Source organism: Marmota monax, unplaced genomic scaffold, assembly GCF_021218885.2.
Source record: "Marmota monax isolate L192 unplaced genomic scaffold, Marmota_monax_Labrador192_F-V1.1 WCK01_AAM20220418_F8-fsc00022, whole genome shotgun sequence".
In the NCBI taxonomy this organism is placed as follows: Eukaryota; Metazoa; Chordata; class Mammalia; order Rodentia; family Sciuridae; genus Marmota; species Marmota monax.
Window position 1 is genome coordinate 26,721,745 of NW_026695215.1, and position 226,095 is coordinate 26,947,839.

The window sequence follows — 226,095 nt, forward strand, 5'->3', positions numbered from 1 at the left end:
TCACACACACACACACACACACACACACACACCAGGCAGGTGTTTGGGCAGAGTACTCCCAAAGGGGAGTTGGAGGACTCTGAAAGACCTAGTGGCTGGGAGGTGGCAGAGGGCAAAACCTAGACCTTAGTTTGGAACTTGAATCTCTTTGCTCACTGTAGCCCTGGGACAAGCCCTGCCTTTCCCTAGGCCTCAGATTCTGCATCTATAAAATGAGGTTAGTTCAGATCTCTCTGGAAAAAACTTCTGACTGTTTAAAATAACTTTTGGTGGGAATGAAGACTGCCGCTAAGACAGGGGCTCCTGGTGGGACAGGACCTCTGACTGGGCAGCCATACCCATCGCTACCTGACCTGGTCTGGGAGGACTCAAGTTTCATGAGAGCAGCTAAAGCAGCAAAAGTGACCCTGAGCTTCCCATGCTCATACAACCAATAATCAACTTACCTTTCTCATCTTCCTAACCATGAGGTTACCTAGAATCCTTGAGTTCTGGGTTCAAGGGAGAGCAGGTTGTCCTCTGTCCATCATGGTTCATCTTCACCTCTGAGCCTATTCTTGCCCCATGCTCCCTGTGAGGCCACACCACCCATCTCCCTGTCTGCCTGGGGCTCATTTTCCTTTTTTTTTAATATTTATTTTTTAGTTGTAGTTGGACATAATACCTTTATTTCAATAATTTATTTTTATGTGGTGCTGGGGATCGAACCCAGGGCCTCGCATGTGCAAGGCGAGTGCTCTACCGCTGAGCCACAACCCCAGCCCTGCTTTTTTTTTTTTTTTTTTTTTAGTTATAGGTGGACACAATTCATTTTATTTTTATGTGGTGCTGAGGATAGAACCCAGTACCTCACGCATACTAGGCAAGTGCTCTACCTTTGATCCACAACCCCAACCCCTGGGACTCATTTTCTCATACATACATCATCCTCCAAGGGATGAGGTCCAGCCTACTGGACTTTCTTTGCTCAGATTCTCTGCCAGGGGTGCTTTTCCCCCTACCTGTAGCCATTCATCCATCCAAATTTTCCTTTAATGTCATTTTCAGGGTTCCCTCCTCCATTAAGCTTTCTCTGACCACTTGGGAGAGACCCAGGAACTGTAATTATGCATGGCTTGAAGTCTTTACCATGTTTTCCTGTATGCCATATTCCCCCACCAAGTGGTTAGTTCCCAGGGGTCAAGGATCAAGCCCCTGATACCTGTCAGAACCTACCTGCTTAACAAGAATCTCTGCTGAGCCAAGTAGTCTGAGTTCAGTGATGATGGAGGTCTAACCATGGATCACACTGTAGCACAAGGATACCTGATTCTCCCATGAGCCCCATACTGGAATTTTGTCTTTTTCTGCTGGCAGAGACCAGGCCTCAAAGCCTGGGGGCTGTGACTGACCTCACTCTTTTTTTTTTTTTACAATAATGTCAAGTTTAATCTGCCAAATATACAAGTTGAATTTGTGGAGCATGTTTTGCCTGGGTGCTGCATAGTAAACAGAGGTTTTCTTGAAATGATCAATGGATAGGGTTAAAAATGGGCACTAGCCCTGGCCAGATGGGTGGGAATGAGGCAGGGAAGGGCAAAGAGGAGAGGCTTCAGTCAGAGGGGACTAGCCAGGGACCAGCAATGACCCTCAGGGACCAAGGAGCACGGGCTCCTGGATAACAGCCTCTCTCTGAGTGAGCACCCCAGCAACACAGACTGGGACTGATTGTCACAAACTTATCAGCAGCTGTCCCTGGCACGACCATCCACTAACGTGCAATCTACCGGACAAATGGAAGCTCTTCTTACCCCACCTCCCAAGCACCGCCCCCCCCCCCGTCCCCCCAACTAAGGTTCTGAATTCTAAAAACCGCAAAAACATTCAAATGGTTACATATGAAATGCTGTCCTGCATCTTTCTGTTTCAAAGATAGCAGCTGCCCCCTCCCCCCAGCCTCCCCCACACCTTTGACACGATTTCTATGCCAGAATGAAGAGGAGTCCCCAGGCCGTGGGGATCTCCTGACCGTGAGGGGCTGCTGCAGTGGCACAAGGGTGCAGGGCAGGTGGCACGGCAGGGCTGACCTCACTCTTTATCATAGGGAGACAGATCTGGGATGACAACCCAGTCTCCAGACTCAAATTTCCACATCATGATCTGCACTAACCACTGGGTGGCTCAGAGCAAGTCTCTTCCCCTCTCTGGGCCTATTTCCCCTTCTGTCCTAGAAGCTCTGACAGTCTGTAGCCTGGAACTTAGCCCTAACTTTGAGGTGCAGAAAGTTTTTACTACGTGAAAGGTTTAAGCTCCAGCCCCCTCCATTTATTACAGTAAAACCAAACTGACTGTGAGTCACATTGCTCCAAGGATCTTTGATGGTTTTTTTATTTTTATTTTTTACTACGTTCATATGTTTTCAGTATGGTGTCCAGGCTGGTCTTGAAGTTATGGTCTCAAGTGATCCTCCCAACTCAGCTACCTGGGACCATAGATATGTGCCACCATGCCTGCCTGAAGTATTCTTGGTACATTCAGAGGTGAGATCCTCTTCTGGTTGTATCTGGATGTTATATATGTGTGCACCATGCTCAAGCAGGGCATTTGGGGGAGCATATAATTTCTATGTATTTCCAAAGAAGTGGTGGAGAAGCCACAGCAGCTACTGGCATGTGCTAGTGGTATGCCCATATATAATGTGTCCCAGATGAGGGCCCTTGGGGACTACTGAGTCCAGCCCCAAAGGAATAGGTGTGTTGAAATGGGCTGGATGAAGCCAGGCAGGTGGCTCATTCCTAAAATCCCAACTATTTGGGGAGGCTGAGGCTGGAGGATCACAAATTCAAGGCTAGCCTAGGAAATTTAATGAGACCCTGTCTCAGAATAAATAAAAAAGGGCTGGGGCTATAACTCAACCATAAAGCATGTTTGAGCTTAATACCCAGTACTGGGGGGTGGAAAGAAAAAAAGAAAAGAGTTGGTTGAGATAGGGATGCTCTCCTACTTTTTAAGGTTGAAATCTGCGCAAATGACCTGGGTACAGATGGATCAATGAGACTTACAAAGGTAGGGTCATATTTAGCCTCCAGTGTCTCCTTTCTCTCCTCCTTAATATGTCCACCTACCTTGCTCATCTTGCAAAATTGAGCTAGAATCCCTCTTTCTTTTCCAGGAAGTCTTCCTGCTTGCTGGTACACAGGGCCTGCCCTTCGTGGGAATGTTTGAGTCTCTCCTTCACTAAGCCCTTGCTGAGTGTCAAATCTTACCCTCAGGGCTAAGACCCTCAAGAGTGGCTCTTCAGACTCCCGCCCCGCTAAATGGGGACCATGTATGCCGCTATATGGTTGAAGTGACTTGCCTGCTACATAACATGTGATGTCTGTTGCCAAAGTTATCCCACCTTGTGCCCAAACCACATCCTTCCTAGGTATACCCCTGTTCTCCTTAACATAACACTCAAATTAGTCCTTCTGTTCATACTTCTTGTTCTCTCCCAGTGACCAAAACCTGTATAGGACCTAGAGGGCATAACACGGACTAGGGAGCCTCTGGTCTTGGTTTGACAAGAGTCCAGAGTAGAGGTATATTTCTGATCCCAAGGCAGAGGCCACTGTATATGAGTGTGGCTGGGGAAGGAGCAGGAGAGAGGGGACTGAGGTAGGGAAGCCCAACCAGCCGGGGAGAGTCTGGTCTGAGAAGGCTTCCTGGTATAAGTGGTTTGATGGATTTATGAATATCCTGGGTCCAAGTGGTAGAGATGGGGAAGGGTGTTCTAGGCAGTAGGAACTGGAGGCATAAAGCTTCAGGGCAGAAGCTGGGGTTGTGATTAAGTAATAGTGCGCTTGTCTGGCATGTATGAGGCCCTGGGTTCAATTCTCAGCACCACATACAAATAAATAAATAAGGGTTCATCAAAGACTACTACTACTACTAATAATAAAAAGCTGCAGGGCAGATTTCACTGAATAAGGAGCTGTCCAGCCTGCTGACTTGACGGGCAAAAGGATAACAGGAGGGGAGGCTTGGAAGTAGAGCATGCTGGGGTGAGAATCTTGCCATCCCAGGAGTCCTAGACATTCCTGATGGGCTTCCTGTTCCCTCCAGAGTCATGGCCAAGCCCAGGGCCTGCTTGGCTCACAGTAAGTTCCCCCATTTTATTTATCCATCTCTTATGGATGCTGAGCTGACCTCCCTTCAGCCTGCATGCAGAAATAGCACCTATAGCCTCCTGCCAAGGCCAGATCCCTCTCTGCTAACAGTAGCTTTACCTGCCCCTGTTACATCATATCTTCCTGTACAGGCACCTGGGGCCAAGCAGGTAGCCTCAGGCCTTTCCTGTCTAGCCCATCAGTATGTCTGCCCTGGAAGTACTATTCCTGGGAAGGCTGGATCTCTCCTCCCAAAATCTTAACCTGTTGTTGGAATCAGCCACCAGGAGGCCAAAGATATTGTGAGCCTCAAAAGTTGGAATGTGTAAACTCTTACTACCCATTTACTCTTAATTACCTCCCCTCCTTATTTGTCTTCCTTTAACGGCCTGTCAACCAAAATCTCCCGCCTTCCCCTCAGAGCCAGCGGCCTCAATTAGGTGTACATCTGCAGAGGCTGGAACTGAAATGCCCAACTGCCTGTGTTCACAGCTATACCCAGAATGGCTCCAGGTGCCTCATGGCCTGGGCACTCTCTGGGGATAGCACCACAATCGTGGTGTCAAAGGGTAGGCAGGCTGCCCCTCATTTCTCAGGCTGTTGGAGACTTTGTCTTGGGAAGGTGCCCATTCCCCACAGGGCACTCAGGAGAAGTTACACCCTGTGTGCTCTTCACCTGGGACCATGAACACAAGTTATCTGTTCAGCAAACAAATCCGAGAGACACCTCAGGCCAGTCCCACCTAATTGTAAGGGACAGAGATGCTGGAGACAGGTATCACTGGGAGGGACTGGCAAGGGGGCTGGTTAGCCCAGGCTTATTGACTCTTCATTATAGGACCCTCCCACCATGTCCAGCCTAGTGGAGGGACTACTCTGCATGAACGTGGGTAGGGGCACTTATTTGGTACATTCAAACCTCTAGCTCAGTGAGGGTTCTGCTTATCTCCCTGCAAAGCTGTCCTAACTTGATCTCCCATAGTCCACTAGACTCCAGGACTGTAGGTGTTTGAGGTCCAGGGATGTGTAAACTCTTACTCCCTATTTACCCTTAATTGCCTCCCCTCTTTATTTGCCTCTGGCCCCTGCACTGTCTTACTGGGATAATGTTTTGTGAGCTTTGTGGTTTGGGGTCTATTGGCAAACCTCAGTCTGACCCTTGAAGTGTCACTCAAGGTCAGGAGGGAGGAAAGCTCCAAGAAATGAAGGAAGCTGTCCCCTTGTGGAGCCCTAACTTGTAGGGGTGGAGGAAGCACACCAGGACTAGGGAATAAATAAAGGTTGTCCTGAGTCCTATTTCCAGCCTCTAACACCACCTCTGTGTTCCTTATGCCAGGGACCACTGTTCTTCCCTCCTCAACTGCAACCCTCCTTGAGATAACCTTTGAGAGGATGATGTGAGACCCAGCCAGATATCACGAGTTGAAGGCTTCTGAGCATCTATCTATGAACTAAGCTGCCCAGCAGTTACTGTCCCTCACTCTTTATGTTAGGTAGTTTCTGGGTAGCTAATGCTAAAGGAGTTGGGCTCTGTGACCGACCAGCAGGAAGCATTCTCCTATCCTATTCAGAGGCAGAGTGATATTCTAGGGGGAAATTTGATAGGATCCCAGGGATACTATCCCCCAACTACAAGTGCTTCTGCTTACCAACTAATTCATCCCATTATCACTTCATCCTGGAAATAGGGCTGAGAACCCACACAAGCATTCTCAGGGAGGAAACTGAGGCTCTGAGAGGCCACTCCACAAGCTGAGGGTTGGAAGTGAAACCAGTCCCAGCCTTTTCCCTGAAGCAAGAAAGAGTCAGGGGGCTCTAGGAATGTTTGGGTTGTGCTCACACTCATTGGCCCTAGAAGAGTCTGACTAGCAGCTGTGCAAGCCCTGGGAACTGGGGTTTGGGGCTCCTCTCTGCATGGTATACCTGCTTAGCCCAGGGAAGTGAATCCAGGAGGCTGCATCCTGCCATCTTCAGCCCCCCACACTTGTGCAACTGTACCCAGGTTCTGGCTCAGGGAAAAAGGAGGTCCTGCCTTTTCTTTCTGCCAGGGTCTGAACATGCAATCCCTGGCAGAGAGAAATCCTGAGGTAGCTGGAGTCACTGAGGGTACGACAGCACTGCCACCTTCTTCTATGGTCTGCTGAATCCTGCCATTCCATCATTAAACCTGTGTCACCAGGCCTCAAGCCTGTTGAAGGTCGAGCCCCAGAAGGGTCACAGATGCCCCTACCCTGCGTCTCAGGAGGGAGACTCTTCTTGCGGGAAGGGCAGAGAGGAGCACCTGGGCTTGTGGTGTGGGGACCCGGCCGCACACGGCACGCTCTGACCGTGGCTGGGGCACTGGACGCGCGCGCCCGGACTCCACTCGGTTGCGCGGGCCAGTAGGGCAGGCTCGGGGCTGCGCGGGGACGAGGGGCGCGCGGGCACAGGAGGGCGCGTGGCCGCGGCGGGGGCGAGCTGGCCCGGGAGGACGGGAGGGGGAGGCGAAAGGAGGAGGGGGGCGGGCCGGCCAGGGAGCGGGGGAGGGAGGGAAGAAGAGAGAGGGGAGGGCGGCGCCGGCAGGTTGGCGGCGGCCGCTATTTGAGCGCAGGTCCCGGGCCAGGCGCTCAGAGCGCTTGGAGCCAGCGCGGCGGGGAGATCGTAGCTCGCAACCCGCAGAGGCGCTGCGGCCGGTGCAGCCCTAGAGGCCCCGCGCGGAGAAGGTGGCGGAGGAGGAGAGGCCGGTTGCCGCCCGCAGCCCGCCGCCTGCACCCCCCCCATCCCGCCGCCGCCGCCACCGCCGCCCCCCCTCCCCGCGGCGCCGCATCTTGAATGGAAACATGGCGGTGCCGGCTCGGACCTGCGGCGCCTCTCGGCCCGGCCCGGCGCGGACTGCGTGCCCCTGGCCCGGCCGCGGCCCCCGGCCCTGCCCTGGCCCCTGGCTCCCGGCGTCCGGGCCCGCGCGCCCGCTGTTGCTGCTGCTGCTGCCGCTGCTGCTTCTACTGCTGCTCGCCGCCCCCGGCGCTTCTGCCTACAGCTTCCCCCAGCAGCACACGTAAGTGGCCTCCGCCGGCCGCGGGACCCCACCGAGCCCTGCGCTCCCCTTAGTCCTTCAGTCGGCGCTGGTTCCTCCAGGCGATCCTCTTTGGAGCGGGGGCGCTGAGTCCCGCGGAACGCTGCGCCCGGGGGCGGTGGCCCCAAGCCCCGAGGGCTGGCTGCCACGGTCCCGGCGCTTCTAGCTGCGTCGCGAAACTTCCCCGCGGTGCCCCTGCTTCACCCAAACCCCCAAAGGGAGCAGAGCAAGATCTCCAAGCCCCGGGATGGGGCGGGGGTCCGAGTCTGTCAGCTGATTCTCCTGCCACTGTCCCAGTGAGAAGGAAACCTGGGGGTTGGGTAAGGGGGCTGGCCAGCGACCCCTGCCCGGCAGAGTTGGAGCGACGCATCTGCCCCACGTTCTCTCCCCGGTGGGAACCTGGCGCTTTAGAGTCAGAGGTGGGGTCACCTCCACACCTGCCTTTTTCTTTCGAAGGGGTCTGGATGCAGAGGGTGTGAGCACCTTCTTGCCGGTGATTCCTGTCGCCTGTTCTTGGGGGTCCTTGAGGGGAGTGTTCCTCAGGATCGAATTGGGAGGTAAAGGTGCTGGGGTTCGGACAGAAGGTGAATGGGGGGGAGGACCCCTGCTTGCCCCTGCTGCTGCTGCTGCCACTGCGCTGCCAACAGTGTGATAGCATCTCAGGCTCTGCCAGCCTCTGCTGGTGCTCTTGGTCTTTCTGAGCCTCCTTGCCCTCCCAAAGAACCCGCAAACTAAGCCAGATGTGTCTGGGCTGGGAGTGGGTATTCAGTGTGAATGGCCTTTAGGACAGCATCTGTTTCCTGACACCATGCCCCAGCCATATGTCAGTACCCAGACAACCCTTTGGGGAATGGTGACCAGCCTGCTTCTGTTTTCTGTCCCTGAGTCTGAGGAGCCACCTGTCCCTGCACTCTTTCTTTAGTGTCCTGGCCTAAGGTTGGGGGCATGAGGAGTTGGGCTGCTGGTTGCCAAGGGGAAGGGTCTGGCCTCAGGGAAAGGGGAGGCTGGCTCTGCGTCATTAGAACATTTCCGCCCAAGGGTAGGAGCCCCTAGTTCTGCTACAGAACCTGACAACTCCAGCTAGTAGGTTCTCCCAAATGAGAAAAAAAAAAAAAAAAACAAACTCAGGAGAAGCACTGCTGTGAGTCTCTCTCCGTCTTGTCATCTCTCCGAGCACAGCCTGGCTGTGCTCAGGCGGGTGATCAGTTGGCAAATTACAGGTGCCGCACGGACGTGTCCTCTGTCAAATGTCTGAATTTTTTGTGTGTGTATGGGGTGGGGGGAGTGCACAGAGAAAAGAGAATTGTGTGGAAGTTCAGAGCTGATGGGTGCATTATCGTCTTTCCTTTGCAGTATTTAAAAAGAGCAAAAACATTATTTTTGTTGTTCTTTCTTGTTCAAAGCCAAGCACAAGCCAAGCCACAGTTATTTTTTCCTACCCGTTTCATGGCTCCTTGAGTGACGGTTTAAGTAAACGTCTTTTTCAGCCTCTCCTGACCTCGCTTCCCTTCCCTGTATCCTGCAGTTGTTCATATGTTTGCTGGGCCTGCATGGGTCTCCCCTAGAAGGCCAGAGTAAGACCCTGACCAGAGTGGACACCTGTCTCTCTGTTTCCAGCCAGAAGATGGTGAGGCGGGTGTGATGGCAGCGGCACATTTCCAGCTGGACGCTCTTCTCTTGTCTATATAGTTGGAGCTAATTTGAGGGTTTGGGACATGTCTTGCAAACCATAATTAGGGAATGAGAGTGGGGATGAGGCAGGGGTTGTGGTGCTCTGAGGGTCCAGGGGGAGGTGACTAATGGTGTGACATCGTGGAGGGTTTGCCACGACAGCCAGCGCCCTTCAGCTGCCCTGGTCCGGCGGATGCAAATGCTTTTTGATCCTTGGAGGGAGAAAAGGAAGGGAATCTTGAGGTCCCCTCCCTATATGACCATAGCTGGTTGGAGTTGGGGCTTTTGTTGAACTGACATAAAAGGCTGGGGCTGCCATTGGGACCAGAGGGCTCTGTGTGCCTGCTCTGGGGTGAGTGGCTGGTCAACATGGCCAGGCCAGGATGACATTGATACAGGTGGATTTCCAAGGTGGGGAGTGGAGCCCTAAGCCTTAAGATATTGGGCTGACAACTTCTCAGTGGGGAGGGCCCTGGATGGTCAAGTAATTTCCTTCCTCATTAGTGTCTGCCAGTGTGAATGGGCTCAGCTTTGTAAGCTGCTGGGTTTAAATCAAGTGCGGTTTCGGGGTCTGTTGGCTGTTATTTCTATAATAGCTCTGGCAGCATGGCTCTCTGCCCACCAGGCGAAATGGACCAAGGCTGCCGCCAGATTGAGAAGGGCAAAGGAGTTGCTGCTGGAGGGAGGACAGGACTTCAGCTTTAAGGAGGGGGCCTCTCTCTTATTCCACCTGGACCTGGATCGGGGTTTCAAAGAAGGAAGCAAGCATGTGTGCATTGTGTGTGGGTGCGTGTGCATTGTGCGTGTGCACATATGTGTACTCGTGTGTCTGGAGGGTTGGAGTTAGAGCACACTGGCTTTCAGCTCCTGTTTCCAATTATGCCCATCCCAGTATTCAGGCAGGGGATGCCTTCCTCACTGCTACTTGCCCCTGTGTCTTTACCTCTTCTCCCCCCTGTCCCCTTTCTTTGAGTCTGTCATCTTTTTTTGGTCCTACTTCCATGTCTATTCCTCTCATCAATCTGTGCCGAGCCTAATCTGTCTGTCTCTTCCGTCTTCTCTGTTGGGTCATGGTTCCCTGTTCTCTGGTATCCCTGGGCTTCTCTGGCTAAGTGCTGGGTGGAGTGCCTGCTTGAGCTGCCCAGCTGGCTGCATTCTTTAGCCTAGCACTGCTCCAGTGGTGGTGTGGGCCAGGGCTTCCCTTCCTCTGGGGGTGGGTGGGGGGAAGCAGTGAAGGGGCCTGGGGGGTTTGGACCCCTAGCAAATTAACAATGCCAGAGTACCTATGTGCTCATCTCCTGAGTGGACACACAGGGAGCAAAACCCACGATGGGGCATGCGTCAGTCTAGCTATGGTTAACGGTGGGTGACGTGTGTCTGTCTGGGTCTCCCAGCCCCTGTCTCCACCTCCCTGTGGCTCTCCCTGTCGGAGGGAGGCAACATTACACATCTGGGTCCCTCATCTTCCCAACAACCTGCCGCAGCTTTTGCAGGAGGGAGGGGTGAGGCTTTGTGGCCTGCTGCTACCGTCACTGGAATGCAGCGCTGCCAGAGGCTCGGCATCCCTCCTGTTGTTGAGGATTTGGGGGAGATGCTTGGCTGCTGTTACCTGTTCTGGATCCCGACTTTACTGGGTGCCTCCTCCAGGCTAGCTATATCAATTCCCTGAAAAGGCAAGAGACCCATTTTAAGATGCGTCCCCTCATAGTTTGAGGGCGAGTCTCATTCCAGATTCCTAGTCACACTCACGTCCCTCAAGGAGAGACTGACCCCAGAATGAAACTGGCCTCAAAAATGGAGTTAGCCTTCTGCAGTGTCTTTTTCTCTCCTCTGCCTGGGTACAGGTAGGCACCAAAAGCTGACAGTGTTTGGGTGGACACTGTCAGCTCTTGGGAGGAGCAGGGTGTCAGGTATAATCCTTGTGTGCTCATACTTTGGCCTCCAGAGCTGACCCTCTCCACTGGGATAACTTTATCTCAGTTTCTCCAACTGAGATAATATGATTCCCTTAGGAGGTTGGTGGGAAGAATGAATAGGGATGGGTAGCCTCTGTTGGGCAGGGGTGCCATGACAGCTACTGTTCATACTAGCATCAAATTCAGGTGCCACAGGTCCTCCCTTGCCAGTTTTCTCACAATGTTCACACAGGCTAAATGCCTTCTTGTCTCTGCTTTGTTCCTGCTGTTCCATCACCGATGCAAGCTTTTCTCATACCCATACCTTCTAGAGGCTTCCCCTGTCCCAGCTCTGGACTGTGGCATGTTGGCTCCTCGAGGACAGTCACCAACCATCTCCCTCCTTTCTTCCCTCCCTTCAGCAGCAACTTCAGCCCAGCTCATCAGTGGTGGTGGAGATTGCCAAGCTAACGGTGGCCTTCCCTCACTGAACCCAAGCCAGGCTGCTTACTCACATTGCCACCTTGATCTCAGTACCCCTGGTCACGCCCAATCCACAGATGCTGAGATTGAGACTCAGAAAGACGAAAAGACCTGCACAAAGTCCACAACGACTAGAGGAAGGACTGGTAGAATACTACTCTGATAGACACGTAGCTGCCCTGCCAGGGGGCTGGGAACTTCTGGGTAGTGGGTCCAGGAAAGGGAGACGCTGGAAATACAAGTCTGGGGAGAAAACAAAGACGCATAGGATGTAGAACATAGGCCAACGTCTTCCAGGTGCAACTTTTCCTGTTGTGTCCCTTCTTCCTCCTCTGGGTCTCAAGCAATCCTGAGGGACCTTCCTTGGCCAAGGTGGCCCTTGCCGGGTCCCACCTTGCCTGCCTACCATGTTCATGCAAACCATCTGGGAGCACCCCAGCCCAGAATTGTCCTTTTCTCCCCAAGGCTTTTTCTGGTTTTTTTTTGTTGTTGTTGTTTATTTGTTTGTTTGTGTGTTTGTTTTTTCAGTGCAGGAGCTTGAACCCAGGGCCTTGCCTGTTCTGGGCAAGCACTCTGCCACTGAGCCCCATTCCTCCCCAAGGCTTTTAATCATGGGCCAAGCCTACTTGGCAAGGAGCCTTGGTAGAGGGGAAGAGGGGCTCTATATCCAGGTTCCAGAATGATTCTAAAAAGGTGATGGAGTGGGGGTGGAGCTGAGGGTTTGTTAATGGGAACTTGAAGCTGGATCCTCTCCGTAGTTCTGCCAGGCCCAGGGACTTCAGAGGACTCAGGTCTTCTAGGTGCTTGGTGAGTTCATGCTGTATGGGGTTGGGGGATCCTGGGAATCAGGATTCTCAAGGGCTTATTGCTATCCAGGGGTCATCTGGAGGTTTAGGAGCAGGCCTGGGCCCTGTCTGGCACAGTAGTGTTGCCTATGGGATGGGAGTGGTCTATTTCTCTTCCCCTTTGGCCCTGATTCCTACTCTACACTGAGATTTGCCAGGGCCCAGCGACCTTGGGCCTGGGAGCACTAGAGCTTAGGCCCTTGAGTCAGGGCAGGGGCTTTTCCTCTGCTCCTTCCTGCCGACTGGGGAGATTCTCTTCATGTCAGGTTTATTTTTCCCTGGTGCCGACTGTCTAAACAAGAAGCTACAGAATCGATATTCGTATTCCCAGAGGGAAGTGTATGTGTGGTTTCTGCTTCTATTCCTTTCCCTTCCTCTCTTGTCCTGTGTAACCTGAAGAACTTCCTGCACTGCTGTGGCCAAGAACAGGTAGGGGGAGGCAAAGGGGCGACCACAGAGATTGAGATGCCCCTAGAGGCTTGCCAGGTCTCCACAGCCATCTCTTGAGATTTCCCCAAAGGACTTAAGGGTTCTTTCCTTCTTGACCCACACAGTCTGAGCCTGATTTGATGTGGGCAGGTCCTGCCTTGCCACTGTGGGACTCAGGCCATTGGCTGGATGTCCCCACTCTTGCCCCTTCTCATCTCGCCTTGGTCCCCCACCAGACTTTCTTTCTTCATCTGGTCTGGTCTGGTTCCCTTGTCCTTAGCCACTGCTGGTGGTGTTGATGGAGCCTGGTGAGGGTGGGGTCTCACAGGCTAGGAGACCCTGTCTTCCTGGGATTAGGTGAAGGGGGCTCTTCACTCAGTCTCTCAGGGACCCCACCTTGGATGGGGGACGTCTGTTAAGGGTGACCGGATGGTGACCTTGAGTAGAGCTCCTCTTCTCTCAGTTTTCTCTTTTCTAGGGTCCTTCTGACTAACATTCAGCACTTGAAGAAGGCAGGTCTGGGGCCTTTACTACTCCTCTCTGTACTGCTCTAGCAAGGGGTGAAGTCTGACCCCAAGTCCTGCTGGCCTTATCTGTCTTGGTGGGAGGTCTCTGGATCTCCTGTAAGGGTTTGGCTATACCTTGGGTGCCCTCGAAGTTGCTTTTCAAACTGACCCACTTTGAGCTCTGATTAGCCTAATTGTTTAACAGAGAGGGAGGGGTGCAGGGAATCTTTTCATCCCTCCCCACCTTGGAAGTGACACTCATTAAACAAAGGGAAAAGGAGAATATGAGAGAGAAGTCACACCCTCTGCCTTTCTCTTCCCCACCCCTCTTGGATTTTGGGCCCTTGTCTCTACCTTGAAGACTTCCTTCTCTGCTGCTCAGTTCTTTCTGAATGGTCCCCTCCTGGCATGCACCAAGACTGCCACCCCTCCCACCAACTGCATGACCTTGAGAACTTGCTCAGCCTCTCCCAGGGCTTGGGCCCTCATCTGTATAATGAGGTTCTCCCAATTGTGCTGCCTCATAGGGTTGGGATGTGACAGGTCATGAGGGATGGGCCTGACCCCAGGGAATAGTACCAGGCATCTGTCTACAGCACCCAGCACTTAGCCATGCCCTGCAAGCACCTGAGCCCAGTGCTTGGGGCTTCCCTCCTGTGCTTGGCCTGTGTGTACATGTAAGCGTGTATGTTTAAGTGTCACACGTGTTTTTGCACATGCATTGAATGTGTTCACATATGTGCACATTTATGTGTATGCCCACTCGTGTGCCTTTATGAGTAGACGTGTGCATGTGTGTTTGTAGTAGCACATTGTTTATATGCACGTGTGCAGTCATGTGTATACATGCAAGCTAATGTTTATAGACAGGTGCAGGTGCCTGCACATGTGAACTTATGAATTAAAGCGTGGGCATGTGCTTGTGTGCCTGTGTGTGCATATGCAGGGCAGGCACATGACAGTTATCTCTTTGCAGCCAGAAAGTGTTCGCAGTGCCCACCTTCCGCAACCTGCCTTTGATGTTAATGCCAGGTCTCGCTGGGCAAACGCCGGCAGTGGGAAATAAAGCCTCCTGGTTGTTAGGACCTGTGTTTTGCAAACTTTTATGTCAGGAACAGCCTGAGTTAAGGCTGAGCTGGAAAGTTTGATCAGCTACCAACTGGCGCGATGACAGTCTGCGAAGGAAACACACAGAGACTGCGTCCTTGTAATTCAAATTTTTGCAAATTGAATGGTATTTAGATTCGCTGGAGGACTTGGGACTCAGAGGAGCTCCGTGAGTCCTTTGTGAAGTGAAGCATCTTTGCAAACCGCCCTTCCGTGAGGAAAGTCTGGAGGGTGGGCGGGGAGGTCAGGGCTCTGGCAGAGCTGGGAGACCCTTGCTGTGTGACCTTGGGCTGGCATCTCTCTCTCTCTCTCTCGGAGTGGGTGCTCCTCATTCGCACATGGAAGGACAGGAAACTGGCAGCCCTTGGAGCATCTGCAGCAGGTTCGGGGTCCTTCCCTGCTGCAAGACATCCTTGCAGTCAGCAGGCATGATTCAGAGCGTCCACGCTTCAGCTTGATGATCCCTGCGTGGTTCTCTATTCAAAGCATCTCTAGTGAAGCTACTTTCTTTCAAGAAAGAATTTTTGTCTACTAAGTCTTCATGAACATTGCTGTCCCACTGCCCCATGCTGGGCTATGTCCCTTGGGGCTGTGTAGGTCCTGGCTAATGCGTTTTGATGTCTGAGAGAACCGTAAGTTGTGTTTTCCAGGCATTCTCGGGGCCTGTGCCTTACCAGTACTGGGATGGCCCAAGGTCCTGGGCAGTTTGGGAAGAGATTTCTGTAAAGTGGCTGTCAGGGGCTTAGGAGCCTGTAGACAGGAGGGGTCCTGCGGGGGCAGGGAGCCTGAGCAGCACCACCTCTTTGACCACGGTGGGCTCTGCATGCTTCCCCACGTGGGAAGGACATGTCACAGCCACAGAAGCCCCCATCCCATAGACAGGGAAACTGAGGCCCAAGGTGGGGGAAGGGAACCTTCAGGGGCCACCTTTCTGCTGGCTGCCCACACGGCAGAGCCCAGTACCCGGCCCCAGTTACTCTGTACACACTGCTTGAAGGGCGATTCTCCCTTTCTACCTTTCTCGCATTGTGACATACAACTATTCTCTTAAAAAAAAAATACCCATGGCACAGGATGAGGGAGCAATTTGATGTCTCCTTGGGCAAAACTGCAAAGAGAGTACCGTGTGAGAGCTCCAATCCTAGTATTCTCCAGGCCAGACCTTGAAGCTGATATCCCTTGTCCCTGTGCTGTTTCAGAGTCACCAGAGCTTTCTGGGTCCCCTTGGGAAGGACAGCTTTGTGACCAGGCAGGGTGGACACAGATGAGCTGGGGCATTCCTGAGACAAGGAGAGGTCCCTGCTCTGCCTCAAGTTCCAGCCTGACGTGGCATTTGAGTCTTGATAACTTCCTTCCGCGGCCTGCGTTCTCCTCCCGTTGGCGCCGCCAGAAATGCTGCATTTGAAGCCTTAAAGGTCAGGCCTGTGCCGTCACTGATTCCAACAAACAAAGAATAAACAGCCCACCCCAGCCCTGCCCCCAACTTCATTTATTAGAAAAGGGAAGGAGCTGGCAGAGCACTTGCCTTCTACATCGATGGCCTTCACAGCCCCTCTTTGTGAGCTCAGGCCAGGAGTCTCCTTGGACACCCCCAACCCTCCTCTGGAAAGCTGCAATGTCTCCCATTGAGGGTCAGCTATGATCTTGCACCCCAAAAGTCTGCTACGGACAAAGCCCTACTTCTCAGCCTGGTATTTCAGACCCTGCCTGGAATGGCTCCAGCCTCTGGCCACTAACCCTGGAAATATCAGCCTCCAGCCAGGCTGAGCTACTTGCAGATCCTAGTAAGTTCTTTGGCCTCCCTCTTCACTCACCAGGCTGGCCTGCCTGACCTAAGTACTGGGGAAGGAGTCTTCCTGAACAGCCCCTCTTCTGGCTCACTGCCCCTTATGAGCCTCATCTACAACCCTGGGCCCCTCTCCTCTAGCTTTGTGCCACTTCACAGGAGGCCCTGGAGTGTAGGCATTGATCTGACTGTCACCTTCTCAAAAACTGAGTTCATGGAATATATTTGGCTGCCAAGTAAAGAGGCTTCTTCTGTGCACACCCTGCTACCCCGGTGTGAAGGTTTTCCCCGTAGCTACGCGTGTCATTTCCTGATAGGGAGTCAGAGGTGGCTGAAAGTAGACTGTCGGTGAGCACCAAGTCTACACCTGTGCTTTGTCTGGCCTCACTTTTGGTGTGGTTCTCTGTCCTTGGCTGACTTCCTTATAGCAACAAGATGGCTGCCACAGCTCCAGGCATCATGTCAGACCCAGATATTAGATGTAGAAGAGATGTTTCCTCTGAATGGGTCCACCCCCATCCCCATCTTTCTCTCTCTGCTGCTGAGCTACACCCCCAGCTCCTCTGGGTTCTCTGAAACCTTGCCCAGAAGCCCCCAGGCTAGTTCCCCTCACACCTCATTGGCTAGCACATGGTCACGTGTCTGCTCTAAACCAATCACTGGTGGTGGAGAAGGTATCTTGTGATTGGCTCATGCTAATCAGGATTTACCCTTGAGCTGAGGATGGGGTCACCTTGGGGCTGGAGATGGAGATTCTGCAGACTTAGGTTTTGTTAGCAAGAAGGCGATAGTGATGGAGGATGGGGAGGCATTGTCTGCTGCTGCAGGATCAAACAAGAGACCTGAAAATGGATGGGAGGTGCTGAGAAGAAGTGGGAGGAGAGGGGAGAGGATGAGGTGGGCATGGTTGAATAAACAAGAAGTAGTAGTTTTATGCACATCAATCGCTATGAGGTGGGCCCTGAGGGGTGTATTTCACATATGCTGTCCAGTGAAGTCAGTCCATTCATATCCCCATTTCGTAGACAGGTAAAAGTGAGGCTCTGCAAGGCTAAGTGATGGCAGGCGGTGAAGACAGGATTCCCACCCTGCTCTTGGGTCCCGGCACTCAGCCACAGCCCCACATAGCCCTTCTGCAGCTCACCTCCTGTAGGCAGTCCCTGGTCATAGGGCAAGGTGTCCCCGCACTTCTATGCTATTCCATCATGCATGTCCCTCTGCAAGGGTTGTCCCTCTCCAGTGAAGTTCTTGAGGGTTTGTCGTGGGGGCTCTGGCCTTCTCTCTGGGCCTGTGGCACACCTAGCTTCCTTGGAAGTGTCTGGGGGACTAGAAGGAGGCTTTGGGCCCTTACCACTCCTCTCAGTAAACAACCCCATCTTCACCTGGGGTGTGGTTGTGGGTCATGAGAACTGTTAGGCCAGTTTTATTTCTATGTGGTAACAGATGGGGAAACTGATGCCCAAAGAGGAACACTGCCTTGGACCTCTCTGCACCTGAGGCCTAGCCTAGACCCAAACCCAGAGGAGGGGGCAGCCACTTCCTCAAGGTGCTGTGCTGTGTCAATTGAGTTTGGTTAGTCAGAGGCCTGAAGGAAGGATAGGCCAAGGAGAGACTGTCCTGGACAGCAGGAAGTCAGTGGTTCAGATGATATGTAAAGGCAGGACAGCGTGAATGGGCTAAGAGGACAGTGACAGAGGGGCATGTCTTATTACTGTGGAGCAGTGCAGCTGACCTGGCCAACTGTGGTTGAGGAAGTGGGACCCATGGACATGGCCAAGGGGAAGGCCCCAAACTTTGCCAGGTGCTGCCCATGACACTTCCTTCTCCTCTGGTGGGAAGGGCAGCTGCAGGATGGAGTGTGCTTATGCCTATAGGGGAGCTGTAATTTGTACCTGCACTCTACAGAGGAGACTGGAGTGTCATTGGTCAGCTCCCCCGATAGGTATAGGATGAGATCACACTAAAGTGGCCATGTTCTCGTGACCTGAGGTCTGATCCTTCCTATTATCTTCTGGACTCTGTTCCCTGCACCAGTTCTGGTCTGAGCTTGTCACAGTGTCCAGGAGTGGTCAGCCAAGGGCACAGATCTTGGGATAAGCCCTGAGCTCTGTCGTACCACTGGGTTGGGGTTCCCCTTGGTCACTGAAGGCTCCACCTGTCACATAAAGATAGAGGGCTCTCTGGGGCCACCGGGGTCCAGGGAATGGATGGAGCTGGAGTCTACTGGGCATAGCCATGAGCCCCCCAAACCAGGACAGGCCTCCTCTGATTTAGGCCTACTTTTGACCTGCTGGGAGCTTGTGGTGCCAACTCCCATGTGCACACAGAGTAGAGGGGAAGCCGCAGTCTAGACTCACTGTCCATTCCTCCACCTCTCTGTCCTCATTCTCCCCTTGCCCTCTTCATCCCCCAGGCACTGGACTGTACCTAGCATTATTCAGGCAGAGGGACCTGGTGGAAGGGAAGCAGCATGTTCCATTATTTATGCCAGACTTTAGCTTGTGCGGGCCCCAGAAACCCCAGGGGCTTGTGGAGCAGGGTCATGGGCCTCCCTCTGCTTTTCCTCTTTCGTCTCCTCCTACCCTGCCTTAGCCTTGGCATTATCCAGCTCACTGTGGGAGCCTGGGCCAGCTCCCTGCCCCCCTCCTTCCAGCCTGAGTATCCTTAGCATTCCCAGCACCCTCCAGAGTGATGCTCCTGCAGCTGCCGATGATGCTTCCTTGCCACCCCATCTGCATAGCTGTCATCCTCGTTCTGCCCTGTAAACTGGTGCTTATGGCACCCACAGCCCAAGAAGCTGCTTCTGATAGGCATGAGGGATTGGATGGGGGTGGGCCTGAGTGTCCACAGGGGCAGCAATCTCATTTCATAGGTGCTTAAAAAGCACCTACTATGCACTGAGCGCAGAGGAAGCTGGAGAGAGGTTGGGTGGGCCGCAGAGGACCCTACCAGCCTAAAGCAGGGTCCGCCTGTGGTCTAGTTGATGTCTGCTTATCCTTTTGTGCTTTTCTATGAATCCCTGTCCCCTGAAACCTCCCTTACCTCCCTTGTGGTTCAGGGGCTTCGTCGTCTGCTTCAAGCCTTCCTCCCTTTTTGTCCTGCAGAAGACCCCGCTCCCTGGCTGACTGGTCTCTGTGATGCAGGCCCTGCAAGGCTGTGTGCCTAGAGGGGTGGGGGGTGGAGGACAGTGGCCACCTGTCCTTGGCTGGCCAGCGCCTACCAAGTGCTCAACAAATGTTTGCTGAGCAGGAGCCCGTGATCTGCACAGGTGTCCACAAGGGCAAGATGGTCCTGTCTGTGAAAGCTGAAGCAGGCTTTTACATGGTCTCAGATGAGGCCCTTTTTGGACCTCTCTTGGCTGCTGCCAGAGTATAAAGGCCACTTCCACGTATCCTCCTGTGGCTCTTTTGCAAGAAGTTGCCTCCAAGAACTGCCCTGTGGCGGGAGGTATAGGTGGCTCTGGGACCCATGGGGCTATTTTATTTCATCAGATCGGGGCAGGGCCCGGACATCAGCATTTTTCTGGAGCCCCCTGGGTGAGCCGAGGTAAGAAACTAAGGTCCTAGGGGATACATACAGGGTATGTATCCACACTCTGCCCAACAAGGGGGCACTGGGGCTCCCAGGGAAGGGGGTTGGAGAGCCTCGTGTACTGGTACGTGGTACCTAGCCAGGCTGTTTCCAAATACCTGTTCATAGGGCCAGTGCCAAGATGTACAGCCTGTCCCAGGGAGATCTCTTGGCCTGTGGAGAAGGCTGCCCACCTCCTTCCAGACTGTTTCTCTACATTGGTGCTTGCCCATTCTCCATCTGCCCTGCTGACCACCTCAAGGCTTTTAAAACCTGCCTCCTGACTGCCTCTTCTCACTTCAGGCCCCTCCCTACACCTCAGCAGTGTGCTGGGTCTGGGCTTTGGGTCTCTGTGGGCTCACCGACTGTGGGGGAGATACAGAATGGGGAAGAAGGGAAGCCAGGACAAGTGAGTAGCAGTGCCACACACGGCCAGTGCTCCAGGCCTCATCCCAGGAGTGCTGAGACATCCTGCCCCAGGCCTACGTTGTCCCCAGCCTTTCCCATGGCCCTAGCCTTCCCCAGTCAGGGTTGTGACCTACCTTCTTTTTTTTTTTGGGGGGTACTAGGGATTGAACCCGGGGGACGGGGGGCGGGGGGGGGGCTTAACCACTGAGCCACATCCCCAACTGTTTTTATTTTTTATTTTGAGACAGGCTCTCACTAAGTTGCTTATGACCTTGCTAAGTAACTGAAGCAGGCTTTGAACTTGCCATCCTCTTGCCTCAGCCTTCCAAGTTCCTGACATTACAGGTGTGCACCACAGCGCCAGGCTAAAATACCACTCCCCCCCCCCAAGCCAGTATTGGGGATTGAACCCAGAGCCTCACACAAACTAGGCAAACACTCTGCCAGTGAGCCACATCCTTACCCTGACCTACCTTCCTTTGAGGATAAGCCATTGTTGGGGGGACCAGGCAAAGGGCAGGGTGGGATTCAGGAGAGGCTCACCTTGCACATCCAGATCCTGCTTTTCCTGGCAGGTTCACCTTTTTCCTACTGATGTGGTCCCTAAGATTGCTGCACCTCTGAGTAGTGCCTCCCATACCCAGGATGCCTTCATGCCCAAAGCACTGGAGACCCGCCTGTCATGCACCCTACTCCCCAAGTTCTCTGGCAGAGCAGCTGGGGAGGGGGTGGTGGGGAACAATCCCAGAGGCCATTAAGCCAAGTGATTTACATGGTTCCTGAGCCAGTGCCGAGGGAAATATATTTCACAGGTGATTTCCAGACTGGTGGCGTATGGAGGAGGCCATTACTCTAAAATGAAGAAGGGCTGGGACTTCACAGGCTGCCTGGAGGGACCTGGAGCTGCGAGCTTTGTTGTCCTGGATGTGTGTGCCTCCTGCGTGTTGGAAAGCCTAGCCCAGGGATGAGGGCTGGGTGGGGAGGAAGCTAGGGATCACAAATACAGCCCCCTGTTACCTTGTTGGGGTCATTTTGTGCCTCAGTTACCTTTTCTTTAAAATGGGATCATATTCCCCATGTTCTGTAGTTGTTTTTTGAGCACCAGCTATGTTCCAGGCCCTGATCTCAGAAGATGTTCTAGTGATAATAACCAGGCAGTGTGGCTCCTCTCTGCCTGGCCACACCCCTGGGAATGCCGGAGGAGGTGGGGCCTCTGGGGTGGCACTTCTCCCTGCAGTTGTGGATCCCTTACTGAAGAGATTTGCATTGCTAAAGGATTCATTCACCACGAACACCAGGAAAGCTGCAGTGTGTGAGTGCTGTGCACTTGTGGGCCCTTAGACAAGCCAGCAGCAGGAGGGCCTGACAGGTGGAGCTCCTGTCTAACTGGGAGAAGTGGTAGGGAATAATGATAATACCCCCAACCTCTACCACGTGTTGGGCCAAGCCTTAGTACTCGCTGCTACCCACACTCTGGGGACAAGGTCACAAATTACCAAGGACCAGGTTAGGTGTTGGGAGGCTGGGGCCAGGAGGCTTGACAGAGGGGCCCAGTTGAGATGTGCTTGGGTTAGAGTCTGTGGAATGAATGAGGGAATGAATGGATGGAATCAGTTCCTGGGATACCAAACCTCTCTCTGCCAGTTTGTTCCCTGATCATTTATTCAAGGGGCCCAGCTTCCCTGGTGAGCCCCTTATTGTTCCCAAATAGAGCCTCAAGTGTGGGAGCTGCATGCTGAGCCCCCTCCTGGCAAGGAGCCTGGTGTTAGATCATATGTGTAGAGTTGATGGCCAGCTCCTCTGACCCTTGCTTTTCTCATCTGAGAAATGGAGAGGCAGCCTGCCCTAGACCTTTCTTATAGACTAGACCTGAGGACATATGAGCTGGACTGATCAACACATGTCACATGCCACGGTGGGAGTGGCCCACAGGTCAGTGCCAGGTGCCCTGGGGAACAAGGGCCTGGGATGGGCTGTCCTTGGGCATCAGGCAGGGCATCAGTGGGCTCGGCCCTGCTGGTTGTACCCAGAGAAATCCTAGTATAGCCCAAGGCTCCCCTCTTCCTGTCAGTACAGGCAGACAGTAGTCTAGGGAGATGATACAGGGGACATGCTGTGTTGGAAGATGATCATACCATGAAGAAGGGGCAAGAGAAACCGGGGGGGAGGTTGCAGTTTAATGGGGTGTGGGTGGGTCAGAATAGGCTTCATCAAAAAAGAGACATTTGGGTAAAGCCTGGAAGGAGAGGAGCATGGGAGCTACGTGAGTATCTGGGAGAAGGGTGCTCTAAGCAAAGGAGAGGTCAGTGCAAAGGCCCTGGGGTGGAATGTGGTTAGAGCAGAGAGAGGAGGAGGGGAGAAAAGGAGAGGAAGAGGAGGTCAGGAGATAACTGGGGTCAGCTCACGGAGGGCCACTCAATTAACATGATTTTGGCCGTTGCTCAAGTGAGTTGGGAACCAAGGGAGCAGAGAAGGAGTGTGGCCAAGGCAGTAGCCATGGTGGTGGTAAGATATGCCAGTGGTTTTGTTTGTGCGAACATCTAGAAGGAAGAGCTGTTAGCCAGCTGAGCTGAAGGAGGCTGGGAAAGAGCATTTCCAGGGATGAGCAGGTTTTAGATACAATAAGTTTGTGATGCCAACTAGGGGTCAGCATGGCAATGTGTCTGAGCTGGCTGTATGTCTCTGAAGAGGTCCTGGCTGAGCTGTGCCTGCCCAGGCTGGGTGCCAGGGACCAAACACAGAATTCTGCTTTGTGACCCCTGAGCTTACCACCTGCTGCCTGCGCCACATGTCCTTACCTTGCACTACTGGGAGCTCGCTGCTCATGGCGCACTTGAAGATTGACTTCTACAGGCCTCTGAGTGGGTGCAGCCTGCTTTAGTGCCCACAGTCAGTGTGTGGTCACACCCATGGGGCACCACGTGTGTAGAGCTCACTCATGGGCCTTGTCTAGGCTATGCCCTTTATCTGGATTGCCCTCTAGCTTACATGATGTCACCTTCAACCGGCCAACCTAGGCCAGGTTGGGCTCCTTGCCACGCACCTTGTCCCCCAAGACTCACTGGGCTCCTCTTCCCTCCACTCATCATCCGATCTGGATCAGGTGTTCACCTGCTCTGCTTGAATTCCAGGCTCCCAAGGGCAGGCCTGTATCTGCCTTGCTCACCACTGAATCCCTCTCTAGTGCTCACAATAGGTACTCAGGAACTCTCTGAATGGATGGATGGATGAATGAATCAATGAATCAATGAATCAGTGGATAAGTGAGGAGCAACTGAGCTAGTTAGGAATTTGCAGAAAGTTAGAAACACCTGCAAAGTATTTTGCCAGTAATAAGCCCTGCTCATTCAGCCACAGTGCTTCTCCTGGATCCAACCCTGAGGACAACACGGACTCATCAGACGGGGTGATTCCTCTACCTGGCCACCCCCTAACAATGTCAGGAGATGGAGCCCCTGAGATGGCACTTGAAGCTCCTTCCTCATTGAAGCTGTGCATTCCTCACAGCCTGCAGAGGGGATGTGCGTTACTAACGGATTCACCACAGAGCACCCAACTAAAGGCCTGGTCAAGAGGGGTTGAGCACTTACTTGCCTTCACATGCAGCTTGGCTGGCTCTCAGAAGCCAGGCACCATGGAGAAGCAAATCCCAGAGGAGGTGGGCCTTCTCCACCTACCTGGCCCAGGTGCTCTGGGAGGAAAGGAGCCTTTCAGGGAGCTGGCAGGGGTAGTTCTACCCTGCTGAGACAACACTCCCCAGCAGGATGGTGCTGGGGGTCTAAGGAAGGACTTCCCCATTGTGCCTAGCTTTGACTTCCTTGAAAGGCAATGGGAGTCTCTGTTGTAGGGGAATGTCAGCTCCCTTCACCAAATTGGAAAAAGCCATAAACGAGGTACAGCCCTCACCGGCACCCTGGTCCTAAGTATTAGCCAATAGAATCCTCCTTGGAAGTAAGAAGGACTGTGGTCTTGGAGACATGGCCAGACTTTACTGGGTTCAAATCTGGTTCAGCCTAGACTGGCTGTGTAACACTAGGCAAGGTGTTTTATCTCCTTAGGCTTCAGAGTCCTCATTTGGGGAGTGGGCATGAATTAGTTTGCTGGGTGACTTCGGTGGAAATCACACAAACAGCACCCGGCACACAGTAGGTGCTCTGTATTGTCATTTCCTTTTCCTGATGTTCAACTGCCTAAACTCAGAGCCCTCTGTCTAGCCTCTCTCCTGTTACAGAGGGAGATAGACAGGGCAGGCACCAGTCTGGTGATGGTAGGAGATGTTTGGGTAAAACAATCCCCAGGTGTTTCCAGAAAGCTCTTTTCTGCCAGACTCCAAGCTAAGCTCTTCAGAAAACTTGGTAATGGGACCAGGCTGCAGCCCCAACCTAAGGTAAGATTTGGTAAAGTGTGGTGTGGACCAGGAGTTTGAGAAGGGGAAGGGGAAATGCAGGAAGGCTTCCTGTCAGAGGTGACTTGGCCAAGTAAGGGAGGGACTGAGCAGAGGACAAAGCTGGCCCTGAATAGGTTGAGTTCTGAAATTTTGGGTTGGCTTTTCCTCTGTACCTGGATGCCCTCAGAGGCCTGTAAGCTCCCATAGAGGCCTCTGCCCTGAGGGGGAACAAAGGACCCTGAGGGGGTCTCTGTCCTCCTCAAGGCAGGAAGCCATGTTCAGGACACATATAGAGGACAGCTATTTGTGGCTCAGCGAGGATTTGACTCATGCTGGGGGTGGGGAGGATGTGTAGGAAGGGAAATGGAGACATCGAATCATAGAGCCTGACCAGAATGATTGGTGAAATGTGGATAGGGTCTGTCCTGACACCTCTAGGCAGGCTTCAGCTACTGTGTGGGGCAGGAAGGAGTGCTATAACTCCGGGGTTCCCTCTTGGCTTACCTGGTGTGACTTCCACAGGTGCCTCAACCCTCCTCTGCAACCCCTGAGACCGGGCTTGGGCATGCTCCCCCATCCCAGCACCAGACTGGGCACATAGGGGCTGCAGCCTCATGCCCCGCTCCTGAGGGCCAGTCTCACCACACTTCAGCTTACCCGCCTTGTGAAGTGGGTCTGGGTGGGGTTGTGTTCCCATCGTGCCTGACTATGGGGTGTATTCCGGGGAGTTGAGTTATTACAGACTTCAAAATGTCTACGGCTATCATTGTCTGAGGCAGGTGGGTCCAGGCCTGGGGAACAAAATGGCAGCTACCTAATCCCAGTGCCCTGGTGGGGACCCTTTGCTTTGCCCCAGGTGGCCTTGGCTGATTTGTGAACTCTTCTTGCTCATTGCTGTTGGGAAATTCATGAACAATGACACCGGATGCTGGCACCTTGGGGACCCATGAACCTTGGCCACCAGAGCTTTATCTCTGACCTCAGGAAAGGATTCCACACACTACCTCTGTGTGGTGAGCTATAAATCACTTACCATTTGTGGCTGCTTGTCTCCGTGTTCCAGCACTTTCCCGGTGTAGTTGCAGGGAAATCAAAACACAGGACTAAATGTGATGCTGGGCTGCACACAGGACTTTGTTGGAAAAATAAAAGGTGGATGATCCTGCTGCCAGAGCCCTTGGAAAACCACCTGCGTGGTCCAACCTCGTCGGTCCACAAATGGGAAACTGAGGCACAGACAGGGGAGTGGGAGAGAGACAAGCCCATGGGCTCTGGCCCCAAGAACCAGAATCCACCTACGCTGGAGGAAGCACCATGAGGCAGGAGGTTGGGTGGAGGTGCTGGGAGGCCTGCATGGGGCACAGGGTGACAGAGAGAGAATGGAGGAAAGCCCAGGGTGGGCCATTCCTCTACCCTTTCTCCTTGCTTCCTGGAAGAAGTGGCTGTGCCAGCATCCAGTCCTTCTGGGGGGAGCCATAAATTATGCATGGAAGTCACAGGCCTGGGCAGGCCCATCATAAATGAGCCTTAATAATTCATACAGAGAGGAGTCAGGGGAAGGGAGGGCCTCCTGGGCCAGCCCCAGGGCAACCTCCACCCCCAGCCCCTCCATAGGCTTCCACTGCCCACCCTGCCTGCCCCTGTCCCAGGCCGACTAGAGGCAGGTGGGTCAGCCTGTTCCTCTAGGTTGAGGGGCAGGAGCCTCTTCTCCCAGGGCCTACAGCCCTAGGCAGAGGTAACAGTAAGGGAGAGGGAGGAATGCCAGCTAGAAGAGTAACCCCAGGAGAGACACGGAGACCCCTTGCTGTCGTAGGGGAGGTGCCATTTAAAATGGGGGTCCAGGTGAAGCTGCTGTGTGAGCAGAGACGTAGGGGAGGTGATGGGCCCCCCATGTGTTGTTGAGGAAAGGCTGTTCCAGGCAGAGGGGTCAGAGTGTGCAAAGGTGGGTGCAGGGCTGAAGAGGCCAGTGTGGCCTGAGGGTCCATACTGGGGATGGCCACTGGGTGGACTTTGGCTTTTCCTCCACTGTCACGGAGCTACAGCTTGGTGTTGATAGGAGGAACACCATTCCTAAAGGACACCCTAGCTGTGTGTGGAGGTGAACAGACGGAGGGAGGTGGCATGCCCAGGTGATCAGTGAGCCGGCAGTTGCTGGTCCAGGGGAGATGATGGCTGCGAAGGCCAGGTAGGGACCAGGAAAGTGGCACATCACCAAGGCAGATAGGTTGGAAGTGTGAGAGAAAGTGGGGTTTCTGGTCACTCCAAAGCTTTTGACCTGCACAGAAGGATCAGCCTCTGATCTTCCAGCAAAAGTGGGAAGGTGAAGGGTGGGGAGAGAGTGGGCAGTGGGCCCAGGGGGAGGTCAGGATCGCAGCTTTGGACCCGTTCAGAAGCCCGTTAGGCACACAAGTGGCCATGCCACATCAGCAGATGGGCATTCAAGATTGGTGTCCTGAACAGAGGTATGTGCCATCTCTTTTGGCTTTCATGAGCAGCGTGACTTTAGTCTGTGCCTCAGTTTCCCCCTCTGATAATTGGGGACAACAATTTGTCTGCTATGGAGATTAATTTAAGATAGTATAGTGTGCCATCCCTGGTGTGAGAGCAAAAATTGAGACCTGGAGAGGTCACAGAGTGGGGACTAGAGGAGAGCTGGCCGCTTCAGGCCATCACCCTGGCCCTGCTCTCCACTAGGGTCTAGGGACACCATACCCTATGCCATCGTCCCTACCTTTCCCCCAGCATTCTCCTCCCCACCCCACACGGCTTCCTTCTCACCCCTTCACGGGGTCTTCTTCAGGCCCCTCTCCCAGGGCTGCAGGTGCTGCTGGGCAGAATTCGCTCCCCTGGAAGCTGGAGCAGTCTACCTTAGGGGCCTCTCCCTGCAGCTAGAAAATCACAGACCAGGCTTGGGGGAGGGGAGTCCTGCCCAGGGGCTGCTCAGGAGCCCTGTGGCTGTGGCTGTGACAATAACCACACATAACAACCTTGTGCTGCTTCAGTTTATGTTGTAGATGATTTACCTGAGACCCAGAGAGGCAAAAGGATTTTACCAAGGTCACACAGCAAAACCTGTCAGAAACAGAGGTCAGGCTCCCGTTGACCTTCATTGCCCTCCTCCTACTGCTGTAGGGAAATCTCTTTTCCCTTTCTCAGACTTCATGTCCCTGCCTCATCCTTGCAGTCCTCCCTGACTACAGGTTCCCTTGTGGATCCTTGCTCCTGCCCCTGGTGTGGTGAGTAAGGCAGGCTGGTGTGGCCATTTGCTGTGTGACCCTGGATACTTTCCATGCCTCTCTGAGCCAAGTGGGCCTTCTGGACTCTCCCAACCTTGAGTGATGTGCTCCCTGGCTCCAGGCCTTGCTCCTTGGCTCCCTCCTCCCCTCCTCCCCTCCTCTCTTCCTCCCCTCCTCCCACAGGCTGTTATGAGTAAATATTGGGCTGGACCTGGTGCCCTAATTAAAGCCAGATGACAGTTCACTGTTAGTCTGAAGGGGGAGGCTCAAGCTTGCTGCCTCCCAGCTGAGTGCCAATTAGAAAGTTTTTTTTCTCAGCAAAGAAAGGGAAGGGACAGCCCCGTAATTAATAACCTCATTAAGGAACAGTATTTGGGCAGGGTCCCAAGACACACATAGACGAGGCCGGTGGATTTGGACTATTTCAAGCTTTAGCAATACTAGCCTCTCCCAGCTCCTCAGGGTCTTTGAGCTCCCTGGTGACTAATGGGCTGCGTTTGTGTGCATGGGATGGTGGGTGAGGGGGGCGGGTATCTGTGATCCAGGAGGGGTTTTTTTTCCCTTCTGGATTGAACTCAGGGCCTCTGGCATGCTAGGCAAATAACTCTACCACTGAGCCACGTCCCCAGCCATGTCCCCAACCCATTTTTTTTTCATTTTGAGACAGGGTCTTGCTAAAGTTGTCCAGACTGCCTTGGAATTTGTAATGCTCCTGCCTTAGCCTCCAGGAAGCTTCACATTGCTCACTCTAAAGGTCCCTTTCACTGAGTCACAAACAGGTTGAAGATGGCCAGTCCCCTTTGAGTCTTGCTCATGCCTTGGTGGGTAGCTAGCAGGGGAGCCCGCTGTTTCCCCTCCATGGTTTAGGCCGTGCCCGGCCAGCGCTGCCTCTCCAATCTTACCAGACTTCCCAGCTTGGTCCTCTTGGCCTCTGGGGAGGAGTGACTTTGGCTTAGACTGTTGCCCTCTGCCAGTGCAGTTCTTGAGAGATTGTGATCAAATCAGGATGGGGTCCCTGCCCTGGGCACTGAGCTCTAAAACATGCTGAGGCCCAAGTCTTCTCTGCTGAGTTGACGAGCAAGAAGGGTGCTCTGGGCACAGAGACCCTGCCCTTGCCCAGGGCTCCCAGGGCAAGGTGTCACATCAGGTCTCCCCTGAGTCAGGGTCTCAGTCCACGTGAAGTCTCAGTCGGAAAGGAGACCGGACAGTGAGGAGAGCATCTGTGTGAAGGTGAGTGCGTGGGACAGCTGTCATTGCTAGCATTCCTTACATGGGTCAAGGTGTCTACCTGCCTTCTCTTTGGTCTTGAGAGGTAGACAAGGTGGTGAACATCTCTGATCCAAGCCTAAGAGAACATCTCTGGTCCAACGTCTTGGAAGATCCAAGGCTGGACATGAGCATTCAGGTACAGAGGACATCTGCCCAAATGATCAGGGAGGGCTCCTCAGTGGAGGTGGCCTCCAGGGATGCCATGATTCTTGAGGGCAGCCTTGAACTTGCTGCCATTTGCAGCAGGGCTAAGGCCCAGAGCAGAGCCAGCTAGGTCCCAAGCCCTGCTTAGTCAGGGCTGGCTGCAGCCTACTCTCTGAGCTTTCAATAGCTCTCAGGGAGGCACACCCTTTCCAGGCAGGAATGAATTAGTGGCTGCCTTACCCACCACCAACCTCTTCCTTGGGCCAGGTCAGCCCAACCAGGCCTCTGGAGATTCTCTTGGGTCTGCACCTCTCCATCTGTCACGCCTGCACCACTCCCCCTCCTGCCCTGTCTTTCTTTTCCTTTCAGAGGACTGCGAAGGCGACCAGGTAGGAGGTGGCAGGCCAGCTGAAATATAATCAGAATAATTAAATAGCACTTTATTTTAAATCGTTGCCTCCCCCAGAGCTGGGAGAATAATTGGCCAGCCTGTCACGAGACAAGCAAGAGACCTGGGGCCCCTGCCATTGCCAAGCTTGGTTCACTGTGCCCTTGGCAGCAAGTGGTTTCCGCTGTGCCTGCTCCCTCACACCCTTCACCTGCCCTTTCAGAGTCCTGTTCTAGTGTCCACTCCTCCTGCTTCACCTGCTGTCCCACCGTTGGTGTCCACCTCTTTCCTTCACACATCATGGCTGCCCTGCTAAGCCGAGGGGAGAGCTAGAGATGGGTTATAGGCCCCAGGTGGGACAGGATTTATCCAGACAGACTGCCTGGTAGAGGCAGCAGGGCTTTGATGCAAAAAAAAGTCTTCCTGTGTGGGGTGATAGAGGCCTGCAGAGGCAGAGCTTGGAGGTTCCAAATCCCTCACTGCCTCCCAGGCCCTGGCCTCTTCTGAGCCTGCTCCAAACAAAGACCCTCTCCCTTCCCTTCTTGCCCCTCTGCTGGGTCCAGCCGCCCACACCTATCCATGCCCTCTGAGGGTGAACCTGCCGTGTCACCTGTCTCTGGTTTTTTTGATTTGTTTAATTATAGATGAGTTTTCTGCATAATTTATTCCAAAAGCCTGGATTATACTGTACAATTAAATCACATTCTGATCAACAACTTCACATATAAAATTAACAACTGGCAACAGTTTAATCTATGCTGCTGCATCTGCACATGGACTTTTTCATTCCCCCCCCTCCATCCCTCTCCTCTCCTCCTCTCCTCCCTGACCTCCTCCTGCCTCCCAACCCCTCGGGGTGAGCATTTGCAGCTGGCCTCAGAGCTGGAGGCCCCCACCTGAGTATTCTGCCCTCCCAGCCTTCTAGCTGGGGTCCTCATTGTTCTGTCTGCTGAAGGGATCCTTGGCCTCAGCTCCCTGCCGCAAAGACGATTTTGCTCCCTTGCCTAGTGGTGATATCCCCCCCTCCCTCCCTAGTCCTCTTGATTCTGGAGACCAAGGCCTGGCATCCCACAGCACATGGTGTCCTCTTCTTTACTGCTGGGCTGCCTCAGCCCGTCATGCCTGTACTGCAGCACTCTTCCTCAAGCCACCTTCCCCTAGGGGCAAGAATTCGTTGAGGATTTTCTGAGTGCTCAGTGGTTCCTTAGATCTTGGAGGGAACGGCTTTACTGGATGAGTTTCTCATCCTTAGAGGACTTCCCAATAATAATACTATCCATCAAGGTGTCCATGTGCATTTGTCCATTACAGCTATCTAGCCAGTCATTATTAACCCTGTTGACAGATGGGAAAGCTGAGGTTCCGAGGGGGCAGAGCTCTCCAAGGCTAGCAGAGGTAGCTTCTCTGATTCTTCTCAGGCTGCCTTGTCCTGGAAGTAAGGGCTCATGGGTTTAACTGAGCCAAGGAGATGGGTCTGGCTTCTCTCTAAGTTTATAATCCTGTATCCATCCTCACCAGGGACCTCAGTTTTCTTGTCTATGAAATGGGGCTGCAGTGCCTTCACAGCCCTAGTTCAGGCACACTGGATGGAGGACAAGGCTCAGCTGTCAGCCTCTCACACCCACACCAGTGATGAGGAGCCTGCAGCCTTGGCTGCACTTTCTCCTCCCAGACGCTCTCTCCCCTCGCTGTCTTGTTAATTTGGCACTTACAAGTACTTGGAGATAAGCAGTGTCATCTCGGTGAAAAGCATGGAAAATCACAAGGATGTGGGGAGCTAGCAGGTAGAACTTTCTTTTGGGAGTATGACCCATGGGCCATACCATCTAGCCAGGAGATACTGGCAAAGCCAGGAACCCAGGTTGATGGGAGCCTGGGCAGAATTTGGTCAGTTTGCCTTTGACCTCCATGGATCTGTGAATCATGATACATCTCTTGTTCTTCCCAAACGCCCACACCCTTCTGTGTGAGTGAGGCCGGCTCTGCCTGCTAAGGTTGGACTTGGCTTGGTGGGTGGCTTCTCCAGCCACTGAGGGGGCATAGTCACCTCCTGGCCTTCTCGGTATCCATGGGTCACGACGCCCACCCAAACCTGGTACTGGAACACTGGTCAAAACCTAGAACCCACAAAGTCATATCCCTGTGACAAAGAAATGAATTATCCGTCATATTCTTTTTAATTCTAGGACACGCATAGTGCCTTTCTAATTGGGTTTAAGTGAAGAATCAAAGCAACCAGTTTCCCTTGGCATTGGGCAGTGAGCTGGGGCCTAGGGTCTGCCTGTCAAGCCCAGGATGCCAAACTAAGGGCTAGAGCCATACCTTGAACGCAGGAGGGTATGTGTGTGACCGGACATATCAGGGCAGGCCACTCCTTGCAGCCCATAGCACGAGTCTAGAGCCGATCAGCCTAGGGGTGAGAGTGCAGAGACTGTGGGTGGGGGGAGTAATTGAGAGAAAAAGAGAGAGACTAGGAGGGACAGGGAGTGCATATGTGTATCTTGGGGAAGAACTGGACTTCATCTTGAGGTTTGGTTCTTCTAAAAATGATTTTAGTGTTGAAATCGACTTTTTACATGAAACGATGGTGATTACATTAATATCGTGTTGTCTGAGAGAGAAAAAAAAAATACCTTGCATCCATGTTTGTTCTCCCAATTAATTTTCTTTTACTTATCTGTGAAATCCCAGAAACAGAAACCTGTAGGCATACTAGAAGAGTCCAGAGGCCTGGGGTGGAATTAGTGGTGTGCTAGTAAATGTTATCAGGTTGCTCTTTGGGGTGGAGGGGACTGTAATTTCTAGCGTTTGCCCATTTCTGTGGTGTACATGTTCCCAATGTGATGAATCTCAAGCCCCTAAGGTGCTGGCACTAAATGGAGAGCTGGGAAGAAACAGCACAGTCTGCTGTTGTGGGTCATCTCTTGAGACTCTAGCACATTCCTGGGACAAGTCCTGTGTCCACCCCTTCCTGGATGAATGACCTTGGACAGGTCACTTAAATCCTCTGAGCCTCAGTTTCCTCATCTGTAAGTTGGGGATAATAATATTTACCTCTTTGTGAGGGTTGAAGTGAGAGAGTGTGTGGCAGGCTGGCTGTTCTTTGTATATAGTGGGTGTCCTCTCACATAAAGATTATGATTGGCATTTTGTCCCCTAGACCAGTGGATGGCTGAGATCAGAATTAGGGCCAGGGCAGAGCCAATGGTTCCCTTTGGAGATCAGATCCTTGACCCTGCCCATTTGTCTGCCACCTGCCTGGCTGGGCATAAGGCTATGTGGCAGTTCATCCCAGTATTAGCCCCCAGGGCTCGGCTGTTTTAGGATTACAAAAGAGCCACCTGCCACATTGTTCATCCACAGCCAGGGCGAAGACATCAGTGCCTGATGGACAGTGGCCAGGCTAAGAAGGCTTTCTATTCTCTGCTGCCCCTTGCCGTCTTCAGACTGGCAGCTAAGCCTGGTTGCCCTTCTTAGCCCTGCCTGCAGCCTGGCCTCCACCCTTTCTCAGGGTTAGATTCCCCTGTGGCAGGGTGAGGAGGTGGGAATCAGGCTGTGGCCCAGCCAGCAATAAGCTAAAGCTAATACCTCTTTCTTTTGATGTTGATTTTTTTCTTCCCCATCATGGTCCTGACATTCAGCTTGGCAAATTGCAATTAGCGATCTGCCCGCCTCCTGCTCCGAGTTCCCATGCCAACCGACCTGGGCACACACAATGGCATGGGCCCAGCGCCCCCCACCAAGACACAAGCCTAAAGAGGGATATGGGGCAAGGGGCCGGGGTAGAAATTGGGGCTCTTCCCACCCAGGGACCAGAAGAGAGTCCTGGCACTAGGGGAGGTGGCAGGCTCAGAGGTGTTGGGGCCAGATGCAACCCTCCTGGCATCACTGCCCCTACTGTGCCATGTGGACTGTGCTTGACTCATGTTTATTTAAATCTCTGTGGTGACTCTCCTACTGTTTTCCATGGAAGGGCCTCTGTGGAATGAGAGTGTGTCAAGTAGAAGGGGAAGTTGAGGTACCTTTTCAGACTCATAAGGGCAGGAAGCATTGGTCACAGCAGAGAGCATCTGTAGTGGTGTGGAGAACATCTCTGGCTGGTCTTCAGTGAGAGCTCACCTGATGGCACTGTCTGAAGGGACGGTCACAGGTTTGAACCTGGGTGAGGCCTCTCCCCAGATACCTTCCTTTTCCTGGGTGTAGGGCGGAAAGTACAGAGCCATGTGGCCACCTGTCCATCCTTTTCCCTCACAGATATCCCCTGTACTGTGCCCCTGGCTCTTCTGTTCTCATGGGTTCTGTGACACTGTAAGAAGTAGCCCCAGATTATTCCCATATTCCAGAAGAGGAAGCCGAGACAAGGATGGGTTAAAACTATCCTAGTGGGAGGGAGACCAGCTCAGGCTTGTGGCTCAGTTGAAGGATTCATTGGACTTCCAGAAAGTGGCAGGACCATCTTCACTGCACCCATGGATGGGTGCATGCTGGGTATCCAGTGATTAACTTTAAATAAGCATCTGTCTACCAGGGTATGGGACAGATGAGGGCCATCTGAGCTGGAAGAGCTCCATGTGTACTGCTCAGATGAGGCCCAGAAAGTCAGGGACCTGCCCCCAGGTTACACAAGAGCTTGGTGGTGACAGTAATATTTCCCCCCTTTCCCGGGCCCCACCTGGCTCCCTCACGCCTTCCTCTTCCTTGGTGTCCGGAAGTCCCCATGTTCAGAGCAGCAACATCAAGGACTGGCTCTTCATGGTGAAAAATAGTCTCCCTGCAGGCTTCCCTCAGCGGATTTAACAGTGCACTCCTCTCTCCTCCTTGACTGCCCCACAGCACCTGAGGAGAGCCTAGGCCACTCGACTGGACTTCAAAGAGAGGTCACAGGTGCACTCCGGTTCCTTGCCTCTCTTTCTCCACTAGTGAAAACTGGGTTGAGTGGCTTGCTCTGGTCCCCCATGGGTGGCAGGGGCTGGGCTGTCCCACCTCCAGTGGACCCTCCTAACGTCTCTGTCTTCTTTCTGTACACAGGATGCAGCACTGGGCCCGCCGCCTAGAGCAGGAGATTGACGGTGTGATGCGGATTTTTGGAGGTGTCCAGCAGCTCCGGGAGGTAAGCCTGGCACTCTTGCTTTCCCTTCGTGGACCCTCTTCCAAGTAGGAATGAGGAAAGCGTTCATAAACAAGAAGTGTGGAAGATTTGGCATTATTGATGTCCTGGCATGGTAGGGCACCAGTGGACCGACCCAAGGCAGCAACTCCCCTAGGTCTCAGTGCACCCTTCTCCAGGCAACTGTTGGAGCAGTGACCTGTTGACTCTGATGACCCTTTTTTGGGGGAGGGTGTTGGGGTTTCTCAGGTTTCTAGGTGGATGAGCTCTGGGTTTGAGACAGCACATGGGGTAGGAGCACAGGCCTTGAAGGGGCCAGTGAGTGTGTGTGGAAGCCCAAGGGACAAAACATGAAATGAATGAAATGGCCAGGCAAAAATCTGGGGAAACCAGCCTGGGGCCAACCCTCTAGCGCTGAGTAGCCCTCGAGGAGGCAAGCCGGCCTTCCAAGGGATGTGACATCAAGGTGCAGGAGGGGTGATTGATTAGGTGCCAGAGATCACATTCATCCTGGGAGATTATGTTAATGTTTGAAATAGTGATGTGAAGAGCAGGCCATCAGTCACCCCCAGAAGGCTGCAAAGTGTGTTGCTGTCAGGCCACGGGCTCCTGAGGTGTCGCTCTTTATGTGGAAATGCAGAGGCTCAGAGAGCTGAGCTCCTGGAGTGGTGGGGGTGGGATTCCCCAGGAATTTCTTTGCTGGCCATGGGACTGGGGGGGGGGGTCCTGTCCATAGCTGGGGGATCTCCTGCCAATAGTTGGCCTGGGAATGGCAGAGAAGACCTAGTTACCTTTAGGGGTTCAGTAGAGAGGACTCTCCAGGCCCAGAGTTCCGTGATTAGATGATCTTGGTCAGTAGGGGCCAGTAAATGTAACTTCTGGAGGCAGGGACTGTGGGGGTTGTCCTCAGTCCTTCCCCCAGGCTTAGCTTCTAGACAGTGCCCAGGAAATTAGAGTGGCGGTGAGTGTGTTGACATTGCTTGTGGATGTAGAACCTCTGGCACAAATGGGACTAATCAGAGGTGGTTAATGAGGGGGTAACGTGGCAGGGGGTCATCCAGGTCCAGAGGTCTGAGCCAGTAGCTTGCTTGATGTCCTCCCCTAGTGGCTCAGGTCTCTGAGTCTCCCCCTCCTGGCTCCTGGACTTGAATTGAAGTAGCCGCATCCTATTCTTCCTGTGAACTCTCCATGACTCAGCTGTGCTTGGGGAAGCCGGCAGAGCTTCCAGAGAAAGCTCTGTAGGAAGCTGTTCCAGAACAGGAGTCAATTTAGACTCAAGAATAGCATTCAGCACTAACCAGGTTCTAAGTGGGCACTGCCAAGTGCCACCGTATAGGTTAATGAAGGGATGATGGTTCCCTGGAATGTACCTCATGCACCTTTCCAAGTTTCATATTGGGACATTAGATGTACCAGTTAAGAATCTTCCATGCTTTGAATCCTCATCTTAAGGACGTTGTTTGTTTTGTACTCATGGGCAACTCAAATCCTGAATGTCTGTCTGTGAGAAATCAATGCACATTTCATGCCTGTGACTTGGATCTGTCCGGACCAGTGAGCTTCCTGGATGGAGAGGACCAGAGATGGAGTCCTGGCTTGGAATAACTGACCCTTGGCGCTGCTGCTAAGACTGACTGGAGGATGAGGTAGAGAGGACAGCAGTGGACAGGCTGACGCATAGTTGTTCCCTTTTCTTGAAATCATATTTGACTTTCCTTCATTGACCACTTTCACTCCCAGGATGTGGTCCCTTCCTTTCATATGGAACTAGAGTCACTCCAGATCCAAAGCCTTTCATAACTGATGTCTTCCCTCACCCCCACCTGCCAGCAAGTGACCAAGCTGTCATGTAGGACAGCTATGGGACTCTGAACTCCTGCTCTAGGGTGCTGCCTTTCCTCTAACTGTGCTTCCCTTCTTAGTATGGTGGACAGGATGGGCCTGGGGCAGCTAGGCTGAATCAGGGCTCTGCTTGGTGTGGCAGGCAGGAAGGCGGGCAGAGAAGTGCTGACCCGGCGTCCACTCCTCCCTGCCACCCCTCCACTGCCCACGGCTGCCAGCTCTCTGGCAGCTCTGTCCTGCTCCAGTTTTGTCTCACCTGCTTCCTCAGCTTCTTACTTCCTGCTGACAGCTCTGGGGCTGCTTCTTGGCACAGGGCACTATGACAAGGTGCGCGGGTGGGGGTAGAGACATGGGCCCAGATGTAGAGTTCTAGAAAAAGAGGGCGATCCTGTGGGAGCAGGAGGGAGCTGGCAGTAGGCTCCCCCTTTTCCCTGGCTCACACCCTACCCTGACCCTCACACCACTTTTCTTCCAATGCACCTGAGAGGGCCCCTATGCCCAGCCCATGCCTGATTCTGACAGGTCAGGATGATTCTTAGAGCAGAGCCCTGACCAGCTGCCCATGGTGCTGTGGACCCTGCCCCTCTACAGTCCCCTCTGAGCTGATTCTGAGCTGTCCCCAAACACCTGCAGCTGGGGTGATTCTGGCATCTGAGCCCCCATCTGAGCCTGCCTATCCTAGCCCTAGAGGCTGCCCCACCCCCAGTAGCTTGGAGCCTTGAGGGCTGGCAGCTGCAAGAGAGCAGAAACTGCAGACAGTGGCATTTGGGAGCATTTTCCTTGCCTTGGCATTTTCCTCTTCCCGACCTTACTACAACCCCATGAGGGTATGGTTGGGAGCAGTCTGTGGCCCATTTACAAGTTGGAAGCTATGTAAAATCTTAGCAGAGTGTGAAGGCTATCTTTGAAGACCCCATAGAATTTTCTCATTTAACCCTTGGGCTAGCACCTAGCCTAAGCTCCTGCTGTGGCCTGGTGCTATGTGCTGTCCTCACTCCCATGCTTAGCTAGACACCTCTGTGCCGCTTCTAGGTACTTCAGCCCCACCCCAGCACTGGTCCACTCTTGCTCTGAACAGGTCACAAAAGTGTGGACCCTGAAGCCGTCTGCCCTCTCCTTCAGAGGCCCTGGGGCTGAGCAACTCTCCTGAGCCCCTTTTCTACCCTCCCCCATCAACACCATATTGTCCCCATCCTGCGGGGAGAGCAGAGAGCATATGCTTGAGTTCTGAGCTCATTTACATAATGAGGTTGATCGGGATGAATAATTCATCAGGTACCTGGGGGTGCACTGGTAGGATGTGGAGATGGGTAGGTCTCCCATCTCTGAAGCCCGGGTCACTCTGATGGGTGCAGCTAGGGACCTACCACTTCTGGCTTGGTGTCTAAGATAGGAACAACTCTAAAGACTTTGTGGGAAAGCAAACCAGGAAGATTATCATCTGATATGAGGAAGAACCAGTTGGCTCATCAATGCTGGGGTGGGTTTCTGACCTGGTGAGACACCTTCCTCTTTTTTCCCCTTGGAGGGGAAAAGACCTCTGCTTGGGTTGAGGTAGGGGTGAGGGGGAGCTGCCTGTCCACAGCTGACCTGGGAGCAGAGATCTGGGATGACCATGTCTGAGGATCAAGTCTACCCCCTGGGAAGTCTCAATCCAGGTTTGGAACAACGGGAGCCTTTCCCAGTCCATGTCATCCCCCTGTACCTCACCTACCAGTCCAAACAGAAATGGCATATTGCTGTACCCACATTCTAGCCTACTTCTGCCCCCATGATGACTTTAGCTCAGCTACTGCTGGTATATGGCCCTGTCATACAGGTGGGTAAACCAAGACCCTGGCCACCATCTCCACAAGCCAATCCCATCCTGGAGTCCTGGCAAGCCAGCCCTAAGTGGTGCCAAGGTGCCAAGGCAGAGGAGCCATGCTGGGGTAGCGTCTCCTCTGGATTGTTGAGCCTGCCTCCATGAAGAGTAGGACCCTAGGAATTGAAGATCCCCAGCCAGGTCTCTTGATTTCCTCTCCCTCTGTCATGCCTCTCTGGATTGACATGGTGATTCAAGCCCATGGTATCCTTGGGCCACCACCTCTAACTGGGACACACCAAGAATGGCATTTCTGAACCAGTGACAGTACCATAGTGCTGCCTCCTTCTGTCTGCCCCTGGTCATCCCTGGAGCCCATCTGGTCGGTGCTCCCAGGAATGCATAATTAATATTTCTGGACGTGGTTCTCAGCATGGACCAAAGTCTGGCCAAGCCCAGAGATACTATCCTGTGGGGCCCAGGGAGGCAAGACAGAGCCTCCCTGCAGGTTCCTTTGAGTTGGGGCTCTCCCTGTTCCTCTCCACCCTTTTCTTCAGCTCATACCTCTGCCACTCACTGACTGTGGAAGTACTGGCTGAGGCTTTGGTCTGTGCATCTCTGAACATCTGGGTATTCCAAGAAGTGCCCAGAGGGCCTGGAACAGAAGATAAAGAAGGAAGCTGAGATGCAGGGAGGTACCAGGGAACAGAAACAGTCCAGGGGGTCCAGGCAAGGGGAACACAGGTCATGACCCCAGGCCCCTAGGTCGACCCTTTCATCAGAGCCCTGTGATTCACATGAGTCCCTGATTGGCAGGCAGCGTCCTTGGCAAGGCAGATCCCCACCCACAAAGGACTGGCATGGGCTGCCCAGCTGATGTGATGAGAGTCAGGCAGGGGATGACAAGGGAGTTCCACCCAAGCCCTCTTCAGTCCCCCACAAGGGCCCCTGCAGTCCAAAAAGTCTAGTCTAGAGGCTCTGCACATGCTCATCATACAGCCCCCACCCCTACATCCAGCCACCTCCTGGTGAGGCCCAGCAGCACCCTCCTCTCCCCTGGCACAGACGATCAGGATGTGGGACGCGTCATGATATGGGGAGGTGGGGGCTCGGGTGTGAAATATGCCGCTGGGTAGGGATTGCTGTCGCTTGCCTCCCTAAAAACCCACATATATTATTCTTTAATGGAAAGTTAATTGTCTTATTATTCCCTCCATATGGTCCTCTTGCTCGGCACCCAGCGGGGATGCATGAGGCTAGGGGGGGCTCCTGGGAGGGCGTCTGAAACGTGATGAGGCCGCTGCTTGAGCATAATTGGGTACAGAGAGGCAGATGCATAGGAGCCTGGCCAAGCCCTGCCTGGACCCACTCTTTGTCCCCCCAGCCAAGCCTGCTCCCTGCTTCTTTCCTACCCTGGAGGTGGCTTCTCTGATCCACTATAACACCTGAAGTTCCAGAATGCTCTCTCCTCTCTCTCTCCTGAGTACTGTACGAGGAAACATGGGTTTGGATGGGAAGTTGGTTGTTGCCCTCCTGCTCCCCCAACCACACTGCCCCGGAACATAAATTCTGCATTATGGCTTATCTGCATTGTGGCTTACAGGAAAAATGTCTTTTTTTTTTTTTTTTTTTTTGTATTGAGGGATTGAATCCAGGGACACTTAAATACTGAAACACATCCCCAGCCTTATTTATCTTTTATTTTGAGACAGAGTCTTATTAAGTTGCTGAGGCTGGCTATAAACTTGCACTCCTCCTGCCTCAGCCTCCCAAGTCACTGGGATTATAGGTGTGCACCACCACGCCCAGCTAAAATATGTCCATTTTTGAAGAGTTTTTCTAAAACCATTTCATCCATAGCAGGAATTCCTGCCTGAGGATAGATGAGTTTAGGTCCCCCTCCTCTTCCACATACCCTACCCTAGAGGGCATGCAGGGAGGTAAGTGGTGGAAGACGGCTACCCTGGGACACTTCTCCAAGGGCCCTGGGCTTATGATGGCCACCCCTTCCTTGGCAGCAGCCACATAGGCTTCCGTATCCCAATGGCTCCTTTAAGGCTGGCTGGGTACTGGTGCTCTCCTCAGGCCCATGTCCCCTCAGCCAAAGCTTCTCCTCTTGCTGCCGCCTAGGATTGTGAGGATATCATGTTAGAACAGCCTCATAGCAATTGGAGGATACAGTGACTGGAAGGCCCAGAGGGCATGAGTGGGTAGTCACCTGTGCTACTAGAGTCTTGGCAGGGGAAGACTGAGATAAGGCGACATGATGGGTGGCTTTTGGGATTCTGGGTAACCTCAGCAGGGAGATGCTGCCCAGGTCTCTGTGGAATTCATGGGTGTGAAAGGAATGAATCCATGGAAGAGCCTCCTGGGTGGGATCAGTGAGGGTCACAGATGGGCGCAGAGGGGCCTCTTGCTTCCAGCTCGTACCAAGAGGTCACTGTGAAGGCACATTCAAGGTCAGTTCCAAGGGGATGGAGAAGAGAGTGAGAGAGAAGCATTGGGTACATGTCGTGCCTTCTGAAGGCAGGAACTCTCTGTGGCCCCACTGCTGGATCTGGAGTTGAATCTGGAGTTGAACCTATGGCCCATGCCGTGAGCAGCAAGCGAATGACAGGGCTGGGCTTTTGCACACTGTGGGACCTGGGGCTGTGGTCCTGCCTCTCTGAGTCTCAGTTCCCTCACCTATGAAATGGGGATACAGGTAGTCCTATCCTCATGGGAAATGTGAGGATCTCAGGGAAGCAGAAACAAGGAAATGTTACAGAGCCCTACAAATATGAGAGTGCCTTTGTACCCCCATACCATTTGCCTGCCCTACCAGGGATTAGTCACAGTTTTGGAAAATTCAGATACCCAAGATATCCTCTCTGCTTAGCTCAGCCCAGGAGTTTGAAAATTTGTCCCTCTTCCCACATGGCCATGACATCTTTTGGGAACAAAGACCACCAACCTGGGACAGGGCTTGAAGAAATAACGGCCTGTGAACCAGGGAAGGCTAGCGATTCTTTGGACAGAAATCCAGGGATCCAGCTTCAGAGGCACCCCTAAGAAGGAGGTGGCAGAGCGAAGGGAAGGCCCAACACCCAGAAAGTCCTGCATTGATTTCTTCATTCAATAAGTTGGCAGCTTGTCTCTCAGCCTCTGTGAGCAGGGAGTGGGGACAAAGACATCTACCTGTGAGTTGTCCTCAGGTGTTAGCCCTAGGAATGGAAAAGTTGGTGGAGTCAGGGTCTGGGGTTGTAGCTCAGTGGTAGAGCGCTTGCCTAGTATGTGTGAGACACTGGGTTTGACTCTCAGCACCACATACAAATAAATAAGAGATTCATTGAGGGGCTGGGGTCGTGGCTCAGTGGTAGAGCGCTTGCCTAGCATGCACGGGGCACTGGGTTCGGTCCTCAGCACCACATAAATGTAAAATAAAGATTTTTTTTAAAAAGGTTCATTGACAACTAAAATAAATAAATATATATATATATATACAAAACCAGAAAGGTTGGTGGGTCAGAAAGTGGTAAGGCTGGGGCCAAGGCTGAGGATCTGTCAGAGCAGACAGCACCGTTCTCCTTGGAAAAATTCTTCTTGGGAACCTTTGATTTCATAGCAGGGCCCTTCCCTGAAGTGAAGACCCCTCAGTCCTTTTGTCTTAGGGATCTGGGAACAAAGACCACCAAAATCTATCCAGTTTTCCTAAAGCAAGACCCCTACTCCTCCCACACACATGGGAAGAGTATTCTAGTGAGCACATAGTCTCTCCTCTGGGGTTTCCAAAGAGTCCAGTCTTGCAGCAGGACAGCAGGGTTCCCAAGAGGACCCAGGCTTTGCAGTTTGTGGAAGTGGCCAGGGTCTGCCCCCATCCCAGAGCCTCTGCATCCATCTCTCAAGAGTGATGCTGCTGCTGTTTCCAGAGCCAGGAGCTGCTCTGGATGATCTGGGTAGGAGATGGGGGATGGGGGTGGAGGGCCCAGTGCGTTTCCATGCTGCCGGGGATGGTTGACCTGATCTTCATTCCTCTCCCCTCTTCCACTCCCATCCATCGCTGGATCCGTGGCAGCCATGGGGACACTTGCCTCAGATTCATGGAGCCCCAAGCACTTGGCAGAGGCAGAGAAGTAATTGGTTTTGACATACCACAGCCGGCCCCAGGGGCAGCATGAACAGCATTTACCACAACCAGGCAGGAAATGGAGGCTTAGTGTGGCCTTCCTCTACATTCTCTGAGTATGGCTGCCCTCTGCCTTTATGAGCAGAGATTCCAAATTTAGAGAAAGTTACAGAGCCACAAACTTTCTATCTTATATCTCTCTCCCAGCCCTGGGACCTGGTGGTTCTGAAGGGGGGCTGGCCCGTTCCATGTAGAGGAGGGAGACTGAGGCAGTGGGTGGATCCTGGGCAGACCCCTGAGGCCCTGTCCTTTGTCTATCCTTGATTTCTCATGAAACAAAGAGGCAAATGAGTGACCCTCAGGGAATGAGCACCTGGATTTACTCCGCACATCAGGATGAGAGGATGTAAAGTCTGGGGGAGAAGCAGACTGTACATACACACATGCCCGCAGTGTACATGTGTGCGTATAGATGCTCCCAAGGCTGGCACTGAGTAGGTGCACAGCTAGTAATTGCTCCATGACTGGACGAGCAAATGGGGCAGGCATCTGAGGACTGTGAAGGGAGTGATTAGAGCTCTGACTGTCCCACAGGGCCTTGGGTACTATCTAACCTCACAGAGGGAAGCTGAGATCAGTGCATCAGGGTTGAACCTTGGGGCCCGATACCCTGGAGCTTGGTGCCCTGGAAAAGTAGGCTTATGCGGAATTGCCAGAACTTGGCCCCATACAGATGGTCCCTTGATTGCTTTATGTGAGAAAGTAGAGGGATCCCTGTGGAAGAGCTGGGTTTACTGGTTACCCATGAGGCAGGCTGAAGCCAAAGAAGCTGAGCTGCTCCCAGAGTCTCTTGAAGGCTTGACTAAGGTTTGTAGCTCTGGGCAGGGAAACAAGGAGCCTTTCTTAGGTGTTTGAGCCTCCCACCTGTCCTTGTGTCCCCTTATCCTATGCTCTCACTGTACTTTTTCCTCCAAATGCACTAGCTACTGTTCTCACTTACGGTCCCCTTCAGGCCTCACCCCAGATTTAAGCCCAGACCACAGCTTTCCTCCTCTAGGAAGCCACCCACATCAATGCTGGAACCAGAAGTCTCCCCACTCCTGTCAGCTTTTGCATCATTCTGGAACACATTGGCAGTCAGGAACATCTGTCAGGCCCAATGCAGTGATCCCAGCCTCTGGGGTATGGAGACCATGACCAGAGGGCAGGATCATTCCCAAGCCTTCCAGGAATTCACCTGATCAAGGGAAATCAGCTAGCCCATGGCTCATTAGAGACGTAGTCCCTGACCACACAAGAGGAACTTGTATGACCATTGTATATGGAAGAGTATGAGAAATGCTGATGGAGAATGTGAGTGCATCTGCATGTACATGTAGAAGAAAGTGTGTGAACCTGTGCATGGGTGCTGCAAATGGGAGCGTGAACAGGTGAGCATTTGTGTGGCCATAGGCGGGAGTCACACCTGCATGTGTGCCACTTATGAGGGTGTGACCAGGCAAGTGTATGCATGTGTGTGCCTGTGGATGCGTGTGTGGTTCTGAGTGCTGCCTGCGGTGGTAGGTGCACTGTGCATAGGGTAGGGTGGTACTGGGAGAGGCAGGTGCTGAGAGCTCTGTGTCACCCAAGCAGGTGAGAACTACTTAACTGATTCATTAGCCAAGCTGAGAAGTCTCAATTGTGGATGAAGAGCACAAATTCACACATACGCTATTTCTCCATGCCTGGTGAGCATCCCCCCAAGTCACTGCCTGACACTGTGCTCAGCCACCCTGTAGTGGGGGAGGATGCTAGTCAGTTGTGTGTCTGTGCCCTGAGATGGGGGATGGACAAAGCCACCCCACTGTGGAGATCACGAGCCTTATGCAGGATAGTTTTTTTATTTCCCCCAATTTAGTGCTCATGGAGGCTTTTCAAGAACTTGTCTTTATTTCATAGAGGAGCTGTGAATGCTAAGGGGGTACTGGGCAGGAGCCCTGTTTCCAGGTTCTGGTCCTCCTGGTGTGTGTGGGGGGGTACTCTCCTCTGTGGGCGTGGTCAGACTCTTCTCAGTTAGGCTTTGGCAGCCTATCCTTTCCTTGACCGGGATTCACCAAAGAGTTAACCTTCTGAAGGTGGGGGGGACATTCAGGTGCCTGCCAGCTTAGAGCAGATTAAGAGTCTCCAGAAGGTGTCTTCTACAGTGCAGGACCAGCCACTCTCACTTATAACCCCCAAGTACTTGCCATTTCCTCATCCCCTATACGAGGGGCCTGATCCCCCATAGTGTATAATATACAATGCCTCCCCTCTCCTGTCCTTAGAAAGTGATGGCCCCTGGTCTCCCCAGTTTCTGAAGCCCTATGGATTGCTGTAATTGGAGCTTCTCTTCCTCTGCACCCTTCATTCAAGCTCAGCTCCCAAAGCATTGATGGTCTCTCAAGCCTGTCCCTGAGTCCTAGAGTCTGGGGTCTATGCTGACTCCTGAGAGACAGGCCTGCCACCCCGTCACGTTGCCCCTCAAAGACCCCCTGGCCCTGCCATTGTACTGCATCTTCATGCAGGGAGACCCAAAAGCTCGGTCAAGTGGCAGCCACTTGCCTCTTGATCAGGTGTTGACAGAGGAGCTGTCATTATGCTCCATCTATAGGCATGGAATAAATTGGTGTGCAGTGAATTTATTCTTTTTAAAGAGGGACTTTCACACTGGGGAAAACTTTTTAAAAGAACATTTATATAAAAAGCAATTACCGTGCCAGTAATTTTTATGTATTCTACCCCTTCCATTGCTGCCTTTGTGTTTGAATGTGACCGCCTCCCGGGGGGCCGCTGCAGCCTGGCTTAGTGGCTCACGGCCTCCCAGCTTCAGCTTCCTGCCTGCTTGAGTAGCCTCCTCCTCCAGGAAGGATCAGGGTGCAGGGCTCAGGCCCAGCAGGGATATAGACTTCCAGGGGCATGGCTGAGTGGATTTGTGTTTCAAACTTGGGTGCTTTGGAAAATTCCTTCCATGTGCAGCTCTGTGCCGAGGTTGCTCCAGTCCCAGTCCCAGTCCTGGCACATCCTTTCTAGGTCCTTCTTGGCAGCAGCTGAGCACTTAAAGGCCCTCCTTCCCAGCAGCCTTCCAACCCAGTTCAATAAAGGAGGAGGCAGTGGTGTGGGAGCAGGTATTTTCCCTCCCAAGGAGCCACTAGAGGAGCCACTAACGGGCACCCTGCTTCCCCAGCCATTATTGCTCTCACACTCGATGCATTATGTAAATTGTCTCCACTGCTAAGTGGTGGAGGAACCGCTCAGGGGGAACAAGGTAGCAAGGTCTGGAGCCTTCTGGCGGGGAGGCAGGAGATGGGCCCTGAAAACTCATTGCTCTGTATCAAGGAAGATCTTGCAGCCTCCACCCTCAGACTAGGACCTCTGGGGCTTGTACACTGTTTACCCCTCATATCACAGCTTTTTGAAGGTAATGGCTATACCCCCACAACAGGCAAGGGGTCCCCAAAAGCTGTCTTATCAGATGGGGTCATCAGATTGGGGCTTTGCCTCCCACCCCAGACTACCCCACACTTGCCTACCGAGCCTCCTTAGAAACCCTTGGCAGAGTTAGAAAAGGTCATGTCGAGCCACAAGGCTGGGTGACCTGCTACTAACCCGGACCTCTTCCGAAGTGAATGCCCAGTGAACATGGTATCTGGGAGGGTGGATATTTGGGGCAATCCCACATTCCTGGGGCACCAGCCAGCTTTTGAGTCCCTGGAGGACTGCAGTCTTACAGAGGCATGTGAGAGCATGAAAGTCCCTAGGCCGGTCAAGACCTGGTTAGTGATGGGACCCACCCAGCTTGCCATCTTTTTTTAAAAAAAAATATTTATTTTTTAGCTATAGGTGGACACAATATCTTCATTTTATTTTTATGTGGTGCTGAGGATCGAACCCAGTGCCTCACGCATGGTAGGCAAGCAAGCACTCTACCTCTGAGCCATAGCCCCAGCCCCCCATCTTTTGTTTTGAGACATATGATTTCCTGGGGGAAGCAGAGTCTGCCTAGCAGATTTGGGTCCAGCATCTCACTCTTCAAGGAGCCAAGCACTCTGGGCTTCTTCCAAACTTTATTGGGCTCCTCTCACACGAGCTTAAACTTAGAATAAAGCCCACCGGTACAGGCTATCCACTTTGGGATTGAGGGACCCCCTTATTCCCATCCCCATTCTGCCCCTTGGATAGATGGCCACCGAGTGAGAGGGGTCATGGGTTTGTGGGTTTCCTGGAAATTACATAGAGTTCAGGATTCCGGGAAGGGTGTGAGAATTGGCAAAAACAATTGCAGCCTATTCAACCCTCTTCCCAGACAGGTTGAACCTATTCAACCCTCTTCACCCACTTTCCCACTCCCTTACTAGGCAGGGCTGCCTGTGTGTCCAGGTGAGATGGGCCATCAGACCCAGGACCAACTTTTTTCTTTTTCAAAAAAATTATTTTTTAGTTATATCTAAACAATATCTTTATTTCATTTTTATGTGGTGCTGAGGATCAAACCCAGTGCCTTATGCATGCTAGGTGAGTACTCTACCACTGAGCCACAACCCCAGCCCCCAACAGGCACAGCTTTAACCAAGGTTGGTGCCATGCAGTGCAATTATACATTGTGGAAGACTGGGAGCATCTTCCTCCCCACTTGGCACTGTCCCACTTCCCCTTGGGACTGGTGGCATTATCTCTTGGACCCCTGTGACTACAATCTTGCAACTTGCTTTCTGATTACTTCCAACTTTTGGGAAATGTTGGGGAGGGACCCCAGACCGGTGGTCACAAACACCATCTTGATGTTTTGTTCTAAGGAGCCTGGTCTGTACACAGCTGACCAGGGAATCAAAACCTTAAGCTGTCTTCACTTGTAGTTGGAGTAAAACTGAAATGGTGAGGTCAGCTGTTGTCCTTTAGTGGCGCCTGTCCTGATGCCAGAGGCTGGGGTCAAAGTAGTCTGTTTTCTGTCCCTGACTCATCTGCCTATAGTATTCTCTCTTCTTCCTTCCCTCCCCTCCCTGTCTCCCTCTCTCCCCCATCCCTTTCTTTTCCTTTTATTTCTAAATGGATTTTTAAATTTAAGGGTTTTAATCCATGTTACACAGGCATCTGGTGTAAAGGAATGGCTTTACCAGGCACGCTGTGTTAGGGGCACAGCAGCCCCTCCTCTGCATTACCAATTCCCCGGAGACTGGCACTTCTAATCTCAGAGCGCCATATCTTGAAATGACATACTTATGTTGCTACTGCATGGTTGTTCAATTTTAGGCATTATTTGCCAGCATCCTACCATGGGAGAGGAGGACTTCACTCCTCCCTTCCTCCCGTGCACAGCCCCATCCCTGGCCCTCTAGTGTCACCACATTGTGATATGGTTAGGTCAGACTCACTGTTGACATTGTCCTGACCCAGCAAATAGCAAATGCTATTCAGAACTGTGCCTCATAATACACATTATTTTTTAGTTTTTTTTTTTCCTCTAGGTTAGAACTGTCTGGGTTTTGTTTGAGAGTTTGTTTAGTTTTCTGCGAACTTCTACTTATTCTGCCCCTAAATCCCCTCCACCTTATCTGATCCTCTTCTCAAGCATTCAGATGCATCCAAGTCCCTGTCAACCATCTGAGGAAGTTTTGCCTGGAGCCTCCTGAGTTGATCCAGTGAAGACTGGCTGCTCTCCCAGCCTGGAACTCAGATGTGTCCCTAGGATCTCCTTCACCTCTCTCTCTTCGATGAGTCCCCTTTCCTGATCCTGTGGCCTTCTCTTCTTTGGTTTCTGATTTCTCCTTTTGGCACAGAACATTTTCAGTTGGCTTCCTGAAAAAAGTACATGGGAGTTAGACTTTTTTTTTTTTTTTTTTTGGTACTGGAAATTGAACCCAGGGGTGCTTAACCACTGAGCCACATCCCCAGACCATTTTTGGTTTTGTTTTTGTTTTGAGATAGAGCCTCTCTAAGTTGCTGAGTCTGTCTTTGAACTTTTGATTCTCCTGTCTCAGTCTCCAGATCTGCTGGGATTATAGACATATGCCACTGCACCTGGGAAGCCAGACTTTTGAGACTCGTGTCTCAAAAAGCCTTCCTATTTCTCCATACTTGACTGAAATTTCAAATGGGTTAGAAGTCCAGGCTAGAAACCATTTGCCTCAGATTTTCTGTCTTTTTTTTTTTAATTTCTCCCCACTCCCTTTACTGGGAATTGAATCCAAGGGTGCTCTACCAGTGGTGAAGGACTACATTCCCAGTCTTTTTTTTTTTTTTTTTGGACAGGGTCTTCCTGAGTTTCTGAGAGTTTTGCTGATTGCTGAGGTTGGTCTTGCACTTGTGACCCTCCTGCCTCAGCCTCCCAAGTTGCTGAAATCATATGTGTACCACCATATCTTCCTGCCTCAGATTTTCTTTTCTTTTTTTTACAGGGGGGCTACTAGAGTTTGAACTCAGAGGCACTCAACACTGAGCCACCTCCCCAGCCCTATTTTGTATTTTACTTAGAGACAAGGTCTCACTGAGATGCTTAGCTCCTCGCTTTTACTGAAGATGGTTTTGAACTCATGATCCTCCTGCCTCAGCCTCCTGAGCTGCTGGGAGTATAGGTGTGTGCCACGGCACCCAGCCTGCCTCAGATTTTCTAAGGCAACAACACTCCATTCCATCTATCTACCTAAACTAAGGAGAGGTCTGACCAGAACAATTGTAAAGGAGGAAAAGTTTACTTGGGAACTCAAGGTTTCAGAGGTCTCAGTCCATAGTCAGCTGAGCATTCCTGAGGGCTCAAGGTGAGACAGGACATCATGGCAGAAGAATGTGGTGGAGGGAAGCAGCTCACATGATGATCAGAAAGCAGAGAGAGACTCTATTTGCCAGATACAAAATATACACCCCAAAGTCACACCCGCAGTGACCCACCTCACCCAGCCATACCCAGTCTACCTTTAGTTATCACTCAGTTAATCCCCATTCGAGGATTAATTCATTGGTTGTGATAAGGCTTTCATAACCCAATCATCCTCCTCTAAACCTTCTTGCATTGTCTCACACATGAGCTTTTGAGGGGACACCTCACATCCAAACATAACAGGTCCCAAGGCATTCTGATTCCCAATCCCCTGTACATGACCTGGGTGTTTTGTTTTGTTTTGTTTTAAGAAACTTGTAAATTTTTTCCCTCTGCTTGTGTTTGAAAATTCCATACTGATTTGCATTAGGGGTGTATATTTTTATTCTTTACCAGTCAATAGGCACTTTGAAGCTAGATAATCTTGTGTCTGTCAGTTCTGGGAAGCTTTCTTGAATGATTTCTTTTTCTCCCTTCTCTTTTCTCTGTCCTTTTTCTAGAATCCTTAACTCAGACCTCTCTTCTTCTCTCTTCCCTCCTCCTTTCTCTCTAATTTTTCATTGCTTTATTGTCAGATTTCTCAATTTTATCTTCCAATCTTTCTATCAGACTTTGCACTTTACCATGGTATTTTAAATTTCCAGTATCTCTTTTTGCACCATTTTGAAAATCACATCTTTTTGTTTCATTAGCTCTTTGAAGATAATAATACTTATTTTTAGAAAACCTTTTTATTTTTAATTTTAGGTAAAGAGAAGTTGCAAAAATAGCATAGAAATTCCCTAACCCTTTACCCAGTTTCCTCCTTATCACCTTGCATATCCAAAGTACAAATATCAAACTAAGAAACTGACATTGGTACAATACTGTTAACCAGAGTGAAAACCGTTTTTGGATTTTACCAGTTTTTGCACTTGTGTCCTTTATTGCTACTCCAGGATCAAACCCAGTGAACTCCATTGCATGTATTTGTCATATCTCTTTAGATTTCTCTAATCTGTAAAAGTTTCTACGTTTTTCCTTGTGTTTCATGACCTTGACACTTTCAAAAAGTGCTGGCCAAGCCGAGTGTGGCGGTGCGTGCCTGTAATCCCAGCGGCTCAGGAGGCTGAGGCAGGAGGATTGTGAGTTCAAAGCCAGCCTCAGCAACTTAGCAAGGTGCTAAGCAACTTAGGGGGACCCTGTCTCTAAACAAAATATTAAAAGGACTGGGGATGTGGGCTCAGTGGTTGAGTGCCCTGGGTTCAATCCCCAGAACCAACCCCTCCTCACTCCACCACCCCTAAAAAAGTGCTGGCCAGTTATTTTGTTTAACAATCCCAAGTTTGGATTTTTCTGATATTTTCCTGTGATTAGATTGAGGTTATACATTTTTAGGAAGAACACCATAGACCTGATGTGTCCTCCTTAGAGTCAGGGTGTTAGTATGTCTTGTTATTGGTGATGATCAAGGTGAACTTGATCACTTGGTTAAGGTAGTGTCTGCTTGGTTCTTCCATTATAAAGTTGCTGTTTTTCCCTTTGTAATAAATTTCTAGGGAGAGATACTTTGAGGCTATGCAAATATCCTATTTCTCTTCAAACTTTTGCCCATCAATTTTAGCATCCCTTGGTGGAGCTTGCCTGCAACAGTTACCACTGGGGTATTCAAATATTATTCCATATGCATTTTTTTAACTGTAATTCTTCTATCTCTTCCCCTTTTCTAATTTATTTTTCCAATTATTTACATAAATATAGACTCATGGATGCTTATTGTGTTCTAGGGGTATAATTCAATTGTATCATTATTAGCTTTGTTGCTACATCTCTAGCTGTTGGGAACTCTTTCAGGCTGGCTCCTGTACCCTTTTAGCATGCCCTCATCCTTTTCTGGCCTTTCTTTTACTTGCTGTTACCACAGAATACTCCCAGCTCATCTTATATTTTCCCTGTCCCATTCCTAGAATCAGCTACTTCTCCAAAAAGTTCTGATTTCATTGGAGAATATTTACAAATCAAGATCTTGGGGCTAGGATGGAGTCGTGTGGCTCAGTGGTAGAGCACTTTCCTGGCATGTGTGAGGCCCTGGGTTCGATTCTCAGCATGACATATAAATACATAAAAGATCCATTGACAGCTAAAAAAAAAAAAAATCTGGGGGCTATGTGTGCTCATTACTACTGGATGTTACTGCCTCTGGGCCCGTCAGGATCAGGAGTAGGAAATATATGTACACATACTAAACCGTGTATGCACAATATCCATAGTCACATCCTCATCTATCCTGTATATATTTTCTTTTTTTAATATTTTTTAGTCATTGATGGACCTTTATTTAATTTATTTATTTGTATGTGGTGTTGAGAATTGAACCCAGGGCCTCACATGTACCAGGCAAGCATTCTACCTCTGAGCCAACACTCCAGCCCCCTGTATATATTTTCAAACCAAAAATCTATACTGATGCCTCCATCTCCCATCCAGTACCCCAGGGCTCATTCAAGTCTTCCTCCTTTCTCTTGGTGATTTTCTTCTCAACAATGAGAACCCAGTTCTCATTAGCTACAAAGATGACCTTGTTAGTTCGACCATAGCGTGCACGCTTTACGGCATGTTTTGTATGTTCTCCCGTTTAGCCCAGTTTCTGTCAAGTTCTTTTTGTTTGTTTGTTGTTGTGGCCTCTGGCTCCAAGGTGTCTGTCTCCCCCAGTATTTGGGGTTCCAAGTGCTGTGCACATCTTTAAGTTGACAGGGGAGATCAGGTGAGAGGAGCTGAGGCGGGAGATTAACATGACCCTCTGAGCCTCCAGTCAGAACACCACTAAAGAATAGGGCCCTGAGTGTGGGAGGACTCATGGAGCATGAGGTTTATTGTGTGATCTGGCCAAGTTGCATTTCTGAGCTGCAGGTTCCCCAGAGGAAGTTCTCCCACTTTTCCATGTAAAGTTCCAGGACCTTAGGGGTTCCCCACCATTAACCCACTGCTAATAGAACTGACCCTTCCAGGGCCTGCTGAGTCAGTCACTGTGTTCCATCTCCTTCCAGTTTCCAAAAGGTTGCTTCTGGTGCCTCATCCCCATTCTTGTCTCCCTGAGTTTTAGCCATTTTGAGTATCCTTTCCTTCCATTTCATGGAGTTTGGGGAAGAGCAGAAGTTCCCAGACACCAGTATTTTCACTGTCTTGTAGCAGCTGAGTCCTTGCAGTGTGGTTAAGTGAAACCCCACCTGTGAATGGATAGACAGGAGGTTCTGTAGCCAAGGAGGGTGGCTTGCTGGGCTGGCCTCCTGACTTCCTTCTTACTACCCACTACCCTGAACCTCTACTTAAACCCAGGGGCCACAGTACCATCCAGGACTCTGGGAAACACAACTGAAGAATCATTTTCCTGTGCCAGGGAACATGCTGGGTAGAGGCCTTGGAGTTAGGAGGAGGGAACCTCTTTGAACAAGGGAAGGGGTTGGAAAGTGGGTTGAGAGACCAGCCTCACAGACACATTTGAGCCTGATTCAGGCACCCCTCATTTTGAGTCTCAGGTTCCTCACCTAAACTTGGAAATCCCTTGCAGATCTGATGTACACAGTCAGCAGTGGGGAGGAGCTTGCTCATAAAGCAAGTTCTGACTTGGGTGACAGCACACCAGCTATTCCCCAAGTTGCTCCCCTGCCCAACACTTCACCCATAATCCAGCAGATAGAGCTACCCAAGGCTCCCATGGTCAGAGCAGAGCACCAACCTGAGCCTGGCAGGTGACTGAGGGCTCATCTCTTTGAGGCAGGACATCTCCCAAAACCTAAAATCATTCTCAGTGAGTTAGGACACATTTGTCTTCAGCGCAGCCCTGGGTTTCTGAGCCTCCCCAAGGCCATGCCCTTGTCCTATTCATTCTGTCCTCCACTCCAGGAGGAGCCAGCCTTTTCTGGTCCCCATTTTCATCTGTTGAAATAGAGCTCTGTTTTCTAAGCTGAAGGAGCCAGGGCTTGAAGACAATGAGACCAAAAGAAGCCCCTCAAATATCAGGTTACCTGGGCATCAGTTTCTTCATCTGGAATCGGGAAGTGTTTTTGCTCTCGGGTTTGTGTTGAGATGATGAAGGATGAAAAATTGCTGCAGGTGTCAGAACCAAGCCCTCTATGTGTTGAGGCAGTGACAGAGGCTGCAGGGGCAGAATTGGGCCTAGAGTTAAATGCAGGGACCAGAGGCAAGGACTGGGTGTGGGAACATAGCTGGACTGGAGCTCCAGGGGCCCAGGGACGACTGAGAGCCATGGCTAGGGGTTCCAGGAACTGAGGGGAGGGAGACATTCATCAACCCTAAGGATAAGGCTGGCGGGATAGATGTTTTGGAATGACTTTTTACAGGCAGCTGCTATTACAAAAAAAGATATTTGGTAGGAAAGGAGATCTTGGTTCTAACTCCCTTGATGGTATTTTGAGAGGCTGGGTGAGCTGGACTACCAGCCAGAGCCCATTTTATTATTTTATGTCCTGGTTTCATTCGGTAAAGAATGGGGGAGGGTCCAAGGTCACTTCAGAATTCTAAAGAGACAGTGATTTTTCTTGGGGGAGGTCACAGGAGTATCAGGGAAGGTGTAGGGATGGGATGGGAAGCCTAGTCTCAGTTCACTATGCCTCCTCTGATCTCTGCAGAGTGGACGTGGGTACCTGATCTTCTCTTCCCATTTTTGAGTTTTTTTCCTATAATATACACCATGCTCCACGCTCCTGGTTTTGGGCAGTCTTAGAGGAAGGTGGACAAAGGCTGAGAGAAGGGACTAAGTGAGGAGAGGCAGAGAGTGTGGGGCCAGGCCCAGGAGGGCAGCAAGGGATTCTGGTGAGTCCTGAGCAGGAATTCGAGGGGGAAACTGTTCCTCAAATCACCTTGGCCAATCTCTGGGAAAATTGAGGCCTGTCCAGAGAGGCCTGAGACAGGCTCTCAGCCACACAGCAAGCCGAGGCCAGAACAGGGTCTGGACCCTATCCCAGGCCAGTAGGTGAAAACTGTGAAGTCACAATGTCATTTTGGTTGCAGTGGACAAGACACCTGTGTGACAGACACACTCAGTGTAGAAGGGAGTCTACCCATCCTTTGAGTGTGAGCCTCCTCCCCCGCCCCAGCCCTTGCCTCTCATCCTGACAGCTTGGTTTTTTGGAAGCCAACCATGAAGACTCAGGTTCAGTGCCACTTGAAAGCCAGCAATCTCCTTTTTGCAGAGGCCGAGCCCCTCACATTTACACACAGCCCTTCTCTATCATTCCTAGCTTTGGGCAAATGACTTCGCCTTCCTGCGCCTCAGTTTCTTCATCTGTAAAGCAAGACTAATAGTCCCTCCCTCCTGGGATGTCACGAGGTTCAAAGGACACATACTTTCTATGTCCTGGGCTGCAAACCAGAGGAGTCCTAGACAGTGGCTAATAGACACCCTTCCTATGGGGTCCGAAATGTACACTGCTTGGCACTGGGGACAGGCCTGGATGGATGGGGCAGAGTGAGGAGAGGAGTGGGGGCATGCAGGCCCGAGTGTCTGTTTTGCTGATTGCTCCTTTTGCTTTCAAGGAGATTAAACTATTTTTAGTCTGCGCTACTGCTGGTGAGACGCCGGAGGAAGCCTTTCCATCGCTGAGATTTTCTGGAAGCTGCCAAGTGTGGTCTTCAGCTCAATTCTGGGAGCCTCCCAGAGTGGGCGGGAGGGGACGTCACCATCTGGGGGCTGTGGGGATGGGCTGGTGTGTGGTTGCTCCCCGAGGTCCTTGCTGCGCTGGCCTCCCTGAACCGTGTGGCCCTGGCCTGCGGAAAGCAGTAATCTGATGTGCCCGATGTTTGTAACGCTGTGTTTAAAAAAAGTAATTTATTTTCTAATTATTCCTTGTCTTGCATAACCGTGCATCGCCAAAGTGTCGCTATTTAAAATATTTATCTCTCCACGCCGCAGGAGCAGCTCTGGAGCGTGGAGGGGGAAGAAATAAAAGTCCGCGTGCCGGTCGCAGGCATATTACTTTGACTCATCCTGGCAGCTTTGACAGCTCCCTGTAAATACATTTATTTTTCATTAGGACGTTTCTGAGCTTGTGGCCCCCAGAGAGTAGAGTGATTACGCTGTTCATCGGCAAGAGATGCAATAGAGGGGTGCTCGAGGACTGAGCTCCACTAAGTACGTCCCATGCTCTTCTGTGTGGGCAAGGGTCTGACTGTGTGACTTGTGTGTGTGCATAAGAGGGTGTGCGGTGCAGGGCAGTACATATGCCAGGTGGATGTAGCCAGGGACTTAGAACTTCTGGTTCAATGGGGAAACAGACCCAAAGAGGGTCTACCTTGAAGTGGAATCAGCCTCACTGGCAAAAAAAAAAGCCAGTGGCCTCTCCTATCCCAGGGGCAAGAACTTCCTCTTCAGTCAGGAAGGCTTTGGGGTTGGGGTCAGGGAAATTTTGGGTAACTTCAAGGGGGTCACACAGGTGGAGGTCCAGCAGAGGACCTATGGGTGCTGTACGTGGGGTTCCCACATGTAGGTCAGAGAACTGACTCCCTTTCTCAACCCCTCTACAGTCTGTAGGTTTGAGTCATAGCGCAGAGGCTGGTCCAAGGGCTGGGACTGTACCCCATCTCCAGCCACTGGTGGAACGGGGGACCGGACCTGGCTCTGACTCCTCCTCCCTCACTAACAGGCCCTTTTCCAATCCAGAATTTTTTTTTTTTTAGCTCAGTGAGTCTAAGAGAGAGTTTTATGCTGAATTTTAAAATACCTTATTTTTTCCAGTCTCTAAACGGCTAATCTCCCAGGCCGAGGGATTCTGGGACAAAGGCAAGGCCTCGAAGTGGAAATCTGTAAAATTAGCTTCAGCGGTATTAGTGTTTGCAGTTGGAGATTGAAAAATTGCTTTCCCAGGGCCTGATTGGAGGCTCCACTCTCCTCGGAGAAGAGGCAAGGACTCCGTGCAAATACACTGAGGGACAAGTGCTGGGAGGCTGTTACGGGGCCTATGAGCTGGGCTGCCCCTGTGCCAGGCTAGGGAGGGTGATGTCTCCTCTGCCCAAGTTGCCCCCAAGAGCCCACAGTTTTTCTAGGGCTCTGGGTACTCAGCAGGTGCCAAGTAAGTGCAGTGGAATCCAGCCAGTCCCTTCCCCTTCTTTGCCCTCCTGGACTCTATTCCCTGACCCCCACCCCAGTGCTCAGACACAAGAGGGTGGGGGGAGGCTTCCGGAGCCTGGCAGTGGGGCCAGCTCTGGTGCCTGTGGGTGTGCCCATGTGGCCCATCAGGCCTCTTGTGTGCTTGATTGCCTCTGATTGGCTGCAGCTGAATTCAGCAAAAGCTATTATTTGCCCTTGATGAGCCAATCAGATGGCCTCATTGGCCATTCAGAGCAGGCACCGGAACCTGGGGGGAGATGGGGCTCAGCAAGGGGGGAGCGGGTGAAACAGATGCAGGACCTGAGCCTGGTCTGTGTCCATCACGACCTTCACACAGATCACACCTCACTTCCCTGACTCTTCACCCCAAACCAGGGCTCCTTGTTCTCCTATTACCTACCTCCCAGCCTTTGCCTACACTCTTCCCTCTCTGGCAGCACCTTTCCATACATCTCTACCTGTCCAAATCCCTCAAGACTTCCTCCACGGGAGTCCATTTCCACCTTTCCAACCTAAGGTGAGCTCTTCCCTCCATGCTCCTAGAGCATGTCACCTGCCCCTTTCTCTGGCTTTGCCAGGAATTACAGAAATCACAGAGAATCAAAAAGATTCAGACAGACTGGGTTCAAATCTTGGTCAGCCTCTTTCCAGCTCTGGCACCTTGGACAGGTGAAATCCCCTCTAGAGTTTTGATTTTTCTCACCTGTAAAAGAGCCTAATAACGGGGCTAGGGCTGTAGCTTAGTGGTAGGGCACTTGCCTAGCCTGTGTGAGGCACTGGGTTCGATTCTCAGTACAGCAGATGAATAAATAAAACAAAGGTCCATCAATAACTAAATAGAAAAAGAAAAAAAAAGGAGCTTAATAATTGTACTTCCTTAAAGGGGATGGGGTGCGAATTTGGGGGGTTTGGGTCTGGCAGGTCCAGTAGCCCTCATGACAGGCCTTCTTGAGCTTCTGAAGACTGGCCCAAGGTTTGGCACTGGTGTGGACAAATGGGCCTGGGCAGTCCAATGGCTCTGAACATTTAGGGGACATTCACATGTACAAAGACTAAATCAGGTGGCATGCAATAGACTGGGTGTGATTTGTTTGTGCCACAGAGGTCATGAGGACTAATGAGACAGATCAGATCACTAGGAGGCTTAGGAAATGCCCTGGAGGAAGCCAGGGACAGAGGGGTGAGCACTTCTGGTGAAGCATGGACAAGGGCCCAGCATGGGGAGAGGCTGGCATTGAGGCCTCAGTGATGTGATGAGCCCTTTCTGGACCCGTGAGAGAACTGAGCCTCTGGCATGGATAATTCCTGGAAAACAGACTGCAACTCTTTAAGGTTTACACCCAAGAAGCCTCTTTATCAAATTCCATCATGGGGGAGTCCTAGCTTCAGTGGGAACTAAAGGCCACTTCTGCAGGCTCAGAAAATTTAGGGGGTCTAATGTTTCAAGGTTCTCAAGTGTGGTGACTCATATGGCCCCATCTAGGAGGTCCTAGCCTTAGTGTAGCCAGCCTGCTGGGATTGAAACTGTAACACCCTCAGGATCTTTGACTCGGTAATTAAGTCCTGTGCCTGACCCTCAGCTTTTCTGCCTCTGGCTGCAGAAGATTAGAGTTTTTTTTTATATCCTGCCAAAGGGGCTTCTGACTTTCACATTTCACCTTAAATTCATGATTAATCACACTGAGTCTTTCATTGTCTCTCCAAAGCCTAGCCCCTAGCCACAGCCGCCACATTCCATAGTCTTTATAATTACACTTTCCCAAACCTCTCAACTACCTGAAATATTGCACCTGTTTATAGGTATTCCATTTCATTTCATGAAGGGTGAACGTTTGATGAGTTGTATGTTTCACATGCCAGGATTGTCAGTGTCCCACCTACCTCCACAATGATTACCTCATTGGTGAACAGTGCCCACTTTGGAGTTGGCCTTTTGGGACCCCTCCCATTACCAGGTGTGGTGGGCCCATTCCCTGCATTCAGACTCAGAGATTGTGTTCAGGTGTTCATTGGGGACCACACTTGGGAGGGAAGCAGGATTGGGCAGAAGGAGAAGTTTGGCTGGGATGCATTCTCAACAGAGCTAGGGGCTTCCCCCCTCCTCCCCTTCGGTACTAGGGATTGAATCCAAGGGCACTTTGCCACTGAGCTCCATCCCCAGCCCTTTTTGTTTTTTATTTTGAGACAGGGTCTCACTTAGATGTTAAAGAGTTTCACTAAGTTGCTGAGGCTGGCCCAGAACTTGTGATTCTCCTGCCTCAGCCTCCTAAGTTGCTGGGATTAGAGGTGTGTGCCACCATGCATAGCAGGACCAGGCCCTTGTACACCCGCTGTCACCTATATGTCACCCAGACCCCAGTGGGGTGCCTTCCTTCTGCTCAGGGAACAGCTCTGGAGAAGGACTCAGATGAGAGTGGTCATTAACAACACACTTGGCAGCTGGGAGGATGAGAGCCTTGTCCTGAAGTAGGAATCTGCCACACAACTTGGATCCAGGTTCTGTTTGTGCCTCCTACCAGCTCAGATGAGTCCCAAGGACTCTCTTAGCTCATTGTCCCACCTCTAAAACATGGCATTACCAAGCCTCCAGTTCCTGGGACAGAGTAAGGATCTAAGGATGGCTCAGAGGCATAATATGAATTCAAGGCTTCACACGTGTGTGGTGGGAACCAGTTCCAGTCACTATCTAGGTAGGAGCTCAGGGGCACTGAGCTGTCACTGCATGAGTAAACCAAAGCCCAGGAAAGCCCGGATCTGAGGAAACGGGAGATGTGGGCCAAGTCTGCACTGTCAACTAAACCCCATCAAAGTTGTCCCAGTACCAGGTCAAGAGGTCAGGGATGGACATATTGTTACTTAGAGGGGCAAGCAGATGGGGGCAGGCTGGGTTCAGGGCACTGGACTCCAGGACAACTATTTACTCAACACAGTGAAAAAGAGTAGAGACTGTGAGGTAGTCGGGGACAGACTGGACTTAGAAACAGACCTTGGTGGGAAGATTAAAGTGATGATGGGGCAAACACTGGCAGGTAGCTGCCCATGTGGGGGCACTAGGAGCCATCAGGGGGTAGACAAGGAGCCCTTGCAGAGACCTCTGCAGACAAGGTGATTCTGGGCACATCATAAATGACTCCTCATTTGCAAGTGATGTGTGCAGACGGGGAGATGGCACAGAGGCAGGTCCCTTATCCAAGACTGCCACAAGGCCACTGTGTTAGTCAACTTTCCATCAGTCTGATAAAATACCTGAAAAGGTCAACTTAAAGGAGGAAAGAGTTATTTTGGTCACAGTTTTAGAGGTTTCCCTGGCTCTGTTGTTTCTGGGCAGAACATGGTGGCAGAGAGCACTGGTGGTGGAGAGATGTTTGCAGAGAGTTAGAGAGCTATGAAGGAGCTAAGGACAAGATATGCCCTTCTAGAGCATGTCCCTGGTGACCTACTTCCTCCAACTTGGCCCCCACCTCCCACAATTTCCACCACCTCCTAATAGTCTGTTCAATATGAACCCATCAATGGATTAATCTGTTGATGATATCAGAGCCCTCTTGATCCAATTACTTCCTCCAAAGCCCCGACCTCTGAATATTGCTGCATTGGGAACCAAATCGTTGACATATGAGCCTTTGGAGAATATTCCAGATTCAAACTATAACAGTCACATGGGCTAAGAACAACCATGGTATCAACCCGGGTGGCTGGTGTGGAGGGACATGAGTGTGGGGGTCAGCACCTTGTGGGTGTGGCTGCGGCAGAGAGGTGACGATATGCTAGAGGAAGGGAAGGCTCTGAGCCGGGCATGTGCGTGACGAGCATGCCTGTTAAAAACCATCATCAGCCTTAGTGTTCCAACAGCCTCTTTCACTTTGTAAAAGCCTTTTCTTTCGAAAAATAAAAGAAGATTGGAGGCAAGTACAATATTTGGCTGTGGCGGCTGTTAATTTGGCACTGAATGTCACCTCCGCCTTTCTCTTCCCCGATGCCAAGTGTGCCTTTCCTGGCTCTGGGTGGGCGGCGGGGTGATGGGGGTGCAGGGCGGGCTCCCCGAGCCTCTTAAGATTCGAGATTCATTTCCTTAAACACACATTGTCTCACTCCAATTTCACGTCCGAGCAGTTCTGGCGAGGAATTAGCAGCTCCTGGGAGAGAGCGGGCGGGTTCTGTTTACACGGGGCGGGGTGGGAGGCAAGGAGTGTGGGCAGGGGCTTGGGGCTGTTTGCACAGGAAGCCCACAGAGGTCCTAGGTCTGGGGCTGCCTCAGGTGGACAGAGGCTCTCAAAGGGAACCAGACAAGCCTCTGTCACAAGATCGTATAAACCAGCTGAATATCGGGTGTCCTGAGTACATGGAGGAAGACTCTATATAATGATTTAGGGGACAAATGGAGGATATTGGGCTCCCAGCTCAGAAGTGACCAATTGATTCAACTCCCCCAAGAAAGGACTGGCTGATGGGGCTGGGGATGTGGCTCAAGCGGTAGCACGCTCGCCTAGCATGTGTGCAGCCTGGGTTCGATCCTCAGCGCCACATACAAACAAAGATGTTATGTCTGCCGAAAACTAAAAGGACTGGCTGAAACCAGGGTCAACTTCTGCTTGGTCTCTTCTGTAACAGGAGCTCACTAACTCTGGAGTCTGCCGTTCCCTTGAACCAGGACCCCTCCCTGACATGGTGTGCACCTCCAATTGCATGTCCCCTCTGCTACCCTGTGCTTGAGAAGCTGCAGTCCTGACCTTGCTAGGAGAATGAGCTCCAGTTTGTGGGTGTTCCACCTAGGCCCAGCCTCAGGTCTCTTCCTGTCCTCACTAGTCCCAGTGGTCATGTGAGGAGTATAGTAGCAGTCCTCAGGGCACAGGCTCCCACACCTGCCACCTTTCTCTTCCAAGCCTTAAGTGCATGATGGAGAGGATGCAGGAGGGTCCTGGAGAGGGCCATGCTTTCACCCCCTCCTTATAGGTGCCCTTTCAGACAGCAGGATGGCAACCCAAGGATTGGGCCCTTCCTGGCTAGGCTTGCTTCTGGATGCCTGATGTCCTCCAAGGCCAGGCCTGCCCTTTTATGCCCTCTCTACCCTCCCCTGCCCATAGCCCACAGTCAACCCCTAAACCCCACCTCCCTGAGGCAGGGCTGGGCACCCCAGAGAGACAAGGCAGGGCTGAGCCTATCTATGGAGTACTGTAGGGGAGGTGACCCATCCCCAGCTCTCCTGGGCCGCCACTCATTCATCACCTCTTAGAGGGGAGACCTGCTAATTTGTCAGCCCATTAGCTGGGCATGAGAAGCATATGGACCCGATTCTGGCTGCCCTCTTTCTGCCTGCCTTAGAAAGCATCATCTGGGCTCACTGCATGGACTCAGGTCCAGGCTTGGATCACAGGCTGGGGGATGGAACACCATCTTGCCCTGAGCCTGAGCCCCTCTCAATGAAGCAGATGAGGCTTTAAAAGTTCACTCTTGGCTTCAGTAAGTCTACACTTAGAGGTAAGTGATAGAGCCTCTCTAAACCATGGGCTAGAAAGACCCTGCTTTGGGGAAACTGGGCCTTATTTGTAGTGTTCAGAGACAGGTAATTTTCTCCCACCCACCATCAGCAGGGAATCAGTCATATTCGTGCTGTTTCTAGATGCTCATGACTTGGAGGTGGAGGTAGGCAAGAGGGGTGCTTTGTCTGACAGTACATTGTTACTTCCCCCACACACAAGAAGGAATTTATGCATGGGGGCTCTCTATTACAACCTGGCATCTTCAGTGTCAAGTTCTCAGTGTTTGTGGCCTGGGACTGGATGTGTGACTTATGCAGGACTCTAGTCCCTCTGACATGGTAGACAGAAGGGAAGGGGACTGGGTCTGCTTGGGGGCACCCTGGACCTGTGCACACTTACATAGATGTTCTCTGAGACCTACTGGACTTGAGCAGAGGGACACAGGGGACTTAGGGCTGTGCTCAGGGAAGGTTACAATCCTCCCCCATTCATTGCAAGTCTTCCCCCCATATGCACATATAAACCTGGAAATGTGCATGCCAGACACTTGTATACCTGGACACATATACACTGAGACATGTGTGTATACATAGTCACTGGGACATGTGTTTGGCATGCATTGCTCATAGAGATACCATTACCCTTCCCACGTGCATGACAGTGAACGTTCGTGTGCACACATGCTACTGTGCACCACTCACATGGTATGTCCTCCAACATACATATACAGACACTCTGTCACCCACACTGGCTCTTGCATCATCTGGATTTATGGCAGGAGATAAATTTGCAGTTTAACAACTCTAAACCTGCCAGAGCTGTAAACTCAAAGAGCCAGAGAGAGCTTTGCTGAGCCTTGGCGTCTCTGCAAAGCATGTACCATATCAGAGGGAGTTTTCCAGCCTGGTTTGCAGGACAGCCCTCCAGGGCATAATATATTCAGACCTAATCGGCAAGGGGGCTTATGCAGGGAGGAGCCAAGAGTCAGGGCCATGGTCACCACTATGAGGGCCTCAACCTGGGACATCTCCAGTGCTCCCCAGGGGCCCTAACAGGTGACCATAGCTGGGAGGAGCAGGGGCATTCTGGAGGCCATGCTGAGGCCATGACTGGTATGACTCTTAGCAGTTCTGGGACCTGAATCAGAAGGGAGCTTCCTGCTTGGACACCCATGGGTACTGAGAAGAGTGGACTTGAGTTATGTTCCAGTGATGATGTGGTAGTTAGGGCAGGGACCACAGTTGAATTCTGGAGGAGCCCAGAGTTCCTCAAGATTCTATAGTGACTGGGGCAGGGGAGAGGCCTGGGCATGGAGTTCTAGGCAAATGGGCAGGGAGGCTACACCGCCCAGGGTGCCAGCAGGAAACCAGAAGGACTACTATGTGCTCAGAGACACTCTATGAGCAATGACTGGTTAGGACTGACCCAGGCCTCTTGTTTTGGTCCTGCTATGAAGGCCCCAAGAGAGTGGCCAACTGGGGTCCAGCCCCAAGAGCCTTCCCCAGCATCCCTGAGAGACCTGGGCCCATGGATCCTTCTTGGGAAAGCCTTGACTGAGCTCCTTTGAGGGGTCTACCTGATGGCCCAGTGGGGAGGGTAAGGAGGAACATAGCTGCCCAGTTTTCTCTGTGCTAAGGAGGAAATAAGGGCACCTTACATAATCGGGGCAATTTGTTCTGCTCTTGTCCTCCTGGCATCGTTGCCCTCACCGCCTCCTTACTCTGGGAGTCCTTGAGGGAACTAGAAGCTCAGGCCTCCCTCCTATCCTCCTTCCTTCTGGAGGTTGCTGCACAAAGGATGTAGGAGAATGGGGCACCATCACCTCGAAGTCCTGACTATGGTCTAGCCCATGGGAAAGTGGTGGGGTGGGAGAAGGAAAAGTACAACATGTATGGGGACCCAGGCCTCTCACCCACCAGCCTGCCAGACAATGCACAGTTTCTCAAAGAGTTCACACCCCAGAATCAAGCAAGGAGTGTGGGACAGAGCTGCCTCTTCCCATTCTGGACCTCTTCCCCTCAGCAACTCAATTCTGTCCTTGTCTCTCCTCTCCCCACAAAGCCATTGATCAGAGTGAGAATTCACTTGGCACCCTGATGAAACTGCATGGATAGCCCCAGGCAAATGAATGAGGGGCTGTTATCCTGGAGGGGCTGGCCTCTTGGGATTCACTCAGTGGTCTCTGGGAGATGGCTCTCTGTAGACACAACAAGTTAGAATTTGCAAACATGGGACTCAGCTAAGTCCCCTGATATTCATAGCCCTGGGGCAAGTAACCCTAGGGACCTAGCTGAGGGGGCAGTCTGGGTGCCTTTCCAAAGGAGGGGAGGGGCAGGGTTGAGCCTAAGGAGGGTCTCAGGATCTCAGGTGCTAGAGACCAATTGCTGGAGATGGGGACAGGCTCTGGAGCAGGGTCTATGTGCATGCGCACAATTAATCCACATAATCATTGAGTCCCAGTTCCGCCAGTTATTCTCTGTGCTCTGTTTGCCTCCTCTGTAAAATGGAGACAGCAAGTGGGGCTTGTGAGGGTTTCATGCAATGGATAGCTGGGGTGCAGGTTTGTTTCAGCCCCGCCAGTATTGGCAGCTATCCTTGTAATTATCATTGCTCCATCCTGCAGCCCTCAAAGTTGGGTAGTGAGGAGGTGGTCCACAGATATAGCATCGGCTTCCTCTGGGTACAACGTACTTGCTTAGAAGTTCATGGCTGTTCAGGCTCGGCCCTATCAGTGTTTGCTGGCATGTCGGGCTGTTAGTCCTGTTTGCACAGTTCGTTTGCATGGCAAACACAGTGCGTGGGTGCAGGGGAAGTAAATGCGGGCCCTGGTGGCTGCTGGGGCTCTTGCATTCATAGAGAGAGAACCTGGAGCCACAGGTACCAAGGATTGTCTCCCTCCCACCCCTCAGTGAAATAAGGGGAGACTGAGGTGCAGAGAGAAGTCAGGGCCTGCTCAGGAGCACCCATCAGGGATTGAGTCTTGAACTCACTGTCCCCAACACTGGGAAATCTTTGAGCAGTGACCACCCTGTGTTTGGACCACCCAGGTCCAAAGTCAGAGGGCCCAGGAGAGTCTATGAATCATGAGAATCTCCCCTTTGTATGTGTGTCCTCAGTGTGTGCATGTCCCTAAAGCATACCTGTCCTCAGTGAATCTTTGGTGTTGTGCAAAAGCCCTAGTGTCTTGGTCCTGTTTGTGTATTTATGTATGCTTCCCACTTGTTCTACAGAAGATTTAAGGGCACTTACAAGTATACATAAAATTTGAGAATAGCCTATAAACTGGAAGTAGGAGAAAAGAAAAAAGGAAAACCAGAGGAGGGAATAAATGGAGCTGGCAGGTGTTGACAGAGGAGGTGAACAAGAAAGAGGGCTCAGGTCTGGGTGTGCTCCTCATATACTTGCCTGCACCCTCAGCGTGGGCAGCTCTTGTCTGCTCTGGTGCATACTGCCTGATTACTGCCTGACACTCAGGCCCCTGAGCAGACTGTGTCAAGAACTTAGACGGAGGACTCTGGTTCAGAGGCCACTATTGGGCACACCATGTCCTTGCCCCAACCAGGCCCCCCACATTATTAGGATCCTCTTCAGTGGTGTTTAGCAGGAGGACTTAATGATTATGACCTTCAGGTGGCACCAGCCATCTCAGGCCAGCAGAAATGTTTTTTACTCCTTAAAACATTTTACAATGGGGCTGGGGTTGTGGCTCAGCGGTAGAGCGCTCACCTAGCATGTGCAGGGCCCTGGGTACCATCCTCAGCACCACATAAAAATAAAATAAAGATAATGTGTCCAACTACAACTAGAACAAAGTATTTTTTAAAAAAAAACATTTGACATAAGCCAGGTGCGATGACACATGCCTATAATCCCAGCAACTTGGGAGGCTGAGGCAAAAGGCAAATTCAAGACCAGCCTCAACAAATTAGTGAGACCCTAAGCAACTTAGTGAGATGCTGTCTCAAAATTTAAAAGTGGTGGGGGTGGGGGAGCACTGAGCACATCCCCATCATCCTTCCATTTCTGCTCCTGAAAAGCATAGAGAATCCTTACGCCAACCTGTTTCACCCCAAGATGAGGCTCAGAGGGAGAAGGAGTTGAAGAGGACAGACAATAAGATAGTCACTAGGACCAGGTTTCTCCACTTGCTTGAACTGTCATGTGGAAGAGAGGGAGCCATTTGCCCTTGCTCTGAGGGCAGAGTCCTTCAAAATTAAAAGGGGAGGGGGGGCCCCACTGGGTATGTAGCTCAGTGGTAAGTGCCCCTGAGTTCAATCTCCAATACCAAAAAACATTTCACATGGCTTCAGACCACTTTTTGATATATGGACAGAGCCTCACCAGGCCTGGGGATGCCAGGTATCCAGTGAGAGTAGACAGACTGTGGTGTTTTTTCTGTGAGCAGGATCTGCAAATGGCTGCCTGAGTTCTGGATAGGAACATGGTGAGATCTGTATATGAGACTGACTTAGTGGACATAGTCAGGTTCATGCACCTGAGGCTGCATGTGTAGAGGGGAATGGAGCAGGAAGGACCCTGGGATGACCTCTCCCCAAAAGGGGCCCTCCATATCATGGGGGCTCACAGCTGCCTCCCAGGCTCACTACCGTCTTTGCCTTTGTACCCCACACCAGTCATGCCAAGATCTTATGTTTTCACAAGAGCGGCCAGCCTGAGGACCTTGGCAGCCAGCCCCTCTCATAAATGGGGCTGTCATTGGTGCTGTCATAATTTGATGACATCTTCAGCAGCAAATCTCAGCAGAAAAGGGTAGACTTCCAGCCTGTGAGACCCAGAAAATTGGTCCCTACAATGCAGGATTGAACAAGGAAGATGCTCAGGGCCGCGTAAACAGCCCTATAAAGAGTCTGCACAAGAAACCAGCATGCCCTGCATTTGACCTTCCATCTTTGAGGAATGTTCAGGACAACAGGCTGAGATAGCTCAGGGTTATGTGGACTCTTAAGGCTTGTGCCCAGCCACCCAGCTGATAAAGGGCAGGGTGCAAATTAAACCCATGGCTTTTCAGACAGTCTTAGATATGTGTGCAGGAGTCTGGGGAGTTTCCTCTTTGGAAAGATTCTGGCCCTTGCTTTTGGTGCCTATTTCCTCATCTGTAAGTCAACCAGTGGATGAATACTTCATTACCCTTGTCACAGTTCATGGAAGAGAGGGAGACATTTGCCCTTGCTCCGAGGACAGGATCCTTCAAAATTAAAAGGGGGTACTCTTGGTGCAAGATAAGCTTCTGGCCACTCTGGAGTCCCTGGAGGACCTGCTCCAGCCCTTGGGAAGATTGCCCCCCGAGCTTTCCATGCTTATACTGTATGGGGTGGGATGGAGGTCACGCAGACAGAAGGTACAGATTGTGTCCTTGTTTCCTAGTCTGTAGAACCATGCCTTAGGCTGGGCCTCCAGTTCATTTCATGAGGGAATTTAGGGGGATGAATTTCTGCCAACTCTAGGATATGAAAACCAGTCATCTTGGAAGATCTCCATAATCTGTTGGAGCTGTGACATAAGTAGGAGTCCTCCCTGGCATACCAAGGGCCCACCAGAGCCTCCACTTACCCTGTCCCCCTGAGCACATCCCCATCATCCTTCCATCCCTGCTCCTAAGAAGCATAGAGAGTCCTTACTCCAACCTGTTTTACCCCAAGCTGAGGCTCAGAGAGAGAAGGAGTTAAAGAGGACAGACAGCAAGATAGTCAGTAGGACCAGGTTTCTGTACTTACTTGGACTATCATGTGGAAGAGAGGGAGCCATTTGTCCTTCTCCAAGGGCAGGGTCCTCATCCAAAGCCAGGATGGTCCAAAGCGGCTCAAGGTGGTGAGCCAGGGGCACACCAGACTTGTGGCTGGGGGTGGGCAGGTGAAGGAAGATGTACCCAGGACCTGATGACAGGTCTGAGAATCCAAGCACCACAGTCTCCATTCACGGCCTGTACAGCCTCCAGGCAATTTCTCTGTCTCCCAGATCCTTGGTTTCTTCAGCTATAAAATGGGAATACTAACCATACCTGCTTCATTGGATTGTTGTCAGTTCATAAGACTCAGTGGGTTGTGTGCTGAGGCCTATCTGGCCACACAGAGGACCCTGTCGTCACTGTCAATGTCCCTCTGTGGCTGAGAGGCTCAGAGTCCTAGGGGAAGGAATGCAAGCCAACTGGGTGAGAAGGCAGCAGAAGAGAGTGGAGCCAGGGTGGGTGGCAAGGGGGCCCAGACACCGACACAAACAATCTGTTTCCCATAAACATGGGCGCCCACACCAGCCGGCCGCCACCCGGCGACTTCTGCGAGTTGGGAAAGTGCGGGTGTGTTTACTCGCACTCCCCCGTGCCAGCTGGTTTGCTGGGCACAGCTTCCCTCCCAGCTGCCTCGACAGCCGGCAGCTCCCAGCTCAGGAAGGCGGGGGGGGGGAGGGGGGGGGGCAAGCAGGGGCCCCTGGATCTTGCCTGCAGCTTGTTCACCTCAGCTTAAATCGCCTACCCCAAAGCTAACCCAGGTCAAATCCTGAGGACAGAGGGCACTGAGAGTCTTCATGGATGTTGTCCATGTGACCAGCACTGTCTTCCCTACTCTGTAAGCTCCAACTGTCCAGAGGCCTTTGTCTTGAGTTCAGATGACAGATGTCCTTCCAGTTGGGTCCATGCCCCCTCCCTCCATACTCCAGCTGCCTTCTGGGCATCTCAGCACACCCAAAACTGATGGATGCATGTTGTAGGCAGGTGCAGTTACAGTGGCCCTGCTGCCTGCCCCATGGTCCTGGGATGCTGAGAGCTCCATGTCACTGGTTCTGTGTTCTGTGAACACCTTGTCTGAAGTGGGCAGTGGCAGCCGCAGAGGTCACACAGCATCCCCATGAGGTCAGGGCAGATTCTTGACTATGAAGATGTCTCCATGGCATTGCATCACCCATCTCCAGGCATGAGTGTAGCATTTCAGATCACAGTGGTGGGAGCTGGGAGGCAAGGTCTCAGGAAGCTTCCCTGAAGGTTCTGTCAGGGGTTTTTCAACAGGCACGAAATGGCCTATGCTAGAACTTTAATGTGTAACCTTGAAGATGGGTCCTAGGTGGCTTTATCCCTATAGCATTTGGTTTGGAGGTACACAGAAGTGTACCCAATGCTGACCCAGGTCAGGAGGGACCCTGCAGTCTTCCCTCTCACTGCCCCCCATGGGCTGGACCATTTGGGGTCATCATCTTAATAGTAGGGAGACACCCCCCCCATTAGGTTCCTTTCTCACTGTCTGTCCTGAGAGCATCACCTTGACCACCAAGGGAGCCAGAACTTAGGAAAAATAAAGTCACAGACTGTGAGCGTCACATAGGCACATGGCCATGGGAATGCTGTTATCTAATTGTGGCAGCCTGGAGTTCAGCCACTGTGCTGGGTAACTGTGAGTGATCCCTCTCAGGATCCTTGACAGCTGACCTGTAGCATGAATATGAAGCACCTCCGTGAGAAGGTAAAGAGGTCCGAGTAGCATGGGGCTGGGGAAGATGGAGCTATCCTCAGGTGACAAGAAGCTCATTACTTACCCAGGTGAGGTTTCCAGGCTTTGGAATCTTGGAGTATGAGAAGGTTCCTCCAGTTTTCCTCAAGTGGAATATGCCCCTCTGTTCACAGTAACCATCGGGAACCTTGGATAAAGGTCCTCTCGTGTTTAGAGTGGTGGCCAGAGCCCTCCAGAACTGCTCTCACATGAGACACAGGCCTCAGTGCAAGCCCAAAGATAATCAGAGTGCTACAGCTTTTAGTCAGTTGGAAAATTCACATCTGTTTCAGGGGAGCAAAGACAGGGCTGTACCCAAGAATGGGCCTTGTACTCACTGTTCCTCTGGTTTGCAGACTTCGTGTGGAGAGGGGTCTTCCTGGGGCCACTGTGGGCAGGTTGGCACAGACTGGCCCCAGCTCGGCTGGGAGGATTTGGTTTATTGTTTTGTGTTGGGTTTTGTGTCTTTTGAAAAACAAGAGATTGAGCCTTTTTATGACATGGATTTTACAGCGTAACGAGGCAGCGTAATTTCCCATTCTCAGCGGCAAGTGCACTTTTTACACTAATTGCATAATTAGACATAATGTACTAATTGCAGTAATGGATGACAGTCAACTAAACTTTAACTTTAAAAACAGGGAGGCGTTGCTGGGGGGGGTGGGGGGTGGGTTCATGCCCCTGTGAGTTTTGTGAAGGGGAAACCTGCTAGCAAAAACTGCTAGAAGCTGCCTCTTGGGGCCAAGGGATCATGGAACCAATGGGTCCTTCTCCCCTGCCCTAGACTCTATCCCCAATAAGAGCCTGTGGCATGAGGGTAGAGTGCCCCCATGGGAGTGTAAAGACATGTAAGGGGGTGAGTCTGGGGAAAACAGTGTTCTTAATGGGCCACCAACCCAAGAGAGCCATGTCTGCATCTGACCAAGGAAGCCAGGCCAGCAGCCTGCTCTCTGTTCCCACTCTGTCTGTGTGTCCCACCCCCCCATATCTCACACTGGCCAGATTGTAATTGTCCAGTTATAACCCATCTGTGACTCCCCCTAGAGAGTGTGTTCATCCCAGGCAGTCCCTGCTCAACACAAAAGCATGTTATTAACAACATGATAACCAATGTCACCGCGTACAAACTCTGATTGTGACAGGACATATATATAGATGACTCACCATGGAACCAAGCCACCATGGGATGGTGGCAGCATGGCCACATGGGAATCTCTTGTGGCAACCAGCAAGAGTCAGCAGCTAATGTAACTTGTAAATGAGTAGCAGGGACCCCTTGCCCTGGCTCTACTTTAAGTCCTGCCTACTGGGGGAAGGGGGCTTCCTGGGGAACTTTCTATAACATACAGTCCAGTGGCTGGTATTTCCCCAGAGTAGCCAAGTTAGGGTTTCCACACGCCCGGTGTGAGGCAGCCCTTCCATTCCGCCATGGTACAGCTTATTCCAGATCTGCCCTGCGTATTCTCAATGGGAAAGGAACCCCAGACACATGGCTACACCATCAATCCTCCCATTTTCAAAGGTGATTAGTGATTATATCAATAGTTTCAATAAAGATAGGAGGCTACGGTGGCACACGCCTGTAATCCCAGCAGCTTGGGAGGCTGAGGCAAGAGGACCACAAGTTCAAAACCAGCCTCAGCAAATTAGCAAGGCCCTAAGCAACTCAGTGAGACCCTGTCTCTAAATTAAATACAAAATAGGGCTGGGGATGTGGCTCAGTGGTTAAGTGCCCCTGAGTTCAATTCCTGGTACCAAATAACAAAAACAGGAGGCTGTGTAAGCATCATAGTGGGGGAAAGACTAGGGGTTTTGGCCCTGGATCTGCCCTGCCTGGCTAGGGTCCTCAAACTGGTTACTACCTGTCCCCTACTCCTGCTGCCTCCTTTCTGGCCCAACACAAGGTCCCTGAAGTCAATATAAGCCATCCTCCTAAGGCTTTCCAGATCTCTGATACAGACCAATCAGAGGGCAGGTGACCTCTGCCCTCCAACCTCAAACCCACAGGTTTTTCCTTCCCTAGTATATGAGCCCATTTCATGGGACCTAAGGAGGTCTAGTCCACTATCTCCAGTTACTTGCTGGCCTCCCGTTTAGGGACCTATTGGCTTGAGGGACTGGGCAGTTAAGATGCCCACTTGTCTGCCCCTTATGAAATCAAAGAGCAGACACAAAGAGGCATGGTGAGAGGAGGTGTGGAAAACAGTTAACCACCCAGGGATCATATCTTGGGACTTAGAATGGGTGCTTGGATGCTGGAGCACCTGGCTAAGCCCCAAGATGAGACTAGTCCTTGAGAAGACAGCAGCAAGGCTGAGCCTGCATCAAATATTTCTTGTTCCATCTTCTTTCTGATTTAATTTTCCAGAGATGAGGGCCTGTTCACCTTCGCTGCAGAGAGATGCCTCGGGAGTGTGCCTATTTTCACTCCCAGGTTGGGTGGTTGGTGAGTGATCAGGCTGGTTCTGTGAGTCCATTGTCTCCTCCCCTCTAGAATGGCCCTTTTATCTGTCACCAGTCCTTTAGCATCAGTGTCCTCCTCAGTCCCCTTTCAGGCTGGCTTGATCCCCAGTTCACTTTATACCTCCTTTCCACAGGCCTCACCTTCACGTTCAGGGATATATCAATGCAGGGGTGGAACTGTACAGGTGTGCCCTAAAGCCAAAGCTTTCAATCATCAATCCAGCTCTGTAATGGGACTTCACCTCTCTGGGCCCCAGTGTCCTGCCTCTAAATGGGGATCCTCCTCAATGGTTGTTGGGGATCATTGAGGCCAAGTATGTAAAGCACCCATCCCAGCCAATGCTCAACAGCAAACAGGGCTGTTCCCATGGCGAGCATGGTCCGTCCTCTCTTTTCCCTTCCTCTTGCTCCTTTCCCTCTCCTGTGCCACCTTCCTCTTCACCCTAGGCTGGTTGGGTGCTGGCTCAGATCTGGGCCTCACTGCTGCTGGCTTGCTAGGACTTTGCAAAATGCCCTCTGATTGGGGCCTTTCCCTGTCACTTGTCCTGAGGCCTTTTGGCTACTCTAGGGGCTATCTTTGTGTTCCTGGCATCTTGGGGCTGTAGCAGCTCCACCACCTCTCCCCATCGGGAACTAGAAGGATAAGGCTGGCTCCCTGTGCCCTACAAGGGTTCAGGCTTCCTGTCAAGGCCTCCATTCCTGCAAATGCTCTCCAGGCTCACTTCTTGTTTATGTGGAGCTTCCCGGGGAAGCAGGAGGCTGAGCAGCGGGTTTGGGGCCCCTGAGGAGATTTCATTCTCTTAAAATCTCCGGGCCAGAAGGCTGGCTGCACATGCTGCTTAACAAAAGAATTGTTGGAGCTGAGAGACAATTGGGGTCAGAGCAGCACTGGAGGGAGGTGGGACGTGCACAGATGAAGGGATAGATCTTCATAACTAGTAAAGGGTGCTCCAAACGGTCCCCTAAATTGCCTCTCATGACCCCAGCCACTCCTGGTCTCCCTGTTCCTCAGCCCCTTTGCTACTGTCTCCTGCCCTCCCCCACATGCCCACCTGTTTCCATCTGGTGCCCTGCCCCAACACCATCCTACCTTCCCCTGGGGATGAAGCCCCGCTTCTTCCTCCCTATCATGACTGACTTCCAGCTGCAACCGCCTGTGAACTTGCAGTCTCCATCTCTCTCCTCCCTCCAGATGCCTAGCAGAAACAAGGACCTCTCAGGCTGCACCACTGTGGGAGCTGTTGGGTTTTTCCAATCAACTGTCTGGGCCAAGGACACCAATGAGCATGTGGTCATGCGATGGTTGTTGAGGATCTGCACCATGTGTGCCTTGACCTTTCTGCCACTTCCCAGTGGATCCCTGGGAGCAGTGCTGGGGGCTGGGCCTTGAAAGGAGCTAGCCCTGGGCAGAGTCCAGGCTCTGGAGTTGTCCTGAGCTCTCCGGGGCTCTCTGCTGGAGACCACAGTGAAAAGGACCTCCCTGGAACACATCACTATAGAGATGACCTATCTCCCAAGGTGGGGCCATCTGCTAGGCTATATCACTTGGATCTCCCTGGGGCTTGGGGCTCAGCTCAGGGTCTGCCCAAGAGACAGAGCAGCTGGAGCAGATCCAGGAGAATGTTAGAAGGATGAACATCAGGGGCTTGCCATTCAAGGACTGTTACACCTCAGAGGCTTGTTCAAGATCAGGAACAGGCTTGGCTGGCAGCGTGACCAGCCCGTGACATTCTTGGATTCTGCCCTCATCTCATTAAAACTGCTTCCAACCCACTTCTCTGCCTTCACTCTAAAGAGGATTTAGGTAGGCAGTGGAAGCAGAGATAGCATGAGCAAAAGTAATGCAGTGGGAATCAGCATGAGCCATGGACCCAAGGCCTGCAGACACATGACAGGTCAGTAGGCCAGAGAGGCCCCAAATACTGGCACCGAAGGTCAACAGAAAGGTGCCATGGTTCTTAGGTAGAAGTGGAACAAGAGAAAGTATAGCAGAGACATCCCTGGGCTCCGGGGGGCTCATACAACTTCAGACAGAAGTGGAGGAATAAAACACAGATCCCAGAGCTCTGCTCTTGAACATGGAATCCGACATATATATATATTTGTTGAGTATCAGTTGCACACAGACATGATGCTTGGGGAGAGATGGAAAGGAACTGACTGGCTGTGCTCCATCAGTGGCGACCTGGTGTCTAGGCTCCCTAGTTATCACTGGCTCCACAGTTATCATCTCCAGGGCTAAGGCCTAAGTGTTGGGGACAAGAACAGGGTGGTTGGGGGAGGGACCTTAAAAGAGGGAATGGGGCTGGAAGTGGGCAGACCTCAGGAGATTGAGGTTGCCTACTCAGGAATGGAAGCTGAAAGCTTTATACAGCCCTGAGCGTGCAGATCTAGCTGTGAGAGAACGGAGGGGATGGGGCGACCAAGATGGCTTCTGCAGAATTCTGGAAACCTTAAACAATATCAGTAACAACAATAGTACAGGGTTCTTTTTTTAAAATATATTATGCTTACATTTTTTAATACCTTTATTTTATTTATTTATTTATTTTTATGTGGTGCTAAGGATCAAACCCAGGGTCTCACATGAGCTAGGCGAGTGCTCTACCGCTGAACCATAGCCCCAGCTCCAGTACGGGGTTCTTGAGGCATGAATTGGGCTGTCCTCTGTCAGCCTGTGAGATGAGAATTGCCATTTTCATTTAATATATTGGACCCTGAGGTCCAGAGATGGGTGACTTTTGGCAGCATCTCAGCTTCTAAGCCATTGTGTCACCTGGTGTCCTTGGATATGGCTCTGACTCCTAGAGATCTTCTTCTGCAGGCCCCAAGCCTCAGCTCAATTGCCATGCAAGGCTTCAAAGGGCACCCTGGGCTCCAGGGAGAGAGTTCTAGGTCTCCCCAGGAAAGGTGTCAGTAAACTCACATGGTCCAGCCTCAGATCCTGGGAATGACCTTGACAGGGAGGAGAGTCTAAGGTATGGGAACTTAATCCTCTGGCCTTGAGGAAGCCAGGCAGCTGCGTCCCCTGCTGGTGCAAGTGGCCTGGGGTACCACTTTGCTGAGGCTTAAGCCAGTGCGAAGGAAACCATGACCACAGCACACCCAGGGGCTGTGGTCCCAGGCAAGGGAAAGGAGATGTTTTGAATGTACCAAAACCTGGGAAGAATGGATCAAGGTAGATGGGGCCCTGGATGTGCCACTCACTCATATGGCCTTGACTTGTCCTCTCCTTTTTCTGATCCTGTTTCCTCAACAGTAAAGCACTGCATTTCCCTGTGACCCCCTCAGGCTCCGCCCCCCCCACCATGTCCCCTGCCTCCATCACTGTCTTCCATCAGAGGGCTTCTGTCCTGAGGCAGGGCCTGAGGCCTGGAGAACAACCTGTCCTGGTGCCCACTTGGGGCCGCTGTCCTCTCTGGCTGTGTAGCCAGGCCCCACAACTCGCCCCCTAATTGCCACTGCTCTGCAGGAAGGAGCGACTTCACCACAAATTATTTTGTTCTAAGAGAAGGACAAAAAGCAAAGAGAAGCTGGGAGAGATGGGGGTGGCGGGAGGAGGAGAAGATTGCCTGAGTCTGCTTTGTGCTGTGCTTTTAACCCTCAGACTGCTGGGTGCTAGGTGGGCAGTAGGGCAGGGGCTCTGGCTGCAGCAACCCCCAGCCCATCCCCCTATCAGGTGACAGAGGCCTTATCTCTCCACTGTCTTGTGTCACTCTTCTGACCTTATCTCTCCCTGAATGTCTGTCTCTCATCAGCTGCCTCTGTCATCTCCTTATCTCCCCCTCATCACCTCCTCTCTTTCCAGGTCCTTTCACTTCTGCACAGCCTGGAGGTATGGCGCAGTCATGGCAATCTGCCCTGTGACCTCTGGTGGTGAAAAAAACCAACTTAGGGCACAGGACTCCTGAGGCCACCTGAATGGAGACATGGATTTGACCAGGCTTAGGAACTCAGGAATGTATGATGAGCACACACACACACACACACACGCACACGCACACACGCACACACCCAAGACCCCGTTCACAAACAAAGATGCCTGCAGAGACCAGGCACAGTGACACACGCCCGTGACCCCAGTTACTTGGAAGGCTGAGGCAAGTTCAAGGCCAACCTGGGCAATTTAGTGAGATACTATCTCAAAATAAAAATTTTTAAAAGGCTGGGGATATATTCAGTGATAGAATACCTTGGGTTCAATCCCTGGTACTGAAAAAAAAAAAGGGGGAGGGACACTTGCAGAAAACTGTTCCTAAGACTCTCATACATACAAGCCCTTTGGCTGTGTCTAGAGGACCTAGGCCCCCTTTCTCAGTGTGCTGGCACTTGCACATGCCCACAGACCTACCCTCTGAGGAGAAGGAAAGGGCAAATTCATCCCCCTCACACGCTCCTTATTCCCTATTCCCTGCCCCCATATCTGTGCCCTGAATGACAAAGGAACCCTGAGGGGCACCAGAGCTCCCACCACAGTGATTGCAAATGCCCTGGGGCTACATTAGCAGAAAGGGGTACAGATGCCCCAGGCCATATGGAACAGCAACTATGTGCATAAGATTCACACGTGGGTGTATGTGTGTGTACACACAGGTGTGAGATCATCTTTGTGTTGATATGTGGCCATGTAGTGTGTGCTGATTGGCTCCATCTCCTCCCATGCCCTGCCTCCCTCCCACGTCTGCCAACCCACCCTTCCCTGTCTGCTGTTCATAGCCATTCTGAGCTAGTTAATGAGTGCTGCTCAAGGTCCCTGAAGAGGGAACCCTGAGGCACAGACAAGATGGTGACAACTTGGACCCAGCAGTAACCACTAGCCATCAACCAGCCCAAACTGGGCTCTCATCCCAGATGCAAGCTATAGAGCCCAGCCCTGCCTCTCCCCGGAGACTGTGAGGGCGGTAGACTCCATGCTGTCTCTGTGGTCAAAGTCAGGGCGGGGTGGGGGTGAAGGCTCAGCTGAGTGGAGCTGTGCAAAGAGTATATGGGGGCCCATGGTAGGGGAGTGTGCAACCACTCTGGCTTTACCTCTGGCTTTTGCTTCCTTCCAGATCTACAAAGATAACCGGAACCTGTTTGAGGTGCAGGAGAATGAGCCTCAGAAATTGGTGGAGAAGGTGGCAGGGGATATCGAGAGCCTACTGGACAGGAAGGTGCAGGCCCTAAAGGTAGGTTTGTGTGTGGGGAGTTGAGGGGCATTAAGGGAGGACCAAGTGGAGCGGTCCTGACTGGGAGGGCAATTTTGTCCCAATCCTCCTTTGTTGCATAGCCCTTGGTCCACTGAATTTAGGTAGGGTTGTCATCAACAGAGTTGTGCTGTCATGGATTATGGGCAGCTGTGGCAGGAGCAGGACAATTTTATCTGGAGTCAGCCACATGAGGGGGGGACCTGGAGTCTCAGATCTAGACATCCCTACCCCTCCCTTCTGCTGGGCCTAGGGTCTTCCCATTCTCTAGGCCCCCAGGTCTGTCTATGGTGGTATCTTGGATGAGTACCCGGCCAGGACAGCAACCTGTTGATGGTGGAATCTCCACCCCTGGGGTGGGCTGCAGGCTCTGATGGAGAGTGTTGAGGGCCCTTGGATGCCCTACAAAGAATGCCATGACCATGTAAGGCTGAAGGTTGAAGCTCTTGCTCTGCCCAGGATTTTGAATGTTTCTGTATCCCCTCTGGGCCTTGGTCTCCCCATCTATACTCAGAGAGGTTGTATCTATAAGCTCCAAAGCCCTCAGATTCACCTGGGTAGCAGGACCTGCTGGACTGCCTTGACACAGCAGGCAGACCCCTGCTACTCAGCCTACCCCAGGAACAGCAGGTGGGAAGAGGTCTCTGGAACTGCAGAGGGCTCTGGGCAGGTCATGCATAAATGGGCCGGAGGTATCCAAACTGCCCTAGCCTGTATCAAGATCAGAGGCACACCTGCAGCTGCCCTAGCCTGTATTAAAGGAAGCTGAGTCCATGAGCCAGGCACACACTTGTAGTACCAGCTACTCAGGAGGCTAAGGCAGGAGGATCACTTAAGCCTACAAGTTCAAGTCTGGGCAACATAGTGAGACCTGAACTTAAAAAAAAAAAACAAAAAAAAAAAAAACAGATAAGTCCAATTAAAAAGAATGAAGTCTTGATACACATTTACAACATGGATGAATTCCAAAATATCATGCCAAGTGAAAGAAGCCAGTGACAAAAGGCCACATGTTGGGTGGTTCCATTCCTATGAAATGTCCTAGAAAGGAAATCCACAGAAATTGAAAGTGATTGCTGGGGCTGGAGGGGAGGGGATGGGGGTCATACTGATAAATATAGGATTCCTTTGGGGGTGATGAAAATATTCTAAAATTAGATTGTGGTGGTGGTTGCACAACTCTGAATATACTGAAAAGCACTGAAGTGTATGCTTTATATGGGTGAATTTATTTTTTAATATTTATTTCTTTTAGTTATAGGGGGACACAATATCTTTATTTTATTTTTATGTGATGCTGAGGATCGAACCCGGTGCTTCACGCATGGTTGGCGAGCACTCTACCTCTGAGCCACAACCCCAGCCCCAATATGGGTGAATTTACTAATATAAAAATTATGTCTCGGGCTGGGGTTGTGGCTCAGCGGTAGCACACTTTCCTAGCATGCGTGAGGCACTGGGTTCGATTCTCAACACCACATACAAATAAATTTAAAAAAGGTCCATCAACAAATAAAAAAATATTGTAAAATTATGTATCAATATTTTCCAAAAAATGAGCCAAGTTTTCAAGTTTTTCAAAAAATGAGCAAGTCTACACTTGCTCAGACCAGGGTCCTGACAGGATCAAGTCAGGGTTGCCATTCTAGCTCAGACCCCCTACATAACATCTAGGCCCCAAGAGAGAACTAGAGTCCCCTTCTCCAGGAGCTGTCCCTGCTGTTCATCATGGGGTCCCCTGCCCATCTCTATGTGTCCTGACATCGTGGAAGAAGGAGAGTCTGGTCTCCTAGGGCCAGGAATCCAGAGAAGATGGACTCTGAGGGCCTCCTACCCAGTGTGGATCCAGGGGACTCAGTGCTGGGCTCAGAGGTCCTTCAAGACCTCCTGGTGGCAGGTGTGGGAAGACAGTTGGGGAAACAAGGTGTACTTGGAGGAGGTAAAGTCTTCAGCTTCAGTAGCAGCCTCAGTGATATCTGAAGGTCTCTCCCCGCTCATGGAGGGTAGATGAGTGGTGGCAATGACCAGCTCTCCACATAGGAACCTCAGAGCCAGTCACCATCTAGAGACTTTTCCAAGTCCCTTAACCAACCATAGAGAAACAGTTGATCCTCATAGTTGGTGAGGAGTTGGGGGAATTCCCTGGGGAGCTGCAGCCCAAGGCCTGGAGTCCTAGTCTCGACCCTCTTCCTGCACCCATGTTCTGGATCCTGCCCTGGGAGTTGAGACATCTCCTTTCTACCACATCTACAGCCCAGCCTGTGGCCTATACAGTAACTACAAATTATTTCAATGGAAGAATAATGGGAAAAGGCATATAATGACTGCACCCACCATGTGCTCAGTCCACAAGTCATTCTCACAGCAACCCCTAGAGGGAGGCCCTGCCACCCCATTCCACAGAGGGGTGCACAAACTCAGAGATGCCATGTGTCAGGACAGGATATGGCAGAGCCAGGATTTGAACCCAAGTCTCTCTGATCCTGAGCTGGGCCCTTGCTCCCCATATTATCCCTGAGGTATGCACTGAGGCCACAGCTCCTGCCCTCCCAGCTCTCTCCTGGCCAGTGATCTCCTGCTTCTGGTTCCAGGCCCACAAAGTGCCTCTTCTCATACGGCCAGAGGAAAGAGGGGGACCATCCTTCCTCCTCCTTGGTCCTAATTGTTCAAAGTGAGCTCTGAGTTTCATTATGTTTTGAATTTGCTTTTAATCAAATTCTGGTCTCTTTCTTCTTTTTCACATTTGTTTGCAGCCTGTGTACACATGGAAGGAGGGGTGTTGGGGGTGCTGGACCCTCGCTTCCCACTCCGTGGTTCCTGTCTCCCTGGACCCTATCCAATAATCCAATTTAAATCCCTTGCTCTGGTCTGGAATTTTAATTTGGGGCTTGCAAAGAGGGAGCAGAACAACACAGGACAGAAGCTCATTGTCTCATCTAATCAGGGACAACTGGATGGTTCTCCAAGTTGCACAGGGCAGTTTCTGGGGCCAAGAGTCAGACAAAAGCAGGCCGGATTAGGGGCCTTGCACCTCAGACAAGCAGCATCCCCGGGTCCAGGAAATATGTTGGACCTGAGCTTTGGACACATGGAGGCAAACTGTCTTGGAACTTCAACTGTCCAAGGAGATGGGACCTCTGAACCAGGGATTGCTCTTTTAGGGTCTTGAATCTCAGGAAGGATAAGAAGGTGCTTTATTTAGTTCTTATGTGCACTGTGGGCAGAGCTGGGCCCAAATCAGGACACTGGTCCTCCCAGCTGGGGTATTGGCTCATGGCTCCTTTCTCACAAAAGTTATCTCTTCATTATTTTATTCCTCCCTCCATCTAGTCACCAACGTTCACCATGTGGCAGGCCCTGTGCTGGTGCTGGGGTTGCAGCAGGGAAGACAGACCCTATTCCTACCCCCACTGGAGCTCTCAGACCATTCCCATCCCAGGCGCTAGTTTCCCCCTCTGTACAAATAGGGACACAAAATCTAGCCCCAGTAGCATGTACCTGTAGTCCCAGCTACTTGGGAAACCGAGGCAAGAGGATTCAAGGCAAGCTGGTTAATGCAAAAAGATCCCATCTCAAAAAGAAAACAAGGTCGGGGGGTGGAGGATGCAGGCACCCTTCCTACATAATACCTCTGGTTTCACAATTCCAGGGCCATCATTCAAAAAGACCACAGTGTGGACAGTGTCCTTGAAGGTTGTGCCACCTGGAGCATCATCTGTGGCACCTTTACTGTGTGACTCAGAGGAGAGGCCATGGGAGGAGGCACCGCCTTGGATAAGGTTAGGGTGACCCCAGGGAAGGAGAGTCCAGCCTCCCCAAGAATGAGGCTAAAGGCATTGTGACTTGGTGTATCTGGTTCCAAGTATGGGAACCCCAGGACCAGGCCAGCCAGGTCAGAGCAGGTTCCTGAGGAAGTAGTGTGGGGGCTAGATGCCTGCTCCCTGGGGGGCCCTTTTACCTCCAACTTCAGGTAAACATGGGGCAGTGGAGAGGCCTGGTTGGGAATCCAGAATCTATAGAAACCCCAGCCCTAGGCTTAAGCCCTGCCCTTCCTGTATGCCCAAGTTAGGTTGCTTCTCCACCTAAGGTCCCACCCACTGTCCCAGACACCCAGAACTTTCCAGATACTTTGCCTCTACGCAGTGCTTGTTGAGCCCTGGTTGCATATTGGACAGCTGGAAAGCTTTTAAAATCATGATGCCCAGGACCCTCCTCAGACCAAGTACTTCAGATTCTCTGGGATACAGGGGAGCATCAATATTGTTTTTTCACATTTTCAATGTGAGCATTTCAATGATTCTGTGTATTCAGAGTTTAAGACTTTCCCCATAAGATGGTAGAAATAATTCTGTCCCGCAATCACTGGTCTCTTTCTGAGTGCCTGCTAAGTGCCAAGCCTAAGATAAGCCTGAACACTCCAAATGGCTCCAAATCCTCACCTCACGTTACTTCTCTTATTTCCATCCTAGAGGAAACTGAGCCTCAGAGAGGTTAAGCCACCTGCCTCAGGTCTCACAGAAAACCACGCTTTAGATCCAGGCAGCTGGTCTCCATGTCCTACAAACTGCCCCCAGATACTGCCTTCCTCTGTGCTACCATCAATGAGACCTTGTGGCATTTCCTGTCCACAAGGGGACAGGACTAAGAAAAAAGGAGTCTCAGACAGAGGCTGGCCCTGGAATGATCTAAGGACCTGGGAGTCCTACCTGGCAAAGGGGGCAGATGCTAGGAGGCAAGTTCCCATCCCCTCAATTTCTTTCCTGGGCAGTGGGCACCCCTGCCTCATGCCCCAGCAGGCTTGCATGGATGGGGCAGGGGAAGGTGCAGCCCTGGACTTGGTTCTGGGGGATCCAATGGGCAGAGTTCCACCATCAGTGGCCTCTCTGGGGAGTGAGCATCATTTAAGGAGTAAAATTAAAAACCCTTCTGCACGCAGCCGCCCTGCTTTTGCCGCTAATGGCCACTTAACCCAATTAAACTGACGCATTGTTGGCAGCGTGGCTGGGTCTGTTCAGGAACGGGGTCTCTGGACTGGGTGTTCAGAGGAGCAGGAGGTAGAAGCCAGGGGCTATGGGGCAGGCTGATCCCTTTGTGAGGAGGGAGAATGTTCTACCCAGTTCTGAAGTACTCACCTCTTCCTTTCTAAATCTTGGTCTCAGGCAGGTTTCTCAGCCTCAGCACCATAGACATCTTGACCTGGAAAAATCTGTGTGGTGGGGCCTGCTCTGTGAGCTGTAGGGTGTCTGGCAGCATCCTTACCCTCTACCCACTAGATGCCAGCAGCACACCACTCTAACAGTTGTAACAGCCAAAAAATGTCTCTGGGTATTGCCAAATCTTGAGATTCTTTGGTCTAGTGCACAGAGAGATGCAACCATGGCAAATAGGAGTTCCCAAAGCAGGGGACATTTGGGCCTCAGAGAGGTACCTATGCATGGGACAGCCTCAGCAGGAGAAAGAACACTTTAATCCAAAGGGACAATAGGGAAGGCTTCCTGGAGGAGGCAGAGAGGGAAGAAAGTTGGACAGTGAGGCAGCTGGAGGCCAGTTCAGCTGGTGCATGGGTGCAGTCGTTGATTGTATTACACCACCAGGTTGGCCTTGAAGGACCAGGCCACAGGTGTCTCTTACTGCCAAGGCCTATCCATGAGTAGGGGCCTTGTGGACATTTGTTGAACAAATGTGAGTGCCATGGCTCTGGGTTCTGCTGGAGCACAGCCTCTGGGGTCTGACTCTAGCCTCAGAAAGCTCTAGAAGGCACGGTGATGGTGGGCTGACAGGGAGGGGATCCTGTAGCACGGCTGCCTCTACCCACCCTTCTCTGAGCAATTAAAAGGTGTTTATGTGGGGCTGGCGATGGCTTCTGCCTCCCTTCCATTACGAACATTAAGAGATCTTGACCCTTCCACTTTCCCACTCTTGAAAGAAGCTACAGACACGTGGAGCCAATTAGGCGCACGCGTGGGCGCCAAGGGCCTGAGCAGCCTTTTTTCCCTGATTGCTGCGTTTACAGCTGATTATTCTCCCCTCACCCAAACAGAGCTGCTGCTTTCTGGCAAGGTGCCACCCAGAGGCGCCAGCTTGGGGGGAGGGGGGCGGCCCAGGGATGGGGAAGCTTTGGATTAGTGAATGGGTATCTGTTTGGCACCTACTGTGTATGGGTGCCGCACAGAGGGAGGCAGCCAGAGAACTGGCCAGAGGGAAGTAAGGACAGCAATGAGCTCTCAGGAAAGACCAGGTAGCTAGTATGAGGTGGTAGAGAGTCACCATTTGGGAATGGAAGTTAGAGAGGGCTCCCCAGAGAGAGTGACCTGAATGTGTGTAAAAAGGAATGTAAACGTCTGTCCATTCTGCCCATGCCCATGGGTCCTTAGAGTCAGGCAGTATGAGCCCTGGGCAAAGACACGCTGCCCCCAACAATAGGGGGAAACAAATATAGAGACAGCCTCCCCTACCTGAATGCCTATCAGGTGGCCAAGAATCCAGAGATCCTTGAAGGCCTCCAGGCTGAGGGCCAGCCTCCCTGGGACCATGGGGGAAGTAGTTCAGGTGGGGTGTGGCTGAGGGCTCCTCAAGTGAAACATCATTCCTTCATCTTTGGACACCCACCTGAGCTACTTGTGGTCAGATTAGGGCTTGGTTCAAACCTACGAAACCTCAGGAAAGATCAGGTTGTAAATTTGGGGCTGGGCTTCTCTGGCCACAAGAGTCAGAATGAGTTATTCCTCAGCATCTGCTAGCCAAAGGAAAAGTCTAGAATACTGGAATATGACATCCTTGAGGCCCATAGAGCTGAACTCCACTCCCAGAAAAGGTCTGTGCTGTTGGGGGGACCTCCTCTTTCATGTGCCCTCTCTCTAAGGGGTCCTACCTTGCAAAGGGGGCAGATGCTAGGAGGTAAAGGAAAAGAGCCTGCAGGTGCCACAGGGACAAACCAGACTAATTTAGGATTGGAGAAGTGGAAATTTAATTGAATCTTAATAATGTCTGGCCCTTTGTTCTGAAGTCCTTCCATGCAGTGGCTGCGAGAAGGTGGGGTGCTTGACAACCAGGAAGATCCTGCCCTCCAGGGCTCCAGACTTAGAGGAGACAGACAACAGACTATGGGGTACCAGTGTACAGGGCAGCTAACATGAGACAGGCAAGTCTAAGAAGACAGCCTGGAGGAGGTGGCATTTGAGCCAAGCCTTAGAAGGCAAGTAGAATTTTCAAAGGTGAAAAAAGGAAAAGGAAGGTGTCTCCGCAGTTCCTGGAGGACACCGGCCTAGCAGTGAGAATGAGCAGTGCTGATTCCTGCCAAGTCCTTGAGGTAAGCAGCAGGGGCTGGGACAGGGAGCCCAGAATGTTCACCCTGTGCATCAGTTTCCACTGCAGGGGTTAGCGTAGGCGGAGGTGACTAAAGCAGGGGGCAGGTCAGAGTTCTGGACTGGTAACTGCACATCATTGAGAATGGAACCCTCTGCTGTCTTCCCTAAGCCTATAAGTCTGGACCAGCCCCAGGTACCAGTCAGAGGTTTCCTTGGAGGAAGCTGGTTGATTCTGGCTCATTGTGTATTGGGCCACCAGGTGCCTTTGCTTCTGTCTCTGTCTAGTCAGCACTGAGTGCTTGCTGTGGGCAGGCACCATACTAGATTACAACAGGCACAGACTAGGAACAGACCTGTGGATCCTCTCCCTTGAGGAGTACACTCTGCTCAAGGTGACAGTAATGTGCTATGTGCCAAAAAAGTGTGGAGCCAGAGGGTAAGCCTAAGGGACCTGAAGGGAAGAGGATTTATCCAGGCAAGAGAGAGGAAGGGAAGAAGAAGGCTAGAGATGGAGGGAACAGGAAAGTGCAGAGGCCAGAGGTAGAGCGCTGCCTGTATGTGCATGTGGGCAAACACGGGCATATGCACGCATGCAGGGGTGGAGGGTTTGCCTGCTGGCCTGGATCTGCAGAGCACCTGCACAGATGCACAGGAGACAGGCAGTTCTCGAGGCAGAGGCATGCATGAGATTCCTTGGGGGGGGGGGGGGTTCTAGCTGAGACCTCGCCCAATGACCACATCCTACACAGTCCTCAGAAGAACCTGTGACCAAATGTTGTGAGCATTGTGGCACACGTTGCACATAACTGGGCTCAGAGCACAGAAGGTGGTTGAGAATCAGGGACCTATCTGTGCTGGACCTCCCTCTAGCACTTGAGCAGCACAGAACCCCTGGAAATCTCACACTCTCTGAGACTCATCTTCCCTATCTGTATGGTAGGGACAAGTGTGGCCTCACAGGTCTATCATCAGAGATTGTGCCTGGGCCTTGGTGCCACTGATTCAGGAAGAGATACTCCTGGGTGACAACAGGGAATGGACCGACCTGTGCTCCTTTAACCCCACCGAGCACATAGGCCAACCCTGGACTGCCTTCCCCTTCTGGGGGCCTCATCAAAGGCCTTTACCCAGCTCCCATGTCTGTGGACCACACTGTCCAAGCTACTTGATGCTTCCTACCTCCTGGCACAGGCCCTGAGGCCCTTGTTTGAGAAGCTGGTCACGGTTGCTGGCCCTTTGTTACAGCCTCCCTGTGTTTGCCCACTCTGTTCCTCTGCGAATGGGAGTAGCAGCATGTTTGCTGTGTCAACACCAGCTGGAGCCCAGTTGTGGAGATAGCTGAAGGCATAAGGCCCCATCCTCCAGCCATCTGGGTGCCTGGGGTCCAGCCCCTCCCTGGGCAGGATCAGGGTTAATGAGCAAATGGGCCGCCCCTCATCATGACCCACCCATTTGCCCATAGGACTGCCAAGTGTGGGCTGGGCAGGTGTCTGCAACCAGTAATGGCAGCCCCAGACAGGGAGCAGTACTTGGAAAGATCCAGCAGGGAGGGCAGTCTCCCTAGGCAAAGCTTAGGGGACTTCTTGGCAAAGACAGCCTTTGAGTCTTTGAAGGTTAATGGTAGAACTGCCCCAGCCCTCTCCTCCCACATAGAAAGGGAGGGGGAGCCTGGGACAACTAGGACTAGACAACTGGACTAGGCAACTGGATCAGAAGGGCCAGGTAAGGTTGCAGCTACAGCACTGACATCAGTGGCATAGCCTTTGCTGGTGATTTCTTTTCTCTCCTTAGTTTTCTCATCTGTAAGATGGGTGATAAGTGTCCACCTGGTAGAATACCAAGTGGTTGAGACTTGGCCTGTCTGCAGACATGCAATGTGCCATGAGGAAAAGACTCAGATTTTCTTGAGCTTGCACCTTGAACTGTTTGGCTTGGGCAGGGCTTGGTAGGGAAGATCTCCCCACTTGACTGCACTTTGGGATTCCATGGAAATTGTCCCAGTTACCTGGAAGTACAAAGAAGTGGCACTGAGGCCAAGACTGTAGGAAAGGAGGCAAATTTACCCCTCAGTGGGGGATGGGGTGAGAGAATGAGGGGAGGGAAAGATCTGGCAGAATCTGGAGGAAGGGCTGTGGCTTCACCTGGGAGAGGAAGCAGGGCTAGCCCCTCAGAGCTCAGCAGTGGGTTGGGCAATTAGGCTCCAGTGCACAGGAAGTGGGGTACTCAAGGTGAAGATTATCCTGGTTGTTGGAGGATGGAATCGAGCCCTGCAGCCAAGCACAGTGAAGAGGGAAATGGCAAGGCAACGAGAGTGGGTTTGTAGCAGTGGAGAAAGGGAGGGGGAGCCAAAGGCAGCGCTTATGGAGCCGGGGATCATGGGCAGGAGCAGACTGCAAGGGAGAAGTCCCAACCTCCAGGAATCTGACAGTCTGGCAGGAAGCAGTGCCTACCATCTTCCTCCCTCCTGTTCACTGCTCCTCCCCAGGAGGCAAGCTAGTAAGTTTGTAAGATGTAGTAGTGGAAGCCCCCAGTCACAGGCTGTGCCTTTCACCTGGACTCATTCACGTCCTGTGTCCTGTTCAAGTTTAGCATCAGGTACACATTCCTGCCTGGAGTCCTAAGGAGCTTGATGCTTAAGCTTGAATCTTAGATCTCTGATTCCTGGCACTGGGAGGCCTCAGGGCCCTGCTTGGAGCTGGTATTTAGATGGGCTTTGGGGTCTCAGATCATCTTCCTGCGTACCTGTAGCAACACATTGCCAAAGGGTTAGGGAGGAGGGTACCATGGGGTAGGAGGAGTACCCTGGGCTGATGTGTTTTCACAACCAGCAAGGTGGGAGAGTTGGGAGGGCTTGGTCTCCACAGCCAGCAGGTAAGTAATGGGCACTTAAAGAGAGAAAAAGGACCCTTCTTGCCCAGCCTATACACTGTGGTGACAGCCCAGTTTGGGGACTGGCCTTATAGGGGAGGCTCCAGACTCCACAATCTCCCTGTGATGACACTGACCTTTCCTCATTACCCATGTGTATACCTGGTCCTCCTTTTATCCAATATTCTTCTGCTAATCTCATCTCCCTGTGTGACTTCTGTGTAATTAGCTCATTTTGCAGAATATTTTATCTGTCATATTTTCCTCTCACTTTTTCCTTTTCCCAGGAAAAGTTAGGAGGGGATGGGGTGGAAAGGTTTTCTGGGTATGGGGCTATCTCACAGGTCAGCTGTGGCCCCATATCTTACACACAGGGCCCACAGACGCTGACATACACCCCTTTGACACATGTCCCAGCCCCAGCCTGAGGAGCAGATGGAAGTCAGTAGGTTGGCCTGAGGGTGTCAGAGCCCTCCCAGTGCCAGGAGGAAAGGATGACACAGTCCTGCCCCAGCCCTACCCCATGAACATATCCTCCTCACATACGGGAACTGCTCAAACTGAGCCATATTAAGATTAAAGAGATACTTAATGGCATTGCTTACCCATAGTCTGGCACTTGGTGGGCACGTGTGTGGCAGGTAGACTAGGTACAAATAGAAAAATACCAGGGGGAAGGACACTAGGAAGCCTTTGTGGTCCAGCAGTTGGGTCACACGGCAGTGGACTATGGATAAGGTACTGTACAGTCCCCGTGAATGGGTGGCATGTACCTCCTCTCACCAGTATAACAGCCCCAGCCAGGGAACACAGGGCTTCCTCGTCTTTCCTAGGAGTTGGAACATCTGCCTCCTAACCCCAGCTGGGCAGCAGAAGTGGGGGTAGTTAGAACTTGGTGCTGCTGCCCCTGCCCACTCCCCAGATTCTAAAGCTGCCACGAGACCTCATCTGCACAGGGACCCTGCATGGTGCAGAGCCTGCTGCAGCAGTGCACCGGCCAGACAGCTGGCAGGACTGGGCTCGGAGCCCTCAGCTGACGTGGCCTACTTTCCTGCTCCCCCCAACACCATCTCCCCGCCTTTTCTTACTGTGACTCCCTCAGGACGTGAATTCTCTTAAACTTTTAATTAAAAACATTCTCCTTTCTCCCCCCAAGGTTTGCTTCCCTGTGATTTTCCTCTTAGAAGGAGAGATGGGGGAAGGGGAATGGCAGACATGGAGTAGAGGTCAGGCCTCCCTGGGTGTCATGGAGGACCCGAGGAACCAGGGCCAGGCCCCTGTGAGGGGACCTCTGGCTTTTCAGTTCTGCTGGTGGAGATATTTTTGAGGGCTCCAACCCTGGGGGTCATGCCACATGCAGGGAATGGCATCAGCTGAGGGCCTTCACAGTTGCTCAAGGACATGGCACAAACCCACTAAGCGAGCCAGGGCTTCTCCAAGGTAAAGGAACCCTCTGCTTTCCTATGGAGGTGCTGTTTACTGTGATGGCCTTGGGGTCACACCTGAGCCCATTGGTTGCAGGTTGGGGAAGTGCCTACAGGGTCATTTATCAGGCAAGATGTAGCCCAGGGTTGGTGTCATGGGCCTTGAGGTCACCAACTGGGTCACTATAGCTTCACGTGTAGAATTCTCAACTCAGAGCTCAGGAGCATGATGTCAGGTCCCGGCTCACAAGATCAGGGCACCAGGGATGCCAGGGACACAGGTCCTTAACATCAGGGAACCAGAACAGCATTTCTAATTATGGAGCTAAAGGGAAATGCCCTACCTCCTCTCTCCCGGGCAGTGGTCCATTAGTCAATCCCTGACTCTGGAGGGAGATACTACCATGTTCTCAGGTCCCCGTCTCAAAGTTGCAATTCACTAAATATCTGGAAGTTCTTCCTGTGTCAGACCATGATGCCTCTTGCTGAAGCCTAAGCCTGTTTTCTTAGCTCTATCTCTAGAGGACTTACTCTCTCACAAGTCCTCCTGGCTCCAGAGACAGGATTGAGCCCCCATCTTCCTCCCCCCCCCCTGCATCTACAGGCTGAGCTTCTCCATTTTAGGGCTTTCAGGCCCAGCCCAGGAAGCCCCGACAAACTCACGGGCTCACCCATTTACATCCATGTGACACTCCTGAGATACTTCCCAAGAGGATGCACCTCTCTCACACCCAGAGCAGAGGTCAGCACCCCCATCCCCCAAATGCTCGAGGACTCCCAAACTCTTAGTAGGCCCCTTCCACAAGAGAGAAACAGGAGCACCACAAGAGGTCTCTAAGGGGCCCCACCCTTCCACCTTTCTCTCCATCACCAGCCTGCAGCAGCAGCATTGAGCAGCCCCACAGAAGGGACTGTGGTAGAGGCGTTTGCCCTATGGGGCTAGAACAAGCCCCCCAACACTTGCCTTCCAGACTCTGCTAGACACCTCTCCTGAGATTTTGCAATGCTTCACAGACCCTGAGGCCACCCCAGCTGGTCCTGGGAGTGCTCAGGGACACATCTTCATAGAGCTGGGTGAGGCCATGGAAGGATTTGGGGAAAGGTCAATTAGAATTGGCTATGAGAGGTACACAGGAACATGCTCTCCATAGACCAGCCCTGACCCAAAGAAGGACAAAGAGGACTCAGGTCCCAGTGACCTCAAGAAAACCTGATCCAAAGTGGGCAGCCTTGTGAACCAGTTTGACATCTGCCCACTCTAAGCATGGCTCTGAGGGGTACAGTGCAGGGGAGACTAAGCTGGAAGAGACCCAGAGAAAGGCACCTGAGCTGGGCAGTAAGAAGTAGAACAATGCCCAGGCAGAAGTGGGAGAATAAGAGCATTCTGGGCAGAGGGAATTGGCATATGCACAAGCAAAAGCAGGAAGGGAATCCACACAAGGAGGGGTTGGGGACATGGCTTCATGGTAGAGCACTTGCCTAGTGTGCATGAGGCCCTGGGTTCAATCCTAAGCACTGTGGGCGTGGAGAATCCACACAAGGGACTGGGTGGAGGTGGGGCAACGTGCAGAGTAAAGAAGGTAGAAGAGTTAGTGGGAGCCTTGAGTGTCAAACCTGGGGATTAAGACCCCAGGCATTGGGAGTCCTGGCAACCTTTGGAGTAAGGCAAGGGTTTTACGTATTCATTTTGCAAACATGTTGAGCACCTACTATATGCCTGTGCCTGTGTCCTGGTCCAGCCCAAGGCAATGCCCACTTCCTCTGTGGGTGATCCGTGACTCTGGGGATGGCAGGGTGGGGGTGATCAGGGTGATCATAGAAGAGGAGCCTGGGTATCCCCCCACAGGGCAGAGGGATGTAGCTTCTTCTGACCAGTGAGAACAAGAGTCTGGTCCTGCCCCTCACAGCAGTGCCATCTCCTGGCTGGCTCCTCTGTGGAGCCCACTAATTCTCAAGTCTGATATGGTCAGGGATGGAGGGGCTCTTCCTCCCACTGCAGCACATCTAGGTCCTTCCTGCACCCCCTCATGTTAGGCTCCATCCATCTGTCCATTCCCCAAGTATATTCTAAGTGTCTACTAGGTGCCAGGTCCTGTGCTGGTTGCTAGAGACTCCACAGTAATGGAGGCAGACCTGGTCCTGCTTACAGGAACCTTGTGGTCCAAATGGGAAAGAGAGGATAGACAAGTAATATAAGACCGTGTAATGGAGTATCAGAGGGGTTCCAGAGGACAAAGATAGCAGGGAGACAAAAAGAAGGTCTCCCCCTCCTCCACATCCCCAACGACAAACCTGGACCAAGCAGGGGTCAAGGCAGTGAGGAAATGGACCTTTCTGCTGGCTCAGGGTCTGAGTCCATAGCTTCCTGAAATCTGGCACTTCCCCTCCTCATTGTGCTCAAGACCACACCATGACTCCACAGCTCTCTGGCTCCAGCTAGGATCCAGGTCTCCTAAGTTTCCATTGAAGTCCAATATGGACCCTCTGCCTGTGCAGTGTTCTCCTCTGACTCCTCTGCAAAGCCCGTGGGGCCCTGAACAGAGCATTGGAATTTTCAGAGCATTGGCCCATTCCTATGCCATCTCCCCTCAGCAGGGGCATTTTAGAACCCACAGTGGGTTATACCAAGTCTACAGGCATACCATGATTTTCCCCACAAAGGAGCCCCCAAGCTCACAGCCATAACAATGTGGGTAAGAGAAACCTTCCCTAGGACTCATGCATGAGGATGGCCTATGAGTTGTGAAAGTCTCAGTCAGGCCACTACTGCCAGTCCTGGCACTCCTTCTTCCTTCCTGGGAATCTCTCCTCTCATGTGGCATCCCTCTGGTTCTGCCCTTACACTGCCCCCCCCCCCACTACCTTCCAGGAGTGTTTCTGGGTTCATTTCAGTAGCTTCTGACATTTCCAATTAGGAAGCCCTAAGAGATGGACCATGCCCTAAGCCCCCCATAGACCCAGGCTTGATGCAAGGAAAAAAAGAGGACTCAGGTCCCAGTGACCGCAAGAAAACCTGATCCAAAGTGGGCAGCCTTGTAAACCAGCTTGACATCTGCCCCACTCTAACCATGGCTCTGAGGGGTGCAGTGCAGGGGACGCCAAGCTGGAAGAGGCCCAGACAAAAGGCACCTGAACTGGGCAGTGAGAACAAGGAAACAGTTCCCAGGCAGAGAAGAGAGAGGAAATGGACCTTTCTTCTGGGCAGAAGGAATGGTATATGCAAAAGCATAGAGGCATGAGAATGTATCATAATAATCAGACATTTATTGAGCTCTTGTCTCATGCATTTGAGCGTCTGTGTAGCCCAAGTCCTTACATTCATTCATTTGTTTATTCACCAAATAGTTACCAAGTACTGGGTATGCAGGCCACTGGGGTGGGAAAAAGAAAAAACAAACGTAATTGTCCCTGCCTCCAACAGCCTGTTGGGAAATTGCAGGACAGAGTAGCAAAGTCCTTGATGAGGACACACAGTCACTGTGGGAGCCTAGAAGGGGGATCTAATAACAACATACGGGCACTGCAGGACCCCTGAGGAAAGGAATGATGGAAGACACACAGGCTCTGTGGGAACCTCAAGGAAGGATCTGGCCAGTACTGAGGCTTGTTAGCAATTTATCTTTCGTTTATCAGTATTTGGTACCTGATCTTCAGAGGTCCTCATCAGTGGGAGGCCCCTTCGCCCCAAATCTACATCCTTCATCGTACAGATGGTAAATCTGAGGCCCTATGCCCTGAGCTCAAGTCTCCAGAATTCTGTTTCAGGAGTGTAATTGTATTGGCAAGGCTTTTCCATAGCCAAATCCAATCCTGGACTCATACAGACTCAGGCCCCTCTGCATAGCACCTCAAGGTGGAATTGCAGGCCTTGGAGGGTCCTATTTGGGAAGAGCCAGCCCTGGTTGGGCCCCCTTAGAGTGGAAGCTGTGTCCTTCACCAGCCAGCAGGAACAACTGCATACTTTGGGTATTTCTTTGGCCCTCGGTATCCTGCCACAGAATGGCAACATGATTCCTAGCTTGCCTATCATACAGGGAAGTGTTAAAAGGGGGAGTGCTGGCCTGTGTCCTGCTGGGGAGAAGTGGGACTGCCCACCCCACATGGCAGCAGGGCCAATGACTGGCTTTCCCTCCACCTCAGTGGCCCTGAAGCCATCCATCACTTACAAATTCTCTTCATTTCTAAATAAAATGATTTGTTAATTTGAGTGAGTGATCGCCACTCGTCCGACCCTCTTCGCAGGCCCAGGAACAGCTTGTGGGCTCCTGGAGCCCTGCGCCGCAGGCCTGGCGCAGACTTGGAGGGGTTGTTTTCGATTTAAATGTGAATTGAATGAGGAGAAAAATGTTTCTCTTGGCAATTCCATAGGAGCTCGCTCTTCTGACAGATGTTGGAGTTTATTATCCCATCGGGCCAGCGTTTTGTCGAGCAGAATTGCTAATTATTTCAGAGGCCCGGCCACAGCCGAGGAAGGAAGGGAGGCGGCAGGCACGGCTTTGGGTGGCATCTGTCGACAGGCAGGCTCTAGGACGAGAGACCCAGCCTACCACCCCTCCAGGACCCTCCCAGAATCTGCAGACATTTTGGAGCAGGGATTTCCCTGCCCCTTGATTTCTGTTTCCTGCAGTGTCCTGGAGGAAGCAGCAAGGTTTGTTCTTGTCATCACTGACCTCATGGTGAGGGGTCTGGAAGGTCACATTTGGGTTTTTGAATTGCTTATGTGTTTAGCGGGTCCATGGGTGGTGGGTGGGCAAAGACTCCAGAGAGAGCTCAGCGCGTTTCTTCCTATGTAAAAGCCAAAGTCATCAGCTATAAGGATCTCACCCGTTTGTGCAGGTGTGTGGCTGTGTCTCTTTGTAACCTTGGGCTCTGCGCAGGCCTGGAGAGGTTCGGCTTGACCATGTGCTGTGTTTGCAGGTCATGAGCTGCCTGGTATGATTTCGTGTCTCTGATGAGATGTCTGTAGCTGCGCTGCATGGCCCTTTGAGGTGTGCTTCTCATTTCTGTCCCCCATGGCAAGGTGAAGGAGGCCTTGGAAGCTACATGGACAGAGGGAACTGAATCTCGAAAGGGATGGTCCAAGGCTTGTCAGGGGTCACTCTAGGGGTCACTCTAGGGGTGCCCCAGGTTTCAAGGGCCTCTGTGGTGAATTGACCAAGAGGTGGGTTTCTTGGCAGAGATGTGGCCCAGGCCTCTACTCCATTCAACCCAGGGACCTTAACCTCACTTGCAGCACCTCTCTCTAAGGAAAGCAAAGGAGCACCCCCACTCACCCAGCAGGGCCTCCTGACTACGCACAGCTCAGGTCTGACTCCAGTTGTTTCTGATCTGAGGACGGGAGGAATGTAGCAGCTCCTCCCTGCATTGTCTTCTGAGAAGCACCCCCACCTCTCCATCCTGAGCCTCCAGACCAGGGACAGGATGCCCTGACCGCCAGCTCAGCTTTAGTCCAGTCCCCTCCCCTTTCCCCATCCCCCACCAGCTCTAGGCCAAATGAAGCTCAGCTTCCTAGGTCTAACCCAAAGGCAGCTGGGCAGGATTTTTACAACCCTGATTAACACCAGATTCCCGAGGGTCTCAGCTCTAGAATCCTGATGCAGGCTGAGACCAGCAGGGCACAAAGCAAGGAGGGTCCACCCTAGTGCCAGGTGACAGGAGATAGAAATTCAGCCTCTCCCTGTCCCACATCTGGGTCCCTGGCAGCCACCCTCACATGAAGTACTGGGGAACCAATGGGGTCGGGGGTGCCCAGTCACCCCAGGCTGAGATCGTGCCAGGCATCTCTGATTGACCATGTGTCCCTGGGAACCAGGCCCTTTCTCCTCTGGATAAAACTCCACCTTGACATCCTTCCATTAAATAGGGCATGTTCAGAAGAGAAAATTGCTACTATTTTCCCCTTTTACTTCACTGTCATCAAAAATTGATCCCATATTGCATCCTTATTTCAAAGAACGAGCTAAAAAAATAAAATAAAAATTCCCACTCCTCAGAGCGGCAGCTGCATCAAGCTTCCCACTCCCCCACCCCACCCCGCTCCCCCCACAAAAAAAATAAGAAAGAAAGAAAAGAAAACGTGACCGTTGAGGGAGGGCGCCTGCTGGGCCAGCTGAGGCTGACTTAGCTGTGAGAGGGCCGGGCACTTGACTGTTCAGGCAGAAGGGGTTTCGATCTGGTGAAATGTGGTAGAGAATGGGGTAATTGGGGGAGGTTAATTTGGATCTAAATGGAGCGATTCGTTATCTCAATAAGAAGTGTCTCATTTTCCAGGGAGACGGCTGTGTCTGCCAGATGCCAGCCTGCCCGCCTGGCTTTGGGGTGGTAGCTTGGAGCAGGGCCTCACAGTCAGTCTAGCATCACCAAGAAATCCACCCTCCCTGGCAGGTGGGACGTGGGGGGCAGTTTAATTGTACTTATTTCCCAGTTCATTTGGTAACATATTGAATGCTCTTTCCATAGAATATGAATACTAAGGAGGGGGCAAAAGGCAAAGGTAAGCAGTAGGAGGACCATGTACTTGATCTAGTTGAGCTTACTGATCACCTCTGAGCCTCCTGGAAGCCAAAGAGAAAAAGAGAGACCCAGGGTTTATTTTCTAACAGAGGAGATCAGACATTTCGGTCAACTCGCCACGGGAGCCTGGTCTGGCTTGGAATGGTGTTTGGAGAGTTGTTCAGGAAGGTAACCCTCTTTACTAGAAGAAGGGTCAAGGAGCTGGCACGTAGGTTGTAGTATGATCCTGGGTAGGTTTCTCCTCCCATGGCCTCAGAGCTTCATCTGTCTCTGCCAGGGGCTACAGGCAGAGGGGCTACAGGCAGTACTAGGATCACTGGTCACACCAGTGTGACTGTCACAGGCTGCACAGTGCTACAGGACTGGCTCAGCAGTTGCACAAACTCAGATTTTTGGGGGGCTGGGGATGTGGCTCAAGCGGTAGCGCGCTCGCCTGGCATGCGTGCGGCCCGGGTTCGATCCTCAGCACCACATACAGACAAAGATGTTGTGTCCGCCAAATACTAAAAAATAAATATTAAAATTAAAAAAAAAAAAAGTCAGATTTGGGTCCCAGCTCCTTCTCCCCAGCTTTGTGGACTGTGAACACTCACTAAATTGCCCTGAGCTTGCTTCTTCTGAGAAATGGACAAGCAGCACTAACCTTGTACCAAGGGTTGTAATGGTCACCCTTGGACAACTGGGATCCCAAAGTCACCTGGTGAACAGTTGGTGGGGGCTGATGCATAAGATTTCACAGGGTGAGTAGGTGTCTAGCCTGGTTTGATTGCACTGGGATGAGCTGAGGTAGAGAACAAGCAGAAGCCCCTCCCCTGCACTGTGAACTCTGTAATGCTGGGACCAACTCTGACTCATATTGGGTCTCTAACACCCAGCACAGGCAATGAGTATGGTGGTTGAAAGAAGAAAGAAGCAGGACCCTCAGGGTCCCCTTCTCATTTATGACACATTGTAATGTTAGTTGCAATGAGATAACAAAATAAAATGATTACAGGTGAGGATGAAGGCTGCGAGGTTAGTAAAGCAATGGACAAATTGAGGGCCCATGGGAGGAGAGGACATCTGGATGGGAACCAGTCAGGTTCTAGCCAGGGAAGATCCATTTAGCCAGGTCTGAGTGGGCAAGTGATGGGGCCTGTGGGTCCAGGAACCAGGAGCCAGCCACTTCATTCCCAGCACCATCAGAAAGCAGACCTGTCCCACCTGTGCTTTAAGAGCACAAGGCTGGGACATGAAGGTATTATTCAACCAAAGGCAGGAACCCACCATGTGCACATGTGCCCAAGCATATGTTGGTATGCATGCTTGTGCACATGCATATGTGTGCTATGCTCACGTATGAGTTCACATGCACGTGAATATTTCCATGTCTGCACACCTGCACATATCCACATGTACACATACTTCCTCCTTCTCTAACTCTGTTGACCACAAATTCAAATGCCAGATGCCCCCTTAACACACAGCCCCCATTAAAGCCACAGACCTTTGACATCCCCCTGCTTAGCATACCTCCCTCAATGGGGGACCAAGAGACTCCCATCACCGGGTGCCCACTTCCCCCACTTTTGCTTGGAGGTGACCTTGGGTACAGGGGAGCAACATAGGGCTCCAGAGTGCCAGCAGGCCTGAATCAGACAGAGCTGTGGGAATCAGGTGGCCCAGAAGCCTCAAATACCTTCTTTAGTGCTGAGACTGAGAGCATCAGCCCTGCAGGCTCAGGGAAGGGATGTGAACCCACAGGTAATAAGCAGGTTCTATGCTCAGCCTCACTGCTTACCCTTCACCCTAGGGGAGACCTGCTTTTTCCTGAGCCTTGGTTTCTCCACCTATGAAGTGGGGTGAGGGTGATTCACGGCAGAACTTTAGTAAGTCCTTGGCAAGTGTGTAAGGATTGTCCTGGGGCCTGTCTAGCCAGCCTAGAACTCCAGAGTGCTCCTCTAGAAGGTTGTCAGGCCCTGAGCTTCTGCCCCTCCAGGCCCCTCTTTCAGGCAGAGGTCACTAATCTCGAGAGCCAAGTGCAACTACCTCCAAGGGGTCACTAAACTGAACATCAACAAACACGCCCACACAGTACCCCACTCCACTCTGGATGCCATGAGGGTCTCAAGCTGAGCCGGGCAGCAGAGCTGGGAGCTGGCCACAGGTGGAAGAGGGCTCCTAAAGGCCACAGATCCCTGGGTGACCTTCGGCAGGGCACAAAACTCCAGACCTTCTTCAGAGGGTCTTATTCCACATTGTAATGTTAGTTGCAATAACAAAATAAAATGATTACAGGTGAGGATGAAGGCTGTGAGGTTGGTAAAGCAATGGACAAATTGAGGGCTCTTCTGCCCCCCCCTGACCTAAGTCTGTACCCTGAGAAAGCAGCAAGAATTGGAGGCCACACAGGAGGACAAGTGCCTTAGAGCTTAAATTCAGGCCGCCAAGGTCTCTTCCTGTCCCCTGGGTCTCTCCTGTAGCCATACAGTATTCCCCCACCCAGGTTCACCTATCCATGGCCATCTGAAGGTCATTGCCTCCTCAGAGAGGACTCAGGGTCTCTTTTGGCTGCTCAGTGAGTAGAGATGGAAGACATACCCGCATGCCCCCAGACACAACCACACCCTTCCCTCAATGATCTGTGACCCCAAACCGAGTAACAATTGCTAAGACTGGCTTCAAACTTGTGCTCCTCCTGCCTCTGCTTCCAGAGTAGCTGGGGGAGTGCACTACCACGGTGAGCTTCTGAGTAGCCACCTCTGAACCTCTGTTTCCCCATCCGCAAAATGGGATAAAAACGGGACCTGCTTTGTAGGGGCCTCCAAGGAATAGAGAGCAGCAGCAGGGCACAGCATGTGCCCAGTGGCATCACCACCGACAACAGACAGAGCTGGCACCAGGTTCCACATGCTCTCCTCCAGGCACAAGAATTCCCAGCTGACCTGATTATTTCAGGAGTACTTCTTACTCAAAGCCCCATGGAGCACCCGATCATGAGTCTCCCTTCCCTAGAAAACCCCTACCCCTTCCCTGTAGCTTGTTCTGCTCCTTCCTCCATGGGCACCCTCTAGGCAGCCTGGAGGTCCACATTCCCTCCTGGATGACATCTTACTCAGGCCACCCCCACCCTGCCTTTTTGGGGGGATGCTGGGGATTGAATGTAGGCCCTCGCACAGGCTAGGTGAGCAATTTATCCCAGCCTTCGTGAACCCGAGTGCCTGTGGCCTCTGTGTGTCCAGTGCTTCAGTTCCCCTGTGTTTTCTCATTCATATGGCTGGGCTTCCTGGGTGAATGCTACCATTTTCCCATTTTATAGAGAGGAAAACTAAGGCCAGGAAAGCTGAGGTCACTTAGAATGGATCCAAGTTCCGTGTGGGTTCTTCACAGGAAGGGTCTCTCCAACAAAATCCAATCCAAAGGGCTGAGAAGACCAGAGGCTGAGAAGACCAGCTGGGACTCAGGGGTCCCTTTCCTGGGAGATGGCATGGTGTAGAACTGATTCCCAGACCCTCATCCCAGGGGAGAGGGACCGCAGCTTGAGTGGAGATGGAGGTGGCAAAAATGCCCTAAATAGGCAAGCATGTGCTGCACAGTGCTGCGTCACCCTCTCCAGATGGTGCCATGGCTCTGTGGCCGTTGCTAGGCATCAGTAAGGCCCAGGTGGGCCCTACCTGTCGTGGAGTGGCCACGCAGCGTGGGGTGGGCACGAGGCCCAGGCAGGAGCAAGGCCGCCTCCGCTTGCCCACCCTCCTCTCACTTGGCAGCAGCGTGCAGAAGCCATTAGCGCCTGGCAGTCCGTGTCCCACAGCTCTGACAAACGCCTTAAATGTTGTCGCCGCGGCTCCAGCTGTCCCGCCGGCCGCCTTTACTCCTCATAATAACCAAGTGTCGAGGCTGATTGCAGCAGCAGGACGCAGCCAGTATTCAGAGCAGCTTTTACACTGGGCGTTTCTACCTGGCAGCAGGCTGTGCCCACCCTGCCCTCCACCTCCAGGCCTTTGTCTGCCTGTCACCTCAACCTGGGTTCCCAGCATCACCCCCAAGCCAGCCAATGTCCAGCTTTGTGTCCAGGTTGATGTCCATGCTACTACCATCAAAACTGCAGGGCAGCAACAGGGTGGGGTCTCAACCATCCACACCCAGCACAGCACGAATCTAGGTTGGAAAGACCCGGCTCCGATTCCCACTCTTCTGTGTGACCTCTGCATGGACCCCTGACTTTTTCTTGGTCTAGCCTCCTCTCTCGGCATTGATGTCCAGGGAGGCAGAGAACGGTTAGAGCCCAGCCCTGGTGTGGATAAAGTTGGATTCCTGTTTGAATTGTGCCATTCGATAGCTGTGGTGTTGGGCAAGTGACTCACCCTCTCTGAGCCTTGGAATAAAGAATAATGACTTGAGCTTCACAGGGCTTAGAGGAAGCATTGTGTGAAACAACAAATGAACACTGAAATGATACCCTGTGGGAGAAGCTTGGCCATGCTGGTGAGCACAAACACCGTGTCCTGCACTGACTGCCTCAGCCTCACCTGCCCTCCTTCCCACAGAGAAGCCCACTCTTTCCCACTTCCACATTTTTTGCCCCTACTGAGGATCCCACTTGGAATCCCTTTCCTTTCCCCCTCCATTTGGCCTTGTCCTTCAATTTTTGTCTGCTGCCCCATCTTCTTAAGGTACCCCTGGCTTAATCTACCCATAACCCTCACTCAAGATATTCAACATTGTCCTACCTTTTTTCTCACACAGTCCTGGGAGGTCTGACTACTATAAGCCCCATTTTGGAGATGAGATAATCAAGATTCAGAGAGTGGCATCAGCCATTCATATCACACACATAGCTTCTGGCTCTGTCCCATAGGACATCCTGATCTTTCACTGATCTTTCTTGGTTCAGCCCCAGGTTCTGCTGGAATCAGGGGAGTAACTAAGCCCCACTGTCTCCAGGAGCTCTGGCAGAGTGGACAAGCACTCCACTTCCTTCCTTCCTGAGGCTCCTAGATACAAGCTCTAGTATCCAGGACCAATTGCGGTTGATTGTGAGGTCCTGATCACTGACTCACTTGTTTACATATTCTCTAAACCACTGATGATACTGGAGGGTGATGGACAGAGAAAGGTGAAGAGTGAATGGTTTCTGTTCATCCGTCTTTTCTCAGGGGTGCAGGGGTGATGATGCAGGTAGCAGTGGGGAAGGTCATGGTGGTGGTGATCACCAGGAGACAGGAGGCACTAATAGAGGTGGCCACAGAGGTGATGGTGATAGCGATGGCAGTGATGAAGGTGATGGGGACAGTTAAAGTGGTGATGGAGGTGATGTTAGCAGTGGAGTTGGTGGTGATGGTGATAGTGATGTGGAGACAATGACTATATGATGGGGGTGAAGTCACTGGTGAAGCTGATGCCAATGGTGGTGATGGTGGTGGGAATAACATTGACAATGAGAATGGAAGTCATGTTGGTGGTGTCAGAAGTAATGTTGAGAGTGATCATGAGGATATTGGTGGTAGTTAAGAGGGAACAACAGTGGTGATGGGGGTGATGGTAATGATGACTGGGAGTAACATTCTGGCAGTGGCATGGGTAATGGTGGAATGTACTTCTTGGAGCAGTCTGCCAAGTAGCCTTCACCCACTCATGGGCCAGGGCCTACTGGAATCAGGACACGGTGGGGCTTGCTTGGTTCTCTTTTTATTTTAACCTCCAGCGAGCACAGCCTTCTGGGTAATGAGATGCAAATTGACAGAAAAGACAATGAGCCAGCCTGCGGCCGGTGGGGCAGCTTTTAGAGTCAGACTGATTGCCTCGGTGCCAATTTGCATGGTATTAGCTGTGCACATCTCTTCCAACAGGCTCGTGCATTTCATCAAAGGTCACCCATATGGTTGCATCCTATAAAAGGCGGCGACCTATGACCCCCCAGGCCAGGGTCAGGAGCAGGACCACTCTGACCCTATCCTGAACAGGATTACAAGATGTGGCTTTAGGGACTGGGGTTGTGGCTCATCAGGAGAGTGCTTGCCTCGCACGTGCGAGACCCTGGGTTCGATCCTCAGCACCACATAAAAATAAATAAGTAAAATAAAGGTATTGTGTCCAACTACAACTAAAAAAATAAATTAAAAAAAAAAAAAAAAAAAAAACGTGGCTTCAAGGAGTCTGTCTGAGCCTGTAGGGAAGTACAATGGATGAGGGGCTTCATGGTTAGCCAGGGACAGGCCAGAAGTCAGGCCTCATGAGGGACAGGCCTAGGAGGCCTGTTTTGGCCAGCATCATATTTCCATCTGAGTGTGATAAAAAGGTGATAAATAGGCCTCAGGCAGGAAAGAGGCAGTCCTGGCCTGGAATGCCATAGTACAGGTCCAGGCTGTGTCCCTAACTGACACAGTGGCCTAGGAACGCCCTCCAGACCTTGACTACCATATTGTGTGTGAAGCCAGTGGGCTGCTGACCTCATGGACTCCACTTCAAAGGTGATGGTCATCAAGGCAGGCCTTGTCTGTGGTGCTCATCAAGAGTCGCCCTAGTCCAGTTCAAAGTCACATATTGCAGCCTTCTGAGCAGGCCTACTGTCACTGTCACCATAACTCAAGGCTATGCCTGGGGTCATTCTTGGAGTGTGACCCAGGAGGGCCTAGGCAGAACACCTCAGGCACCCTGTTGGCAGCCCTCTTGCCCAAACCCAACCCTGTTGGCAGCCCTGTCCATCCCTCCAGTCTCTGTCCAGGATCCTAAAATTTGGGGCCCAACCTGCCATGGAGTCCCTGCTACCAAGGTGGGCAAGGGGCCCCTCCCCTGCTGCCCTTGCTCTCTGAGACCTGAAAATCTTTTGACCCAGTACAACTCATGACTAGTACTCCATGCCTATTCCACAGGACAGGAAATAATAGTGCTGGGGCTCTCCCCTCTCCCCTCCATCCCCAGCTTGGCCAGTGCCCCCTCCAGCACATTCCGGTGCCCATTCAGCCCCGCCTCCCTCTTCACTGTCCCACTCTTTCTCCTGAGGTTGGGCCTAATCAGAGCTAATCAGAAAATTATGAGCTGCCTGATTACTGATTAGATTCCTAATGTTAATAGAGTCGAGAAGGGCCTGCTTGGGCTGTGTTTTAGGAAAAAGTACAAAAATAACATCATGGGAAGGGAACATGGTGGCCGGGTGGGGGCTCAGGCTCTAGTTGGGTTGGGGGGCTTGGATTCAGCTTTCTGGCAGAAATACATTCCTTAGCAGAGGGGCTTCCTAGCACCCTAAATTCCTCCAGTGAATTTGCGAACCTAAGCAGCTGTCACTGCAGAGTCCTCTAGCAAGTCTGTGTTCAGGTCAGCAGAACTAAATTGCTGTGAGAAGAAGTTAGGTGGGGTATTAAAAAGGTGGTCCACCTGGTGGTACACCACGTGACAGCAGGGCCCTGCCATGTCTGTCCCGCTCACTGATGCCTAGTACAGACCAGGCCCATAATAGGTGCTCAATAAATATCTGTTGGCAAGAAGGAGAGAAGGTCACATTAATCCCTTCTTGTAGGAACTGTCACCATCCTGTGTCCTGGCCTTTAGCCACGGTGAGGTATAGAGACACATGAGAAGACTTCTTTGAAAAGGATGCCGAGTGAGGTCATGATAATGCACTGGTCTTAGGCCAAGGCAGGGAACATCTGCTCCCCAGTGACTCAACTTCTGTCCACCTCCTCAGCTTTATATTCCCACAGAACCCAGTGGCTTTTGCTTGCTGACCATTTCATTGCTGATTTGTCAGCAGCTGGATGTGACTGGTGGGTTGCATTTTCACAAAGTCCAGGATCAGCAGTTCAGACCCCAGAGGCAGCCACTTGAGCTCCTCTGCCTGGGCACCAGTGATATCCATACTTCAACACAGCCTCACCCTATGTACCTTCCCCTGTACCATCTTGGATCCATGTTCTCTGTTATTAGTGCTATTACTGGCCTGGCCTCTGTCATCTCTATCCCAGGAAATCCAGGGCCTCCAAGCCAACAGGCCTCTGAGGGCACCTCCTGATTCATCCCCTGCTCCACTGACCATGATGGGCACCTGAGGCCACTCAGCACTTCTATGCCGAGCTGGCCTGTGTCCAGCATTGGAGCCACGTAGATCAATGAATCAAGTGTCTGGCCTTGAGGGACAACATTTGGGATGGAGTCAGATGCACATGCAGTGATAGGAGCCCCACAGGGATCCTGGAACCCAGCCTGTCAGGGCACTAAACTTCCTGGAGGAGATTCCCAAAGACCAACTCTAAAAGATGAGGCGGAACAGGACAGTGAGGGGAAGAGAAAGATCAGTCCAGGTTCAGGGCACAGCACAAATAAGACTACAGAACCTAAGCATGGCAAGAAGGCAGAGTTCAAGGTCAGCATGGTGGAAGAATGCTGAGGTTAACAGGGCCCCTATCAAGGATGGCAGCAGGAAGGAAGGCATAGTCAGGGCATCCAGAAAATTGTCAGGGGCACGGGAGCAAAGGTGAGAGTACAAGAGCCTCTGGAGGTTCAGGAAAATGAGTTCATGCCAGATAGCTTGGGTGTGGGGTTCTAAAGTTAGGTTGGGGGACTCTAGAAAGGTCTGGCCAGAAAGGTGAGAAAGAGTCATAGGAATGGGGACTTCAATGGGACAGTCTTTGAAAAGTGATGGTACAACTTTGGTGGGGTTGAATGGGGACACTCTGTTGGGCCCTGGGTTCCTGCTGTGGCAGGACCAGGTTGGCGGTTAGGCTGAGATGCTGGGGGCAGTGGATAGCAGCTCCCAGCAAAGGTAGTGCTGAGGAAAGAGACAGCCCATTAGCACAAACTTCAGAAGAAATAGGTCAAGGCAAAGTCAGGGGGCCCATGTGCACCAAGATGGGGGACAGTCAGGAGGCCCCTGGCGGGGGGGGTGGGGGGCAGGTGAAGCAAGGAAAGGGGAAATCCAGAACCTGGGATTATGACTCCAAAGTGAGTCCACATCCTGCCTTCTATCCATGCCTGCTTTCTGACCATCTCCCCACAGCCCTGGGAGGGCAGAATAGGGTTCTATTTCCCATTTTATAGGTGAGAACAGGAGCCAAGCACATCCAGTACAGATGCAGCAGGGAGTGAAAGAAGGGGCCTCACAGGACAGGCAAGGCTGAACATGCATCCTGCACCTCAGGAAAGCAAAGCCAATGTGCGTCCCATCACCGACCATGCATAATCTTGGGTCCTGGCCAGCCCCCCTCTGCCCATCGTAGATCATGTCTCTTCTTCCCTCAGAACTCAACAGAATCAGGGGTTGGGACAGGACCTCCCCTCAGAAGGTCGTGGTACCCATAAAACTCTGAGCACATCGTGTGAATGTGGATGGCAGCAGTCAGAGCTATTGAGGTGACCATCCCTTATGTAGCAGGCATTGCCTGTCAGCGCATAGGCTGCTCCCAGACCACAAGTTGTGCAGAGATGGAGCCAAGCTGGGATTCTCCTGCTTCCTGACTGCTGATGTACTTGCTTGGAGCAGGATGTGGACAGACACACCAATGCCCATTCAAGGCCAAGGCTATAAGAAGGAGACACCAACAGACCAGAACCCTCCTGACCCTGCCTGCCTTTCTGCCCCTATTGTCAGCCCTGGAGCTCCAGCTTCCTCCTTGCTGAGCTGTATCTTGCTTCATTATTATGCAGATATTTTAATTATGCAGATATGTTTTTAGACAGTTTTAAATATGTATATTATTTACTCATTAGACCATAACAGCTCTGGAAATTGGAAATCTGTATTTAGTATCTATCAGTGCACAATACAGAGCTAATACAGAACCCACGGTTAGGGGGGAAAGTAGGTGATACAGTGCGAGAGGGGAGGGCTGGGCTAGGCAGGAGCTACTGGGTACCTCCTCCTGGGATCTGGACCCAGTGACATCAAGGTTGAGGAGTGGGCTCAGGGCAGCATCTGGAAGGACAATTCCTGATCCCCTCTCTTGGAAGAAGTTGCAAAGGAACCATTCCTAGGGAGTAGGAAGGCAGCTGAGCCCAACCAACCAGCTGTGTCCAGACCAACTCCCTTCCTAGGATGTTCACTCTCCAATATTGCTGGTCTTTGGCAGCAGGTAGATGGGAGATGCCCCCTGTATCGTGTTCTCACTAGAGGCCTGAAGTAGTAGCACTAGTGCTCTAAACCTCACTCCCTCAGTTGAAAAAAAAATGCACTTCTTATATGTCTTGCATTCCTTCACCTGGTGTTGGGTTACCTGCACCAGTTGGTAATCCTTGGCATAAGCTGGAGCCATATCTATGTTAGCCTGTCATTGTTACCTCCTTCCCAGCCCTCTGGCAGTGTTCTCAGGGCATCTGTATGGTACTGGCACTCTGCCCTGGGCTTGCTGCCCCCAGCTTCCTCCTCATAGCTCCCCCTCCATTATAGCTTCTGCCTGAATCAGTCACCAAAGCCCCAGATCTTAGCACCCTGCACCCCACAAGTTTAGGCCTTTTAGTCTAAGCCACTCGTATCCTCTTGGAAGCAGGAGTATCTATAATTAAGTCCAAAAAAGACTCTTATCTTTCCCTCTGGGCTGTACAGTTGAACAAGTCCTATTTGATGGGCAGTTACTCCTCAGCCCCTTGGGCACCAGCCCTGGGAAAAGGGGCTCCCAGGTAAAGCGGGGAGGAAGGAGGCTGAGGAGAAGTGGGGCATCAAGCCTGGCAGGAGGAGGGGGCTCTCTAAGAGGATGGCATGCCTGAGGGCTCCAGCCCCCCAACACTCCAGCCCATCCCCTTCCAACATGCAGAGTCCTTACCCTCCAGGTGTCGGCCTCTGAGGGGTGCCCACGATAGCCCCAGGTCCCTTATGTTGTCTGTCTGTTATCTCATGTTGTCTGTCTCATGTTGTCTTCTGAAGCTAAGGATGTTTAACTTAGTGAAATTTGAAGGTGCTGGTGCAGGGGCCGCTCCCCAGGGGAGTATTGTCGCCAGCCCTGCTCACTGCCAGTCCTCTTTTTTCTTGCCTTTTCTTGTAACAACAGTTCCCGGAGCTGAGGGAAATTGATTGTTAAGTGAAACTCTCTTATAATTGCCTCTGAAATGCCCGCTGTTATCATGATGGACTTGGCTATGAGCCTACTGTGGTTCCCTCCAATGCCATGACCAAGATGGGGAGACGTCGCAGGATAGGCAAGGCACTGTCAGTGACTTCACAGCAGTAGCTCCTCTTGAGCAGCCCTCACCCCTCAAGAAGTGCTGAAGAAAAGAGACACACATCTGGGGTCTCCCACCTGCCAGACTCATCATAGGCCTCCACACAGGTACAGAGACATCCTGACCTTGACTTAGCACACATTCATTGTATACCTACTGGATGTCATGGCCGGGTGACTGTAAACTTGAGAGCCACTGCATACTACCCCCACCAAACTCAGTGTTCAAGGGGAAGACAGACCCAGGATTCCCTGAGTGCTGTGATGAGGACAAGTCGGGGCCTGGCAGAGGTTAAGGAGTTTTCAAGGCTGAGAGAGTGAACCAGGCTAGAGGAGTCTGGATGGGAGTGGATAGGAGGGGGTAGCATGTGCAGGAGCCTGATAGCAGGAAGATCAGGGACCGCAGGTGGCTCCAAGAGCAGAATTCAGAGTCTAAGAAGAGAGCAGCTCCCTGGGGAACCAGCACTCGGGGTCAGGGCTGGGAATGAGCACATCTTTCCCAGACAATCAGGCACCCCAGAGACAAGACCACGCTGTGACTCCAGTTTGACCCCTGCTGTGCTGGGCATCATGGTAGACTCTCCCCTCACCTCTGGGCCTGTTTCCTTTTCCATCCTGCCTGCCCAGGCCCATCAGGAAGACACGGGAAAGGGTTATTTTTTTCAGTGGGAGGGAAGTGCTAGGAGGATGAACCTTGGAGCAGGGTAAGCATGGCCTTACAGCCATGCCTGAACAGATCTGGGCTCTATGAGGAACCCATACAGGAACCTAAGGCTCTGAGTACCTGGCCTGGGCCAGGCAGGTGGGGCTAAGCTCAGAAAGGTCCCTGCCTGAGGACATATCCTGCCTGGCAAAGGAGAGCGGGGAGCCCATGGGATGCACAAGGGCAAAAGGAAGTTTTCAGAGAGGATATCACAGTATGTATCAGTGGCCCAGTCTGAGAGGGCTGACCTGGCAGAAAGAATAGATAAGAGAGAAAGTCCCAGATGTGGGCAAAAGTCTACAGGAGAAATCCCATTGGTCAGGCTGCCTAAAAGCAGCTGTTGACATTGAAGGAAAGGGATTGCCACGAACCTACCCATCCTCTTAGTGGGTGCGGTCACTATCTCCAATTCACAGAGCAATGAAGGCCAGAGAGGTGAAGCCACTGCTTGAAGAAGCCACTTTGAACCCAGGCCAGGGCTTCAGGCTGTGATCTCCACTCAGGGCCCCTGGTGCATACTGTGGGTGGTCCTGGGCCTCTCACCTCTCATCCTCAGCCTAATGGGACCTTGTGTAATTGTAGTCTACCCCCTCCACCTCAACCAGCTGCCTGGCCCTTCCTCCCACACCACCGAGCCTGCCTGTTTAGCAGTTTCCACACGTCCAGCGCCCGGGGATGGACTGATTGATCTGTAACACCGAAAAAATAATAATGGCTTGATCGTTACTGAGGATTAAAAGTAATCCTTTCACTGTGGCTATTGCAACTCCGTTATTCACGAGTCAGCGGGCAGACCCAGGCCTTTGAGCCCACGGGACTCCATGAGCTCAAGGAGGCCTGGGGCTGGGGCCCTCCCTCTCTGGGTCTCCCTCGCCTTTTCTTCTAGGTTTTTGGAAACAGAGGGGCCTGTGGCCTGTGGCCTGCATGTTCTTGTAGACTTTGACTCTCACCCTGAGAGAGTGAAGAAGCTGGCATTCCCTGGCCAGGGGTGGATGTAGAGACGAAAAGGGATTGTTCCTCAGGACAGTAGCCTGCTTTGGAGATTTTTATATGAGTGTCAATTTGGTGTCTGAAGTCCCATCTACCCTGTGGCTTTTCTATGGCTAGATTTGACCCACTCTGACCCAACTTCATCCATATGAAAGACAGTTGCCTCCACAGACACTTACAGAGACCCCAGGTCCACTCTTAGGTCCCTGGGAAGGTAATGGGCCACTGGGTAAGGAAAGAGGGGACACAGTGATTGTTCAAGTGTCACCCCTTGAATGCATCTTCAGGGGCTGCCTCCTTATACTTTACAGTTCTTCCAGGCCAAGTGCTGAGCTTGGTATTGGTACATAGTAGGCATTCAGTTAATAGTAGTGATAAATGTTGTTAACTAGACATGCTGCACTATAATTTCCTCCATAGAAGGACACTGCAGGCTTATGAATTGGGGGCCTCATCCATCCCTGGAGTTTGGGGTCTGGAGACTATTTTTTTTATTTAGGCCAAGAGGAAGCCCCAAAATAGAAATGAAAGATAGGAGTCAGGCACAGTTGAGCCCTACAGGACCTCAAGAAAGCATTATCTTCTACATGCAGAGCAGTAAGTAGGGACAAGGGACAGCCACACAATCACACTCTAAGATGAGGTTTTAGGTGTTGAGCAGGGAATAGATATAGAAGGACAAAAGAGGACATAGGTTCCTGGTGCAGGACAGAGCCTGAACCAATGGGTGAAGAGTAGGTGGTTTGATGATGTCAGATGTGGGAGGTAGGAGACAGAGGTTCCCAGGTGGCTGGGCCTGTTTCAAGAGGAGGTGGTTGGAGTTCAGATGCATTGAGTGTCATCCCCAAGGAAATGCTCGGGTGAGAAGCAGGATTGGAGGCAAGATATGTGAGGCCTGTGACCCCCTGAAGCCCCAAGATGTGAGACTGGGTTAGGGGGTCAGAGGACAGTATAAGTCTCACCCCAGCAGGTCCTGCAGCAAAAGTGGGAAGAGGACAGGAGAAGGAGGTGGAGGCCAGGAGAGGGTCAGCATTGTGAGATGAGGGGCTTTGACTCAAGAAGAACTTTCTTACCCTGTTCCCAGACCCCAGCCTAATAGCCTTCGATGCTCTTGGCCTGAGGAAGAGAGGGAACCAGGCCCAGCAGAAATGGGGAGGACTCTGACAGCCCCTCACATGGCTCCAGGAGAGTGGTAGCCTCAGTTCCACATGAGGCTCCCACACTCCCCCCTGCCCCACTGTTCCACGCTTCAAAGAAGAAAAAACTGGTCTCCCGTTTTCCCCTAACAGGCAGCTGTCAGGCTTTATTGGACCCTCTCTCTGGGGCCCACGTGCCACATCAGGCCTGAATTGACGGATGGGGATGAGGTGTCTTGAATAACAAGGGACCAGGGCCTTCTGAGGATTGCTGGAGGCCTGGAGGCAAGACTGTACTCCACCCAGAGGATGAGCGGGGTGGGGTGAAGGACTAGCTTCTTTGGGCATGGAGGGCCCTGCAGCAGGTGGCCTTTGGACCTTAGTTATAGGCTGAGCAAGGTGGATGTGATGATGAGAGCTGGCCCAAGGCCACAGCCTGACCTAGGCTCTCTGTGTGATCCTAGGCAGGTTACTGGCTGGTCCATGCTTGGGTATCCTCATCTGAGGAGAAGCCATAATGGTACCATGTCAGACACATTGTGAATAGTAACAGATGAACATGTGTCATGGCTGCAGGAGGGCGTGGCATGTGGTGAGTGGCCAGTTCATGATATTGATTGGAATTAGGATTAACAAGACATCAGTGAACTCAGCTCTACAGGAAGCCTCAGAGGCCAGACTCAGTTCCATCCTTGGGAGCCTCAAGACTTCCTGAGGGACAGGATCCATGGTGCCCCAACTTAGGCCCAGAGGGTGGCCAGGTTCTGGGGCCTCCTGTACAAGCATTTCTGATGGGCTGAGTTCCCATAGCACTAAGCCTCCTGCTCCTAGCTACTCCTGCTCTAGTGATTCTTCCTGTTTGTGTCAGGGTCTCCAGACTAATCTGTGAAATGCAGGGCTGTATCTGCCACATCTCCACACGTCAGCATAGTCTGGAACTGAGCGTGGCCAGTGACAGGTGTAGCACAGACGGACACACAGCTATGCTCTCAGGGTCACTTTGCTCCCAGGCATAGAAACCGCTGGAACCAGCACAAAGGATGGGATAGGCTGTGATGGATAGAGGGCTTGACACCCCGTGAGAGGGGGCTCAGGAAGCTTGAGAGAAGGCCAGTGGGCCTGGGTGAGCAGAGATGGGCTATGGGCCCGGGCATGCTGGAGTAAAGGTATACCTGAGACACTGTCATTTGTGGGGTTCAGCCTCAACTGGGGAGGCCAACCTTCGTGTAGGTGGCTTGGAGTACTCTCAGGCTTCCACAGGCCTGAATGCGCCAGCCATCCTCTGGGCAGGAGACACTGCTGGGCTGAAGAGCAGAGAGTCTCACTGAGAAGCCACTCTGGGCATTCTGTACAAGCATCCCTTCTCCTGTGGAAGTCAGCAGTGGCCAGGGAGGTGCCCTCACAGCTAGCTGAGCTGAGGAACCTCTGAGGGTCTGGTGGGATGAGGGAAAAGGAAGCCCTGAGCTGCCTGGCTCCAGGGAGTGCTGCAGATAAAGAAGGCTTGGGTTATGCATGGAGCAGGCAGCCCACCTCAGCCTCTAACTAACTTCCCTGTCCTCTGTCCCTCAGAGACTGGCAGATGCTGCCGAGAACTTCCAGAAAGCCCACCGCTGGCAGGACAACATCAAGGTAAGAACCACAGCATCCTCACCAACATGTAGGGTATACCAGCCCCAGTAAGGTGAAGGTGAAGGCCGGGGAGCGGGGAGAGTGCTCTCTAGACACACTGGGGATGGTGCATTTAGGGGTAGTAGAAGATTATATCAAAAAGTCCCAGGCTCCCCCTCAGTTCTGGACCATGCACAGCTGATATGAGCTACCATCTCATTCCAGAGGAGTCATTGGACAGCCTGTGAGTAGACCCCAGGATGCTCCAAAGTGACCTTCCCCAAAAATGGTGCCCCAATTCTTGGAAAGCCCCTGAGTCAAAGAGATCTCTTGATTTTAGGACTCACCAGAGACTTAAAAGCAGTAGGTAACATGGAAAAGATGCTGAGAGAAGGTGCTATGTGTAATTCCTTCCCTACCCTGAACAGCAGCCTTCTTCCCAAAAGGTCCTTAGGCTGGGCCCAGGAGACCAAGCACAAAAGCTTCAGTCACAAAAGCTTCTCCTTCCACCATGAGAGCTCTGAAGGGGCTCAGATTCCCTGGAGTGGGATGAGAGGCATTGGGAGTAGAGGGCCCAGGATGCAGGAGGGGGAAGGGCAACCTTGGCAACCAATTTGTGACTAGGACTGGATGCGCCTGTCCCCTTTTTGTCAGGCCAATGTCAGGATTCCCAGATTCAAGGAAACCTCAGTGCCAGGGGTGATAGAACCCTCAGGGACCAGACCAGTTGGCAGGGCTCCTTATTTCTAGGCTATGCCTCCTGGTGGTCTCCTTGCTAAACACAGGGAAGGGCAGGGTGGGGTAGTCTGCCCCGGGAACCAAGAACCAATAAGGAGGGTAAGATGGGCCAAGCACATTCATGTCAAGCCCATCTACCCCAGGGATAAGCTCATGCTATTATCCCTACTTACCAAATGAAAAACTGGGCACAGAGTGGTTAGACCTACCTGAGTTTACCTGTTGGTGGCAGAAATTCATAGTTGGCTCTCAGGTACCAGGGGGCTCATGCCTATGATCTAGGACTCTAACCCTATTGCTTGTTCCCCATCCCCCTGAGCCTGCCCTGTCTTGCCCACCCAGTAACTTTCTTCCTTTCCTTCCTGATGGGTGCTGAGTGCTGCCCTCAGAGTTCACATGGGGTTGGACACAACAGAGGATCAGGGGTGGGGCTCAGACCCAGAGCCTCATGCATGCTCGGCAAGCACTCTGCCCCTGAGCTATACCCCCTAGTCCCAGATGACTTTTTAAGTTGAACAAACAAATAAGCTAGTGACTACCTGAACCAGTCCCCCTCCCCAGGAGCCTGAGGACTGACCCTCCTCTCCCTCCCCATCACTCAGCCCCTTGATCAGAAATGTGCATGGCAGCAGCCATTGGGTCTCACTCACCACTCAGACCAAGCTGTCACCTCTAGATAACCCCTGTGTGACACCTCTACCTGCAAGACCCAGCCCTGAGCCTGTATTCAAGGGCCAAGGATTTGGCAGCTCCTGCCTCCCTTACCAGCCTTGCTCCCCGTTCCCCTCCTCCTGTGTCCCACCACACCAAACACTTCACTCCAAGCCCCTTCCTGGTCCTGGGCCTTTGCTAAGCTCTGCCTAGAAGGCCCTCCATTCCTCCTGGAGCCCAGCTTATCTGTCCTTTCCCTTTAAAGCTGTTTTCTCTCCCCAGTCCATCAGCCACTCTGTCCTCTATGCATCTAGGACCCTCTGCTCCTGCTCAGTCCCTCCTTTGTTTCCAACCATCGGATTCTTCCCCTCCTTCACAGACAGACTTGTGGATCAGGCACAGGAGTTAGGGAATAAGGGAATGAAAAGACCTGCCCTCTGCCCAACTTTCTCTACTTCCAAGTCCTAAATGGGGACAAAGAGGTGGTCATGGCTCCAAACACATTTTCTCTTTTCGATTCTGCAGACAACCCAAAATTTCCCAAAGTTGTCCTGCCAGATCCTTGGCCCCTAAATTTCAGCCACTCCCTGAGGCAAGAACAGCTTATTCCAGGCCAGTGTGAACACACAAGAGGCCTATCAAGAAGGAAGGCCGGGGCTTAGGGACACCCAGGAGATGCTGAGAGATGCTGTTCAAAGACCCACTTTCACAGCAATGGCTTCATTGTCCCCATTTGTCCAAGAACTGGCTCACATTGGTATTATCAGCTCAGCCATAGCAAATGAAGTGGTCACCGGGCTAGAGGTGCCATGTCGATGATGGCATGGATGCATCTTTTGCCATACCCACCCTTAGCCCCTGGTTGCTTCTGTCCTGAGATGAGGCAAGAGTGGGCTCTGGATGGCCCCTCTCTCCCCAGCTTTACCAGAGGTGCCACAGCTCTAGGTATGACCACAGGCAGCACTGACCACAAGTCCAGCAGGCCCTTGTTTGCCTGATGCTGCCCACCCTCCTCCCACAGTCCATCAGTGTGCTTGCCAGCCTGTCCCTCCCACGGCCAGAGATACTCAGGTAAAGAGGTTCTAGTCATGCCTTCCTTACTGGCTTTAGGGTCACTGCTCTTCCCAGGAAGCCCTGCAGCTGCCATGCCTGCCAGGCTGTAAGGCATTACTGCTAATGTAGGCCCATTAGCCAATAGTCTGACCAGCAGGGCCCAGACTGCCAAGGAGCGCTGGCAGCGGAGCTACGGGCAGAAGCTGCCCACCCCAGGGGGTGCATGGACTGAGGCTGGAGAAGGGGTGGTGTTCTGTTCCTTACAGGCAAGCCATCTACCCCTGAAACTACGTCTTCCCCAATGACCTTCAAGAGGTGACAGGCAAAGAGCCGTGTTCTTCCCTTGCACTCAGGAGAGACACCTGGCTGAGCCATATTTCCACTTCAAGGACAGACCCTTTCCCCAAGCCAGGCCTTCTCTAGGATGCTCTTATCCTTACTGCAAAAGGCAAGACCTAGCCTCCCTCTCTTTCCAGCCCAAGCCTTAGGATTGGCCTCCACTTCCCACAGTCCTCCCCCATTTGAAGCCTCCAGCAGAGATGGTACCAAGTTCAGTACCCGGACTAGGGTCTCACTAGGCTTACCTGTCTGTCCCACTCACAGTTTCTCCAGGACAGGAGCAATTGAACCTGACTCAGTGCCGTCCACCACCTATTCATGCTGCCTGTGTCCCCCACCAGGTGTTCCACTGACTCTGACGAGGAATGGTTTTCTTACCTCTGAGATGAGAAGGGTATGCCGTTTGGGGCAGAAGGAATGCTCTGCTTATGGAGCCAGCCTGGAATTCACTGTATAATTCACTCCACAATCAGTAGAGTGGCCTTCCCTGTGTCAATAGCACATAGCAGGACTACATTGCAGACCTCTGAGGAGCAGATAATAATGGTACAATACATCAGCCTACACACAACCCCACTGACTCCAGTCAAGGACTTAGGGGACACTGGAGTCTTCAGGATCAGAGTTAGTCCCAGGCCATGACCCCACATATAACTGGTCACGGTAGAGGCAGAGAAACTGTAGCCACAGCCCTGGCCAGGCCAGATCCTTGGACAGTAGGGAAACTGTGGCCCTGATTAGCAAGCAGCACATCCCGTGGTCCCTCAGACAGGCAGCAGGTGCTCTAGTACCCATAACATTTAGGGCAGATGAAGATAGGCCACCTGCTGGGCCATGCCTGGTGCCAGTGCCACACTATGCCAGCAGTGTGTGCCACTTAACCTCCCCCACTCCAGAAGAGAGCCGGTCCAGGGTATGAGTGGGGAAGGAGGAGAGGCCACTGGCCCCATGGCCTCAGGGCCAACATCAGAACCTACAATGAAACCGTGCTCTGGGAGTCAAATGAAAAGAACAGCCCTGCCCTAGGGAGTCTAATGTGGACGATACAGCCCTGCCTGAGGGCGTCATGGTAAAGATGCCTCTGCCTGAGGAATCTAGATGGAGGGCTGTGATGGCAGGGCCAGGCCAGAAGAGTCGACTGGATAGGACAGGTGGCCTCTCCAGCCTGGAGTTCTGACCTACCATAGGGCCCACTGCCTGCCTCCCTGCCAAGCTAGTGACAGACGGCTCTCTCAGAAAACAGTCCTCTTGGCTGGACTGAGCTGGCAGTTAGCCAGGGCAGGAAGACCAAGTGTCCTCACTGGGGCAGCTGGGTGGAAGGCCTAGGCCCTGCACTGAAGGCTGGTAGGCAGGCAGCAGTCATGTCTGGCCAACCTCAGCAGCCACCTTCCAGAGCACCAAACCCAATGACAATTGATATTCCCCACCTGTCCCAGGCTTTCTTCCTCCCCCTGTATCCCAGCTGCCAACATTCCTGGTGCCTGCTTGGGCTCAGCTCCTGCTCAGGAGCAGATGTGTCATATACTCACATGTACCCATACCTGTCATCTATGTACACAGGTTCATGTTGGGGAATGAAGTGTGTCACCTGGAAAGGGGGTGATTTCCCCACTCCTTGCCTAGTTTGAGCAGAATGACCCCTAAAAAAAATATCAGGTAACAGATGGGTGTAAGCAGTGTGGACCTCAGACATTAAGGATATCTGTTTCACTCCATCCAGAGGTCTTTACACACTCAGCCCATCCTGTGGGCTGTGGAGTGGCACAAGGGGGCCTCCGTGGGTAGGGTCAGCCCTGCCCCTTGGAGGGGCCAAGCTCTGCAGTTCTTGGTCTTCTTTGCACCCTCAGAGGAGGCATCATCATCCTGACTTAGAAATGGGAAATGGAGATCTCATAGAGGCTATATGATTTAACCAGGCACCTCATAGGTGAGATGGGGTGACTCCTGTGAGTCCTCATGGTGCTACTAGCACAAGCCTACAGGCTGGGACCTGGCTTTACCTTAGTCTTTATTCACTGCTCAGAGCTCACATGTGTCCCACTCAGAATTTGAACCCAGGACCCTGTGCCAAGGACCCTGCCCTCATTCATTAAATAGCACTTCTTCCTTGTTGCAAAATCTAGAAAGGGAGTCACTAATGTGGCCATTCAGGTTTTGTACAGACCCCGGGCCCCTCCTGCCAGACCCCCAGCTCCTAGTAGTCACAACTATGTTTACAGTGCATTTTCATGCGTGATCCTGCCTGCCATGTTCTTGTCTGCCAAGGAAGGGCCATGGCCCGATGCTCATCAAAGCAGGAGAAATGGGAGGAGTCCTCCCCATATGCATCCAAGCCTTGGGCAGGGAGAGCATACAGATCTCTGAGCCTCATCTATAGTATATGGGGGGCTGGGACTTCTATATGATGTTACCCCTTTGTCCTGTTGCTGCTAACACCTGATCTGCTGAGACCAGCAGGACAAATCGAAAAACAGAGGCACTGCAGCAGCTAGAGAAGTGGCCCAAGTGAGTGCCTGGGCAATCAGGGGTGATCTAGTCACAGCCTGAGAGAGCTCAGAGTTACCAGTCCCCTGCTGGTGCCCTTTCCTGTCCTTGCAAAAGGTTTGCCTAAAAAGTTGGTGAGTGAAGCTCTGGGTTGCAATCTGCAGTCCTCCCACCGCGCCCGCCTGTTTTCATTATGAAGGGAAAGAGCATCAGAGCCGTGTTTATAACCCCCTTTTAGATAACAAATCACATTTTCTTTTCGCCTGCGAGTGTGTTGAATTGATATTTTTTTCCCCTCAGTTTAATGGGTTTGTGTGTTCAGGAATGATCTTCATCAACCGAAACTCCTTATTGTGTTTGATGTAATGTCAGCTTTCATTATGTGCTTTGGTCGGAGCCCAGCACAGGGAAGGCCAGGCACCCTGGAGCCAGGGCCCTGCCCCACCCCCCACCCAGCCCATCTGGGCTTGTCTTCCTGAATGGGTAGGTGGTCAGGATGAACAAGGTTGAAGATGAGAGGCTAGGTCATATCCAGGGTCCAAAGCTTTCCTTTTCCCTGCCTAAGAATTATATGTATGTTCAGGTCAAAGGGCTGCTATGAGAAAGTGCCAGATGCAGCAGACACCTCAGACTCTGGACCCTCTCAAGCCACACTTGGGAGGTTGTAGTCGTACCTCAGCATGGTGCCAGGCATGCAATCACTATTCCAGAGTGCTTGGACTGAGCCAACATATCCAGCCAGTGGCTTGTACCCCCAGAGCCCCTGGTGGGAGAGATAACCTGGGACTGTTCCCCCAAACATTCCCCAGCACTAGCCACAGACTCAGCACCAAGGGCAGTCACCATGACCAAGGCCTCCCCTGGAAGCAGGAGGAAACTGAAGTTCAGAGAGGAAATGGTCCAACCCTGGGGTCACACAGCAACTGGGTCCCAGCCAGGTCTTGGGCACGGGTCTCCATATGTGGTGCTACTTTACTGATGGCCCTTGGGAGCAGTTACCACTCCCATTTTCATGTCACAAAGAAACAGGCTGGGACTGCCAGGGCCATGTTGCAGGGTTTTTTTTTTTTGTTTTTTTTTTTTTTTAATAAAACGGGACTGAGGAACGCCTGGAGAGGGTGACTCAGACAGTAGCCCTACCCTTAGAGCCCACCAGGGTAGAGTGGGGAGGCCCCTCCTGAGCAGGTGGCACTTGCTGACACCAGGCTAACCTTCTGGCGGCCTCTGTCAGCCGCGCTTGGTCCTGATTAAAGATCATTAAACATGAAATTAGCCCGTTTGTGTTACGGGTCCCCGGGGTGGCCGGTGATTATGACGCGCAGATGGCCAAGAACCCAGGCGGTAGGCAGGCAGGCACGGGCCAGGACGGGCAGGCAGCTCGGGCCAGTGAGGGCCGGGAGGCAGGAGTACAGGCCGGGCTTTGTTTTCTCCCACTCCTGTTGTGTAAACCCCCTTGCATTTCACAACAAATCACAGATAATTAATAAGTACATGCCTGTAATGAGCAGGCTTTTTAATAGAAGAAATTGGAAGATGCAGCGTCAAGTCATTATTTTGCTTTTGCCCAGACTCGGCTCTGTTCTCCCGTCTTCCTCACTCCCAGTCCCACCTCAGTCAGGGTCTCCACCTCAAGAGGGGGGTCTGACCCTTCCTCCCAGCAGGGGAGTGTAGGGGGCAGGGCCCCTGGGACTGTCTCATCTGGCCCTGGGAGGGCTAATCTGGGCGGGGGGAGGGGACGGCTCCGCCTGGGGTTCCTGGCTGTATCTCACAAGCCCCTGAGCTGTGAGTGCTGAGGCCTCTCTCCCCTCACCAGGAGGAAGACATCATGTACTATGACGCCAAGGCTGATGCTGAGCTGGTGAGTGCCCCCACCATGCTGTTGGAGGGATGGTGGGCTGCCAGCACCACACCCCCTCTTCTGGGACTTTGTGGTGTCAGATGTAAAATGGGTGTTAAGATTCATCACTAAGCATTCTGAGCTCATCCCTGCAGAGTTGTGGTGACACAGGCCCCCACTCCCTGTCTCTCACAACTCCAAGGCTATGTCTCTGTGGCCACTAATGAGTTGGGCTCCACTGCACAGTGTGGAGCAGGCTGCTCCCCCCACACACCCCAGGCAGGGAGGGAGGTACTTGGACCTCACTGTACAAGGCAGCTTACATCCTGGCACAGAGAGGGGCTCTCTGAATATGACAAGAATTGCGGGAGAGGGAGCAATGGGGAGGGTTTCCTGGAAGTGGACAGGTAGGGGCAGGCTTCAAATCAGTACAGGCCCCTCCCACACCTGGCCCTAGGATCCGTGCTTACTTAGCCCTGAGCTCAGTCTTACTCCAGCGCAGAGGCAACTCAGTTCAAGTGCCCTCTCTTCTGATGAGGCTCTGCTCAACTACAGTCACTCCCCTCAGAAGTGTGGCACTAGGGCTGAGCCACACTGCCCTTCTGCCTCCATGTTTCTCACTGGCTCAAGTCAGCTTGGGCTGCCCTGTGGGGTACTGAGGTCCCCATCACCAGAGGATTCAGCGAAAGATGTATGACCATTGGGTGGAGGTGGTTACAGAGAAGACAGGAGTGTCTTGAGGATACAGACACTTGGAGTAGACAGTGTGTGATGAACTTGTCAAGACCCAAGTCCCTCTGACTGACTTCAAGGCAAAGTGGTAGGGCATGACTATCCCCTCTGTAAACAGAGGTGTCCCAGGACCCACCTGTGCTTACTGGTGCACAAGACCCAAGATGCAGTCTTCCTCTCCCAGGCCTGGGGGCCTAGGGCCTTTCCTGGGGTAAACAGGCAGTATCCCAAGACACCAGGAGGTGGGAAGGCTGGAAAGGGTCCCTGCCGGGGGGGATCACAGTGCCAGGCTGGCCTGGGGAGCCTTAAGGAGGGCAGGGGCCTAGAAGGAGGGGGTGGGCTCAAGCAGGTGTGCTTCCCCTTGGCTGAGCTCCGTGGCTCCTGGAGAAGTTGCTAAAATTAAAGCTAGAATCTGAAATTCAAATGAAGAGCGAACCTTTAATTAGACCCTGAATCTAATTCCTTACCCCCCTCGGCAGCGGGCTGTAATTTTAGCAATCAGTGCATTAAATATAAACCAGGAGACTGCAGTTGCCCACCACACAAAGCCCCTGGGCTCACGGGTGGTACTGAGGGGCTCCTTGGTCAGCCTATTACCCAGTCCCCTGCTAGGACACTCTTCACTTCCTGCTCCCAACTGCATCAGGGACCCCAACCCCTGGTTCTAAATCACTGATTCTCTTCCCCCAGCCCCTTGGACACCTGCTGGGGGCTAGAGACTGCCTCAATCAGGGAGACTTACTCTAGGCAGGGCTGGGCTACAGTCAGCCAGGACAAAAGCCCAGCCTGGCCCCTGTATAAATAGCAGCACGCACACATTTGTCGACTCCCCTGCTTGTTGTGTTGTTTTGTTTTTTTAATCTTTGCCAGAGGTACAGTTAGAGATCTTTCTAGACCATTTACTTTTAAATTACCAGCCAGAAGGTGGGGGTGGGGGAAAGAGAAGGAAGGAAAAAGTTCGCCAGCTGATAGCTTATCAGAACAGAATCCAAATGTCACATTAGTTGGGAAAGTTGGGAGATTAAATTTTCCAGCGCCCTTCATCTGCTGCTGACATTTCGGGGGCTTTCTTCTCCCGCGCCTCCCCCTCCCCCGAGCAGAGCATGAGTGGTGCATGCCTCACAGGCCGCCAGCTCCCTGCTATGGCCTGGATGCTCAGCGGCTGCCTGCCCTGGCTTTCTCCAGCACCCAAGGGCTTCTGAGGGAACCCCCACTGGGTGGGCAGAGCGTGGCACACTGGGTGAGAAGCATGGAAGGGCATCATACAGCCTGGACTTTGGCTGTACAAAATCCACCCTGCAGAGATGAAATGGGTGTTTGCTGTGGGCCTGTCGGAGCCACGTCCCCACGGTGAACAGAGCACATCTGGGTAGGTGGAAAGGCAGGGTCATCCTTTCCCCAGAAGACACCGCCCGGGCCGATGCCTAAAGACAGAACACAAAGAGAGGGACATGCCCAGGACACAATGAGCAGCAGGGGCAGCAGCCTATGAGACATATGGGGGAGATGATATGAGCTGAGACTGAGCCAAGGCTGGTCATAGGAGTCTTGGGGGGCAGGAAAGGAGTGTGTGGAGGATTCCTCTGCCTGGGCTTCCTCCTATCAGGGCTTGAAGCCCCATCTCTGCTCTCTTCCCTGCCTTAGTCTCCATCTCTCCCTTGCCTCCCCATCTGGCTTTTCCCTCTCTTCCCCTGCACTCTCTACCATCTTCCCTCCCTGCTCACACACCTGCACCCAAGCTCTGCCCCCACCCCTTGACTGTGGCATCCACACTATAGTCACGGATCCACTCCTGCCAGCCTATGGTGGTGGGCGGGGGTACACAGCGCATGCCCAGACTGCCTGGCCGAGAGATGCTGTAATTGGCACCTGTCAGGCGGCTGCAGCTCATTTTAGAAAATCAACAGGGGCCCTTACAATCCTACTGCTAGCAGGCACGGCAGACCTTCCCTCCGGCAGTCCCCCACCCTGTTCTTCCCAGGTTTGTCCCCCAGCTACCTCCTAGAGATGCCCGGCTGCAGAGGGTGGTATCCCTGTCCCAGATGGTGCTAAGGCCCTCTCCATGGTGCCAAAGGAATTCCATGCAGGAGATAGATGGAACCCAGTGGAGAGTATGGGGGCACAGAGCTCTTAGGATGGGCTGCCAAGGCCTCCCTGTGATTGCACAAGGCACATCCTAATTTTTTGTTTGGGGGGCAGTACTGGTGACTGAACCCAAGGGCACTCTACCACTGAGCTGCATCCCCAGCCCTTTATATTTTTTATTTTGAGACAGTCTCACTAAGTTGCTTAGGGCCTCACTAAGTTGCCGAGGCTGGCTTTGAACATGTGATCCTCCTGCCTCAGCCTCCTGAACCGCTGGGATTCCAAGTGTGCGCCACCACACCCGGCTTCAAGGCACATCTTTGTAAGCAGAAGTCTGGGTCCTGCTCCTTCTAACTGGCACCATTATCTGACTCCTTCACCGATTGGTTTTCAAAGATGTTTGGTTTTGATTTTGGAATTTGGGTTTGGCAGTGGGTAGGGTGGGCAGGGACAGGTGGGAGTCTGTCACAAGCCTTCTGGGTAAGGGGTCATCCATCTGTCCTGCTGTCTTTCCATCTCTCTTTCTCTTTGTCTCTGCAATAGCTTCTATGCTTGAGATGCCCCTATCTCCTGGACTCTGGTCCTCCCTACCTACCCCTGCCTGCAGGCCTGTCCAACCTACTCACCATTTTCCAATTCTCACAATTCTGGGGGACTTTCTGCAGGATGATCCTGAGAGTGAGGATGTGGAGAGGGGGTCCAAGACCAGCACCCTAAGACTGGACTTCATCGAGGACCCAAACTTCAAGAACAAGGTCAACTATTCATACACAGCTGTGCAGATCCCCACGGACATCTACAAAGGCTGTGAGTGTGCAGAGTGATTGGGACGGCCCTCACTGCCTGTCATGGGTGCAAGGCCTACAACTCATGCCCCTGGAGACAGAAGGCTAGTACCATCTACCTCCATCCCCTACAGCCAAGGTCACACATGTTCACCTCTGAAACTCCCTGACATGCAGGCATCCAGCTGCTCATAGTCAGAGCCTCATGCTAACCCTCAGCAGGTTACAAAATTGAGTTTTGCATTCCTGTGCATGCATGGTCTCCAGCTCATAGAACATGAAAACACACACACTCACACACACACACACACACACACACTGTCCAACACATGCTGGTGTGAGTCCCTCAAAGCAGCTCCTTGCCACTCTCTCCCAATCCCTGGTCTCATTAGAAGTAACTGAGAAGGGCTGGGGCTGGGGCTCAGTGGTGAAGCACTTGCCAGGCATGTGTGAGGCACTGGGTTCCATCCTCAGCACCACATAAAAATAAATAAATAAAGATATTGTGTCCATCTACAACTAAAAAAATACATTTTTTAAAAAATAACTGAGAATCTACCACATATCAGATGGACACAGGGGCTAAGGGACAGCCCTCACTGACAGACACCAACCCTATTATACCACCCTGATCCTTAGAAAAGCAAAGGGGTTAGAAAGATGGTTTCCAGGACACAGCAGCCAGGGGCAGATGTGGGCAAGGGGAATTAGGAAGAGAGTGGTGAGACTCCAAGCCCCAGGGAGAGGGCAGCTTTTCACAATGGAAAAACCATGTGCTATAACTGGAAGGGTTTGAGTTAGATATGAGAAGGAACTTCCTAAAGCTCTTGAGAGGAGGCCAGGAGTACCTGGATGGGGATCTCCAGCAGCAGAATTTAAGGCCCTAGGGACTCTTGGGTCTGCTACAGTCCTGTGGCACCTATGGGGTAGCCCCAGAATCCCAGGGGCCCACTGTGCTAGGGATCTTAAAGCAAAGGGTCCCAGAGCTCCTGCATGGCTCTAGGTAATTCCCCAGAGTCCTCAGGGAGGGCCCCCTCCACCCTCGGGGTCAGCTAGGCCTTTTGGGCAGCCTCAAGGGGAGTAGAGAAGGATGCTCCCCCACCCACCCCAAAGTCTGCCCAGAGGCCACCTGCCTGAGCCAGTCGAGAGGCACTATCACAGGCAGGCACGCTAATTAAAACAGGAGCCACACCGCCCTCCCCAGTCACCCCTCGCTACCCACACAAATTACATTTTATATGTTTTTTATTTACTGTGTCACTTTTAATTAAATCTGTAATCGCCTGCCGGAGGGGGCATGGTCCCCATTTTCCAACTCAGCATGATCTGAAAGTGTGTGCACATGGGTGTGGGTGTGGGTGCAGGGGGTGGAGTAGCAGTCCCTTTGTGGGATGGGGCCATTTGCATCGGTGTGTCACTCAATGAATGCATGTGGATAGGTGTGATCACAGGTACCGGCAGGGACAGCCCGCCCAGAGCAATGTCTTCTCTTGGCTTTTGACCTGAGTCAGGGACACCCCAACCAGAGGGGCTTCATGCCTCTCAACTGGGAAGATTGAGGTCGAGTGAGGGGTGGGTGTCCCAGGCAGATTCCCAGGGCAGCCAAAGCTGTGTTTTCCTTTAAAGAGAAAAATAAAAATTGTTCAATTCACTAAGTCTCTAAATCAGGAACAGGACCATAACATAGTGTGCAGTAGGCAGAGCCAGCACTAGAGATGGGTCTTGTTTCACATTATGGTCAGTTAAGGGGAACCACGGGGACAGAGAAGGGGGTGAGAGCAGCGGAGGAAGAGTTCAGGGAGCAGACAGGACACAGCAGAGCCCCCACGCAGGGGGAGCAGAGGAGCGCAGGGGTGGGCAGAGCCTTGAGCAATTGTAAATCACGACTCCATCTGCTCTGGAAAGAGCAAAGCCTTCTCTGTTTCTCACTTGTGGTGGGTCTTTGATGGGGAACCCAGTGTGTGTGTTGGGGGTGATGTTGGCAGGGCTTGACCTGGAAAGAAGGGAAATGGAGGAAATTGAAGAGAAGCAGTATTGGTTCTTGGGGCGGGGGGGGGGGTAAGGCATACAGGCAGCAACAGGTGTCCCGCTCCTGTCTTTTCTGAGTGTCCATGGATAAGCACACATGAGAACATATTCACATGGGGCAGATTTAGGGCTGCCCTGGTTGAGGGGTGGGAGGCCAGTAGTCTGAGAGGAGCCTTGCTCTGTGAGGGTGTGGATGGGTAGGTATGGCCAGGGGATCATGCATGTGCAACTACAAAGGTTGGGAATGGAGGGTGGGGGGAACTATTGGTAGGGGATCTGAGAACAGGACCCACTGGTGGCCTTCTGTAGGTACCCAGGGTATGTAGGCATAAGCAAGCACATATGCCCCTGTGCTCACGGCAGCAGTCAGGTTGCTAGGCAGGTAGATTTAAAAGTAAGGGGGGGGGGGTCACACACCTGGTTGAAAGCACATAGGTAACATGCAGGTGTACCTGCTGGGGGTGCAGGCTTTGTGTGTGTGTGCATGTACGCCTACGTGCGTGCACACAAGCACACATACATGCCTATGTCAGAGCAGGATCTTGGCACTGCCTCTGCCTCCAACAGCCCCCACCTCTGCCCCTGCCTGCTCCTGGCCCCAGTTGATTAATCATGGAGCTGAGTGGCTTCCAGCTTATCAGGTAGCTTAATAGCTGAATAATTCCAGCCCCATCAGCAGGCCCTTAATTGCTTTCTTATGGCTGTGGCCTGGAGTGCATGCTGAGTGGGTGAGCTCCCCAGGGACCAGCCACAAGTTCCAGGCAGCAATGCTCCATAGGGGGCCCAGCTCACAGTTCCATGCCACCTGAACGGCCCTTCTCCAAGAGCCACCAGCCACCGCTGCCCTGCCTGCTTGTGTGGGGCCCAGGTGAGGGGTAGGCTGGGTTATTCCTTGACAGCTTGGACTGAGTGAAGACCAGGAAATCTTCCTGGGGGAGATGGTACAGCCCCAGCTGGGCTCTAGGAAATGAGGGAGAGTCTGGGCAGGCAAGAGAGTAGAGGGGGCTTGGGCATGAGTGTCATGGTGGTGGGTTCAGCAAACACAGCCTAGAGCTCCCCACCCCAGCCTCCGGCTTCACCCCCAGCCACCGTCATCCTCAATGAGCTCAACTGGACAGAGGCCCTGGAGAACGTGTTCATTGAGAACCGCAGGCAAGACCCCACACTACTGTGGCAGGTCTTTGGCAGTGCCACAGGAGTCACCCGCTACTATCCAGGTAGGTGCCAGCCATTTCCCCTGTCCACCCAGTACCCTACCTTGCTCCATCCTGAAGTGCATGGGATAGGATGGCCAACCAGTGGGCTACGGTGACCCAGTCATTCCCACAAGGCCTGTCTTTCTGGATTGGACCCTTCGCTGCCTGTCCCCCTCACCTTCTCTCCTCCCACAGCTACCCCATGGCGAGCCCCCAAGAAGATTGACCTGTATGACGTCCGAAGGAGACCCTGGTAAGCAAGTAGATAGGAGCTGGGCAGGACACTCCTTTAGCTCCCCACCTCTCCTGCCTGCTCCCCTCCCTCCCAATATCCAGGCCTTCGAGCAGGGCGCAGCCAGCTCTATCCAATTTTCATTTCACACATCGTTGCCACTGGAAAATGGATCCCATCACCCAGGCAGGCCTCCCAGCTGCCTCTGCTCCCCTCCCCTCTCCCCCCGCCATCTACCACCCAGTACCCCCACCCCCTCAGGACTGAGAGATCAGCCCAGTGGGGGTGTTCCCATGGATAGATAAGTCCTCTGCAGGGTTGGCAGCCCCTGCCCTGCCCATTCCAGCTCTAAACACCCTACCTTATGACTTTTCTTCCCTCTTCCATCCCATACACAGCTAGACTGTGCCCTTAGGGTCTCCACCTAGGGCAGAGGCTACAACAAACTCTGAAGCCAGGGAGCTCCTCCTGCCCTACTCTGTGGATCACCAACGCCCTGCCGCCACCCCTTGGGGTTGTTTACTTGCTGAGGCACCAGATCACTCATGTCCCTGGCAGACAGTGTCTGCTTTATTAAACATAGTCTCCCCAGTGCCCCGACCCTGTCTAGCTTATGCAGTGGATGCTCAGTAGAAACATGTGAATCAATATGTGGGTAAAGGAAGGAAAGGCCCACAAGGTCCCAGCAGGGCTAGTCCTAACTGAGGCTTCTCCTGGACAGGTATATCCAGGGGGCCTCGTCACCCAAGGACATGGTCATCATCGTGGATGTGTGAGTGAACAACGCTGGCAGGCAGGGTTGGAGCTGGAGTCTGCTGCCTGGGAACCTCATGGGGGTAGGGTAGGAGAACATCTGGGGTCCCTCAACATGGCCCCTGCCCGACCTCTCCAGGAGTGGCAGCGTGAGTGGCCTGACCCTGAAGCTGATGAAGACATCCGTCTGTGAGATGCTAGACACACTCTCTGACGATGACTATGTGAATGTGGCCTCGGTGAGTACCAAGACAGTAGGCAGCCAGGGAGCTGGTCACCCCTACCTGTCCCATGCAACAGCTGCCTGCCCTGGCCAGTCTGAGGCCACTCGCCACCCTATTGTCCCTGCAGTTCAACGAGAAGGCGCAGCCTGTGTCTTGCTTCACACACCTGGTGCAGGCCAATGTGCGGAACAAAAAGGTGTTCAAGGAAGCTGTACAGGGCATGGTGGCCAAGGGCACCACAGGCTACAAGGCCGGCTTTGAGTATGCCTTTGACCAGCTGCAGAATGTGAGCCCCATGGGTGGGCAAATGGGCGGCTGGGGGCGGACGAGGGCCCAGGCTTGGTGACATGGGGAAATCAAAATGGATGGCCTTGTTAGTGCCAAACAGGCAGCTTGGACAGATAGCACCATCTGCTGTGGGAAGGAAGGCCAAAGGGCCAGGCCCACCATGGGGAGGGAAGCCTTGCCCCTGGACTAGGGAGGGGCTGAGAGCCACCTGACTCCACTCACCCCTGCCCAGTCCAATATCACTCGGGCCAACTGCAATAAGATGATCATGATGTTCACGGATGGCGGTGAGGACCGCGTGCAAGACGTCTTTGAGAAGTACAATTGGCCCAATCGGACGGTAAGACTCAGCCCAGGTGGGGGTTGCCCAGATCTTGGCCCAGAACCGGGGAGGGCTATACTCCAGAGGTCACAACAGTAACTTCAAGACCCCACAGGTACGTGTGTTTACCTTCTCTGTGGGGCAGCATAACTATGATGTCACACCACTACAGTGGATGGCCTGCACCAATAAAGGTATCTTATCTGATGTCACGGCCAGGAGGCCTGCCTGCCATGTCCTGCTGCCAGCTGTCCATCCATGTGTCTGTTTGTCCTTTCACTATCTGTCTATCTTCCCATAAGTGTGGCTGTCCACTGCTCTGCCTATCCAGTGAGCTGTCTAAATTGTCCATCTGACCAAATATCTTTCTGCCCATCTGGTTGTTTGTCCATTGTACATCTGTCTCCTAGCTTGTTTGCTCCTGCATCTGTTTCTATCTCTTCACTTGGGCCTGGTTGCTAAGTGGCCCCTGAAGATTACAGCTGCCCTAGACTGGGGAACTTCAGGCTCCTTTTGTCACCCTGTCTCTGCCCCAATCCCCACCCCTGCTGTACTTCCTTAGGCCCCTATTATACTCACTCCCCTTCCCTAGCATTGATCCCAGGGACAGGGTAGCAGAAGGGAGTACAAAGAGATATATGAGTCTGGGGTAAGTTGTACCAAAGAGAGAAGGAGTCTGAGGGGCAAATCAGGTCTGCAGACCTACCCCAGGGTGCAGAACCCCCTGTGCTGTGGATCCCCGCAGTGCCAGCCAGGTCCATCTCTGCCTCCCCTCCCTTCACAGGTTACTATTTTGAGATCCCTTCCATCGGAGCCATCCGTATCAACACACAGGTGAGGCTGTGAGGGAGGCCACTCCTCCCAGCCCCTTGGCTTCCCTGCTGTCTCTCTGTGCAGCAAGCTGAGAGCGCCCCCTGGTGATGACTGGGGCACATACCAAAGCATGGGGAGACCAAAGAGGGAGTTAATTGGGAGGAACACTGGTGACCTCTGCCACCCCCTCCCCAGGAATATCTAGACGTGTTGGGCAGGCCCATGGTGCTGGCAGGCAAGGAGGCCAAGCAGGTGCAGTGGACCAACGTATATGAGGATGCACTGGTAAGGCCTCTGGTCAAGGAAGGGACCTGGCAGCCTTCCCCAAGGATCTGCCCAGGGATCAAGACCCTTAAAGTCCCCTTAATGGGGGTTAACAAAGCAGAGGAGAAAGAGTGATGGCCTGCGCCTGAGCCCCTGCTCTGAATACTTGGGCTCAGGGCAGGACTGGTCACAGGAGACCCCCATCCTCCTCCTTTCCCTTCAGGGACTAGGGTTGGTGGTAACAGGGACACTTCCTGTTTTCAACCTGACGCAAGATGGCCCTGGGGAAAAGAAGGTGAGGTCCCCACTGAAGGAGGATTGGCCATGCCTGGGGAGGGAATAGCATGGCCCTAACAGGCGCGGGAAGAAAGGAGGGATAGGGCAGTCCAGCAAACTGGATGGGGCAGCTGCCTATGAAAGCATCTGAAAGCTTTGGGTGTGGGGCAGAGAGGTTCCCCCTTGGAACTAAGCCCCTTACAGATTCTCCATGCCTCTGCTTCTAGAACCAGCTAATCCTGGGTGTGATGGGCATCGATGTGGCTCTGAATGACATCAAGAGGCTGACTCCCAACTACACAGTGAGTGTCTACCTGTCCATCCACCCTACTCTGCCTCCCACATGAATACAAGCCAGGTTCAGCAGAGCAGACTGACAGAATCACAGCATGTCCATGGAAACCTTTGAGTTGAGGGAATGGGGGGTGGGCTTCCTGAGGAGGTGACCTCTGAGTGGAGTCAGCAAACTTTCTGTAAAGAGCCAGGCTGTGAATGTTTTAGGCTCTGTTGGCCTAAATACCCATTTCATACTCTACTGTTGCATTGTGAAAGCAGCCAGATAAAACAAACACATAGGTATAGCTATGTTCTTATATGGTTTTGTTTGTGGATACCAATTTATGAATTTCAGATCATCTTCACATTTCATGAACTAGAATTTTTCCTTTGATTTTTTTCAACCATTTAAAAACATACAAGTATTTCTTAGTTTACAGCCATATAGTATCAGGTAACAGGTCAGACTCAGCCCATGCACAGAGATAGGCAGTATGGTTGGCCCAGGGCCTGTTGAAGAGGAGGGAGGTGGCATCTGTTTGGCCCTGAGGCACTGTGGTCAGGCACTGTGGCATGGACCTTCAGGTTCAATGAGAAAACTGTATCAGAGTTAAAGGCTGGGTCCCCGGTCCCTCTTATTCCTACTTCCCTTCCACCTGGAAAAGAAGCCCCAGGACTATAGGATCCTCAAGAATCTCCCCCTTGCCCTGTGTTCTACTGAACTGGGGACAATGCACAAATCAGAGGCAGCAGTAGGCGGGCAAGAGCAATACAAGAGTAGCAGCTTTGTGAGCCCTGTGGAGGCAGAGAGGTCAGACTAGCTGACAGCTCCATGGAGACTACAGAATGTAGGATGGCAAGGGCGGGTGCATGAGGGGCACCTAGCCCCAGGCGTAGCTTGAGAGGCAGGCTTATGGCCATGTGGCAGGTGGGGGCCCTTGGCCCAAGGCAGGCAAACAGCAGCCCTCGGCAGGGTAGAAGGCAGAATGGGGAAGAGCTCCAGAGCCCAATCTCTGCCTAGCCCTTTGGACACAGTTCCCCAATCTGCACCTCCAGCTTGGAGCCAACGGCTATGTGTTCGCCATTGACCTGAACGGCTATGTGTTGCTGCACCCCAATCTCAAGCCTCAGGTGAGCCAGGTGGATGGCCTGGAGGGAGAGTAAGCTTCCAAGATGGGGACTCCCAATTGCCTGTCCTGCCTCCCCACAGACTACTAACTTCCGGGAGCCTGTAACTCTAGACTTCCTGGATGCAGAGCTGGAGGATGAGAACAAGGAGGAGGTAAAATGAAGACAGGGAGGAGGGATGGGGAGGCCTGCCCAAAGAGCAGAGGAGGGTCACAGCTCTGGCCCTTCCAGATCCGTCGGAGCATGATCGATGGCAACAAGGGCCACAAGCAGATTAGAACCTTGGTCAAGTCTCTGGATGAGGTGAGAAGGCAGGGGAGGGGGGACAGGGAGTCAGAATGGGTACCCTTCCTACCCCGCATCTACGCTAGCCTGCTAGCCCAAGTACCTGATGTGGCCTCCTCTCCCAGAGGTACATAGATGAAGTGATCCGGAACTACACCTGGGTGCCTATAAGGAGCACCAATTACAGGTGAGTAGGCCAGGACTGGACAGGCAGAAGTATGGGGTGACCCAGAGTCTGAGCCCCACTGTCCCCTCCTAGTCTATCCTCCACTCTAGTCTATTGTAACTATTATCCCAGTGAGGAACCAGCAGCCAGGGCTCCTCACTACTCATCCTGGGATACTAGATCCCCCAGTCCTTGGAGGGGTTTCCTGAGGAACAACCCAGAGGTGCTGGGAGTCCAGAAAAGAGAATAGGACAGTGCCTCCTCTTGTCACACCTGCCTGGAGGGCATCCCTGGGTGTCCACACTCAGAGTATCATCTCTGCACATTCACTGCCTCCTCTAAGCCAACATCGAAGCCTCAGAGCAGGTCCCCTTTAGGTCAGGCATGGTTGACATAGGTTGTCCTCTGAATGAGTGCATGTGCCACACAACTGGTCCATTCTAAAATACCAGGGGCATCTTCATACCCCAGGCCCAGCCCACGACTGCCCCTTGCCACAACTGTGCAGCCTTGCCATTTGCTGAGTCTAAGATAGTGTCAGGGACTGCAGCCCCCATTCCTTGGGGATAGCAGCTCCCACCCCTGATGCTAGGATGCTAGGGGAGTCTACTGGGGGTAAGGCTTTGCTTTGGGTCTGGTTATTCTCCATCCTCCAGGAGAGTTGGGGATATGGAGGTCCAGTGTTTCCAAGGCAGGGGAAGAGGGCCTCCCTGGGCTTGGGCTTCTCTGTCCAGCTCCAAAGCCATGGGGAGGGGGTGCCAGAATGGCCCACCTCTTCCCAGCATTGACCTGCACTCCCCCTTCCCCACCTCCCCAGCCTGGGGCTGGTGCTCCCACCCTACAGCACCTTCTACCTCCAAGCCAACCTCAGCGACCAGATCCTGCAGGTCAAGTGTAAGTGGCCCGGCCCCTGCCTGCGCCCTGCACCCCTGCCTCTGTCCCTGCACCCTGGCCGGCCCCAGGCAGCATAGCCAGCCATGCTTGCTGGCAAGGCATCCCCTCCTGCCCATTCTGCCCAGCCTCTGGCATCCACAGGCTGGGGCCCCCGCCCCCAGCCTTCAAAAGTCTGTGGAAATCTGCATGCTCGCCTTTTCTCAGATTTGGTTCCAGACCATTCTCTCATGGTTTCCGTTGAGGTTTCTGTTTTTGGTTTCTCCTACTCCGTGTCTCCCTTTCATAGCCTGCCTGCCCTGAAAACCCTTGGGGGCTGCATTCTTGGAAGACACCCCCATCCCCTCTCCTCTTTCCCTGCTCCCAGCTCAGTTTTCTACCTCCTGTGGTGCCACCTCCAGGTCTCTCTCACTCTGTCCCCCACTCCCCATCCTCACTCAGGTCCCACTGTCCCTCAGTCTCCTCTCAATCCTCTTCATCTTCATCTTCTGCCATTCTCACTCTGATCTCCCTGCACCCCAACTTCCTTTTCTCTCCCTCCCTCCTTCTCTCATTCCCCATTTCCTTTTCCTTCCCTCTTCCTCTCCCCTGCTCCTCTACCTCCTGTCACCCTCCCTTTCTAACCTCTCCCTTCTGTTTTCTTCATCCATTTTTCTCACTTCCCGCCACCCATCTCTCCAGCACCCCTACCTTCTTGAGTACACTGCCTTCAGTCTCTCTCCCTCTGTCTTACACCCTCCACCCTGCTCCTTCCTTTCCCCAATCCTGGCCTGCTCCCTCCTCCTCCCTCTCTTCCTTTCCTCTCTCCTCCCAGTTTCTCTCCCCCTCTTCCTCTCTCCCTTCTCCCTTCTCTCTTCTCTCTCCCCCTCCTCCCTCCTCTCCCAGTCCTCTGCCTGTGGCTCCTCCCTGCATGCCCTGCTTACCCTGGGCCTCTCAGAGAGGCATGGGTTTCAGGCTTGGCCCCGCCTGCCCACCACCCGAGGTCACTGGGAGGGAGGCTGGGGCTCCGGCCCCACCGGGCGCCCCCCACCTGCCTGGCCGACTGGGGCTCATCTCCATTGAGTTTTCTTGCTCTCTCTTTCTCTCTCATGTCGTTTTTTTGCAAGAAGTTTCCTTTCGGTATGATGATGAGACACAATATTTTCATTCAAACAGCCATTGAATAAAATATTGTTTGTGCCCCTCCCCTTCCCCTCCCCCTTTTCGTTTGTTTTTGTGTTTGTGTTTTTGTTTTCCTCGCTTTCTCTCTTGGTGGACTGTCCCAGTGCCAATCAGCAAACTGAAGGGCAAGTATATTCAGAACCAGTGCACCCTCCTCTCCCCACCCCATCCCCTCACACCCCTGCTTGCCCCCCTCCCTGCCCAGGACCAGCCACACCCCTGCCCTTCAGGGTTCCCCTCCCAGCATCCCCTTGGTTCCTCAGTTCTTGCCTTTCCTCTGATCCCTAAACCCCTTTTAGAGCCAGTGGCCCCTTCCCTGGGCCTGCCTGCAGGATGTTCTCCAATGTTCTGAGGGTCAGGTCCCTTCCGTAGTCCTTGCTCCCTATGGGAAGGCCTCTGCCTCCCCCCACCATCCCTCCAAGACAACTCAACAGTGGGGACAGGGCTGGATGCCTCTCTGCCACCTCCCACCCAGCAGGGCGGGGAGCTTGAGATGCAGGTAAAGTCCTGCCTGCTTACTGAGAAAGCTTATGTGAGGCTACCAGAAAGGTTCAGCCCCACAAGGCTCCCTCTAGGACAGACAGCTCTCCCTCCTCTGATCTCTGCCAGTGGATCCAAAATCTGGCAGCCCTCTGAGAAGGGAGATAGAAGGGCTCTGAGCCTCATCCCCTTACCCTGGGAAAGGAGGACACACAGGGTAGGCAGCTGGGCCATCTGAAGAACAAGGCTCACACACCATCTTGGGAACTGGCCTTGGTGCTGAAGTTCCTCTGACCAGCCACACCCACTGCCCCGCCCTACCACCACCAGGCTTTGCTGAGGCCCTTTGACCCAGGCCTGCCCTGGGGTAATCACTGCTCCTGGGGAGGACCAGCGGGTATGGAAAAGGTGTTCTCCTTGGGGAAAAAAGGCAAATTCAGACTGGAAACCTGGCCAGGCACAGAATGGGATCTGTCTGGACACCAAGGCCAGCAAAGGAGCTTAAGAGAAAATCAGGCCAAGTGTGAAGAAAAAGATTGTGGCACTCCAAGGTGCCCTAGCCAGAGAGTCTTAGAAAAGTGGGTGGTGAATTCCCAGACCCTGGCAGAGAACAGCAGGAGTAAGAGGACAACACAAGGTCTCTGCCACTGGTGCAAAAAGAGCTGCCCTCTCAGGGAATGCTTAGCAGATGCAACATGGAGAGCCACAAGGGATTCCCCCTAACCTGGAACCAGGAGTCCCCAGTCACCCTAGGGCCCCTGACCAGCCTTGTTCAGCAAAGGGAATACAGCCACCCGCGATGGCCTGCGGGGGAGGTGGGGGCATACCCTACTCCCACTGGCTTGAGTTGTCTTTTTCTCCTTGTCTCCCACAAACCACTCAGTGACCCTAGGACTGTAGGGCCCTAGTAACCATGAGAACCATAGCATAGTATCCCTAGTATCCCTCCCTGCTCCTTCTCCCTCCTTTTTCTTTCTCCTCCTCCCCTCCCCCACCCTTTCCCCTTCGGCTTGTGTCCTGCCTCACAGTCCTATCAGAAAGGAACAGTCCAACCAGTGACCGCCCAGCTCCCTCTAAGCACCCCAAGCCTCGCCTGCCCAGAACCTTGCAGTGCATCATGGGAGTATTTGGGAACAGGGAAAATCCCTCTTCTGTACAAATAAAGCCCTGGGGACAAAAGAGTTTGTGATGTGGGTGAAGATAGGATAGGAAACTGCCAGAGTGAGACAGGCCAAGAGCAAAGGGACCCCTCCCAGATGTTGGCCTTCAGGGCAGCCAGTCCAGCTAGGCAGGAGAGACCTGAGGCCTTGTGGCTCCATCTTCAGGTTCACTCACAAACCCATACAAAGACACACACATATACACACACACATGCACAGCTCATGAGACCTGGGCAATAGCCCAACTGACGGACCCTTCTCCAGGCATCCCCAGCATTCCTCCCTGGCTCCTCTGAGCCCAGACATGCCTAGGAAGGGAGGAGACCTAGCCCTTCTTCTCTACCTACCCCCACATGCCCCCAGCCCAGTAAAGTGAATGTTAAGTTTCTATCAGCACCCCTAACCCCTCACAGGGTGCAGAACAATCCCTACACCTTGAGGGTCTCCCTTCATGCAGTATCCTGTCCCAGAAAGAACCCCCCAGACCCCCACGATGCACTGCAGTCTATCCCCAGCTACCCACACCGTCTCTGGTTGGACTGTCTGTGCCCGTGAGAAACCCCCTCGGTTTGGCCATGTTGATGCCTGACACAACAAAAGACCTACCAAAAAAGCCAACAGCTGCGGCTAAGAAAGAGAGATAAAAATCCGCAGCCAAAAGCCAATTCCCTTCCTCAAAGTCTCTTTGGAGGCGAAGGAAGCTCAGCATGCGGTTTTTTCCATTATGGATGTGATAAGAGTGAGACTGGCGCCTCCCCCAGACCATGCATATATATAGCAGTGTGTGTATATATATGTGTGTGTGTGTGTCCGTGTATATGTGCTATACAGCAGTATGGAAGCATATACAGCCACGCCAAGGGACTCACTGCCGACAGAGGACCAGGCCCGGGCAACATATTGGCTATAACTGCCCTCTCCTGCGATGCTGTAGTCTCCACAAGCCCTCCACTCCTCCCCACCAGCCCATCCCTTCTCTCTGGCTCAAACCTGAACGTGGAAGTGGCGGGTTCCCTCTTTGCTGGTGTCTCCCCCTCCCTCAAGCTGCCCTCTCCCCAGCCCCCAGCCCAATCAGCTCTGAGCCCCCTGGCCTTCCGCCTCCCCAGCCCCCGCCAGATAACCCCCCGTTTCTGTTGCAGATTTTGAGTTCCTGCTCCCCAGCAGCTTTGAGTCTGAAGGACATGTTTTCATTGCTCCCAGGTAGCTTGCGTGTGGCCTTGCTGAGGTGTGCTCCCCACCCCAACTGCCCCGGCCCTGCCTCCCGCACTGCTGCCTGGAGCTGTGTGTGTCTGTGTCCTGTGCAATATCACCCCCAGCCCCCTGTACATAGCCCGGTATGTGTGGCTGTATGCATACCCAGGCCATGTAGCCGCACCAGGCAGCAGTGGCCAGTGACTCCACAGTCCATCTCCCACCAGGCCTGAGGCAGGAGGCCTCTGGACTCTCTGCTGACCTTCCCTGCCCTCCCAGGCCACCAGGAAGGAGCCACTTCAGTCTTGGGCTGGCTGTCTGCAGCACACCCCTTCACCGGGCAGCTGCTGCTCTGGTTTGTGGTATCCTGCCCATGCCCCCACCTGCACCCCATTGTTGTCCTGTGTTGGTCAGTGTTTGTGTGGGTCTGGGGCTGAGCCAGCCAGAGCCCCTGTCAGTAGTGCCAGGTCCAGGTGTGGTGGCTCACTAAGGGGTGAGGAGGAGTGGGAGGGAGGGGAGGGGCTTTGAGGAGTTGCTCTGGCAAGTGAGGTATCAGGGCAAGAACAGGTCCAGGCTAGACCATCTCTGAAACGCACACTCAGCATACACACGTGGGTCCTTTTTTGCCCACACCCTCTGCCCTTTGGCCCACATCTGAGGACCTACCCCCTTCCCCAAGTGCTCAAGAGCTCTCTTGTGACCAGATGAGGGCAGATGGGTGCAGCAAACAGACACAAGGGCACTCTCAGGCACCACACAGGGACTCTGGACACTCCTAAGCTCCATCGTGTATGCAAGTGCGTGCATGCACCCACAATTCTGTGACTCTCTCTGTAGATGTGTGTTTGTATCGTGAGTCATCGTATATATGTATAAGAGTCCAAGTATAAGTGTGGGGTGGGCTGTGTGCATTAGTGATAGTGGGAATGTGTGGAAAGGACTATATGACTCACATGAACCTGAGGAAGCTCTCTGAGGGACGGGATCATGTTTGTCTTTGTCACCTCTGTATCTTTGGCTCTGGAGAGCTCAATCAATGAATGTCAGGTGAGTGAGTGAAATGTGGATGTGCATATCATGTCTACCGTGTATCCTGAGCACAGCTGTGAGGCATCATTTTGGGTGTGTCAGGTGTGGCCTCCAGGCACAGAGGCACAGGGTGTACACCACACAAAGGCCCTGAGTGAGTGGGAGCTGAGACCCAGTCCCAGGTGCCCTCACTAAGCTATAGGCCCCAGCACAACCTGGGGAAGTGGAACATTTCTTAAATCCCCACAAAGTTGCTGCCATGTAGCCTAGTGGTGACAGGAGTGTGAATGAAGGATTGGACAGGATTGATGGCCTCAGGGTAGAGGTACAGCTTGCTAGAAAGCAAAGCTTCAAGCAGGCCCTGCAATACCCCAACAGCCCTCTGTTTTCTGGACCCAGAGCCTGAGCCCAGCACGTGCCTTGAGGAGGTAAGGGATTTGGCCTCCATGGGAAGAGTATTCCAGGCAAAGGGAAAAGCCAGTTTGAGGACCTACATATTCTCACTGCTTTCCTGACACCTCTGCAGAATGATAAGAAAAAGTGAGTCTCAGGGACCCTGAATATGTGCCCAAAGGCACACAGCCAGGAAGGGGCAGGATGAGGCACCAAGTACCAGACTCTGGCGGACAAAGGCCAGTTCTGGTACTTGGTGCCACATATGCCCATGGAAATGCTGTAGAGCATACAGGTGGATGAGCCAGCCACCAGATGTGTCCTAAGGCCTCCCAGATGCACTATCTGGGTCTAGCTATCCAGGAGAGATGGGAGGCTCTGCAGGACCAAGCCAAGGAGAAAAAAAAACCCTGCCAGGGTGGAGGAAGCAGACTCTCATTCTGGTGTTGGTATTGGCTGCCCCATCTCAGACCTCTCAGCCTGCGGGCATGTAGGAGCCGAAGCCTGTAAGAACACATGTGTCCCTCCCTGAGGTCTGGGCTTCTCAGAGAATGGCCAGACAGGCTTATTGGGAAGCCTTGACCCCATTGCCCTGTTCAGCCCCCAAATCCCACTCTTCTTGCCCCTCCCTACCCCTAGAGAGTATTGCAAGGACCTGAATGCCTCAGACAACAACACTGAGTTCCTGAAAAACTTCATTGAGCTCATGGAGAAAGTGACTCCAGACTCCAAGCAGTGTGAGTGTCTAGTGGCAGGGCAGCTGGATCTGGGAAGTGCCCAGGTAGCATGGGGGCAGCCCAGAGGAACCTAGAAATGGGGCAGGTATGGAAACAGGCCCAAACCCAGGGAAGGGCCTGGGTCAGGGTATAGGGAAGGTTCCTGGTGGAGCCTTGGGAGTAGGGGCAAGTGAGTACAGGAAGCTGCAAGAAGATGCTCCTCTACCCCTACCCTTCTGTTCCCAGGCAACAACTTCCTTCTGCACAACCTGATCTTGGACACAGGCATCACGCAGCAATTGGTGGAACGTGTGTGGAGGGACCAGGATCTCAACACGTATGCACCAGGCTTTAGGGGAAGGAGGCTGGGATGGTCCCAGAGGCCCTGCCCTCTCTAGCTGAAGGCAGGCCTGTGACCCTACCTCCCCGCCACCCCCAGGTATAGCCTGCTGGCCGTGTTCGCTGCCACTGATGGTGGCATCACGCGCATCTTCCCCAACAAGTAAGTGACCTACCACATTACCCAGCACCCACCTCTGTCTGGGATCTTGCCCTGTGCTACTGCCCAGAGGCTTTCTTGCACTCCTAAGTATGCTGTCCCCCACAAGCCACCCCTTACCCACAAAGCCCTGCTCTCTTATGTGCTCCAGGGCAGCTGAGGATTGGACAGAAAACCCTGAACCCTTCAATGCCAGCTTCTATCGCCGCAGCCTAGATAATCATGGTTATGTCTTCAAGCCCCCACACCAGGATGGTGAGTATCCATCCAGCGTTCCCAGCAGCAGGTGGGAAGCCTCAGCTTCCCTGGCTACTCAGCCACCGCAAGGCTTTGTTCTGTGAGCCCCCTTTCAAACCTGACAATGGCTGAGACTGGGACAGACATGAAGAGAGGGATAGGCTCTGTCAGACACTATGCTGGGTGCTTAGGCTGGCTCAGGCCTGGGTTGATACGGCATAGCTTTGAGCGGTCAGTGTGGCTGCCAGCCCCCACACCTGACTGCTCTACCTATACCACCCCAGCCCTATTAAGGCCGTTGGAGCTGGAGAACGACACAGTGGGTGTCCTCGTCAGCACAGCTGTGGAGCTCAGCCTAGGCGGGCGCACACTGAGACCAGCAGGTGAATGCCCAGGACAGAGGTGGGGAAGGAGGCAGTAGACAAGGTGTTGCTTAGGCAGGTAGCACTGATGGCCCTTTTCTCTCCCCAACAGTGGTGGGTGTTAAGCTAGACCTAGAGGCTTGGGCTGAGAAGTTCAAGGTACTGGCCAGCAACCGTACCCACCAGGAGCAGCCACAGAAGGTATTTGGGCAAGGGAAGGGGGAGTAAGACCAGAGTCCCCAGGGACCCAAGCTTTCTACTCAAGAGTGGCTTCAGTGCCTATAGGAAGGGGCTGCTGCAGATGTCCTGGGGAACCAGATATATAAGGGTGAAAGGAAAGAGAAATATTGGTGGGTGCCTTACAGTCCTCATTCTCTGCCCAGCAGTGCGGCCCCAGCAGCCACTGTGAGATGGACTGCGAGGTTAACAATGAGGTGCGTGTGCCCTGAGGCTGCTGTGGACCCCAGCTTCCCCCACTCCCAGACTTTTTAGTCCCAACTACATCTTCTAGCCCATCCCTTAGCCTCAGCAACCCTACCCTGACTTAGGATTGAGGAAATGGCATACACACCCCCCCACGTTCTGAATCACTGAAGTACTAGGATCTGAAGTGAAAGGTCTGAGGCCCAGGACCTCTCCTTGTTCCTCCCCCTTCCCTACCATTCAGGACCTACTCTGTGTCCTTATTGATGACGGAGGATTCCTGGTGCTGTCAAACCAGAACCATCAGTGGGACCAGGTAAGCGTCAGGAAGAGGATAGAAGAGGGCATAATGTTTGAGCCTTCTGGGGACATGGCACTGCTAGCCCTGTGACGTTGGCTCCCTCTCGGCATCCCCAGGTTGGCAGGTTCTTCAGTGAGGTGGATGCCAACCTGATGTTGGCACTCTACAACAACTCTTTCTACACCCGCAAGGAGTCCTACGACTATCAGGCAGCCTGTGCCCCTCAGCCCCCTGGCAACCTGGGTGCTGCACCTCGTGGTGTCTTTGTGGTGAGCCCTCAGAGGTGCCTGGAGATGGGGGGGGGGCTAGGATGCCTGACCCCCACCTCTGATGTCTGAATTAGGGGTGACCTATGGTGAGGGGCAACAATAGCAGCCCATGCCCTTCTTTCCACTGCAGCCAACCATTGCAGACTTCCTTAACTTGGCCTGGTGGACCTCTGCTGCTGCCTGGTGAGTCCTGGGGGCTTGGATATAGAGATGGTGCTCCCTGGCCAAGAGGGGTCTAAAAAGTAATGGGGCAGGGCACTGGCCTCTGATGACACCCCCACTCAGTGCCCCGTTCCCTGCAGGTCTTTGTTCCAACAGCTTCTCTACGGCCTCATCTACCACAGCTGGTTCCAAGCGGGTAGGTAGGGCTTGGGAGGCACCTCCTCAAATAACGGTCTGCCCCTAGAGCAGACACCCGCTCCACAGGGAGGGCGGGGCTTACGGCTGAGCCAGGTTGAAGCCCACCAGTCAGACACCGTGCCAGGGTCTGTGGGCGGAGCTGAGGCGCTCTGGGCCCCGCAGACCCTGCGGAGGCGGAGGGAAGCCCTGAGACGCGCGAGAGCAGCTGCGTCATGAAACAGACCCAGTACTACTTCGGCGCGGTGAACGCCTCCTACAATGCCATCATCGACTGCGGAAACTGCTCCAGGTGCTTGAGGGTGTCCTAGAGATGAGGAACGGGGAGAAGAACCAGGGTGGGGCCAATGGGGCCGGGTGAAGTGGAGGAATGAACCTCCAGACCCCGCCTCTCGATGTTCCCTCCAGGCTGTTTCACGCACAGAGACTGACCAACACCAACCTTCTCTTCGTGGTGGCCGAGAAACCGCTGTGCAGCCAGTGTGAGGCTGGTCGGCTGCTGCAGAAGGAGACGCACTGTATCCTGCCCCCTCCCTCCTCCCCGCCGCCCGCATTCCCTCCTGTCCCACGCGCCCCTCTATACCACCGCCGCTGCCTCCTTGACTCCCCACCCATGCCCAGCGGACGGCCCGGAGCAGTGTGAGCTGGTGCAGAGACCACGATACCGGAGAGGCCCGCACATCTGCTTCGACTACAATGCGACAGTGAGCTGGGGGGATGGCAGACCTGACATCGCATCACCCTGCGCCTGCTCGGGCCTGGCCGACCAGTTCCTTGTCTCTCCCCCGCAGGAAGATACCTCAGACTGTGGCCGTGGAGCCTCCTTCCCGCCATCGCTGGGCATCCTGGTCTCCCTGCAGCTTCTTCTCCTCCTCGGCCTGCCGCCCCGGCCACAGCTTCAAGTCCACACCCTCGCCGCCTCTCACCGCCTCTGAGCGCCAGCCCTACCCACACCCCCCACCCTGCCCGCCTGCCCCCCCACCCCTGCCCCACACTCCCGCCTTACAGCCTTGCCCCTCCCCCACTTAAGGACCTGGGCTCGCCAGGCTCTAAGAGCCTGTGCCTTGGGGTGGGGGAGTCCCAAAGGAGGGCGCCACAGACTTTGACACCCAGGATATGTCTCACCGCTGAACTGTTCAAGTGTCCCAGACACTGGACTCACCCCAGTGGGCTGGGACAGGGAAGCCACATGTACTGGTGCCAAACCAGGCCTCCCCTGCCTGCCCTGCCTAAAGGCTTCCTTTGTGTAGGCCATCCTGCCTCAGCTGGACCCCTCTAACCAGGCCCTGCTGCCCCACCCAAGCCCAAACCTAGTTTCCCTGGGAATAATGGAGGAAGGTGAGATAACAAGTTTGAGGCCCATGGGCTCCTGCCCCCTTTCAGGCCTACAGTCATCCCTACCCCCCAAGCACTACAGGTGTCAGAACAATCTCACAATGACATCAGTTTAGACACACCCCAGTATACACCTGGAACCCTGAGGGTAGAAACCAGACTCACTAGACAGACCCCAAAGGACACACATAAATGGATACAGAGACACACATACAATGGGGGGCTCACAAAGCCTTACATAGGGTGAGGGGGTGCTGGTGGGAGGGTTGGCACAAGCATGCTCCATCTCCTACTCGCCGCCTGCCTCTAATCTGAGCTGCAGCCCAGCTGATCCTCCCATCTTCTAAAGCTGAATGTCAAACAGTGCCAAATGCTGGGGCAGAGGGTAAAGACCCCTCTGTCCCATCCCTAGCCACCAGTGTCCCCCAAGTGCCCCTCACCCTGCCAGGTGCTCATTGTAACCATTTCTCACTAGTATCAAACCCACAGCAGGACCACATGCCACTGCCTGCACCCTTCGGCAGAGGAACCCCCACCAGACATTGCCCTTTGCCTTAGCAGGGGTGACTTGGTCTCTCCTGGCTGGGCCATCCCACCCCCAATCTGGCCCTTACACACTCAGGCCTGTGCCCATTCCCATGTCCCTCCCTCTCTCCCTCCCCCGACACACCCCCCCCCGTCTCTCTCTCTCTCTCTCTCACGCGCACACACACACACACTCACACTCCCTGAGCCCAGGAGGCCAAACCGCCCCTCTTCTGCTGAACACACATTTGCACTCACACATATACACACTGTGCACACACAGAGGCTGGGCCTTGGGCACATCTGTTCACACCATTCATTCTGGTCATTTCCCCCAAAGGCATCCCAGTCTGGGGGCCAGTAGGGGACTGAGGGCAGGGGGATGTAGCCACGGGATTCAATGGACTGGGAGGAGGGGGGAGGGTGATGCATTAATTAATGGCTCCATTAATTAATGTCATGTTGCTTGTTGCTTTCTCAGTATGTTTGTATGGTTTGTGCCCGCTGCTGGTGCCAGGGTGGGTGTCCATGATGTGTGCCCTGCCTGGATGTCAGCTGTGTCCTGTGGGGGCGCATGTGTAACTGTAGTGTAGTCAGGTGCTCAATGGAGAATATAAAAATGAAACAAACATATACAGAAAAATAAATATATATTTTAAGTTTAAAAAACAGAAAACAGACAAAACAATCCCCATCAGGTAGTTGTCCAACCCCCAGCTGGGTCTGATCCTTCTCATCACCCACCTGACCTGGCTGCCCCCTCACCTTGGGCTGGGGGACTGGGGGGCCATTTCCTCTCTACCCTTTTTTTGTTGTTGTTCTATTTTGTATAGACATGTCGGAAAAACAACAGCGACAAAAAGTCAAGAAACTTTGTAAAATATCGTGTGTGTGATTCCTTGTAAAATATTTTCAAATGGTTTATTACAGAAGATCAGTTATTAAATAATGTTCATATTTTCACTTCAAACAGTTTCCATCCACTGTGTCAGCTTTGCGGTGAGGATTGGATAGCTATGAAGACAAGGGGCCATCACCCTGTTCTGCTGGGAGAAGGTCATAGCAATCCAGGTCCCTGGTGGCCATAGGGCATGATGCTTCATGGGCATGGTCCTTCCAGTGACTAATAAGATCCAGGCCCTTGACATACTTTGTCTCATATTATCTCACAAGCCTCCAGGGGAAAAAAAGCTGTTTTTGAAAACTAAATAAATAAATAAGCCTCCTAGAGTTTCAAGGCAAGGCCAGAGTCCTGAAGGAATGAAAATAGTAATGAGATGCCAGTTCAGGCTGAAGTCCGGCCACCTAGTCCAGCAACTGGGACCTGACACTCAGGTCCTGCTCCTGGAGCCACACAACCAGAAGTTGGTACTTGCTAGTGCTCAAGGACCACATCCTACTATTCCAGGGAGGCCAAGGTCTGGCTCACTCCCCTATCCTGACCAGGGGAGGCCAGAAGCCAAGTCAGTTTTTGCAAATTCTCTGACAGACCCTTCACCCTTGTTCATTTTAACCCTAACCTTAGTTTTTATGACAACTTTATTCTTTTCCTTTTTTTTGGGGGGGGGGGGGGTACTGGGAATTGAACCCAGGGTGCTCTACCACTTAGCTACATTCCAGCCCTTTTTACATTTTTTTTTTTTTATCTTGAGACAGGGTTTTGCTAAATTGCCCAAGCTAGTCTGAACTTATGATCCTTCTTCCTCAGCCTCTAGAGTACCTAGGATTACAGGCATGTGCCACCGTGAGAGAATTGTAACCACTAGTTCAGAGGTTTTCCAGAGAATGCTGTCAGTGCTCACTCTGCAACACTGACAGGATCAGGGACTCTGCTCACTTACACTTAGCTGGCAGTCATCTGCCACAATCTAAGGGTTGTTACTAGTGAATCCTTCCTGGGGCAGATGAGTATAAAGAGAGATGAAATATTTTCCCTCACAGGATGAAGGTAAAAAATTGGCTAAGGTCTAGGAAAGAAGGTGGTGGCAGGAATGCTAAAGATGAAAGGACATTCAAGTGTCAGCTACAATGGGGCTTTCTTCACTTCTCTGCTGGGATTAGCCACAGAATAACACCTAACCCTCAATCTCAAAACAGTTCCCATACTTTGAAAACCCCTCAGATTCTGGGGTAGGATCACCAAATAAAATATAGAAAGCTCAGTCAATTTTTATTTTTTAGATAAGTTTCGTAGAGAAATGTGTTTCTCATATTACATGGAACATGCTTATACTAAAAAGTTAATTGTTCATCTGAAATTCAAATTTGACTGAGCACCCTGTATTTTTACTTACTTAGTCTGGCAACTCTCTCCCTGGTGTGTGGCATCCAGTGGAAACCCAGACCTCAAAGATAAAAGGAGTCAACATCCTTTGTAAACTGGAAGGCTATGCACATATTGGGCAGTTGGAACTGAGATTGATGGCTGAAAGGGATTCTTTATAAAAGTCCCTCGTTATATAATTATTTTAATTTAGAATACATTTTTTTAAAGTAATTCGATATACAACAACAACAAAAGGCAAGAAACAACCTGTCTGAAGTCAAAATGGTGAGAAGTAAGGTCTGACCCTGGCTTGTGGGAAGATCTTTCTAACTCCAGCAATGATCAGAAGTCTCTCTGGTGGAGAGAAGAATCACTGAGGTGGCCCAGCATCACCCTTTTAAGGGAGGAAACCCTGGGTTCACTCCACTTGTAACAAAGGCAATCTGAATATCCAAGGTGGACTGGCATTCTACACTTTTGTCCCCTTTGTTCCTTAGGGTAGGAAGATTCTGTCATCTCCATTTTAAGGTACACGAAACTGATTTTTTAAAAGATTCAAGAATTTTGCCAATGTCACACTGCCGCCAAATGACGGCGCAAGGACTCCAGTCAGGTCCCATTCTTAAACGTTCCAGGGCTTCACACACTATTACACACACCAGGACCACCAAACGTCCTCACCCACACGACTGCTCACAAGATCACACTATTATGTACATGCACATATCATAAATGGAGTCACTCTCCCTGGAAAATTCAGCAAGTATGTGACCTGAGGCCGTGCGGCCTCCTGAACCCCCAACTCTCAGCTTCCCGAGGTTGGCAACCTCTCTCCTTTATGCACCAAGAACAGGCGGAAACAGCCCTCAGCTATACAATTCCCAGAACACCCTTCTCGATCACGGACAGGACCAGCTAGGCGCACGGTCTCCTGGGACTTGTAGTTCTTCCCAGAAACCTAGTTCCGCTCCTCCAGGACTGTAGCCAAGGACTCCGTATCCCAGCATGCCAAAGAGCCGGAAGACAGGAGCTCAGAAGGCATCCGGCCGCCGCTGCCGCCGGGGGCACGCAAGCGCAGCACCCATGTTTGTCGGCCCCTGAGAAGGGAGGAGGCAGAGGGAGAAGTCAGGACTGAGGCCCAGCTGGAGCTGACCCGACTTGACTCGGACCTGGAACGAGGTGCCCGTCCCGCGCGGACCAGAGCCCAGGAGTGGATGGAGGTGCCCCAGTCCTGAGGGCAAGGCTAGTCCAGCCAGCCTGGCGCTGGGCCTACCGGGCAGGCAGGCAGGCGTGCCAAAGCCGCCCAGGACCTTCGTAAAGGTCCGGGGCGAGGGGCCTAGACTCTGGCCAGGCGACAAAGCCCTTTGAGACCGGAGCCCGTCCCGACCGGAAGCGGAGCCTTCACCAGGGTGATAGGCCAGTGACTAGGCCGAACCCGGGCCTCCCATCGGGGCCGGACTGGAACGAGGCCCCGGGGAGGCCCCTAGCCCACCTTCTTCACCTTCCCCTCAGGCCAACGCATACCAGGAAAATGCAACGCGCCCTACCTGGTGCCCGCCAGCACTTGGGGGCCATCCTGGCCAGCGCCAGCGTGGTGGTAAAGGCCCTGTGCGCAGCGGTACTTTTCATCTACCTGCTTTCCTTCGCAGTAGATACGGGCTGCCTGGCGGTCACCCCAGGCTACCTCTTTCCTCCCAACTTCTGGATTTGGACTCTGGCCACCCATGGGCTCATGGAGCAGCACGTGTGGGATGTGGCCATCAGCCTGGCCACAGTGGTGGTGGCTGGGCGTTTGCTGGAACCCCTCTGGGGAGCCTTGGAGCTGCTCATCTTCTTCTCGGTGGTGAATGTGTCTGTGGGGCTACTGGGGGCCTTCGCCTACCTCCTCACCTATATGGCTTCCTTCAACTTGGTCTACCTGTTCACAATCCGTATCCACGGCGCTCTGGGCTTCCTAGGTGGTGTCTTGGTGGCACTCAAGCAAACTATGGGGGACTGTGTGGTCCTGCGAGTGCCCCAGGTGCGCGTCAGCGTAGTGCCAATGCTGCTGCTGGCACTGCTGCTACTGCTGCGGCTGGCCACACTGCTCCAGAGCCCAGCGCTGGCTTCCTATGGCTTTGGACTCCTCTCCAGTTGGGTGTATCTTCGCTTCTACCAGCGCCATAGCCGAGGCCGAGGGGACATGGCTGACCACTTTGCTTTTGCCACCTTCTTCCCTGAGATCCTGCAGCCTGTGGTGGGGCTGCTGGCGAACTTGGTGCATGGTCTCCTGGTGAAAGTAAAGATATGCCAGAAGACAGTGAAACGCTATGATGTGGGAGCCCCATCATCCATCACCATCAGCCTCCCAGGCACAGACCCTCAAGATGCAGAGCGGAGAAGGTACCGTGAAACCTTCCAAAATCTTGGCAAGCTAAGAGAGTACTGGTCAAAGTCACATGCCACCTGTTGAGGTGCTTGCTGTGCATAAGAGACCCACAGTCAGGTGTTGGGGCAGGTTCAGAGAGGAAACCCAGTCTGGCCTTGAGAATTCAGCATGTAGATGTCTGGGCTCCGGTGTGTGCTTTTTCTTACCACTAGGGCCATTTCAGTCTCAAGAAATACCATTTCTTTTGGTTCTGTGTGAGGGGCTAATGGAGGTATGCATCACCCTGGCCTTGCAGAGTCTCTAAATCCTAGACACTGGTACTTGGGAGCCGGAGACAACCTGTTAGTCTTTTTTCCCCTGGGGGGGGTGGGGGAGTGGGGACCAGGGAAGAAGGCCTGGGGCCCTTAAGAAATAGTCTGGTTACCCCAATTTCCAAATACTGAACCATGTCCTCTTCATGAGTCTTAATTCAGATACATGCTTCTCTGCCACTTACTGAGGGAAGCTTAGGGTCTTACCAAATTTAACTTCCAAGCAGGGAGGTGTCACCAAACCCAGGGGACTCGCTATATGACCCACCTTAGAGGCCTGTGTACCACACCAGATAGTGGAGACCTTTGAATTATCTGTAAACTAAGCCATCTGCCGCATTAGGCATCCTGGCTGAATTATTCACTGGCTGCACTTTGGCCAGGACAAGAGAGACTGTTTTTAATTCAGCTCTTAACTCTCCTGGATCTGTGGGCTCCCCAGAGTGGTCCCAGCTTCTATAAGATCCCCAGCTCCATTTACAACATTATTCTTGGGTTTTTTTTTTGGGGGGGGGGGGTGTTTGCTTGGGTTTTTTTTTTTTTTTTTTTTTAAGGTAATCGGATAACAGGGCTATCCTTTTGCTTTTGTCAAAGGTTCCTGCTTTTGCTCATCTATGAAATAGATTCCTGGCAGGAAGCTCTGTGAATTCAGTGGAAGAGTTATTTATCCTTGAGCTTACTGTCCACTGGGGCAGTACACTTGAGTGTAAAACACACCCCTTCCTTGAAGGAGTTTCCAGCTGGTGGTCCAAGCTGATATTTGTGGGAAAACACTTACAGCATGCTGTGAGGGCCTCATTCAAGGCCCTACAGTCTAGTCTGTGGGTGATAAGTTAGAGGTGTGTCTTGACCTTATCCAGTGAAGGAGACAAGGCCAGGTGGGCTGGACCTGGGAGGAACTAAGCTACCCTCAGCTATTCAGGTGGGACCTCTCCTTCAGTGAGAGGTCTTAGATGGTTAGGGTTGGCTGGATGTTCAGAAAACCTGCCCAAGCCAGGTGTGGTGATACATACTTGTAATCCCAATGACTCAGGAGGCTGAGGCAGAAGGATCACAAGTTCAAGGCCAGCCTTAGCAACTTAGTGAGACCCTGTCTCAAGGAAAAAAAAAAAAAAAATCTGCCCAAGGAAATGGACCAGAGAGTGGGTGAAGATAGGGCAAGAGGTAAGTTCTTGGTATAGCCTTAAGTAGTATAGGTGGGGGTTATTCTTCCAACCAGTTTGTTATCTGACTGCAAGCCACACTCAGACCCAAAGGGCTACTAGGTAGAAGGCAGGGTTTCCCATCTTTTTTTTTTTTTTTTTCCTTTTTAGTTGTTGATGGACCTATTTATTTACTTATTTATATGCAGTGCTGAGAATCCAACCCAGTGCCTCACACATGCAAATGCTTGCCTGAGCTACAACCCCAGCCCCCATCAAAGAGACATCTTTGACCCTTGTGAAGAAGTGACTAGCATGACACTATCTCTGGGCCTTGGCCGACTTTAGACAGAACTGACAAGGCCATCTCTGAGAAGGGAGCCTTGGCAGTATCATTGAAGAACTGTCCCATCAATGCAAATTTGCCATGTGCCAGGTTGGAGGGCAGGGGGGGAAGTATACTGGGTTTTCTGTGCTCATGTCCTTGTTGCTTCTCCTTATCCTTGGCATGGTGCAGGTTTTGGTTCTCTGCAGGAACTTGATAGGTTACACAGACATTGGTGGCACAGAGAAGCTGAAGCATCAGGAGTGGGCAGTGGCCATTGTTGGATGTGTTGCCTGGCAGCATTGTTACTCTACCCTCTGGTGGCCTAGGGCTCATGTGAATACCTTCTAGTAGACTTTCCCATCTCCCCCAAAGTGGTGCCTCCAAGGATCTGCCCCATGAAAACAGGCTCTGGCCTGTGCCCTACCCACATGGGCTTTTCTCTTCTTCACCTCTTGCAAGGACTCTGCTAAAAGCCTATTCTAACACAGGTCTTAGTGGTTTGGGGGATTCTCTAGAAATGAAAACATCAGAGTTAAGAGGGGTGTACTGATCCAAGTTGACTCTGCTTCCTGGGCTGAGCTAAGGGAGGTACTGAATTCTAGTCTTTCCCAGAGACCCTTGCCAGGAGGCTTCAGATACCCCTATCCAGGAAAAGGAGAATTAATGAACCTGTCCTTGGATGTGTGTAAGTGCCCAAGCAGGTACCCATCTCCAGGGACTTGCCATTCCACCCATCTGCCCTGGATTGTTAGATCTGCCCACTCTCATGCATCAAATTCAGAACTATTCCTGGTGGCTGGCCATGGATAGCCTGGTGGTCAGTCTGGCAGACATCCAACTGGCCTTCTCATCCTGGAGGCGCCCTAGAGCTAGAAGGAAAGACTCCAGAGCCTTCCGGTCCTCATTCTGATGGCAGCATGGGCTGAAATTCAGTCTCAGGGGAGTTCTGGGTGCTGCATGGAGAATGGATTCTGGGGGAGGAATCTATGTGGTAGGGAGAGAGGGCAGATTACAGAGGAAGGGTGCAGGATATGTGCCAAGAGAAACCCAGAGTGACCTGTCCTCTCTCCTCTGGCCCCAGGCAACTGGCTCTGAAGGCCCTCAATGAGCGGCTGAAGAGAGTGGAGGACCAGTCCACCTGGCCCAGCATGGATGATGATGAAGAAGAATCTGGGGCCAAAGTGGACAGCCCCCTGCTCTCAGAAAAGGCTCCCACATCCCCAGGAAAGGGGGCTACTCCTGAATCCAGCCTTATCACCTTCGAGGCAGCTCCCCCCAAACTGTAAACTCCAGACCACCTTGAGTGTAGCCCCTCCTCTCCCAAGCCCTCAATGATGCCTCTCAGCTACCCCAGGGCACTGACTGCTCTAAGAGGGAAGAAGGCCTGCTGGAGCCTTCCATGGCCACTTGCTGTCTCTCACCAACACTACCCAGGACCCTTGCTACCTGGTTCTGACTCCAGATAACCACTATCCTGGGCATGGGACCTCTGAGGCATCGGCCAATCCAGAACTCCATCTGAGGTGAGACTATACCTCAGCCCCAAATGACTACAGGAACGCTGGTGCCACAGCTCCTGGGCTGGCCCTCACATCTGAAACTGGTTGCCAAGAGCCCTGAGCCCTGTCAAGGCAAGGATTTGCATTTGCCAAAAATGTTCTGGGGGCCCAGCCAGTGCAGGAGCCAACACAAGGCTGTACATCCCTGCCCACCCCCAGGAAGACTGTGTTCATGTCAGGATTTCTTGTTTCCCTCTGCTGTGGCCGTGACTGCTTCTGGGCCAGAACAGCCACAGCTCCCAGGTATTTTCTACAGGACCACTTGAGTGGGCAACCAAGCCCAGCCTCACAGTATCAATAAAGCAGTTCTTTGAGGTATGACTCCTGCACTTTGTCAAGCTACCTTGTACAGTCTCACATGCTCAACTTAGATAGTCTTTACTCTGGATCCAAGGGCTCTCCATGGCAACTCCAGCTGGATAAAAAGCCCACTGCCCCAGTATACCTTCCTTCCACCACTATATGCCTCTGCCAAGTGGCCTTCCCAGAGCCATTGCCTCAGAGCCTTATTCTTTTTCCTCTCTCTAGTCCCCATTTAGGAGGCCCTCTGCCCCTACCCAGAGGATCTGACAGTTGAGGTTCTCTCCATCATGAGTTGTTCTTGCCCATGACTCACCACAAAGACAGAGTATTCTGCTCTTGACACCTATGGAGATAGCCCATTCCCAGCTCCCATCCTGTCAGTCTGTATCTAGCCCCCATAGTGTGGATGTTCCAAGAGTCAGAAGCTGGGAGATGGGTAGGATACGTAACTGTACCATTCACAACATGGGAGGCTCAACAGCCATATCCTAGGGACTTGTGTGCTAGGAGAACTACCATTCAGAGAGGGCCCCCACCTTGCTAAGCTGCCTACTTCTTAATGCTGACAGCATTAGTTAGAACCACCTCCAACTCTAAGCTGCTCCTCCCATCAGTCTTTTCAGTCATTTTTATTTCACTTTTTTCTCTCCAATAATTAAACCAGTACAATTATAAGCTGCATTGTTGTGCAGGCAGTCTTGAAATCCCAGCTTCATCCAGACACGTGATCCATATGCTCCTCTGGGATGCAGCAAAAGGAGAAGGACAGAGGAGGCACTCTAGCACGAAGAGCAAAAATGTCACATATGGGTCTCCTACTGCTCCAGTGCCTGAAGTATCCCCTGACCCAATCAGCTAAAAGAGTTCAGGAGGTCCCCAGCCCCAGAATGCTGAGAGGCAAATCCAGGCTTCCCTTGGCTAGGAAGAGTTCATGGTTGGATCCTCTTGCGATATAGGTAGGCATTGCTCACCTGATTCATAATGACCAAGCTGGTAAGGACAGGGCATAGCACAGCCAGGTACCAGGCTCCACCAGTGACAGTGGCAGTGAACCAGAGTGAGCACATGCCCAACAAGAGGCTGGTACTACCCAGCAGGTAGCCCACCAGCCCAGAAGTGGCATGGTATAGCTTGAGCTTTGCCAGGGGCCATCGGGGCAGCAGCTTGGGGTAAAGCAGCCCCACCCCACCTGAGCACTGCAGCCCTGCCCATAGCACGGCTAGCAGTCCTGCCTGTCCGTGCCGTGTAGCCAAGTGGGCTTTGCCAAGCTGCTCTTTGTGGAGGATGACAAGACCAAGGCCCAGCAGTGCACACAGTAGAGCCAGCAGCTGCAGCACCCAGTGGCAGCGTGCCCGGCCCTTCCGTGACAGGAAGCGCAGCAACGAACTCTCAGGAGAGAACACCAATAGTGCCTCGGTCATCAGGAAGGAGAACTGAGGAGACGGAGAAGGAAACTCAAGTGAGGGTGCTGTCCCAGCAAAAAAAAAAAAAATAAGAGGGCTTTAGATGATCCTCTTAGTTGTCAGTGCACCTGAGCTGATTCCCCTTCTTAATTTTCTCCTCAGCAAAACTACCCATTTAGTGGGGCAGAACATCTTCCTTAAATAGTCAGTGACAGATACCTCTTCACACATCTTCCTAGATGCTATTCTGAAATGTCATCTCTGTTGTTACCTAGCAAACAAGGTCTGAGATGTAGCACTTATAAATGATTCAAAACCTTTGTTTCTCTCCCATGGGGATGTATGGATACAATTTCTTGGCAAGAGCTGACCACATGGGTGCACTGTTTCAGGGAAAATAAGACACATATCACCACAAACTTAAGGTAAAAAGGGTCATCCAAATGCAATTTCTCAGCTTCCTGCCTGGAGATGGGAGAAGTCTCATTTGTGTTTAAACCTTCCCATTTATCCTAGGTTTTTTGTTTGTTTGTTTTTGATGTATATGTGGTACTGGGGATTGAACCCTGGAGAACTATGTCAAGCACTTTTAACTTATTTTTTTGTTTTGAGATAGGGTTTGTCTCAGTTGCCAAGATTGGCCTTGAACTTGCAATCCTCTTGTCTCAGCCTCCCCAGCAGCTAGGATTACAGGTATACACCACCACACCCAGCTATACTGGGTCTCAAATACAATGATTCAAGTCAGGAACATATCCGGACAAGAGTTGAAGCATGCAACTCCTCCAAATAGACACTAAATGTCCACAAGGAGTCAAAGGCTATCAGGGTCACCACCCATACCCATGCTCCCACCCATGAGAGCTGCCCATATCCACTACTTACAGCCAGAGACATAAGCACAGGGTGCCAGGAAAACAGGCCTGGAATGAGAAGAGGAGTCCTCATGGGGCTGAGGCAAGAAGAAACCAGCAATACCAATCCCTACAGGTTGAGGAATAAGGGCAGCCCATCACCTAAGAAGGTGCTGCCAAAATGTGAGCCGCGCCCCGCTAGCTGCAGCAAGCTGATTCCACACCTGTTCTCTCTTCCTAGACCACAGGCCATGCATGCTTGCCACTCCTCTCTCTCCTTCCCCCAGCACCTCCCAAGAGGTGCACCAAGACAAGAAAAGGATAACCATGGGCTCTATGGGGCTTGGCCAAGCTGTCAGAGCCCCCACCCATGTTTCATCCAGAGTATCATCCCTTCTACACAAAATATTCCTCAGCCAGCCATCCCTGTTCCCAAGAGTTAGGCCCAAGGCTTCCTACTGCCCTTGCTCCCCCAGGAAAAGTTGCCTTTCCTTTCCCAGAAGTCAACTATGAATTCTACTTACTGGAACCAGGCCTGGCGAGCACAGCCACAAAGATGGTAAAGCCCAGGGCCACAAGGTGGGCTGCAGCCCCAGAAGCAGTGCGCAGAGCTCGGTAGATGTGCGACTCGGTCTCCACAGAAAGGGCCATGGTCAGTTAGGCAGGTAGCTGTAGCCTGAAAACAAAGTAGCATTGGCAAGGGTCGGGTGCCCCAGTAGGACAGTTCCACACCTCTCGCTGGAAGAAGAGTTGCAGGGCAAGAATGCCACCCTCTTCCAAGAAGTTATGGTAGGAAAAAACAGACCAAGACCAGTACCGGAAATAGTCACAACTGGCCAGGAGAGGACTGGCAGCCCCGTCAGGATCTACCTGCATCTAAATTGGTATTGATCTCTAGCCCACTTTTCAGGTAGGATACGCAAGGCCACATAAGACTACAAATTCCAGCATGCATCACCCTGTCACTGGTGGGAACGCCAGGTGGGAGCGCGTGAAGCACTGCGGGAATTGTAGTTCCCAGATGTGTCCCACTTACAGCCTGAATCCCTTCGTGCAGTGCTCCCCACCAAGTGCCGCTAGCACGCTGTCCCTTCATGCTAGGAATCTGCCTACCTCACTTGCAGCGCCGATCAGACGTGGTGGTTTCCTCCAAAAAAATGCTGGATAACCAGGACCCTACCGCGCACGCCGCCGCTCCGTCGCGGAGCCGCTTCACTTCCGGGTGCGACATCTACCCACCCGGGACTTCCTGGGAAGAGCACCCCCAAGCCCCGCCTCTGAATCTCGCTACGCAGACTCTACTGAGCAGACAGTCTCTCGAGTGTGTGTGTGTGTGTGTGTGTGTGTGTGTGTGTGTGTGTGTGTGTGGCGCGCGCTCACGACTGCATGACACAGTGGCCCAGGCCTCAGGGCTGTTTTCTGACCAGTGTTCCCAAGAATAGGGGTGTCTCCGCGCGAACGACAAGGAGCTACGGACACAGGACTCGCTAGCGCCATGGGCAGCAGCTGCCGCATCGAATGCATATTCTTCAGCGAGTTCCACCCCACGCTGGGACCAAAGATCACCTATCAGGTGCTGCCCGGGCTCGCGAGACTAGGCGGGGAGAGGGACACTCTCGGGAGCTCAGCCGACTGACATAGCACTGAATCCCCTTGCTGCACGAGGGTATCTCTATCCATTCCCGGATAACCATGAATAGAAAGGATAACAGACCCAGGTCCCCCGGCTCCTGTTGTGATGAAGGAAACATACTATGTCACATGAGCCGTGCTTTGGGGAAATCCAATTGTAAGGTTCAGGGGAGGTGTCAGGTCCCATGGAAGGTGGGGGTGAGTGGTCTGAGAGAATTCCTGGATTGGAACTTAAATGATGCATAGCAAATTAGATGATGGAGGAAAGTGTTCCAAGTATAGGGAGCAACAAATGCAAAAGCCAAGAAGCCTGTGAGAACACAGTATGTGTTTGAAAACACCAAGGAGTGTTAGGCCTGGGTGAATGAGAGAGAGGAAAATGCTAGAGAAAAGTACTTATACCTGAAGGTGGTAATGGGGGGTGCACCTATGAATGCACCCTGTGCACTCCACCCAGTCCCAATGTCTAGTCAGGGGCTTCTTGCCACTTCCTTCCCCAGGTCCCTGAAGACTTCATCTCCAGGGAGCTGTTTGACACCGTCCAAGTGTACATCATCACCAAGCCAGAGCTACAAAACAAGCTCATCACTGTGTGAGGCCCTGGCTGGGTGTGGGATGAACAGGTCCCAAGAGGAGGGAACAGACTTGGGGAGGCCTAACTCTGTTCCATTCATCCAGCACAGCCATGGAAAAGAAGCTGATCGGCTGCCCTGTGTGCATTGAGCACAAGAAGTATAGCCGCAATGCTCTCCTCTTCAACCTGGGGTTCGTGTGTGATGCCCAGGCCAAGACCTGTGCCCTGGAGCCCATTGTTAAAAAGCTGGCTGGCTACCTGACCACATTGGAGGTCTGCAACATGATAGGCTTGGGTGTATGGGCAGGCAAAGTTGGGAAAAGTGTTCCTATGTCTCCAAAGTCTTCTTGATCCTGACAGCTAGCTCAGGACCCAGGCAGGGCATCTAGTTAGTCAGGTGCCCTGGGGTATACCCACTATGCTGTCTATGCTCTGTCCAGCTAGAGAGCAGTTTCGTGTCCACAGAGGAGAGCAAGCAGAAGTTGGTGCCCATAATGACCATCTTACTGGAGGAGCTGAATGCTTCTGGCCGGTGCACTCTACCCATTGGTATGACCCAGCCTCTGCAAGAACAACAGAAGGGGAGGTATGGGAAAGTGGCAGAAGGTGAGCACAGCCTTTGGGGGGAAAAGGACAAGACTTTTGAATAAACTGGTGGCCAGGAAATAGCCAGAGGCTGAGGTGATGTCCTGGGTACAGTACATGATGGGGCTGGGCATGGGGGGCAGCCAGCAGAGCTATCCAGCTCTGCTCCTTGTGTATATTCCTTCCCCTTTGGACCTCAGTTTCTCACTCCATAAAAGGGGAAGAATGACCCTCCCCAGAGCCACCTGCCTGCCTCAAGGGATACTGGAAAGGCTGGATGGTAATTGAGGGCCTCTCAGGAGAGATGGCACTGAGAATATGGGTGGGGTCCCCTGCAGATGAATCCAACACCATCCACTTGAAGGTGATTGAACAGCGGCCAGACCCTCCTGTGGCCCAAGAGTATGATGTACCTGTCTTTACCAAGGACAAGGAGGATTTCTTCAACTCACAGTGGGACCTCACCACCCAACAGGTGTGCCAGTTGTCCCTGAGTAGCATCACCTTGTCTTGGCCACAGCACTGGCCTCATCCTAACCCCACTGACCTTGCCCTGCTCTGCCAGATCCTGCCATACATCGATGGTTTCCGCCATGTCCAGAAGATCTCTGCTGAGGCAGATGTGGAGCTCAACCTAGTGCGCATTGCCATACAGAACCTACTGTGAGTAGGGCAATAGTCATGCCTAGCATAAGGTCACCAGCCAGGGAAGAATCTAGGTCCCTGAGTATGGAGCTGGAAAGGTCTAGTCTTCAGAAGCTGAGCTCAGCTCTCTCTCTTAGGTACTATGGTGTTGTGACACTGGTGTCCATTCTCCAGGTAGGTAAATTTGGGATATGGTTCAGCAATGTCTGGCCCAGCCTCCCAGCCCCTCACTCAGGTCCCTGTGCCTTCTGCTATTCTCTAGTACTCCAACGTGTACTGTCCAACACCCAAGGTCCAGGATCTTGTAGATGACAAGTCCCTACAGGAGGCATGTCTATCCTACGTGACCAAGCAAGGTAGTAGTGGGCTCTGGGGAGATATCTTGGGAAGGGGAGGGTCACTTGGTGAGCTGATCCTGGCACCCACAGGGCACAAAAGAGCCAGTCTCCGGGATGTGTTCCAACTGTACTGCAGCCTGAGCCCTGGTACTACTGTACGAGACCTCATCGGCCGCCACCCCCAGCAGCTACAGCATGTTGATGAACGGTCAGAGGGCCATTCCTTGGGAAATGAGGGGGTTGCCTGAGGGAAGGTGGACCCTCTTTGTCTCTCTGGAGGAACCCTGGGTCAGAAGAAGCAGGGTATTCCCAGTGAGAAGAATCGTGGCACTGCTAAACCAGGGAGGATTCCTGGGGATGATGAGCTTGCAGGGCAGTCTGGCTCTGAGATAGAATTGAACAGAAGGCTGCAGGAAAGAGTTGGTCTGGCTATAAGGAGGACTGACCAGAGCATCATACTTCTTCCCCAATCCTCACCCCAGGAAACTGATCCAGTTTGGGCTAATGAAGAATCTCATCCGACGACTACAGAAATATCCTGTGCGGGTGTCTCGAGAGGAGCGAAGCCACCCTGCCCGGCTTTACACAGGCTGTCACAGCTATGATGAGATCTGCTGCAAGACAGGTGGAGGCATGCAGTGGGGCAGACAGGGTGAGGTCAGGGCACTGTGGGTAGGCCAAGATCACTGACCTCACCTCCCCCACCCCACCCAGGCATGAGTTACCATGAGCTGGATGAGCGTCTGGAGAATGACCCCAACATCATCATCTGCTGGAAGTGAAGCTTTCCTGAATGATTATATTGCTGTGGCTACTCCCTCCTGCTAAACCCACATGGGGACTAGACAAGTAGGCTAGTTCATATCCTCTGTAGGTTGACTCTTAGTTCTGTAAATAAAATCAATGACTTCAACCTGCCTTTATTCATTTATTTATTTTTGCGGTATGGGGATTGAACTCAAGGGCACTCTTATCACATCCCCAGCCTTTTATTTTCAGTCAGAATCTCTCTAAGTTGCCCAAGCTGGCCTTGAACTTTTAACCATCCTTCCTCAGCCTGTGGAGTAGCTAGGATTACAGGTATTATAGGCACCCCAGCTGCCTCAACCTTTTACTGAGTGCTGCCTCCGCTGTGGACAACCTAGCCTTAAATGAGCCAGTCAAGGTCCGGGTGCTCTGGAGCGCCATCTGATGGGCATGGCCAGCAATGGCCAAGTGAACATGCTGTTGTAAACTGAAGCAGCAAGAAACAGAGGTGATGAACAGTTTGAGTTCCGAGGGAAGCAGGGATTGCTCTGGATTAGATAAGCAAAACAGACCTAGGTGAAGTGATTTAAACTGAGCCTTGAACTAGGAAAAGTATTCCAATAGAAGAAACAAATGCAAAACCCTGAAGCATGTATGAGGAACCCAAGGCAAGCCCATGGGACTGGATCATGGGAGACCAAAGAGAGCCAAAAATACAAGCCAAAGACTTCCAGGCATGATGACATATGCCTCTACTCCCAGCTACTCAAGAGGCCAAGGCAGGAGGATTGCGAGTTTGAGGCCAGCCTGGACAATTTAGCAAGATCCTGTCTCTAAAATAGAAAGGGATGGGGAATGCAGCTCAGTGGTAGAACTTTCATGTGCTAGGCCTGGGTTCAATCCCCAGTACCCTCACAGCGCTCCGCCCCCCCTCCCCCACGTCTAAATCCTGAGGTAGGAGAAAGGCAAGAAGTAGAACCTGCAAAACTCTGGGAAGCCACGTCTGACCCAGTATTTTCTTGCGGGGAGGGCGGCGGGGGTGGTTACCCAGGATTGAACTTGGGCTGTGGGCCACTGAGCCACATCCCCAGCCCTATTTTGTATATTATTTAGAGACAGGGTCTTACTGAGTTGCTTTTAGCCCCTCACTTTTGCTGAGGCTGGCTTTGAACTTGTGATCCTCCTGCTTCAGTCTCCCGAGCCCCTGGAATACACCGGCAGTATTTTTTAAATATATATACTTTTAATGGTAGATGGACACAATACCTTTATTTATATTTATGTGGTGCTGAGGATTGAACCCAGTGCCTCACACATGCTAGGCAAGCACACTACCACTGAGCTACAACCCAGCCCCTAATCCAGTATTTTGAGGGTCAGAGATAATCAAAGAACCGCCCTCCTGCAAAGGAGTAATGTCTGATGTACACCTTTAAGAATCCTGGCTGCTGGGAAGGGTCCAGAGTGGAAGTAGATCTAGTGAAAAGGCTGATGCAGCTACCCCCATTAAAGTAATAGCAGTCTGAAGTAGAATGGAACGACGTTGTGGATCCTGGGCAATACTTAGGGAGTAGATCCAACTGGTGATGCTGGGTACAAGAAATAAGGAGGAAGCCTTGAAGAGGAACATCCGAGAGGATCAAGACAGTCCAGCTGCAGGAGGAGCTGGCGGGGTCACTGGCTGACTTGACAATTAGGGAAAGAGTTGGTGGAGTTCAGGAGAGACTTCGCGGGAGCACCTGGTTGTGAGGAAGAAAACTTTATGACAGTCGCAGTAGGGTTACTATTGGCAGCGGAGTAGGCGTGGCAAGCGGGGGGGGGGGGGGGGCGGGGTGGTTCCAGACTGCAAGAGCCACCGGCATAGGTGGACCTAGGCTTCACTGCGCAGACGCCAAGCTGTTTCCATGGCGGCGAGGACGCACGCGCTCCAACCGACAGGCAACTGTCCGGTCCCAGAGTCCAGTCCTGCTGAAGTCTGTCCTCCTAAAGTGTATCATCTCCTCCGCCCCAACTGCTACCCGAAGTCAGCCAGACTCTGGCCCCAACATGGACCTGGAATTGCTGCTGCCAGGGGAAGCTGACGTACTGGTGCGGGGTCTGCGCAGTTTCCCCCTGCGCGAGATGGGCTCTGAAGGGTGAGGCAGCTGGGTCAGACAGAGTTACCAGGTCCTTGAATGGGGGGAGCTTGGGACTGACATTGGGGAAGGGGTTGCTCAATGTGAGGGGGCCCCCAGGTGGAGAGGCAAAGCTCTTCAAGATAGGAGTATATGGCTCCTAAGCCCCTTCTGGATCCTCAGGATCAGATTTGGCTTCAATAGGATCTAGCCACACTTCTGATGCACACATGTGTGCCCAAATACTACATACATACCCTCTGTAACAGGTGGAACCAGCAGCATGAGAACCTGGAGAAGCTGAACATGCAAGCCATCCTTGATGCTACTGTCAGCCAAGGCGAGCCCATCCAGGAGCTGCTAGTCACCCATGGGAAGGTACCCCGAGGTCACAGACAGTATTCCTGCCTTCCCTCCCACAACACCCACTACACCCCTTGGGAACACATGGATGCCTGCTCTTCCCTCTGGCCTGGTATAACTGTTCTCCCTGAAGGGGAAAGAGGAATGTGTTGCATTTCCTTTTGTCCCCCAATTAGACAAGACCCAGGCATGCCAGACCTGTGTTAGGACATGGATTGATTAGGGGGAAAGTCATGGACACTAAAACAGCTTAGGCTGTAGGGGGGAGACTCCTGAAGTGGGAGTGGTGCCTTGACTTGAAAGGAAACAGCCTTTCCAACATGAGGGTTGGGGAGTTAGAAAACAGGGAGATGACCTGAGATATCACTTGACAAAAGATTTCTCCACAAGAAAAAGGCAGAGCACACTACTAGGGGATGGGGCAGAAATAGGGCACTGTAAAGGGCCTTGAGTAAGAATGAGACTTAGGCACACAAGAGCCTTGGAGGGTCAGAGGACAAGGACAAGAAGGGAGGGCATGAGCAGGAGGGCTAGCCTAAAAGAGATAGGGAGGAGGGGATAAGAGTGCAGATGCAGAGAGGCAAGGCAGTTGGGACAGAGCAAGGGCTAGTCACAGGTAGCAGGGGAGTGTCCCCATAGATGTTGGAACATCTGGAAATAAAGGTCTAAGATGCAGGAGAAAAGTCAGAAAGGGTACTTGTAGGGCCTGGGAGAGTCCAGAGACCTGGGGAAGTTTGAGAGATGAGCTAACAGAGCCAGGGATGGGAGGGTTGCCAGGCAAAGAAGGTCCACCTGATTCCTGTCCTTTCCCCATGCTTCAAAGATCCCGACACTGGTGGAAGAGCTAATTGCAGTGGAGATGTGGAAGCAGAAGGTATTCCCTGTGCTATGCAAAGTGGAGGACTTCAAGCCCCAGAACACTTTCCCCGTATACATGGTGGTGAGTTAGGTCCCTGGCGCACACCTCATCCCTTTCAGAGCAGAGAGCCATGGCCCAGGGAAGACAGAATGCCTAGGTAGTCCCTATGCCTGTCTTGCAGCCCAGGCCCTGTCCTCCCCTTTTTTTGATAGGTACACCATGAAGCCTCCATTATCAACCTCCTAGAGACTGTGTTCTTCCACAAGGTGAGGCACTATTCCTGCCCAAGGGCCACTGCTCTGGGCAGGGATTATTTGATTGTGTCCATGTGGGGAGGACATCAGAGACAGAAAGTTTCCTCTCCTCCTTTCCCTCAGGAGGTATGTGAGTCAGCAGAAGACACCATCTTGGACCTGGTGGATTATTGCCATCGCAAACTGACACTGCTGGTGGCCCGAACTGGCCGTGGTGGCCCCCATGAGGAAGAAGGGCCCCAGGATGGTACCCCTGTGCAGGTGAACTGAGGTTTCCTGGGGTTGGCAAAGCCTAGATGTGGGTTTCCCAAGGCCTGTGCAGCAGGGGGTGGTCTAGCTTGAACACTGTGTGCCCCCAGGAGCTGCAGAAGCAGGCAGAACTAATGGAATTTGAGATCTCACTGAAGGCTCTCTCAGTGTTGCGCTACATTACAGATTGTGTGGACAGGTGGGCAGTCCTCCCAAGTCTGGGGCCTACAGTAGAGGGACAGAATACTGTGCCTATAGCCTCTGCTCACCTCCCTGCCTGCCACCCCCCCCACACACCCCTAGCCTTTCACTGAGCATCCTGAGCCGCATGCTCAGCACCCACAACCTACCCTGCCTCCTGGTGGAACTACTGGAGCACAGTCCCTGGAGCCGGCGGGAAGGAAGTAAGATCTTCCCCTCACACCTACCTAAGCCCCAGCCCATTGCTACTAGAACATCCTTCAGATTAAAGTGGGAAACCTGTAGTTCAAACCCTACCCGACCCCCAGCCCGCAGAGTTTACCAGAATGCTTCACCCAAGATGGGATGAGACCTTGGCTTTGCAGCAGGCAAGGCTCATGAGTCCACTACTGAGCATTCATCCTGCTCTGGGGCCAGCAAAACCACAACCTGGGCAAGTCCTGTGGCCCTCCCACCTTGCCCAGCCTGTGGGAAATTCCACAGTACACACAGCTGGCTTGATCAAAGATGGCTACATCCAGTGTGCTGGGTCTTCTCCCCAGGCAAGCTGCAAAGATTCGAGGGTGGTCATTGGCAGACAGTAACCCCCCCAGAGCAGCAAAAGCTGAGCAAGTTGGATGGGCAAGTGTGGATCGCCCTGTACAACCTGTTGCTAAGCCCCGAGGCCCGGGCCCGCTACTGCCTCACAAGCTTTGCTAAGGGACAGCTACTCAAGGTGGGGAGCTCCCCTCGACTAGTCCCCACAGCCCAGCACTGCTCCACTTCATCCCACCCCTACTGAATTCCTGCTGGTCACCTTTGCCCATCTTCTTCCACCCTAGTCCACCTTTCATAATTTGAGCTTCAGGTGACCTGGTGGGACATAAGCCCCACAGGTACCCTTAGTCCACTTTCCCTGCTCCTTTGGCCAGCACCCATTTCACACTGGCTTTCCCTGGATATTCTTGCAGCTTCGGGCCTTCCTGACAGACACACTACTTGACCAGTTGCCCAACCTGGCAGACCTGAAAAGTTTCCTGGCCCACCTGGCCCTGGTCGAAACCCAGGCCCCTAAGAAGGAACTGGTATTGGAACAGGTAGGCATCTGGAAAGTTAATCACTCAGGACCACTGTCCACTTTGCCAGCTTCTTCCTGTCCCTTCTATTACTCTCCCCTAGATCCCAGAAATCTGGGAGCGGCTAGAGCAAGAGAATAGAGGCAAATGGCAGGCAATTGCCAAGCATCAGCTTCGGCATGTGTTCAACCCCTCTGAGCAGGACCTTAGGCTACAGGCACGAAGGTAAGTACATCTGAGCTGGCAAAGGGGGTGGATGGAAATCAGGAGGCATGGACTGGGCAAGGGTGCTTCTGTGTTCCAACCTGTCAAACCCAGTGAGGGCCGCTTGACTGCTCCACTAGGTGGGCTGAGACCTACAGGCTGGATGTGCTAGAAGCAGTGGCTCCAGAGAGGCCCCGCTGCGCCTACTGCAATGCAGAGGCCTCCAAGCGCTGCTCGAGATGCCAGAATGAGTGGTATTGCTGCAGGTGAGGGTATCCTAGGATGACCTTAGTCCCCTAAACCCCACTCCCAGATCCCCACCCCAGCACTGCCATCCTCACCTGGCCCACCTGCCTGCAGGGAGTGCCAAGTCAAGCACTGGGAGAAGCATGGGAAGGCTTGTGTCCTGGCAGCCCAGGGTGGCAAAGCTAAGTGAGGGCTGCAGCCGCTGAGGGCCGTCCAATACAACCCAACCCGAATGCACCCCTGAACCTCAGGATCTCTGTCTGGCCTCTGCCCCTCTACCGGACCCCAATCTCCCTGGTGGTGAGCACAGCCGGTCAAGTAGAGCTACTGAGCTACCCCCACATCCCACAGATGAAGGCTCCCCACTTCCTGCCCCACCCGGCAGATAGGCGGAGGGCGAGGATGCAGTCTCAGAAAACTGGGGCAGGCGGCCTGGGTGGGGTGGGGGTGGGGCCGTGGGAGAGGGCCGGATGTGGGGACCCTCTTCCTCTAGCACAGTAAAGTTAACCCCCAGAAACATTCCTGTCTCGTGTGGCACTTTTCGGTCGTCGTCTGGGCGTGCGGAAATGGACGATAAAAGGAAAGGGAGGGAAAGGGTTCTTCGAGAAAGTCCCTCCATCCAGCTCCGCCTGCAGGCCAATACTGTCAGCTCTAACAGGTTTCTATTTGGCCGCTCTCCCCGCTCTTTCCCTCTGCCCTGCCTGGATCCTGGGGGCGGTGCCGAAGTCGAGGCCCGCCCTGCGGCCCCGCCCGCCCCGCACTAGCTAGCGCCCAGAGCCGGCTGAAACCTGGGTCCGACTGGGCCATGTCGGCGAAGCCAGAGCTCATTGAGCTGCAAGAGCTCGCATCCTCTGGGCGCATCAGCCCAGGCCGCACCCGCCTGGAGCGTGCGAATGCGCTGCGCATCTCGCCCGGCACTGCGCGCAACCCAGCACAGGTCCTGGGTCGTGGCCACCGCTTCCAGCCCGCAGGGCCCGCCACGCACACGTGGTGCGACCTCTGCGGCGACTTCATCTGGGGCGTCGTGCGCAAGGGCCTCCAGTGCGCGTGTGAGTAGCGGCTCACGCCAAACGGGCGGCCAAGGGGCAGTGCCATAGCTGCGGGTCAAGTCATGGTGAAGGGAGTCTGTAGGGACCACCCCCGGGACCAGGTACCTTACCTTGCCCCATCGCAGAAAAGAGTGCAGGAAGATGGTTTATCCCTAGACGCACTCCATCCATGGCTGGGGCACAGTTGGGCAGAGGCAGTACATTAAATAATAAGGTGCTGATTTCAAGTTTGTCTTTTAAGTGTCTTGACCCCTAAGAAAGCTGTTGTGCCTACTGGTGGTTCTCTTAGCCCATATTCCCAGGTCTGCCTCTTCACAATAATTCACTCACTCACTCTCTCTCTCTCTCTAGAATTCCTGAGGTGAAGGGAAGTTACCCACCTATGGAAAGGGGCCTAGAAAAAGTTAGGACCTTGGGTGGAACCCTGAAAACAGGAAGTTTGTTGAGTCTTTATTTAACAAACACCTGTCTTGGTCCCAGTGAATCAGTATTTAGCAAGTAACTATCTTGTTAACAATGGACTAGGTACTAAAACATGGAACTAAAACATGGTCCTTCTGCCCTCCTGGGAATCACCAGCAAGTAGAAGTTCTAGCTGTTCAGAACAGCTAGAATCACGGGGAGCACTTTTACAGCCTTCTTGTCTCCTTATGCCTGAATCCTATCTCAGACCTTTGAGTCGGTTGTTGGAAGTGGGCCCTAGGTATCCATAATTTTAAAAAAAACTCTCCTTAGGGGCGCTGGGATGGGGTGGGTGTGGTGTTATTCTAATGTGCAGCCTAAACTGAGATTGGGTACACTGACCCACACAGGAACTTAGGAATGATGCCGTAGACCTGTGTATATATGCAGATCTTCTCATCCAGTACAGGAATATGTCACAAACTCAGGTGGAAAAGCACAGACAGGCTACAAAGAAGGAATAAGGGCTGGGACCTTGCAGTGTTCTCCCAGTAAAATAAAGTGGCCATGAAAATGAGAAACAGGACAGTTTGGGTCTCCAGCAAGAGGTAGGGACAAAGGAGGAATCAATCAGGCGAGTGTAGATAGAGGAGGGGAGTGATTAAACTAAGCCCTGGACATCCCATTAGATCTGGAAGGAGAGACAGACCAGCAAAGAAGGTGAGCAGGAGCTGCAGAGAAGCAGGAGGAAAACCTGGAATGTGGTCTCTGGAAGTAAAGGGGAGCTAGTATTAAATGATGCTGAGGAGTATAGAAGGGAGAATGGACCGCTGAGGACCGTGCTCATTGAGGACCGTGCTCAGAGCAATTTCCTGGAGCAAGCAAGCTTGGGCAAGCAAGCCTGACTAGAGTGGATAGAAGAGTGAGGATGAACATTTACGTGAATGTAAACCAGTGTTTTGGTCTGAGGGGGCAAATGATAATCAGAGAAGATCGTAGGTTAAAAGTTTTTGTTTTCTCCTTCAAGTAAATGGACCAAGGAAGTTCTGTGCTAGGCGCTAGAGACTGAAAACTGTTGAGCAGGCTTAAATCCCTAACCACCTGAGGCCTTCCAGTCAGTTTCCAGACACGCTCGGGGACCAACACTAGAGTCTGCATAATAGAGGGCAGTAACCGGGCATAAGATAAGTCTGGTCATGCCGAGTCCGGTGGGCAACGGTGGGCAACGGCTATTATCCTGGGGATTCCCCTTCAGTCCCCAGGACATTTTCCGGAGCTGGAGCTCCTCCACCTCACGCCCTTTTTGCAGACTGCAAGTTCACCTGCCATTACCGCTGCCGCGCTCTCGTCTGCTTGGACTGCTGCGGACCCCGGGACCTGGGCTGGGACCCCGCGCTAGAACGTGACACTAACGTGGTGAGAGAAGGCCCCGAGTCATCCAGGGTATGGGTAGGGGAGACGCGCGGACTGGCAGGCCACAGCGCAGACGTTCGCGGACAGCACAGGCACTGGGCTCAGTAATAGTTCTAATAGCCGGTTTTCCGGCAGCAGAACTGCTAATTTTGCGCGTAGGTTTGGCGGACCGCCCAAGGATGCCACAGAGGCAGTTCCGAACCAGGCGCATGCGCACTTCCACAACCACGTCCAGTCCTGAGGCGGTGTCCCTGCACATGCGCATACGCTGCAACACATTCCCCCTGGGAGGTGGGGCCTGGAGGTGGGTTAAGCTGCTTGGGCAATGAGGTCATTCCTGGAGGCTCAGCTCGTCTGTCCCCGCCCCCCCAGAGTTCCTCCCCCAATGAGACAAGAGCTAGATCCTGGCTGTCTACGTTTCAGTCTTAACGGTTGCGGTGTTGCGCTGGCCCCAGCGCAAGCGCACACTGATACAAACGCACACGCGCCCGGGCGGTGGTTGGAGGCTACCGACTCGTAGAACTAGGGGACCAAGCGGGCGCGGCGATGGGTGAGGCAGAAACGCCTTCTTTCGAGATGACCTGGAGCAGCACGACAAGCAGTGGCTACTGCAGCCAAGAGGACTCGGACTCGGAGCTCGAGCAGTACTTCACGGCGCGCACCTCTCTGGTCCGCAGGCCGCGCCGGGACCAGGTGGGAGACAGGGGTTGCCGGCGGCGGGCAAGGGGTGGTCGCTGGAATCCCGCCCCTGCCCGGTAAGTTGCCGCGTGGAGAGTTGGTGGGCAGCCCCACCCTCCGGTTCGCGTGGCTCTATGCGGGTCTGGGCTGGGGCTGGCCCGCGGAACCGTGCTCCAATTTTCAGCCCAGTGTAAAACCCCGGTTCCAAAGCGTCGGTACTGGGTGCCTCGGCCTTCTTGCTCTATCACAGACCGGTTGAACCAGGGGAAGCAGCTCTGTAGCTTGGGGTAGACCAGAGACGGGCGTTATTCATCTATGACTAAAGCCAACTTCGCAGCCCGTACAAACCTCTTGATTTCGTGTTTGGGCACTCCCACTGCCTCCCTAGAGGAACTGAAGGAGGAAGTGGAGGAGGAGTACTCTCCGGGAAAGGAGAAGTTTAGGAAGGGAGAGGCCAGAGGAGTTCGGCCCCTGTACATGCACTACTGGATGGAGTAAGCTGAGTCCCCAGCCATTACTGGCCCTGGTCTGTCACCAGCTGCTGGACTTTAGAGGATTCCAGTCCATTCTAGAGGGTGAACCTTTGGGAAGGGGATTTGGGAGGACCGGAAGCCTTGTTTTGAACTATAAGGATTCAGGAGCACTTTATCCACAAGAGGGAGGGAAGGCTAGATTGTAAAGGGCCCCGAAAGGGGTGAAAAGAGATTGGATTCCTAATTGAAGATTGTAAAGTGTGTGCAGGGGCAGCTGGGACTTTCAGAGTCCCAGGTGTCTTCATTATCAGAGACTTCTGTGGGCTGTCATGGGTGTACTACCAACTTCACATAACTGTACCTGGGCCAGAAGACCTCAGAAGAGCATGCAGGCCAGGGCATCAGCAAAGAGAGATGGGCACCATGTAGTGTACTTGGCAGCAATGGCTCAGAATTCCTTGTTTGAACCAAGAAAATGGAGTTATGGATAATGCTTTGGATGAAATTTGACTAAATTCCTTTCAGAAAGGGTGGGCTTAGTACTTCAAATCTCAGCCCAGAGCTTGAGTAAAAGATTTGAGTGTAGACCCCTAAGATTGTCTCCATGTCCCTCCGCCTAAGCTACCTTCCAATATGGAAAGATGGGTAAAAAACACAAGACGCTAGTCAATTGAAAAGGAGAAGCAAAAGGGTGGGGGGCACACCTGTAATCCCAGCAACTTGGGAAGCTGAAGCAGGAGGATCACAAGTTCCAGGCCATCCTCAGCAACTTAGCAAGGCCCTACGAAACTTAGCAACACCCTATCTCAAAAGAAAATATAAAAGGGCTGGGGATGCAGCTCAGTGGTAAGGTGCCCCTGGGTTTAAGCCTCAATACCCACCACCATCACCCAAAAAAAAAAAAAAAAGGAAGAAGAAAAGGAGACTGAGAAGTCTCAAGGACTATGTAAAATAAAATCATCAGTCACTAGGAATAGTGATAGAATAGAGGGTGGGTTGCTATAGTGCAAAAGAAGAAAAACTCTGTGATCCTGCTGCACATCCCTCTGGGACACTGTTGGGAGTCCTCTTCTACCAGAAAGCTTTGGAAACAGAAAAAGAAACAAAGAAACTTCTTACTCTAGAATAGTACAGTGCATCTAGTCCAAGTCTCTTGCTTTATCAATGAAGATACTGGGGGAGAAGGAAAGGGACTGGGACTGAGGTCAATGTCCCAGTCCAGGGCTCCAGCATAATCCAGAAAGGGAAGGAGGAGGAGTAAATTTTCTCATGTCCAGGCTGGATCCCAGAACTGTCACAAAGAAGGGGAATAAATTAACACCATCCTGTGCCCTTTCTTTTCTATAAACAGACCACTATTCTTGCCTCAAGCACTTGAGTCTGCTCAGTGTTCCCCTGCTCCCAGCACCACTTCCATACCATAACCATTACTCCTTCCTGTTGGAGCACTCTTTTCTATCCCACGTTGGCCTGAACAAGCATATCCACCACTTTCCCAGCCTCCAGCCCTCATCTTATCTGCCAGGTTCCTAATTTTCCAGGGCCACACTGTTAGTTCTTACTAGCCTGACAGGGTTGCCCACTCTTTCCAGCATCATTTCTCCTAGAGTTTTTATTCCTCAGTGCTCTCCCCCATCCAAAAGACCTTCGGAAATTTGGAAGGAAAATGGGCTTTGGCTTCCAACCCAAAACCCTTTTCCTGTGAAGCCTTAGTCCTCAGTCCTCAGGATGCTGACTGGCAGCAGGTTCTGGGTAAAGAGCATACCGCTATGCAGTCATGGACTCCCACCATACTCCCTCATCTGCTTCCCCATTCATCCCAATCAGTGGTTTAAGCAAGTTAGAAGGCTCCAAAGCAGCAGTCGGGAGAACCTTGGTTGTCCTGGACTCAGCAGTCAGGGAGAACTCTGGTTGTCCTGGGCATAATTCTATGGAAGACCTGGTAAGAATTCCTTTGAGACAAGACATTGGTCAGTGGTGATCTCAGGTATAGTTGTGACACTCCCATTCCAATTAAGGCCTATCTGACATCAACAGGAAATAAGGCTGATGCAGTGGGGCCAAATGAGTTTGGTAGAAAGTCATTTCAGAGCCCTGGCTGCCCTGGCCCATCCTCCACCCTTCCGGCAAGAATCCATTTCCCAGGGGGAAAGGGAACTAAGTGGAGGAGGTAAAAATTTTTAACTAAATTTCCAGACAGCAGAGGACAGTACAGAAGCCCACCTGCTTGACAGTTGTAAAACAGGCTCTACCAGGAAGTTGCCTGTTCAGCTCCAGTAGCCCAGCCTGAAGCTGCCTTTTGTGTACCTTGGATCAATGCTAAATGACCTGTCACAGTGATTTCCTCACTATGTCTGAGACATGGAGGGGTGGTCCCAAGAATCTCACCAAGGAGTGTTGACATTGTAGACATCACTCTTCCCCTCCTGTCCACTGGTGGACTAGAGTAGGGATGTGCATCAGTCCCACACCTCTAACTTTGCAATGGGTTGTGGCCTCATGCTAGGACAGAGTGGAAAAATGGGCTATATTTTATTTTTTTGTGAGGAGGTTCTGGGGATCAAACCCAAGGCCTTGCCTATGCTAGGCAAGAACTCTGTTACAGAGCTACACCTTAAGCCCCAGAGTGTAGTTTTACTTTAAATTAGAGTCCCTTCACAGAGTCTCACCAGGTTTTCTGGCTCCTGGCCATATACCTTCAGTTGACCCTGATTCTTTGATCTTCTTAGGGCCGTATGCAGTGCTGAAATTACCCTAGGAAGGCAGTGAAGAAAAGCCAAATGATTCTACTTTTGCCATCTACACCCATAACATGCAGAACCAAATGGGTTCATAGTACATGGGTTTAGTGACTGGGCCAAAGGTAGTCAGGTTTGTTTTTGTATTTTATTGAGAGACAGAGTCTTGATGAGTTGCTAAATTTGAACTTGTGATCCTCCTGCCTCAGCCTCCCAAGTTGTTGGCATTACAGGCATGTGCCACTGCGCCTGGAAGCAGTTAGTTTTTAAGAGCTGCTGCAGAGGCCATTTTTCATAGAAGCCCTGGGTTCCTCAAGGGCTTGTTTCCATACTGGCCTTCTTTTAGGATGATCCTGTGGAATGGAAGATACCTAATCTTTCTCAGGCTGAGATTGAGCAGAAGATCAAGGAGTACAATGGGCAGATCAACAGCAACCTCTTCATGAGCCTGGTGAGTTGACTACTCAGAGGAAGGGAGTCTGGACAAGGGCAGTTACCCAGCTATGTGCCTGATGCCCAAAGAATCATAGACAAGGTATTCTTGGGTGGGCCCAAGCAACAATTTATACATACCCAGCCTAGCCCCAAGTGCACAGACAGAACCTTAGACTGTTCTGTCTTACTTGGAACTTATTGTCATGGTTGGTTTTTCTTTCTTTTCAGAACAAGGATGGCTCCTACACAGGCTTCATCAAGGTTCAGCTAAAGCTGGTCCGCCCTGTCTCAGTGCCCTCCAACAAGAAACCGACCTCCTTACAGGATGCCCGGAAAGGCCCAGGGCGGGGTACAGCTGTGAGGCGACGGACTTCCTTTTACCTACCCAAGGATGCTGTCAAACACCTGCATGTGCTGTCACGCACACGGGCACAAGAGGTTATTGAAGCCCTGCTGCGCAAGTTCTTGGTGGTGGATGATCCTCGCAAGTTTGCACTCTTTGAACGGGCTGAGCGTCATGGCCAAGGTAGGCTTCCTACCCCGTCCTACCCTTTGTGAAGGTATATATGCATATATCTATTGCATGCAGGTGCTAAGGCTGCTAGGCCTGTCTATAATCATATATCCCTTTCCCCTTGCCTTGCTTTAAGTGTACTTGCGGAAACTGTCAGATGATGAGCAGCCCCTGCGTCTACGACTCCTTGCGGGACCTAGTGAGAAGACCCTGAGCTTCATCCTAAAGGAGAATGACTCTGGGGAGGTGAATGTGAGTACACAGTCTTCCTTATTTTCTTGGTTGTCATTGGACAAGACTGATGGGCTAGAGCTACAATAAGGCTTAGAGGAAGAATCAGGCTGGAAAAAAAGCTCTACAAGGCCTAGGCCTATCCCAAGAAATCAGGAAGAATTTTCTTGGTGCTTTGTTTTCTCCTCTGCAGGTTCAGGAGTCCATCTGACAGTATGGTGAGCCCAGACCAGATCAGAACTACATATATGGGCCTAGGACAGCATGGATGCTCTCCTTCAAGCATTAAGACTTTTTACTTAATGGTTGAGGGTATAGCTTAGTGATACAACATATTCTTAGCATGCACAAGGCCCAGGATTCTATTTCCAGCACTGGATTTATATCCCAGTGAAGAGCATTTGCTTAGCATGCATTAGGCTCTGCATTTGATTCCTAGACCTGTTAATTAAAAAACAAAAGAAAAAAATTGACTTTTTAGAAGCTGTCTGACTACAAGGTATTGGGTCTATGGAGTAGTATTAGACTCAGAGTGTGAGTACAACCTGTCCACAGGAAACTGGGGAACATCCTATTTGGTTGCCTCTCAGTGAGGTGACTATTTTGTAGGATCCATCTTCTATACAGACTGCTGTCAGGAATCCTAGCATAGACTATTGAGGCATGAGCCAAATATTAGAAAACCCAATTCTGGCTTGTGTGACCATGATATGTTGGTCTTCTCTGGGGATGGTCTTCCAGTTTGGCCATATATACTGCAGCTTATATACCTCCCCTCTGCTCCCTTGCAGTGGGATGCTTTCAGCATGCCTGAACTACACAACTTCCTGCGCATCCTGCAGCGAGAGGAAGAAGAACACCTCCGCCAGATCCTGCAGAAGTACTCCCATTGCCGCCAGAAGATCCAAGAGGCCCTGCATGCCTGCCCCCTGGGGTGACCTCTCCTACCTCTGGGTGGCAGGAGGAGAGTAGGCAGTGCCAAGAGCGTGCCGTGTGAGTGTGACAGGGCCCATGGGGCCTGAGGAATGAGTGTGCATGGAAGCCCTCCCCCATTGGGGGAATGAGCCCAGAGAATAGCGAAGAAGCTGGCCCTCTGCATCCACCAGTGGGTGAAGCAGAGTATGGCTTTGCATCTCTTTGCCTTTCGTGTACTGGGTCACGGTGGGCCAGGACTTCCCTGGGGAGCTGCTCCAGGCTTGCAGCAGGGGTGGAGCAGAAAGAATCTCCTTAATTCATGTCTCAGATGTGATAATCTTGGAGACCCTACAAACAGAACAGGATCAGTTTGCAGGGTTGAGGACCCTCAACCTTGGGGAAGGTTGTGTTTTGGGTCTTGAATAGAGTTTCTGGATAACCCTATCAGAGCCATGGGTGGGTGCTCAGAATAAGGCAGGCATCAAGGTGGAGTCTAGGTTTCCTTCTAGTGCCTTCTGACTCCTCATACACCCTGAGGTCAGGGAGTGCTGGTATACAGTACAGCAACAGTGCCTCAGTGCCTCCTCCAAAGAGGATATCCCTGGGTCAGCCCAGGGTCTGTGAATGTGGGCACTCTGCCAGCCCCATTCCTTGTTTGCCAGGCAAAGCCAGGGTCTGTCTCTCAGATATTTTTGATGAAGTGTGTGAATGTATGTAGTCCGTTTTGTGGCCTCAAATGAATGCCTCCTGTGGGAAAAGGGATGGGGGTGACAGTCATCATCAGGGCCTGAGGCCTGAGAGAATTGGCTGAATAAAGATTTTAAGAATCCTGCTTTTGTCTCTTTTGTGGGCCTGCTGCCATGGTTGCCATGACAGCAGCTGCCAAGGTTGATGGACAGGCTCACAGGGCATCTTTTGCAAGGTCAGTATGGACCATGTAAAGATGTATACATATTTGGTGGCCTAAACTGCAGTGGAGTTGAAACTTCCCAGAGGGGCAAGGATAGACCAGCCCCAGCCACTGGGCCAACTTCCAGTCATTCCAGGTAGAAAAGCTTTGCCCATAACACTCTGTGACAGCCTGTACCCAGAATGCTTCCCATACTGCCTGCCCAGGTACACTCTGTGGGCTCCGACAGCACCCAGAGGGGCCTGGGAGGTGGAGCTGCTGACAGGTGCAGGGACCTATTTGGTTACAGCCTCTGCTCTAGAGACGTCTTATATAGGCTGTTATTTGTTATGAATACACATCCAGCCCTTAGCCTGGGGGGGGGGGGGGGAGTGTGAATGTTTCAGTCATCATTCAGCACATTGGGACCCAGGCAGTCATGGGGGCAAGAATAGGCTACAGCCAGAGTTTAGGGGAAGCCATTCTCTCAGCACACACCAACAACTGAGAGAAGTTGTTTTTATTTATTCATCAGCTGCTATGGACTAGACATGAAGGGTACAGCCATTTAGAATTCTTGTTTTCGTGAAGCATGCATTCAGGTTGAATTTGGAAAGAACATTGAAGTTCTAAATACCTCAGTGTAGCTATAAGACATTTTGGTCAGTTCCTTAGTTGTCCTTGGGCTCCATTTCTTTACATATGATGGTAACTACCACAAAACACCATTGTGAAAATAGAAGCCAGACAAGTACCCCACAGCCTGGCCTGGGTCAGGTCCTAAAGTGCTGGTTCAAAGTGGTTGAGTTGAGTGCTGGTTCAAAGGGCTTGAGTTCTGGAGATCTGGGACGTTGGAATTGCCGTACCTGGCAACCAGTCCGCCGAAGAAGCCAAGAGAACATCGCTGTCACAGCTCTACTGGGAGGGAGCTGTCCCAGCTGGCGAGAGCGTGGCCTGCCGGGACTTGAGGTCTTGCAGGGCATGCTGGGATGCCCAGTATCTGAGGATAGCCATTGGCTCTGCCCCACGGACCGACGAGCGCTGCAGCCAATCAAAGAGGGCAGCGTGCGGAAGCGGAAGTGAGGTTTCCGTGGAGACAGAAGAGCCTGCGGAAGGCGGCGGCGGCAGCGGCAGCGGCAGCACCTGCAAGCGGAGCCTGGGGCAGGGCATGATAGAGCCTACTGCACTGTGACAGCGCAGCGGCCGCGGGGTCCGCCATGCGCTGGCGGCCCTGACATGGGCGCCAGCGGCTCCAAAGCTCGGGGCCTTTGGCCCTTCACCTCTACGACAGGGGGCGGCGGCCCGGAGGCAGCGGGCAGTGAACAAGCTTTGGTGCGGCCTCGAGGCCGCCCGGTGCCCCCCTTCGTATTCACGCGCCGCGGGTAAGGGCGTGGGCTTCTGGGAGGACAGGCAGGCGGCCGGGTACCCCACACCACCGAGACCTCCTGTCACCCGACCCCCTACACCCCAGTTAGGACGACTTCGGTCTTTCGGGTCCCCATCCAAGCAAAGGGTGGGGAAAATCGGGAGTAGACTCCTGGAGGCCTGGCTGCTCTAAAGGTCTCTCTAGGGAAGGGTACAAGATCTTAGGCTTGTCTCTGGGCAGGCACGCCCCACAGTAAAGCTAAGATAGGGCCTTTGTGAGATCTCTTGACCTATTCTGTGCATCTCTTCAAACTTAGCTTGCAAATTGAAGGCTTTTACCCTCCTCCTCTTCCCCCCAGTTCTTCCAATGGAAGAATAACTGATTAGGCTTCATCCCTTCCCCCATAGTAGTAAGGTTGGACTTCTGAGTAGTGACTGGGAAAGCAGGGTAGGGCCCTAGTGTTGAGTATGAGGGGGCGAAGGGTGGACGGCAGGATCCTCACTCCTCATATTCTCCAGATGTGGAGTGCTGACCTAAACCCCAGGTTCCCCACACAATAGCATCAGCATGACCTCATGTGGATGGGCACTCCGTATGATGGAGATTTGGCTGTAGATACCAGGAGATCCAACAGTGGAAATTTGACTGCACCAGCCACTTGAAGGGGGGATGCAGTCTTCCTCCTTTTAGGTTCCTTCCTAGATCAAAACATCTGCTCACAATCTTTGGCACTAGGCCAGTTGTCTTCTGGAGTGAAACCAACATGCCCATGCTACCACCCTGCCCACTCTCTAAGTCCTGGATGAAGGGACTGATATTGGAATGGCTGTTCTCACACAACAGATCAGTAATGGAAATTAACTTTGGTTGCCTGGATAGTATGCTGTGGTATGGGTTCTCTTCTTGAGGGTATAACAGAGTAACACTAGCCAATGTTCTGCTCCCTGGTTCCTTCTAGTAGACCGTAAACCTAAGCAAAAGGATTCTCCAGCTGTAGTGTCCTCTCTTCTTCCCACCAAGATTGTTCCTCCCCAGTTGGGGTTGGGTACACTTCCCTGTGATCTGTGGCATTTGCCATGACCAGGTGTGGGGCTCAAGCCCAGCCTGTTCTCTTCTTCCTCTACACAGCTCCATGTTCTATGACGAGGATGGGGATCTGGCTCATGAGTTCTACGAAGAGACAATCGTCACCAAGAATGGGCAGAAGCGGGCCAAACTGAGGCGGGTGCATAAGAATCTGATTCCTCAGGTGAGGGACTGGTAGAGGTCATAGAACCTTCATCAAGTATGTAAAGGTAGACCCAGGTGGGGTCTACTGGGGGAGGAGCCAGGAGGATCAGGAAGCTTCCTGAAGTAGACACCCTGAGCTGACCCTCATAGCCTTTGTTTCCATGGCAGGGCTTCGTGAAGCTGGATCCCCCCCGCCTCCATGTGGATTTCCCTGTGATTCTCTACGAGGTGTGAGCCTGGGAGATGGCATACACAAACACCGTCTGCCTCAGCAAGAAACTCCCAGACTTGAGGTGTGGTTTCCATTGAGGAGCCCAGGCCGAGGCCACAACCCTGAATAAACTCCACTGGCCCAGAACCTTTGGCTGTGAGCAGGGCAGTCCCTCGGTGTTAATTGTATATTGGTTTGTGTGTGGACAGGAGGTGGTTAGTGACTGGTGAAGGCTAATGGCAGATTTACCAGCCCACCCTCCCCAGCCACCCCTGCAAGAAACATGGCAGGGCATATGCCAGTCAGGAATGCCTGGTTCCTTGCCTGGCCTGCTTCCTTCCAAGCTTTCCCAGGGCCAAGCCCTGCTAGAAGCTACAGCACTTTACAAATAAAGTCTGCCTTCTTCCAGCCCCTGGGCTATGGGGGCTTTACACAAATGAGAACTTCCTTTCCCCTCACTTCCCATACCCCCTAGTTGGAGCATTTCAGCCATTTGCTACCTCGATTCCTCCTGTATTGGACAGAGGCTGGGGGCAGCACCAGCCTGATTCTTCCCACCTACCTGCCATTTGTTCCCACTTTCAGATGGACAGTTTGCTGGCAGTTAATAGAAATGGGGACTGTTGTGAGAGGCTTCTCCCTTCACCCAGGGCTGGACTGATCCTTACCCACTGCAATTAATTGTTTATCCTTCCCCTATTTGAGAGAGTGCAGGCCAGGGTCAGGATGGGCTGTGGATGCCTGTGCATATGGGGAGTTGCACCAAGCCACCCATTCTTTGTATTAGCCCCCCACACCACTTGGGAGGGAACTGTCTACTACCCTGTGGTAAGGAACAACACACTAGGGCTGGTGTGAATAGCTATAAGGAGCCCACCACCCTTCCCCTACAGTATCCTCACCCCTTCAGTATCGTTTAAGGGAAAGTACTGGATCCCCTTGGTAGACACAAAAAGGAAGGGTTTATGTTTTACATAAAAGGAATACTTAAAATGTGAAGGTTTGTAAATAGTCTAGTCTATGATGATGTTGGGACAGAGTCTGATTTCTATATAGAAATTACTTTTTTTTTTTTTTTTAATTCTTATTGTGCAAAATCTGTGCTTCTAGAGTGTGGAAAATGGCTTGGGGAGGGTGGTCCCCAGCATAGGAAGACTGTTGTGTTATTTGTTCAATTTCAATAAAATTATTTGTAGATCCTGCAAATGAGTATGGCATCCTCTGGGACTGTGACACCCAGTGTCTAGACTACTTTCTGGGATCAACAGGTAGGCCTGGGCCCAGGACTCTGGCAGGCTTACCATCTCCAGCATGGACCAAGAAAAAGCCTGAGCTCTAACTGTGGCAACTCCAGCTATGGCCAGCAGGTGGCCGTGTATTCACACTGGGCCTGTCAGGATGCGGGTACTACTTACCTGTCTTATTGTGATCAGAGTGGTGGAAATCCCCGGAATCAGAGGTTGTAGTGTTGCTTCACTAGGAATTAGTCCCACCTGACCTAAGGTGAGAGTATGACCCTAGATAGTTCTGGTCCCAACATTGCTAGCTGACCTCAAGTGAATTGATATCCTGAGCCCCAAGGACTTAAAAAAAGGCCCAGACATGCATAGACAGTATACTGCCAGGCATATATAAACTTCATCTGCTTCTTCTCCTCCCAGACCACCACTGGGAGAATGAGCTCTGGATTTCCTTTCCAACCTTCAGTACTTCCTTCTGTTCTCTGCTGCCTGTGCTATAGACTCCCCACCACTACCACCACCACCACAACCACCACCACCACCACACACATACACACTAGGGATTGAACTCAGGGCCTCTTGCATATTATATAAACATACTACCATGAAACTATATTACCGGTCCATTAAAAAAAAAACAAAACAGGTTTTTGCTAAATTGCCTAAGCTGGCCTTGAATTTATGATCTTCCTACCTCAGTCTCCTGAATGGATGTCATTACAGCCTCCTGAATAACACCACCACACCTGGATTGCCTGTGAACATTCTGCCTACAGGGCCTGCTGTGAAGCAGGTTATCTGCTAGGCCATCAGTTCAACTCCCAGTTAAGAAGGGGGAAATTCAAGGACCCAGGCTTCTAGGTTTGGGAAACTGGCCTACCAGTCTTTCAGAGGCTTGAATTTGTCACATCTGGAGTAGGATCACTCTGTGCAGCCTGGACTTGTAGTTCTGTGAGCTGTCTTCCCATTCCCCTTAAGATGCCAAACCTAAGGCCCTGTCATCCTCCACTCCACCCTACTGTCTGTTCAAAGGCCAGCGCTCTCCCATAACAAACAGCATTCTATCTCCCACCATCATTATCCCAGCCTGGAGGAACTCCCTGTGCTCAGCCTTCTCAGCTGACCCCAAAGCTGGAAACAATGGGAGTCAGGCAGTGCTTCCCCACTCCCTCCCACTGGGCTGTGCTCACTTCCTTCCTGCTGACAGCTTGAGGAAGTGTCCCTGCCCTGGGACAGTCTGGTCCGGCCTTTGTTTTCCCAGGGGTCCCCACCCTGGTAGCTTCCTAGGCCTCTGTCCCTTCTGAAGCCAGCACAGTGGTACAGGGACACTGCACCCACTCCTGTCATATCCTGGACTCCTGGGTCCTCACAGCCAGACTGCAGATTATGCACTCACCTCCCCGAGACTCCCACACAGCCAGGAGAGGGGCCCTGTGCATTGGAGAGGTGAAGCCAGCCACATGAACTTCCCCTCCCAAAGAAACACCCCCCCTTCTCTCTCCACTTTGGCAAAGAGCCACTCTGTAGTGGACTCAGTGAAATCTACCCAGGAATGTCCTCCAGCTGGATAGCACTCTGCAGGCCTTGCCCCACCCCTATCCCACAGTCACACACATCAAGTATTGTCCTCTCTGTCACACTTGAGACACTTCTGCTCTTGGTGGGAAAAAAAAAAAATGACCCAGCTCCCAGAAGTTCCCCCAACCCTCTCCCCCATCTCCCAGAATTGGCTCCCTTATTTGACACCTGCTGTAGGAGGCCATCAGTTGAACACCCCCCAGATAGTTTGATTCTCCCAAAAGACCAAGGCCTGTACCTCCTCAACACCCTACTAAATGAGAATGAGCCCAAACCCCAAGGAAAAGTTGGTGAGGAGAGTTAAGGAAATTGTGGGCATCAGGGAGACTGACTCCTGAGCCTGGGCTCATAGCCTTCCTGTCACCTGGCACAGCTGGTGGGGCCAGATCGTACAGGAGAAGGGTGGGGAGGGCAGCCAGCCAGGAGAGCATGCCAGAGGAAAACAGGGTCAAGGCAATCTCCTCCCTCGCGCCTTTCCTGGCCTTTTCCTCTCAGAGGGGCAGCAGGAAGTGAGGAGAAAGGGCTGGAATGGGAGGCGGGAGCGGGTGGGAGGGAATGGGGTTTATCAAGTCGCCGGCAGGCTGCCCAGCGGGCAGCAGCTGGTGAACGTATCCTGGCTGGAGAAGTTCACTCCAGGAAAGAGGGAGGCCGCCGACCTACTGGGCCGACGGACTCCCAGACAGGTGAGCCCAGCGCAGACTGCAGAAGGCTGGTAGTCTGCGTTGCCATAGATGGGCTTGCTGTGGCGCTACCTATCTCTCCTCTCAGGCGCCGGGCGGGGAAGGGGCTGGCGGCGCAGACGCGGACATTTGAGGGAGCGGAGTCCCGCACTGCGGAGCGGATTTAAGAAGAGGCGAGGTCTTGCACAGGGCTCGTCCTGGTCCAGCTCCAAGCCTGCTCCCCCATCAGGAGGAGCCTGCGAAGCGAAAGAGCTCGGGATACCTAACCAAAGCCTCGGGGGGTCCCTACAGTTGGCTTTATCCAAGGTCTGGCCAGAAACTTCAGTTAAGAGTGACTCCCTTATGAAGTTATGAGGGAGATCCCGGGGAGTTCCCAGGGACTGGGCAGGAGCGGATCCCAAGGATTGGCCTGATCCTGATATGGGCCGGGAAGACTCGGGGCACCCCACCTTCCCCCTGGGACCCGCCAAGCTTCCCAACCCCAACCCTTCCCGCCACGCAGTGACCCACAGTCGAGGTTGCCAGACAACTGCTGCCTCTGCCTTAAAGACTAGGGCTAAGAAGTGGTGCTTGGCCCCTTACCCGAGACGGGCAGTGGGCGGGGCTTCCCTTCAGACCGCAGCCAAGAGGACAGGATTCGGGACTCGTAGGAGGCGGGGCATTACTGTTCTTGGAGGCCCCATCTGCTCAGGTCAAAGTCCTTTTCTCAACACAAAGGGGCCCCAGTGCTGGCGTCTACTACATTCGAGGTTGCAAAGTTCGATGAGCAGCTGCCCCAGTCAAGGCCTCGGAGTACTACAGCACCTCCTTATGGCCGAGCCGGGGAACGCCACCGTCCTTTTTATTCCATACACCCGGCTTCCCCCTCCCCGCCCTTATGCTGTCCCTTTAAGAGGTTGACTCCACAGAGAAGAAGAGAGGATTGTACCACCAGCAACGGACTGTGGGGAGAAAAATCTCAGGCCGACTGACACTAATAGCTAGCACTTGAACGGAAATCCTCGTTAGAAGGGGCTTCAGGTCTCAAATAGATGGCCACGTTTCTCTGCAGAGGATCTAGGGGATCCTCCAACCTGAAACTTAGCACTGGCGACGAGAAAGGCAGACACACCTACCCGCCGGGAACCCAATCCTGTTCCCCGCCCACCGCGGAGCTGGACTCTTAAAGGGCCAGAGGGCCTGGGGGCAGAGAGGTAGCAGAGGTGCTGAACCGGTGCCGGGCCTGAGCGAAGGGCCGGAGCGGCTAGGCTGGGCCCAGGATGGCGGCGGCCCTGGCACGGGTCCCGGTGGCGCCCCGTGTGAGGTGAGGGCGGGCGGTGCAAACCTACAGCTCTCCGCTGGCGGGCTGAGCTCTGAACTCCCGGGGGTGCCCCCAGAGAGGGGGCCTAGGAACCTCACCCCCACCCGGCGGGGCTCTGACCCCACGTGCAGGGCGGGGGCGGGGTCCCCGCACAAAGGCCAGGCGAAGTGCCCTCTACCCGGGACCAGTCGGTCTCGGTGTGGGCGCGCGCGCATTCCCGTGGCAGCGGAGGGAAAAGCAGGTCTGTCCGCTGGGCTGTGGGAGGTCCACTGTCCCTTTGTCCCCGCGGGCCCTCCTCCAAGCCTGAGAGAGTGCCTGCGTATACGACTAAGTCCTGACAGCGGGTGTTGCACAGATACAGCTCCGTGGCCGTGTTCCTTCCAGCTTCCTAGCATCTGTATGAGTTGTGTTCTCTACCCAAATGCTTAGTTTCTCTGGATCAAGGGTTCCTCACAGGGTACAGGGTGAAGTTCAGGGCTTTAGGGCTCACTGAAACCATGCACTGGAGGTTTGCAGGACATGTATAGGTTCTGGCGGCAGGTCCATAGCTTCATTCATTTAGTTCCCAGAAGGGTCACAGACCTAACAGATTCTTGACCAGCCATAGGCTACCTGTTCCACGAAGGAGCCATATGCTCCTGGTAGTGAGTCCCCAGGATAACTTGCCTGTCCTTCAATGGCCTGTTGTCTCTCAAACCTGTTACAGCTGTAGATGAGTCTGAACCACCAGGGGTACTGTGCCCCACATAGCATTGGGGCACTTTTGGAGCATAGATGGGCTTAAAGTGGGCACCTCCAGGATTCTCTAGACTGATTTTTTTTCTCTCCCACCCTTCATTTAGTTCCTAAGCTGGTGCCAAGCAGGTGACACTTCCTGTAGCCCCCAGCATGCTGGCAGGCCTGGGCCCCACCATCACACTGGCCTTGGTGCTAGCGGTGGCATGGGCCATGGAGCTCAAGCCCACAGTGCCACCCATCTTCACAGGCCGGCCCTTTGTGGTAGCATGGGATGTGCCCACACAGGACTGTGCCCCACGACACAAGGTGCCACTGGACCTGAGTGCCTTTGATGTGGAGGCTTCACCTAATGAGGGTTTTGTGAACCAGAATATCACCATCTTCTACTACGACCGTCTAGGCCTGTATCCACGCTTTGATTCAACTGGGACATCGGTGCATGGTGGTGTGCCACAGAATGTTAACCTCCGGGCACACCTACAGATGCTGAAGAAACCTGTAGAGCACTATATTCGCACCCAGGAGCCTGCAGGGCTGGCAGTCATTGACTGGGAGGACTGGCGGCCTGTGTGGGTGCGCAATTGGCAGGACAAGGATGTATACCGCCAGTCATCACGCCAGCTGGTAGCCAGTCGGCACCCTGACTGGCCATCAGACCGAATAGTCAAACAGGCACAATATGAATTTGAGTCCAATGCACGGCAGTTCATGCTGGAAACACTACGCTATGTCAAGGCAGTCAGACCTCGACACCTCTGGGGCTTCTACCTCTTTCCTGATTGCTATAACCATGATTATGTACAGAACTGGGAGAGCTACACAGGCCGCTGCCCTGATGTTGAGGTGGCCCGCAATGACCAGCTGGCCTGGTTGTGGGCTGAGAGCACGGCTCTCTTTCCCTCCGTTTACCTGGACGAGACACTAGCTTCCTCTGCTCATGGCCGCAACTTTGTCAGTTTCCGTGTTCAGGAAGCCCTTCGTGTAGCTCACACCCATCATGCGAACCACGCACTCCCAGTCTACGTCTTCACACGGCCCACCTATACCCGCAAGCTCACAGGGCTTAGTGAGGTATGTTCCTTCCAGGGTGCTGCTTTCTTCCTCCTTCTGGGAACCACTGCATGTTTGGTTACTAGGGCCGTGGTTTGCTGGCTATTCCATGTCTCTTCAAATAACTATATATAGGAGCTGAGGGCATATGGCTCATTGGTAGAACACTTGCCTAGTACACACAAGGCCCAGGGTTCAATCCCCAGCACCACAAAAATAAGCTTAAAAAATTATTAAATGTTATAGTATTAAATATAATGTTAAATGTTATATTAAAATTATAATATTGTGAAAGGGTGACATGTTATGTAGATAAAATTGAGGCACAGAGACATTAAGAGGTTTGCCAAAAACCTCCAGCAATACCAGTCACAGCAATACATGCCTGTAATCCCAGCAACTCAGGAGGCTGAGGCAGGAGAGTTGCAAGTTCAAGGCCAACCTGAGCATCTTAGTGAAACCCTGTCATAATATAACAGGCTGGGGATATAGCTCAGTGATAAAGCTACACTATGTCAATCCCCGGTACCCCCCTCCCCCCCAAAAAAAAAAGCCTCCAGCAAATCCAGGACAGCTTAGAGACTTGGATCCAGGTATCCTGACTTTGGCGTCTGTCTTGGTAGATACTCTGTAGACTCATGTATACTCTTGGCCTGGGAGATTGAGGCCCAAAGTGGGGTTGGAAATGAGCTTAAATATTTAAGGAAAAAGTAAAACAGGCAGAGTTTCTGCTTGGAGGGAAATAAGGGAGGGTTATATTGCAGAGTCAGTAAGTCAGAACAGTTCTATCTACTCAGTCCTTTTTCCTTCTGTGGTTTCAGTCTTCCCCAGTGATTGTCCCCTTTCCACACAGATGGACCTTATCTCTACCATTGGCGAGAGTGCAGCCCTGGGTGCAGCTGGTGTCATCCTCTGGGGTGACTCAGTATACACCTCAAGTATGGTAAGTGAGACCTTCCCAGCTGGTCAGAACTGCATCTACAAGAACAGGCAAATTTAGCCGGGTGTGGTGGTGCACATCTGTAATCTCAGCAATTTGGAAGGCTGAGACAGGAGGATCATCTGTTCAAAGCCAGCAACATATCGATACCTTGTCTCAAAGAATAAAAAGGTCTGGGGATATGGCTCAGTGGTTAAGAACCCCTGGGTTCAACTCCTGGTACAAAAAAAAAGGCAAATTTGGACTTTTTCTCCCAACCTCACTTAAGTATGCAAACCTAGTCAGACTCCAGGAAAGAGGAAATGCTGCCCTGAACAACCATGGAGTTCCGCCTTTTCCTGACTGCCCAGCTGTGTTGCAGCTTCTGCCCTTCTCTTCAGGAACAGGGACTGTGAGGGCTCAGGCACGCGTGTGTGTGTGTACACAAATAAGTGTGCTGTTAAAAAGAGGTTCTGTTGGGCTGGGGGTATAGTTCAGTGATAGAACACTTGCCTAGCATGCACAAGGCCCTGGGTTTAATAATCCCTCCACAGTGTGAACACAGTTTCTGTCGGCCTTGTGGGCCCAGGCAGCAGCTGACCCTGACCTGTTATCCTCTTGTTATCCTCTGTTTACCCCCAGGAGACCTGCCAGTACCTCAAGAATTACCTGACACAGCTGTTGGTCCCCTATGTAGTCAATGTGTCTTGGGCTACCCAGTATTGCAGCCGGGACCAGTGCAATGGTCATGGGCGCTGTGTGCGCCGCAACCCCAGCGCCAATACCTTCTTGCACCTCAGCGCCAGCAGCTTCCGCCTAGTACCTGGCCGAGCACCTGGTGAACCCCAGCTGCGACCTGAGGGGGAGCTTAGCCGGGCGGACCTCAACTACCTGCAGACGCACTTTCGCTGCCAGTGCTACTTAGGCTGGGGTGGTGAGCAATGCCAGTGGGACCACAGGCGGACAACTGGAGGTGCCAGTGGGGCCTGGACTGGTTCCCATTTCACCAGTCTGCTGGCTTTAGTAGCTGTGGCCCTCACCTAGACCCTATAGGAATCTCCTACCTGGCTACCAAGCCAGCTGGCTTCTGCCACAAGGGCTTTCCTGGGCATGTGAGAGCCTATAGGGGGTAGACAAACTAGAGTCTGGAGGAGCAGAGCCCCCAAGATACCCAGCAGGGCATCCATACTAGCTGTCGCACCCCTGTTCTAAGGGGGAGGGAAAGTCCCCTAAGAGGCCCCTTTCTACCTGTCAGAGGGGAAGGAGAATACAGCTGGGCTGGGGAGGGCCTGACCCTACTCCCCTGCCCCTGGATAGTTTATTATTATTTTGGGGTCTCTTTTGTAAATTAAATATGAAATAACTGTTTCTGTGCTTGTTATTTCTACTTCTGAGTTGGGGTTTGAGAGAGTCCAGGGTTGCCCACGAGGTTGAGCTTAGATCTCTGAAATCTTCTGGGAACTTCTCACCTGTAAAATGTGTTCACCAGGACTGACCTGGGATACCAGAGCTGCCCGCTCTGAAGCTGTCCTGCTGAGACAAGGGCCACTGAGAGTGGAGGAACCCACACTCCCAAGCTAGCACCAAAGACCTTGCTTTCTCCACATTGAATAAAATGGAATTGGATCTAACCTTGTGTGAGGGACAGAGCTTGATGTGCTTCTGCCACTTGCCCCTGCACCCCCAGCTAGGCCAGTACCAGCCTTGCCCATCAGGGAGAAGTAGATTTTGATCTTCCCTGCTATTTTCAAAGGCAAGGGTATCTCCTCTGCTCACTGCTCCCAAGGGTACTGGACTTACACTATATCTACCTCTTCCCATCTGGGTCACAGCTTTTCCTTGAGTCTGGTAGGGAGGGAGGTGGGTAGGGAGGGTTAAGATGTCAATTCTGAGGTTCAGTCCCTGTCACACTATGAAGATACGTGATGGGGCTATGGGTAGGCATCCTGAGCCTGGGACCAGGGAACATCATCAAAGATCAGCTCTGGCTGGATGTGGCACATGCCTAGAATCCCAGTGACCCTGGAGACTAAGGCAGGAGGATCACAAGTTCAAAGCCAACCCTCAGCAACTTGGTGAGGCCCTGAGCAATTTAGAGAGACCCTGTCTCAAAATAAAATATAAAAAAGGACGGGGGATGTGGCTCAGTGATAGATTTGCCCTCAGTGATAGAATTACCACAAAACAAAGATTAGCTCTGGGGCTAGGGATGTAGCTCAGTGGCAGAATATTTGCCTAACATGCATGATGCTCTGGGTTTAATCCCCAGCACTGTAAAAACAACAACAAAAAGTGTATCCTAGCCACAGGAGAATCCTAGCTGTCCCAGAGAAGTAGCAACCAGAATAGTCAGATCAGCTCTGAGCTGCTTCACTGCCCCTGTCTGTGTTAGGTGTGACACACAAGTCCTGCTCTCAGCAAACTGACTTACTGGCTCTCAAGCAACTGTAGTGCTAAGGTGTTTGAATACAAAGGCCCTGGTTTCAATCTCCAGTACCTGCCCCCCCAAAAAAAAAAAGTTAAAAAAAAAATAAAAGAATGAAAAGAAACTGAGTCGGAAAGAGCAGCACACAACAGGGGTTTAGGGGAGTTGTCCTCTCCAAGTACTTTCTACATTGATATGTGAAAGGGGAGGGAGCAGCTTAATACCAGGAAACAAAGCATGGACAGAGGCTTGAAGGAAGTTGGAACACAACTACAATACATAGTTCAGGACTGGGGTATGGCTCGGGGGTGTACTGAAGACAGAGATGAGAGGGGTAGCCCCAGAACTTACTTCTCCTGATGGCAATAAGTATCTCAATGTTGAGTAAGTAGTAAGTACACTAAGTACAATAATCTGGGCCAGTGCTTGCTGGGTACTAGGGATATGGCTGTGAAGGACATCAAGTAAGACCCCTGTGTTGAATGGGATGACAAAGTAGAAGGAAGTACACACTAAATGCCCAGACCAAGTCAGATGCCAGACGTGGAGAGTGCTCCAGCAAGTATCAGGCACACAAAAAGATGGTGTGATTAGGGAAGTAGAGTCTGAGGAACAAGCCCAACCAAAACCATGTCAACACACATTGTAAAGAGATCCCTCCCTTCTTCCTCTGGCTGATGACAGCATGGGTCTGGGTGACAGCACTAGGAGGGTAATGTAAATTCACATGGTCAGGAAGGAAGACACGGAAGTAGAGGGGGTCCCAGATGCTAATGGCTATCGTGGGGAGAGGCCAGGTTGGAGGAAAGATTCAGTGATGGTCCATAAGGCTATGAAATGGAGTTCAGCAGAGGGAGGGCAAGGAAGGAGGAGATGTGACCACACATCTCCACATCTGTGACCCCTCCCACACAGCTGTGACTTTTTACCTAGCAATGGCCCTACCTGTCAGCCCCTATAGGCAAAGTTTCAATCCTCACAGCTATTACGTTCCCTAAACATCTGTGTCTGCACACCATGACCTTTCCTACACATTTGTGACTTGTACCCATCCATCTCCAACAAACCCATGTACACTTTATATCATTTTCCTAGGAGGACTTGGGGAAAGTAAAACCCAGGGATAGTCAGAACTTTCCTGTGGGGCAGAGGAGGAAGGGGTAGAGGTGAAATAATGAGAGTGAGGTGACTCAGAGATCTGAAGCATGCACAGCCAGAGAGCAGGATTATCCAGCCAGATGGACCCCAGACATACAAGCATACTCCCTACCTCCCTTCATGCATCAATCCAATTAGACCAGTTGGGCAGGAACAGACCTATGGGAAAGGCTTGGGGCAGGGGAGGGCTTCAGGCATCCTCAACTCTTCCTGTTATTCCACCATTAGGGTTTTTCCCTTGGACTGAGGCCAGCTAAACAATGCTAGCCAGCTGCTTTCCTGGACAAGGTTTCTGGGGGCATCAGGAGGTAGCCCAGAGCCTCCAGGAGAGAGGTCAGGGGCTGCCTTGATGTTCACTTGTCTCCTTAGCCCTTGAGAGTTGTGCCAGTCTCTCTGGGCTACCCAGTTATCACTCTGAGACCCTTCTTCCTGAACAAGATCAGCAGCCACCACCTCTGTACACACATCCACAGTCCCCTATGCCCTGGGCCCTCCTTTCCCTCAGCCCAGCCGGCCTGGAAGACCAAGCTCAATTGGTAGCCCACTGTGAGTGTCATTTCTCCAAGGCCACCAGGCTGAAGATTCTGTGGCTTAGGCTCAGCCACAGCTGCAGGCCCAGGCAGTACTTTCACCCCAGTGTTTTCCTTTACCCCACCCTGGCAGGCAAGCCTGACCAGGCCTGAACATCAAGCAAGTCTCAATAAACAGCTTCTGAATCAGAACAAGGGAAACCACAAATGAACAGGCAAGCATATGTTCACTGATGGATCCTTGCTTACCCAGGGTCACACAAACTTGAGGTTTCATGGTCACAAGACATCAAGGTCTCACACACATGCAGTGTGAGACATAAGGTACTTAGTCTTACACTTACCTGTATGTACAAACCCCCGGAATTTGTGCAGAGGCCCGGATGGTCACCAACTGAAGTTTCACAAAAACACAACCACTGACCGAGGACATATACAAAAGGTAATGACACAGCCCAGACTTCACGAATACAGTGGCTTTCAGAAACAGATCCCTACAACAAGGATGGCTTAGGCACAAGACATAGTAGACACAAACAGTGCCAAGGGCCACAATACCTTTAGTGACCCACAGAAATGTTTTTAGTTTTTTTAGTTGGAAGAAAAAATATAAATACACTAATAATGAATACATAATAATGAAACTAGTCTGGACTAAATATCTTAAGTATTTTGTTTTAGTTGTAGTTGGACACAATATCTTTATTTTATTTTTATATGGTGCTGAGGCTCACCCAGCGCCCCGCACGTGCTGGGCAAGTACTCTACCGCTGGACACAACCTCAGCCCTAAATTTATCTTTATGCCTACACAGTTGTAAGATGTATTTTAAAATTTTGTTCTAGTTAAGCTCAGTGGCATATATATGCCTGTAGTCCCAGTTACTTGGGAGTCTGAGGCAGAAAGATCAGTTTATTCCAGGAGTTTGAGACGGGTCTGGACAACATAGCCAGTCACTGTCTCAAAATCACAGTAGTAATAACAATAACAATAATATTGTTTTAAGGGGCTAGGGATGTGTGAGGTCCTGGGTTGAATCCCCAGGACAGGAAAAACAAATGTTTTAAGGAGGAAGACAGCCACAAAGCTAACAGTGCCTAGGGGCCTACCAATGTCATTATGCAGTGGCTTGGAGAAAGTACACTCTCTGAGTCTATAATCCTCAGGCATCCAGACTCTGGGCCACAGACAGGCCTGCCCAGCTGCCTCTGCCACCACCTATCCCTTCCAGACCCAATAAAGTCACAAGGCCCCGCCCACTGCTCTCAGGGTGGGAGGGACCACTGCTGACTCAGCCTCAGCACCACCCCCTTAAAGGACCACCCCCATCAAGGCCCACCCCTGGACCTACAAAAGCTCAGAATTTTCCGCAGCTACTTTTTCCTCCGGGAGTTTCTGGTGCAGCTGGGTCTAGAGTGTGGGACAGCCAGGCTTTTCCTAGGCCACCACCTCAGGATCAGGAAGTTTCTAGGATGACACCCTTCAACCCTGAGGTTAGTAGGGAAAGGCGGGCAGACTGATGGGTGTATAGGAGGGATGGGCTGACCTGTTCTTGGTCTCTGAGCATCCCTGCTTCCAGTGGCTGCCAGAATTTCTGATGGAAGAAACAAGAAAGGGCTTCCATCATCAGTCTGGTCAGTCCGGGGCTGAGGACCCAGTTCTTAGCTCCTCCTCCCTGAATGGATGTCATGGTTTCCTTGGCCCTTGGGGAACATGGGTGGGCAAGATTAGGCCAGGGCAAGAATTATGGGAGGAGATGGCAGAGGCCTGGTCCCAGAGATGACGCTGATGTGCCCTCCACTGGCAGTGGTCCCCTCCATGCCTTTCCTCTGCCCTTTGCCCTCCCTGAGTCCTGCAGGTCAATGTTTAATTAAATCCAGAGCAGAGGTGGAGTTATTAGCAAGGGGTTCATCCCACCTGCCCTGAGCAGGGGTGAGAGAGTTTGAAGCCTGCCTTCAGCTCTGCCTCCCCTGGCCAGGTTTCCTCAGACCCACCTACTGCCACTGCAGCCCACCTGCTTCACATCTGTACCCTCTTGCTGACTTTGGTCTACGTGGCTCAAGGCTCCAGGGGTCCTGTGGTACCCAACCGGCCCTTCATCACAGTTTGGAATGCAAACACCCAGTGGTGCCTGGAGACGCATGGAATAGATGTGGATGTCAGTGTCTTTGATGTGATAGCCAACCGGGGGCAGACCTTCCGCGGCCCTAACATGACCATTTTCTACAGCACGCAACTGGGGACCTACCCCTACTACACAACTACTGGGGAGCCTATATTTGGTGGCTTGCCCCAGAATGCCAGCCTGCATGCCCACCTGGCCCGCACATTTCAGGATATCCAGGATGCCATGCCTGAATCTGACTTCTCAGGGCTGGCAGTGATTGACTGGGAGGCATGGCGCCCACGCTGGGCCTTCAACTGGGATACCAAGGACATTTACCGGCAGCGTTCTCGGGCACTGGTAAGGGCACAGCATCCTGACTGGCCAGAAACTTGGGTGGAGGCAGAAGCCCAGGCCCAGTTCCAGGAAGCTGCACAGGCCTGGATGGCAGGCACCCTCCAGTTGGGACAGGCACTGCGTCCCCGTGGTCTCTGGGGCTTCTATGGCTTCCCTGACTGCTACAACTATGACTTTCTAAGGTCCAACTACACAGGCGAATGCCCACCAGGCATCTGTGCCCAGAACGATCAGCTAGGGTGGCTGTGGAACCAGAGCCGTGCCCTCTATCCCAGTATCTATCTGCCTGCAGTGTTGGCGGGCACAGGGAAAGCACAGATGTATGTACGTCATCGTGTGAGTGAGGCATTTCGTGTGATTATGGCTGCCAGGGACCCCAGTCTGCCGGTGCTGCCCTACACCCAGATCTTCTATGACATGACAAACCGACTTCTGCCCCTGGTAAGTCTACTGTGGCCTACCCACCTTGTAAGCCCAACAACTGAGGCCACACAGCCTTGGGACACTTTCATCTATTCTCACATTTGAGTTCAACTTTGTGCCAAGTTCTGTGCTAAGCACAGGTGATTCAGCATTTATTAGAAAGGTTTAGACCCTGTCTTCATGGCATTTGTAGGTTACAGGGAGGACAGGCTTACAGCTTACATCTGGCTACCAGGGCTACAGAAGCCTTGGATGGGGTTATAAATTATTTGTCCCATCCAGCGGTGTCACAGCAGTCTGCTGCAAGGAGGGAGGGCGGCCCCACAAAGCTGTGCTTGCTCCTTCCCAGGAGGAGTTGGAGCATACCCTGGGAGAGAGTGCAGCCCAGGGGGCAGCAGGAGTGGTGCTCTGGGTGAGCTGGGAAAACACAAGCACCAAGGTAAGCTCAGGTCTGAGGACTGGCTGGTGGGTGGCTCACACTAACTTGGGAGACCCTGGCCTACCCTTTTTACTTCTGAAGTCCTGGCTGGCCAGCACATGGGTACCTTGGTGTCCTAGGTGGGCCTGTGCATGGCTCTACTGTCCCTGATGCTCTCCCTCCCACCCAGGAATCATGTCAGGCCATCAAGGAATATATGGATACTACCCTGGGGCCCTTCATTCTGAACGTGACCAGTGGAGCTCTTCTTTGCAGTCAAGCCCTGTGCTCTGGCCATGGCCGTTGTGCCCGTCGCTCCAACCACCCTGAAGCTCTCCTTATCCTCAACCCTAACAGTTTCTCCATCCAGCTTATGCCTGGTGGCAGGTCCTTGACCCTGAAGGGTGCCCTCTCACTTGAGGATCAGGCACAAATGGCTATGGAGTTCAAATGTCACTGCTATCATGGCTGGCGTGGAGAGTGGTGTGAGCAGCAGGGCATGTGATGACTGGTCACATCCAGTTGCACACATTGAGCACCTAATGCACTCTGCAAGTGGTCATGGCTTCCTCAGATACAGGCACAATCACAGGAGTCATGGTTATAGTCAGGAGTACACTGAGTCACCGTCATAGGCATATGGCCTGCTCATGCACACTCAAAGCCAGATAGTCACATAAAGAGTTAGAAACCAGGGGCAGACATCATCCACTCCGTGTCCACATGTGTCTACTTAGAAAGGTAACAGCTCCAGAGACACTAATCCAAGTCTTTAAATTCATCCAGTGCCTGCTTTGTGCCAAGCCATGTGCTAAGCATGTTAAGGAGGTTAACTCATTCTCTAAAATGAGGCTATGAGAAAGTGAGGCACCCACAGGATGCCTTTTTGCCCAAGGTTGCACAGCAAGAAAAGAGAGATGCTGAGCCAGGCACACCTGTAATCCCAGCAATTTGGGAAACTGAAGAAGGAGAATCACAAGTTTGAGAGCAGCCTCAGAAACTTAGGGAGGCCCTATCTTAAACATAAAAGAATAAAATTTTTAAAAGGGACTGGGCATGTAGCTCAGTGCTTAAGCGCCCCTGGGTTCAATCCACAGTACCAAAAAAAAAAAAAAGAGAGAGAGAGAGAGAAGCTGAGATTCAAACCCAGGCTGTCTCCAGGGATAGAGCCCTTGTGCACCTACTGTGGTGCTGAAGGTAACTAGCCTTAAGCGACTGAGTCCGCTGAGGCACCGCACAACCCAGCAAATAAAGCAGTCATGGTTTACTTAGCGATTTACTGAGTGCCTAAAATGGGCAGGCCCCTCAGCACCAGAGGGCAGGAAAGGTTCCTCTCTTTCCCTTAAGTCTAAAGTCTGCTTGAGGGCGGCTGCTTCCCAGTGTGGGTCCAAATTCCCGGAAGCTCCACCTGATCTAAACATGTTGGATAGGCTCTGGAGGACGACCCAACCTAGTCAAAACGCGACAGGATCTGGGGCCGGGACGGGGCGGAATCCTCTGGAGGAAGGGCCTGCGTCCGGCTAAAGCAGTAACGTACGGGCCTCGGGGCTGGGCCTCCACGGAGCCGAACTGGGGCAGCGATGCAGAGGACCAGAGGCGGGACCTTCACGAGGCGGGTCTGGGAGGAAGCCGTGCCAACAGATCCAGCTTAGCTCAGCAGGGGCGGCAGCAATAGCAGGGGCGGCGCGGGCTCAGTGTTGTGACGCGCAGAACCAGGGGCGGGGCCTAGGCGGGGAAGTTCCCTTGCCGGCCGAGGGCCTGACCACCTCGAGAGATTTCGGACTGGGAAGTGTGCGGTGGATTTCGATGGCTGCAGTACGTCCGCCGCACCGCTGGGGGCCAGCGCGGACCGACCGAAGAGTCTGAGCGAGAGACAGTGGGATACCGAGCCGTGCGGAGCGAGGACGCGGGACATCCCCGAGCCCGGAATCAACATGTCAGTACCGCCCCCACCCCACTACTGCCTGTCGGTGCTTCCCGCGCGTACGGTCCCCAACTAGCCGTGTCTTCCCGCATGCCCTCCCTGCGTCGGTGGTTCTTTCCTAGAACATACCGAGCCACACCTACCCAGAGAGTTAAATTTTCGAAGCCCCACCCCCAAAACTCCACCGTCTATGATCTACAGAAGTGGGAAAGGGAGTTAGGTATTAGCCGAGGCAGAGGAGACAGTGGGGTGGCTTTTTAAAGACCCAGAAACTAGCCCCGCCCACAGTGGGTGGGGTTGGCACTGAAGGGGTTAAGCCCGCCTGGCATCCTGGAACTGCAGGCGGATCCTGGGCTTACTCCCTCCAGACCAAGGGTGCTGCTGCTGCTACTGCTACTACTGTTGCTGCCACTGAGGTGGCTGATGCAGGTGAGAGGCTTAGATCCCTGTGAATGGGATGTGATGTGAGGGGAGGGAGATGCCTGTTATTGACTAGTGTTGTTGGATTGTCCTCAAGCTCAGGGAAGATGGGGAAGTAGGGTCAGGAGGCACTGTCTGGAGCAGGAGTAGAGGTGTGGGGCCCAGCTACTCACCCAGTGTAAGAAATCCTCTAGTATAGACCCTCTTGCCAGCAAGACCTGGAATAAGGTGGGCAAACAATGGTGTTTGAGAATAGGAGATCTGGGCCCCCAACCAGGTAGCCGTTGGGCGCCTCAGTGGATAAAGGAAGGAAACTGTGGTCCTTATCTAGGGTGGCTACGAAACTCAGGCCAGAGGGAACCAGGCCTGCAGAAGCAACATTATATGTGATTGTGGGCTAGGCCCTGGGCTGGTGCTGCTGGGGCCCCATCTGTGGGGACATTTGAGTCCTTGCCCAAAGTCTCCTGAGCTGGGCAGAGTTGGAGAAGGGGCCATGGGCTTTGGGCCCCAGGCAAGAAAGGCAGTAGAGAGAAGGGAAGGTGAGCTGATGGGTGAGTGCATGGGGCCTAAGGGTCACCCGGCAATTGAAAAGGTTGGGAGCTGAAGGAAAGCTGATATGTAAGGAGATGGAAGGGACAGGGGAACTCCTGGGGGCAGCGTTTCCTCCATGGAAAACCTCAGGTGGGTGTGAACAGGAGGCATGATGTCTGGTTTGCACCTTATGTGTGCAAGGTTGGCCAGCCATATTGGACTTCTAGAGATAAAACGGCCAGCAAGTATTAGCTGGGTTGACTGTCCACACACAGTGAGGTTCTAGGGAGGACAAATTTATAACCACAGTGGGTAGAGACCAGGACCCGTGGGTTCTGCCCCAGTCTTCAGCATTCACCATTACTCTCAGCCTTCCTCCAGTATGTGGCAGGGCACATGGGTCCATACACCCTGCCCCCCTCCACCTGAGGTATAAAGGATGGGTCTCTTCCAGGCCACCTGTATCATCAGGTGAGTTTGGAACAAGGTGCAGCCCATCATGCCCCAGTCCTAGGATGCATGTGCCCCTTTGCACTCATCAGTCCTTCCCTGCCCCAACCTTGTCTTCCTGCCACAGCCCAGCATGGCTGTTATTGATAGGAGGAGAGCCCCTGTAGTCTGAGGAGATGCCACTGCTTGAAGACTGGCCTTAATCTCCAGCCTGGCACTGAGCCACCTGCAGCCTAACAGGAGTTAACCTTGGCTCCCAGCCTGACTCAGCTGAGCCTGGATCGTACGAGTAGGCAAGAGCTCACTCTGAGCCCCTGGCCCAGCTACTCTGACCTCTACCCTAGACCCTCTGCACTGGATGGAGCTGATCCTGAGTAACAGCCCAGCTAAACTGACTCTGGGTCCTGCTTGCCAACCAGAGTTGACCCTGAGATTCAACCTGACCAAGCTAACCCTGGATCCCACACACCAGCCAGAGGTGACCCTGAGCCCCAGGCTAGCTGAGCTGACCCTGGATTCCACATGCCATCCAGAGATGACCCTCCGTCCTGACCCAGCTGAGCTAACCCTGGATCCCAGACACCAGCCAGAGGAGACCCCACTCCCCAGCCTGGCTGAGTTGACACTGGAGCCTGTGCATTGTCGACCTGAGCTCCTGGATGCTTGTGCTGACCTCATCAATGACCAGTGGCCCCGCAGCCGTGCTTCTCGCCTACACTCCTTGGGCCAGTCCTCAGATGCCTTCCCTCTCTGCCTGATGCTGCTGAGTCCTGGTCTTACCCCTGAAGCAGCTCCCATTGTGGTGGGTCATGCCCGTCTGTCACGAGTGCTGGATCTGCCCCAGAGCCTCTTAGTGGAAACAGTGGTTGTGGCCCGAGCCTTTAGGGGCCGTGGCTTTGGCCGCCGTCTCATGGAGGGCCTGGAAGTCTTTGCTCGGGCCCGGGGCTTCCGTCGGCTGCACCTTACCACTCATGATCAGCTATACTTCTATGCCCACCTGGGCTACCAGTTGGGTGAGCCTGTTCAAGGCCTTGTCTTCACCAGCCAACGGCTGCCCTCCACCCTGCTCCGTGCCTTCCCAAGGGCCCCCTCTTCCCGGCCATCCTGCAAAGTCCCAAGCCTGACTGCTCAAGCAGCCCCAAGGGGACCTAAGGGGCCTCCACTGCCACCACCCCCTCCCCTGCCCCAGCCCACCTCACCCTCATCTCCAGAAGGGCCCCTTCCACAAAGCCTGCTGGAGACACAATACCAAGACCTCAGGGGATGCCCCATATTCTGGATGGAAAAAAATATCTGAGGGCCCCTTGGGACAAAGCACTGCCCTTCTGAGTCCCTGAACTTCCCAGAACAATACCAGCCTCAGCCCACTGACCATATTTCATCCCTTAACCCCTGGGGGCAGCTTTAGCCTGGGTATGTTTCCTGGGTATCAGTGGGGGGCTAAATGGGGTAGCTCCAGTAGCTCTGGCTTAGAGTCATCAGTGTAGCTGAATAAAGGCTTCTGTTGAGTGTAGGTGTGACAGTTTTTTGTTGATCTCCACCCTCACTTTTCAGGTTCCCTATTCCTGAAGAAGTCCTGGGATCCAGATTGGCTCTGGGGCCATTGATGGGGTGACACCTGTCCTTTGCCCCTCCTAACTTGCCAGTCACAGGAGACAGAATGGCTCTTCCTTTCCCCATTCATTCCCTCATTACCTTTCGCTGAGCCCTACTGTGCCTGGCCCTGGACTGGGCATAGGTAATGGGGAATTATACAAGGTCCCATTCAAGGGGACAGATGGGCATACCATGTCAGGATCCATTGTGGGATAAGGAAGTTCAGAGGCTTTGGGAGGACAAGGGCCCTCACTTCTTCTAGGGGTCCAGAATACCCAGAGGTGATGATACTGAGTAGGAATTAAGTGAGGCAGACAAGGTGGTGAGAGCTGAGTGTTCTTGGAGCAGGGAACAAGATGGGAAGATGAAAGAAGGGGACTTGTGATAGCTGTGGGGTGAGGAGGTCTTGGAGGACACAGTGGTACCTTGACAGAGACAGAGAACACCAGAGGAGAACTACCCAGACCAGTTTGGGGTATGGCTGCTCTGAAAGGCTTATGGGATCCCTTGGAAACCACCTTTTCCCCATCCCCCGTCCTTGTGGGGAGGAGCTGGGGAGCTTTCCCTGCTCTTCCTGCTATGCAGAAGGCATGGCTGTGGACTCCAAGCTCATATCCCTTTTTTTCTACAGGTTTCCATCTCTGTGTTACGACCATGCAGCTAGGCCCAGTCCTGATGATGGGGGTGGCCCTGTGCCTGGGGTATGGCCAGCCTTTGCCACAGGCTCCTCCTGATCACCCCTTCTATGTGATATGGAACGTACCCTCAGCACGCTGTAAGGCCCACTTTGGTGTGCACTTACCACTGAAAGCCTTGGGCATCATAGCCAACCATGGACAGCTTTTCCATGGCCAGAACATCTCCATCTTCTACAAGAACCAGCTTGGCCTCTATCCCTACTTTGGGCCCAGAGGCACAACTCACAATGGGGGTATCCCCCAGGCTGTGTCCCTAGGCCGCCACCTGGCACAGGCTACACACCAGATCCGTCATAGTCTAGGACCCAGCTTTGCTGGCCTAGCAGTGCTGGACTGGGAGGAGTGGTATCCTCTCTGGTCTGGGAACTGGGGCCGCCGCCACACCTACCAGGCAGCCTCCCAGGCTTGGGCACAGCAGGTATTCCCTGACTTGCACCCTCAAGAGCAGCTCCACAAAGCCCGTGCTGGCTTTGAACAGGCAGCCCGCGCACTGATGGAGAACACACTGCAGCTGGGCCAGACACTGCGACCCCATGGACTCTGGGGCTTCTATCGTTACCCAGCCTGTGGCAATGCCTGGCATGGTACAGCTTCCAACTACACAGGCCACTGCCATGCAGCCACCCTTGCCCGCAACACCCAATTGCATTGGCTCTGGGCTGCCTCCAGTGCTCTCTTCCCCAGCATCTATCTCCCACCCAGGCTACCGCCTGCTCACCACCAGGCCTTTGTTCGACACCGCCTGGAGGAGGCCTTTCGTGTGGCCCGTGCTGGGCACACACATCCTCTGCCTGTCCTGGCATATGCCCGCCTCACACTCCGGAAGTCTGGGAGGTTCCTGTCCCAGGTAAGTAGAAGGTGAAATTTAGGGGTCTGCATTGAGCACTATGGTCCTGTCCTATAGAAGTCTTAAGGAGAAGACCTTGATTTAAAAGGAAGGTCCTAGTCTAGGGGTTCTTAGAGGAAAGCCCTATCCTGGAGCATCTGAAAAAGGAGCCATGGCTCTGTGTCAGAAGGTCTGAAAGTATAAGGCAGGGCATAACCTTTGGAACCCTGGTTCAAGGAGGGTCATTCTGAGTGGAGGGCATGTGAAACCCTCTCAAAGACCCAATGCAAAGGCACCCAACTCTAGAGTTGAAATCAGTTGTGACAGTGAAAGTTTCTTGATCGTGAAGGTGGGCCCAGATGGGTCCAGCCAGTTCAGCCTGGCTTAGCAGCTCTTTGCCTCCAGAATGACCTGGTTCAGACCATTGGTGTGAGCGCAGCACTGGGGGCAGCCGGCGTGGTGCTCTGGGGGGACCTGAGCTTCTCCAGTTCTAAGGTGATCATTATCCCCTTCCGCCTGTACATGCTGGGGCCCAGGATGGGGGAGAGGCCTTGTCAAGGATATGGAGCAAGAGCACCGACACATCCTTTCCTTCCGCCTCAGGAGAAGTGCTGGAGTCTCCATGACTACCTGGTGAGCACCCTAGGCCCCTATGTGATCAATGTGACCAGAGCAGCCACAGCCTGCAGTCTCCAGCAGTGCCATGGCCATGGGCGCTGTGCCTGGCAAAACCCAGGAAAAATGGAAGCCTTTCTGCACCTGCAGCCAGATGGCAGCCTTGGAGCTTGGGAGTCTTTCAGCTGTCGCTGTTACTGGGGCTGGACTGGCCCTACCTGCCAGGAGCCGAGGCCTGGGCCTAAGAAAGCAGTATAAAGCCAGGAGTCCCTGTTCCTACCTATTCTTGTCCCTGCTGCCACTTTCCTAGTCCTGGAGGAACCCCCCCCCCCCTTTTGCTCTATTCAGCTTACAATCAATACATTCCCAAGCACACACTTTCGCTCCCACTTCCCTTGGGATCTCTGAGGGGTGGAAAGGGCCAGAAAAAACGCTTATAAAACCAAAGTCCTCTGAGATCATCTGACTCCTCATGACACAAAGCAGCCTCTGGCAAAGTCAGGGCTCCAGCTGGTTAAGGGTTGCCAGCCCAGGGCTTTGTTCCTATACCTTAGTGGGTCCACAGAGAAGTCACAGGAGGGCCATCCACGGGCAGATGTTCCCAAGAAATCTGGGATATGGTCTCTAAATGCTAAGCTGTTATCTGCACTACGTTTTCATCATAAAGTCACTTTTTCTTTCATTGTCTGAAAGGGTCTGTTCTCCCTATAGGGTCCCAGAATTTAGCCTGAGCCTTTGAGCAAGTGAACCGCTGCAAGGGCCCTAAAATGTCGGTCTTGCCATGGTGCTTCATCCGTGGAAGGAAAGATCAGAGTTGAGGACTGTGCCATCGTGCACAGCGCGGGGCTGGACGGCGGGCAGGGAATTGTGGGTGCAGAGTTCAGATAGGGCGGGCACGGCTTGTGGATCCAGGAGTTAACTGCGACTACCGTGGTGCTCTGCTTCTAGACAGCAGGCCCTAACCTGTGCGCGCAGCCCCCTGGGAATAGTAGTTCCGGGGCCGTGGATGTGGGTCTGAACCAGGTGGCCGGGAACTCGCCTTCCCAGCTACCCGTTTGGCAGGGCGGGGCGCCTCGCGAAGATGGTGGCGCGCGCGGCGTGTGGCTCCCGTCGTCTGTCCAAGTCTCAGCACAGCGCACCGGCCAGCATCTCGCTGGTTTGGAGCGCCCGCCCCCCTGGTCCCTGACCCCGCGCCCCCCATACCCAGTTCCCAGCATGCCCCGTGCCCGTAAGGGCAACGCGCCCCGCAAGGGCGGCCAGCGCCGTGGAGGTGAGTGGGGGGCTCCAGGCAGCTGTTCAGCAGCGAGCAGAGGCCCCGCGTGGGTCCCCGTCGTGTCCCCGAGGGTCCTGGGGCTGGGAACACCTCTTAATTAGCCTAGCCTCCCTGAACTGTGCCGAGGCCCGCACGTGTCCCAGCAGGCATCGGCCACGTGTGCGCCCAACTTGAGCGCGCTGCCAGCCGCCTGTCGGGATCCCGCGTTCCCAGTGGTGACTCAGCCAGTACCTTTGGACATTGATTTTCCCACTGCCCCTCCACCCCATTTGCCTGCTGGGGTGGATAAACCTACTGGACAGAGAGCGAAGCTAGCCTCCTTGCCAAGTGGTCCCTTGTCCTTTGGTGGTCTGGACAGGGAAGCTGGCAGACGCCTAACTTGCTCCCAAAACTGAAAGAGGTGAGGTGCGACTGGGAAACTACAGAATCCGGGTGATTCCTGTCAGGGGACTGGATGAATACCCTAGAGCCTGAGGCAGTCTTAGTTATTGCTTATCAACCAAGAACCTGTCCTGTTGAAGTAAACACATATGTTTGTTCTGATGCGATAGAGTGTCTGACCACCGCCTAATGGGGCTTGGGTGTGGAACACTAAATAGGGTAGTGACAGTTCAAAGGGACTGGTGCTGAAACTTTTTCACTGAGTGGTGTCAGCCCCAGACTGAGGAACTTAGGAAATCACATGCAAAGAGATCCTCTGGGTGAATTCTGAGAAGATGAGAAGAGATAACCATGGAAAGAGAGCAGATTGTACAGAGATTTGGCAGCTGTGGGGATCATAACACAGTGGAGCAAATGAGGGAAGGCTGGGCTGCTTTTGCAGCTAGGTAGAGAAGAAGTGAGCAGGGGCAGTGTGCCTGCTGGACTTTTTCCTACAGGCAAGGAGTATAAGTAGTTTCTGAGATGTAGGGTCAGCCTTGTTGTCAGAACCTGTCCAGGGCTTTGCCACAGTAGCCACCCTTACCAAAGTAGCACGTAGCCTTGGACAGAACATATATCAGGAAGGCTCTCGCTAGAGATTTCCCTGTGTTCTCCTTTTTTAGGGGCCAGTTTCTTCTCTACCAGGGTCAGGAGGACTGTGTTTATCTAAAATCCACCATAGCTGAAGGTCCTGGATGGACTAAAGGAAGCTCAGAAGACAATATACTTGAAGCATGGGATACCCAGCACATTCAGTAGAAGCTGGGCTTTTGCTCTCAGAACTCATAGGTGGCTTGATGAATTTGTTGGCCTGCAGCAGAACCATAACAAACCACTTGTCTTCAGCTGCTCCACCTTAAATGCATTTGCTTCTCTGTTTTGCAGATAGAGAAATGGAGGCTTCAAAGCCAGGGCAACTGACCCATTACAACTCTGTTAAGATATAGAGCTGGAGGTGCTGGGGTTTGTGGCTTAGCAGTAGACTGCCGCCTAGTATGTTCAAATCCCTGGGTTTGATCCTCGGCACCACATAAAAATAAATAAAATAAAGGTATTGAGTCCAACTACAACTAAAAAATAAATACTAAAAAGAAAAGATGTAGAGCTGGGGGCTTGGGTTGTGGCTCAGTGGTAGAGCACTTGCCTGGCAAGTGTAATGCACTGGGTTTGATTCTCAACACCTCATAACAATAAATAAACAAAATGAATGTGTTAAAAAACAGAAAAAGTTGGCTGGGACTGTGGCTCAGTGGTAAAGTGCTTGCCTAGCATGCATGAGGCACTGGGTTCAATTCTTAGCACCACATACAAATAAAGGCCCATTAACAACTAAAAATATTTTTTAAAAAAGTAGAGCTGGGGACCAAGGGTGTAGTCCAGTGATAGGACACTTGCCTAGCAAGTCCAAGGCCCTGGGTTTGCTCCCTAGCTTGGCGGGGAAAAAAGAAGTGAGCTGGAGTTTGAACCCCAGGTCTGTCTAACTATAATCTAAGACCCTGACCTTTGTATTGCCCACTTTAGGGCATAATCCAAGCTGGGCCACAGGCCTAGTTGGACCCATACAGCCCCTCCCTTCTACCTCTAGTTTGGCTTCCAGTCTCTTCCTTAAAACAGGCTTTGAGGGCTGGGGATGTGGCTCAAGTGGTAGCGCGCTCGCCTGGCATGCGTGTGGCCTGGGTTTGATCCTTAGCACCACATACAAATAAACGTTGTGTCCGCCGAAAACTAAAATATTAATATTAAAAAATTCTCTCTCTCTCTCTCTTTAAAAAAAAAAAAAAAAACAGGCTTTGATCTCAGGGAGGCTCTTTCCACCAAGTCTGCCACATTATCCCTAGCTAAGCCTTATTCTTGACACTTTTCAAAAGATTGATCTCCTTCCCTTTTTCTTGCTTCTTGGCTCAAGTCTGCTGTTTCAGTTCGTGTACTGCCCAACTCAGTTTTGGCCCCCTCATCTTTGAGGGGGGGCAGCATTCTGTCCTGTTTAGTTATGAGGTTGAGTGAGATATGCCCAACCCTCATTAATGGAAGCAAGCCACTTTTTTTGTTTGTTTGTTTGAGACAGAGTCTTGCTGTTTGCCAAGGCTGCCCTCAAACTTGCAATTCTCCTGCCTCAGCCTCCTGAGTAGTTGGGATTACAGGTGTATACCACTGAACCCCACAAACATATCCTGTTTTTACTCTCATCAGGTGCCCGGAGCAGTGCCCAAGCTGACTCAGGTTCCAGTGAGGATGAGGCAGCCAGTGAGGCCCGCAGCACCACCAGTGACTGTCCCAGCCTTCTCAGCACCACAGCAGAGGACAGTCTGGGTGAGAGCAGGTGGCAGTTTGGTCGGGGCTTGGCTCAGGCTCCACTGGGCGAGGGCAAGAAGTGGTGCTGACCCACTGGCCTTGCAGGGGGGGATGCCGTGGATGAGCAGGGCCAACAGGAAGACCTTGAGGAAAAGCTGAAGGAATATGTGGACTGCCTCACAGACAAGAGGTATTCCTGGCTGCCAGCCAACTCCTACAGTGGGGCCCTGCTCAGCCCATGCCAAATATGACAAAGGAGGCTGGCCCCCATGACCCCCCTTCTCTATTTCCCCAGTGCCAAGACCCGGCAAGGAGCTCTAGAGAGCCTGCGCCTGGCCCTGGCCTCCCGCCTGCTTCCTGACTTCTTGCTAGAGCGCAGCCTTACACTGGCCGATGCCCTGGAAAAGTGCCTCAAGAAAGGTTAGGCCCTTAGGGTGCATGGGGAACCTTAACTAGGCAGGAGGTGATCCTTGCTGCCTTGGGCTAACTGAAAGGATCCCACAGGGAAGGGTGAGGAACAGGCCCTGGCTGCTGCTGTCCTAGGCCTGCTGTGTGTGCAGCTGGGCCCTGGACCCAAGGGTGAGGAGCTGTTCCACAGCCTGCAGCCCCTGCTGATCTCTGTGCTTAGCGACAGCACAGCTAGCCCTGCTGCCCGGCTCCACGTGAGTATTCCCAAGCGCCAAAGAACCTTTCCTTCACCTTATCCCTAAGAAGAGTGATAGATTTCACCTGTTCAGGCTCCCCTACTCTAAGGGAGTTGAGCCCCATGGCTGGGAAGCTGGGTTCACTCCCTAACCAGGTCTGGCTCTGTCCTCCTTCCAACAGTGTGCTTCTGCTCTCGGCTTGGGTTGCTATGTGGCTGCTGCTGATGTCCAGGTAAGTGGCCTTTGGACACAAGTGGTACCACCTAAACCCATAGGTCTGTCCCTGAGTCCATCCCCTGCCTCCCTGTGCTCCTAGGACCTGGTCTCTTGCCTTGCCTGCTTGGAAGGTGTTTTCAGCCGGTCCTGTGGCACAGGTGGTTCCACAACTCCTGTGGTCCCTGCCAGTCTTCATGGGCTGCTTTGTGCTGCCCTGCAGGCCTGGGCATTGCTGCTCACCATCTGCCCCAGCACCCATATTAGCCACATCCTCAACAGGTAGGGGCAGCTGTCCACTGGGAGTGGGAGGAGATCATGATGGGGCCCCCAACAATGCCCACATGTAGCTTAGCATGCCTCTTCCCTAGGCAGCTGCCCCGGCTGCCCCAGCTCTTGTCCAGTGAAAGTGTGAACCTGCGGATTGCTGCTGGTGAAACCATCGCACTACTCTTTGAGCTTGCCCGGGACCTTGAGGTATGAGTGACAATGGGGGTTGTGGGGGGTGCCTGCTTGTGCTATTGCCCATCCCAGACTGGATGCAGAACATGCCACAGATAACAGAGCAGCCTGGGGTCATTATGCAGGGAAGATGGCCTCAACATTGACTCACATGCTAGGAGCTGTGATGGGGACTCTGAACAGTGGTATTCTGTATAGGCAGAGGCCAAGGAGGGGTTGAGGGAGGTCAGACAGAAGAGGAGGATTCTCAGTGAAAGAAAGGCTTCAGGCAGCTTACATTAAGAGCCAACCGGGGGGGGGGGGCAATGGAGCTCACAACCCCAATCTTCGTCGCCCCCCCACAGGAGGACTTCATTTATGAGGACATGGAGGCACTCTGTGGTACCCTGCGCACTCTGGCCACTGACAGCAACAAGTACCGTGCTAAGGCTGACCGCCGGCGCCAACGCTCTACTTTCCGTGCTGTGCTGAACTTTGTTGAGGTGCGTGTGAGAACGAGTGTGTTCTAGCACGAGTGCATCCCCAGGCATAGCAGCCAAGCCCAGTTGTGTGGGCCCCTCTACCCTGCAGGGCAGTGAATGTGAGGAAGAGACGATCCGCTTTGGACTTGAAGTGCTCTATGTGGACAGCTGGGCCCGGCACCGGATCTATGCTGCCTTCAAGGATGTGCTGGGTTCCGGCATGCACCACCACCTTCAGGTGGGAGGCCACTCAGGGAGGGCTGCCCAGCTTGGCTACTTGGGACTGTCCTGAGTTTATTGCCTTCTTTGTCCTCAGAACAATGAGCTTCTTCGTGACATCTTTGGCCTGGGCCCGGTGCTGGTGCTGGATGCCACTGCCCTGAAGGCCTGCAAAATTTCACGCTTTGAGAAGGTTTGTGCCCTAGGCACCTGTACTTTCCCTCTCTTCCCGTTTCCTGGGGGCCTGGAGCTCAGCAAGGGCTGCCAGAGGAGCCTGGGCTTTTCCCTTCCTGGCTCACCATGTCACTCTCTTTGCCCCTACCCCAGCACCTGTACAATGCTGCCGCCTTCAAAGCCCGGACCAAGGCTCGCAGCCGTGTAAGGGACAAGCGGGCAGACATCCTGTGAGGCGGACCAGCTGAAGAGAAGACTACCCTCATTGTTGCCCACATTTTTAACAGAAGAGAGTGCAAGAACTGGTCTCTGCCAGTGATTGTCACTTTATTTTTTTAATGGCAAAACCAAAAACAGATATAGGGTGGATGGGTGAAGGGTCAGGACTTTTGGGACCCTGGCCTTTGTCCCTGCACTCAACCCTATGGCCTCTTCCTGCCCTTTCTCAGGTGAGGCCAAATGTGTGCCTCTCCCAGGGTAGTCAGTAGGGAAGCTGTCCCTCTCTTTCCTTTTTTTAGGCCTTGTTCCCCTGGGGTAACACACTCTCTTTGGGGGACTGGCATCTGGACAAATGCCATCATAGTAGGTGTGGAAGCAAAGCAACCTGGAATGGATTTGTGCAGATTTTTAAAGATTATATAAGAGATAATTAAACAGAATTCTCAGCTTCTTGTGGCCTTGACTCTTAGGTATTTCGGCCCCCCTCTCCCTCCCCATCCACCATCCCAAATTTGGGCCAGCTGGGTCTCCCCCATCTCACTTTTGCCCTCCATGGCAGTCTCTCCTCAAGTGGGGCTCCCTTACCTCAACTCAGAACCCAGCCTGTCCTTGAGAACTGAGGCCGGACCCCCACTGGGAGGCCTGGCAACACTACAATGGGGGCAGCTATTTCTAGACTTCTGAACCTTCTATCTAGGGGTAGCCAGAGGGTGCTGACAGGCCACAGGAGAAGCCAGGAGGCTGGTGCTCTGTCCTGACCTTGAGCCACCCAAAGCAGGTCCTTGGCATCAAAAGGCTTAGCTTTATCTAGGCCTAGCCTGAAGAGGTCAGGAGAGGGAGGCAGGCAGCTGTAGAGTCACATCAGGCTCTTATACAAAAATTTCACCAAGGAAGTAGTGTAGACCAGCACTAGGAGAGGAGAGGCCTGCCCATGGCTGCTTTATTCCCCCACATAGAACCCCAGACCATGAGTTCAAGTGGTTATCTCAGCTGGGTGTTCGGGCTTCACTGGAGTTCAGCCTCCTCAGCTGGCTGAGACTGGCTAAGCGGAGTTTGAGCAGAGTCTCCTCCTGTGTTCGAAGTGTGTGTGCTAGGACCCGCAGGGATTCACTCTGCAACACTGGAAATGTACAGGCATTTGTGGAACCTGTCAGACCACGTTGCTCCCCCAGACCTCCCCCAATCAGCCCAGCATCAGGGAGTTCCCATTGGCCCCTGACCACCCTTCATTGCTGCAGCATCTGCAGTTGCTCTTTCCAAAGAGCCACCCAATGCCGACTGCCTTGCCCTCAGTTCCCACCAGCTCTGTCCATCCCTACCACTCAGGTAGACAGCCAAGATTGCAAGTGCCAGGCAGGTGAGCACCAGCAGTGCCAGCAGTAATAGGAATCCCCCACGGCCACACACTGGGCTGCAGCCAGCCTGGGTACACAGTGATGGCGGCAAGACACCTAGCAGCTCATCCCACTGCCGTGCCTCTTCAGCCAAATAGGGACGAATGGATCCTATGGGGAGGATGAGATATTAGGAGGGCAATTTCCTCTCCTCCCCCAGTACATCCATCTCTCACCCCTGCCCCTACCTACCTCCACTGTGCAGGTCACTGATGGACTCCACTCTGTGCAGATGCACCTCCTGCACATGGTTGGGGTCCAGTGGCCCCCTGCTCCTCTGGCTGTGCATTGATGCCACAGTGTCTGCAGGGAAGTGAGTCTGATTCAGCCAGACAGGTCACTTCTTCCCTTCTCCCAGATAGCCCTCAAGAAGCAGGGACTTGGGAAGGATGGAGACAATGGGAATTTGCTCCAAATCCCCTACAACTTCAGGAATGACCTTGGTTCAGATCCAGAATAACCTCAGCTACTTACTTGTACAGTAGCAGGTACACTCAACTTGCTACCATGTATCATTCCAAGCACCTGGAGGGACTTTCAGCTACTTAGCTGCCTGCTCATTTGTTTGTTTGTTTTTTGATGGTACTGGGGATTGAACCCAGAGCCTTTTGCATGTGAGGCAAGCTATATTCCCCAGCCCCCTGCCTGCTCATTTCTAGCAAATAGTTATTCAGCCTTGCAGGACTAAGTCCACAGTACACACAGTTCAGTCCTCTTCTGTTTATCAAAGACCTGTAGACCTGTGAATTAGTCATCTGTCCAGACCTGGTGCTCTGTGCCTTCTGGGCAGCAAACAGCCCCATTCAAGACCATTCAAGACCTCATGGAAACTGGATGTGATGGTACAGGTTTGTAATCCCTGAAACTCAGGAGATTGAGGCAAGTGACTGCAAGTTCAAAGCCAGTCTCAGGGAGTCCCTGTCCGAACACATTGTGGAACCTTTTCTTCCCAGCCTTGCTTCTGTGTTCTTTAACAAACTGAGTGTGATTCTGCTGTTCTGCAAAACCTGCTGTTTTCACTCAACATCACTGAGACTCTTCTATTAAAACACTTTCTCATGTCTCTGCAGGCATGAGACTGCCTGGACATTTAGGTTATTTCTGGGATCCTTTGGAAGTTAACAGCCTCTAGACATCCATCATTGAGTATGAAAATTTCCCCCAATTTCTTGGTAGTCTTTTTTTTTTTTTAACCTTTATTTTATTTATTTTTATGTGGAGCTGAGGATTGAATCCAGTGCCTTGCACATGCTAGGCAAACGCTGTGTCACTGAGCCACAACCCCATCCCTTCTTGGTAGTCTTTAATGACAATTCCCAGAAGAGAAAATTTGGATCCAAGAAGGAAAGGCTTTTTTGGTTTGGTTTTGCTATTATTTTCCAGTACTGAGTATTGAACCCAAGGTCTCACACTGCTAGGCAAGTGCTTTAGCACTGAGTACTTGCCCCCACCCCATTTTGTTTTATTTATTTATTTTTTAATTGTAGACGGACACAGTATCTTTTTTTTTAAAGAGAGAAAATTTGTTTACTATTTATTTTATAGTTTTCAGTGGACACAACATCTTTATTTTTTATTTTTATGTGGTGTTGAGGATTGAACCCAGCGCCCCACGCACGCCAGGTGAGCGCGCTACCGCTTGAGCCACTTCCCCAGCCCACAATATCTTTTTTTTTCCTTTAACATTTTTTTTAACTTTTATTTTCATTTTTTTAGTTACACATGACAGTAGAATCCATTTTGACATGTTTATGCAAACAGAGTATATCGTATTCTAATTAGGATCCCAGTCTTGTGGTTGTACTTGATGTGGAGATTCACTGTGGTATATTCGTATATGTACATAGGAAAGTTAAGTCAGATTCATTCCACTGTCTTTCCTATTTGCTGTCTCCCCTCCCTTCCCTTCATTCTCCTTTGTCTAATCCACCGAACTTCTATTCTTCCCCTCCCCGCGTGTTGCGTGTTAGCATCCACATATCAGAGAGAACATTCAACCTTTTGGTTTTGGAGATTGGCTTATTTGGCTTAGCATAATAATCTCCAGATCTAGCCACTTTCTGGTAAAAGTCATAAAGTCATTCTCCACAATATCTTTATTTATTTATTTTTTTTATGTGGTGCTGAGGGTCCAACCCAGTGCCTCATGCATGTGAGCCAAGTGCTCAACCACTGAGCTACAACCCTAGCCCTTTTTTTTTTTTTTTTTTTTGATTGAACCAAGGGATGCATCCCCAGTCCTTTTTATTTTTTATTTTGAGATGGGGTCTTGCCAAGTTAACTCGGGGCCTTACTAAATTGCTGAGACTGACTTTCAACTTTCAGTCCTGCTGCCTCAGCCTCCCAAGCCTCTGAGATTATAGGCATGTGCCACCATGCCCAGCCTTTTTTTTTTTTTTTTTGGTTGGGAGTGGGGGGAAGGTTTCATTGTGTCACCCAGGTGGGCCTCAAACTTGCCATCTTCCTGCCTCAGCCTCCAGAGAAATCTGGTATTACAGGCATGGGCTACCATTTCTAGTAGGTATTTTGTTTCTCAGCTATCATCAAATTTCCTCCAGAAGGTGTGTCTGCAGCCCCAACATCTCCAACATTAGGCATCCCCACTAGGGGGAAAAAAGTTTATATGCACACAGTTGAATAGTATTTGTAATATGAGAGATAAGCAATTACCTTTATTTACTATTTCTTTTATGGGTATGGAGATCAAACCCATATCCTTAATGTACGCTAGGCAAGTGCTATATCACTAAGCTACAACCTCAGCCTTGAGAAGTTGTCTTTTTTAATTTGTTTGAAGGGTTTTCTTGCTGCTCCTCATACTCCTGGACTCTAGTGATCCTCCTGTCTCAGCCTCCCATGTACCATCAAAGTTTTTGTTTGTTGTATTGTAGTACTGGATATTGAACCCAGGGGTACTCTACTGCTGAATTACACTCCCAGTCCTTTTTATATTTTACTTTTAGACAGGGTCTAAGTTGCCCAGGCTGACCTTGAACTTGCAGTCCTCCTGTCTTAGCCTCCTGAGTCACTGAGATTACAGGTGTATGCCCTTGTGCTGGGCCATCAAAGTATTTTATGATTTCTAAATATGTAAAGTATATATAGTATATATATATGGGACTGAACCCATGTACGCTCTACCACTGAGCAAAATCCCCAGCCCTATTATTTATTTATTTACTTATTGGTACTGGGGATGGAACCCAGGGGCACTTTACCACTAAGCTACATCTCCAACTCAATTTTGAGACAGTCTCACTAAGATGCCCAGGTTGGCCTCAAACTTGTAATCCTCCTGCCTCAGCCTCTGAAGTTGCAACCATGTCCAGATAATCATATTTTCTTCTGGTGTTCTTTGACTTGATTTTTTAAAATCTTGGCCCCATAATTGCTCCAGATACCCACCTAAAAGTTGGATCAGGGAAGGGGGACTTTAGAAGGATTCTTCCTGTTAGAGATAATGGTGGCTTTGGACTCTCTGGGTCTATCACTCTCAGGTCAATAACTCAACTTTCATATTTGCTTGAAGCTATCCCTTAACATGTTCAAAAGCAAGACAAACAAAAACAGATGCTTCCAGACCTCAAGTCTGGGTGATAGTTTGAAGGTCAAGTACCCTCTTTATACTTAGTGTGCTTTTCCCTAATTTAAATTGAACACGGATTCTGTTTGTTACCAAAAACAAAACAAAAAAAACACAGTAAATGTTATTGTTAAGATCTGCCCTCCCCCCAAAGATGAACATTTCCTCTTACCTGAGTTCAAGCCACTCCCCTGTAGTATAAAATGTTGGAAATGTGATGAGAGAGCCAGTCACCTTGACCAAGCTGGATTGTGGGCTATCGCCTAGAACCATAGTCCTGTGACATGGCCAGCCTTCAAATGCAGCTTCCTAGATTCCTGTTGCTATGGCTCCTCTGAGCCTCAGGACTTCTTTTATTAGTAAAGCAGTTAGATGAATGGCCACCAAGCTCTGGAACAGCTGAGTCAGTCTGTCCAGACTGAGGGACCTCAACCCTTAGTCAGTTGGGGAATATTTAGTCCTAAATTAGGGGAAGCCATAGGCCTATCTACTGCTCTGTCCCTAGGCAGTGCCCAAATGGGCCTACCCCCCAGTCCCAGTTTTCTCCCTGAAAGAATAGCTGCACTGGCCAGGCAGCTGTCCGGATACCCACACCCACTAAGAGTGGCCTGTAGTTGACCCCACTCCTAGTGGGTAGCTTTCCCCAATCCTTCCATGCAGGAAAAACTGAGGTAGGGCCTAATGTGGGAAAGGGTTCTAAGCAAGGAAGGCTCTTCATCCACGCATGGGATAGGTCCTTTTACTAGAGCTGGGACATGAAAATTGATGACTAGTCAAACAATGAGGTCAGTGGGACAGAGGGTGAGTCTCTCCATGGTTCACAGGGTAACAGGACTGGGGCCTTGCCCTCCCTCATGATCACCCTCTCCTACCTTCTTGAGTCCCCTCAGGCATGGCAAGTGGTAGTCAGGGGGCCAATGAGGGTGCCCAGTAGCAGGGCTGGACAAAGCAGCAGCAGCGGCTTCTCTGGGAGCCTGGGGAAGGCCTGGCCACTTTCCAATCTAGGCTTAAAATAGGCCTGAGCTCAGCCAGCTGGGCTATATTTAGAGGGGGCAGCTCTTAGCCATCAGAAAGGGTGGAGTGACCCACATGGGTCAGCCTAGACTATCTACCTGATGATAGAGCTCAGCCAAGAGTGTGCTTCCACTAGTACATAGGTCCAGCAGCCTTCTCAGGGAACTGTATCACTTCTATATGTACACAGACCTTGGGGCCTTCATCCAGAATAGCCATCACAGGCTCAGTCTGTAGCAATGCCCCACATGGCAGCCATGACATAAAAGGAGACACTGTGCAACTCTATTCAGGCCTCACCTCTGTAGATCTTTACCCACAGCCTGGCCATCACCTTCCTGCAAACGTGAGACAAACACCCACCACTGTGTGACATGCTAGCACTAGAGATTGTGGATGTTGGACAACTGAAACCCAGTGCCATAAAGGTGCACACATAACACCTATGGTAGCCAGTGGACAGAACTGGATTGGAGATGAGAACTTCCACTACTACTCTTACAACCTTATGTAAAGGATCAACTTTCTCTGTCCTCTGTTTTCTTGATGACTGCCAGAGAAGAACAATGATTCCTCTCTGGCAGTCATCAAGAACATACATACAATCATGTATCTGAAGCACTTACTCTGGAGCACAGTTTTGGTTCTCCCTGTCCTCTCAACAGGGCCCACATGGATCATGTGAAGATCCATAGTGCTGCTTACCCTTGAAGTGGAAGGGTGACTTCCAGCCCTCCCTCTATGAGAGGATCCCTGGGCCCCTCCTATCCAACTGAGGGAAGACTATGGGTTCTACCACCCAAAACATCCCCAATTCATCATTACATGGTATCAAACTGGCCTCCATGCTGCTCCTCAAATTTGGTAATCTTGTTCTCCCTCAGGACTTTGCACTGGCTGTTTCCTCCTGTAATGCTCTGCCCCAAAATATTCCTGTTGCTGTTTTCTTCCTGACTTTCATCTCAAATGTCACCCCTTTAGTGAGGCCTTCTGCTCACATTCCTTTTCCCATCACCCAGTTGTATTTTTTCTTTTCTTTTCTTTTTTTTTTTTTTTTTTTGGAGAGGTGGTGGGGTGGGGAGAGGGGATCAGGGATTAAACTCAGGGGCATTCAACTACTGAGACGCATCCCCAGCCCTATTTTTTGTATTTTATTTAGAGACAAGGTCTCACTGAGTTGTTTAGTTCCTCCCTTTTACTGAGGCTGGCTTTAACGCTCTATCCTCCTGCCTCAGCCTCCGGAGCCGCAGGCGTTACAGACATGTGCCACCTGACCCAAACCGGCACCAGTTGTTTTTTCTTCAGAGCACTTAGCTCACAGATTATATTATGCAGAATATACGATGTATGTGTGTCCCCAAAGGCCCTACAGAACTTGCTCAGTCACTTCAACAACATTATTAATCCTCACCTGGACAATCTTGGACAGAAGAAACTCAGACCTTTATGCCCAATAACACACAGTAAGATCTACAACTAGTGGTCATCTCTGGGGCTATTCCAGCTTTGGTTGATAATGTGTTTATTGCATTACTTTAGTACAGTCGTCCTGCCTCGCCCCGCTCCCAACAGCCCAGCCTATTCACAGCTTTCTGCTCACTGCCCAAGGGAGGGGAATCCCTCTGCCAAGGTGGGCACCCAGAACACCTCCCTGATTGTGCTCCTTGATCTGGAGCCCTGCTTCTCGGTACCTTCCCTCTGGGCTAGATCCCGCACCAGGCCTGGCCGCCCTTCCGGGGCTACATTCAAGGGTTATCCTGTTAATAAATAAGCCGGAGCGGCTGCCCTTCAACCAGGGCCTGTCGGTTGCTGTCTCCATCGGCCCGGGTACCTCTGTGCTCCCGGTCCCAACCCATCTGTCTTCCTGGGGTCTGTCTGCCCCTCTTCCCGCTGTCATCTCCTGCCTGGTCCCTGGCGTGGGGACGGCCCAGTCACCAGTGTGCTGCGCTACGCGGGCCCCTCTCAGCACGAGGCTCAGAGGCATGAGTCCGCCTGTTGCGGCCCTTCCTGCGTGACTCCAGGGCCGGCGGTCGCGGCACTGGCTGCGGGCGGCACATGCGCAGGGAGTTCGCGCCTCCACCGCCACCTGGCTCCACCAGCTGTAGAAAGTCCCGGTACCAGAGTTTAGGACCCAGCGGCGCAAGAGGCGAAGCCTCTTCGACCCGCGCCAGCCTTTCAGCCTGCGCAGCACTCAGCACATGTAGCATCAGGCGACGCAGTGGCTGTGAAAAACCCTGCTCCACTGCTACACATAGGTACACGCCTGAGTCCTGGCGCCGCACGCTGCGCAGCAGCAGCCCCCGCGCGGTGCGCTCAGCGCGCTCCTCCACTAGCACCTGTTGGGAGAGGGGCAGCGTGAGGCTGCAGCTTTTGGGCCAGGAACGGAAACAAAAGGTCATTGGGAACCCAGGAGAAGCGGAAAAGGAGCACCTTCAGCTGCATGTTTGAAGGTTGGGTGAGGGGGTCTTCAGATTAAGTTCTGAACGGGGCGGGGTTCACCTGAATATGGGGGCGGGCCAGGGACCTAAATGGGCGGATCGAGGGCGGGCCCTTCTCCAGAGGATAGCTGGGTGGGTCAGGATACCGTGGGGCTTTACCGGGATACAAAGTGCAGGTAAGAGACCAGACATGACCGCGTGGGTAAGAGGTGTAGTTGGGAGGGGCCTCATTAGCTTGGAGCTTACCTATATGTGGAATATAGGCTAAGGGCCTCCTTGGGCAGAGCGGGACCTCTCCTTAGGGAGGTAGAAGGCGGGAAAGGGGCCACCTTGCGAATAGAGGAGCGAGGCTCACCTGGGTATGGGATGCCTCCCCTGCACGCTGGAAGGTCCACTCCAGGTGAGCCTGCAGCGAGCGAGGCTCACACTCTAGAAAGGCGCTGCCGCCCTCGACGCCGAAGACCTTCCGCTCCAACAGCGCGGGACGAGAGGAATCTGGAAACCAGGAGAATGTTAAACTCAGGGAGGGTAGGGTGGGGTTGAGCATTTTCAGAGGGTTGTTGGGGCAGATGGAACACTCACCCCCCGAGCATAACATGCTGGGGTCGCCATTCCTTATGTCTTGCCGCCGGAACCGTCTGAGGGGAACATTGGAACCTCCATGAGCCCTTCTTTTTCCAGCCAGGGTCAGCCAAAGACCCTTTGTTTTTTCCTCCCTGCGGCTGGATCCCGACCTGGACACGGACCCGGACCCGACCCCGATCTTGCTCACCTCTTGGCACTAGGCTGGAAGCGTGTGCAGGTGGCCCCGTCCCATGCGCAGTAGGGATCACGCGCCAAACAGCATTCAGCACAGGCGCGGCCGTGGGCAGCGCAGCGGTGCAAGGAGATCTGGGCCACTGCGCTCCGCGAAGCTATGTACAGCTGGTGCTAAAGGGTATGAGGGGCTCCGGGCTGACCAAGGTCGGCCGGTCCCGCATCTGCCTCCCATCGGTCAGAGATCCCGTCCCCCACTTGACAGATAGGAACACTGAGGTTCACTTAGGTCATATAGTCTAGCAAAAGCACAGCCTATACTCAAACACCAGCTGAGAAACTACCAAAAGGGGCAAAATGGCTGGGCCTTGGGGCATAAGCTTAGGATGTCCCATGTCCCACCCATCCTTTTGGTCACTCACCCTCTTGGAGGAGATTTGCATGCTGGTGACAGCAACAGAATCCTGAGAGGGAGGAGGGGCACCAGGATTAAGGCTTAGCGGGTGGGTAAAGGGGCTGGGCGATTGGGGTCAGTGCCTCACCTCAAATACATGCAGTTCCTCCAGGAGCAGCCCCTCAGAGCTAGGCTGGCTACCCTTGGGGACTGAGATCACCTTCAGCACTGTGCCCACATCTGCAGGAATGAGAAGGGGGTGGAGGTGGCTACTAGTTTTCCCTGATAACCAGGACTGGGGTCTTCTGCCTTAGAGATCCCACCATCAGCATAATTGGGTCATGAGGTGAAAAGTAGATTGGGACAATCAGGGTAGCATCCAGAAAGTGGAGCCACAGGCTAGGCAAAGAGGTGGAGATGAACATGAAAAGCTTCCACTACCAGGCCAAGGAGCCTGTATGAAGTCCTGTGGGTCAGTCACTGTGGCAGGACCTGACCTGTGCCAATGAAGAGGACGTCATAGTGTCCATCAGCAGCTGCTACACGATCTGCAGCGATTTGGGTGAAGGTGTACCCAGCACCCACTTGTAGGAAGAGAGGGCGCCCCCCCATGGGCAGCACCGAGTTGTACATGAGAGGGTGGTTCCGAGCAAACTGGATGACATCATCAGGGAAGTCCTTGGTAGAGCTGAAGGTGCCAAAGGTCTTGCTGGGGCACTAGGGAGGGAGAAAAGAAGGCATAACAGGGTTATAGGCGTGGGTGTTTGGTGGGCAGCCCTCCATTCCAGAACTCTGGGAATATGGAAGAGAGAAGGGCACTTCCAAATGGAAGAGCACTGCCCTGGGGATTTGAGCCTTACCCTGGGAAGGCTAGATTGAGCTGAGTCTGAAAGGGGAGATGTGGCATTCCTCTGAAGATCCGTGTCTGATAATAATGACCTTTTCCCACCCATAACAGAAGGAAGAAACCACATTCACCAAGAAGACCCCAGGACAACTTCTGTACCCTTGAGTACCCTTGAGGCTTTGAAGTGGGTTATGGCAGGAATACCCTAGCTACATACCATGCCAGGCCGTGGGTAAGGGACACGACCCTGATAGGACACCCACTGGTGTGTGGGCCCCTCCTTATGTGCAAAAGGTCCCAGGAAGGCCCTGCGAACATCGTTCATGCTATACACACACACGGCAGAGCCCTGGAAGATGCCACTGCAGACAATGACAAGAGAAGAGTGAGGGGCCCCAGTGAGCCCAGCAGGCCTGAAAGAGAAGAGGGTGTCCCCTACCTCTTATCCCTCACCTGGAACTGGAGAAGACAGCATAGAGCAGTGGAGTCCTGCGGTCCCGTGAAGACAGCAAGAACACGTCCTCTGTATAGAAAGGGTCTACTTGGAGAAGGGTGCACAGCCAGCCTCTCTGGCCCAGTTAGGCTCCCGGAATCTGCACCCCTGAGCTTTTCCCCCATCATATCTCCCACTCAAAGCACTTACGAAGCTGGTCGAAGTGGGTGTCACCCTCAACCCCAGGCACTGAGCACACCAGCCGCGCCTTCAGGAACGTTGTCCACTTGTTGACCAAGCTGCGCTGGCCACCCACATCGTTCTGCCAGGAGAATCTCAAGGTATAAGAGTGGGGCAAAGGGGCGAGGTCAAGGTTGCCCAGGGAGTGGCCCAGGGATTCCTCACCCGGCAGATCTGACCAACTCGAGACACAGTCAGGCGTCCCACTGCAGGTGCTGCCTCCACGGCCGACTCACGGAAGAAGAAGTAGATTTTGTCATCGTCAGGGTTCTCACTCTCCGGGATCCAGAAGACCTTGATAAACTTGGGTTCTAGCCGCAATGGGAGGCATAATGTTGGGCCCGCCAACTCACTACCTGCCCCCTCTGCTCAGCCAGCAGCTACACCAACAGTAGCTTCTGACCACCCAGCTTCCAGGATCTGCGATGCAAGGAACAGCCACAAGGGGACAGCAGAGTCCGTGGCTGCCTGAGCCAGCCGGCAGAGAAGAAATCCCTGGGACCTCAAATGGAGCCCCTCAGAGTTCCCCAGGCACGCAGGAAAGGAGGAAGAGGAGATTGGGAATCTGGTTTCATCTTGGCTACTGAATCTTTCTCAGGACCAGATCAGATGCTCCCCACTCCTGCTGCATCCCATGCTCTTAAAATAAACTATTCCATCCCCTGACAGTTTCTATCCTTTATCATTGCTACGGCCACCAGCCTGTTTCTTGTTTCTGCCTCAGGGCCTTTGCACTAGTTGCTCTCTCTACCTGGAATGCTCTTCTCTCAATTCTCTTGGCTGGCTTTCTTGCACTTTGAGAATTAATTTATACCTTCCCTCGGCAAGGCGGCTTCCTTTCCCCAACCTGGTATCCTTTTCCCTTCTTCTCCATTTTCTCATCTACCTCATTGCTGCTGGAATTTATCATGTATTTGTTCTGAGATCTGTGAACTCAAAGAAAGTCTGGGCCACACCTATCTTATTTGTCCCCTGTCACCAGTATCTGGCATGGGACTTGATTATGGTAGATACTTGTTGAGACTTCACTGTGCCCGTTGCTCACTTATTTTATCCTTGCTTGGGACCTGCCCACTACCAGGCCAAGGAGCCTGTATGAAGTCCTGTGGGTCAGTCACTGTGGCAGCCCCTGCCCACTAGCCCCACCAGCCTCTCACCGTTGAGCCAGCGGGAATCATGTGGCTCTGTTCGGAGACTCGGACGCTGGCCCAGGCTGCGAAAGATGGTAAAGTCCCGGCCCATGAGATCTGCTGCCACCCCTGAATACAACTCCTCCCCTGCAGACAGGGCAAGAGCTGCTCAGCCAAGATGAAGGCTTTGGGGATAGGAGGTTCTGAGGAGCTGTAGGAGCTGTCACTCCAGGAGGCTATGGGAGAATTCCTGGGATTCTCAGGAGGCATTGGAACCTGTGAGGTTCTAGAATTTTTTTTTTTTTTTTTTTTTTTGGTTCTGGGGATTTAGCCCAGGAGCACTTGACCATTAAGCCTCATAATTGGGTCATGAGGTGAAAAGTAGATTGGGACAATCAGGGTAGGCAGAAAAGGGGCCCAGTGTGTATAGTGTGTGTTTGTGTGTGTGTGTGTGTGTGTATTTTTTTTTTTTTTTGAGACAGGGTCTCACTAAGATGCTTAGGGGCTTGCTAAGTTGCCAAGGCTGGCCTTGAACTGTTTCAGCCTCCCCTGCCACTGGGATTATAGGTGCCCAGCAGGTCCTAGAGTTTCTGAGGGGTTGTAGAAGTTCTGTTGGGGTCCCAACCTTTGGACTCACCCACCAGCACGGAGGCAGCTCGATGCTTGGGGTCATATGGACTCTTCCCCTTGCCATCCTCCAGCCTTCTCAAGTCCAGCCGGAGCACAGGCTCCTGAGAAGCAGCGGGAGTTATCACTGCTAAACCTTTCTTCCCACTCTCAACCTCCCCCAGAGCCCAGATCTGATCTTACCTGCTGCTGGTGGCCCACCTCCACAAATGCACAGGTTGGGTGGAAGGCCCCTGTGCCACATGCCAGCAAGTGGGTATGGTTATAGACGTGCAGCAACTTCACGAAGTTCATGCACTCAGTCTAGTGGGCAGGCAGGGTGAGAGGCAGTGAGGGAGGTGGTCTTAAGGGATCCCAGTTCACCAGAGGGATCCTCACCCCTTTCTTTCTTCTGTATTAGTTCAGGCAAGGGGCAACAGAGACAGAGTGTCCTTGATAACCAGCCCAGCCCAGCTCACCCCTGACATGGTGGTTACATGGAGAAGTATAGACCTGCACAGCCCCCCATGATTCAGAGGCCCCCAAGAAGAATCACATGAGCCTCCACCCTGACTCACCACCTCCAGACCTCAGCCACTTTGACCTCCCTGCCCTCACCCCAGTCAGAACAGGCAGGCCTCTGTCTTAGCACTGCCCTGTCTCTGGGGTGAGGGGCCAGCTCTCCCCACTCCCACCCCAGATAGCCAGCAACACTCACACCAATGTCCTTTCCTGCCCAGTTGCACTCCTCTCGCCATTCCACAGGGGCCGGCCAGGCCAGCTATAAGGAGGAGGGGGGAATGGAGAACACAGGTCAGAGATAGTCTCTATCCTGGCAGTCTCTCTAATTAGGGATCCCATCCCTTTTCTGTAGGCAGTGTGGAAGAGGGTCCTAGGGCTCTTGCCCTGGGCAGTGCTGGGGTTAGGGTCCCTGGCACCTTCTTGGCCCTCTTGCTGATGTTGTCCAGGCTGAGGGAGGCCACATGGTTTTCGGCACCCACAAACAGGCGTCCTCGCTCCTCATCTACCAGCAAGGCTTCATAGCAGCAGGTCCGCTCCAGCCTGAAGGTCCGGAGACCATGCCAGGACTGGAGTTCTGCGGGGGGTGGGGGGAACACCACTGAGGACTCTCATGCCATACCTCCCCAAAAGCCTCCCCAGGCCCTGCGTGGTTGTTTCTCTACGGACTAAGGTTATACGTGTGACCTAGCCCACACACCTGTGCGCTTACATATGTGTGAAATTACACTCGTGAAGACAAGCCCACCCAGGGGCATGTGTGGAGCTACAGGGTAGGCAGCGCAGCCCCCAGGAAGAGGAAAACAGGTTGAGAAAAGCATGTTCAGACACGTGGGTGAGCGCACTGGGAGGTCAGGCTTGTGGATGCCAGGGTCCTGGGGGAGGCCAGGCATGTAGGGACAGCCAGAACCCCAAACCCAAAAAGTCAGGCTGAAGATTCCTTCCCTGTCATCATCACATCACCAACCGAGCTCAGCAGAACTGCCTACCTGATGCCATTGCCTAGTAACCACACCTCCGTGTAGGGGGGGTGAGAATGGAGCTCTAGTGGCCCCAAACCTTGACTTCCCTATTTCTCTTCAGAAGAAATATGGCCTGCTTGGGGTAGGGGATGAGACAGATACAAGGTCTGTTGCTATGGGGACAAGAGGGGTCGTCCTGGGAAAGCATGAAGAGAATGTGGGCAGAGAGGTTGGGGAACTGAGGCCAGGACAGGGTTAAATGAAGATGGCCTGAGAATGACCCCGGGTCTGGTGATAGGCACACCCATGGGCAACAGTCAACACAAAGACCCACTATACACACTGGGCCCCTTTTCTGCCTACCCCCAAGCTGGGCCCTGCTACCTGCCAGGTGCACCTACCTTGAAAGGAGAGCCGAAGACGTGGGGGGCTGGGGGCGGCACCCCCCAGCCCCGCTGCCCAGAGCAGGGCCAGGCCAGGGATCATGGCGGCGGCCTCGGTCCGCCCCATGCTGGCAGCTCAGGGCACTCAGGGTTCAGCAGGCGTGTGTGGAGGAGCCTTGAGCTGCCCTGGACTCTGCCCCAGGATCTGGAAGAGAAGGAGTCGGCAGCACAGCAAGCAGTTAGGGCTGGAGGCTGGGGGGAGTCCCCAGGGATCAGATTACAGCCCCTGGGGAAAGAGGCTGGGGGGTCGCATTCCACTTCTGAGCTGAGCCCTCCCTTCCTAGGGTGCCCTGCCTGGCCACAATCACAGACACACCCACGCTGGGCACACCCTCAGGGTCACCCTGCACTGGCAGGCACCCGCCCCACCACGTCACCCTCCTCAGTAACCTCCCCTCCTGTATACACACTCACAGACATTAATTCACAAACACTGTGCACCACTTCATGCCAGCCTGGGACCAGGATACTGGGAGACACCAACAAGGCCCCTGTGTGTTAGAGGCAGAATGCCAACAAGGAGTCAGATCCTGTGGTCGTTTCAGAGGGTGCCAAGTACAATGAGCAAAACAAGCCGATTAAGAGAGTGAAAGTGACAAGAGGGATTCAGGCCTCTGGAGGTGGATGTGTACTCACAGACCATAGAGAAAACAGAGGTATTTGGGGGCTAGAGCCAAGATTGTGTGTGCCTGTGAATGTGAATGTGTTCCAAGGGTACCTTTGTGAATGTGCACATGTGTATAGTGTGTGTGTGTGCATGTGTGCACAAATACAGTATGTTGTATCACTCATGTATTATGGGTTGAGTGTGCAAATGTGTGTATGCCTATCTGTGTATCACTGTATGCACGTCTATGCAATGTGTATGTGTGTGATGTGTGCACGTTTTATATGCATGTGTCACATTTGTGCATGTGCAAGTATATATACACACACACACAATTATATGTGTGTCTCAGTGGGCACGCAAGTGAGCAAATACAACTGCAGCATCAATTACTCCCTTCAACTCTGAGATACCAGTGAAACCCATTCCTCAGAGCAAGATGTGCTGCCCAGGAGAGCCAGAGCCTGGGTCTCTGCAATGGGCAAGCAAGCACCTCAGCTTCAACTAGGGACTGCCCCATGCCAGACCCAGCAACCCCAGCTTGGCTTGGCTGCTCCCTCTGCACCCCAAAGGGTATAAGGATTAGTCACACAGATTCTATGAGGTCAGCCTTTGGACCCAAGGGGTATGGGGAACAGGGTATCAGCTTTTCACCCTCAATCCCAGGCTCCCGATGGGGCTGCCCTTCCCTCTCAGAGCCTCCACATTCCCCCTGAGCCCCTCAAGTTTACCCCCTCTTTGAGCCCCTCCACTGAACCAGAGACCTTCCTCAGATGAGGCAAGGCTCTGGTTGCTACCCCCACCTTACTTCCCAGGAGCTAACTGGGCAGGTTCTGGGCACAGGACCCCTAGGGGTGGGGCATGGTCCCAGGGTGAAATTCAGGAATGGAAGCAGGTGCTGGGGCAGGTCTCAGGCCCCTCCAACCACACCCCTGCCCCACTCCCCAGCTCCTGGACCCTTCACAAGCCAGGACCCCCACCTCCCTCCTTCCATCTGCTGACACTTGCCGCTGCCTCTTCTCCGGTTCTAGAGGTCTTCAAAGCCAACACCTGCTACCTTCCATACTCCACCAAGAACTCAGCAAAGACACCTCACCACCCTAGTCTCTTCTCACTCTGGGGAAGGGAAGAAGGCTAGGGGCTGCAGGGCACCCTCTGACGGCTCCTTTAAGGAGCAGCCCCCGCCCCCACCAGGCCAGCCACCGCCCCATAGCCGTAAAGTTTTCAGGACTGCAGGGCGGATCGGGTGACTGGGCAGGCAGCCGGGACCAGCAGCGGCAGGCCAGAATGGAATGGGCACAGGGAAGGGTGGGTAGGGATGACCCCTTCTCTGTTGGGCCTTAAGGCAAAGTGTATCCCAGATGACACCAGAAGGCTGGTGGCCAATCAAGGCAAAAGAAGAAGCAACAGAGAACTCCCCCCACACACCAGCTTCACGCAGTTCTGTGCAGCAGGCAGGGGCAGGGACAGTTCTCCACTTCCTCACCTGTTCTCCACAGCTGGGGTACTTGAAGGGATAATGGCAAACTGAGCAGCTGCCTTAGCTCCCAGGAGCCTATTGGGTTGGGAGGGCTAAAGGTCAGGGGTTCTCAACTGGAGATCTGATAAGTCTCTTAAACCTCAGCCCCAGAACTTCCTCACCAATTGGACCACCTAATACTTCAAATGGCTGGCCCACAGTGGCTGCAATGATAACCAGGCAAGGGTGTGTGTATGTGTGTGTGTGTGTGTGTGTGTGTGTGTGTTTAGAGCTGGAGAGGAGCATAGGAGTACTGGAGGTCCAGTACTTTCGCACTATGAGGTGTAGGCCCATACTGAGACCCCCATCTTGACCAGTGGTCCTACATCAGTGCTGGGTCCTACATCAATGCTCCCTAACTCCAGCCTCTCTTCCTAGGTAGGAGGAACTGTGCCCATCAAACCCAGAGCCAGGTACCTGAGGGAGTTTTGTTTTTATTTTTGGTTTTTTTTTTTTTTTTTTTTTTTGGGGGGGGTACAAGGGATTGAACTCAGGGGCACTTGATCACTGAACCACATCGCCAGCCCTAGTTAGAGATAAGGTCTCACTGAGTTGCTTAGTACCTCACTTATGCTGAGGCTGGCTTTGAACTTGCAATCCTCCTGCTGTAGCTTCCCAAGCCTCTGGGATTACAGGCGTGTGCCACTGCACCTAGTTTACCTGTGGGAATTTTACAGATAGGAAGGGGCTCCTGCCCTTCAGTGCCTCAGTTGGGAAGAGCCTGGGGTCTTGTTCTGAAGCTGGCTGTATTTCCACTGTGAGAGGTACTGTGGAGGGGCTGAATGTTGTCAATGGCAGAGTACAGCCCTCAGATCCACCTGGGTGAACATACCAGGGCTTGAAGATGGGCTTTGACCCCTCAATCTGCCCAAAAGCATTCTCCTGCTACCTCCCCAAGGCTGGTCAGCAGTTTCTCAGGGGTCATTGATGTGGGCACTTCAAGTGTATAGAATTTTGTTGCCTGTTCCCTGATGCTATACACCTGGAAAAGGACAGAGGTATGGAAAGACTCATCTCCAAGTCCCCTGGAGTCCATTGCAGGGCTATGCACCTCCTTCCTGGGCCTCAAGAACAGTGTTCCTGGACTGACCTGGCCAGCTGGTAGGTAAATAATGGGAGCCAGTGGGGGGGATCAGGGAATTCAGGATGGCAACTGGAAGAATGCTTCTCTGCCTGAGCTCTTGGGCTTCTAGAGTACAGCTTTGTCCTATTCCTGGACTAGCTGCTTCTCCCCTTAAACCTGTATAGCCTCCCCTGGCCCCATGCAAGCAAACAAAATTCTTCAGCTGTTTACAATTTTCCACCCCAGCAGCCAAGACCAGCAAGTGCCTTTGAGGCCCCTACCACCCCCACAGTGTCCCCTATCTGCCCTCACTACCTTCAGTTCCCCAGGACCAGAGTCCCAGTCTCTGTTTCAACCCTGCCCCCCCACTACATTCACACTGAATAATGGAACCAGGACTCCCATAATCTTTCCAACAACTTAGGACTGACTTCCTAGCCAAAGAGAATGGACTAATCTCTGGCCCACCTGAGCAGCATATGTTGCCCTTCCTTCTCCAGATCCTTTTTTTTTTTCCCCTTGAACAGGAAGAGAGGTCCCAGGGAAGAGCTCAAATTATATTTGCCCTTACAGGGTCTCCTTTCTGCTCCTTAGTGCTGGGTCCCAGTGTGACAGGTCATGGGTAGGAGTCCCCATGAAACCAGTACAACAGGGGCAGAGTCATTGTTTTAGAGTCACAATGTTGCTCCTGAAGCCCCAAGGACTCTGGAATCAGGCAGCCTCAGCATGGGTCTCAACAGAATTAGCAAACTGGGAGAGGCAGCTGAGGTCTCCTCTTCTGCCTATACCCCTGCCACCCTAGGTTCTTGGGCCTCTACCTTTGCTGGGGCATCCATGGGCATAGACCTGCCTGAGTTCTTACTCTGAGGCTATCCATTGGCACAGCCTACCCATGTCATGGCTTTTTCTTCCAGAAATAACTGGATTGTTGTGCCAAATACCAGCACCTGCCTCTCCACACATCACCAGCTGGGCCTGCTCCTCTATGTCCTGCCTGGACTCCAGGTGATGTGGCTGAGGTAGGACACCCATCTGAGGAAGGCTGCACCAATCATCCAGTGCCCAGCCAGGGCTGAATGGGATCTGTCGCTGCCCACTCACACCTGTTTTAGCAATCAAGGAGCCAGGCGCCACATCATAACCTTTCCCTGTTGGCCGTGTGGGCACCAGGTTATGCTGCCCTGAGCACTTACACACAGTGAGGGAGGCAGTAGGGAATTGCCATGGAAAGTTCCCAGACACCTAATTTTCCTGACACTCTAACATCTGTCCCAGCAGATTTCCAGGGAGAGGAGGGTCAAGGCATTTCCCCCACCCACCCCCAGCCTGGTCTCCACACTCCCCAGAGAACCCGGCCCACCTTTTTTTCGAAAGATCAACTCCTCCCCTCTTTGCCGGTTCCCCTTCCCTTCTGAGGGACATGTCAGAGCTGAGGTAGAGGGGCTAAGGGAGGGGCTACCAAGAACCCTGGGCCTTTGGCTGTGGCCCTCCCCCCATCGGCTCCGCCCCTGCCCTCCCTCCGCCTCCGCCTCCTGCACATTCCTCCCAAGCTGAGGTCAGCCCCTCTGGGATGGGGGAGCCCCCCCCACTACCAGCCACATCACAGCTCTTCTCTCACTCCTGTTTTCTTCATTGCCCAGCAGGGTGGAGTGGGGAAGAGAGGGGGCTGGGGGCAGGGCCTCCCTCTCCCTTCTCCAGACCTTGCAAAGACTGGAGGGGGCTGTACCAGGAACACTGCAAAAGTGGACTCGATGGCACTCTATACTCATTAGCAGACATTAACATAAATACTACATTCCCTAAGCCAACTAAAGAGGGCCTCCCAGAGGCTGGGGATGTAGCTCAGTGGTAGAGCGCTTGCTGGGCAGAGCACATAGGAGACCCTGGGATCAATTCACAGCACTGAAAAAAAAAAAAGGCCTCCAAGAATGCTCTCTGGGGGCTCTGTATGCTCTAGTGGGGGTTGGGGGAGAACCTGACTAGGAATCACTCTCTTGGCAGGATTGTGGGTCCTGACACTCTGTCACCAGCTGTGCCTTTAGCTGAAGACTGCATCTCTCAGATCACTCTTCTACCCCTGCAGCTGCAACCACAGGGCCAGGCAGGTCTGGTGCACAATGAAGGCACTGAAGATTACTCTGTTGCCACCTCAGCTCTGGGCACACCAGGCCATTGGGGCCTTCAAAGGCCTCGAGGGAAACCCTTCATTGGTATCTCTTCCATCTGGCCTTTCAGCCCTCTCTCCCTCTTTCAGGCTCAGCCTTTCTTCAACTCCCCTACTCTAGTGACTCCCACCCCAGCACAACTACTTTCTGACCCCTGTGCCAAGATCAGCCTCCTTCCCTCCCCTAGGCACTCCTCTGACTTCTTACTTCACAAGTTCCCAGACTACCCCTAGTAGTGTCCAAGCCCATCCCTACTGGGATCACTCTCAGAGAGGTCCTTCAGTCATGCTGAATATAGGACAAAGTCCCACATCCTCTACTTGCAGCTTGAAGTCTGACCTCTTCACCCTACTCCCATGCTGTGTCTCTGGTGTAATTCTGCCACTCCATATGTCTTCTCCAAAATACCCTGCTCTCAATTCCCTGACTCAGAGAGTTTGATGGGTGCATGCTGGGTGCCTGGGGACTGCCTTCTACTCTGAGAGTTCAAAAGGGTTAGGAGGATGCAAATCCCTATAGAGAGGGTATCCCTAGGATCTTCTTTAGAGCATTAGAAAAAGGGATCAGGATCAGTGTTTTGGGATGGGCTCAGATTCAGAACTCAGATAGCTTGTGGGATGCAGGCTCCTAGTCTGGCATTTCACAGCACTCTCCCCAGCTCAGCCCCTGCCAACCCTTCCACTTCTCCAGCTGCCCCATTTCTGGGATGCATCAGCTCTTTCAGTGCCAAGTTTTTGCCTGGATTGTGCCCTTAGTCCTTTAGGGCCCTTCCCTTAAAGAGTTACTAACTGCATTCTTCCTATTTATTCACTATGGGACCTCAGCTATCAGCCTTTCTCTGTGTAGTCCCAGACTCCTGTAAACCAGGTTCAAGCCTCAGAGTCAGCCTGTAGGTTCTCCCACTGTGGGGAGAGCAGCAGGGGTTATCATTACTGAGGACTCCAGGGCTCAGCAATAGGGACGCAGGAGAGAGCAGGCCTGTAGGAAGCCCTTCCACTTTCCTGGGTCTTGATGGGGAACTGAAGGCATACCTCAGACCACTCCTTGACCCTGCTCAGCTCCTCAGAAATTGACTCCCCTCACCCCAGTGAGGTCAGAAAGCAGAGCCCAAGGGAGGAAGGGCATACCAAACTGATTTCCCTCCCAACCTAGATTGTGTGTGAAGCTGCATCTTAAGCAAGGGAAAAACCAAGGCAAGGAGGGTTAAAGGACCCATGGCCTTGCCTCTTCCCCCTTGGACTCTGGTGCCTACCACTGTGCGATTGAGGCTTAGTGCCTGGTAGGCATGCACACACTTGTTTGCACAGCTGGACACATGGCCCAGTTGGCAGGAGGCCATCACCCTGAGTGGGTGACAGGGGCTGCCTTCTACTTTGACAGTCCAAGGGGGTTGGGAACATGCAAATACCCACATCAGGATCTCCTTTAGGGCAGTAGAAACAGGGATTGGGGTCAGTGTTTTTGGATGAATTCATACTCAGAACTCAGCCAAGAGATGCTACAGTACTGTCTTTGCCCCTCCTAACTCCTGGGGGCTACTCAGACCTAGCTGGCCATGTCAAAGGCCAGGCAGCTGTAGTCAGGACCTAAATGCCCCAGCCTGTAACTGGTTTGGCACTCTGGATCTGAGGGTGTATATGGAAAGATTCTGAGGAACTTTACGGGGGTGGGCAGGGGAGGAGGGTTTCCTGATGTCAGAAGCCATGAGAGAATGGAGTATGATGGCACATACCTATAATCCCAGTGACTCAGGAGACTGAGGCAGGGGGATTGCAAGTTTGACACAAGCCTCAGCAATTTAGTGAGGCTCTCAGCAACTGAGGGAGACCCTGTCTCAAAAAATAAAATTAAATTAAAAGCTGAGTATGGAGTTCTGTGTTGTAAAGTGGCCCTGAGTTCAATCCTCAGTACCAAAAACAAAATAAAACCAGCAGCCATGGGGCTGCCCTGGAACAGTGAGGGGTTCCTCCAGGTCCTGGCAGGAAAGACCTCAGCTCTAACCCTGTGGCTGGCATCAGGGCCTCGACCCACCTGGGCCTGGAGAACTGAGAGCCTGCCTGCCTGCCTCTTCCCACAGGGTTTCCCAGTATTCTCCCCTCTTTAGGCCTCTGACTCTTAGAGCTTGTCACTTTCTCTCTTCCCAGCTGTTCCGCTGCCCCCAAAATGGGTTAAAAATACCAAGGCTGCCACCACATCAGTAGCTCAGAGCAACTATTTCAAGTGGGCCCGGCCCTCTTTGAGGCAGATGAGCCTCGCGGCTGTCCCCAAAGTCTGGGACAGCCCATTCTACACTGAGAACATGAGCTTGGGTCTCTACCTGACTCTGCATACCCTGCTAAAAGGTCGTGGGTTTCATAGCTGTAGCTGCCCGAGGGTGTGGACAGTATGATGAACAGTCTTAGGTTGGGAGAGCTCTGGAGACACAGGGACAGGGAGCATTGACATTCAAGGGATGAGAAATGGCCAAGTCCCAACACTCCTCCAGGCAACCCCAGGCAATAGGGGATACCCACCTCATGAAGTTCCTCCAGTTGGGGTGCAGGATACCTGGGCAGCCCCTTTTGCCTGCCACCCCTCCATGGCTGGGAATTTCCCAGCTGTCAAAGACAAGGCAGAATTGAGAAGCCGCCCCCGCCAGTGCTGGGACAATAGAGCCTTATGCCCTCGAAAATCCAGCTGGGGTAGGAGGGCCAAGGGCAGGTGGAGGCCTAGCTGTCTGCACCCAGGGAAGCCCTGCTTGCCAGAACCCCACCCAGACCCACTGGCAACTCTGGTCCAAGGGGAATCCTAGCCAGAGCCCTGCATGGCCCACCCAAGGAGGGAGGCACTGAGTGCATGACAGGCAGACAATGCCAGCCCCTCAATGGTCCCTCTGTGCTGGGATCCCCCTCAGGACAGGGGGAAGGAACCATCTCCGGCACCCGCTTCCTGCTGGGCGGGCATCGGAACACTGGAACAGCTCTCCCCACCCGACTCGAGCATGTCTGGAACTAAGCGGGGTCCAGACCCGAGCCTCATAGGGAAAGCAGGTGTCCTGGGATGGGCGCAGGTTGTTTTCCTTGTCAGTCAAAGGTAGCGGTAGCCATATTGGCCCATTGGAACTGGGGCCAGGAAGGAGGAGGCTGGGGATGGAAGGGGGGCGCTAATCTCCTTCCGACTCGGGCGGCCACAGGCTCTCATCTCCTGCCAGTACCCTAGGATCCGCTGCCGCGGGGCACCGGCAGGTGTGTGGAGGCGGAGCCCGAGGCCCAAGGTCCAACCCCTCCCTCTCCGCCTCCGCGGCGCCGACCCCAGCCCGCCACCGGCGCAAGCAGCTTTGTCCGGCCGCGGGCTCAGAGCCGCCGCCGCCGCCGCACAAAGCTGCCTTTGTGCCCGCAGCCTCGGCGGAACCCGATGACGTCAGCCTCCGTGACCTGCCGGGAAGCGCCGAGCACGGACTGTGGTGCCTCCTGGCGGCCGGAGGCGGAAGCGCTGGCCCTAGAACCCCACCCAGCTGAGACCGGCCTTTCACTGTGTCTTCCAGGTGCTCAGCCTTCAGAGGTCTAAGAAGGCGCTGGAGGCGCTAGAGCGCTCGCCTAGCACGTGCGAGGCCCTGGGTTGGATCCTTAGCACCACATAAAAATGAATAAAAGGGGGCTGGGGATGTGGCTCAAGCGGTATTGTGCTCGCCTGCCATGCGTGCGGCTTCGATCCTCAGCACTACATACAAATAAAGATGTTGTGTCCGCCGAAAACTGAAAAATAAATATTGAAATTTTCTCTCTCTTTAAAAAATAAAAATAAAAAAATAGATAAATAAAA

General features: G+C 52.6%; 14 protein-coding genes and 1 long non-coding RNA gene across 34 annotated transcripts; 12 read left to right on the forward strand and 3 right to left on the reverse strand.

The window, feature by feature from the left end:
- The first annotated feature begins 6,931 nt into the window (after window positions 1-6,931).
- On the forward strand, window positions 6,932-141,649 carry Cacna2d2 (calcium voltage-gated channel auxiliary subunit alpha2delta 2). Of its 4 annotated transcripts, none has more exons than XM_046431869.2 (38): window positions 6,932-7,161; window positions 34,332-34,413; window positions 76,586-76,702; window positions 110,357-110,416; window positions 117,474-117,518; window positions 120,980-121,121; window positions 124,213-124,344; window positions 124,519-124,576; window positions 125,277-125,327; window positions 125,448-125,547; window positions 125,660-125,818; window positions 126,053-126,160; window positions 126,258-126,336; window positions 126,927-126,976; window positions 127,151-127,240; window positions 127,443-127,514; window positions 127,723-127,797; window positions 128,828-128,902; window positions 128,982-129,053; window positions 129,131-129,202; window positions 129,310-129,371; window positions 130,168-130,244; window positions 134,182-134,242; window positions 136,295-136,392; window positions 136,618-136,708; window positions 136,811-136,873; window positions 137,022-137,125; window positions 137,392-137,490; window positions 137,582-137,670; window positions 137,853-137,903; window positions 138,137-138,208; window positions 138,310-138,462; window positions 138,593-138,645; window positions 138,765-138,820; window positions 138,985-139,111; window positions 139,228-139,337; window positions 139,441-139,523; window positions 139,611-141,649. In XM_046431869.2, exons 1-38 carry the CDS (start codon window positions 6,947-6,949, stop codon window positions 139,752-139,754), a joined length of 3,447 nt encoding a protein of 1,148 aa, XP_046287825.1. In that variant the 5' UTR covers window positions 6,932-6,946; the 3' UTR covers window positions 139,755-141,649. The 4 variants fall into 4 exon arrangements, with proteins under 4 accessions (XP_046287825.1, XP_058430832.1, XP_046287826.1 ...); XM_058574849.1 differs by having other exon boundaries at window positions 139,228-139,336; window positions 139,434-139,523; XM_046431870.2 differs by having other exon boundaries at window positions 137,856-137,903.
- A 2,324-nt stretch (window positions 141,650-143,973) lies between these two features.
- On the forward strand, window positions 143,974-148,974 carry Tmem115 (transmembrane protein 115). The gene is made up of 2 exons (XM_046431872.2): window positions 143,974-145,327; window positions 148,176-148,974. Exons 1-2 carry the CDS (start codon window positions 144,477-144,479, stop codon window positions 148,378-148,380), a joined length of 1,056 nt encoding a protein of 351 aa, XP_046287828.1. The 5' UTR covers window positions 143,974-144,476; the 3' UTR covers window positions 148,381-148,974.
- Window positions 148,975-149,566: 592 nt separating this feature from the next.
- On the reverse strand, window positions 149,567-152,468 carry LOC124084557 (transmembrane reductase CYB561D2). Of its 4 annotated transcripts, none has more exons than XM_046431874.2 (4): window positions 152,327-152,468; window positions 151,738-151,889; window positions 151,245-151,282; window positions 149,567-150,389 (listed from the first exon to the last, which is right to left on the reverse strand). In XM_046431874.2, exons 2-4 carry the CDS (start codon window positions 151,862-151,864, stop codon window positions 149,886-149,888), a joined length of 669 nt encoding a protein of 222 aa, XP_046287830.1. In that variant the 5' UTR covers window positions 151,865-151,889; window positions 152,327-152,468; the 3' UTR covers window positions 149,567-149,885. The 4 variants fall into 4 exon arrangements, with proteins under 4 accessions (XP_046287830.1, XP_058430835.1, XP_046287831.1 ...); XM_058574852.1 differs by having other exon boundaries at window positions 149,567-150,424; window positions 151,245-151,343; XM_046431875.2 differs by lacking the exon at window positions 152,327-152,468 and having other exon boundaries at window positions 151,245-151,343; window positions 151,738-151,865.
- Window positions 152,469-152,499: 31 nt separating this feature from the next.
- Nprl2 (NPR2 like, GATOR1 complex subunit) lies at window positions 152,500-155,900 on the forward strand. Of its 2 annotated transcripts, none has more exons than XM_058574851.1 (11): window positions 152,500-152,786; window positions 153,346-153,437; window positions 153,524-153,692; window positions 153,860-153,968; window positions 154,343-154,479; window positions 154,570-154,667; window positions 154,787-154,823; window positions 154,912-155,005; window positions 155,078-155,195; window positions 155,470-155,625; window positions 155,709-155,900. In XM_058574851.1, the coding sequence occupies exons 1-11, from the start codon at window positions 152,709-152,711 to the stop codon at window positions 155,767-155,769; spliced, it is 1,149 nt and encodes a 382-aa protein (XP_058430834.1). In that variant the 5' UTR covers window positions 152,500-152,708; the 3' UTR covers window positions 155,770-155,900. The 2 variants fall into 2 exon arrangements, with proteins under 2 accessions (XP_058430834.1, XP_046287827.1); XM_046431871.2 differs by having other exon boundaries at window positions 152,502-152,786; window positions 155,470-155,612; window positions 155,702-155,900.
- Window positions 155,901-157,643: 1,743 nt separating this feature from the next.
- Zmynd10 (zinc finger MYND-type containing 10) lies at window positions 157,644-161,798 on the forward strand. Of its 3 annotated transcripts, none has more exons than XM_046431876.2 (12): window positions 157,644-157,869; window positions 158,118-158,226; window positions 159,035-159,151; window positions 159,283-159,336; window positions 159,448-159,585; window positions 159,684-159,772; window positions 159,877-159,977; window positions 160,317-160,489; window positions 160,725-160,850; window positions 160,933-161,054; window positions 161,174-161,299; window positions 161,394-161,798. In XM_046431876.2, the coding sequence occupies exons 1-12, from the start codon at window positions 157,781-157,783 to the stop codon at window positions 161,467-161,469; spliced, it is 1,320 nt and encodes a 439-aa protein (XP_046287832.1). In that variant the 5' UTR covers window positions 157,644-157,780; the 3' UTR covers window positions 161,470-161,798. The 3 variants fall into 3 exon arrangements, with proteins under 3 accessions (XP_046287832.1, XP_046287833.1, XP_058430837.1); XM_046431877.1 differs by having other exon boundaries at window positions 157,688-157,822; XM_058574854.1 differs by having other exon boundaries at window positions 157,830-157,869; window positions 158,118-158,323.
- Window positions 161,799-161,943: 145 nt separating this feature from the next.
- Window positions 161,944-170,959, forward strand: Rassf1 (Ras association domain family member 1). 4 transcript variants are annotated; one of them, XM_046431878.2, is made up of 6 exons: window positions 161,944-162,328; window positions 164,040-164,146; window positions 168,379-168,483; window positions 168,696-168,993; window positions 169,118-169,233; window positions 170,004-170,959. In XM_046431878.2, the coding sequence occupies exons 1-6, from the start codon at window positions 162,085-162,087 to the stop codon at window positions 170,148-170,150; spliced, it is 1,017 nt and encodes a 338-aa protein (XP_046287834.1). In that variant the 5' UTR covers window positions 161,944-162,084; the 3' UTR covers window positions 170,151-170,959. The 4 variants fall into 4 exon arrangements, with proteins under 4 accessions (XP_046287834.1, XP_058430838.1, XP_046287835.1 ...); XM_058574855.1 differs by lacking the exon at window positions 161,944-162,328 and adding an exon at window positions 164,567-164,836 and having other exon boundaries at window positions 164,034-164,146; XM_046431879.2 differs by lacking the exons at window positions 161,944-162,328; window positions 164,040-164,146 and adding an exon at window positions 164,562-164,836.
- Window positions 170,960-172,103: 1,144 nt separating this feature from the next.
- Tusc2 (tumor suppressor 2, mitochondrial calcium regulator) lies at window positions 172,104-175,029 on the forward strand. The gene is made up of 3 exons (XM_046431881.2): window positions 172,104-172,398; window positions 173,511-173,631; window positions 173,781-175,029. The coding sequence occupies exons 1-3, from the start codon at window positions 172,253-172,255 to the stop codon at window positions 173,844-173,846; spliced, it is 333 nt and encodes a 110-aa protein (XP_046287837.1). The 5' UTR covers window positions 172,104-172,252; the 3' UTR covers window positions 173,847-175,029.
- Window positions 175,030-177,183: 2,154 nt separating this feature from the next.
- Window positions 177,184-182,697, forward strand: Hyal2 (hyaluronidase 2). Of its 2 annotated transcripts, none has more exons than XM_046431883.2 (4): window positions 177,184-177,325; window positions 179,465-180,431; window positions 181,264-181,353; window positions 181,972-182,697. In XM_046431883.2, the coding sequence occupies exons 2-4, from the start codon at window positions 179,511-179,513 to the stop codon at window positions 182,371-182,373; spliced, it is 1,413 nt and encodes a 470-aa protein (XP_046287839.1). In that variant the 5' UTR covers window positions 177,184-177,325; window positions 179,465-179,510; the 3' UTR covers window positions 182,374-182,697. The 2 variants fall into 2 exon arrangements, with proteins under 2 accessions (XP_046287839.1, XP_046287840.1); XM_046431884.2 differs by lacking the exon at window positions 177,184-177,325 and adding an exon at window positions 177,646-178,625.
- A 4,083-nt stretch (window positions 182,698-186,780) lies between these two features.
- On the forward strand, window positions 186,781-189,794 carry Hyal1 (hyaluronidase 1). 4 transcript variants are annotated; one of them, XM_046431885.2, is made up of 4 exons: window positions 186,781-186,935; window positions 187,421-188,344; window positions 188,676-188,765; window positions 188,935-189,794. In XM_046431885.2, the coding sequence occupies exons 1-4, from the start codon at window positions 186,915-186,917 to the stop codon at window positions 189,247-189,249; spliced, it is 1,350 nt and encodes a 449-aa protein (XP_046287841.1). In that variant the 5' UTR covers window positions 186,781-186,914; the 3' UTR covers window positions 189,250-189,794. The 4 variants fall into 4 exon arrangements, with proteins under 4 accessions (XP_046287841.1, XP_046287842.1, XP_046287843.1 ...); XM_046431887.2 differs by having other exon boundaries at window positions 186,813-186,935; window positions 187,452-188,344; XM_058574857.1 differs by having other exon boundaries at window positions 186,825-186,935; window positions 188,196-188,344.
- A 770-nt stretch (window positions 189,795-190,564) lies between these two features.
- Naa80 (N-alpha-acetyltransferase 80, NatH catalytic subunit) lies at window positions 190,565-193,582 on the forward strand. Its single transcript, XM_046431892.2, has 2 exons — window positions 190,565-190,680; window positions 192,414-193,582. The coding sequence occupies exon 2, from the start codon at window positions 192,428-192,430 to the stop codon at window positions 193,364-193,366; it is 939 nt and encodes a 312-aa protein (XP_046287848.1). The 5' UTR covers window positions 190,565-190,680; window positions 192,414-192,427; the 3' UTR covers window positions 193,367-193,582.
- Window positions 190,675-196,496, forward strand: Hyal3 (hyaluronidase 3). 2 transcript variants are annotated; one of them, XM_046431888.2, is made up of 4 exons: window positions 190,675-191,097; window positions 194,297-195,210; window positions 195,595-195,684; window positions 195,793-196,496. In XM_046431888.2, exons 2-4 carry the CDS (start codon window positions 194,320-194,322, stop codon window positions 196,060-196,062), a joined length of 1,251 nt encoding a protein of 416 aa, XP_046287844.1. In that variant the 5' UTR covers window positions 190,675-191,097; window positions 194,297-194,319; the 3' UTR covers window positions 196,063-196,496. The 2 variants fall into 2 exon arrangements, with proteins under 2 accessions (XP_046287844.1, XP_046287845.1); XM_046431889.2 differs by lacking the exon at window positions 195,595-195,684.
- A 353-nt stretch (window positions 196,497-196,849) lies between these two features.
- Ifrd2 (interferon related developmental regulator 2) lies at window positions 196,850-202,631 on the forward strand. Its single transcript, XM_046431890.2, has 12 exons — window positions 196,850-197,074; window positions 199,688-199,807; window positions 199,895-199,979; window positions 200,085-200,209; window positions 200,294-200,451; window positions 200,615-200,665; window positions 200,750-200,928; window positions 201,018-201,123; window positions 201,453-201,590; window positions 201,679-201,807; window positions 201,886-201,981; window positions 202,116-202,631. The coding sequence occupies exons 1-12, from the start codon at window positions 197,020-197,022 to the stop codon at window positions 202,194-202,196; spliced, it is 1,323 nt and encodes a 440-aa protein (XP_046287846.1). The 5' UTR covers window positions 196,850-197,019; the 3' UTR covers window positions 202,197-202,631.
- Lsmem2 (leucine rich single-pass membrane protein 2) lies at window positions 201,677-209,532 on the reverse strand. The gene is made up of 4 exons (XM_046431893.2): window positions 208,031-209,532; window positions 203,768-203,878; window positions 203,501-203,686; window positions 201,677-203,301 (listed from the first exon to the last, which is right to left on the reverse strand). The coding sequence occupies exons 1-4, from the start codon at window positions 208,050-208,052 to the stop codon at window positions 203,168-203,170; spliced, it is 453 nt and encodes a 150-aa protein (XP_046287849.1). The 5' UTR covers window positions 208,053-209,532; the 3' UTR covers window positions 201,677-203,167.
- Window positions 209,533-209,677: 145 nt separating this feature from the next.
- On the reverse strand, window positions 209,678-221,589 carry Sema3b (semaphorin 3B). Of its 3 annotated transcripts, none has more exons than XM_046431894.2 (19): window positions 221,490-221,583; window positions 217,355-217,431; window positions 216,899-217,085; window positions 215,955-216,112; window positions 215,735-215,797; window positions 215,221-215,340; window positions 215,048-215,141; window positions 214,438-214,557; window positions 213,446-213,591; window positions 213,251-213,362; window positions 213,061-213,130; window positions 212,825-212,969; window positions 212,258-212,477; window positions 211,909-212,000; window positions 211,789-211,830; window positions 211,383-211,540; window positions 211,193-211,248; window positions 210,966-211,105; window positions 209,678-210,508 (listed from the first exon to the last, which is right to left on the reverse strand). In XM_046431894.2, the coding sequence occupies exons 3-19, from the start codon at window positions 217,005-217,007 to the stop codon at window positions 210,104-210,106; spliced, it is 2,250 nt and encodes a 749-aa protein (XP_046287850.1). In that variant the 5' UTR covers window positions 217,008-217,085; window positions 217,355-217,431; window positions 221,490-221,583; the 3' UTR covers window positions 209,678-210,103. The 3 variants fall into 3 exon arrangements, with proteins under 3 accessions (XP_046287850.1, XP_058430839.1, XP_046287852.1); XM_058574856.1 differs by lacking the exon at window positions 221,490-221,583 and adding an exon at window positions 218,528-218,546; XM_046431896.2 differs by lacking the exon at window positions 217,355-217,431 and having other exon boundaries at window positions 221,490-221,589.
- On the forward strand, window positions 210,417-213,946 carry LOC124084568 (uncharacterized). Its single transcript, XR_006849138.2, has 2 exons — window positions 210,417-210,622; window positions 212,719-213,946. It is a non-coding gene; the product is annotated as an uncharacterized LOC124084568 (long non-coding RNA).
- Window positions 221,590-226,095: the final 4,506 nt, after the last annotated feature.

Excerpts from the sequence above, each read along its gene's own strand:
- Cacna2d2 (XM_058574849.1), top strand. The coding sequence starts at position 6,947 with ATGGCGGTGCCGGCTCGGACCTGCGGCGCCTCTCGGCCCGGCCCGGCG. Across the intron at positions 124,345-124,518 it reads AGTCACCCGCTACTATCCAG|CTACCCCATGGCGAGCCCCC; the intron begins GTAGGTGCCAGC and ends CTCCTCCCACAG. Across the intron at positions 127,798-128,827 it reads GGCTGACTCCCAACTACACA|CTTGGAGCCAACGGCTATGT; the intron begins GTGAGTGTCTAC and ends CTGCACCTCCAG.
- Tmem115 (XM_046431872.2), top strand. The coding sequence starts at position 144,477 with ATGCAACGCGCCCTACCTGGTGCCCGCCAGCACTTGGGGGCCATCCTG. Across the intron at positions 145,328-148,175 it reads CAAGATGCAGAGCGGAGAAG|GCAACTGGCTCTGAAGGCCC; the intron begins GTACCGTGAAAC and ends CTCTGGCCCCAG.
- LOC124084557 (XM_058574852.1), bottom strand. The coding sequence starts at position 151,864 with ATGGCCCTTTCTGTGGAGACCGAGTCGCACATCTACCGAGCTCTGCGC. Across the intron at positions 151,344-151,737 it reads GCTCGCCAGGCCTGGTTCCA|GGATTGGTATTGCTGGTTTC; the intron begins GTAAGTAGAATT and ends CTCAACCTGTAG. Across the intron at positions 150,425-151,244 it reads CTGTGCTTATGTCTCTGGCT|CACCCTCACTTGAGTTTCCT; the intron begins GTAAGTAGTGGA and ends TTGCTGGGACAG.
- Nprl2 (XM_058574851.1), top strand. The coding sequence starts at position 152,709 with ATGGGCAGCAGCTGCCGCATCGAATGCATATTCTTCAGCGAGTTCCAC. Across the intron at positions 152,787-153,345 it reads GACCAAAGATCACCTATCAG|GTCCCTGAAGACTTCATCTC; the intron begins GTGCTGCCCGGG and ends TTCCTTCCCCAG. Across the intron at positions 155,196-155,469 it reads CTACAGCATGTTGATGAACG|GAAACTGATCCAGTTTGGGC; the intron begins GTCAGAGGGCCA and ends TCCTCACCCCAG.
- Zmynd10 (XM_046431876.2), top strand. The coding sequence starts at position 157,781 with ATGGACCTGGAATTGCTGCTGCCAGGGGAAGCTGACGTACTGGTGCGG. Across the intron at positions 159,586-159,683 it reads AGGATGGTACCCCTGTGCAG|GAGCTGCAGAAGCAGGCAGA; the intron begins GTGAACTGAGGT and ends GTGTGCCCCCAG. Across the intron at positions 160,851-160,932 it reads AGGAACTGGTATTGGAACAG|ATCCCAGAAATCTGGGAGCG; the intron begins GTAGGCATCTGG and ends ACTCTCCCCTAG.
- Rassf1 (XM_046431878.2), top strand. The coding sequence starts at position 162,085 with ATGTCGGCGAAGCCAGAGCTCATTGAGCTGCAAGAGCTCGCATCCTCT. Across the intron at positions 162,329-164,039 it reads CAAGGGCCTCCAGTGCGCGT|ACTGCAAGTTCACCTGCCAT; the intron begins GTGAGTAGCGGC and ends CCCTTTTTGCAG. Across the intron at positions 164,147-168,378 it reads TAGAACGTGACACTAACGTG|GATGATCCTGTGGAATGGAA; the intron begins GTGAGAGAAGGC and ends GCCTTCTTTTAG.
- Tusc2 (XM_046431881.2), top strand. The coding sequence starts at position 172,253 with ATGGGCGCCAGCGGCTCCAAAGCTCGGGGCCTTTGGCCCTTCACCTCT. Across the intron at positions 172,399-173,510 it reads TTCGTATTCACGCGCCGCGG|CTCCATGTTCTATGACGAGG; the intron begins GTAAGGGCGTGG and ends TCCTCTACACAG. Across the intron at positions 173,632-173,780 it reads ATAAGAATCTGATTCCTCAG|GGCTTCGTGAAGCTGGATCC; the intron begins GTGAGGGACTGG and ends TTTCCATGGCAG.
- Hyal2 (XM_046431883.2), top strand. The coding sequence starts at position 179,511 with ATGCTGGCAGGCCTGGGCCCCACCATCACACTGGCCTTGGTGCTAGCG. Across the intron at positions 180,432-181,263 it reads AGCTCACAGGGCTTAGTGAG|ATGGACCTTATCTCTACCAT; the intron begins GTATGTTCCTTC and ends CTTTCCACACAG. Across the intron at positions 181,354-181,971 it reads CAGTATACACCTCAAGTATG|GAGACCTGCCAGTACCTCAA; the intron begins GTAAGTGAGACC and ends GTTTACCCCCAG.
- Hyal1 (XM_046431885.2), top strand. The coding sequence starts at position 186,915 with ATGACACCCTTCAACCCTGAG. Across the intron at positions 186,936-187,420 it reads TGACACCCTTCAACCCTGAG|GTTTCCTCAGACCCACCTAC; the intron begins GTTAGTAGGGAA and ends TCCCCTGGCCAG. Across the intron at positions 188,766-188,934 it reads GGGAAAACACAAGCACCAAG|GAATCATGTCAGGCCATCAA; the intron begins GTAAGCTCAGGT and ends CCTCCCACCCAG.
- Naa80 (XM_046431892.2), top strand. The coding sequence starts at position 192,428 with ATGGAGCTGATCCTGAGTAACAGCCCAGCTAAACTGACTCTGGGTCCT.
- Hyal3 (XM_046431888.2), top strand. The coding sequence starts at position 194,320 with ATGCAGCTAGGCCCAGTCCTGATGATGGGGGTGGCCCTGTGCCTGGGG. Across the intron at positions 195,211-195,594 it reads CTGGGAGGTTCCTGTCCCAG|AATGACCTGGTTCAGACCAT; the intron begins GTAAGTAGAAGG and ends CTTTGCCTCCAG. Across the intron at positions 195,685-195,792 it reads TGAGCTTCTCCAGTTCTAAG|GAGAAGTGCTGGAGTCTCCA; the intron begins GTGATCATTATC and ends CTTCCGCCTCAG.
- Ifrd2 (XM_046431890.2), top strand. The coding sequence starts at position 197,020 with ATGCCCCGTGCCCGTAAGGGCAACGCGCCCCGCAAGGGCGGCCAGCGC. Across the intron at positions 200,452-200,614 it reads GCCCTGCTGCCCGGCTCCAC|TGTGCTTCTGCTCTCGGCTT; the intron begins GTGAGTATTCCC and ends TCCTTCCAACAG. Across the intron at positions 201,124-201,452 it reads AGCTTGCCCGGGACCTTGAG|GAGGACTTCATTTATGAGGA; the intron begins GTATGAGTGACA and ends GCCCCCCCACAG.
- Lsmem2 (XM_046431893.2), bottom strand. The coding sequence starts at position 208,052 with ATGCCTGAGGGGACTCAAGAAG. Across the intron at positions 203,687-203,767 it reads CAGTGACCTGCACAGTGGAG|GATCCATTCGTCCCTATTTG; the intron begins GTAGGTAGGGGC and ends TCCTCCCCATAG. Across the intron at positions 203,302-203,500 it reads CTTGGCTGTCTACCTGAGTG|TGTTGCAGAGTGAATCCCTG; the intron begins GTAGGGATGGAC and ends GTACATTTCCAG.
- Sema3b (XM_046431896.2), bottom strand. The coding sequence starts at position 217,007 with ATGGGGCGGACCGAGGCCGCCGCCATGATCCCTGGCCTGGCCCTGCTC. Across the intron at positions 213,131-213,250 it reads CACCCACTTCGACCAGCTTC|AGGACGTGTTCTTGCTGTCT; the intron begins GTAAGTGCTTTG and ends CTTTCTATACAG. Across the intron at positions 212,001-212,257 it reads CGTCCTCTTCATTGGCACAG|ATGTGGGCACAGTGCTGAAG; the intron begins GTCAGGTCCTGC and ends TCATTCCTGCAG.